The following is a 288,358-nucleotide window of genomic DNA, read 5'->3' as shown; positions in this document are numbered from 1 at the left end:
TGCATTCTGACCTGTGTGTTCTCTGCAGTTATCATTATCTTTATTTTCTTGTTGGAAGCTTTATTTAGAAGCTTGTAGAAAATGTGGTGGTTAGACTGCTGATGGAGCTACACCACTGAAATATAATGTAAATGTTAAGGTCACCGCATTTGCTGACAGCGGGCTTTAGGACCCAATTAAAAGTGCTGGTCTGTAATTGGCACAGTACATAAATGCTGTTAAATAAAAATTAGGAATAAATACATATGGGATATTAATAATGCAAGAAACTAGATCATGTAGAATAATGAATTCCAATGTTAGCAAATACTGTCATATTTCTTTTGCAGGCTCCTTAGTTCAATATGTGAAACCAAGAAGAGAAAGAAAGAATAAAATATATACCCCATTTCCTGCTGAGTTTGAAGCCCTCAACACTTTCAAACAATGTCTGAAAAGAGCTAGATTCAATTAACAAAACTCCCCCCCCAAAAAAAATCTTTAGAAAATGGTCTTGATCCTGTATGATAGGAACTCTCTGTTCTTGGTCCAATCTGCCTGAGCTCAACTAGAGAAGCTTTTGGGACTTAACCAATGTTGAAAACAAATTAGCAAGGATGAGAGGGAGGGATCTTGGTTTCATTAAGCCATGTTCCCTTTTTTTTGTGAACACTTTCCAGTTGGAAAGCTGGACAGACACTTTACCTTTTGAAATGAAGTTACAAATAGTTACTAGCTGAATAGAGAAGGGTTTCTTATCAAGCAATGGTAATTCGCAACAGACTTTTGAAAGGAAGTCTTTTATTTCATAATACTGTAGTTGTTACTTATGAAAATCTGTATTCTTGCATGCAATTAGATGCTGCCATTAGAAATTCTTGACATTTACGACTCTTTTTGTTCTTCCAGACAAGTCAACCTCTGATTAGGTAACTTTTTAAGGTAACTAACACACAAATAACTAGTCTTTGTTAAAGAAAAGTCTGTGTCATTTGAAAAGACAGAGTTCATTCTTTAAGACCAATAGCATATCCAGCCTAACACTTGTAAAGCAGATTGATAATATGACTTATCCTATAAAGTGAATTTATATCCAAGAAATTGTAGAATTGATTTTTGGATATTAATTCCAGCTTAATTATTTTTTCAGAATCACATAAGATTATATTATTAGTTGCTCTGAGTATGACAGTCAGTGGAAAAACAAATGTATGCAGTTCAGCCTTGGTTGTATCAGCCATGGTTGCAGTTCACTTAGCTATCTAGTAAAGTATATCCCATGGTATATAATTTTAAAATAAATTGATGGAAAAATGCATAATAAATATATTTACTTACAATAATTACACCCATTGTAATTAAACAAGTTAAATAATATGTAGTTTCTAAGCTATAACTTCTTCGTTATTTGGTCTTATCCAGCTTGGGAACATAACCTCATCTTCTCTGAAAGTTGTATATGTTGCTATTGGATATCCTCAATGTGCATTATGGTCAGCAGTATGTCTTTGGTATAGAAATCTATGTGTCTCCATATTGAGTACCAAGGAGAGACCAAATATAGAGAGACTTAGATTTTAAATTTCCCATAGCCATAAATGTAGAGGCACTTTCTCACAGCCTTAATTAGAAAGAATTACTGTTAAAGAAATAGAGGGGAGCTACTTTGAGCTCTATGGAGAATGGGAAACATAAACACATTTTGTAAAATTAAGCAGCTAAAACACATATGTGCAAAAAGAGATAGATGGAGGGGAAGAGCATAGAGAGCATAGAAAGATGGAGAGGAAAAACATAACCAGACAAAGGGATACAAGTAATATCTATCAAACAAACATTAAGTTTCTCTATGAAAGTACGTCTTTGGAAGTTATCTCAGTAAGCTTGGTTTATTTATATAGACAGGAAATGATGATGAGGCCGGACTGGTGGACTTATGTTCAAATAATACTTTTTAACTAGGTAAACCTACTCTTAAATCTAAGGAAGAGTTGGAGTCAGAAGGATATATCTGTCATTGATTTACATACTTACAACTGAAAGAAAGGTTTAAGCTAGAATTAAAAAAAAAAAATATCGGTTTGAGTCTGTAAAAAATGTTTCTGTCCTGAGGATAGGACAAGAAGTAATGGACAGAAGCTTATCAAAGAGACGCCCAAGCTAAGGAGAAATTCCCTTTCAGTAAGAACAATTCATCAGTGAAATAGGTAGCTTCCAGAAGTTGTGGGAATTTCTAGGAAGAGATTATACATCTCTTCTTAAGGTTCAAAATTTACATTGAATTATAACTTAAAGGATTTTTTTTAATAAAATGATGTACTAATGGTATAGCTTTTAACACCTGACAAATTTTCAAAAATGTATAAAGGTGTTTCAAATGTATGTTGGAAATATCAATATAAAGAAGGAACTTTTTACCGATTTTGTTGTCAAGTATTGTGAGGGGTGGAAGTAGGGAAGGGTTTTCCCTAAAGTCTACCACCATTTCTACGGTTTTGAGTGTGTTCAGTTCCAGATTGTTTTGGTTGCACCACAAGGCTAGTCGTTCGACCTCTCGCCTATATGCGGATTCGTCATTGTCTCGAATGAGACCAATCACTGTTGTGTCATCTGCGAACTTCAGTAGCTTAACAAATGGATCATTGGAGATGCAGTCATTGGTATACAGAGAGAAGAGAAGTGGGAGAGCACACAGCCTTGGGGGCCCCTGTGCTAATTGTACAGGTATTTGATGTGATCTTGCTTAGCTTCACCTGCTGCTTCCTGTTTGTTAGGAAGCTTGTGATCCACTTACAAGTCTGTTCCGTACCTGTAGCTGGTTTAGCTTAGTTAGAAGAATGTCTGGAATGATGGTATTGAATGCTGAACTAAAGTCTACAAAAGGACCCTTGCATAGGTCTTTGGAGACTCAAGATGTTGTAGGATGTAGTGCAGAGCCATATTAACAGCATCATCTGTTGATCTATTTGCTCGGTATGCAAATTGCAAGGGGTCTAAGAGCGGATTCGTGATGGTTTTCAGGTAGGAAAGCACTAGCCTTTCAAAGGTTTTCATGACTACAGATGTTAGAGCAACTGGTCTGTAGTCATTCAGTTCCTTGATGGTGGGCTTCTTCGGCACTGGGATGATGGTAGAGCGTTTGAAGCAAGAAGGAACATAGCACATCTCTAGTGATTTATTGAAAATATGGGTGAAGATGGGGGCCAATTGGTCAGCACAGACTTTTAAGCAAGAAGGAGTTATCTTGTCTGGGCCTGGAGCTTTTCCTGGCTTTTGTCTGTGAAATAGGTCCTGCACTTCCTTTTCTGTGATCACTAGGGGTTGTGAACCCAATGAAATGGGGTCAGTTGTAGGAGGCTTGGCTGTTGTTGGTGTGTCTGGGATGGGGGTTGTGGAGATAGGTGGCTGTAGTTTCCTTTCAAACCTGCAGTAAAACTCATTCAGGTCATCTGCCAGTTGTTGATTACCTTCAGCCTGGGAAGGAGGTTTGCCATAGCCGGTGATATTTTTAAGAGTTTTCCACATGTTTGCTGGTTCATTTGCTGAAAATTGATTCTTTAGCTTTTCAGAGTAGCTTCTTTTTGCTGCTCTTATCTCCCTTGTTAGTGCATTTCTGGCCTGATTGTACAGCATTTTATCACCTTTTCTGTAGGCTTCCTCTTTGGAATGTCGTAGCTGCTTAAGTTTAGGTGTAAACCAAGGTTTGTTATTACTGTGTATTCGCAAGTTCCTTGTAGGTACACATAGGTCTTCACAGAAGCTGACATATGATGTTACAGTATCTGTGAGTTCATCCAGGTCTGCAGAGGTATCTTTAAAATATTCCAATCAGTGCAGTCAAAACATGCCTGTAGCTTTAATTCTGATTCCTCCGTCCAGGTTTTCACTGATTTAATTATTGGTTTTATGGCTTTAAGTCTTTGCCTGTAAGCAGGTACAAGGTGAATCATGCAATGATCAGAGTGTCCTACAGCTGCACGTGGTAAAGACCGATAGGCATCTTTTAGTGTTGTGTAGCAGTGGTCTAGAGTATTCTTGCCTCTGGTGGGACAATTGACATGCTGAAAGTATTTTGGTAGTTCTTTCCTTAAGTTTGCCTTGTTTAGATCTCCCAAAACAATGGCCAGTGAATCAGGGTGTTTGGCTTCAGCCTCCATGATTTGGTCAGCTAGAGTTCGTAATGCCTCGTTTACACAGGCTTGTGGTGGGACATAAACAGCAATTAGAAGAAATGAGGAAAATTAAGCCATGTTCCCTTTTTTTTTGTGAACACTTTCCAGTTGGAAAGCTGGACAGACACTTTACCTTTTGAAATGAAGTTACAAATAGTTACTAGCTGAATAGAGAAGGGTTTCTTATCAAGCAATGGTAATTCGCAACAGACTTTTGAAAGGAAGTCTTTTATTTCATAATACTGTAGTTGTTACTTATGAAAATCTGTATTCTTGCATGCAATTAGATGCTGCCATTAGAAATTCTTGACATTTACGACTCTTTTTGTTCTTCCAGACAAGTCAACCTCTGATTAGGTAACTTTTTAAGGTAACTAACACACAAATAACTAGTCTTTGTTAAAGAAAAGTCTGTGTCATTTGAAAAGACAGAGTTCATTCTTTAAGACCAATAGCATATCCAGCCTAACACTTGTAAAGCAGATTGATAATATGACTTATCCTATAAAGTGAATTTATATCCAAGAAATTGTAGAATTGATTTTTGGATATTAATTCCAGCTTAATTATTTTTTCAGAATCACATAAGATTATATTATTAGTTGCTCTGAGTATGACAGTCAGTGGAAAAACAAATGTATGCATACAGCAGGGTTGTATCAGCCATGGTTGCAGTTCACTTAGCTATCTAGTAAAGTATATCCCATGGTATATAATTTTAAAATAAATTGATGGAAAAATGCATAATAAATATATTTACTTACAATAATTACACCCATTGTAATTAAACAAGTTAAATAATATGTAGTTTCTAAGCTATAACTTCTTCGTTATTTGGTCTTATCCAGCTTGGGAACATAACCTCATCTTCTCTGAAAGTTGTATATGTTGCTATTGGATATCCTCAATGTGCATTATGGTCAGCAGTATGTCTTTGGTATAGAAATCTATGTGTCTCCATATTGAGTACCCAGGAGAGACCAAATATAGAGAGACTTAGATTTTAAATTTCCCATAGCCATAAATGTAGAGGCACTTTCTCACAGCCTTAATTAGAAAGAATTACTGTTAAAGAAATAGAGGGGAGCTACTTTGAGCTCTATGGAGAATGGGAAACATAAACACATTTTGTAAAATTAAGCAGCTAAAACACATATGTGCAAAAAGAGATAGATGGAGGGGAAGAGCATAGAGAGCATAGAAAGATGGAGAGGAAAAATATAACCAGACAAAGGGATACAAGTAATATCTATCAAACAAACATTAAGTTTCTCTATGAAAGTACGTCTTTGGAAGTTATCTCAGTAAGCTTGGTTTATTTATATAGACAGGAAATGATGATGAGGCCGGACTGGTGGACTTATGTTCAAATAATACTTTTTAACTAGGTAAACCTACTCTTAAATCTAAGGAAGAGTTGGAGTCAGAAGGATATATCTGTCATTGATTTACATACTTACAACTGAAAGAAAGGTTTAAGCTAGAATTAAAAAAAAAAATATCGGTTTGAGTCTGTAAAAAATGTTTCTGTCCTGAGGATAGGACAAGAAGTAATGGACAGAAGCTTATCAAAGAGACGCCCAAGCTAAGGAGAAATTCCCTTTCAGTGAGAACAATTCATCAGTGAAATAGGTAGCTTCCAGAAGTTGTGGGAATTTCTAGGAAGAGATTATACATCTCTTCTTAAGGTTCAAAATTTACATTGAATTATAACTTAAAGGATTTTTTTTAATAAAATGATGTACTAATGGTATAGCTTTTAACACCTGACAAATTTTCAAAAATGTATAAAGGTGTTTCAAATGTATGTTGGAAATATCAATATAAAGAAGGAACTTTTTACCGATTTTGTTGGACTTGTGGCAGAGGAAAGAAATACTGGGACAAATTTCATATTTTAACAGACGAGATTCTCAAAATGAATATAAAAATCAAACCAGAAACTTTTCTTTTAGGTTTAATGGACAAAAAACTTGGGGGGGAAATCTGGTCCTTTGTTGTTATATATATTGATAATTGTGAGACTGTTTTATAGACAAAAATAGAAAGATTCATTAATGTCCACAATGGAAGAATGACAGGAAAAATGGATGGAATTAGCAGAAATGGCCAAATTAACTGCTTTAAAGAGAACACATCCAACTTTGCTTCTACTTGGATTCCACCTGGATTTTGTGCTTAAAATGGGAAAAAAATTGCTGATTAGACAGGTTTGTTGCTATAGAAATGGCTAGTATATTATATATTAACTATACAAAAGTTAAAAAATGCTCATAATATTAGTAAACATTGCAATTCATATTAATTTTGTCAAATTTTAAGAGAAGGGCATTTTTTATTATAATTGTGATGTTACCAATTGAAGGATGTACTGCGGTTGTAAAGAAGCCTCAGAAATAAGGCACTTTTGTGTTTTTCTTAAAGAATATTTGGGAAATAGAATGAAAGAAGAGCTAAATGTAGATCCCAGCAAAAACGGCCTTTTTCCAAAAAGCAGACAAATGCAATTTGAAATAGTGTAAAATAAAAGAACCTGACTTAGAAAAAATAAGATTAGTTTGAGAATTGCTCACATCTTGCAAAAAGCAGAACCTGAAGGCATGACCCAGAAACAGGAAAAGCAACGGAGAAAGGAGAGAAGGACAGCATAAGCAGTTAAGTATGAACACTACCCTAGGCATCATTGATAGAGTCTTCTCTAGCCTGGATTTTGAAGGGAAATATCACCACAACATTTATAAGAATTTAATGTAGACAAAGCATGTTAATAAATTCTTAAAACCAGGCAAAGCAACATTTTCATAATATAGCGCAAAGGTGAAATTAATCATAGCTATGGTATAAAATGTTCTGCATAAAAACTGTTCTGAACTGAGCCTAGATGACATGCATTTTACTAGCCAACTTTATTACCTCCTGGGCTTAAACACATTATTACATCTTATTCTGAGTGCAGCCCCTCACTGGAATGGAGAGAGGCTATCCGTTGCAATCTAAGAATGTCCCCAGTGGTGGGTTTCTACTGGTTTGCCCCAGTTCAGGTGAACCGGTAATGGCGGTGGTGGAATGCTCAGCCCACCTGCCCAGATGTCATCACAGAATCTGTGTGCATGCGCAGAAGTGCTGCACATGAGTGAAGCAAGTGAGTGCACATGCATGCTCCTGATTTGGAACTGGTAGCGAAGGTAAGTGGAACCCACTACTGAATGTTCCCCTCTCCTCACGCCTCCTCTCTGTGTATTGAAAAGTATTTTGTTCATATCTGTCCACAGTATTTATATTTTGTAACTTTAACCTTAATGCCTTAATATGATGTGTGAATTAGCTTTCAGTATTTTACTCTCTTCTACTTAGTGGCTTAATTATTTTAATGCATTGTTTCATTGTGTGTTATATGTGTGTTCTAGCCATTTTCATTTTCTATTGTTACATAGGCATCAGGCACAATGAATCAGAAACACACATTAAGTTTCAATTAAGCTGATTTATTGCTCATACCTATACAGAAGAATATAGTCAACTAATGGTCACTCCTGAATTAACATTAGATAACAATTAATGGAATTCGAAAGGGGATGAATCTGGGACCGCTTGTGGGAATGTAACAAGTTCATGCTAATTCCTCTCTTGACCTCATCACCAGGCTCTATTTTTATTTATTTTTATTTATTTTATTTTTCACAACAGTATATATAAGCATAAGCATGAAAATAACTATATAATATATAAGCCATATATATGACCATAAGTATGTAATAACTATATTAATTGGATATAATGAAAGGAAACAATAGGACAGGAACGGTAGGCACATTTGTGCTCATATGCACGCCCCTTATAGACCTCTTAGGAATGGGGTGAGGTCAGTAGTAGAGAGTTTTTGGCTAAAGCTTTGAGGATTTTGAGAAGAGACCACAGAGTCAAGTAGTGTGTTCCGAGTATTAATAACCTGTTACAGAAGTCATATTTTCTGCAATCAAGATTGAAACATTGAGTTTAAATCTATTGTTTGCTCTTGTATTGTTATGATTGAAGCTGAAGTAGTCTTCAACAGGAAGGACATTGCAATAGATGATTCTATGAGTTAAACACAGGTCCTGTTGAAGGCGGCAGAGTCCTAAGTTTTCTAAACCCAAGATTTCAAGTCTGGTGGCATAAGGTATTTTGTTGTATTCAGAGGAGTGGAGAACTCTTCTTGTAAAATATTTCTGGACACATTCAATTGTATTGATGTCTGAAATGTGGTATGGGTTCCAGACAGGCGAGCTGTATTCAAGAATTGGTCTAGCAAATGTTTTATAAGCTCTGGTTAGCAGTGTAGTGTTTCTGGAGAAGAAGCTATGTAAGATTAGGTTTACAACTCTTAAAGCCTTTTTTGCGATGTAGTTGCAGTGGGCTTTGGCACTTAGATCATTGGATATGAAAACTCCAAGGTCTTTAACAGGGTGGGGGTCATCTGTAAGGTAATGTCCATCGAGTTTGTATTTAGTGTTTAGATTCTTTTTTCCAATGTGTAAGACTGAGCATTTGCTGGTTGAGATTTGGAGTTGCCAAGTTTTTGACCATTCTGACACAAAGTCAAGGTCTTTTTGAAGGGTAGCTTTATTGTTGGTAGTGTTAAATAGTTTGACATCATCAGCGAAAACACAATTACTTTTAATATGGTCACAGAGATCATTAATGTATAATATGAAGAGTGTTGGTCCAAGAACACTGCTTTGGGGAACACCACTCTTGACAGGAACAGGATTTGATAGGGCACTGCCTATTTTGACCACTTGTTGTCTGTTTGACAGGAACGCTGTTATCCAATTGTGGAGGGGTCTGGAGATGCCAGGATTTTAGTTTTAGGAGAAGTTTTTCATGCACCACTGAGTCAAAAGCTTTACAGAAGTCTATGTAAATTGCATCTATTGGTTTGCTCTTGTATTGTTATGATTGAAGCTGAAGTAGTCTTCAACAGGAAGGACATTGCAATAGATGATTCTATGAGTTAAACACAGGTCCTGTTGAAGGCGGCAGAGTCCTAAGTTTTCTAAACCCAAGATTTCAAGTCTGGTGGCATAAGGTATTTTGTTGTATTCAGAGGAGTGGAGAACTCTTCTTGTAAAATATTTCTGGACACATTCAATTGTATTGATGTCTGAAATGTGGTATGGGTTCCAGATAGGCGAGCTGTATTCAAGAATTGGTTTAGCAAATGTTTTATAAGCTCTGGTTAGCAGTGTAGTGTTTCTGGAGAAGAAGCTATGTAAGATTAGGTTTACAACTCCTAAAGCCTTTTTTGCGATGTAGTTGCAGTGGGCTTTGGCACTTAGATCATTGGATATGAAAACTCCAAGGTCTTTAACAGGGTGGGGGTCATCTGTAAGGTAATGTCCATCGAGTTTGTATTTAGTGTTTAGATTCTTTTTTCCAATGTGTAAGACTGAGCATTTGCTGGTTGAGATTTGGAGTTGCCAAGTTTTTGACCATTCTGACACAAAGTCAAGGTCCTTTTGAAGGGTAGCTGTATTGTTGGTAGTGTTAAATAGTTTGACATCATCAGCGAAGAGAACACAATTACTTTTAATATGGTCACAGAGATCATTAATGTATAATATGAAGAGTGTTGGTCCAAGAACACTGCTTTGGGGAACACCACTCTTGACAGGAACAGGATTTGATAGGGCACTGCCTATTTTGACCACTTGTTGTCTGTTTGACAGGAACGCTGTTATCCAATTGTGGAGGGGTCTGGAGATTCCATAGGATTTTAGTTTTAGGAGAAGTTTGTCATGCACCACTAAGTCAAAAGCTTTACAGAAGTCTATGTAAATTGCATTTATTGTTTTGCTTTGATCAAGATTTGTAGTCTATGTGTTTTTGCAGTGAAGAAGTTGTAAGTTACATGATAATTTTTTTATGAAACCAAATTGTTTATTAGAGAGTAGATTATTTGTTTCTAGGTGGAGGGTAATGGATTGGTTGATGATAGATTCCTCTCCTTCTCCTACAATAGGGTGACAAACCCTTTTAGAAATAAATAAATCATAATGAAACTTTGAAACTTTGATGAATAAAGGTCATAGATATTTTCAGATGAAATAAAAATGGAATTGCTCAATTCAAACATGAAAGCAAAAAGTAGTTTAAGAGGAGGGTAAGAAAGGGATATCATGGGCTAATATGGAAGGGTTAGGGTTAGGGCTGAAAAAAAGCTTCTAAAGCATAGCTGAGAGTCAGAGGGAGCAGGTGAAGCATGGAAGATTGCTTCACTCGCTAGTATCTCATTAGGTCTGAAAAAATGGTTTGAAAAAGCTACCTTCGGAGTATAAGACATACCCAAATTTTCAGCCGCTTTTATGGGGGGAAGTGTATCTTATACTCTGAAAAAATACAGTACATCCAAAATCTGAAGAAATAAAATTTAGCAAAAGCATTTATACCTATTCAGTGTCGAGTTAAAACCCAAGGGCTATTCAAATTATATCTGCTGAATGTTTGATCCATTTTTGTGAAAATTTGGCAAGTAAAATGTTTCTTTTGGGTCCCCTACATGGAATGTCCTTGAAGTAATACATGTGATATTTTCCATTATATTACAAATAGGACAGAATGCACAGGAATGCTGCCGTCTTACCACTCCCCCATATTAGTTTAGGGCAACCGTAAATACATGGCAATTATATGAATGAATGCTAGTTGGGAACAATGTTAGAATTTTCTACATCTAATTGCTGCAATCCCATGGACATCCATAATTTGCAGCTGACATCTCTATCAGTAATTTTATTCTGTCTTTCCATGGAGAGTAGAAGTTTATAAAGACTGGTAAAATTAATTGGAAGTGCAATAAAGACAGGAATAAAAACTTCAGCTCATATTAAGATTCTGTTCCTAAACAGACCTCCAAGCTTTTCTCATTGACGTTTTGAGAGCTGATATATGAATTATAGCTCTCAACATAAATGTATTTTTTCTATCTCTCATCTTTATACTTTTCTATGAGAAATGCTCAGCATGAATTGATAAACTTATCACTGAAAAAGATGTATATGATTATAGGCAGTATGTTAAGAGAAGATGTGGTGTGGGGAGGAAAGAGAGATTCCTTATTTTAGCAAATAGTTATGTTATTAAGTTAGAAGGTTTAACCTAATCTCAGCATTAAACTGTGAAGTATTCAATGTAATTTAGGCATTACATTGATGATAGAAGTCTGTATCTTTAAGAATATTTCAGCACTTAAAGAAAATTATGTGTAAATCAATTGCTGAGAGAGTGATCCTGTTAAAGACATCTTTACAAAAAATCCAAAACCATTTATGTTCTGTAATTAAATTATACTGCTAAGGTTTCATGAACCGACTTAAGTGTTATCCTTAACATTAGCTTGAAAGCATTGCAACTAACAACAACAAAATCCATAATGGCCTGGGGAAATTTAGTGGTTTCATACTATTCACAGCAGTTCAAATCTTACACTGATCTGAGAGCTCTTAATAATTCCTCAATGAAAATAAAATTTCTGCACAGTTTCCCTGTTACTAAGACATCCCCATCAGTAAACCTATTAAATGTCTGGCAGAATAATGTTGATATATATTCAAGGCACTAAGAAACTTTTTATTACATTTATTATAGAAAAAAAGTTGCTTCTCAAGTGGAAACATGCTGCAAAAATGGCAAGAAGGTAGTGCCAACAGTATAGTGAGAGTTTGCTGTTCGGATAGTGGGAATTTTATCCCAAAAATATTTCAAAGTAGTAATAATAAAATGAAATAATAGTATTCCAATTCATGACTGATTTAAATATTGGCTGGACTAGAAGGCAACCGAAGTCCCTTCCAGCTCCATTCTCATTGATTGATTTTATCCCACATATATCCAAATTATACCACTCAAATTCCTGTTATCCTAATCATTTAAGAGAAACTGGCAAGTTATTTGAAAGACCTAAAAGATATGTCTCCATGGAGTCATTTTCAGTTTTATGGGAAGACTCTAGTCTAGAACAAATGTCGAATTGTCCAATGCCCAGGGCTTTTAGAAAGTCTCTTCACGTATTCTTTCAGCACTGAAAGTATCAAGGCTGGCATAGAACTGCCCTTTGCAACTGGAAATAGAATATTTGTTTAGAACCTACACTATAATAGCTCAGTAATCATCTTCACTGATTTGAAGCATCAGTTCCATTCAAATCATTCAAATAAATTGAATAGTATCAAATATTTTTCAAACAACTCCCAACCCCAATAATCTGGTGAATCTATTCAGTTCTGAGATCAAAGCAGATGCTTTTGAATCACATTTCTATATAGGCATCATATCTTTGCATATCTCTATTAGAAATTTGAATATTCAAGATTAGGTGTATATGGGTGATGTATGGTTGGATATACAGTACATAACTATATTCCATGCACAGCCTTCATATATTACACAATATAATCGAGCTAATCAATTCCCAGTTGTTTTAAGACTTCATGGACCCAAGAAGCAAGCAAATAATAGTAGCTGATGCATGGTTGAGTCAATAATACCTTCTGAATCATTTAGACATGGGTTCTTTCCTTTATATCCCAAAAGCTTTAACCAAAAACTTTTTACTATTGACATTACCCCATTCCTAAGAGGACTATAAGGGGCGTGCATAAGAGCACAAACGTGCCTACCGTTCCTGTCCTATTGTTTGCTTGTTTTTTCTTCTTATATGTATATGCTTATACTTCCTTATATTACCTCATATATATGTTTATATACTATATAATCTTTTTATGTGATGCTTATATATATTGTTGTGACAAAATAAATAAATAAATAAATAAATAAAATAAATAAATATATTCTTTTAAAAGCTGCTGTTCTTTCATTACATATTAGGAGAAAGTTTGCTAATCATCTCACCAAATGCTTATTATAAAAATAGCTAGGACATCACCTAGGTAGCTGCTTGATTTGTTTGTGCAGACTGGCATTACTTAAATATAAAAAAACAATCTTTATTTACTTTGCATATTTAGAATCTGGTATATTTTGTTATTTAAAGCTACAATGAAAATTCTTAGCTTTTTGTAACTCATTTTCAGTAATTTTAACTCAACTCTCCTGAAATATAAGTTCACTCAAATGATAACAATATCAAGCTTATTAAAAAAAGAGAGAGCAAAAGAACCCCAACTAACATAATTCTCATTAAGCAAAAAAAGAATAAACAAGCTTTGAAGAAATATAAAAACTGAAATGCTGACAGTTTTATTGCAGATTTCACAATGTTTTGAAACAGGATAAATCTGCATAATCTGCAATATGCGAGCTGCAAATGTAATTTATAATACCCATTTCACAAAAATATGCAGATTCTTTGAATATTCTGGGCATATCTAACTGAATGGCCATTTGGCATATTTCAATTTAATAAACTGAAAGAACAAGATTTATGTCCACATGTTTTTCCTTTCCTTTTTACTTATTTGAAAGTAAAAATAAGGCTGTATTTATTTACAGCCAGAAAACTTTCTACAACAGTAGTCCATAAAAGTATGCATCTTACCATAATTAGGTGAAATCTTAATTTTATTTGATATTGGTTAAACATCATGCAGACAATTAGATCTCAGACATTGCCTTGTTCAGTTTATTTTATTTAAAAAAAATACTTCAGATATATTTATTTTGAAAAGTGCTTCCAAATTCAATACAGAAGTTATCAGCGTTCTTGGAAAATAAGGCTAGTTGGAACTCCATACTTTGAAATTACAGATTATCGAACATAAGAGGAACAAATGTAAATTAGTTAACTAAAAAACATTGAAGAGAGAGGATATAGAAGAGAAGTTGGAAGAACCACATCAGTTTGCCTTTTGGTAAATGTCTATGGAGATTCTCAGTCATCCAGGTCATAGTTGTCCCAAAGGTTCTTTTTCAAGAGACAACTGGACTTTCTGTTTTTTTCTTTGAGGACATTTCGCTTCTCATCCAAGAAGCTTCTTCTGCTCTGACTGGAAGGTGGGGAATGAAAGGATTTATACTCCTTGCAGACAGTTGGTCATTTGCATTCTTTTAGCGAGTCATTAAGGTACCTGGAGGTTTATCTGTGTCATCAGCGTCACCTGAGTAGTTCAAATGGGTGTGGAGCCTTCTTGGAACTGTTTAAAGAACCGTATTGTAGACTGCAGGTAGATGATGTCGTATTCCTCCCTCTCTGTTGTGACAGGACTGTTCAATTTTGACATAAATGACCTTTTTGACGCCTCTTTCAAACCAGTGGTTCTCTCTGTCCAAAATGTGGACTTTGCTGTCTTCAGATGAGTGGCCTTTGTGTTTTAAATGCAGATGGTCTGCTGAATCTAGTCCTGATGGGTTTGTTCTCCTAAACTGTGCCATGAAGTTTTGTTTTGTTTCTCCAATATATAGATCTGGACATGGCTCACTACCTTGTACTGTATATACCATGTTTCTCGGTTTGTGTCTGGGTGTTTTATCCTTGGGTTGGACATTTCTGCCTTAGTGTCCTATAAAATGATATAACAGCTTATACTGAATTGTAACTCATAATGGATTGTTAAATTCAAATCTGTTTCATCAGCTTTATGACCTGAAAAGTCAACAAAATTTAATTCCAGTCTAAGACTGAAAAAAGAATAGAAATCCAGTTGCTGAATATATCTGAAACATTTTTCTGCATATAGCAATGTAGCTAGGTTTAAAATTTCTAAAGATATATTATATTAGGAGCTACTCAAAGTTTTATATAAGATGGTTAGCTATATAAATGTTATGAAAGAAGGAAGGAAGGAAGGAAGAAAATATGTGACATGTCCATTACTGCCACATAATATATTTTGAAGAATTTGCCATGTGATTAATGGATAGCCTTTATTACAAAGCTTAGCTTTACAAAATTAATTGGAAAGAGGAATTAATGTTTATGAGATATAAGTCCTAGACACTAATTATTGCTCAAAGGGAGAAAAAATATATCTCTGTTGTAATTTTATTTGTTGAAATAAATAAAGTTTATTAATTGCCCTGAAAATAATCACATAACAAGTTGTGGGTGTATATGTGTGTTTTAAAGGTGCATATCTGCTATGTAGGAGGTTTTCTGCAATTGCAAGTCTTTGTTGTTGTTAGTTGCGAAGTCGTGTCCGACCCATCGCGACCCCATGGACAACATTCCTCCAGGCCTTCCTGTCCTCTACCATCCTCTGGAGTCCATTTAAATTCATGCCTACTGCTTCAGTGACTCCATCGAGCCAACTCGTTCTCTGTCGTCCCCTTCTTCTTTTGCCCTCAATCTTTCCCAGCATTAGGCTCTTCTCCAGTGAGTGTGTCCTTCTTTCTCAATTGCAAGGCTTAACAGCCCACAAATACGTTGCTTTGTTTTTAACACCTTTTGCCAAACATAATTACTAAGTTGTATAGAAGTTTGGTTTAGTGTTGGGGGGAAAAAAAGGAAGGGCCATTAAAATGTAGTTTTTGCACTCTGGGGCCCAGGAACATGACACTACGGCATGTAGATATGCACTGCTAAACCTCCATCGCTTTCTTTAAGATTCAACAGTCACTGAGCCCAAGTTTTCAGTAAGTTATATTTTTCCTGAGATGCCTATCCAGATTCAATTGCTAACCTTCATACTCCTTTTCTTAGTGAAAAGATTTCAGCTTAATTTTTCTTTCTGCAAGTTTCACTAAAACAAACTGAGGAGTATTCTCGATTTATTGAATTGATAAACAGTCTGTAAAATGTTTATGGTATGGTTGTTTGAAGATAAAAGGCATAAATTTCCACTGTAACTCTAAAGTCTTAAAAATATTTCTTCTAGCATTTTGGCTGCTGCAAAAATAAAATAGACTTGTTTATCACACACATGTGCATGTGTGTGCGTGTGCGCACAATTAAATGTTTGAACAGTCTCTCCATGGAAGCAAGTGATTTGTATATTTGCTACCAATTTCTACAGATCATCTTTTCAGAGTAACAGAAATAATTTCAGAGTATATATTAATTGGATAAAAAAGATCAAAAATAATGAGCGAACCTGTAGCAAAGGTAAATGAAACCCACCACTGAATGTGAGTCATTGGTTGGGTCCCTGCTGGGGCCCCCCTTTTTTTGTGTACTATTGTACTATTGTTGTGTTTTATTTGTTTGAATTAGTTATTTTCTTTTGGAAACTCAAACTATAGATTAACAACAGGCTCATGGAGTAGGCTTTGCAATCAAAACTGCTCTGCTGAAGAATATCTCTACTCCATTCACTGGAATAAAGGAATTACTAGATATATGTTTTTTATCTGGGCTGCTTGTGTTTGTAGGTTTTAACAGTTACAATTGTTTGCCTTTTTTAACGGATCTTGTTAGCTTCCCAGAATCATGTGGATTCATAGCTATATTAAATTAAATACATTAAATAAAATGTATTTTTATGGAATTTTCTAAATGAAAAGGAACTTTCTCCTACCTCAGTCTCAGCATTAAGCATATTACTGAGATCCTCCTCAAAGTGCTTTTTCCATCTGTTTTAGTTCATTATTTATGACTAGACAATAGAATATATCAAATCCCTTTTTCATTAGAAATCAACTTTTGTTTATTTGTTTTGAATGATAGCATATGACTGGCTTATAGAATTTTGCGTGTGTGTGTGTGTGTGTGTGTGTGTGTGTGTGTGTGTGTATAGCTGACACATGCTGCAATTTTATATCCATCTTCAAGACCCACAAAGAGTCTCTTGCAATAATCCAATCTTGAGGCTCCTATATATGTTAATGCCAATGGTATAATAATACTGACAATATAATTATATGATTAGGGACATAGTAGCTCAGTAGCTAAGAGGCTGAACTTGTCAATTGAAAGGTTGGGAGTTAAATGGTTCGAATCCCTAGTGCTGCGTAACAGGGTAATCTCCCGTTACTTGTCCCAGCTTCAGCCAACCTAGCAGTTCAAAAGCACATAAAAAATGTAAGTAGAAAAATAGGGACTATCTTTGGTGGGAAGGTAACAGTCTTCTGTGTGCCTTTAGTCATGTCGGCCACATGTGTTCTGTCCTCCCTCGCCTCTGTCCGAATGATGGCTTAATTAGCCGTCACTATCAGCTCTGGCAGCAGAATAGCCAGCGTCTGCCAAGAGCCTCTGTTATCTTCCACGATGCTGGTGAGTCACCTAGAAACAAACTTCAGCTCTTAATCAGTGGATTTGCCTATTACAAAGAGACACAGCAGCTCTGGCTGCCTTTTATATCCTGTGGGGCGTGGCTCCATGACTCAGCACTTCCTAGGCCTGCCCCACCCTTGCTTCTGTTGTTCCCGCCTTTCCTGTCTACGAAACCAAGCCTGATTGCCATCAGCTGGGTCTGCAGGCGTGGCCTGGGGGGAAGAGTCAGGGGATGGAGGCCTCGTTATCTCTTCCACCTGGCCTGTTTCTGGCTCCTGGAGCTGAGCCAGGCAAGTCGGTGCTCCCGAGGTAAGTCTTGACGGCTCTTCCCCCTCACTGTCCAAGTCACTTTCTGGCAGGAGGTCCGGCTCCGGGGGCGCAGATGTCATGCCTGGAAACCATACTAGACTTTAGGGTTCCAGACGCTGCCACATTTTTCCCCTGAGGGGAAGAAGGGGGGTTGAGGGTATGGTAACATTCTTCAAGCGGTCAAGTTCGGATGGTGTTCACATCTGCAGGAGGAGTGGCAAGAAGATATTCAAATGAACTGGGAGAACGTGGGACCATGTGACCAGCAAAGGGGTTGGGGGGTGGGACTCTTGGAGTTTGTATAACTGGGAAAAGAAGCTGGAAGTTCAGTTTTGGAATTTCACTCATTGTGTGCCAGTTTCCTCATGCTAGTAAAGAACTCTGAAAGACAATGGCTTCTGAGTTTTTTTTTATGCAGAAGAGGTTTTTCTGGAACCTTGACAGCAGACACAACAACATGACTATGGAGACATCTTCGGAAAGTGTTGGCTCTTCGGTTCTGAAATGGAGATGAGCACTGCCCCCTAGAGTCGGGAATGACTAGCACATATGTGCGAGGCAACCTTTTACCTTTACTTTACCTCCACAAAAAAAATGTTTAGCAATAGTACTTAGACTGTAAGTGCACAGTGCTTTACAGCCCTCTCAAAGCAGTTTACAGAGTCAACATATTGCCCCCAATAATCTGTGCTCTCATTTTACTGAGTTGGAAGGATGGAAGGCTGAGTCAACCTTGAGCCTAGTGAGATTCAAACTACAAAATTGTAAGTAGCCGGGAGTCAGGAGAAGTAGTCTGCAGTACTGCATTCTAACCACTGCGCCACCACAGCTCTTTAGAAAATATATTGACTTTTAAGTTTTGCTTTGTTTTTAAATAGTACCTTAATTTTCTCAGGTTTCTTTTTCTTTTAATCAGGTGGTAAAGAAACTATATTGTAATTTTTTTATTGTGTCATTAATTATGTTGCCACAATAAATATGTGGGATGCGTCCCATTCTTCTTTTTGTTGAAGGTTTCTGGGAGGATGTCATTATTTTATGGCATTGTCTTGAGTTGTAATGTCTTATTATAAAACTGTCATAAGGTATTTTTGTCTGGGAAATAGTAAGTAAGTATAGTAAATTAATACATGTCATCTAAACATAAACAGCAAATTAGACAAGATGTTTCTTGTATGCTTATCCTTGGCCTGTGCAAATATTTTTAAATATTTTTTATGCAGCTCGTGATATGCTGCAATAAAGGAGAAAGGGAAGGAAAACGTAAAATTTCCTTGTTTTCCCTTCTCCCATTCAATATTAGATTCCCCATACTTTATTCCCCAGTGGAAGTCTCCCATGCTTATTCAAGGTTGCTTGTGATTACTGTGAGAACTGGAAAGAGAGCAGAATTCTGTCAGAATTATTCAACAAAAGTTTATATCAAAATATTATAGCTTATGTATTTATAAAGAAAAGTTTATATAAAAAGTTTTATTTAAATAATATAGTATGCAAGATTGCTGCTATTTGTACCAGTGATTTGGATTTACTGCCGTTTATGGCTAGAATCCTGCCAAATTGATCTGAAGCCTTTGGAAATCAGAAATGCTTAGGATAAATGCTATGGACTTAAGAAATTACTTTATTAGCAAAATCCTCCAAAGTTATATAATCAATAGAAGATAGGTTACCTGAACATTGAAAAATATATCTATTGTACCTATGCAAATTAAACTCTATAAGATACTCTTTTAAAAGGTTCTGTTGAAAATACACTATCATTTGTTTTCAATTTACATAGAATTTTATGTAACAATTTTTATTTCATCAATTTCCTTTTGATGACTAACATTAAATCCTATTATAACTACTTACCTATTTGGTTATATTAGTTTGGATTTGTTCTGACACATTTTACTTGAAATTCATGTGGTTTTGATTTCAATAAATACAACAATGACTAAATGGCTTTTCTGAGTCTTATATTCTATTATTATCACTTGTCTAAGCCTTCAGTTCTAAAGACTGGTGCAATAATTGCTTGGACATAGGATAGTAGAGAATAAATAGATTTCTATAAAAATATTTGAATTAAAAACAGAAATAAAATAATGGAATCTTTTCCTTGTTCTTGGTATATGGTATTATATTTACATTTTAAAGACTTTTAAGATATTTTCATCTCAAATTAAAAAAAAAAGGAAGCAGAAGAAGAAACAAGGAAAAAAAGAAAAAAAACTTGATTTTAAAAACAGTCTTTTATCTGCCATATTAACTATTTATAATGAATCCATTTTAATACTTGAAAGGGGAAACTATACTAAAAATATAGTATTTTTAAAATTTTAAAATTAATTAATTTTTAAAATTAATTTTAATTTTTAAAATTAATACAAATTGAGTCCACATTGCTTAAATTAAGATAAATCATCCCTTTCAGAAATGTTTTAGATCTATAATTTTAATTATATTCTGCTCTTTGTATTTTGCAAAAAACAAAATACAAAATATAGACTAATTTGATAAAAATGAAGTGTTATTTAAAGTCTGTATAAATTTTATATGGAAGTGTTGTAAGCATCTAAAAAAACTACAAATTTTCTACTATGAATCACATGTAGGTTAGGTTTCTGTTAACCTAACCTAATCTAGCTGATAAATCTTTAGAAATCTCCAAAGAATAATGAAAGATAGTGATATATTCCTTTGCTTTTGAATCCACAATCTAGTATTATTATTTTCACAATTGACAATTTTCAAATTATATGCTGACTCTAAAAGCAGTACAGAAGCATAGTAAACCATTATATTTCAATAATGGCTAAGTTTATACAGGATAGGTAGCCAGTAACTCTTAAATTGTATATAATATATAAATATCCACAATATCTTAATATTGAATTGAATTGAATTGAATTGAATTGAATTTATTGGCCAAGTGTGATTGGACACACAAGGAATTTGTCTTGGTGCATATGCTCTCAGTGTACATAAAAGAAAAGATACGTTCATCAAGGTACAACATTTACAACACAATTGATGATCAATATATCAATATAAATCATAAGGATTGCCAGCAACAAGTTATAGTCATACAGTCATAAGTGGAAAGAGATTGGTGATGGGAACTATGAAACGATTAATAGTAGTGCAGATTCAGTAAATAGTCTGACAGTGTTGAGGGAATTATTTGTTTAGCAGAGTGATGGCCTTCGGGAAAAAACTGTTCTTGTGTCTAGTTGTTCTGGTGTGCAGTGCTCTATAGCTGCTTTTGAGGGTAGGAGTTGAAACAGTTTATGTCCAGGATGCGAGGGATCTGCAAATATTTTCACGGCCCTCTTCTTGATTCGTGCAGTATACAGGTCCTCAATGGAAGGCAAGTTGGTAGCAATTATTTTTTCTGCAGTTCTAATTATCCTCTGAAGTCTGTGTTTTTCTTGTTGGGTTGCAGAACCGAACCAGACAGTTATAGAGGTGCAAATGACAGACTCAATAATTCCTCTGTAGAATATCTAAACATAACTGCTGCTATACAATATCAGGATCCATTCTAACAAATTTACAGAGCAGAAGAAATGCCTGAAAAAAAAAGATTGAAAAAAGTGTTTTCCCCCAAGGTTATTGGAATCATATAATTATATTGTCAGTATTATTATACCATTGGCATTAACATGTAGAGGAGCCTCAAGATTGGATTATTGCGAGACTCTTTGTGGGTCGTGAAAATGGATCTAAAATTGCAGCATGTGTCAGCATGGGTGATTCTCAGATATGTTTTATCACCTTTGGGCTGAAGGAGTTACACTGTTCATTGCTTATTGATCGACTTCAATGTGCTCACTACTGATATTGTTTGTGTGTGTGAATATATGCATATTTGTATGGGGAGATAGGGAGTAGAAATAATGTACATGTTCTCTCTCTCTCTCTCTCTTTCTCTCTCTTGCTCTCTCCCCCCCTTTTCACACGCAGAAATATACTGTTGTATAAAATATGCTATATACTATATATGCTTGCTTGAGGAAAAAAGTATTCAAAATTGTATAATAATAAAGCCACAATATAGATTTATAAGAAACTCACTGGGACCAGTCTTTTACCTTGTAGTTTAATATTATTTTTAAAAGAAATCTTGCATGCGTGCATGTTGCCTTCTTTTCTTTAACCTTTTTTTAGCTCTTTAACTAAGAACAAAACAACAACAATAAAACATATTGCTTCATAGCCAAATAACCAAAAGATGTATTTAGCACAGTAAATGAATAATGAAGCATAGAAGCTGCCCACAGGTGGAATTGCAGCCTTTTATTTGTGTTGCACAGCGGTTGTTATCCAAAGGTGTACTGATTCTCCTACTGGAAATAATATGGCTTAACTTTTCTTTTTCTATTTGCTTTTTAAAACTATCTATATTGACCATTACATTTTCAAGTAATCTATTTTCTAGTTTACTAAATGGTAGTTTGCTAGATGCTAAATAGTAGATAAAGAAGTATCTTTTTTCTTTTCTAAATTTTTAACTGTTCAGTTCTGTAAACTGTGACTTTTTTCCTTTATAGCAAGAAATATAGTTCAACTATCATTACACTTTTATTATCCTATTTTGTATCTTCTTTTTTTGTCACAACTTACCCATTTAGAGAGTTGTTAGATATGAGATGGGCAGAAAATAAATATCATAAACAAAAACAAACATTTGTTAATTTTAGAAGAACCCACATGGACATAAAAAAAAAATCAGGAATAAAGTTAAATAAAGAAAACTGAATCCTAAGAGGGATTGTTGATTATAGTTGTGCAGTTCTAGTTCTGGTTCAACTACCATAATTAAAATTATTAACTCTAATAAGAATTCAAATCAACATTGTTTTCTATAGATGACAAATAAATTAGAGCACAACTTCTGGATGAGATGTTTTGAGTCAAGCAGAGCTATCAAAGGAAGTATATTATGTACTTATTTTTTTTCCATTTTTAATTATTTGTGTTACATCATGTTCTTTAATAAGCAGATGTCCTATTAAATATTATGCATATTCTTAGTTCATTCCTATTTAAAGCAACCAGCAGAGTATACATTTATTAATTGAATAAATATTACTGATCCAACAGTCAATGGTGAGACCAGTCTACTTGGCCTCCAGAGGATAGGGTGGTAATAGCACTTATATACCGCTCCATAGTGCTTTACAGCACCCTCTGAGCAGTTACCAATGTCAGCAACAACAATCTGGGTCCTCATTTAACTGACCTGGGAAGAATGGAAGGTTAAATCAACTTTGAGCAAGCCAGGATCGAACTCCTGGCAGTGGGCAGAGTTAGCCTGCAAAACTGCATTCTAACCATTGTGCCACCATGGATCCTGTGAATGGTCTATTGAAGCTCAAGGCAAAAACACGGCAACATGGCAGCACTGAAAAAAACACAAACTTCATTCCTTTTGGATTCACGAGTCCTGAATTTGGGATACATTTTCTATGTTAGCCTATTTGAGCTACCTTAGTTAAAAAAATTATTGTCCTATCATGCACCATTTCACTTAGTTAATGATAATGACAACAAGAGTTTTAATATAGATAGATAGATAGATAGATAGATAGATAGATAGATAGACAGACAGACAGATGGATTAAAAATCAGACGTTAATATGGTTAATTATCTGTGTTTTTAATAATTTTCCTCTCATGTTACATTAACTGTTAGAATATGAAGGCTCTAGCATGAAGCATTCAAGTTTTTAAAGTATTGAGCTGTACGTTTCAGCATTCAATTACATATTACATATATGTATTGAATCACCCTTCATATTTTTAAAAAAATAGATGTAAGTGTTAAGATATATAGAAATGTAAAAATGTAAAGGCTAATTTACATTGGTGGAATCTGATCTATATATCAGTAATTTAAGTGAATGTAAGGTTTAACCAATGAGAGGGATTAAAATCTCCACAAGTTTCATACTTAAGTATGGCTTTACTTTTATAGCCTTGATATTTTGTATCATGGAAATGTAGAAGATAAGTGAGACTATAATGTTTTATCTGACAGTTGCTGCTCTTATCCTGAAATCAGAGTTGTCTGCTATGAATATTGAATAGGGAAAGTGAACATAAAAACTGAAATGACTATTTTATTACATTTTGGCAGATCCATGATGGAATTGGTACTGGAGGAAGGCAAATCTCAGTTTTTTGCTAATGTAAGTACTCAGTCCTACTTCTGATGGAGGAGAGTTAAAGAACTGGTTGCTAAGTAAATCTACTCTTGGTGGCATTTTTTTTAAAAAAAGTACTAAAAATAAAAGTCATCTATAACTTTAAGTGTAAATACTTGCAGCTCATTTCATGACACAATTGTATTGAATGAAGTTAAAGGTGATATAAAGCCCCTTCCTTTAAAAAGAACCTTAAGTATATGAAAGCCAAGGAAAGAAAAGTAGCATGGTTTACAAATCATTGTTTAGATAGGAAATGACAGACAAATAATGCAATTGACTACATAGTAATGATATGACTCTAGATAACAATGCAAATGTTATTTAGTTCTTTCTGATTTTGACTCTCAAAAGAAAATCATATTTTATTTTGTCCTAAAATATATGACGTCCACACCAACCAAGAAAGAGCTCTTCTTTCCTTTGAAGCATTTTCTATTGTTATTCTTGGATTTAAGTGTCACTCCATAAAGATAAGAATATGTACTTCTGTAGATTTTCTGGAGTTTTCTTAGCTAGGATCTGAACATGTGTATACAGATTTAAGAAAATTAATCATTATAAAATGATGATTTCTCTTTCTGTCTAAGAGAATCACTTCATCACTTCTAAAACATTTTTTTTCTTGGATGTTTTGGGACGATATAATTATCATGATCCTCTGCTGCAGACACTCTTCCCTTGTAAGTCCTTGCTTTAAGAAGAAGCTGAAGAGCAGTTAAAGCAGTAATGAAGACACCTCCTTGATTAAGTTACACAGCAAATTGCCAAGCCTGTTTTCTCAGTTTTCTTGGGAATTTGGAATGCAAACCAGATGGTCTCTGATAGCATATTCAGAATGAGATGCTAGTATCATTCTTGATTCCTTCCTCCTAATTTGTACTTCAGGTGCTATTATTAAGGCTCAGTTTTATAAGCTTTGACATGGATACACAGCATGCGATCGTCTAGACATTGCTGAAATACACCTCTCAATATCCTTCAGTATTGCCATCCAGGCTGGGGTACTGCTGGGAATAAAGTTCAACAACATTTAGATGGTTCCATGTCGTGCACTGGAGTATCTGTTACACATCCTGTTTAATTTCTCATTACCATTTCTGAAGATACTATCTCTAGTTCATTACTGAATACATTAGGCCAGGGGATTAAAGATGTTCTCTTAGCCACTTTTGATTAGTTCCTCCATTTAGAACAAGCTGGACTATTATTCCTTAATATATCCCTTCCTTTCATTAATTGTATTTTAATAGCTTTCTGTATTTTTATTAATCAAGGGGTTTTCTCCCTCTTTATTTTGGAACACAGCAAACGAAAAACAAAACAAAATTAAAAAAAAAAAAACAGACATTTGGTGCCCCACTTTTCAAAACCTTTTTACATTATTTATCGCTTAATTGTTCTATTCTTCATGCTTGGAAAATTCCCAAATAATATGAAAATAATATCTCTCTTTTAAAAGACACTCAGTTACCATTAAAACAACTTGGAGATGCATTATAATCCTATTTAAACATAAAAGTGGACCCCCTCTTCTACATCAATGTGCTCTTGATAATCTCCACAAGAACCTGAAAAGGATGAGAAAAGGATTAGAGGCTAAGACAGTTAATGGGGATAAAACTTCACCAAAACAATATAAGCTGCTTCTAATCACTATCCTCACCTTGATCATAAGAGTTATCATGTGACTCTTTAAGTTAAGCAGTTCATCATTGTTTTATGATGAAGACAATGAAGAAACTAATAATCTTGCAAAAAGTACTTAAGATGGTTGGAAACAGAGAATGAGTATGGTATTTGATTTATCATTATACAAAACAATGGCTTTATTTATATTTATTCAAATTTCTTACAGAACTAGACAAAAAGAAATTGTGCGCCTGAGAAATTGGTTAAACATGCTGCAGTGCAGAAATGTTTTGTCATAATTGAGCCATGGGGCAGGGAATTTCTATATACTGTATGCTGTTTGCATATTTGTTATTTGGAAAACAGTTAAAGGATATATTTAATATTAAGAAAGCCTACTTATAATACCACCCCCTCCCACTATGTAGTTGTTATGGAGGTTTCATTTGTCTCACCTCTGTACTCTGTGAACCCAATAATTTCAAATTGCAATGCCTGCTCTACAGAAAGTATCAACAATGAGATAACTTTTTTTTTCAAACAAGGCAGTCAGCAAAAATAATTTAAAAACATACATATAATTATACATTGTTATCTGCTGACGCCTTATAATGTCCTGCCTAAATATTTGCTATCAATAATTTTGCATGATTGAATAACATAGAAGACTAATCTGTTTCGGAAAGAAGCTCAATGGAGCTTCCAAATGCTCCATTCAGATGTGCATTTTATGGTAATTAGATCAAGAAAATGGGAAACTCCTAAAGATTATAATGCCAAAGAGATAGGTAAAACACTGTATGTCAGACATCTTAGGTTCAAATTGTGTAAGCCTTCTTTCTTCATAAGCAACACCTTGATGTTTCTCCAATATAAAACTGGTACATATTGATTTTGTTCTTTTATCCTTTTTAACAAGGAAACTACATAGCTCTATAATCAGCTTCAATAGCCACTCCTTTTGTAATAATCTGAACCAACTCTGTTATGAACTAATATACCACATTTTTCAGATTATAAAACACCCCCCCCCAAAATGGGTGGAAATGTCTGTGCATCTTATAAAGCAAATATTGCAGCAGGGGAGGGGAGTTGGTGCAGTGCCGATCAGTTATTCTAGTAGGGGTTGTGACAATGGCAAATTGGCTGTGCCGAATGGGCCGGGCTGAAATGGGCTGCATCGAATGGCCTGTGGCGAATTGGTCACACCGAACGGGTTGTGGCGAATGGGCCAGATGAATGGGTGCTGGGAGGCAGAGGCAGATTTTTTTTTCTTGTTTTCTTGTTTTCCTTCCCAAAAGCTAGGTGTGTCTTATAGTCCGGAGTATTTTATAGTCCAAAAAATACGGTATTCCAATAATTTGAGTCAAGCATAATACAATCCTTTAAAGCTTTGCAAATTCACTTTTTTTCTGTTAGAGCTTCAGTTAGAGTTGTTAGACCATTTAAGAATGGTCTTAGAATCAATCTGAGCTGATTTCAAATTACCATTTTTAGTAACTAAAACTATTCTAATCTCAATATGGAGAGTCTATTAGAACAATACGGTAGTATTTTTTTTCAATTGTTTTTCTTTTAACCACAGGTCCACACTATATTTTGCATATTATGTACTTCAAAATCTAATTAAAAAGAAAAACCTTACATTTTCAATCATTTTCAACATTGCCCAGAATTAAAACTTGCTTTCCTAAGAAAAAGTACATTTATCCGAGCTACTTAAATCCTCATAGTTCATTATTTGAAATCCTCATTGTTTCCTGCTATTCACTTGATCTGGAACTCTCACATGTCTGGTGCATTGATAGGCATAATAGTGGCCTCAATGGAGATTTCAGTCATAATCAAAGCTCTGAGATTAGCATAGCATTGCTATATGACCATTTACTCTCAAGAGTCTTCTCTTAAACTTTCAATGATAGTCTATGCTAAATTGTTCAATGGGAAATGAGGTAAGCCTCCTGGCAGTGGGGTAATCAAGCCAGGATAAACATGCTGGCTCCAGGTAAAGGGCACTAAATCCATGTGAATAGTATTATCTGTAGCAGTGTGATATGAGATGCAAATATATGCTCAATTTAAAAAGAGCTCTGCATTCTGATAAACTAACCAATGTAATGTAATCTCCACTCACCAGCACCATGTGTAACGTAATCTTGACTCACCAGTACCATACAGATTTGCCAATCACCATTGTTCCAATGAGAAGAAAAGATGGGAATGCAGTGATCTTTACTGATTGTTCACAGAGAAGATTATGGACCATTCTGAAGCCAGCGTTCTCATTAATTGTTCTAAATGTACCACAATCATTCACAACTGCAACACAATGGTCAAACTGTGTATCCATTGAAGCTTTAACTAAAGAACATTTTTAAATGAGATTTCCTCCCCGCCATCTGAGTTTCAGAGAATGTCACCTAATTTTTTTTATATATATGGACATGTGTAAGTGCTGAAAAATTTGCTTATGCAAAAGGAAATGTATGAAGGGAAAAATCAAAATAAGAAAACAGGTCAGCAAAGAATTATATCTTTTTTTACATATGCTTGTACTTTCTGTCAGTAAACCTCCCTTGCATGTACTATTTTGTCTATCTTGTTATGTCTCAAGTATAAGAACAGATAGCTTCACTTGATGCATTTTTAAAAGAATTACAAAATCTTTTATTTTGTCTATCCAGGAAGATGAGATAATGCCCTGCATTCACTGAAACCAATGAATATAAAATACAAAATGTTTAAAAATGTGTAAGAAGCAATAGAATAAAAATATGTTTCATATCTGACTTCTGGTGGTGATGTCAGAGCGGAGTGGGTGAGGGTGCGATTTATAGCTCCCGAAAGCCCAATTAATTCCTGAAAAGGAGCCCTTCAAGGGCATTTCCAAACCCAGAGGGTTCGGGATACTAAAGAGGAAGGCTTTAAGCTCCGGACAAGACACTAGCATCCAGGAGATTAAAAGCCGGACCCCTTAAATCTGGCAGGAAATAAATCTGTCTTTAAGGCAGATCGAGAGCGATGGCAGCCACATAGCGAGGAAGCAAAAAGTGGATTCGGCATCAGTGATCATGAAGGATAGGGAAAAAAGAAAAGAAAAAGTGAGAATTTCAATAAAGCAGTCATGAGCGAGAGAGTCGCAGAGGGTAAAGAGAGCGGCGACTGGGAAGGAGAGCGCTTAACGAGAGATGATCGAATGAAGGCAACAGTGTAACAAAAGTAGCGGAAGGAGTAATCAACAAAGAAGATACAAGTAATAAAATAATATTTGGAGTCAAAGACTTATTGCAGGCAAGAAAAAAAGGAGTAAATTCACCACAAAAAGGAAAAGCAGTGAAGGTATAAATAAATTGTGGAATTAAATTTTAAAAGCGTTTCTTTACTTTAACTGATGGATTTGGTGGACCTGGTGGACTGAGGAGAAGGTAATTTGGAAAGAAATCTATAGATAGAAGCATGGACAATTGTGCATTTACATAATACAAAAGAGAAATTGGGAAGACATAGAGACTGTGTGCTGGAACTGAAAGTGACTAAGCTCGAACTGGGTGATAGAAACAATCTGATGCAATAAGGAGTGAAAAGAAGAAAATTGAGAAAAAAAAGAACTTAAAAAAGGAAAAGTCTGGTTGGAATTTAATATACTGATAAAAATTGTAACTTGAAGAGGAAAAAATTGTTTTGTTGACAACATTTGACAAAGGAGAGGTTATAGAATATACTGCTAAGAAAAGTTTAATCTTGAAGAACTGTCTTGTCGTGTCCCACTCCCCCTCCGACGACCGGGTCTAGGAAGTCCATATCAAACGTGGCAACGAAGCCTCTGCAGCTTGTCAAATTCCTTTGAGGTTTCTCAGGGCAGGCAGGAGTCCAAGTTGTGACTTCAGCAATAGCAGCAAACTAGATGAGACTTTGCTTGACTCAAGGTTGGAATGCCAAAAGCAGGTCCTTTATATAGGCTGTGGGTGACTCAGCATTTATCCAGGCCTGCCCCTCCCTTCCTTCTGCTGGCGTCGCCTCTCAGATTTCCGGAAGCGAGGATCCTCCCACTTTGAATTCTCTTCAGCTGGATCTGCTATCAGTAATTCCAGCACGTGGCTGGCTTCCTGTTCACACGCTGTAGGAGTGAGGTTTATCAGGTTTGTTTGTTCATTCCTGGAATCATCTCTGGACATGGGGCCAGGGATGGGGGCTGGAGGCATGACAGGCCGTTCATCTTCATTATCAGACTCGGAGTCTGATAACAGCCCCGGGTGTAGACGGGACGGGCCCGGCTGAGGAGAGGAGGGAGGACAAGGCACAACATCTCTGGATAGGTAGCCCCATGATTCCCTTCCTGATTCCAAAGCGGAATGTGCAGAGGCAAACAAAGTGCTTCGCATTTTAGGTGGCAGATCTGGCAGGAGGAAAGAGGTGAGTCTGCTGAGAAGGAGGACGAGGATACGCGGCTCTGCAATGTGCAACGGGAAGGACCATTTTCAGGGGGCAGCGCTGCGATCCCCTCCCCGAATCCAAAACAGTTCCCAGTTCCCCACTGCACATTGCAGGGGAACTGGCCGCCGCCTGAAAGATGGCTCTGAAAATTGCACTGGGGAATCAGGCTCAGCTCAGCTCCTGGGCGCAGAGACGGCTTAGGCAGTGGTGGCAGCAGTGGCTCCTCATGTTGCTGGGGAGTGAAGTCATTGTGACCATTGTCTGGCCTGAGCTGCCCGCTGGGCGGCCAGAGGGGTGACCAGCCGTGAACCATGGGGCCCGCCTTGTTCACCAAAGCTGCCAGGCAGATTCCCCCTCCCAAAGTGTCCCAAAGAGGTTTATTCCTCTTCAGGACAGGCTGTGCCCCAGGCCAGATCCCCACCGCCTGGAACTGCCCAAAAATGTCCAAAGGTGGGGGCTGGCAGGTGGGCGGGCTACAGTCATAGTATAAGACGCACCTAGATTTTCACCCTCTTTTTGGGGGTAAAAAAGGTGTGTCTTATACACCGAAAAATTTGGTAATTAAAATTTTTTTAGAATGCGCAGAGATGGACAAACTAACAAAAGAACTCAAGGAGAAAGAGGATACAGAATATTACAAAGTGTAGTGTAGATGGTATGAATGGTTGGAAAATAGGAAAAACGAGAAAGAGGAATAAAGGAGAGAAGAAAATGTTGAAGATCAAGGTAAAATGTAGATGAAATAAAGGAAGATAGATAATAAATGTAGATTAAGACAAAGTTAAAATATGTGTAGATAGTAAGAAAGGACCACTTTGAACGAGCTGATAAAAAAAGTGATATGTATATAAATGTTGTATGCTTGTGTCTTGTTTTAATGTGTTTAAAATAAAAAACTTTTTAAAAAACCAATGTTTTATATCTGAAGCCTTTGCATGACATTGGTGCTTTGTGTGGCTTTCTACTTTCATGGTCAAATTTGCACGTATTTTCATTATCTTTTAAACAACTTGCCAAAGAATCATTCTTTGACTATTTTTAGAAGGGGATTGCCAGAAGAAGGAAGAAAAAATGTTTTTCTCATCTCCCCCCAGGACTTCGTCAACTTCCGGACCTCCGAACCTTCCGCCGCGAGCTTAAAACATATTTATTCATTTGCGCAGGACTGGGCTAGGTTTTAAATTTGTATTGATTTTAATTGGTTTTAGTATTTATATCATTTTAATTAATTTGGCTTTAGAATAAGTTTTTTAATTGTGATCTTAATCTGTATTTATATGTTTTTATTGGCCTGTGAACCGCCCTGAGTCCTTCGGGAGATAGGGCGGTATACAAATTTGATTAAATAAATAAATAAATAAATAAAATAAAATATAAGTAGCTTTGATTTATTTTGATATGGAGGGAGGGAGGGGAAGGGGAGGGGAAGGGAAGGAGGAAGGATTCTCAAAAATTAATTTGAACTAAGTTGCAGTAGTTGTATGGCCCATCAAGCCAAAGAACAAAGACTGTAAATTATAAGAATTTTCCTAATTCCATCAAATGCATGTATTATTTTATCTTTTTGTTCCCAGACTTTCTTTATTTTGTGTACCTTTAGCTTTGTTGTTGCTAACATTCTTTCTTAGAATGTTAGCAACAATCTTCTTAAAGCTCTGAACTTTATGCATTTTCTTTCCACATCAAAATGTTCATTTAACTTTATCCTGATTGCAAGGAATTTTCCCAAACTGTTACAGTCTTCTGCTTGTGCTATTTTCTAATCTACAAAGTGTAACTTCAGGCATGCTGTCTTTCCTTTAGCATTTCCTCAATGCAAAGGCATGTCTAATAACCTTGCTCATATCCTCTGGTTTTATGCATCTAGAATCAAATGAACAGAGGAAGATATTTTCAAGTCTACTTCCAAGTCCATTAAAACAATAATAAAAATCCACAATATCTTTCTGTTTTGACACAGAAGGTTTTAAATCTTAACTTCCGTAAATCTTATCTTTCCATGTTAATCAATACGCACTTTGGTAATAGTACTGATTTCCTATTATTAAACTTTTTGTGTACATGATCTTTAAGGTGCATAATTCCAAGGATGTGTATGGACACACTGAATTAATCAGAACCTGGTGATTTTCATCCTCACATTTTGCAGCTGCACCATTTCACCCAGTAGAAAAAGAAAGCATGATCTTATTATAGTCTCTAGACTTGTTCAAAGCCCAGGCATAAGGCTGCCTTTTAATAGTAATCTCATTAGAAACTCTTCCAAATATGGTATCCATACCAAATCTCTTTAATTCTTTTCATCCAATCCTCTTAGTTCAGCAGAAATATATTTATGAGAGATTAGCAATGCAATGAAAAGTAACCTTAGCTGATAAGAAAATCATTCTTTTTCAGCCTGCCTTGTGTGTATGAACCTAAACATTTTACTTTGATAAATTATATGAAAGCAAACTGAGGGATTATGCTAACCTGCTGTTTAAAGGGAACAATTCTGAACTGTATACTAGAATATAGTATATTCTATATACTATTTTAGAACATACATATTCATTCCAGGGGGTGCGATGATTCCATGTTTAAAGATGCTGAATTTGTCAGCTGGCAAGCTCACAGTCCAGTTGTGAGACCTGAGCACTATATGATGTGGTGAGCTCCCATTACTTGCCTCAGCTCCTGCCAACTGAGCAGTTCAGAAGCATGCAAATGCAAGTAGATAAAGAGGTACCACTTCAGTGGGAAGGTAATAGTGTTCCATGCACCTTGGTGTATAGTCATCCCAGCCACATGACTATGGAAGTGAAGTGTCATTGGACAATGCTCTTTCCCTTAGCTAAGCAACAGAGATCAGCACAGTCCCCTAGAGAACATGTTACCTACAGTAGATCCTCAAAGCCAATACAAATACACAGATAGTACAAGAACTATAAATGAACGCATTTTCTAATAACTTCCAGAGAGGATTGCTGAGAGTTTATACAGAATAGCCTAAATTACTAAAACACAATACACATTTCAACAATCCAACTCTTTCCTTGCAAACAAACAACAACAAAATATTGTTGTCTCTGAAATTGCCATCCAGCAATTTTTCCACTCCCCTCAAATCTGCTTGATCTATTCTCCTGGCCTGGATTTCCTTTAACTTGGACTGTCTGAATCCCAATCTGCTAATTTTGTTTTGTCACTTCAGGTTGTGATCCTCCACAAGACTATCTACTACCAAATTTTCTCTCTAATGAAAATGCTAGACGTTCTCTCTTTCTATTAGCTGAACTGCCTACTGATATTCCTGAAGTATTTGTGTGCCTTCTTCATTCAGTTGTTCCTTTCCCCTTTTTAGCTGCATAGGCAGTAGAATACAGATAGGCAAAAAGTTGTAGGGCAAATAGTTTCATGTTTTCTCACTTTTATTTTTTTGCTTATTCACAATAGTTTGTTTCCAGTAACATAAAGCTTTCTCACTTACATCATTCTGGGACCCTTTTCTTGGTTTAACTTGTTCTTTTCCTATCAATTTCTAGGTTAAATATATTCTGTCTCTCTTCTTTCTGATTATAAATCTTCAAATGTGCACCTGTGTGAGTATCCAAGGCACAATTACTTAACATAAACTTCCATAACTTTTCTCAGCTTTGTTTCTTACCTCCCTATTCTTTGGGACAGATTCCATTACTTTTAGACTCCATGATGTCTACTAGAAGCTTATTATCACGTCTCTTAAATGCCAACTCTATTTATTATCTTTGAGGATCTATTTTCTCTTGGTTTTGACTTACTTCAGTTACACACCTATACAAATATATCTTTAACACCAAATCGAGACTTCACCTGACAAATTTTTGCTAATTTGCACAAACTTTATTTCCCATTCTACTGCAATTATCACGGTTACGCAGGTACGTCTCAAGTTACAACAATAATGGAGCCCATCATAATATTTTTAATATTTTTCAAAATATTTCATTCTTCTAGGAGAGAGGTGGGTGCTAATGTTCTACAGCTGTTTTATTATTCAAGCTTATAGACAGGTGGTTCTCAGAATGATGATTTGCACCTGGGTAAGGTAAGGCTCAATGGCATTCAGGGGGGGGAGGTCCCTCTTGTGCCAATGTAGGTATTACAGGTGAATTTCCTGCTTAATTCCTCCTCTTGACCCAGTCAGTCTCTCTCCTAAAGATCTTCAGCAAAACCATACTGAAACATGTTCACATGACTGAGAAACACTGCAAATGATCATAAATGAGATCAGTTGCAAAGTGTACTTACATAACTGGGGAAGGAACAAACTTCTATACAGTTGCAAGTATCCCCCCACCCTCCAGGTAGGTTGGAACTCTGAATGGTCACAAGCAGCCTGTTGTAAATCAAGTTCTACCGCTATTTGAAACATATAATACTATAAGTATCTCTGGACTGGCAAGATGATTTTTGTTTTGCAACTTAGTTTTATAAAGTGAGGCATTTCACATCACAATTTGTTTGCATTTTTGTTACTACTAATAAAAGTATATACAGTATTTGTGTTCACTTTTCACAGAAAGAGATTTCCTAGATTTAAAAAAAATATGCACACATAACCCAAATATAGAAATTTCTGCAACAACACTGATAGGTTTTTTTAGTTTTGAGCTATATTCTACTTTGCAAAATCAGAAATGTGAAGATTTTTATGAGCATGATGTATGTGTCCAACTTCTATATGTTTGGGAACTGCAGGTACAGTATTAAAAAAATGGATAGACTACATAAACTACATTTATCATCTAGCTCTACATAATGCTAATTACTTTCTGAATAGCAACAATGCAAATTCTCATATGAGGATCCAAGTATAAAATCAGGATGCTAGAAATCCATATGTGATGATTGCACTTAGTGCCTCCCAGGAAGATGTTTTTAGGTTTTTTTTGGAAATGTCTAAAACATTCACACACAGTGCATAAAATTATTAATGTTCCCTGATATTTGCTTTGACAACTGTTCTGTATCTTCTTAGTCACCTACATTGTGGTTCACAGCTCCTTTCCCCCCCACTTCATTTAATTTCTGTCTATGTATCAGCTTTTATATTGCATCATTGTCAATAATGCAATATAAAAGCTGATACGTCTTCAAAAGTTGTACAGTTCCCACAATTTCAGTTTTCTTTTGATCCTTGAGTGTCACATTTTCTGATGCTCATGAAAAAGGGAACGAGGGAAAGACAAAGACTTAGAAAATCTGCCACTATGTGTATCAGGGTTGTTTAGATGCAGAACGGAGCAAGTTCACATTGGTTCAGCACTAATTTGATTATGCATTAACAGGCTTATAGACTCATGCAGCTAATGTGTGTGTATACAAGTTAGCTGAATAAGTTTATTGCATTTTTTCTTTTTAGTTATAGATAAACTTTAGAGGTGCAATTTCTGATTAACAAGATATTTCTTCCGGAAATCATATTTTGAAAGATGTTAGTCTTGTGTCAGAAGGCCAATCTTTCAGGCTTAGCAACAACATCTTTTTGTAAGAAAACATAAAATCAGAACAAAAGCATCACACCCATAAAGAAAATTTAAATAAATATATCAATTTTTGAGATAGAGATTTGTCCCTCTATTTTCCCTTGACAGGGATTATAGGTAATAATTGGCTTGGCTCCAGTCATCATCTTCACTGGCTCTCAGGTACACTCAAAACCATAGAAATGATGGTGAACTTTAGGAGAAACCCTCTCATACTACCACCACTTACACTAGACAACACAGGATCAACAGTAGAGATCTTCAAATTTCTAGGTTCTATCATATTGCAAGATCTAAAATGGACAGCTAACATCAAAAACATCATCAAAAAAGCACAACAAAGAACGTTCTTTCTGCACCAACTCAGAAAGCTCAAACTGCCCAAAGAGCTGCTGATACAGTTCTACAAAGGAATTATTGAGTCTGTTATCTGCACCTCTATAATTATCTGGTTTGGTTCCCCAACCCCAAAAGACAGACACAGACTTCAGAGGGTAATTAGAACTGCAGAAAAAATAATTGCTACCAACCTGCCTTCCATTGAGGACCTGTATACTGCAGGAATCAAAAAAAGGGCTGTGAAAATATTTACAGATCCCTCACATCCTGAACATAAACTGTTTGAACTCTTACCCTCCAAACGATGCTATAAAGCACTGCACACCAGAACAACTAGACACAAGAGTTTTCCCCCGAATTCCATCACTCTGCTAAACAAATAATTCCCTCAAAACTGTCAAACTAGCTACTACGTCTGCATTACTATAACATAACATAACATAACATAACATAACATAACATAACATAACATAACATAACATAACATAACATAACATAACATAACATAACATAACATAACATAACATAACATAACATAACATATAACATAAACAGAGTTGGAAGGGACCTTGGAGGACTCCTAGTCCAACCCCTGCCCAGGCAGGAAACCCTATACCATTTCAGACAAATGGCTATCCAACATCTTCTTAAAAATTTCCAGTGTTGGAGCATTCACAACTTCTGCAGGCAGGTTGTTCCACTTATTGCTTGTTCTAACTGTCAGGAAATTTCTCCTTAGTTCTAAGTTGCTTCTCTCCTTGATTAGTTTCCACCCATTGCTTCTTGTCCTGCCTTTGGGTGCTTTGGAGAATAGCTTGTCTCCCTCTTCTTTGTGGCAGCCACTGAGATATTGGAACACTGCTATCATGTCTCCCCTAGTCCTTCTTTTCATTAAACTAGACATACCCAGTTCCTGCAACCGTTCTTCATATGTTTTAGTCTCCAGTCCCCTAATCATCTTTGTTGCTCTTCTCTGCACTCTTTCTAGAGTCTCAATATCTTTTTTTTTTTTACTATTAATCTTCTCATCGTTCCTATCACCCATCACCTCCCACTAATGACGGTATGACTGGAATCTTGTTGCTGGTATCTTTAAGATTTCTATTGACTGTTTCCCTATGACTATCATGAAGTGTTGTTCCTTATGATTCTTGATGAATGTATCTTTTCTTTTATGTACACCGAGAGCATATGCACCAAGACAAATTTCTTGTGTGTCCAAATGCACTTGGCCAATAAAGAATTCTATTCTATTCTGTTCTGTTCTGTAAAACAGTTGTTAAATGAAACCACAACTGTGGTTATGGTTTACAACATATGATCTTAATTTCCCTCTGCTTTACAGACCTGAAAGGTGGCTGTAGCGCCCTATCCCAAGCTCAATTTTTTTTAAAAAGAAGAAATTAATGGATATATGTAATGACTGAAATTTGAAATCAGAGGTTATGGAAGGATTTATTCATGAATTCTGAATGGAAGTAAAGAATTAATACCCTCAGATTTACTAAATTCTGGTAAACTAAGCAGTGAGCTGAGATATTTTGCATTTGGAAACACAAGAAGAATATATTTTACTGTGGAATGTTCCTGTTCAGGATTCCAGACATTCCTTTCAGTGTTGAATGACTTCTATGGTTTTTAAAGGTGTTTCATACCTCAAGAACAATTAGATTTTATACAACTGGTGAAAAATGGTAATGCTTCTGACCCAGATTGCTTTTCAGTAGAATGGCAATTGACATTTACAGGTTTATTGGATCCTATATTTTGGAATTATAGACTCTTATAGAAAAACTCTTTTAAGACTGGTAAATTGTCACCTTCATTTTATGAGGCATAAAACTGGTAAAGATCATAAATTTTGTGCTAGGTATAGGCCTATCTCATTAATTAATGTGGCCACTAAGATCTTAATGACTATGTCAGATGATCATGCAGAAGATCTTATCATATATAAAACACAATTCTCACTCAGGCATCAGATAATTTACAATTATTAATTGATATACTGTTCCTAGCTAATGACAGAATGAAGTCTGTGGGTTGAGATTTATTATTTGCAATCTGGAATCAGGGTTATAACAAAGCAAATGATTTCATATTCTTTTAAGTTACAACGTGACATTGCAGACACTTTGGGGTTGTAATGTGGCTTTCAGCGGGACTAGGTATTTTTACCCTTGTTATTTAATTTATCCTTGACGTTGAAAGCTACCATCTTAATAATACCATTTTAGGGAATTATTTTAGTAAGATATAATTATAAATTATTTTTCTAGAGTGGATATATTTATCAATTTTGGATCAGTATTCTACCTCTCTACCTAATTTTAAAGAAAGTACAGTATTTTTGAAACTTTAACAATAATAGAGTTATTTAACAAAATAACAGTCCAACCCACTCATGAGCAGGAGACCCTACGCCATTCCAGACATGTGGGAATCCAGTCTCTTCTTAAAAGCTTCCAGTGATGGAGCATCCACAACTTCTGAAGGCAAGTCATTTCACTGGTTAGTTATTCTGACTGTTGGGAAATTTCTCCTTAGTTCTAGGTTGCCTCTCTCCTTGATTAATTACTTAGATGACAAGTGAAATGTCTTCAAGGAAAAATAGTCCCATTGCCTTTTGAAAGAGCATCTATGAATTTTCCATCAAATAAATGTTACCTTAAGATTTCTAGGTCATTTAGGAAATTTACCTTGGACAGAAAACTAATAAGGTTTTTCTTGCTAAATTAAGTGGAATATTACCCTTTCTGATTATGTAGGAAAGTTATTGAATATTTCCCTTATGCCATGTTCTTGGAACAATATATAGTATTTTTTTTTCAGGAGTCAAACAATGGAAATATTGGAGCCATAGATTGGTTCTGATATCGACTCATAAATATATTGCTATTAGGCAAAAAATACAGTTTGAAAATAGAAATTTATTTTGGAAAGTTTGGGCAAATCTGTGATTATGTTTTAAACAATTGTTATGCAAATACTGTTTTAAATATTTTTCCACCTCTAATTTAAATTTGATCTCCCCAATGCACAACAATGATGGTGTCTTCAACTTAAGCATGTTTTAATTGACCAATATGGATCAGACGCTGTGGTTGTCTCAATAAGATGGTTTTTATTCAATGAGAAAAGTAAAGCTTACAATATATCTTTATCAAAAGCTTAATGTTGCTTTTAAGGTTGACATTTCTTATGCATATTACTTTCTTTTTTTCTTTTTATACTCTTGTAATTTTCTCTTCACTAGTCAAGATTTGCTGGGAAATGTAAAATGTATGGAAATTGTAGTCTAAAAGAGGGGTCTCAAGTCCACAAGTCTTAAAAGGACCAAGGTTGGAGACCGCTGGTCTAAAGCACAATGAGGAGTCCTAACTTAATTCTTTTGGAACTCAAATTTGCTGACTAGCTCAAATTTGAACCTGGAAGATATGGATGATTATTTGATTATATGAATTAGTACAGTGTTCAGGAAGTAAAAGTAAATATTTTGAATTTTCATTTGCTTTTGTATGTCCAAGTGTCTGGAAGAAATATTTGACCCTCAGTATAACAGCTCAAAACCTATTAAAAAGATGCCACATAACTTTTTAAATTTTTATTTGTATTTGCATTATAAAAAATGTTGGTTATTGCTATCTGTTTTATTTCCACCTGCACCCCATACTACATCTACTTCTGTGAAAGCAAGAGTGAACATTCCAATATCTCAATCATAGAATGATACACACACACATTGTTCTATCTTTATGTATACACACACACACATGATAGATAGAATAATATGTATGTGTGTTTTTTTTTACACACACTCTATTTGCATGTGTGTGTGGGTGTATAAAATAAATCTACATTTTTATTCTGAAATCTAGCTGTTTCAATTGTTCATGGCATATACAGCAATTTGAAATATGATCAAGGCTTCCTTCCAAAGTATCATATAGTTTGTCAAGAATTTAAAAAAAAGGATGCACCAATAATTCTCTCTTTCTTAATAAAAAAGGAAAGGAAGAAAAATTCACTTGCTTCAGTATCTATTCTGTTCAAATGAAAGTTTTCCAAATTGTATGTCTGCTTTGGGTATTTGGGCATCTAGATGTATGGGATATACTACTGTAACTAAGCCTATTAAATCAATACACAAATCATAACATAGAACTAAGAAATCTAGATTTTAACAGAAGAAGCTGACTTTATGCCGCATTTTTAGAATAGCAGTTATTTGTATTCATTGCTGACCAGCATATCCAGCTGAGCTATTCCAATTCGGCAATACACTCACCAGGTTATTTTATAGAATTTACAATTCTGTAAATTTTATCAAACATTCAGGATGATGAATGTTTTTAATTCTATGAAACTACATTACACTGAATGTCCAAATAATTATTAAAAGTTATTTTGATTATTTAATACTGTGGTATAAATGCTTTACAGATATATCATCTCTGGAGAAATTCTGTCCACTCATTCAGTTTTCTTTTTCTCACAACCATTTACTATATTTTAGAATTTTTTTCTTACATGATATGGAATTCTTGATGGAAAATTGAACATTTATTTTTAAGTGAAATTAAATAAATGTTATAGTATAGTATAACATTAAATGTTATAGTATGAACTTCTAGGTGCCTGTCTTAAAATAGAATCAAGTTTATCTGTATTTTTTTCTTTCATTTACTAATTATAAATCATTTTTACATTTTTGAGTATTTTATGTTTTTACTGCTTCTATAATGTGCCATTTTTTTAACTCAAAAAACTTTATAAGAAAAAATAGTAAATATGTGTGAATCTGAGTTTTGATTAGAAAGAGGATCTGATCAATATCCTCAATCAAATTAGGTATCGCTCTGATTTGAATGATTTGCTGGTACAAAAATATTTTGGAAAGGAATTGATTTAAAATTCTGACTCAAATGAGATTTGATGATTCAGTGCTAATTTTTTAAAAAACAACAACATGGAATTCATTTGAATTGGATCAATTTTTTCTTTACAAAGGAACAATTCAATTAAACAACTGAATTATATATAACTTTATCTAATTATATATAAAGCTATCTTCTATGTTGTATCATCACAGTAATAGTTGATATTTTGGGAGGAATATGTGATGAATATCAGGGATATATGCCAAAAGTATATACAATACATCCAACAGGCTGGATATAGTGCATGAAAGCCAACATTACTGCCCTGCCACAGCAAGAAAGCACCTTGCTTGCTGTGGCAGGTAGCAGAGACATGAGAAAATGCTGGAAATGAGTTATCCATTTAGAGACAATGGCATATTCTAGAGGAGAATGGGAACTACTCTTGTATTTTTATGAAGAAAATCATATGGACAGACAAGATAAAAGGATTTAGTGCCAGATTATGAACCCCTCAGGTTAAATCACACTCAAAATGATATTAAGGAAGAGTAAAGGATTTTTCAGAGTACTAATATTATTATATGACATGGCAAGATTAAAGTTTTCAGAATATCTATTTTCTGATGTCACCATGTAGTAAATGAAAAACTGAAGCTACAAGGCAGAATTACAATGGAATAATACATGGAAAATAAGAAGCATGAACATGGGAAAGCCCAACACAGTGGGAGAATTACACATTGCCATCTTAGGTACCAGAAATTAAAGTGGACAAAAATTAGACCTGTTCAGTCAAAAGATTATACTACTTAGGACATCAAAACAACAGCAACAATAAAAAGGAATTCATTGTTGTCCTAGTCAGGAAAGATATATGATATATAGGAAATAAGATATATAGGAAAGAGTAATGTTGTCAGTGAATAAAAAATATCAGCTAGACTCTGTTTTATCCAAGTTTATACCCCAACCTGAGATGCAGAAGAAGAGAAAGTTGGTTACTGTTATGATCAAATTCAATCTGAAATCAAGCAAAATATGCTTCTTGTAGTTAAAGGTTGAATACCAAACCTGGAAATAGTCTGGAGGAAATATAGTTGGGACTGAAAGCAATAAGGAGGCATAGCATATTAGTATAATATATATATATACTAGTATTTCAATGAATTGAATGAATTTTTGGTCGAAACTGTCTAATTCATGTTTCAAATATGATTTTAATATTTAATATAACCACACCCATATTATTTAATATTTCAATCAGCCTGAAGTTACAGGATTCTTTAGAGATGTGATAAATATTGGGTAAAGTTTTCTTATATCAATGTTAGTGTTCTGCCCAGTGGTGGGATTCAAATTAACAACTGGTTCTCTGCCCTAAGGATTTCTTCCAACAACCAGTTCGCCAAACTGCTCAGAAAGTTAACAACCGGTTCTCCCGAAGTGGTGCGAACTGGCTGAATCCCACCACTGGTTCTGCCTATAACTTTTTCCAACTTTTCTTATTCCAGAGAAAGGTTTGATTTATTTACCAAGTCCTTAGTATATTTTAAAATTTCTTCAAATTTGTTTTATCTGAAGAAATAACAAACTCACCTTACATTTCATTAAAAGATAGCTATGAAGGTTGTGTCTGAAAAAGTTAATTTCTATGATTTGTATTTCCAGTGGTCTGCAGCATTTTGACTGTCCAATTGGCCCAATCTAAAAGATGTGCTTAGATTTTAATTGCAATTAGGGATGCGTCCAATACCAGGAAGTTTATAAAATATCATGACTGTCCACTGAATGATGGATATTCTTTCTGCAATTTTGTATTGAAGGTAAATGTTATCTGTGCAATGTGGGTTTTCTTCAGGTGTTCACTGGATCTAGCTTATCATACTGCTACAATTTATAAAATACTTCAGCTTGAAATATCAAGTCATCCTATCTCATTTTGAAGTATCAGCATGGATCAATTGAATTTGATTGGATGCTTTGATTTGGACACCTCAGACCATATGATAAAGCCCTCTTTGTTGTCCATTTTATTTCAACATTTTAACTGGAAGAGAATTTTGACTGAAGCTTAAATGAAATGAAGTATTCTTTTAAAAATTTTCAGGCCCCAGTAAGGAAATTGACTTTGCACTCAACCTATATAAACTTAATTAATATTTCTAATATTTTAGAAGGAAAATTATTTTTTTTATATCAAATTAAATAATTTTCAAGACTGAGAGGAATTTCTGTCAAACTACTTTTTCTTAGCTGCTTCCATTTTATTCTGTTGTTTTGGACTAGTTTTACTGGGGTAGCTGTTTCCTTGTGACCCACCAGAATTGGCCCAATAAATAAGCATGGTAAATTTATAAACATATAGTGAAAATATGTAACAATAATAATAATAACAACAGAGTTGGAAGGGACCTAGGAGGCCTTCTAGTGCAACCCCCTGCCCAGGCAGGAAACCCTACACCATCTCAGACAGATGGTTATCCAATATCTTCTTAAAAATTTCCAGTGTTGGGGCATTTACAACTTCTGCAGGCAAGTTGTTCCACTTATTAATTGTTCTAACTGTCAGGAAATTTCTCCTTAGTTCTAAGTTGCTTCTTTCTTTGATCAGTTTCCACCCATTGCTTCTTGTTCTATCTCAGGTGCTTTGGAGAACAGCCCGACTCCCTCTTCTTTGTGGCAACCCCTGAGATATTGGAACACTGCTATCATGTCTCCCCTAGTCCTTCTTTTTATTAAACTAGATATATCCAGTTCCTGCAACCGTTCTTCATATGTTTTCATTAATGTACATTAATGATGTTTTCATTAATGTAACATTAATGATAATTGTAGTGAGAATATGTGATTAACTATACATTGATTTTTTGGATATTTTCAATTTTGTTTATATTGATTTTTCCTCTATGAATTATAAAAGATTTGTATTGTTCAGTTTGAAACAGCTTAACCAGATTTATGCTGACACATGAAGTGAATACTCTGTACATTCATTTGTTTCATTAATACCTTGGCTTCTTCATTTTAGTTAAAATAAGTGTCTCATCATTCTTCTGAAGTTAAATATTCAGCTAAGGAGAAACTAACAACAAACATCATACTGAAGTAATGTCTACATTTAATTAAGCCAAATATTATAGTTACTAGTCTCTCTCACACACACGAAGTGAGAAAGTGTGTGTGAGAGAGAATTGTAACTACAATATTAGGGGAGAGAGAGAGAGAGAGAGAGAGAGGGAGACCACATACATTGAATATGTGTTATTTATGAATATTACTCTGACCTGAAAAAAACTTATTGACATTCAGTACTAATATAGATTTTCCTCTATACATCTATAAGTGAATATAAAATTATACCCAACTTTATTTTAAGGGCATTAGAAGTAACTGATCATTCATTCAGACAAGCATCTGAACAAATTGAAAGTTAAAATAATAAATAAATATTAAAATGAAAATGAAACTTCAGCCATTCACTGTTAAAAGACTAATAAACATGATTAGGCTTTCAGATATTCTAAAGGCTAAGTGAATAACAAGCTAACTTCAACTTTCAAAGAAGTGTTCCATACGTGAAAGCAGTACAGGACATAATGAATACAATTCCCTAAGGGACTTCCTGCTGATGGATCACAGGTTCTTAACCTTATTTACCTTAGCCATTTCAAGCTTTGAATTAGCAGTAATTAACAATCAATGACCTCAATGCCAGGAAAGATTCTGGAAAAGATAATCAAGCAACAAAACAGTGAACACCTAAAAGCAAACAAAGTAATAACCAAAAGCCAACATGGGTTTGTCAAAAACAGATCATGCCAGAGTAATCTTTTTTTTTTTTGGTCCATCTGTCTTGAGGGGTTTTTTTTATCTTATTTTGTCACAACAGTATACACAAACAATTGTCATAGATAAAACAACATGTATTGAAGAAAATATATAAGTAAAAATATGCATCAATAATATTAATTTGATATAATGAAGGGAACAATAGGACAGGAACGGTAGGCACTATTGTGCTCTTATGCACGCCCCTTATAGTCCTCTTAGGAATAGGGTGAGGTCAATAGTAGACAGTTTTTGGTTGAAGATTTTGGGATTTTGAGTAGAGACTATGGAGTCAGGTAGTGAGTTCCAAGCATTAACAATTCTGTTACAGAAGTCATATTTTCTGCAATCAAGTTTGAAGCGGTTGACTTTTAGCTTGAATCTATTTTTTGCTCTTGTAATATTGCGATTGAAGCTGAAGTAGTCTTTTATAGGAAGGATATTGCTATAGATGATTTTGTGTGTTAAACACAGGTCATGTCAGAGTCGATGGAGTTGTAAGTTTTCTAATCCCAGGATTTCAAGTCTGTTGGTATAAGGTATTTTGTTGTTTTCGGAGGAGTGAAGAACTCTTCTAGTGAAATATTTCTGGACTCATTCTATTGTATTTATGTCAGAGATGAGGTATGGGTTCCAGACGGATGAGCTGTATTCAAGAATAGGTCTGGCAAATGTTTTGTATGCTCTGGTTAGTAGTGTAGAGTTTTTAGAAAAGAAGCTGCGTAGAATTAGGTTTACAACTCTTAGGGCTTTTTTCGCTATGTAGTTGCAGTGAGCTTTGGCATTAAGGTCATTTGATATGAGAACTCCAAGATCTTTGACAGGGTGGGGGTCGTCAGTTAGGTAATGTCCATCAAGTTTGTACTTGATGTTAGAGTTCTTTTTTCCAATATGTAAGACTGAGCATTTGCTGGTTGAGATTTGGAGTTGCCAAGTTTTAGACCAATCGGAAATTAAGTCGAGATCTTCTTGAAGGGTAGAAGTATTATTAGTGGTATTAAATAGTTTGACATCATCAGCAAAGAGAACACAATAACTTGAGATGAGGTCACAGAGATCATTTATGTATAGTATGAAGAGTGTTGGTCCAAGAACACTCCTTGGGGAATGCCACTTTTGACAGGAACAGGATTTGATATAGCGTTGCCAATTTTGACCACTTGTTGTCTATTTGACAGGAAGGCATTTATCCAATTGTGAAGAGGTCCCAAAATGCCGTAGGATTTTAGTTTGAGGAGTAGTTTATCATGTACTACTGAATCAAAAGTCTTATCAATAATCTTATTGCATTCTTTGACAAAGTGACAAAATTAGTGGACCAGAGGAATACTGTCAATATAATTTACTAAGACCTCAGCAAGGCATTTGATAAAGTAGACCATAACCTACTACTTGATAAAATAGAAAAATGTGGGTTAGACAGCATCACCATATGGATTCATAACTGGCTAGTAACTGTGAGAGGGATCTTGGAGTCCTAGTAGACAATTGCTTAAATATGAGCCAGCAGTGTGCTGCAGCTGCCAAAAAAGCCAACAAAGTTCTAGGCTGCATAAACAGAGGGATAGAATCAAGATCACGTGAAGTGTTAATACCACTTTATAATGCCTTGGTAAGGCCACACTTGTAATACTGCATCCAGTTTTGGTCGCCATGATGTAAAAAAGATGTTGAGACTCTAGAAAGAGTGCAGAGAAGAGCAACAAAGATGATTAGGGGGCTGGAGGCTAAAACATATAAAAAACAGTTGCTGGAACTGAATATGTCTAGTCTGATGAAAAGAAGGTGACATGATAGTAGTCATGGGGTGACATGATAGTAGTGTTCCAATATCTCAGGGATTGGCCCAAAGAAGGAGTCAAGTTATTCTCCAAAGCACCTGAGGCAGGACAAGAAGCAATGGGTGGAACCAAATTAAGGAGAGAAGCAACTTCAAACTAAGGAGAAATTTCCTGACAGTTAGAACAATTAATCAGTGGAACAACTTGCCTCCAGAAGTTGTAAATGCTCCAATATTGGAAGTTTTAAAGAAGATATTGGATAACCATTTGTCTGAAATGGTGTAGGGTATCCTGCCTAAGCAGGGAGTCAGACTAGAAGACCTCCAAGGTCTTCTGTTTTTCTGTTCTGTTCTGTTCTGTTCTATCCTATCCTATCCTATCCTATACAATCTTTCAGTAGAGATATTATATGATTTATGTACTTTGTGCCAGTTACTAACAAGCCAAGGTATTTTACAAAATTTTGGTTTTCAAGCATAGTCCTCACATACAGTGCAAATAATAGTCATAATTATTATTTTTATTTATTTAAATTTATTGCCCACCTCGTTCTATGAAATGTAGGCTATGCACAAAACTAAAAATACTGTGTATTAAAATAACTACAAATTTGTGTAGACAGTACTAAAATGATCTAATAAAAATAATAATAAAAAAACAGCACATATGAAACAAATAGCAAATATATGAGACAAATCAGTCATTAATAGTACCTAGACATAAACAACATCTACATAACATTCAAAAGAGATAATTAAAAAGCCCAAAAATAAACAAAAGACACAAACACCTCCTCACCAGCAATCAAAATCCAGATGAACAGAAATTAACACCAATATTAACACTAGACCAACAATCAAAAAGCAAACAAAAAATACTTCTATCAAGGAACTGCCAAACAAACAGTAAACAAGAGACCAATCAAGAAACCACCAAGATGAACATTGACAGAGCCATCCACTAGTATATATAATGAGAGCAACATCACTCCCTACTAGCATTGATGCTACCTACTTTGGTTATGAAACATCTGCAAGAAAACAACTGAGTTCAGACATAAGAAATATCAGCCCAAAGTGTTCTTTGCCATAAGCACCATGAAATCATTAACAGCTAAGATCAAATATCACACACAAATCGTGCACTTTCCCGTTCAAGTAGAATTCATTTTCTTGAAATCGACTGAATTTTAATTCCTTTGGGCAGTAGAGTCCTGTCTGGATATATTTGCAACTTGTTCTCCTTGTTCTGGCCATTGTATTTAGAATACGTTTGTCAGGAACAAATAATCAGGAGCATTCATTGAGGTACAGAAATACATTTAAAGTACAGAAGACTTTATTATTGTTACCTATAATACAAGACTCTAATCAATTAATGGTCAAAGCTCAATTATCTCTAGAGAACATCCAACAGAATTAACGGGGGGCTGGACAGGTCTTTTGTGACAATGCAATGACTCTAAACTGATGTCAAATTTAACTCCACTCTCTGGCTTAGCCTCTTCTTCTACATCATTCAAGATATTGCTTTCTTAGAATTAAATATTAAGAAGAAATAGAGCTTATGAATCTACTTTTCATTGTTTGAATAATCTTTTTTGATGGTTTCAATATGGGATAAATAGAATTATTTATTTATTAAAAGTTTGGAGACCCAAACTTTTAAAGCTAAGCATACTTTCCACTTAAAAAGATCAGACTTTCTTTATTGAGATAGCTAGAGTTATAATCATTAAACTTTATTACTATTACACTAAAATATTGCTAGACCTAATTCTATCAGATAGCTGACTGGCTTGGCTAAAGTTGTTGGATTTCTGTTTGTTTTTGATTGGGAGGACTTGTTTTTGTTTTTGATGATCTATAACAAAATAACATCTTAACTATAATTTCCATTTTAGATCTCCTTTGCTTTGTTGTCAAGCTTTGTTATAACATTAAAATATGCTAGTATTATCATTTTATTTAACTTTATTTAATCTTAACTGTATATCAAGTATAGCACTATTAATATTTGGTTTTCAAATTATTTTCTTAAGAATTAAATAAAAGTACATTTGGGCTAATAATAATAGCAGTTTTGTTTTTGTATTATTCTTGTAAGCAGTAAGGATAATTTGTAAGTTATCTCTCATTTTTTGCTTAGTATAAAACAAAATTCTTTGAAATACTGCCCAAAGGGGAAAAAATGCTATTAACATACCATAAAAATAGTAATAAATTCTCTATTAGCTTGTCTTTCTGAATATAAAGTATACTTTACTTCTTAAGTAAGATTTATAATGTTCTGATAAGAAATAAACAGCTGTAACAATTATAAAATAAGATGATGTATTTTGGAAAAGTGAACAGAAATTATTAAGAATTTCTTATCAAGCATGGGGTCTTGGTTGAAAGTATTGTTAGGATGCAGCCCTGACTATGATCCAAATCTAGATTTCACCCAAGCATATAGAGCCACATTTATTTATTTCTCTCAAGAAGGAAGGATAATTATGCCAATGTGAGTTTCTGTCACATTGAAAATAGTTGTTTTAAATGAAGTTTCAAGTGGAACCATAGCAGTTCTAAGACAGAGCCAGCTAAGGCACTAGGCAATAAACCAGAAGATTTTGAATTCTAGTCCTGTCTAAAGCATGAAACCCAAGCCAATCACTGTCTATCAACGCAATTCACCTCCCAAGATTGTTGTAGGGAAAATAGAAGGAGGAAAGAGTATTAAATATCCATTGAATTATTTATAAAAACAATAAAGGTGGCATTATAAAATCTTTTTAAAAAGGTTTACTATTGTCTATTTATCCATATCATAATTTGAATTAAGTTTTCCTTTGGTTGTTTGAATTTTTGCAGATATGAAATTAGTGAAAATCTGAATAATGTAAGAACTATTAGCTATAAATTACAGTTGAGAAAATATTCTGATAAAAAACATCTAACAGTGCTAACCAAACTTCAGCATGCCAAATGTATAGAAATAGAACAAGTAAATATGACTTGTACAACATGATGTTTAGTGAAATGTGGAGTGAATTTCAATAGGCCATATCTGAGCAAAAGCTCTGTAGTACCCAAAACCAAATTAATATGCATTTTAATAAGCAATAGTAATATAGTCAGGCAAAATGAGCAGGGCTTGTGTGGGAAGCCAGCATAAACCACAGAAATATGTCAAGATACAAAGGAGCAGTTAAAAGCAATGCTAAACAAGATCCAGACGAGTAAACCAACCACAATCTGAATTGCAATGATGTTTACTTGCATTAGAAAGCTCAAAGTATTCACAGAAATTGAACTGCAAAGGTCTAATCAGGCAAATAAATCAAAGCCTCATCAGAAATATCTCAGATAGTAGAGACAAACAAGGAAGAGTTAGTAGTAGAATCAGCATTGTTATCGAACCATTTTCATTTCCAAGTCAGGAATTCACTACTTTACCATCTCAGATAGAATCAAGTCCTTTTAACTGAAAAACAAAAGGAACTGAAACATAGAATAACTTAGCATCTAGAAAAAACAGAAAAACAATGGAATAAAGTTGCCTGGATTGAACCATGGTCCAAAATAATAGCTAGTCCAAGTATTAAAAAATGCCAATACTTTAATATTAAACATAAGCAACAGCTCACTGCACAAAACTAACCAATGTATAGCACAGCTGCAGTTACAACTGATCACCTTGGATGCAAAAATTAACAAAAAAGAAAAAAAGCCAAACAATTCACCACCAAATTGGTGGAAGATAAGGTTGAAAAAATAAAATTGATGAGCTAAGATCAGAAGCAAGCACATTAGAACAGATGAAAGAACAGAAACTAAAGAACAAAGGATTATAGAATATTTGATAAAAAAATAACAAGAACTTGCAAATAGTTAATTAGAATGATAGCAATAGTAATAGCACTTAGACTGATATATCGCTTTACAGTGCTTTATAGCCCTCTCTAGGTGGTTTTACAGAGTCAGCATATTGCCCCCAACAATTTGGGTCCTCACTTTACCCACGTCAGAAGGATGGAAGGTTGAGTCTAGTGAGGCTTGATCTGCCAAACTGCAGGCAGCTGGAAGTAGCGTGCAGTACTGCACTCTAACCACTGTGCCACCATGGCTCATGATAGCTGATGCAGTCCAAAAGCATCTAGATGCTAGGCTTAAACTGTCCCCTTCCTCCAACCTTGATTGTTAATCCTTAACAGAAGTAAAGAAAAGTAGTTAATTGCAATACTGGTGGTATAAGCCATTCTGGCTTCATTCATCCAAAATAATTTTATTGGATAGAGAAAACAGGGTGATAAAACAGGGTGTGTGAGGTCCTTTTATTTCCAGGGATTTTTCATTGATTGTCTTTTAGTATTAACATTTAATCTCAAATTATTTTTAAATCTAATTATTTTTTCATTTGCTTCATTATTTACTATATTCTATTTCTGGAATGTTACATAGAGCAACACATCTTTTTCCTGTTTAAAAACAAAACCATGGTTTTGGAAAACCATTGGAAAATCATCTTCCACTTCTTTTTCTTTGTGACCTGTTCTTGTAGGAAAGTATAGGCTGTTTTCCAGTGTTCACTGTCAAAGTTAGAGATACTGCCATAATATTCAGTTAATCTATCATTCCTCATATACAGAACTGAACTCATAAAATACAAGAAAAAATAGAAAAGCCACCAAGTTTCAAAGAGATCCAACTCTGTTTTTCACGGAGGCCTCTTCTTCAGCTCAGAAATCTGATTCATTAGGAATATTCAACTGATGCACCCTCAAACTGAAACAGTTTCAAAGCTTTGAGCAGACCTACTGACTGCAAACAGGTTTATTTCATCTAATACAGTAAATATTCTTGTATAACTTTGATGAAGATGTGATATAGCTTGAAGTATTCAGTGGTACTGAAAACTTAGGGAATAATGTTACCATACACCTAATATAGAGACACTTTTTCTAAGTAGTTGACAACAGTGCATTAATAAAATACTGTGTTCAAAGCACAAACATATCTCACATAGTTCCCATTAATTTTTTACAGCATACACACAAATGTTCATTACTGATTTCTCATAACTCTGGTTCAGCCAGGATGAAAAGAAAATGTTTCTTACTGAGAAATTCAATCTCATTCCAATATTAAACATATTTTTAAATGTGATACTTTCTTGAGAGTTATTTACATCACAAATTCTACAAAGAATCATGTAGGTAAAAAATTATGAATGTAGTTCCTATTAATCAATAAAGTTATTGAGCAATACAATTGTATTCAGCCTACTTTGATAATGGAATTTACAGTACTAGCTATTTAGGCAATGTCAGGGCAAAGATAGAATCAATTTAATTTGTCAGTTAAAAAAAAGTATGCTCATCTGATACTGCAGTGTTAAGCCAGGAATATAAATAAACAGAAAGATTACATCTATTTCTGAGGAATGCATAATAACATTACATGTCACCATGAAGTTAAATATTATGCTGAAGTTTTAAAGAAGACCCAGGTACAGAGCAAGGATTTGAAAGGACATATCCTCAATTATGATAACTTGCTCTTCAATTCGTTAATAATTTTAAGGAAAATACTGTAAAACCACACAGCTGAATGATTATTTATAAAAATTAATGTTTTAAAGACATATTCTACTAGTGAAACTAGTGAGTCTTTGTTAATGTCCTTTAGGCAGATTTCCTATTTTAGTTCAAAGTGATATCCTTTAAATGTCAAGGTAATAGTCATAATTCATCTACATAGAAAGAATTTTCTATTGCTGTACCTTTTTTTCTGCATGACTCTGAGGTAAATCACTATTAGTCATATTCACAAGAAATGATACTTTCATTAAAGCTGTCATCTAGAATGCTTTAATACATCAGCATGAATTTGTGAATGCTCCAACACTGGAAATTTTTAAGAAAATGTTGGATAACCATCTGACTGAGATGGTGTAGGGTTTCCTGCCTGGGCAGGGGGTTGGACTAGAAGGCCTCCAAGGTCCCTTCCAACTCTGATGTTATGTTATGTTATGAATTAACCAATGGTATATTAATTTTACTGGTGTAGTACATATTAGTCTCATCGTGTACTAAAATGTACAATATGCCTTGGAAAATGCATTTATTTCCTGAAATAAGTACATGGAGAATGCTACTTCCTTAATTACTTATGAGTAAGGCAGCAGGTTTTAATATTCTATTCAAGAATGTTTCAAAATATGTTTCTCAAAATGTATACAGCCTTCTACAAACCCTCCTGTACTGTCATATTGTAAAATTACCTGGAAGGGGGGGGGAAGGGTCCTAAAATTGATGATTTAACATCGAATGGTTTCAGGTTTTTAAGGATCATGTTTTAGGCAAATTGGGTGTGATTCTGAGGATAATTGAACATATCAAGTTTTAAGCACCTAGCTATAAACTTTTTTAATTTGTAAGGGGAATGAAATTAATGTTAGAATGTAAAGCATTTATAGAAATCTGATATATGAGTTCATGCTTATGCACTCATAGTAGCAGAGGTGAATGAATTTTAGGCATTCTTTCTTTAATTAAGAAAACAATTTCTTTTATTCTACTCAATGGAGTTATTCTCCAGAAACTGCATAGGACAACAATTTTAATGACTTATTCCTTCTAATACTTTAAAGCTTTCAGTATTCCAATATCCACAAGTCATTCAAATAAATTAATGCCATCTTTCTGTAAAATTAAATGATTGAATGCACATCTTTAACCCGACACCCAATAATATATTCAGAGACAAAGTATAACCAGAATAGTACAAATGCTATAGTGTACACACTGTTATCTAAATCTGCAATATATATATGCTAATATAAACTGGCAGTAAATCCCTTTAAACATAGTTAATCTTCATCAATTTGTACGGTAAATGATAGGGGAAATATCTATACTAGCATATGCTTATTCCTTTCAGAACTGTAACTCAGCAGGAATACAACAAAACACCAAAGCAATGAAGTAAATGGAAAAAGTAACAAAATCATACCACCAACTATAATTTTCATCTTATAATATTTACAGGAAATTATAAGCAATTATAAATTAGATTGCTGTTCCAAAATCTAAAGAATATTTAAAAAAGTAATTTATATTTAAAATAGTTTACAAATGCTAATAATTATTCTCACTTTCAAATAGTGCCTCTTTAAAAAGTGAATGGATGTTCTGGCTTTTTAAGTAAAGTGATGTTTGAGTTAATTGCCTTTACTTTTAAAGTTTATGTTTTTTTTAAAGAAATAAACTATATATACTATTAGTAGGATTAGATCAAAGTCAGATGAGCTGTAAAGGAATTTTGTGGAAACTAAATGGATTTATCTTTAATACTTTTTATACTGAAGGTAAACTAAAACATACATCATATAACTTTTTCTAATCAAGATAATTGCATAATTAATGACTGAACAATGTTTGTGTGGGAAGATGGAGATAGATACTGCATCAGTGGTGGGTTGCTCCTGGTGCTCTCTGGTTCTTGCAAACTGGTAGTAAAAGTGGCGGGAGTCTCTGCCCACCCACCCTGACGTCATATTTGGCAATCTGCGTATGCGCAGAACCAAGCACGTGTGAACAAAGGGAGCGCGCACATGTGCTCCTGTTGCGAACCGGTAATAAAGGTAAGTAGAACCCACCCCTGCATTGCATGTGTTTTTTTGGAACAATTTACAATTGTTCCACCATAACTACTTATCTGAAAATGAAATGCATTTAGAAGGATAGGGACAGGTGAAATGTAGTTGTAATGAAAGATAAATAGTTTAAGATGTTATTGTTTATTCATGAACAATTATTATAAAAAATATAAGTGCAATAAGACAAGAAAGCACCATGGATGTAAGTAGAAGGACTGATACCTAGCATTTTTCAAGTAAGCATCCAATTCATTACCTTCCACACTAGTATCAAATCTCTTTTAATTGTTTCTCTTTTAAAGTGCAGAGAGATAATTAGTGAAAAACATTGAATATTATTTATTTATTTTGTCAAATACATATTAAATAATATATATAAGTATAAGCATGAATTGAATACATAAAATGAATACAACTGAAGGGAACATTATCAAATGATCTAAGTGCCAAAGCCCACTGCCACTACATCACAAAAAAGGCTTTAAGAGTTGTAAACCTAATCTTGTGTAGCTTCTTCTCCAAAAACACTACACTACTAACCAGAGCATATAAAACATTTGCTAGACCAATTCTTGAATACAGCTTGCCTGTTTGGAACCCATACCACATTTCAGACATCAATACAATTGAGCGTGTCCAGAAATATTTTACAAGAAGAGTTCTCCACTCCTCTGATTACAACAAAATACCTTATGCCACCAGATTTGAAATCCTGGGTTTAATTTAGAACTACGCTGCCTTTGACATGACCTGAGTTTAACTCATAAAATCATCTATTACAATGTACTTCCTGTCGAAGACTACTTCAGCTTCAATTGCAACAATACACAAGCACACAATAGATTTAAGCTTAATCTATTAACCGCTCCAATCTTGATTGCAGAAAATATGACTTCAGTAACAGAGTTGTTAATGCTTGGAATAAACTACCTGACTCTGTGGTCTCTTCTCAAAATCCCCAAAGCTTCAAACAAAAACTGTCTACTATTGACCTCACCCCATTCCTAAGAGGTCTGTAAGGGGCGTGCGTAAGAGCACAAGCATGCCTACCGTTCCTGTCCATTGTTTCCTTTCATTATATCCAATTAATATAGTTATTACATACTTATACTTATATATATGCTTATATATTGTATAGTTATTTCATGCTTGTGCTTATATATACTGTGTGACAACATAAATAAAGAAAAAAAAATAAAATAAAATTAGGATAGGGACAGTAGGCATTCTGGTGCTCTTATGCATGCCCCTTACAGACCTCTTAGGAATGGGATGAGGTCAACAGTAGACAGTCTTAGGTTAAAGTTTTGGGGATTTTGGGATGAGACCACAGAGTCAGGTAGTACATTCCAGGCATTAACAACTCTGTTACTGAAGTCATATTTTCTGCAATCGAGATTGGAGTGGTTCACTTTAAGTTTTAATCTATTGTGTGCTCATGTATTGTTGTGGTTGAAGCTGAAGTAGTCATTGACAGGAAGGACATTGTAGCAGATGATTTTATGAGCTGTGCTCAGGTCATACTGAATACAGCGTAGTTCTTAATTTTTTAAACCCAGAATTTCAAGTCTGGTGGCATAAGGTATTTTGTTGCAAGCAGAGGAGTGGAGGATTCTTCTTGTGAAATATCTCTGGACGCGCTCAATTGTATTAATGTCCGGTATGCAGTGTGGGTTCCAGACAGATGAGCTGGATTCGAGAATTGGTCTAGCAAATGTTTTGTATGCTCTGGTTAGTAGTGTAATCTTATCAGAGAAGAAGCTACGCAAGATTAGGTTTACAACTCTTAATGCCTTCTTGGCGATGTTGTTACAGTGGACTTTGGCGCGTAGATCATTTGATATGAGTCCTCCTTGACAGAGTGAGGGCATTCTACAAGGTCATGTCCATCTAGCTTGTATTTTGTGTTCTGATTCTTTTTGCCAATGTGTAAGATAGAGCATTTGTTGGTTGAGATTTGGAATTGCCAATTTATTGACCATTCCGAAACAAAGTCAAAGTCTTTTTGAAGGGTAGCAGCATTGTTGGTAGTGTTAAATAGTTTAACATCATCGGCAAAGAGAACGCAGTTACTTCTAATATGATCACAAAGGTCATTTATGTATAATATGAAGAGTGTTGGTCCTAGAACGCTGCCTTGGGGACACCATTATTAACAGGTGCAGGATTTGATAAGGCACTGCCTATTTTGACCACTTGTTGCCTGTTTGACAGAAACACAGTTATTTAATTATGGAAGGGTCCGGAGATGCTGTAGGATTTTAGTTTTAGAAGTAGGTTGTTGTGTATCACTGAATCAAAGGCTTTATAGAAGTCTATGTAAATTACATCTATTGCTTTGCCCTAATTAAGATTTGTAGTCTATATGTTTTTGCAGTGTAGAAGTAATAACAACAACAACAACAACAACAACAACAACAACACAACAACAACAGAGTTGGAAGGGACCTTGGAGGCCTTCTAGTCCAACCCCCTGCCCAGGCAGGAAACCCTACATCATTTCAGACAAATGGTTATCAAACATTTTCTTAAATTTTTCCAGTGTTGAAGCATTCACAACTTCTGCAAGCAAGTTGTTCCACTTATTAATTGTTCTAACTGTCAGGAAATTTCTCCTTAGTTCTAAGTTGCTTCTCTCCTTGATTAGTTTCCACCCATTGCTTCTTGTTCTACCCTCAGGTGCTTTGGAGAATAGTTTGACTCCCTCTTCTTTGTGGCAACCCCTGAGATATTGGAACACTGCAATCATATCTCCCCTAATTCTTCTTTTCATTAAACTAGACATACCGAGTTCCTGCCTCCAGTCCCCTGATCATCTTTGCTGTTCTTCTCTGTACTCTTTCTAGAGTCTCAACATCTTTTTACATCATGGCGACCAAAACTGAATGCAATATTCCAAGTTCCAAGTTGTAGATTACATGATAATTTTTTTCTGAAACCAAATTGTTTATTAGAGAGCAGGTTGTTGTTTCTAGGTGGAGGGTAATGGATTGGTTGATGATTGATTCCATTACTTTGCAGGTGACACAGCATAAAGAGATTGGTCTGTAATTTTCAACTAGGCTGGGGTCTCCCTTTTTGAAGATAGGGATGACCTATGATCTAGTGATCATAGATTGGGAAGGGAGCTGGTCCTGAAATATTTTTCAAAGATTATGCTTAGGGGTTCTGTTATAACAGTGGAAAGCCTTTTTTTAAGAAGTATGCACATAGTCCATCAGGTCCAATAGTTAGAGATGGTTTCAGTCTACATAGTGCCTTTTCAACATTATCTTCTGTGAAATCTATTTGTGTTAGATCATTGTAGTCATTATTGGTACGACTAGGGAATGTTGGGCATGAGCCATTGCTCTTAAAAAAGACTGAGCTGAAGAATTTGTTAAAGAGATTTGCTTTAACTGCTTCATCATTGCATTCTTTATGGTTAGATCCTTTTAGGGGTGGGATGGATCTCGAGTCTTTAAGTTTGTTGTTTACAAATTTATAGAAAGCGCGATTGGATTTTGTGCACAGAAGATTTTCTTCTTGTTTGATGTGGAATTGGTGCATTCAATATTTGGTGGCATATATTTTTGTAGCAGCTTTTAAAGTTAGCTACATAGCTAGTTTTGTTTTTTCTCCAGAGGGATTTTTTTTTTTTTGATTGGAGCTTTCTTATTGATATGGGTAATTTGTTTTTCCTGGTTTTGGTGGTGATTTGTGGTACATATAGTTTGATAACTCTATTGAGCAAGAAAATATTATCTTTATATTATCATTGTCTTCGGCAATGAAGAGAATCGAATTTGCCAGTCAAGAGATGAGAGGTCGGTGTCTATGAGATCATAGTGGGCTTTTTTGAAGTTGTAGTTTGGTATTCCATTATTATGGGTATTTTTCTAAGGGTGTATATATTGAGACAAAAGTCTATCATGCTGTGGTCACTGTTGGGAAAGGGTTCTTTTATTTGTAGTCCATAAATTGAGTTTAAGTTGTTGCATAATAGATGGATTAACCTTTCAATTTCAATTAGGCTGAATTTCTCATTTTGTAACATAATTCAATTCTGTGTCATTTTTCAGATTTGTTGGCAGAGTTTGTTAGAATCATTATTGATTCTTCATTTGCCACAAAAGTCCTGTAGTTTTCTGACTTGGAAATGTTATGAATGCTGAATTAACTTTATTTACTAGAACTTTTTATAAAAAGGGAAGATTCACTAAATCATATTGGATACTGACATCTCTGTTATACAGAAATTTACTGTTTAATCTTCTTTGAATCAGTTTCTATCTATCCATTGACATTCTTTGGTACACTAAGTTTGAGCTTGGAACTCCGTGTTCGGAGATCTTTCGGAAGACTTCCCTTGTTTTCCTGAATCTGCTTCCATTTCCCATGTCTTTATAGGCCGTGTCTCTCCTAACAGGTCTACTGTGATATTTTTGTCAAGGATGGTTTAGTTTCTCTTCTTTTCTTAGCAATTCCCATTATATGTTCTGACATCCAGTTTGGTTTTTTGTGTCTTGGTCTTTGGTAGTTTCTTGTGTCTTGGTCTTTGGTAGTTTCTCTTTTTCTGTTTTCTCTAGTTTCTATTTTTTAATCTATGCCTGCTTGTCTGATTCCTTAAAAGCATCTACACAGAACTGGACAGTGTTTGAGCAATGACAAATAATGTAGAAGTATTTCCATGGTTTCTAAATTTAACTTTTGTTTATGCAGCCTGACTTTGCATTTGCCTTTTCTATACCTTAACCCAGGGGTGAAATCTAATTTCTTTTGCTACCGGTCCTGTGGGTGTGGCCTGGTGGGTGTGGCTTGATGGTCATGTGACAGGGTGGGTGTGGCCAACTTTTAAAATGTGGTAAAACTTGCTTAGCAACCAAAATTTGAGGCACAATTGTGGTCATAAGCTTCCTTCCTTCCTTCCTTCCTTCCTTCCTTCCTTCCTTCCTTCCTTCCTTCCTTCCTTCTTTCTTTCTTTCTTTCTTTCTTTCTTTCTTTCTTTCTCTCTTTTGTCTCTCTTTCTCTCCCTTCCTCTTTCTTTCTCTTTCTCTCTCTTCCTTCCTCTTTCCTTCTCTTTCTGTCTGTCTTTCACTCTCTCTCACACACGCAAACACACACACATACACACACACAACCTGGTCTAAACAGAGCCCTTCCCGGGGAGTTTTCCTGCCGGGACGCTCCCGGCAGCAGCAACAGTGGCAGCGCGGCAGCAGCAGAGCTTGCCTGGGCTCCCCCCCAATCCCAGAACTGCACTGCGCTGAGGAGTTCTCCCACGTGGATGCTCCTGGCAGCAGCAGCTGTGGCAGAGCTTTCCTGGGCTCCCCCCCCCAATCCCAGAACTGTGCCGCACTGGGGAGTTCTCCCACGTGGATGCTCCCGGCAGCAGCAGCAGTGGAAGAGCTTGCCTGGGCTCCCCCGCCATCCCAGAACTGCGCTGCACCATGGAGTTTTCCTGTGCGGCCACGGTGCCAATGGTGGCGGCAGCGGCAGAGCACACCCTACTCTTCAGGGACCCGAAGGTGGGTGGCTTGGCCCAGAAGCGTCACATTCTCCATCATGGGCTGGATGCGGGGTGGGGGGGGAAGGCAAGTGGGCAGCAGTCAGCCAAAGGCTCTACAGAAGCCAAGCGCAAAAGTCAAGCACGCCACGCCCAAAAGGCAAGCGAGCCTTGCAGGTCCCCCCTGAGGCTGAGCACAGTGGGTCTCCCTCTCCCCTCCACTGCCAGCATTGGCTTACTTTATAGATCCTCTCCCTGAATGGCAGGGCTGCCTTCCACTTGCCTGTCTTCACTCATGGCTGTGGGCCGCAGATTGGTTGGGGGGCGTGGTCAGCTAGAGATTGCTATCAGCTCTCCGAACCAGCCCCAATCTCCGCTACCTCCTCGGCCAATCCGGTCCGATCGGTAGCATTTCACCCCTGCCTTAACCACATTGCTGATCATATAAGTATTATATGTTAAAATAATTAAAAGGCAGCTCAGAATCTGCAGTTGGTTCAAAATGCAGCAGCAATTGGAACTATTGATGGAGTTAGCTGCATTATACTTATACTGAGAGTCACTGCACTGGTTATAGGCTTGCAGTCCCTGTCCAAGTTCCAGTTGTAAACCTTAAAACTCTGAATGGGTTAACACACATTCTTTAGTCAGAAAATCCTGTCCAATCAGTATCAACAGGGGCTACACAGTTTTCTTAACAAATATGAAATAAAATGTCCAAATGACACACTTTTTGGTGATGTGTGTGTATATGCGTGTGTTTAGTTAAGTATGGCCTATATAGCATTACAACTAATTTGCACAGTATTAGTATGACATCTGAATTTCACTGTATAACTGTGTCCAAATTAGCAGATTGGTTTTAGAAATACAAATTATATACAGTAAATAACATTAATATATAAACTAAATAAAAATGTTTATCTTGCCTACTTAATATTGGAATATCCTGTAATGTTAGAATCCCTCTTCTTAAACTGCATAATTGGCTATCTGAGGTAAAACATATATTATGATTAGAAACTAGAGTTACAGTCCTAAAGAAGGATATGTAATAGGGACTGTGGTATAAGTGCATATTTCTAAATATAATTACAAACTCTTTTCAAAGCCCCACTCTAAATATTCCAAATAGCAAATAGAGACAGTGAGAACAGGTCTCAAAGTGGCCTACACTGAAGCATGTTCACAGTAACATAAATATGTGATATGTATATAATGTAGATATAATAATAATAAACTTGTAGTTTATTAAATGTATTATGGGCAAAATCTACACCAATAAATCTACACTCTTTTCACATAGAATTGAGAATAGTTAAGGATATATATATATATATTTTTGCGGGTCTATGGAACCAGTATGCTTAGCCTTGAGATTCCTTTTACCTATCAGCACTAGATAACTGTCTCTAATTCATATCTGAAATTTTTTTAATCCAAAACTATATCCTGAAATTATGGTTTTTGATCATGTATCATTGTTCTCACTGACCTTTGCATTTCTACTCAATCACATGTAAGATTTATAAATTGGTACTATTCAAACCTAGCTATGTTATGATTTGTAGAGGCCACATGTCATGCCAAAACATATCTATTATACTGTTGTTGTTCTCTAGCCCCACCTAGCAGCCAGAGAGACAAATACGCCCCAACTATATTGCCTGAAGCGGACACTGCCCATTTACCCATGCTGGGAAGCCAGACTCATTTCCTTCAGCATTTGGAGAAGGCAAAAGCAGCCATTTTAATCTGTGGCACATGGTCATCCAAAGAGAAACCCACATCCCACACATAGAGCATCGCTGGTGAGATTTAAATTGCTGGTATTTACTAATTGTTAGGGTTAGCACTAACTTAATACTGTTTATTTTAAATTTAAGTCTCACTATATGTATCCCTATTTTCCTCATTTTCACCATATCCTGCTCTCCCAATAAAGCATTCAGACCTATGCACACGGTCCACTTTATTGGAGGATAGGTGGGTTTAGCTGCCTGTCGAGCTGCACACTTATAATATTTGTTAGCTAGAGAAGAAAGGAAAGTATTCTGTGTAATAAAATAAATATTACCGGTACTAACCAACAAAATTAAAAACATTTTAATAAATAGTCAGCTAAATTGGCTGATACAATGTATTATGTAGAAGTAGAATTGGTGATCTGAAGGGAATGAGCTTTGTGTGACTCTAGAGTTATTGAAAGATAATTAGACAGCAAAAATCTCTATATGTCAATTTTAATTTGTGAATGAGTTTAGGAATAGTGAAGTATTTTTAATGTCTGATGAGGCATGCAATGTCTCCTGATTGTTTCCCGAATATATTTGTTTTTTCTTTCAGTGATACTATTAAAGCCTTGGCTAATATTTAGTATAAGTTAAGCTATATGTTTGTATGGCATGTATCTGACAATAACTCTGTTAATAGATGCATCAGCTTAGAAGATAAATAAACAACAGAGAAGAGCAGTAACCTTTTGAAAATTAAAATTCATTTAGTATCTTGTGATAGATACAAGATTCGATGAAATCAGCACATGATATAGTAGAAGTAATAGATATGGATTTATTGGATATAAATAGTATTGTTTCATTTTGGAAGTTATTGGAAATAAGACAACTCAGGTACTCAAAACATCCATCATTTTGCTATGGCTTAGAGAAATTTTGAATAGGATGATTATTATAGGACAATCTATATACAGTGGTGGGTTGCCACTAGTTCACCCGAACAGCGGCGGTGGGAGGCTCCGCCCACCCTCCCGGAAATTAACAAATATACTCTGCGCATGCAACTGAACCAGTAGCAAAGGTAAGTGAAACTCACCCCTGTCTATATACTACTAAAATTCTTGTTTCTATAAACTCAGTGAAACAGTGCATCATAGGATAGTTCTATCTGCAGGATTTCAGTTTTTCCCCTCAGCCATGAAAAGGCACTGGGTAACATTAACTCAATGTCAGCCATTATTTCTCAGTTCAATTTTCTATGTAAATATTGTTGCAGGGAAATCCACTATGTGGCTAAGAGGAATATGAAACAAGTAAAGTTACAAATTGTTGTGAATACTTTTACAAGTTTGCTATAATGATATGTTCGCACAATTGTCCAAGCTACCTGAATGAATTGCCATTTAGAAAGGACTGGAAAAAATAATCTTCTGAGATCCTGGAAAGCATCTGATCATCACTTTTGAAAATATTCGAATTAATATGCAATAGTGTATACACAATTTGTTACCATTGTTCCTACATTAGTTATAATTCAATTACATTTGGCATATGTTTTAGCTTTTTAAAAAAATATAGAAAATGTATATTTGAAACATGGATGACAATCCCAAAGCAGTAATGAATGGCCTTCTACAGCATGTTTCTTACATTAGAGAAAGATAAATAATTCAAACTGGAATTAAACTCTGGTAGCCAAACGACAATGTCTGCATTATAATGAAAACCACCAGTAATGTGCAATGCTTGTCTTCTGAATGATGTCAAATTCTTTTGAAATGTCAGTTCACTCCTGCTGCAGGCTGTTCTATCTATAAGCTAATAAAAAAACTGAAGAGATATGAAATGCTGAGACTGATGATACTCTGCTTTTCAAGCAATTTGCTATGGTCAAGTGATGGGAGAAAGAGGCAAAAAAGAAAAAAAAAAGACTTGCACTGTCAGTTTCTTTTACACAGAATATTTTGTCATGATCAATAAAAACATTTTCACCTTGAATTTAAAAAATATATCTTTAAAAAAAATCCATCCCATGTGTTAACAGGTGTGAATGATCTGACTCACTATAAAATTTCATAAAACTATTTTTCTATTTTTCACATGCTGCTAGTGAATATTTTTTATTCAAATTTTATCACTGTAACATAATGAATAATAGGTTTTTATACAATAAGAAAGGATATTTATACAAAAAATAAGCTAGGGTTGATTTATAACTACATTCAAGTTTATATAAGCTTAGATATTAGCATAAAAGTTAATAGTTACTTCATTTATTTTTTAAAATACAAAAACAACTGTTTTTAGACAACTGGTAGCGAAAATTTTGTGTAGTTCAGAGAACCGGTAGTAAAAATTCTGACTGGCCCCACCTCCATCTATTTTCTGCCTCCCAAGTCCCAGCTGATCGGGAGGAATTGGGGATTTTGCAGTAACCTTCCTCTGGAGTGGGATGGAAATGGAGAATTTACAGTTATCCTTCCCCTGCCATGCCACCAAACCACACCCACCAAGCCATGTCATGCCCACCAAGCCAAGCCCACAGAACCGGTAGTAAAAAGTTTTGAAACCCACCACTGGTGCAAGGATGGAAGGGTTCTGAAATTCTAGTATGCTACAATAATTATAACTTGCTATATCAAAAAATAGTACTTTGTATGTATTGTCTTTTTTCCCTATTAGGATTATAGCTTTATTCTGTAAGAATTTACTGATGCTTTATTGTTTTAAGATCAGACATTTTCTAGACGTCTCATAATGAAGACTACAGTAGTATGTTGTTTACACTATTGTATAAATTAATGGAGAATTTTAATGGGTATTTCATTATACTCAGTATTTTTTTTCTACCTGTCTATACTTATATTTCTGTTCTCAAAAAAAATATGGAAAAAAAACCATTTAGAATTAAAAAGGTCAGTGAGAAGACTTATCACAATAACCATATTTTCTGTTTGTATCACTTATCTTCTCTCCTGGTCTCAAAAAACATAGGCCTAGAGGAAGAACTTTTACTGAAGATCACAACATATGGCCAGACATTAATAAAACTGAATAGTCTGTCAGATATAGCAGCTGCAAGCTTTGAAAGATTTTAAATACAAAATCAGTACTTTAATGCAAAAATAAATTAAGAGTCATATCATATCATATCAGTGGGAAGTACAAGGATTATACCAGGGTACAATTCAATAGCCTTCCTTTTCTACTGGGACGATTTAAACTTCACTCAGTTTTGATGCTTATTCATACCAAAGTCAATATGCAGCAATCTATTTTGGAAGTAATATCCAACTAACTCAGTTAAACTTACTTTTTTGAAAACAAACATGATAACCGTATTGTATGTACCACTGATAAATTTTACTATCCAATAATGAATTTTACTGTGAATTATGAATACAGAATTGAATTTAATACTGACACAGTACTCTATCCTGGCTGTGCCAAGTGAATGGGATGTTGGCAACTGTATATTGGTTTGCAAGATAAACTTTATATTAAGGATCCTTGTTTGCATAGAATAATGCAAACAAAGGGTATGCGTGAAGTAAAATTGCCTTTATGCTCCTGTCATAGCACTAGTTAAATGTACCAAAATGAAGCCATTCTTATTTTTACTGTTAGATGACATTGTGTCTCCTGCATGAGAACAATTAATATTGGTAAGTCAGTATATTATTTCTCTAAATTACAGTAAAGCATTATGCAAAAGCATTCTTTGATCAATGTAATGGTGTGTGGTGGAAATCAATATTTCTCTGGTGATTACCATGACAGATAGATGGTTGTGATTTAGAATGTAAATTGGTGAATGGTAAAGAATTTTAATTGTCAATGAAATGAAAAAAATAGATACTTTTTATGAAACTACAAGAAATAAGGAAAGTATAATGATGATGAAGATGATGATGAAGAAGCTTCAGTTGTGTCTGACTCTTTTTGATTCTATGGGGCAAGTTTCTCCACATCTTCCAAACTTGCACACCTTCTTTGTTCTATGCTTATTAAAAATAGACCGATCTTATGGAAAGGAAATGATAAATATATACAGAGAAATAAATAATGAAAGGAAAATGGACATAATAGAAGAAGACATGATTTTAACTAAATGAAAAGAATTATGTTACTTATATAAAAAGATAAAGGTTCCCTTTGCGCATATGTGCTAGTCATTCCTGACTCTAGGGGTGGTGCTCATCTCTGTTTCAAAGCTGAAGAGACAGAGCTGTCCGAAGATACCTCCGTGGTCATGTGGCCAGCATGACTCAATGCCAAAGGTGCACGGAACGCTGCACCAAAGGTGGTCCCTATTTTTCTACTTGCATCTTTTACGTGCTTTCAAACTGTTAGGTTGGCAGGAGCTGGGGCAAGTCACGGGAACTCACCCCGTTATGTGCACTAGGGATTCGAACTGTTGAACTGCCGACCTTTTGATCGACAAGTTCAGTGTCTTAGCCACTGAGCCACCATGTCCCACCATGTTACTTATATAGGGTATCATAAAAGTATCTGGAATAAGCTGCTGAAAAGAATGAAAAAATATGTTTGATGTAATTATGAAGTGAAGTGAAAAGGACTGTGGATAAGAAAAATGCATCTAAGAGAATGATTGCTGTGAAAATACAGTTGAGAGGCAGATATTTATTTTCTCAGAGAGAGAGAGAGGGAGGGAGGGAGGGAGGGAGGGAGAGAGAGAGAGAGAGAGAAAGAGAGAGAGAGATATCAGCATGATGGGTTTACTTTCTTTGTAATACTTTGTTTTACGGAATATTGAAATATATAAAAACAGCATATAATATATACAAATGTAAGAAGCTCCATTAATGGTAAACTCTATGCCCAGTATCACAAAATGAGTAATCTCATTTGATTGATTTTCCATGTCAACACACCCTCCTATATGTGATCTTAAATTCTGGAAGATCTGTCAGCATATAGCAGTAGATTTAAGGAAATTGCTTACAAATATTTCCTGGATTTTAAAAAGTTCTTCTCTGAACTTTTTAAAATCCAAGAAGATAACAAGGGATTTTATTTACTTTAAAATAAAAAGGCTATAAAGTTGCCCAAAGGAATTTTGGTCTGCTTCAATGAGGCAAAGATCTCATATGAGTCTTTCACTCTTCATAGATAAAGAGTCGAGGTGGAGCCAATCCAGTTAAAACAGTCACTTTATTTTGTTGTTAGCTTCTGAGTCTATGAAATTGCTATCATCAAGTAAACAGTTCCTATGAAAAAAAGCAGCATGCCTTTTCAAAGATTTAAACAGTTCTGATTTCTAAGATCCATATTCATACCATCAGTACCTAATTGGTATTTAAGGGTAACTTACAAAAACATAAATAACATAAGATTATAATGAATTTGTTTTCAAAAGAATTACATGAACAGAAAGCACAGAAGGAAGGAAGGAAGGAAGGAAGGAAGGAAGGAAGGAAGGAAGGAAGGAAGGAAGGAAGGAAGGAAGGAAGGAAGGAATAAAAAAATGTCTTGACTTAAATGCTTTCTTGAAAAAAAACTATTTATTCTAGATATAATATAGGCAGGGTATTTTCAAATATCCTTTTTTTCAAAAGGCAACTGGACAGTTATTTCCTTGAGGAAGAAAACATTTCACTTCTCATCCAAGAAGCGAAATGTTTTCTTCTTCTTCCTCGAGGAAAAAACAATCCAATTGCCTTTTGAAAATAGCACCTTTGAGACAACTATGACTGGGATGAATGAGAATCTCTACAGACATATAAGCAGGGTATCAAATCCCAAGGAGTACTTGATGATAGTGATAGTAAGGTGGATATCGATGTCTTAAAAATGTCTTCAAGTAATGTTGTTTTAATACATGGTCAATCTTCAGATATTTAGACGACGTTAGCATTTACCATGACTTGTATCTGAAGAAATAGATGGACATTTTAAAACTATCACAACTAACTGTTGTGATACTTGTAGTAGGTTAAAACATGATTATCATGCATGCTATACAGAATGAGTCCGATAAACACCACAGGAGTATCTCACTCATCTAAGATACACCAAGGGGTTTCCTTCTAATACCGTATTTTTTGGACTATAAGACACACTGGAGTATAAGACGCACCTTAGTTTTTGGGGAGGAAAATAAGAAAAAAGCTGATTGGGGATGGATCAGCCTCCAAGAATACCCCAAGGGTATTCTGCTAAAGAGGTGAACTTTAGCAACAGGTTTGTTAGTTGTTAGCTCTGCACCTTGCTTTTTTTCAGCCTCTGAAACCTCCGTCTGAGAGGCTTTTTTTTTCAGCCTCTCAAATAGAGTTTCAGAGGCTGAACAAAGGTTGGGTGGGGCTACATTTGGACTATAAGATGCACCCAGATTTTCACCCTCTTTTTGGGGGTAAAAAGGTGCGTCTTATATTCCGAAAAATATGTTAACTGCATTCATTAAACCAGATGTTTCTGAAATTATTTACACTTATACAGAATGTTATAAATCTTTATATATTTATAATTGGTATAAGTATACCATATAATTAATGGGACCAAATTTATTTATCTCAGATGACAGAACACTTTAGATTTGCGCTTTTTTGTTTTGTTTTGTTTTTGTTTTGCTGTAGTGATTAATTGTCACCATATTATCTCAAATAAAGCTAATTTTAATTAGCTGCTTGCATCTTAGCTGAGATTTTAGCTGATTGAAAAGATATTTAAACAATTAGGGGGGAAAAAGAAGAAAAAGAACATCGAACTATAATACATAAAATATATAATACATAAAAAAACCTTTAATAACTGGATAATAGTTTTTACAGTCCAATTCTTTTAATTGTGAATTGGAGATGTAAAAATGAAAAGAAGTAAAGCTGAGAACAAAGCCTTTTATTACTAGTAAAATTTGCAAAAAGTTGACCTAATCACTATCCATTTATGATGATACTAGCCATTCATTATTCAGGATAATAAGGTGCAAATATAAAGCATTATAGAAGTCATCCATCAATTAATTCTGAAGAAGCAATTTTATCATGTATCATGCGTCTTTTAATTTTTGTGAGTAAATATGTTTGGGGTAAAAGTTTCCTAAGCATTATTAGTGCAGAAGGAATATTTTAAACTTTTCCTTTAACAGTTTTGAAACATTTCTAAGGCAAACTGAGCATCAAATGCTAATTTTGTTTTACATATTTATGGAACTATTTTTTCTCTGCCTGTATCTCTCTTTAATTATACTCATTAGTATTTAACAGGTACAGTCAAGGACAATAGCTGTTAGCCATGAATATTCCAGTGGTACCATCAGTTCTTTTAATAAGTCATCCAATTCTATTCCTTTAGATAACTATATCACTCAAATTGCATTCCCACTTTAAAAGACACCTTTTCTTTTAGTTCAAGATGAACAGAAAGAACTTAGATTTTATAACTCTATGGACTGTGCAATTCAAGAAGTTAAAACCTTTTATCAGTGATGGTTAGCAGACAGATAAGTTTCCCAAGAAAAATGATAGAGGTAGAGCATGTGCTACATGAATTCTGATTTGATTCAGTTATGGATGGATAATTTGGAATCTGATTTAAAGAATATGGCTTATTTTTTAAAAAAATATAAATTTTACTAAAGTTATATTTTAAAAATATAGCTTTTTAAAGTAAGATAAAGATTAATACAAACCAATATAAACTAAGAAAAGGAAAAGAAAAAGAAAGAAATCAAAGAGAAAACTAAAAGTATGAGAAACAAAAAAAAATGAAGAGGGGGAGAAAAAGAAAAATGATAAAAAGTAGTAGTTTTAAATCTTTATAGTAATTCTAAATATAATTATAAATTTACCTCTTCCTCTGTGGTTACATTACCCTCTTCTTTTTGATTATATATAATAATCACAACCATAAATCATAAGTGCATTTTGTATATCTCATAAGGCACACATAAAAGTACATAAGAGAGTTCCAATCAACAATAAACATAGATACTGTCTATGATAAGTTAATTTAGTATCTCAGCAACAGTGGTGGGTTTCAAAAATTTTTAGTATTGGTTCTGTGAGCGTGGCATAGTTGGCTTGGCATGGCTTGTGGGGCATGGCTTGGTGGGCATGGCAGGGGAAGGATACTGTAAAATCTCCATTTCCTCCCAATCAGTTGGGACTCAGGAGGCAGAGAATAGATGGGGGTGTGGCCAGTCAGAATTTTTACTACCAGTTTTCTGAAATACTCAAAATTTCTGCTACCAGTTCTCCAGAACTGGTCATAACCTGCTGAAACCCACCTCTGCTCAGCAAGTAATATAATCTTGGGCAACCATTCATCCACAGTGTGTAGGACCAATTTTTTTTATCTTTGTGCATATAATAATCAGCTGAAGTTATTGTATACAAAAATAAACTTCCATGAGATTTTTTTTCAACAGTTTGTCTATTAATTCTAAAATAAAAACCTCTGGTCTCAATTGTATATTAATCTTTAAAATCCTCTCAATCAGTAGATGCATTTCTTTCCAGAATTTTCTAACTTTTGTATATATTATTATTATTATTATTATTTATTTGATTTTTATACCGCCCTTCTCCCGAAGGACTCAGGGCGGTGTACAGGCAGAAGTAAAAAAAACAGACAATACAATATACAGTTTTAAAATGCAAGTTAAAAAACTTATTATAATTAGCCTAAAAACTTTAAAATATATAAAAAACTAAAACCCCATTTAAAATTAGTAATCAGAAATTTAAAATCGATAAAACTTAAGCCAGCCCCGCGCGAATGAAAAGATGTGTCTTCAGTTCGCGGTGAAAGGTCTGAAGGTCAGGTATTTGGCGTAAACCCGGGGGAAGCTCGTTCCAGAGTGTGGGAGCCCCCACAGAGAAGGACCTTCCCCTGGGGGCCGCCAGCCGACATTGCTTGGTGGACGGCACCCTGAGAAGTCCTTCTCTGTGAGAGCGTACGGGTCGGTGGGAGGCATGCGGTAACAGCAGGCGGTCCCGTAAGTACCCAGGCCCTAAGCCATGGAGCGCTTTAAAGGTCGTAACCAAAACCTTAAAGTGCACTCGAAAGGCCACAGGTAGCCAGTGCAGTCTGCGCAGGAGCGGTGTTACATGGGAGCTACGCGTAGCTCCCTCTATCACCCGCGCAGCTGCATTCTGGACTAACTGAAGCCTCCGAGTGCACCTCAAGGGGAGCCCCATGTAGAGAGCATTACAATAATCCAAGCGAGAGGTAACGAGCGCATGAGTGACTGTGCACAAGGCATCCCGATCAAGGAAGGGGCGCAACTGCCGAACCAGGCGCACCTGGTGGAAGGCCCTCCTGGAGACGGCCGTCAAATGATCTTCAAACGACAGCCGTTCATCCAGGAGGACACCTAAGTTGCGCACCCTATCCTTTGGGGCCAATAACTCGCCTCCAACAGTCAGCTGTGGCTGCAGCTGACTGAATCGGGATGCCGGCATCCACAGCCACTCCGTCTTGGAGGGATTAAGCTTGAGCCTGTTTCTCCCCATCCAGACCCGTATGGCTTCCAAACACCGGGACAGCACTTCAACAACTTCATTGGGGTGGCCCGGGGTGGAAAAGTAAGCTGGGTGTCATCAGCGTACTGCTGGTATCTCACCCCGAAGCCACTGATGATCTCACCCAACCGCTTCATATAGATGTTGAACAGAAGGGACTATCTATCCCTTCTGTTCTATCTATCTATCAAACATGACAAAATGTCCCTTACTGTGGTTTACATTTCCAAGATAAATTTGAAGTACCCTTATACTTTGTGATTTGTAGATGATAGTCTGGTAACATACCAATTCTATGTTTATACATCAGTTTATAAATCATCTTATAAAAAAATCTATTTTAGATTATAGTATAGTGTTAAATTTAATCCTTTTAGCTGCATATTTTCCTTTTGTTCTATTTCTACATTATAATCAAATTCTGCAGCCCAATTTGTCATAATATTCTTTCACTTGTTTTTGTTTCAATTTTTATAGAGATTTATACATTTTAGCAATTATAAATTCATAATTTATATACAGTTCTATGTCAAACATTTCTAATGTTCAAACTCATAATTTATTTTGTCTATTTTAAATGTTTATAATAGTTATACTGTAAGTAAGAAAACCACTTACAATGATATCCTTCTTCACCCAGTTCTTCTCGCCAAAATGTTTTCAGGCAGGTTATATTTATTCCATATTCTCAATATGGATTAATCCATATTAACTTTGATTTTATTGTACCAGAAATATCATGCTACCCAAATCTCAGGTCATGCCCACTTTTTCATTGAAACTAAACAGAGCATGCTGCAAATGTAACTTCAAATTAGGTAAAGCCAATCCTCCTATTTCTTTGCATCATGTTATATTCAGCTCATATTTTTTTTCCTGCCACAAAATGTAACATATTCTTCTGACATTGTTTAAATGATGCATCAGTTGTCAAAACAAACACACCATTCTGAAGCAAAAATACCATTCTAGACAAGATATTCATTTTTATTACAGAAATTTTCTCTAGTAATGACAGCTGTAGTTTCTCCCGTCTTACCATATCTTAACATACTGTAGTTATTTTGAAATAACATACAATTCATATCTGTCATACTGATAACTTGATATTTTATCTTCTCAATCTTTTTTATTCATCACTTCTGTTTAATCTTCTATTTTCATGTGTGTGTGTGTGTGTGTGTGTATTCAACTTCTGTTTATTAATCTTGAAATATGCTAATGCAGCAAATTCTTTTAATTTGTGCATTCATATTTCCTTTAAAGGATCTTTCAGATCAAAACCAAGTCCTATCTCTGCAGTTACTAAAGCAATCTTTCCTTCCTTCCATTCTTTGTGCTTTTCTGGTAGTAGCCATTATAATTTTTCATCCCTTTAAGCTTTCCCAAAATTACTGCTGTTATTCTTAATTAATGCAATGTATATAATCTTTTAAGAGCCAGTAAAATACGATTTATCCATATGTGAGCTGAACATTCAATTTTTATTGATTTTTTTTTTCAGGAACCACAATTTACCATACTTTAGTACCGTGATGGTGAGCCAGCGGTGAAATGTAAAATTTGTTACTACCAGTTCTGTCGGTGTGGCTTGGTGGTGGTGGTGGGAAATGTGACTGGGTGGGCATGGCCAACTTTTTTTTTACTTTTAAAAGCATTTTTTCTACAACCTCTTCTGCTGAGTTGCCTGATCATCAGAACCCTTTAAAAGCACTTTTTTTACAACCTCTTCTGCTGAAGAAGTTCTAGAAAAAATGCTTTTAAAAGGTTCTGTTGATCCCAGCTGAGCCGCGCAATCATTAGAGCCTTTTTTTTTTTTACTTTTAAAAGCATTTTTTGGCCAAAGGAAAAATGCTTTTAAAAGTAAAAAAAACCAACAACCTCTGATGATCATGTGGCTCAGCTGGGCATGGGCAGTGGGGGCACGGATTTTTGCTAGCGGTTCTCCGAAACACCCGCTGCCATTGCTACTGGATTGGGTGATCCGGTCCGAACCGGGAGCATTTCACCCTTTTGGTGAAGCTATAGCATGTGCGCCAGAGGTGGCACGCAACACCCTTTCTGTGGCACACGAGCCATTGCCCCAGTTCAGCGCCACCATGCATTTGTACGCACCTCCCGCCAACCAGCTGGTCTTTGGGTCTCTGCCGTGCATGCAGGGGATGCAGGGGGGGTGCGGGAGGCATGTGTGCATGCATGGGGGGTGGGATGCATGTGCATTCACAATTGCACATGCGTACTTGGGCATTTGGTCTGGAAAAGGTTAGCCATCACTGCTTAGTATGTAAAATCAAAATAACTTGGGAACTTCCATTGCTGATCTAGCTACCAAGAATAAAAATTTAAAAAAAATCTTATTCAATTCCATTATCTTCCTTGAGAATTCTGAAATGCATTCTATAGTGTAATTTTTTCTTCTTGAATATTTGCTTTCATTTGTCATATATCATATGTTCTGTTGACAATTCTCCTGACATTTTGATGAGTAGTCATGAAATATTTGTGATATTCTTATTGAAATTAAGTGCCAAATCTGTAATATCACCACTGTAGCTCTTGTTTAGAAATTTAAATTGTTTAGATCTTTAAATTTAAAGATGTCTGGTTTCCATAACTTTTACTTCTTTTAGTAGAGGTTGCTTACTTGCTGTTCAAATAACAAATACTATACATATTTGAGATTGTCTTTTTAGATTGGGTTGGATACTTAATTATTGATTTCTCAAAATTTGTTCAGTAGGAAATCTCCCATATATATATTTAATAATTATAATAATAATTTAGAGTCATGTGGAATTTACTACCTGTTTATCACTCAGTCTCTTTTATTTCACACAGCATTGTTTGAGATCCCAAAGGAAAAAAGGATCTACATAGACTTTAGCAAGGAAAAGTAAAACTCAGGCAACTTGATAATTTCAGAAATTCTCATGAGACTTATCTAATTTGAAGTTGTAGCCAAAAGTCTTCAAAGACATCAATGTGTCTTTCTTTATCTAAACTAGTCATAGGCACTTACCCCAATTATATTTCAAGTGTATTATAATAAATACATTAATACAGTTAAAGTCATGAAAAGGTTACAGTCATTAGTGTGAGCAATTTTTATTTTGGAGTTAAAACAATGTTATATATAACTTCTTTAGGGATTGATGTAATTAGGACAATAAAATAGCCTGTGGCTCATCCTTTCATTTAATATGTGTAAGGATTTCATGTGCATTTTCACACTTCCATGGAGAGAAGGATTTTTCTTGAAAAGCATTTGAAATTCTACTGTAAAACCATAATATCATTAGTCCAATACTACTAGTAATCAGCAATACTTCTTGCAGCTTCTCAGTACTTGAAGCTGAAAAGAGTTTGGACATTTATTGAGAAAATGATTTGAAGCATGTCTCCAAATCTACCATGAAATACTTAGAAAGATAAAGGTTTTGGAAGATCTTTCATAGATTCCAGATAGAATACTATTTAAAATCTGTTAGAAGTTTTGAGACAAAATGTGCAAAAACAGAGAGAATATAGAAATATTCAGATGACAGCAGGAAACATTGGGATGCTATTATTTTTCCCAAAGAAGTTGTTATAATGCTGACTGAAGGATGACTGATATTTTTACACCTTTCATATTCATCTTTCATATTCATGTCTACAAAAGCAATGGCTTTAGAAAGCTTAATAGCTATGCAAACTCAGCAAACAAAGCACAGTAAGAATTGCTAAGTGCATTTAATATACTGAAAGCTAAGAAAAGTTAGCTTTTACATAATTCCTGTTTAGATACAGTACCTTCCATATGATAAGGCAGCAATTACTATTTTTTGTCATGATAGTCAGAAAAAATAAATACCAATATTATGATTATCTGAATGAAATTTCCCTTAGTTATTTAAAAATTCAAGGAGATATAGATACACTGTGAAAATTATATATGCAAAACTGATTATGTTTCTCCCAGAATTCTCTATATAAAGAGGCAGGCAGGCAGGCAAGAGTATCCTGGTGTTTCTCACTTCTGAGTGAATACTTTTTCTGATTTCTTCAGTCATGGTGGGTTTTTTGGGGGGGAGGGGAATTGTTAAGTTAAATAGTAATACTAATTTGTAGGCAACATCCTTTGGTATCTTTGATGTCTGGTAGAATACAGCATCTGAGGAATTGGCAATAGTTCATGACTTGGAATGCCAAATGTTGGTTCTTCTATTTTTGCCAATACTTAATAGAGATCCATGAGTTCCTTCAGAGGAAAAAGTTTGCAAGAATATTAGTATTAATAACAATAATAGCTACTGTGTGACCAACCATAATAATATCACAAACAAATATACAAAATCACCATCAGTCAATTGCAAAATGCAGCTTTACTTGGAACAGCTTACCGCATATCTTGCGATCATACCTTTAACACCATCAAACATCAACATCTGCCTATTTCAAATCAATTGATAGGTAGATAAAAATGTCAAATCCAGTCTAAACAGCTGGATATCTGTGTGACTGACCATAGTAGACAATGTATTAAACAACATCTGTCTATCCCAGGAGCTTGAAAAAAAATGAACAGGTAGACAAAAATGCCAAATCCAGTCTAAACATTTAGCTAACTATACAAAAAATTATAATAATACTAAGAAAGCAAAGATAGTACAATAATGACAAGCACCTTGGGTGCAATTCCAAAACATCTGGAGCATTACTTGGACACCATCAGCATTTCATTGTATACATGAACTTTGACATAATTACTCTCAGTCAATTGCAAAAGGTAGTTTTACTTGAAACAGCCTATAACCTGTGACAATATGCTTAATATTATTAAACAACAGCATTTGGCTATCCCAGTCTTTTCAACAAAAAATTCCATAACCAGTTTAAATCTGGCTGACTCTGTGACCAACCATAATAGAATAGAATAGAATAGAATAGAATAGAATTTTTATTGGTGATTTTGTCTTGGTGCATATGCTCTCAGTGTACATAAAAGAAAAGAATTTGTCTTGGTGCATATGCTCTCAGTGTACATAAAAGAAAAGATACCTTCATCAAGGTACAACATTTACAACACAAATGATGGTCATAGGGTACATATGGTATAGTAATAATTGAAAGAATTTATTCAAAAGCAGTAAAGTAGTGCATTTATCAGAAAAAAATGAATCCAATCACTTCCTGAACAAACAAGAGGTTGGTGCTAACAATTATCATCATTACTGGGTTAATTATTATATCTTCTGGGGCCAAACAGCAGGCTATCCTTTTGTATTGTAGCCTGATCGGACATGCAGTTATTTCTGGGCAAAGTAAACTCATGCATCAAAATAATGCTTAGGAATCCATATCCCTGGCATCTCTTGTGGGGACTGATGCCAATAGTATGGTCACAAAGAGAGTTAGTCTCCCATAAAACATTTATATATACATTCTTTGCAATTTACACATTTGTATTCTCTACAAATCTGGGTGAGAGAAGCTGTAGGCCATAATTGTATTTAAACATCAAGACAGTTACCAGAACATCAAGACAGTTACCAGAAAGCAGAGTTTAGATTTTTTTTTTAACACTATGGACTATTTAAAGGAGGTGAATAAATCTGAATAAGGACAGGTTTGAGAAAATTACAATCTGCTTCCTTTAGCAGAAGAGGAAGCTCAATTAACTTGTTAAATTATTCATAGTGAAATTTGCTAAACTTTAGCACCATTCCCATCTCCATTTAATTTTTGGCATCACTGCTGAGCCTACTAACAAGGGTACCAATTAGTGCCAAAGAGAGGTGATTAATGTCTTAAGGAAAACAAATCACCCACTGCAACTTTTGGTTTGCACTGTAGGCTAAAATGTTGAAAGACAAGAGATATGTCTAATTTAATCCAAATCATGATATCAGTTGAAGGATGCATAAAATCTATGATGGAAATATGAAATATTTCAAGAAAAATTAAATACATTTGCATAATATCTAGGTGCTGTGATTTAATACTGATGTATTTTTTGCAGAAAAAAATAAAATGTTTCAGTAGTCATTTTTAGGATAAAAATACAGTTAAATATAAATCAGTTTGCAACAGATATATATCTATTCTGTTAATATTTTTAAAGATAGCAATGAGATAAGAATCAATCAACTAATGATTGGAACTATAGTGCTTGAGGTCTCTGGCTTCTAGAGCAGCAGCTTGTTTCTCCCATCATTCTTATGTTGGGGGGCAGCTTTTTCATCCTTTGGATTTAAGGAGGAAAACTGAAATGATTCCATTTGCTCTCTAGACTGCCATTCCTCATGAACAAATGATGGAAATCAAGGTTTCTCCAATCAACTGGTAAGTTGAGTAATAGCGTGGCAGTGTATTTCAACATGTTGGCATCTGTGATGCAGCCTAAATTTATGAACACTAGAACTGACCTTTCTTATTTCCAATACACTTTGGATTATCATTTCTTCTTCAGTTGAAGAGAGAATTTCTTCAGATATAGAGGAGGAGGAAAGAGAAGTGTTTCTTTTTTATGGTTTTCATTATTTCTGGGATTATATTTATAAATGTTTGAGAATTTTACTTCATTTTACTTGCCACACAAAATGCTGATCACTAAAAACTTTAAAATATTTAAATGGAAAATATACTTTTCTTTTTGAAAGAGTGAAGTATTTTTTAAGACAGTAGAGAATATTGTTAATAAATTTCTGCTGTTACATTAGAGTCTAAAATTTTGGATTGAAAATTCTTTTTAAAAATTTTTACCTGTATACCAGGCAAAAAAATTATAAATGTTTATTTAACAACTATTTGGAAGAGCAACCAAACAGGACAGGTAGTTAAGAGATAGTTAAGACTGCAGAAACGTAAAAATGCAAGTAGAAAAAATAGGGACCACTTTTGGTGGAAGGTAACAGTGTTCCGTGCACCTTTGGCATTGAGTCATGCCACCAATATGACCACGAAGACGTCTTCGGACAGCGCTGGCTCTCTGGCTTTGAAACGGAGATGAGCACCACCCCCTAGAGTCGGCAACGACTAGCACGTATGTGCGAAGGGAACCTTTACCTTTACCTTAAGACTGCAGAAAAACTAATTGCAACCAGCCTGACTTCCATTGAGGATTTATATACTGCACAAATCAGAAAGAGCACTGAGGAAATATTTACAGATATTTACAGATCTCTCACATCCTGGACATAAATTGTTTCAGTTTCTCCCCTCAGGATGCTACTGTAGGGCATTGCATGCTAAAACAACTAAACACAGGGATAGTTTTTTCTCTTGTGTATCACTCTACTGAACACCTAATTCCCACAGTATTGTCTTATATCTAAAGATATTTATCCATGTAGTAGGACTGTATTACTATTATCCTTCTCATCTTTCATTTTACTTCCTACTATTGGTATCTATGGTTATATTTCTTTGTATGTACACTGGTAGCTTATCCATGGTAGACAAATTCTTTGTGTGTCCAATCGCACTTGGCCAATAAAGAGTATTCCATTCTATTTCATTTCATTCCATCATAGAATTGATTTGTGATAGGAACCATTATTTGAGAAACAGTAATATAAGTATTAATTGCCAAAATGTTTTGTGTAAAATATTATCGGTTTAAACAAATATTGTTTTCTATGCAGTTTCTGTGCATATAAAGCCTTTGTGAAGCTTCAAATGAGTAAGTCATTTAGTAAACTTAAATTAGTCTTTGGAAGCAGATTACCAAATCAAAATGGCAACTTGTTTCAAACAAATGAATCAAATCAGGTAGGTTTGAAGCACTTTAGACCTCTGATAGCTTCTCTGCTGTTTCTGGAATTTTAACAGACAACAACCAATGTTTCATGTATGATTTCAAATATGAAAAACATTGGCAGGAGCGTTAAGTGCTATGATCAGTTCACTGACTTTAATGATGGACTCTACAACACAAAAATGTATAATACGATTATTATGTCATTAATTATTTTTTAACTATAATTTGAGGTGCTAAGCTTGATATGCTCTTGGTTTCAATCATTCCGTTCCCTTAATAGGCCCCACTATTAAAGTCATGATTTTCATGGCTGGCTATCACCTGCTTGACAGGATCCTTGAAAATTAATTTTCACACATGCCCTGGAATTAGTGTAGTGTCCAAATCAGGACAACTTGCTTGAGTTAGAAGTGGGTTTGTTCATTTTGCAATTACCACAGGCATTAGGCATAGAATAAAGTTCAGTTAAAGGACAATTATTTGGATAATGGATTTCTTTGGATTCTTATCATATTTGTGTAGCAAAGAGGTCAATATCTACCAGTTGGCTCTAGAGATGACAACTCAGCTGTTAATTCAGTTGGCTTCTGTCGAAAAAAACAACCTGATAAAGGTTGATTGTCTTTTGCCTGCTGAGCTGGTTGTTTCGTAGTCTGGCCTATCTGCTCCATCTAAGTCCAGGGTCCTCAAACTTATTAGCTTATTGACTACTTCATTAAGTTTCAAAGTCTACATCTACTTCTGTACTACTTTAATTAATAGTACAACAAATGATACTAATAATAGTAATAGTAATAATGTTGACCATAGATAGTGCAATTGACCTTGGGAAATCAATATTTTTTTTCTTTTTATTTTTTTCTTTTTCTTTTTGCTACTAGAATAAGATTTGGTTCCATAGAGAGCTTCCATAGGGGAAGTAGAAATCTTACTAATTCCTTTCCATCACTGTCCACTAGCAAGTTCTTCAAACTTCCCAGCATTTTAATTTATGTACCCATCGTTTTGCTCTTCTTTCTCCTTCTTTTCTACATGAAATGTTTCTCCTGGTCCCTAGCTTTCCAGTGTTGTCCTTTCCCTAATTTACCATAGCTGACTATGTCCTTGATATTTTTTTTCCTGCTTCCCCAGAACAGTTCTGCCAAGAATGTTTGTGCCTTGGTGTGAATGTGGACCACTTGAAATTGGCTGTTCTGAACAAGGAATGATTAATGTTTTACACATCATCCCTGTTAATTAAGCAGGAAAGGGGCCAAGGTGAAAATGGCCATTAATTAGAAATACTAACAGTCAGCTTTTCTTTAATTAGGGAAGGGCAATGGTTAGGTCGGGCTCCTGTCGAATCTGTTGATTTTAAAAAGGCAGAAATTATTATTTCAGATGCTTTCATGGCTATTGGAATACTTACTTCATATGCATTTTCTATTAGGTTGTTGATTATAACTTCACTAAAGATTATTTTAGCAAATGTAGGCCTTTTAAGACTTGAGGCAATTCCCACAAGTTTGCTTCACTTCAGAGGAAAAAAAACAATTGCTAAAATTAAGCCAGTCTCCAAGGCTGGTTATATTCCATCTAAAAGAGTTGTGCATCTGGAGTAATGCAAACTTGCAAAGATTCTATTAGATTAGAATATATTCACAACTAATTTGTAGACTAATTATTTCTAGTTCTAGTAAAGTAAGCCAATGAGAGCTAATTAATATACACGTTGTAGTCATAGAATCTCAGATTAAATAGTGGTGAAGGGGTTGGCTGGACACTGTATCTCATTTGCTTCTGTGCTTCAGAACTACTATTCTTTAGTTTAAGCACTATCTCTGTCCTGGTCCTTATTCCTAGATTCACTTCTTTTTATTTGTGCAGAACATGGATTATTCTCTGTATAATATGATGTGCCTGTCATTTGAAAAGTTTACTGTCTCTCATGCCATACTTATATACTTTGGATTATACTTTTTTGAAAGTTAACATACATAAGTTAATTTTTGAATTCAGACCTTTGCTATACCAGTAACTTTTAAAGAATTTCTCATCAAGTGACTAAAAGTTAGAAAAAAATAAAGAGGTTCTCATCTGCAAGACTTTGTAGCTGGCAAGCAGTCTGCTAAAAGGCATCAAGAAACCATCAACATTATTTTAGTGTGTTTTTTTTACTGTACGGTACCTACTGTAACAGCATGTTTTCTAAATTTTCCATTTTCAGCCTCTGAAAGATAATATAAATTTACAATTTATTAATGGATAAATTAGCTCAATGGTTTTAAAGATAGCCTCTTTTATTGGAGTTTTTCATTTCTATGTGTCCTATTATTACTTTCATTTAGTAACTTCTTTTAGCTAACCTTCAGTTATTGAGTCTGTCATTTGCATCTCTATACCTGTCTGGTTTGGTTCTGCAACCCAACAAGACAGGCACAGACTTCAGAGGATAATTAGAACTACAGAAAAAATAATTGCTACCAACCTGCCTTCCATTAAGGACCTGTATATTGCACATGTCAAAAAGAGAGCCGTGAAAATATTAATAGACCCCTCACATCCTGGACATAAACTGTTTCAACTCCTACCTTCAAAATGACACAGACCAGTTGTTCTGAAGAACAAGAACAGTTTTTCCCCAAACACCATCACTTTGCTAAACAAATAATTCCTTCAACACTGTCAAACTATTTACTAAGTTTGCACTACTATTAATCTTCTCATCATTCCCACCACCCATCTCCTTCCACTAATGACTGTATGACTGTAACTTTGTTGCTTGTATCCTTACAATTTATATTGACTAATATTGACTAATTTATGTTTCCTAATATGATTTGATTGCTATTTGTATCCTATGACTATCATTAAGTGTTCTACCTTATTATTCTTGATGAGCGTATCTTTTCTTTTATGTACACTTATGCACCAAGACAAATTCCTTGTGTGTCCAATCACACTTGGCCAGTAAAATTCTATTCTATTCTATTCTATTCTATTCTATTCTATTCTATTCTATTCTATTCTATTCTATTCATCATAAAGTATATCAGGAAAGATTCTAATTGTTGTAATTAAATATGATAAAAAGGAATATTGCTTTGGCTTTATGTTTTCTTTAAAAGAAATTCCTGAAAGATCTAGGGATCTCTATCACATGATCGTTAACTTGTTTGAAAATTCCATTCTTGGGCAATTTAAGATAAATCATAACATTAAAAACAAAAAAAACAAACCAGCAACCATAGTGTAATTATGTCAGAATCAGAAATTGTTCTTAAAACGTCTTAAGTATATCACACATACATACCTCTCCTGGGTTTAAAAAGATAGAGAAAGAATAATGCCTCTGAGTCAGTGATTGGCAGCAAACAAGTCCTCACTTGAAACAAACTGAATTCTCACCAAATTCTTCATCTATAACTCTGAAACTTTGTTTTCAGGATTCAAAATCCTCATCAAACTTCTCCCTATGTAACCCATTAGACCACTCTCATAAATGAAACCTTTCAAGTCAATACTTAGAACTCTCAATCTTCAACAGGCTATCAGCAAAAATGATTTAGCAGAGCTATTGCTGTAATTGTGAGAAACAGACAAAATCAATGTTTGATGCTGCTCCCTTATCCTGACTATCAATGCTATATTGCTACAGCAATAAAGCATTGGATTTTAAACATGTAACAATATAGACCTGAATTTAAAACATGTAAGAATATAGACCTGAATAAAACTTCTTTAAAATTTATTCATTTACTCACTTATTTAATTACAGAACTTATATGGCTGCCTATATCACATGAAGACTCCAGGAAGCTTATAACAATTCATAAAAAAGTACTTTCTCTCCAGCACCGGACCAATAATTCTGCAGCTCAATCTCCATCCTATTCCAATGCTTAGGGGAAGAGCCATGTCTTCATAGCCCTCTGAAAGGCTAAAAGAGGGGGAGAACCGCAAGTGTCACGGTGAGACTGGCTGGAAAATAGCAGGCTCTGACAAGCCTTGTGAAAATCCAGCCAGACAAACCGCTGTCGGTGGTGGGGGTGTCTTCGGACCACATCTGTCTTGTAGGGATGGTGAAGAAGAGAGTTACTTCAGACAACCAAGCGGAACAGGCAACTTCCTCAGAGGTCGGAGGAAATTCTTTGATCTGGAGACAGGTGTGGTGGCCCATATGACCATCATGAAGCTGGGGCAACTGGAATAAGATTTGTGCAGGTGCAGTGTTTTGGATGGATTACTGGTACCGGGTGAGTGATTGGCCAACTCACTGGTAAAAAAGAAGTATTTTAAAAAAAAAATAAAAGAAGGAAAGAGGAAATAGCAGCTAATTGGCACTGGGAAATGTTAATGAAGGGAGAAGAACAAAATGGAAGTTAAAGCACTAAAGCCCAGAAAGGAGCTTAATATTTGAATTGGAAATTGGATTTATAGATATTAAAATTATTATTAAAAAAAGAAACCCGAAAGAAAATAGTTTCTGTACAAGATTGGACATAATCTTAAAAGTTTTGAACTTTGAAGGAAGTACAAAGAAAAATTCAAAATAGAAAAGCCTTGTAAAGGAAATTTTTCAATTGGATTTAAAATTGGATTTTAAACTGGAATTTGGGATATATAAAATTAAGAAGAGAAAGAAGAAACTTGAAAAACATTTGATAAGTGGAGTTAATACACAAATTGAATATTTTGCGACTTTGTTGATTTGAAACTTGTGGATTGGAGAGAGACATCTGCTGGCAGAAAGAAAGCACTACAACGAACAATTTGAAATCTGGAAAAAATTACAGTGACTTTGAGCTACAAGAGCTGTAGGAAATTTGAAGGAGGATTTCTTTTCTTTTAAGCTGTTTGGTCTTGACAACCAAAGGAGGTGGAAAATAATAAAACTGTAAATTGGAGTTAAAAACAAACCAGAATGTCAAAATGTGGCAGGAACTAACTGAGATGGTTAAAATGATGCATGTATCATTTAATTGTGATAGAAAATGAAAAACTGTGTCAGAACATATTCAATTGGATGAAGAGGCTAAAAACGAGAAGTAAGAAAACAGCACTGAAGATAAAGACATTGATGATGAGCAATTAAATGGTTATATTGGGAGTAACAATGAAAAAATTGAAGGGATAGGAGAAAACAACCTACAAAAAAGAAGCAAACTAAGGGAAGAAAAGGAAAGGGGAAAAGACTAGAGGAAAATATTTTTAATGATTACACTTGGATAAACAGTGGTAAAAATAGAGTAGGACAAAGCAAAAGAGAAAAGAAAAGGGGAAAGGATCAGGCACAAAAAGGTTTAATGATTATACTGAGATCAACAGTGGGGATGAGAGGAGAAAAGGGGAATAGAAGAGTAAAAGTTTTAAAAGTCAAAGGAAGGGTGCAGAAAGACATAATAATTATAAAAAGAAAAAAAAGAACATGAGAGAACATGAGAGAATGGGATAAAAGGAGGAAAATTTTAAGAGATGGATTGCTGGATGGACCAAGAGAAAATGATTAAAGGAGTAATTAATGGAAAGGAGCAAGGGTAATATGATATATACCTATAGTTATAAGTGAACTATATTATTAATATTTGTGAGTGTAATATGAAATATATTGTGTAATATGAATGGTAGAATGTAGAAAAACAAGGGAAAGGAGGAAAGGAAATATGCTATATACTTATAGAATCAAATGAACTGTATTAATCAGTATTGTAAAATAGAATTATGATATAAATTGTGAAATACAAAAAGATTGGTAGAAGGGATAATATGATCTTATTATGTATTTAGAAGGTATTAAGATATGGAACTTCAAATGAAATTGAAATTGAATAAGATATTAATAGAAATTAAGAAAAAAAGATGATTAAGAGATTAAGATAATGTTTGTATTTGAAAAAGGTGGTGTGAAAAACAAAACTGAAGAAATATATCATTTTCAGTAAAATGATAAAATTATTAAGAGAGAAATAAGAAATGGTAAATTGGTCCACCATAGAAAATAATTGACATTAATCAAACTATAGTTTGAAAAATCAAACTATAATAATAAAAAAATAGAAACTAAGGATGGAAATGACTATTTTTAAATTAAAGGGTTTCAATAGAAAAAAGGAAATAAGAGGAAACAAATTGATGATAATTTACAAATGTGGTGATTTTGAGAAATATATGTGATAAATGGAGAAATAAAAGTATGAAATGAAATGTTAAGATTGGAGGTTAGGGCGGATGGTAATATTGATTATACATTAAATACTAAGTAGAGATGGAAAAAAGTGAATAATGTGGCAGAAATTGAAATATATAACTTATAATTGGGAAGTACTTATGTTATAAGCTGTAAATTTTGACTCCATCAATACTCTATTCAGAAAAAATGTACTGTTTATGTTTAAAAAATACAAAAAATTACATATACATATACATATACATATACATATACATATAAATATACATATACATATACATATACATATACATATACATATACATATACATATACATATACATATACATATATATATATATATATATATATATATATATATGAAATTCTAAAAGTGTGGAGATTGATTGGATGCCAGGTGAAAGGATATTCCAAAGCACTGGAAGGGTCACTTAGAAGCATATCACTGAGGTCCTGAGAATATTTAAGGAAGAGGATTTTATCTAATCTAGAACGATGGACAGAGACCCTCAGGGAGGAATGGTCTCACAAAAAATCTGACCGTGGGCCATGTTGGGCTTTAAAGTTGATACCTAGCACCTTGTATTGCAGTCAGAAAGCAATTGGAAACCAGTGCAGTTTGAGCAGAAGTGGCATTACCCATGGAACACCCAAAAGTGCATGTGCCACTGCATTGTACACTGTTTAATCTTCTACATTGTTTTCTAGGGCATTCCCACAGTGCAGTAATACAAATTGCAGGTGATTAAGGCATGGGTGACTATTATTAAGTACTCCTGGAATACTTCCTACTTCAGGAATAGATCATCTATAGCTGACATCTGCTTTTCGAGCAGGAGTCCAAGAGGATCCTCAATTGTGCATCATTTTGTGTGGCAGAATGAACTGCCTTTTTGACCCCAGAACAGGGACAAAAGCCCACAACCATCCCAACTTGCTAAGGTTAAGTCACAGCTGGTTTCTTCCATCCAGTTCTTACAAGTTACAGACAGTGAACCAGCATCTGAACATCATCATCTATCCCACACATATTGAATACCATGTCAGCAAAAGACTTCTCCCAATGGCTTCATATAGGGGTTAAATCAGACGGAAGAGAGTTCCAAGTCCTTTAGCATCCCTTATAGTAGGGTCCTGGGTATCATGGTCTATGTTATTAAGTGCTGAAACATCTATGAGTCTGGATGAACACATCATCCCCACCCCAAGCCATCAAAAAATTATCCACAAGTGTAGCCAATGCTGTCTCAGGAATATATTCCATCCCTAATCCAGAATGAAAAGTCCAAATAATCTGCTTTATCCAATATTCCCTGTAGCTGAGAACTCACCATTCTCTCCACAATGTTTCTTAAAAGATTATCCAGAACTGTAGGGTCCAAAGATAGTCTCAAGACAAGTGAAATTTGTTTGATTGATCCTTCCTTCCTTCTTTCCTTTTCTATGCCACCTTCTCACTGGGGCAATTTGGATACATTACAGTCATTCAATAAAATACTATATAAAACATTTAAAACAGCAAGTAAAAACATAATTTAAAATTCAGTTAACCGACATGGGAGGAGATGGGGCCTGTCTAATCCATTAACCATCTCCAAGATGCTGATCCCCTTGGGATCCCAGACTAGCTGCCAGAATCAAGTCTTCAAACTTTTCAGAAAGTCAAAATGGTGGTTATGGGTCCTATGTTGGGAGGAACTTTTTCTCCTTCTCTCTTCCCTTCCTGCTGCTATCCCATTCACATCTGGGTTATAGTGGGAGATCCACACTCGACAAGCTTAGAAATTTGGGCTTAGCCTGCATGCCACCATTTCTCAAATGAGGACATGAAAGCAATACAGCCCCAGTGCATTCATTTTGAAAAAGGTCTAAGCCAGTAGAACTTCCGTATCCCCACCCCTAATACAGTCAAAGTGAAGTTTAGACTCATAGTGTCTCTTGTCCTAGGACTCTAGATGTGATTCCACAACATGACTAGTTACTAAACACTTGGCCCAAATTTCATAAGCCTAGACAATATTTATTTCTATTGTATTTTTTTTAAAAAAAACATTGGCTATAACTGTCACAAACTTGTTTCTTTCTGTAGTTAGACATGAATGTTTTAAAAATTCATGGTGCATTTTCTGTGAAAACAAACAGCAAAATGGTTGGCACTTTCTAATCTGACTTTATCTCACTTATTTATTTATTTATTTATTTATTTATTTATTTATTTATTTATTTATTTATTTATTTATTTATTTATTTATTTATTTATTTAAGGTTACTTAAAAGCAAAGTCTACATACTTTTATATAGCAAAAATTAAAAATTGCTGCTAAAAGGCAACAAATAGAAAATAAATTGGGGACAAAAAAATTAACGTTATACATATCCTTTAAAAGAGTTTTAAGTGTCCTCATATTTTTTCAAAAAAGAGTTTAATTTAGAAATTTCAAACACTACTTTGCTGAGCAAAGAATTAAATATACTTTTTTAGACTACAAAATTACATTTAGATTGTCATGTACATCAGTTTAATTTTCTGCAAAAAGAAAATCATTTTGGATGAATTTCTATCCATTTTGAATTCAGAAAAAGCTTATTTCCTCCCATGGCTTCTCATTTTCTTACAATGATTCTGTTAAATTAATGCCAAATAAATAGTTTTGAAAGTCTTACACAGTTTAAGCAAATGATAAGCAAAACCATGACAATTGTCTGAATGAAAAATGTTGTTTATAATGAATGGATATCTCAAAACAAAAGATTTGTTGTGTATTCTGTGTTAAAATATAACCTTGGCTTGTATAAACAGAATACTTAGCGATAAAATCAATACTAATGCATATGATTCTTCTTACTGCCTAAGTAATCAGTCATTTTTATGACAGTTAAATGGCAATCATATTTAATAAAACTCTAATACTGAAATGTGTTAAATGTGAAAAGAAATGGCAAGACTTGCTCTCATCTGCCAAATTCTATGGATTCCATTGAATGAATGAAATGGTCAATTACTATTAGTAGCAGTGTGGTAAATATACAGTGAGTTTTATCATTTGTCATTGCAACTTCTAATATTGCCAGGCTGTCTGCCTTAATTACAGTGAATTGCAATGTGTCTTTCCAATACCCACATATGCCAAACTAATGAAAATGGAATCACATCATTTTCCAGGTTCTCATCTGTTGCTAAAGAACTGTGGGGAAAGAACAATTTACCACAAAAACACCACAAGCCATCTGTCACTGGCATGATCACATACATTGATTAATGGAGGAAGAAAAACCAGCTAACCAAACTGCAGAGAATTCTTGGTATCTTTTGATGCATACTAACTTGATGCATTCTGACTTGATCAACTAATGTTACACATCTTGAAGTTAGGACATATTCTAATCTGAACTGCAAATAACTGCGTTGATCACAAGAAACCCAGATAATAAATAAATTATATAATTATATATAATAAAACCATAGAGCCCAGTTTGGGGTAATGATTAAGATGCTGGCCTACAATAGCAATAGCACTTAGACTTATATACCACTTCATAGTGCTTCACAGCTGTCTCTAAGCGGTTTCCAGAGTTAGCATATTGCCCACAACAATCTGGGCCCTCATTTTTCCCACCTTGGAAGGATGTTCCCACTTTGGACATGGAAGCTGATTGGGTGATTTTGAGCCAGTCATTTTCTCTTAGCTTCACAGGGGAAAATAGGATGAGGAAGCAATATTAGGTGTCTTTGTCACCTTTGATTATTATAAGGTAATAAAAAGTACCAGTAATATTTTATTACTTTTAAAAAATAAAAAAAATACTAGCAAAACACTTCCACAGTATAGTTCTGAAAATTATATGGAGACATCCATCTGGATGTCTTCAAAAAAGTTTTTATCTTTATTGGGTTTGCACATTGTCCCTGCGTTGTCCAACTAACAGCCTCTTCTTCTCTCCAACTTTCTAGCTTTTGGACTGTATTTTTCTTCTAGCAACATTACAGTTTGGTAATAAACTCAGTTAATACGTAGAATTTTGAGGAAGTTGAAAGCAAATAAAACTAAAATCATTTATCTGTCTAAATTTGGAACAAAGTAATCCATAGTTTTGTTTTTCTACCCATTTTGTTTGTGAGGTAAAAATTCTGTTGTTAACCTCACAAGCCTTATGGCAGTTTATTAGAAAAAAATGTTGAGAAAGCAATAGCATAATTGGCAAAAAAGTAGGAAATTATTATGGTCATTTTACTGATAATTTATGTTGTTTTTTTATATAGTCAGTGATGAATTGGCATATTTATGCATGCCAGCACACAATGTTCAGTGTCATTATTTTTGTGCAATACATTTTCTGTAACATACTGTGGAGAATGGAAAATAATGTTGAAGAATGGAACTGCCCCACTTAGATATGTCATCAGTTATGCCATGTTCGAGATCAAGTCAATTTGTTCTTAATACATACAATATATAAAAAAAAGTCTGGGCTGAGATCTTATTTGGGAGACATTTCTTCTGTCCTAGTAGCTTAGTGTGTGCAGTAAATTTTAGTCAGAAAAAAAGTGGTGGGAAAAAGAGCAGATTTACTTCCAGGTTTTGCAATACGGCAGCTTTGTCAACATTTGCGATCAACCTACTATGTAGAAATGGTATGTCACTGCATCTATGCCGTCTGCACAGCTATGGAAGTTCCATGATAAAACTCTTAATTTTATTTTATTTATTTATTTGTCAAACACAACAGTATATATAAGTATAAGCATGAAATAACCATACAAATTGGATGCAATTAAAGGGAACATTAGGACAGGAACGGTAGGCACACTGGTGCTCTTATGCACGCCCCTTACAAACCTCTTAGGAATGGGGCAAAATAAATTTTGAATGAATAGAATCAGATGAGGTAATCCTCACTTAGTGACCATTAGTCCAGCAATTATTATGGTGCTGAACGAAAGAACTTATGACCTTTCCCCAGAGTTATCGCTTTTGCAGTATCCCTGAGGTCACATGATTGTGATCTGAGCACATGGCAACCCATCTGCACTTACAATGTGTTACCAAGCACCTTACAATCATGCAATTGTCATTTGCAATCTTCCCTGCTAGCTTTCCCAGAAAGTCATTGGGGGAACTGGCACAGAAGCTGGCAAGCTGCTGCCATCTGCTTCTCTGGTTTCTGTGCTGGCTCTGGCTAAGAAAGGGCCATATCAAAATTCAAGCAGAATTTTGGCAATGGTTATTTGCAGCTGTGGTGTTTACAACTAGGCTGGCTTCAAATGTCCATACTGCAAAACTTTTGCTTGGATCTTGGAATGGACTTTTCTCAGCAACTTCTTTAAAAAGCAAAAGGGATGACTGTCAGATTGATGTAGTTGTTCATGGGTGGAGCCCCCCTATCCCAAGTAGCCCTTTCACTTTCAGAGACTGGCTGAAAAAAAAAATCACAATATCCAAGCAGGATAATTGTTATTTCTGGGGACTGACTACAAAATATTCTATGCTACAAACACTCTATGCCATAATCCTGCTTGGATTTTGGGACAAACCTTTTTCAGCAGACTTCGAAACTGAAAGGAATGTTTGTTGGAGGCCTTTAGCCCCATGTGACCCAGGAGACTGCAGCTAGGAATGCTGGGATTGCAGTCATTGAGCAAAGCAGTTATGTGGCATCCTGTTATCAACTGCTTTATTCAGTGGGTGATGATTCTAGTCCCAACACTGGTACTAAATCAAGGGCAATCTGAACTGGGAGATTTATCATTCTGAGAACCATTTCAGACTTATTCAATTAAATTTCATCCATTTATTCTGTTTTTAGGAAAATGTTGAAATGTTGTAATTCCAGCTTTTAAAATACATATGTACAATTGAATGAATTAACGCTAAAAGAAGCAATAAAATGCCTACATTTTAGACCTTTAACCAGCATGGGAGTGTAGTGCCTATGTCTTAGAAGACAGCTGAATTTTCAGCTTCCTCTCTCTGATAAAAGCTCTCTTATTCCAAATCAGACATAGATAGCCATTACTATCCCTGTTATCTTCATTCCTCCTTCTATTACTTCAACACTAAATTGGTGAGCAAATAATAGAAGCAGTGATCTCCTTGCATAGCCATTAGCTTTCTTATGCTGACCTAAAAGGACAGAGCCAATTGCTGAGAAAAAGATTATCAGGTTCTGCTCTTTTTTGTCAAGGTGACTCAGTTGTTTACATTCTTTCCTCTTTTTTCCTATCCCAGCACTGACTGATAAGAAATGTCATTGGCATTTAGCTGTACACCTATATATAATATACATTTATTGTCACAACAAATGGCAGTCAGAAATATCAACCTTCCCAGGCAGATAGCCCAAATGAAATTATTCTCAAGAAACGCCTTCATGTGAGTAGTTTTCCTGTTCAGAAAAATAGCTTCCATGAAAGGGTGTCACCAATGAGAAAGCATTAATTTACCAACAATCAATCAGTTTTAGAACAGCAGATTTTGTTAACCTCCAAACAATAAACCACTAAACATCAGTCACTGGTACAGGAAGCAAAACCTAGCAGAAAAACTGACTCTTTTAATTTGTGAGTGTCCTTGTTTTTCTTAAAAGTTTTATTTTAACATTCATATCCAATAACCTCTTTAATGTACCATCATATACAATTAATCGGACCTGCCCGGTCACCACCCCCTTCCTTTAACTCTCTTCCCTTCTCTACCTTCTTCTACTTTCTACAACCATCCTCCCCCTCTCTTATCTACATCCTCTCCTCCTTCCTCCCTACTCCTTTCTTCTCCCTCTTCTATCCCTCTTCCTTCCTTTCCTCTTCCTCCTCTTCTCTTTTCTACCTCCTTCTCTCTTCTACTTCCTTCTTTCCCGTCATTCTGAAGTGGTAGTCAGGCAGCTCCGATCTTACATTAATTATACTTCTTCAATCATCTTTGTACATTAACCATCAATCCATTTTCTACCCTCATCCCCCCTCCCCCTCCCTTCCCCTTCCTCCCCCCACCCCCCAGGACTTCCCAGAACCGAATACAGGGTATAAAACTAACAACAAAAATTAAAATATAACACAATTTTGTGAGTATCCTTAAAGTAGTGATGGCAAACCTATGGGACACATGCCGGAAGTGGTATGCAGAGCCATCTCTCCGGGCATGCCAGCCATTGAAGAGCCCTTTGCTCTTCCAGGTTTCGGCATGTACATGTGTGCTGGCCAGCTGGTTTTAGTGCACGTGGAAGCACCAGAAACAGGAAGACTAGGTGACAGGCATTCATGCACATGCTGGAAACAGGAATCTCAGCTTTGCCAGGGAACTGTTCTTCCAGTTTTTGATGATTCCGCACATGTGTGCTGGAGAGCTGCTCTTCCGATTTCCGCTGCTCCCCCACACTTGCGCACTCCTGTTTCAGTACTTGGTGCCGAAAAGGTTCGCCAACATTTCCTTAAAACATCACTGAACCAGAGAGCTTTTTTTTGCTGCAGTGCGTACCATTTGGAACATCTTGCCCTCTAAGGTAAGATCTGTCCCCAGCCACCTATCCTTCCACAAGAACCTGAGGACCTGGCTCTGCTGGTTGGCCTGGGGACCAAATGAGGGAGTTCCACACTGGAGTTGCCTGCTAGGTTGATGGCAGATTCCACCTCTTCCCTTGCCCTTGCTCTCTGCTCTCCACTCATCCATCTTTTTAGTTATCATATTAATGTATATATTCTTATTGTGTTCATTTATCATTGTTTACTTTATTGTTTTATTATTTTACTTCTGCTTACATGCCTTTTCATTCCCCTCCCCCCTTTTTATTATTGTAAGCCACCTGGAATAGACCCACAGTAAGATAAGTGGTAAATAAAATAATTTAACCTAACCTAACCTAACCTAACCTAACCTAACCTAACCTATCCTATTAAAATAAAAAAAACTGCTAAAATTAAAAATGAAATGAAATAAAATAAAATAAAATAATAAAATAAAATATAAATTTAGGTTAAAGCTGCTGGATTAAATGGATCTTTAGTACCTTCTCAAAATAATATGTTCAAAACACATTGAATTTATCAAAGAATTTATATACTTTTTCACTGAAGAAGGAGTTAAATATTTGATACTTTTAAGTCAGAAAATACATTTTTAAATTTCCCTTAGGACTTTATTAGGCTAATACTGTACTGCTTCCTCTACAATTGATTGATTTTGTTCTATTTCCTCATTATATGTGCCTTTATGCATGTTCTCTTTTTTTACATTTCTAATAGCCAGTCAGCAAGTCTTCCAACAACATACAAAATATACATATTTGATTATCCTTTTGCCATACTTTATAGTTCTTCAGAACTATATTCAACTCAGTTGCCTTATGTAAACTTTGAAAATATTCCAAAGAATAGCAACAATTAAGGAAAAACCTGTTCTGAAATAAAAATATTTCTAATATGTTTTCTTAAATTTGAAGATTATGTATAAGCTTATAGTATTAAAAATCTTTTCCGCTTACTAATAGTAGTAGAAGTAGTAAGAGTAGTAGTAATTTCAACAATATATGTACAGAGTGGAGTCTTCTATTAAATTTTATTTATTATTTATGTTTATTCACCCAAAGTCAAATAATTGGACCATTATAATGCCTTTATGTATTGGTAGTTGTTTACTAAAGTTTAGGTCAATAGTTATTCTTGACTTTTTAAATGGAAATTATTTACAAATTTTTAAAAAAAGTACTATACCACTGAATTGCAGGCTGTAACCCAAATATAAAAATCTTGAGGTCTTAAATCTCAAAACATAATTGTTGTACTATAACCATTCATAAGAGATTATAAATCACAGGGAATTAGGTCTTGCAATTTATATAACTAAAATAATAGATAATAAGACATTAAGTCACCCGTTGAAAAGCAGCTATCATTAAACATTATGTGAGGCAGCACTACATCTTTAATGCCACTATATAACTGGGAACACAGATTGAGATTTGATCCCAACACCATTTTTAAAAATAAATAAATAAATTCAAAAATGGTTTTATAGCAGATACTCAAAAACATAAACTTGTATCATTTTGGATTCGAAGATTAATCTTTAGACTGATAACGCATGTGACAAGACAATTGAATGACAAATCCACTTGATTTATAGAGACATTGAAATTATATGAAGAATCAAATTTATATCATTTAAAAATGTATCAGTTGACAACTGTTTTGTATGCATTACGTATTGGTATATTGTGTATATATGTCATCATATGTCTAAGCAATTATTTAAGTTTAGACATTATAATATGTATATAAGAGTCTTGTACTTAATTCTTTTATTTTTATTTTATTTTTTTAATCCGAGTTATTAGCTTATTTTCTGCTTTGCCACTTTGTTCATTGTGCTGTGTGAAAATTAAAAATTTGAATAAATTGGCTGTATAAACAGAACCCAGTCTGCCACATAAAGATATTCTGGCAAAACATTTTTGTTTGGTTTAATAAGCTAAAATGTTTATATAAAGCAGGACAACTTTGCTATTATTGCTTGCTTTGCTAATATTATTTTTTACAGAGTGAATTTAAAACACCTTTCAGCGGGTGTCACTGAGTCCAACAAGAATAATGTTGCAACTGTAAGACAAAGTTAATAATTAAGAGAATTAACTAAATAATTTTTTTTATAACTCACAGACCTGCAAAAATTGTAGCGCCCTTTGAATGCGCCAATCTCTTGTCATTGCCAAGAGATTGCTGGGCTGAGGGTTGCTGGGCTGAGGGTCCAAAATATGTGTCTTTTACATACACATACACACAGATATTTTCAAATGCCTTATCTCATTACAGTAAGCATAAAATCTCAAAACTACCAATAAATTCAAATTATTAATCTAGCTCATAGACTATGGAATTGAAAAGGAACAGAATGACCATCTATGACTTTTCAATTCTCAACAATGTGTAATAAAATGTATTAAACTCCTCCTAAAAGATAGCTGTATTAAAAAACAGTTTGTATTTAAAAAAACTCTAGAAATGGCCAACTTCCAGACAAAGAAATGGCAGACTGAAGATTGCTCTGTGAAAAGCAGAGCCAAGAATCACAGTAGAATTAAGAACCAGCAATTAGACTCTCCGGAGGAACACCCAGACATGTGCTCTTTATGAGAAGACTGTAAGATACCGGTCTCCAGAGGATTTAAAACCCTGAAAGATGAGGGAATAGCTATTTTGCTCAAACTGTGCTTGGTCCCTTTGAAAGGACACGAAGTGTTCATACTTCCTGTTCTAATCACATTTGGAAATTGCTAGTTAACTACTGTTCAGATTTTAGAAATCTTTGGATCTTCAGGTCTGACAGCACTGGATGAGTTTCCTGCACTCCTTAACATAACATAACATAACATCAGAGTTGGAAGGGACCTTGGAGGCCTTCTAGTCCAACCCCCTGCCCAGGCAGGAAACCCTACACCATCTCAGTCAGATGGTTATCCAACATTTTCTTAAAAATTTCCAGTGTTGGAGCATTCACAACTTCTGAAGGCAAGTCGTTCCACTTATTAATTGTTCTAACTGTCAGGAAATTTCTCCTTAGTTCTAAGTTGCTTCTTTCTTTGATCAGTTTCCACCCATTGCTTCTTGTTCTACCCTCAGGTGCTTTGGAGAACAGCCCGACTCTCTTCTTTGTGGCAGCCCTGAGATATTGGAACACTGCTATCATGTCTCCCTAGTCCTTCTTTTGTTAAACTAGACATACCCAGTTCCTGCAACCGTTCTTCATATGTTTTATCCTCCAGTCCCCTAATCATCTTTGTTGCTCTTCTCTGCACTCTTTCTAGAGTCTCAACATCTTTTTTACATCGTGGCGACCAAAACTGGATGCAATATTCCAAGTGTGGCCTTACCAAGGCATTATAAAGTGGTACTAGCACTTCACGTGATCTTGATTCTATCCTCTGTTTATGCAGCCCAGAACTGTGTTGGCTTTTTTAACAGCTGCTGCACACTGCTGGCTCATATCTAAATGGTTATCCACTAGGACTCCAAGATCCCTCTCACAGGTACTACTATTGAGCAAGGTACCACATATACGGTACTGGTGCATTTTGTTTTTTTGGCCTAAATGTAGAACCTTACTTTTTTCACTGTTGAATTTCATTTTGTTAGATAGCGCCCAATGTTCAAGTCTGTCAAGATCTTTCTGTAACTTGAGCCTATCTTCTGGAGTGTTGGCTATTCCTGCCAGCTTGGTGTCATCTGCAAATTTGATGAGTTCCCATCTATCCCTCGTCCAAGTCATTGATGAAGATGTTGAAGAGTACTGGGCCTAAAACAGAGCCTTGGGGTACTCCACTGCATACTTCCTCCATGTGGATGTAGTTCCGCTGAGGACTACACGTTGAGTGCGGTTGGTCAGCCAGTTACGAATCCATCTGGTGGTGGTGCTGTCTAACCCACATTTTTCTACTTTATCTAGTAGTAGGTTATGGTCTACTTTATCAAATGCTTTACTGAAGTCCAAGTAAATTATATCAACAGCATTCCTCTGGTCTACTAATTTTGTCATTTTGTCAAAGAATGCGATAAGATTAGTCTGGCATGATCTGTTTTTGACAAACCCATGTTGGCTTTTGGTTATTACTTTGTTTGCTTCTAGGTGTTCGTGATTCGTTGTTTGATTATCTTTTCCAGAATCTTCCCGGTATTGAGGTCAGACTGATAGGTCTGTAGTTTCCTGGATCTGTTTTTTTCCTTTTTGAAGATGGGAACTACATCAGCTCTTTTCCAGTCCTCTGGCAGCTCCTGTGCTCCAGGATCTTTGAAAGATATAGTTCAGTGGTTCTGAGATCACGCCTGCCAGTTCCTTCAGAACCTTGGGGTGTAATCCATCCGTCCTGGTGATTTGAACTCGCCTAGGTAGACAGGTGTTCACTTACCATTTTCTTCCCTATTTTAACTTGTGTTTCTAATCTGTTTTTTGTAGTGCTGTTTTTGATAGGTTGGATTGTTTTTTCCTTTTGTGTAAAGACAGATGCAAAATATGAGTTAAGTAGATCTGCTTTCTCCCTGTTGTTTGTCATCTTCTTGCCACTTTCTCCCAGCAATGGGCCAATTGTTTCCTTGACTTTTTTCTTGTTTTTAACATGTTGGAAGAAGCTTTCAAGAACCTTAGAGAAAGAAAGTTTAATTAAAAGTTCAAGAACTTAAAAACATTGGAATAAACAGCAAAAGATTAAAGTTTTGATTCAAGAAAGTTACAAATGAACTAAGGTCCAGATGAATTTTAAATAAGATTTTGAAATTAATACTTCCAGTTGGAAAATGGTTTTGCCTTAATGTTTTTTTTAAATCAGACTTTTTTTTAAAAAAAAATCATAGCCAGATTATCTAATTCTACTTTATTATAAAGCTACATTGATAAAACTTTACAAGACTGAAAGTAGAATCCTGCCCCCTGTCCTTTATAGCCTGAAGAATTGGAGATTTCCCTTTGGAACCTCTTGCTTCACCTTCTATCCAGTTAAGGGCTATGCTGTCTCACATTGGTGAGCAATTTGTGCTTTACATTGGAGTGATAATCAGTGATATGAATCCCAGACTTACTGTGATGACTGCCAATTAGTACTCAATAGTTTACATCCTCACCTAAAGATACTCTAAAGGTGAATTTTATGTAAGCTCTGTGAATCATGACAAAATATCCCTCTTTATTGTACAACATAAAAAGAGATAGAAAATTGGAAGCTCATTTTATACATATTCACCTCCCTTTTAACATAACAAAGCTAGTTATTTTATTTTTGGGCAAAAGAGGTTACTGTATTCTAAAAATTTAAAAATAAATCTGGACTTCAAATCTAGATCAAGGCAAATCAATAGATGCAATCTACATAGACTTCTGCAAAGCTTTTGACTCAGTAGTACACGATAAACTTCTCCTTAAACTAACATCCTATGGCATCTCAGGACCCTCCACAAATGGATATCTGCTTTTCTGTCTAACAGACAACAAGTGGTCAAAATTGGCAATGCTTTATCAAATCCTGTTCCTGTCAAGAGTGGCGTTCCTCAAGGCAGCGTCCTTGGACCAACACTCTTTATTCTATACATTAATGATCTTTGTGACCATATCTCAAGTAATTGTGTTCTCTTTGCTGACGATGTCAAACTATTTAACACCACAGACAACACTTCTATCATTCAAAACGACCTTGACCATCTAACCGCTTGGTCTAAAATTGGCAGCTCCAAATTTCAACCAGCAAATGCTCAGTCTTACATATAGGAAAAAGAACTCTAAAACTAAGTACATACTAGATGGACATTACCTTACAGACGACCCCATCCCGTTAAAGACCTTGGAGTTTTCATGTCAAATGATCTAAGTGCCAAAGCCCACTGCAACTACATAGCAAAAAAGCTCTAAGAGTTGTAAACCTAATTTTATGTAGCTTCTTTTCCAAAACACCACACTACTAACCAGAGCATATAAAACATTTGCTAGACCAATTCTAGAATACAGCTCACCTGTTTGGAACCCTCACCACATCTCTGACATCAATACAATTGAACGTGTCCAGAAATATTTTACAAGAAGAGTTCTCCATTCCTCTGAAAACAACAAAATACCTTATCCCACCAGACTTGAAATCCTAGGCTTAGAAAACTTGGAACTCCGTCGCCTTCGACAAGACCTAAGTTTAACTCACAGAATCATCTATTGTAATGTCCTTCCTGTCAAAGACTACTTCAGCTTTAATTGCAATAATACAAGGGCAACCAATAGATTTAAACTTAATGTAAACCGCTTTAATCTAGATTGCAGAAAATACGACTTCTGCAACAGAATCATCAGTGCTTGGAATACTTTACCTGACTCTGTGGTCTCTTCCCATAATCCTAACAGCTTTAACCAAAAACTTTCTACTATTGACCTCACCCCATTCCTAAGAGGACCATAAGGGGCGTGCATAAGCGCACAAACGTGCCTACCGTTCCTGTCCTATTGTTTTTCTTTTCTTCTTCCTATATATGTTTATATGTGTATATACTATATAATCTTTTTGTATGATGTTGTGACAAATAAAATAAATAAAATAAATTAGTACTCAATAGTTTACATCCTCACCTAAAGATACTCTAAAGGTGAATTTTATGTAAGCTCTGTGAACCATGACAAAATATCCCTCTTTATTGTACAACATAAAAAGAGATAGAAAATTGGAAGCTCATTTTATACATATTCACCTCCCTTTTAACATAACAAAGCTAGTTATTTGTTTTGGGCAAAAGAGGTTACTGTATTCTAAAAATTTAAAAATAAATCTGGAAATTTGAATAAAATTATTAGACAGGTAAGAAAACTGATCCACCGAGTTACTATGACTTCCACCATCAAGATTATCTATCTATCCTATCCTATCCTATCCTATCCTATCCTATCCTATCCTATCCTATCCTACCCTATCCCATCCCATCCCATCCCTTCCCATCCCATCCCATCCATCCATCCATCTATCATGTCCAAATGCATGGAGTACAAGTGTTTTTATGTGGTTATTAGTTATTCTTATGGTATAAAATATTTCATCTTCCTCAGATTTGCAATACCTAAGGGTCAAAGTGACATTAATACACTTGAATGATGTATTTGAATTGTGTTGGAAGATATTTAAATGTATACAGACTAAACCCTTATGTGTTAATGAGCTGTTTGCAATAATAGGGAAAGCAAACATCCATGAGGTACAATATATACACATACATACATACATACATACATACATACATACATACATACATACATACATCTTATAAACAGGAGAAAAACTGAAATCATCATCATCATCATCATCAGCGATTTCAGTAATATTTGAATATCAATTTATATTAAAAGAACTTATACAAATTGTATGTTCATAGGCATGCTGTGTTCCACATATACATAATAAGAAAATAACAACAACATGTTTTGATTGTATTTTTTTTGTAATGTTTACAGACCATGAACTTCAATGTTTTTTGAGTTGAACTGTCAAATGTTGAACTAACAAAGCAGAATGATCAAAGAATATATCTATAAATTGTATCACTAATGGTAATTACAATATATAACCATACTTTATTTGATTGGAGCTGATAACATTCTTAGAAAAACATAATAAAACAAAGTTAAATAAAACCAGGTGTTCAGTGGTACAATACCACTGAAAAAGAAAAACAAGAAATCCAAGAAGAAACCAGCATGGTTGCAAAAAGATATTTCTGATAAACTGAAAGTCAAAAAGGATAAGTATAAAAAAAATGGAAAGAGGAACACAAAACTAAAGCAGAATATCAACAAATAGCAGGAATCTGCAAAGATGAAGCCAGGAAAGCAAAGGCTCAGATTGCACAAAGACTTGCAACAAAAATCAAAGATAATAAAAATAGTTTCTTTGAATATAGAAATAACAAGGAAAAAAGTCAAGGAAACAGTGGGTTCACTAAAGAGAGAAGATGGCAAGGAAATAGCAGGCAGTAAAGAGAAAGCAGAGCTGCTTAACTCATTCTGGCATCAGTTTTCACACAAAAAGAAACTATAGCCCAACCTACCAAAAACATAACTGTAAAAAACAGACTAAAAATTTAAATTAAAATAAGCAAAAAAATGGTAAGAGAAAACCTGTCTTACCTTGATGAAGATAAATCACCAGGACCTGATGGATTACCTTCCAGAGTTCTGGTGGAGCTGGAAGATCTTATCTCAGAATCATTGTTATCGTTTCTTTAAAAAATCTTGGAGCACTGGGGAAGTACCAGAGGATTGGAAAAGAGCTGATGTGGTTCCCATCGTCAAAAAAAAAAAAAAAAAAAAAAAAAAAAGGAGGGGGGAATTTAGACCCAGAAAACTACAAACCATTCAACTAACATCAATACCTGGGAAGATAAAAAAACACAGATCTGCAAATATCTAGAAACAAAGCTATAACTAGTAGTTAGCATGGGTTTGTAAAAACAGATCATGCCAAACTAATCTTATTTCATTCTTTGACAAAATAACTAAATTAGTAAACCAACAAAATGCTGTGGATATAGCATATTTAGAGTTCAGCAAGGCATTTGAAAAAGTAGACCACAAGCTACTTCTTGGTAAACTAGAAAAATGCGGGATGGACAGCATTACCACCAGATGGATTTTTAATTGGCTGACAAACCATACTCAGCAAGTAGTCCTTAATGGTACTATAGCTACATGGAGGGAAGTAAGCAGTGGGGTACCACAAGGTTCCGTCTTAGGCCCAGTATTTTTCAATATTTTCATAAATGACTTAGATGAGGGAATGGAAGGAAAACTCATCAAATTTGCAAATGACACTAAGCTGGGAGGAATTGTCAACACCCCAGAAAACAAGGTCAGGATCCAAAAAGATCTTGACAGACTTGAACGATGGGCCCTATTCAACAAAATGAAATTTAATGTGGAGAAAAGCAAGATTTTACACCTGACAGGAAAACCTAAGATACAAGTATAGATTAGGTGAAACCTGTCTTAAAAACAATAACTATGAGAGGGACTTTGAAGTCCTAGTGGATGATCACTTAAACATGAGTCAGCAGTGTACAGCCGCCACCAGAAAAGCTAATACAATCTCTGGTTGTGTAAACAGAGGCATAGAATCAAAATCACGTGAAGTATTAGTACCACTTTATAAAACCTTAGTAATACCACACCTGGAATACTGCATCCAGTTTTGGTCACCACGTTACAAAAAAGATTTTAAGATTTTGGAAAAAGTGCGAAGAAGAGCGACTAAGATGATTAAAGGCCTGGAGACTAAAACATATGAAGAACGGTTGCAGGATCTGGATTTGCCTAGTCTGGAGAAAAGAAGGACTAGGGGTGGACACATGATAGCAGTATTCTAGTATTGGAGAGGTTGTGACAAAGAGGAGGGGGTCAATTTATTTTCCAAAGCACCAGAAGGCAAGACAAGAAACTATGGATGGAAACTAATCAAGGAGAGAAGCAACCTGAAATTAAGGAGAAACTTCCTAACAGTGAGGACAATTAACCAGTGGAACAGCTTGCCTTCAGAAGTTGTGGGTGCTTCATCACTGGAGGTTTTTAAGAAAATACTGGACAGTCACCTGTCTGAAATGATATAGGATCTCTAGCAGAGATCCTGGATCTCTGAGCAGAGGGCTGGACTAGAAGACCTCCAAGGTTTCTTCCAGCTTTATTCTGATTCTGATTCAGGTGGAATTTGCATTTTGTTCCTTACCATCATCATCAGGGGTCATTTCCCTACTGTCAATGTAATTGTCTCCTAACTTTTTGCAATGTGAATATTTAATTTACTATGGTCCTAGCTACAAAACAAATCTATATCTACAAATGAAATGGTGAAGGATTTTCAGAGATCAGTAATTTATTGCACATCAGCTCAAATCTAAATATATCTAGCAGTATTTTCTAGTCCCAGTGTAGGTGGCTACTACTTTCAGATGACTTGTTTTGTTTGCAGAATGCAACCAAAGAAAATATTCTAAGGTACCTTTCAAAGGCAAGCAGGCTTTAAGAGTATTCAAAAAAACTTGAATTTGCAACTTCTTGTCATAGAGGTGACACAGTTATTTCTTCAAGTGCTGGAGATGTACAGAAGCCTGTTCCAGTTAATGGAACTGCCAAAGTCAGAGTCAGTGAAACAAAGCAACATGAATACCAGATTCAAACCTTTACCCAGGCTAGTCAAGTTGTTTGCTGATCAACTCAAGGCCAATTTAAATTATCATAGAGCAGTTTTAATTGCTAAGGATAATCAGTTTTAAAAACTAAATCATGAAGTCATGAAGTTTGTGTTGTATGTTATCCTAACAGGAAAGCATGAACAAAATATTAAAAACAATGTTTTCCTTAAATTATGAGCAATAATTCTTTTTAATTGCTATAAATTATTTTATGCTTCACTGAGCATTCAAAAAATAGGCAACACTGAGAATTTCTTAATCTGCATTTTAAGCATTTAATCAATGTATATCACTTAAAGGGCAGATGACTAGTCAATTAAATATGCTAGGATTCAATTGCTAATATTTCTTTCAGGGTGTTGTTAAATATAGCATTGAGAAAGGTAATATTATGTATTTAAATACATTTCTGTTTGATATACTCTTAATAGAACTGTATGAATCAAAGTATGAATTTAATTATTTATATCAAGTGATGCTAGGGCTCGATCCACTGGAGTACAGACTTTCTCCATCAATCATTAAGCCACTGAGCCACTGTATCTTAAGTATTAATATAAATGCCTTATATAGGATTTCAGTCTTGTCATGTGAAAGCTGAAAGATGAAAGATAGAGCAGAATATAGTAGACACAATATCTGTAAAATTTTCGAGAATGAATTTGCATTTATTTTAGTGTATTTCTAAAGGTGTTATCCCAGACGACAATCTTGTATAAACAAAGATGGAAAGGCATACTAATTTTTCTCATGGGAGAGTTATAATAAAGCTGATGGAGTTAGCAAAGGTGGCAAAATTGACTGTTTTAATTAAATAAAAGAATTTAGCTTCGTAGTTTTGTTTCTACTTAAAAACGGCTTTTGGACTTTTTGCTTGAAACTGAAAAAAATGAAACTTTGATCTTAGGTTTTGATGATTAGAATGATTTTTAAATTATAGAAATTGCTTCAAATTTTATGAAATGCAAAGAAAAGGGTTGAAATTGTATTATTTCTGAAGTCCTGAAATAAATTGTAAGTAATAGCTCTTTTTCCCTCTGTGTTTTTCTCTTTCTTTCTCTTCTTTTTCTAGCTTTTGTTTTTCTATATTTTTATCTTCCAATAAAACTTCTAATTCATAAAATTTATTGAAAAGGAAAAAAAGGACTCTAGCCCCCAAAACCTATATAGGAAGGAACAACGAGAATGCTCTCTACATCTTCTCCACAAGTAGCAGCCAGATTAGCTCATCAATGCAAGTGACAACATACCTGCACTTCAAACTAGAAATGAGCTTCTTCTCCCCTTTCCTGTCTTTTTTTCCTGTTTCACACTGTTATGTTCCTGGTAGGAACAACAGACTGAGGCGAGACTTTTTAATAAGGCTAACAGTGTTTATTGAAACGTAACAGAGCTAACAAGATCTTTAGTGAAAGCTAGCATGGCTACTCAGCTAACAGGAGCAGCGGCTATCAGCACTGTGACAGCTCCTTATATATTCACACTAGCATTGCATCGACCAATCAAGGTTCAGTGTCAGCAGCGTCAGGTGTGGACCGAAGTAGAGCCTGGATGCAGCACTCCTCCATCACTAGAGGGTGCATTCATAGTCCATGAGGTAGATAGGCCATCTTCTGACTCGTCTGGACCTTTGAAGGCTTTCGTCCAAAGCTGGACTAGGTGGAAACACCAAAGATGACCTGGGGATGGCTGTTGAAGACTTTTCTTCATCTCCTCCAACCTGCATCACTGGAACACCGTCCGAAGTCTCTGGTAAATCATCCTCGTCTCACGTAGTGACACGGTCCTCGCCTCCTGGCTCGATTCCGTTAGGCCCATCTGCAAGTAAACTTTTATCTGGCTGAATTGAAGTGTTATTTGGTATAACTGTGTCCTTGTGCTCTGTCACCTCCTTAATTGGTCTATGTGGCACTGCCACATTCGTCCATCCTCTAGTACTAATAAATACGACCTGGGGCCTGTAACTTCAGTGATTGTTCCAGGATGCCAGAGGGGCTGGCCAGTATAATTTCTGGCATAGACAGTGTCCCCTTGATAAAATGTCCTAACTTTTGAATTGTAATCCCTTGGGTTGTCTGAAAAATATGAAGGGTGCAATCTTTCCAAACTGATCTTAATAATCAATAGTTCAGCAGAACTTTGATTTGTGTCAGGGCATGAGGCATTAAAAGATACTTTGCTATCTTAGTGTGCCAGTCCCCTGGTCCCATTTTGTATAAAGAGTCTTTGACATATCTCACAGCTCTTTCAATGCAGCCATTCATTGCAGGATGAAACCGGACTGAGAGGACAACCCCTGGGATTCCTTGGAGCAGCCTCTCCATTAAGCATTGGAAAATCCCAGGGACCACAGTGACCCCAAATTGAAGCCTGTGGCATTTAAAGGCACCTTTGTGCGTCACTATGGTTTGTGCCTCTGCCATAGCACTATTCCCAGGGATTTGCTGATAACCCTGGGTAAGGTCTAGCTTGGCAAAAATTTTGCCTTGGCCTAGGGAATGAAGTAAATGCTATACTACTGGTACAGGATAGGCAGAATTTTGGAAGGCTTCATTGAGTGTGCATTTGTAATCTGTACATATCCTAATAAACCGTCTGGCTTTACAGGGGTGAATATAGGTGCTTCCCATTTGGAGTGGTCAACTGCCTCGAAGATGCCCTGTCCGATTAATTTATCTAAGGCGGCATCTATTTTTTTTCTAAGGGCAAAAGGTACTCGCCTGGGCTTAATTCTAATTTGGGTCACTTGGGGATCTAAGTTAAGGGAAAGAGGTTTTCCTTTGTATTTACCCAGGCCTGAGGTAAAGACAATGTTGAATTCCTTGATAACGTCAGGCAGAAGGGATTCTTGGATGTGATGGATTCTGAGACTGAAATAATTATAGATTAGAGCATAAATTTTATTCTCATTTTCTCAGAAAAGTTAATAAAAATACATCTGTGAAAATATTATTTAAATTGTGTGAATTATAATAATAAAAATATTTGGAGAGTCCTTAGATTGACAGAAAGAAGAAAGAAAGAAAGAAAGAAAGAAAGAAAGAAAGAAAGAAAGAAAGAAAGAAAGAAGGAAGGAAGGAAGGAAGGAAGGAAGGAAGGAAGGAAGGAAGGAAGGAAGGAAGGAAGGACCTAAAATGTCCATATTTGCACATTCTTAGCACATAAGCATTTAACACCTGGAAGATTGTCAAGAAGGAATTTGATAGTGATGCATATCTCTTACCATTAGAGGTAAGGTCATAGAACTTTATTTCTCATTTAGTGCAAATGAGAATAGAAAATACAGAATTTTACATTTTTTAGTCACTAAAAGTTTATACTCTCTTTTATCTTGCCTTGGTATAGAATATCTGTCTGGAGCATGATAGTTTTCTTCTTCTTCATTATTCCTCAACATTAGGCTCATCCTTGACAGTGTGGGGAAAGCATTCCAAGAAGATATGATAAACCTATCTTCGTTATCTTTGGCAAAATCATGAGAGATGAGACTACTTTATAGAGGTAGATTTGGAGTCTATATACATTGATCAGAAACCCAATAATATGGAAGAGTCCACTCTCTGTCATCTTTTCAGACTTCTCTGGATGGTAGAAAGGGCTTAAAGTTTTTCTTATTTCATTCTTCAGTTTCTGATTACTATTGTGCTATATTAAGTGTTTATACATGTGATTATATTAATTTCTAATACTGCCTTGGAATAAAGCCTTAACCATTCATTCCAATCATTGTTTAAAAATGCAAAAATATCTGTAACCCACTTGGGAGACACAGCAAAACAAGATTATGAGAAAGAATATTTTCCCTCTATGCTGAACTAGTCAGATAGTATTTTGAATATTATGTGTCCAGTTATGATTTCCATAATATTAGAAACAGGCTGAAGAACTAAAAAGAACGCATAAAACAGTAACAACATTTTGAAAGTTTTAAGCTAAAGAATATTTAAAGGCATTGTTTATATTTATGTGCTGTCTGATTACAAATATTTATAATTACCTATGAAGATACAAATTGGATGAAGAGACGGTGAAAGAAATGATGATAAGTTGGGCTAGGAATTTTGGATATAATATAGAATTGGAAAAATGGGAAAAATTTTGGAGAAAAATTTACAAATTGACTATGGCAGTAACATATAAAGAAAATATCTATAAAATGTTTTATAGGCAGCATTTAGCACCAGCGAGATTGGCAAAAATGTACCCCAATCTATCACCTAAGTGTTGGAGATGTGGCCACAAATTAGGAACATACTACCACATGTGGTGAATGTGCCCCAGTGCTAAAAAAAATCAGAAGGTGGTTAGAGGAGATTACTCTCCAAAAGATTGATTTTTAAACCAGAGTTGTTTCTTCTAGGAATGATTGATAAGAAAATGGAGAAAAGTCTGTATTACATAACATTGCACATTTTAACAGCGGCCAGAATTGCTCTGGCACAAACATGGAAACAGATTAACACACCATCTGAAGAAATACTAATTTAAAAAATCCTTGAATGTGCTACAATGGATTAAATGACAATGGATATTAAAGAAAAAGATGACTTGGATTACTACAAAGTGTGGAACAGATTCTATATGTGGCTAGAAAATAGAAATAAGAATGAGAAATAAGAATGTAAATTTGACTAACTGAAATCTAAGAGTATTGAATATTGGTAAGGATAAAATATTGACTATGTCAATATACAGGATGTAAGTATATATTACAAAATTGTATATAAGAATGCTCAATATGGTTATTCAAGAATAAGGGATTATTTAGAAAGACTGAATTTAATAGCAAAGAAAACTGTCAATGCAGAAAGTTGTAAAATATTATATAATGTTGTTATTTATGTTTTGTATTTTGTATTTTAATGTTTGATGTATGTGTATGTCTTTTTTCCTTTTTCCTTTTCTTTTTTCAGTTTTTGTCTTTTTCCTTTATGTTTTTGATTTTAAAAATGTAAAATACTCAATAAAAACTATTTAAAAAAATAGAAACAGGCTAAAGAACTAAAAAGAATGCATGGAAGAGTAACAAAGTTTTGAAAGTTTTAAGCTAAAGCATATTTAAAGGCACTATTTATATTTATGTGCTGCCTGAAGCATTTATATTTAGTCTAGCAAAGATTAAAATTTTAAGAAAGACATGATAACAGATGTCAAATATCTGAAAGGTTATGATTAGGAAGAAGGTTTGAATTAATTTTCTTTAAATTCCAAGAATAGGACAAGAACCAAGAGGTGGAAGCTTTAAAAGAATATTCCGAGAGATAAAGAATAATTTCCTGTTTGTAACAGCTGGTAAGTACTGGAACAGGCTGCCTCCTGAAGTTGTGGGTGTTCCAGTACTAAAAGTTATTAAACAAGGGTGGGATAGGCATTTATCTGAGAAGTATGAGGATTACTGCCAAAGCAAAATGTGCCTTCGTGTTCCTACTGAAGATTTTATATATTTATTTTCTACTGAACATAGAAGGGGTATACTTTTGAGTGAACATACTGCTCCTACCTTTCTGTGAATTAAAACTGGTCACCTAACAGGACATAAAATTGAATATTGTATCTACAGAATGTATAATATGAAGAGCCACTTTAAGATTGTATTGCTTCTCCAAATATTATTGTCTGTATATGAAAGTATCCCTTCAATTTCATTTATAGTATTCGTTATCACCTGTTTCACTGGTGAATTAGTTAATGTTGTCAAAATGCTCATGTATTATATTACCAAAACTCCATTTCATAAGAAGAGTAATATAACTTAATTCATCACTGTCACTTCAGGCAATGTGCTGTAGCAAATTTGACCAGCAAAATGAAAGGCAGTAGAGATATGAGAGAATGGAGTTGAAATTTCAAGCATTACTGAAACTGTCTTTCTTACAATATTCTTTCATGAATTAATGATATTACCCTTTTGCATTGTTAGAGCCACATTTAGTCAAAAAGGTTATGCTTTCTTTAAAAGCACTAATGTGCAGGTAGAATTAGGAAAAGTTTTATCAAACATTTTCTTTTCTATGCATAAAAATAAGCATGTTCCCATTATGCTTTCCTTTTTTTGGATTAGCCACTTCATAATGGCCTTACAGCACTCTCTTTGAAGGAAGATTCTATCATATTAAATAGTAGTTTTATTGGAATAAAGGGATTAAATTAGTTGGGATGATTATTATGGTTACTCATACAGTCAGCAAAATATTTAAACTAGATTTGGCATTTTTATCCATCTACTGGGTCCTTGGCTAAGCAGATGTTGCCGGGTTCTGTTAAAAATACTGTCAGTAATACGTATCAAGTAGTCTGGTTGGAAGCATTACTGCTTCGGACAGGAAGGCGGTGCAGAGACTGGTGAGGATGGCAGAGAAGATTATTGGCAGTTCACTTCAGTTCTATCCGGGACAAAGCATATAAAAATTGCTTGAGCAGGGTCTGCAGTATTACCTGGGACATCACACATCTTCTTCATTTTCTTGTTACTTTCTGGGAGGAGGCTTTGTCGTAGCTGAAGCAGAACATCCAGATTTAGTCACAGTTTTTTTTCCATATACTATCAACCTTGTGAACCCTCAAGCTTCCTCTTTTCAATATGTATTCAAGATGGACAGTGATTAATATATATGTATTTATATGTAAGGATGTGCCCACAGTAAAAAAGGACAATAAAACTTATCTAACTCTTCTAACTAAAGCTGCCTTTTGCAATTGACTGATGGTGGTTTTGTCAATTGTGATGGTGTTCAAATGGTGTTTCAAATGCATTAATGCCACTACATTTGCTTAAGGATCACTAAAAAAAGACCAGAAATTTACTTCCAATCATGTGAGTGCCTCAACTTATGACTGTAATAAATTATGACCCTAATTCTGGGCTCACTTATAATTGTAAGTCAAGAACTATCTGTAAGTTATAAGCACATATAAAAATTGAAACAATACTTTCAACACCCAACACTTTCATTTAATATTTTATCGGGCTATAAACCGCCCTGAGTCCTTCGGGAGATAGGGTGGTATAAAAATTTGATTAAATAAATAAATAAATAAATAAATAAATAAATAAATAATAAAACTGACGTAGCTGCATTGTGTCCACATTTTTCTACAAATTCCTTTGCATTCTTCTTTTCCAGCATTGGAGATTTTATGTTCAGTTTTGTGTCGAATCTTATTTACTTTCTCCCTTGTTATTTATTGAACTTAGCTTGATATAATGTTCTTTTTATTTTTCTGTTCAGGCTTTCTGATGTCCACTAATGCATAGCTGTAAAAAATTACACAAAAAAGGATCCTGATACTCAATTTACATTTGCTTTATACATTTCTATCAATGCAAATTGGTCACCAATTTATCTATGAAACTTCACAGAAAAAAGCACATCACAGTAGTAATGGGGGATTTTAACTACCCTGACATCAACTGGGAGACAAACTCTGCACCAAGTGGAAGATCCAACAAACCTAACAGACAACTTTGTTTCCCAAAAAGTAGAGAAGGCAACAAGGGGATCAGCCATACTGGACTTAATTCTCACTAACAGAGATGAAATGATAGAAGGTGTTGAAGCTACACAAACCTTGGGGTCAAGTGATCACGCAATATTGGAATTCGACATTAAGCAAATATAAGTAGTAGAACAAAGTCAAACTAGAGTCTTGGACTTTAAGAGAGCTAATTTCAATAAACTTAGAGAGAGCTTGAGAAGGATTCCACGATGAGAATCCTCAAGGGGAAAACAACTCAAGAAGCTTGGGAAATTTTGAAAAGTGAGATTATAAAAGCGCAGTCTAGCACAATACCAATGAAGAAGAAAAATAATAGATCTCAAAAGAAGCCAGCATGGATGCATAAAGAACTATCTGACAAATTGAAACACAAAAAGGATAAGTATAAAAACTGGAAAGAGGGGCAAATAACTAAGGCAGAATATCAGCAAATAGCCCGAGCCTGTAAAGATGAAGTGAGGAAAGCTAAGCTCACAATGAACAAAGGCTAGTGACAAAAGTAAAAAATAACAAAAAAAGCTTCTTTCAACATGTTAAAAACAAGAAAAAAGTCAAGGAAACAATTGGCCCATTGCTGGGAGAAAGTGGCAAGAAGGTGACAAGAAACAGGGAGAAAGCATATCTACTTAACTCATATTTTGCATCTGTCTTTACACAAAAGTAAAAAACAATCCAACCTATCAAAAACAGCATCACAAAAAACAGATTAGGAACACAAGTTAAAATAGGGAAGAAAATGGTAAGTGAACACCTGTCTACCCTAGACGAGTTCAAATCACCAGGACCGGATGGATTACACCCCAAGGTTCTGAAGGAACTGGCAGATGAGATCTCAGAACCATTGAACTATATTTTTCAAAGATCCTGGAGCACAGGGGAGTTGCCAGAGGACTGGAAAAGAGCTAATGTAGTTCCCATCTTCAAAAAAGGAAAAAAAAACAGATCCAGGAAACTACAGACCTATCAGCCTGACCTCAATAAAAAAACAGATCCAGGAAACTACAGACCTATCAGCCTGACCTCAATACCGGGGAAGATTCTGGAAAAGATAATCAAGCAACGAATCACTGAACACCTAGAAACAAACAAAGTAATAAACAAAAGCCAACATGGATTTGTCAAAAACAGATCATGCCAGACTAATCTTATTGCATTCTTTGACAAAGTGACAAAATTAGTAGACCAGAGAAATGCTGTTGATATAATTTACTTGGATTTCAGTAAAGCATTTGATAAAGTAGACCATAACCTACTACTAGATAAAGTAGAAAAATGTGGGTTAGACAGCACCACCACAAGATGGATTTGTAACTGGCTGACCAACCGTACTCAACGTGTAGTCCTCAATGGAACTACATCCACATGGAGGGAAGTATGCAGTGGAGTACTCCAAGGCTCTGTTTTAGGCCCAGTACTCTTCAACATCTTCATCAATGACTTGGACAAGGGGATAGATGGGGAACTTATCAAATTTGCAGATGACACCAAGCTGGCAGGAATAGCCAACACTCCAGAAGATAGGCTCAAGTTACAGAATGACCTTGACAGACTTGAACATTGGGCGCCATCTAACAAAATGAAATTCAACTGTGAAAAAGTAAAGTTCTACATTTAGGCCAAAAAAACAAATTGCACAGGTACCAGATATGTCGTACTTTGCTCAATAGTAGTACCTGTGAGAGGGATCTTGGAGTCCTAGTGGACAACCATTTAGATATGAGCCAGCAGTGTGCAGCAGCTGCTAAAAAAGTCAATACAGTTCTGAGCTGCATAAACAAAGAGACAGAATCAAGATCACGTGAAGTGTTAGTGCCACTTTATAATGCCTTGGTAAGGCCACACTTGGAATACTGCATTCAGTTTTGGTCGCCGCGATTTAAAAAAGATGTTGACACTCTAGAAATAGTGCAGAGAAGAGCAACAAAGATGATTAGGGGCCTGGAGGCTAGAACGTATGAAGAACCGTTGCAGGAACTGGGTATATCTAGTTTAATAAAATGAAGGACTAGGGGAGACATGATAGCAGTGTTCCAATATCTCAGGGGTTGCCACAAAGAAGAGGGAGTCGGGCTGTTCTCCAAAGCAGCTGAGGGTAGAACAAGAAGCAATGGGTGGAAACTGATCAAGGGAAGAAGCAACTTAGAACTAAGGAGAAATTTCGTGACAGTTAGAACAATTAATTAGTGGAACGACTTGCCTGCAGAAGTTGTGAATGCTCCAACACTGGAAATTTTTAAGAAAATGTTGGATAACCATCTGACTGAGATGGTGTAGGGTTTCCTGCCTGGGCAGGGGGTTGGACTAGAAGGCCTCCAAGGTCCCTTCCAACTCTGTTATTATTATTAAAGGTGTTGGTGGTTTTTTCTGACAGCTCATGTAAGGCAAGAGCTAAATGTATGAACCTTAGTTTCAATTTTAACTTTATCATGAACTCATTAAAAGCCTTAGACAAATAATATACTCTTAACATTTAGTTACTATATCTGAAATAAGGGAGTTGTATGTATATATGTGATTCATCTTACAAAATTCCTTTAAGTATTACAGTTAATTCAAACCTGAAAGCAGGAATAAGCAAAATAAAATAGGAGCCTTATGTTTTACTTCTGGAATGTTATGTTTATCTGGTGGAATGCACTAATCTTAGAATTCTGGAGGTGGTTTTTACTATAATTATTTATATTTTCAGATAATGTGTTGCAATGTGATCACAGCACATTTATATTTACTATAGTTGGGTAGGTCTTTATCATACATGTGATTGAGTCTGAGGAAAAGGAAGAAAAGTGATTGTAGCAAATGGCATGCACAGTTCTCAGTTCAAAGTGTGAAAATTAAAAATAGAAGAAGAGATTTCCTAAAGCATTGGTTTTGTTTTGGAAACAAGAAACATAGAGACACTCCTCTGGAAAAATAGGGAGGATCAGAGCTAGACGCTGTCCCAAAAGCAAACTGTTCACTTCACTATGGGAAAAACATGGTTCAAACATTCAAAAACTGTTCAGAAGTCCCAGACAAGTTCCAACACATTGTTCCAAGCTAATTGAAATTGTTTTTCATTCAAAATCAAAGCCTGGAGTTTCTTAACACCCTTCCAAGTCATTATATCCACATAGCTTAATTATGTAACATTACACAAGTTGCTTATTGCCTTCAAAGATACAAGAAGAATGAGGCAAATATTGAGTTCTTGATATCAGTAGGAATTTTTTTTGTGGGGAAGGGATTGGGTCACTTTAAAAAAACAAAGAAACAAATTCTAATTATTTTAATGGGACTTTTTAAATATGTCTCTTCCAACCTATACATAATATGTGGAGATGTTATATACTAGATTTCTGCTTTTGGCCAGGGACTGAAGATCTTTAAGGCTCATCTTTTGCAAATTAAGACTGGAAGTAAGTTTGGTCCATATGGATACAACTGAATGCAAGTAAAGCATTAAGACTGAAAGGCCTTTTGTCTGATAAATAATTGCCTGGAATCCTTTTCAATCCTTTTCAAATTTAAGAATAGAAAGCAATCCAAGTTCACACCTTTTCTTGTAATGGGGAAAATGATAACAACAACAATAAATATTTTAGCAGTTTCCTCAAAAGGGGATGCTTTCAGCTCTGTATCTTTCTGTTGTGACTGCAAGTAGTGATGACAATATGTTCATTGATTTTGCAATGCAGGAGACTTCTAAAAAAACACACAAACAAAATCACAATATTTTCAGCAACTGTCCTCCATTTCTTGCCTTAGGTAAAAACCAGATTTTTAGCAATATCTCATGACTGTGCTTAAAAAACTTCAAAGGTCACTAAATTTAAAAAAAATATGACAATTTCCCTACATCAAGGGCAGGTAATTTATATTGCTCACTCACATCCTTATAAACTTGAGCCACCATTCCCTGGCTCATGCTGCAGAAGCATTTCAGTAACAAAATAGAAAGGGTGAGTGAGTTGCAGTATTTTTCTCTTTGTTCCAATTAACTTGCCAAGTACTTTCCATATAAAGAAAAATTTAAAAACACCTCAACAAAATTCAAAATACCTGTTTTTCACCACCCACTGTGATGAAATTACTGTATCTTCATAATATTCTTCAGTGCTCCAAAGCAAGCATACTAAAAAGCATACCTGCTTTATGTCAGTAACTTTCAAATGATATTGCCTCTTGTTGACACACATATTTTTAGCATTAATGTACTGTTGGAAGAAATGCTAACTTTCTATAGTACATAGAAGGAAAATAACATGACTTCCATATATAAGTAGTCCTCGCTTAAAAAGCAGTAAACAACCATTCAAACAACCATTATCACATTTTGGGTGCCTGAAAACAGGCTCAGATTTATGGTCATTTGCAACATCCCATGGTCACATGACTCAGATTTTTGACAGTTTTTGCTTGTTTCCAGTGTTTATTTTTGATCTCTGGGGAAAAAAAAGCTCATTGGTGAAAACGGACCCATTTAATGACTGTGGTGTTTGCTTAATGATTGCAGACTTTACTTAATGACCACCACAAAAAAGATTGTAAAAATCAGACTTGATCATGTGTGACTCGCTTAATGACTGCCATGATTTAAGACTGTAATTTCAGGCTCAATTACAGTTGTAAGTCAAGGGCTACCTGTAATGCAACATGCATAAGCAAGTACATGCTCTGCAAATGTGTATAGGACTATTATTCATGGTTAGACTTCTCTGGTCATGAACCTAAGCAGAATGATAAAACTTTCCCATTATTCTAAATTTGGTTCAAAGAGATTTATTTCCTTTTTCCTGAATCTCACAGACCTGACAGGAAAGTGAGAGAAACTTTGCTTCATTTTCATTATTCCCTGGAAGTTCAGGTCTATCTCCACCTCCGTTCACATTGTGACCAGCCTGGGCTATTTAACAACAAATACTAACAAACCTAATAGTCCATTAGCCTCACAAAGCAAGGCTTGCAGTCCTGGTGTATAATTAAACACTCTAACCCAGCCTGATCCAGATTCAGTAGCAAGTGCATTCCAAGTAAATAACAAGAATTTAGATAAGCTCTAAAGTGCTGACGGCAGATACTGTGATTCAAGATGTGTCTTCATACTGATCCTATGAAATGTTCAACTGGTATATACACACCATGAAAGCATATCATATTTTCATGGTAGGTATATAATGGTATATATTGATTTTTTTCTTAGTTAACTCTAATATTGTTTTTCTGGTTGACATTTGCCTCCCAATTCAGTATCCAGAAATGAAATATGTATAGTAGCAAAATGGAAGAGAGTAACTTAGTATCACTCAAAAGTTGGCACCATCTCTTTTCTCTAGCTAAGTGGGTTGGGATTAATAGTAACTAAAGCTCAGAACAGAAGAATTTGCATACTGCAGCAGAATATGTATATAGAAGAGGTGCATAGAGAATCAATCTGTACATTCGGCTCATAAATAATATTTTTAAAACAATGAGGATAGGCCAGACATGAATAAAATTTGGTTCCTATACCCAGCATATCACTCACCACCAACATTTATTTAAACATGAATAATTCTTCAAAAATATTTTCAACCTGCAAATCTTTGCTGATTCTTGCACCAAGAAAAAGATGTCATACATTCTGGATAGATATGATTTATTACATTTAAACTGCTTAATTATATGACAATCTCACTTGCTATGTCTTTTTAATGAAACTTCTGGATCTAAATGGTTTAATTCAATAGTGCTAGTTCAACTGCTGTTAACTTGTAAAATATATACTTATTTTTCCAATGGGATTTTTTGAAGAGGGAAAATTAATAGTTAAAAAAACCCTGACATTTATCTAGTAATACATTTTGTGAACTTGTTCATGTTCTGCAGAGAACTTATAATCTATTAAAATATAAAATCATTTCTTTTAATTGTGATTATGCAACTTAAAATTAAAAAGGAGTCTGACATTTATATAGTGTCTAATTCCAAATGCAGTTTTCAGATATGTTCAGAGCTATATGGTAACTTAACTGAAGATTAGATATACAAGGACCAGAAGTTAAACCCTAAACTTTTTCCCAATAAAAATGGATACTACGATGCACTGATGATATTACCTAGGTAGGGTATGGGTAAAATGTTTGCAACAAAATGATCAAGAACACCAAGGACCCCTCAAATTGATTTTTGTTTGCAACTAAACTTATTATCATCACCATACTATTATCTGTATTATTTTCAATAATATCATGATCATTACAACTATCAATATTATTATTCACATCTGTGCCAGGCATATTATCATCATCAGTAATCTTACCAGAATAATTTTAAAATTCAATTTAAGCTTGCAGTTCTGTATTTCTATATAACTCCTTATCTATTTATGCAAAAGTAAAAACTCTGTATAGCTGAGAAAAGGAAGCAGATTAAATAAAATAAGTGTGATTCATTCATTTACAGTATTAATATACTTCCATACTGTAAAAATTCAAAGCACTTTAGGACAAATTAATTTTTATTGTTTTGGGTGTGGTTTCATTTACTGCTCATTGTTTGGGGTTGGGGACTTCATTGTTTGGGGAGGTGGGATTCATTTATTGTTATCCTCAAACTATGAAATTGTAATATTCAATGGAAGGTCAGATTGATACTGCATGAACAAAAAGCTTTTAGGGGCACAAGGAGTGTTGTGGATTGTTCATTTTTTGTACATGCCATTAAAAAAAAATGAGTCTACAAGCATTTTGGAGAGACTAGCAACATTCACAGAAGTCCTATTTATATGTGTTTCTCTTCATGGTATCTATTAGTAATGCTGTTTGCATTTTCAAGACACCACTACAACCATTATCACATATATTAGTCACACAGAGAAATTATACCTTGCATATCCAGTTCAGATACTGACATTCCCAAAAACAAGCACACGGGACAGCTCAATTTCTACTCCTCCATATTTGTCTGGAGAGTCTGTATCCATATGGATTTTGTAGGAATATTCCAACTGTAGTTTCTTTCTTGATATCTTCTTCTTTAAACATTTGTTTAAAATTGTTTTCTCCTTTTATCAAGTTAGAAGATTGACTTCTAACATATAATTTGCAAGGCCATTATCTGCAATAAAGATGAGTGGAAAAATAAAACCAGATTGAATGAATAGCTGTAGTTCCACTTATACAATTTGAATTGATATAGAGTAATTGCAATGAACAATGATTAAATTCATGTTACCTGATTCTTCATTAGTAGACCAGAGAAATGCTGTCGATATAATTTACTTGGACTTCAGTAAAGCATTTGATAAAGTAGACCATAATCTACTACTAGATAAAGTAGAAAAATGTGGGTTAGACAGGACCACCACCAGATGGATTCTTAACTGGCTGACCAACCACACTCAACATGTAGTCCTCAATGGAACTACATCCACATGGAGGGAAGTATGCAGTGGAGTACTCCAAGGTTCTGTTTTAGGCCCAGTACTCTTCAACATCTTTATCGATGATTTGAACAAGGGGATAGATGGGGAACTCATCGAATTTGCAGATGACACCAAGCTGGCAGGAATAACCAATACTCCAGAAGATAGGCTCAAGTTACAGAAGGATCTTGACAGACTTGAACATTGGGTGCTAACTAACAAAATGAAATTCAACAGTGAAAAAAGTAAGGTTCTACATTTAGGCAAAAAAACCAAAATGCACAGGTACCATATATGTGGTACCTTGCTCAATAGTAGTACCTGTGAGAGGGATCTTGGAGTCCTAGTGGACAACCATTTAGAAATGAGCCAGCAGTGTGCAGAAGCTGCCAAAAAAGCCAACACAGTTCTGGGCTGCATAAACAGAGGGATAGAATCAAGATCACGTGAAGTGTTAATGCCACTTTATAATGCCTTGGTAAGGCCACACTTGGAATATTGCATTTAGTTTTGGTTGCCACGATGTAAAAAAGATGTTGAGACTCTAGAAAGAGTGCAGAGAAGAGCAACAAAGATGATTATGGGACTGGAGGCTAGAACATATGAAGAACAGTTGCAGGAACTGGGTATATCTAGTTTAATAAAAAGAAGGACTAGGGGAGACATGATAGCAGTGTTCCAATATCTCAGGGTTGCCACAAAGAAGAGGGAGTCGGGCTGTTCTCCAAAGCACCTAAGGGTAGAACAAGAAGCAATGAGTAGAAACTAATCAAGGAAAGAAGCAACTTAGAACTAAGGAGAAATTTTGTGACAGTTAGAACAATTAATAAGTGGAACAACTTGCCTGCAGAAGTTGTAATGCCCCAGCACTGGAAATTTTTAAGAAAATGTTGGATAACCATCTGTTTGAGATGGTGTAGGGTTTTCTGCCTGGGCAGTGGGTTGGACTAGAAGGCCTCCAAGGTCCCTTCCAACTCTGTTGTTGTTATTGTTATTGTTCCCTATTATATCTAAATAATAATAATAATAATAATAATAATAATAATAATAATAATAATAATAATAATAATAATAATAATAATAATAATATTTTAATTTGTATACCGCCCTTCATGCATATATAGGTCTCCAAATAGTCTTATTCTGTCAAAATGGAGGACAGGATTTCTATGTCAGGCTTATGCATATGCAATGTTACTTTGCAATAAATAGTCATAAATAGCAAAAAAAAAAATCGTGATTAGTATCATAGTACCTTCACCCTTCATGAAGTAAAATATGGAGTCTATACCTGTTTGTTCAAATGTTTTATTCTTAAAAGCCTGGCCAAAAAAATCAAACACTGCAATGCCCCCAAAATATATTTTAAATCGAAACTGTATAAATAGTTCCCCAAACTTGCTATGAAATTTTTGAGGTCATAATTCTGGTCTCAAGTATTTTTTGAGAAATAATTCATAAAAACACATTTAATTTCATAAAATATTGTTGACATTTAGTTTGTCTAAATGACTTTCCTCTGTCTTGAGTTTACAATGAATGAAATGGTTCTTGGACTGGGCTCTTGGATACTCTGATGGGTTAATCTTAATTTTCACTACTTGGTCAAAATTGCTAAAATTGTCACATTTATATTTATGGATTTTCCCCCCATTGCTTAAATATAATTCATTTAATTGTACTATAATTTCCACTGACATGATTTTATTCACTTATTTTGACATTTCTATTGACATGAACTGGAACAATTTTACCATCTCCATGCATATCTTAATGAAATCTTAGCAGAATCTACCATTAGTAATGTCATTTTATAAATAAGAATGCCATAACCAATTTTCTTTTCAAACTGACACAGTGATTCCAAAACTGGTTGGGATACATAAGCATTAGTATGCTTTTAATTTAACAGTTATTTAAGCTTATATCCAGCATATAAATTTATTTATTTATTCAATTTTTATAGCTTCCCAACAGCACCAGATGACTCAGATTTGTATTAATATCACTGCTTCTACCTGATAAAATAAACTGTTTAGCATGTTTATCATGGAAATGGTAAATTAACTTCAGTACTTGAATAATAAATGTTAAACGTGGACCACACATATGCCACATTCAGTTAATATGTAAGAGTAGCATTGTCCTGTGTGTATTTCAAGTTGAGAGAACTGGTCAATAGTTCCAGGCTTTAAAAAGCTGGTCATGTACAAATACATTGCAATTGTTTGCAATTGTTCTTTTTCAGATCTACTATCATAAACAGTATTATTATTAGAAGTATAAACCTATTCTTTCCATTCTATATTTAGGCTGTTTCTATTATGTTTTTGCACTTCTTCTGGGGAAAAATAAATGTCAAACATGTCATTCTTCAAGTGTTTGTGTCACTGAGGGATCTTGATAAATGTGTAAGGAATACAAGGTGTTTTGAAGAGTTGTTAGAAGACCACTGATAGTGTAAAATTGGCATTATTTACTAGTGATTTATAGTGCTATTCAGCACCATTATTCAATGCTAGGTATAGAGTGAAGTCTTTATTTAATGTAACAACAGCTATAAAATATATATCTGTTCCATTGAATCATCACAGATACATTGAGCAAGAACTTTCACAAAAAGTTACAATTTTTTTTTAAAAAAATGATAAGCTTTTCCAACTTGTCGTAATATGATTTCTGATAGCTGACATATAGGAAGAAAAAGTTATGTTGCAAAATGTAATAAACGAGACTTTAAAGTTATTTATTGATTTGAAAACATTTATTCTAGACATTCTAGTTATTTTAAAAAATGGATAATAAATAAGAAAAACACAGACATAAAGATACAGGTAGTCTTCAATGTATGATCATAATTGAGCTCAGAGAGTGCCTTGTATTTATTTATTTATTTATTTATTTATTTATTTTATTTATTCATTTATTTATTTTAAAGGTTTTCTAGAATTCATTATTGGAATGCTTCAATTGACCAAAGCCATGATAGACAATGGAAATGAATATTAATGAATATTAATAAATCCATTTGTGGGCTATCTTGGTAATGCATTATTGCAATTTAGAGAATGTAAAAAGTGAATATAGATAAGGAAAGAAAGAAAGAAAATTTTATATGTCTGTAGAAATTCTCAGTCATCCAGATCATGGTTGTTCCAAAGGTGCTTTTTCAGGCAGCAACTGGACTTTCTTTTTCTTTTTTTATTTTGTCACAACAGTATACACAAGCATCAACATAAAACAACAACACATCATATAAGCAAAAGTATGCAATAACTATATTAATTTGATATAATGAAAGGAAACAATAGGACAGGAACGGTAGGCACTTTTGTGCTCTTATAGTCTCTTAGGAATGGGGTGTTTTGTCTTGTTTTGTCTTTTGAAGACGTTTGGTTTTTCATCCAAGAAGTTTCTTCATCTCTGACAGGATAGTGGAGAATGGAAGGATTTATATTCTTTGTAGACAGCTGGTCATTTGCATCCTTTTAGAGGGTCTTTGAAGCACTTGGAAGTTTATCTGTGTCCTCAGGGTCACCTGAGTAGCGCTTCTAGTTCCTGTAGTTTGCAACTTTTTCTCTGGAAATCCATTCCTACTCCCACACCATTCAAAAAGTGTTCATCCCAAATGGTACAGCTAAAAGTCTGTAGAGATTCTCAGTCAAATTTATATGATTTCAAAATTAAAAGAAAGGGGGAAATTGCAATACTTCTAAGGTGAAATTAACCAATTATATATAGATATATAATATGTGACCACTGTAACTATTTGAAGTTGAAATGGCACTGAAAAAAGTGACTTAATACTGTTTATCACTTTTAAGACTATTGCGGTGTCCCCATGGTCACATGGTCACTATTCAATATGCTTGGCAACTGACTCATATTTATGACGGTTGCCGTGCCCTGGGGTCATGTGATCACCTTTTGCCACCTTCTAACAAGCAAAGTCAATGGGGAAACCAGATTCACTTAACAACTGTATAACTAACTTAACAACTGCAGTGATTCATTTAAGTGTGGCAAGATAGGTCTAAAATGGGGCAAAACTCACTTAACAAATGTCTCACTTAGCAACATAAATTTTGGACTCAGTTGTGGTTGTAAGTCAAGAATTGTCTCTCTATACATATACATATACATATACATATACATATACATATACATATACATATACATATACATATACATATACATGTGTGTTTGTGTGTGTCCATACATATGCATACATACATACACATGCAAGAAATGTCTGAATGTGGATATACAGTAGTTTGCTGATAGAATTGTTGAATTGAATAGATCTGATCCGCAACAAGATATAAGTTTAAGAATCAAAAGGGGATGTATGAATTAATGAATAAGTATGTTGGAAGCAAAGATTATTTGAAAAGATAAAAAAAATATAGAAAAGTATTGCAATTTATTTATTTATTTATTTATTTGATTTTTATACCGCCCTTCTCCCGAAGGACTCAGAGCGGTGTACAGGCAAAATAAAAACGGACAAGAAAATATACAGTTTAAAATGCAAGATTAAAAAACTTATTATAATTAGCCTAAAAATGTAAAATATATAAAAACTAAAACCCATTTAAAATTAATAATAAAAATTTTAAAATCGATAAAATCTAAGCCAGCCCCGCGTGAATAAAAAGCCCCGCGCGAATAAAAAGATGTGTCTTCAATTATGTTGATATAAGCTAAATTTGAAGCCTTTCATTATGTTGCTCTTTTCTGCACTTTATAGAAGCCAATATATCTGAAAAAAGAATAACACAAAGGGTATGTTTGTAGTATGTGTATATGTGATTGGGTTGCAATGCCTCATTTAGGTTTAATAAACTTGTAGCATTCTACATTATAATAATATTGATAAGAATCATATAACTTTGAAAATAGAAATTTTAACAGTGAAAAATGGAGAATTAGCATAGTAAGTAAGTCATTACTTTTTGGGTTTGTTTATACTTTTATTACATTTCATAAAATTGTTTTAATATGTATACTGCATTATATAGATATGTATACCAGTTAGGAATTTGATGGCTTAACTTTCTCCATGACATCTGATGATCAAAAATAAACCTTACTGAAAGCACCAAGAGAGCCTCTTGAGAATAACATTTTTCCCAGGAGTGGAAGAAATCCTTACTGTAGTCCTGAGAGCAATTACAGATCATGCTGTGGGCAGAGTTGGGATTTTTATTCTTTGGGCTCACTGCTATAAACCAGTGAGAGTCTTATCTTTAAGAAACACTCTCACTTTTTTTTTTAATTAGCAGCTGTTTGTTTCCGAAGCATTCTTTTTATAGCATATTTTCTGTGGTTTTATTAATTTATTGTTGTTTATTAGTTATTTATTTAGCAATCCACATAAAGAAAATCTCAAAAACTGAAATAGGTAGTCAATGTTTTTTTTTCTTTTCTTAATAGCCAAGCAGGCAAGCATTACCAGAAGCTAAGCAAAAATCCTAAATATATCTTTATGTAGAGATTGTCATTATGTTTCAAAATACAACAAAGTTCTACTGAGTTTTTAAGAGGCCAGTAGTACTAGAACCCTGAAATTGTTTAAAGTAGATTAAGATGTAAGAGGAAAGGAAACTAAGTGCAATAGTTCATTGTTAGTTGTCACCATATAAACTTAAATATCCTTCATCGTTTTATACCTCTTAAAATTCTGCTCTTTGATTTATGATTGATCAAAACTATGAATTATCTTTGTGTGAAGGTAAAGGTAAAGGTTCCCCTCGAACATAAGTGCTAGTCGTTTCCGACTCTAGGGGGCGGTGCTCATCTCTGTTTCAAAGCCAAAGAGCCAGCACTTTCAGAAGACGTCTCCATGGTCATGTGGCCGACATAACTCAATGCCAAAGGTGCACGGAACGCTGTTACCTAGGAGGTCCCTATTCTTCTACTTGCATTTTTTTACGTGCTTTCGAACTGCTAGGTTTGCAGAAGCTGGGACAAGTAACAGGAGCTCACCCCGTTATGCAGCCCTAGGGATTCGAACCGGTGAACTGTCGACCTTTCAATCGACAAGCTCAGCATCTTACCCACTAAGCCACCGCATCCCCTTTATCTTTGTGAGTTAGGCTTATTTATTTATTTAACCAAATGTTGAAGCCACCTCACTCTACAATGATTCTGGTGGCTTATGGGGGTTTTAAAAACGTATAGAAAGAACACATAACAAATTGGGATAGCAGGTCACCAACTGTAAACCACATACAATAGGAGGAGGCACTATTACTACTACTCTTTCCAAAACGCTCCATTCAGCACACTTGGATTTAAATCTAACATCATTGTAAAACCCTCCCACCAGAGCTGCAGAAAACAGCTATTTGTCTTCTAAACAAAGGAGAGTTTTGGCCATTCCTGAAAGCCACAAAAGCAGGCTTTTTCAAAAAAACAACAACAACAACAACCCTCCAACCGGAGATAGAGAGAGACTCTACTCGGCTCCTCTGCCACTGAGGGAGAGATAGAGAGACTCTGCTCCATCCTCCATCTTACATCCTCTACCCTCCATTCCCCATCCTCCCACCACTGCCATCCTGAGGGAGAGAGGGAGAGAATCTACTTGGCTAATCTCAAAAAAAAAAAAAAAAAAGGAGAACACAAAGAGTGTACCTTACCATCTATTATTATTAGTCAAATTAATTGTAAAATACATATAGAACATCAATCATGCCAAGCAGAAATTCCACCAAAAATGCCAAACGCCCTCAAACAAAAGATGCCACTGCAAATAATGCCCAAAATGAATCAATAATATGCTATAAATGTAATAATTCAATAAAAGAAAGTGAAGAAATCAAGAAATGCAAACTATGCATTAACTATGCCCATCTCATCTGCCTGAAAATAAATAAAACAATAGATAACATACTATAATCTGAAACTGCATTTATCCATATTTCTTCATCTTGTCTTCCTAAATTAGATTACCTAAATTGCATGTCTGATAGAACACAAACCATAGATACAACTATAAAATCACAACAAAATATAATTGACTCCATTCAAACTTAGAAAAAAGAATACTAGCATGCTTAGAACCACGCTTCACAAATCTTGAAAAAAAAATTACAGCACAAAAAACCGGAAACACAGCTGATCAAAATCTTTTTCCAATCCAACAAACATTGCCTTTTACACAAACTAAACCACAAACATCTACAATCAATCAACCAGTGTAGCAATACTAGTAAAAGATACCATTGAGAGAGAACAAAAACGTCAAAATGCTATATTATTTAGACTAGATAATACAAATGAACCAGATATTAATAAAATACGTAACATCATTTTAAATTACAAGTCATCCACCTTCAACCCTAGTGAAATAACCAAAGTCTCCAGAGATGGACCTGAATTCAAAAACAGTGATGGCTCATTGGCGCCAAAATTCTGTAGAGTCATCTGCATAAGTGAGACCAGCAAACGAAATTTCATTATACTATAAACACAATACTATAAACCAACCTCAGGCTTAGCAAACTTAGAGCAAGACCTGACCTATCATTTCTGCATCAAATTCGATCTCGTGAACAAAACTCAAACGATGGCAAGAAGAAGGTGAAACCAACCTTTACATTGACTACCGTGCTGACTGCATAAAAAGAAAAACCTATAATCAAATAGCCATCACCCAACCCCACTTCAATCAAACCATTCAACCATCTGTCAATCAAAGCATCCATCCATCCGTCTCACAAAACTTCAAAACATCTGTTGTACAGAACCCTCAACCAACCAATGTTCAACCAACCAACCTCCAACCACCCATCTTACAAAACCACCAACCATACACTGTTCAACCAACCTATGTTAAACCAACCATCGTTCAACCAACTGACCTCCAACCACCCGTACAAAACCTCCAACCATCCAATGTCCAACCATCCACTGTTCAACCAACCATTGCTCAACCAACCATCCTCCAACCACCCATCATACAAATCCTCCAACCATTCAATGATCAACCATCCATTGTTCAACCAACTATTGAACAACCATCCAACCTCCAATCACCCATCGTGCATAATCCCCAACCAACTATCATCCAAAACTAGGTATGCACGCCCCTTACTTCTTCTACACCAAACACTGCAGATCTTAAATGCAAATTGATAAATGCAAGAGCATTGTAAACAAATTGCCTGAATTTATCCTCTTGTTAAACAATAGTACATTTGATATTATATTTGTTTGTGAAACATGGCTGAACTCATCCCTCCCTGACGCCATTATTTCAAACAAAGAGTATCATGTTTTTCGATCAGATCGTAAAACCCGCAGAGGAGATGGAGTGGCTATCTTTTACAAAAAATCAATGAATCTAAAAAATATTCAAGTTGCACATAAACTCACTCTTCCTGAAACTATTATATGTGAACTGTCCCTTAACTCACACTTCGATTCTTACTATGCTACAGAATCCCTGACTACGACATCGCTCATGCAAACATGTTAACCACATTGCTAACATGGGCTACCTCTTGCCCACATCCTCTTATCTTCCTGGGTGACCTTAATCTACCTTTTATTAACTGGATAACAAATGAATGTAAAACTGAACCCATCCATACTACACTATTCAACGCTGTTACAAACCTAGGTCTTGAACAGCTAGTAACCGACAATACAAGACTCAACAACTGCCTAGACCTCATCTTCTGCAACAACACAAACTCAATTTATGGACTACAAATAAACCCTATTCCAACAGCGACCACTGCATGATAGACTTTTGTCTCAATAAACATAAATCGTCATAATAATAGTATTCCAAACTACAATTTCAAAAAAGCCAACTATGACCTTATAAACAATGACCTCTCAACTCTGGACTGGCAAAATCTGTTCTCAACCTGTATCACTGCTGAAGACCACTATAGAATTTTCCTACTTGAAGTCAATAGTCATTAAACTTTACATACCACAAACCACCACCAGAATTAAAAAATAAATAAAAATTACCCATATCAATAAAAAAGCTTTAATCAAAAAAAAAAAAAATCCCTCTGGAGAAGAAACAAAAAGAGCTATGTAGCAAATTTCAAAAATCGCTACAGAAATATATGCAACCAAATAAAAACTGAATGCACAAATTACCACACCAAGCAAGAAGAAGACCTTCTGTGCACAAATTCCAATCGTGCTTTTTATAATTTTGTGAACAACAAACTTAAAGACTTGAGATCCATGCCACCGCTAAAAGAATCTAATGATAAAGATTGTAATGATGAAACAGTTAAAGCAAACCTCTTTGGCTCGTCTTTGTTAACAGTAATGGCTCATATCCAACATTCCCCAATCGTATCAACCATGAGTACAACGACCTAACACATACAGACTTCACAGAAAATAATGTTGAAAAAGCTCTTCGCAAACTGAAACCATCCCTATCTATTGGACCTGATGGACTATGTGCATACTTCTTAAAAAAAATTTCCACTAATATAGCAGAAACCCTAAGCATAATCTTTGAAAAAGCTTTCATGACCAGTTCCCTTCCCAAACTTTGGTCACTAGCCACAGTCATCCCTGTCTTCAAAAAAGGTGACCCCAGCCTAGTTGAAAATTACAGACCAATCTCTCTATGCTGCATCACCTGCAAAGTAATGGACTCTATCATCAACCAATCCATTACCCTCCACCTAGAAACAAACAACCTACTCTCTAATAAACAATTTGGTTTCAGAAAAAAATTATCCTGTAATCTACAACTTGGAACTTGGAATATTGCATTCAGTTTTGGTCAGAAAAAATCTATCATGTAAATTACAACTTCTTCACTGCAAAAACATATGGACTACAAATCTTGATCAGGGCAAAGCAATAGATGCAATCCACATAGACTTCTGTAAAGCTTTTGACTCAGTAGTACATGATAAACTTCTCCTAAAACTAAAATCTTACGGTATTTCAGGACCCCTCCACAACAGCATAACAGCTTTCCTATCAAACAGACAACAATTGGTCAAAATAGGCAGTGCCCTATCAAATCCTTTTCCTGTCAAAAGTGGCGTTCCCCAAGGCAGCGTTCTTGGACCAACACTCTTCATATTATACATTAATGATCTCTGTGACCATAACACAAGTAATTGTGTTCTCTTTGTTGACGATGTCAAACTATTTAACACCACCAACAATACAACTACCCTTCAAAAAGACCTAGACTTTGTATCTGAATGGTCTAAAACTTGGCATCTCCAAATCTCAACCAGCAAATGCTCAGGCTTACATATTGGAAAAAAGAACCTAAACTCTAAGTACAAGCTTGATGGACATTACCCTACAGATGACCCCCACCCTGTTAAAGACCTTAGAGTTTTCATATCAAATGATCTAAGTGCCAAAGCCCACTGCAACTACATCGCAAAAAAGGCTCTAAGAGTTGTAAACCTAATCTTGCACAGCTTCTTCTCCAAAAACACTACACTACTAACGAGAGCATATAAATCATTTGCTAGACCAATTCTTGAATACAGCTTGACTGTCTGGAATCCATACCACATTTCTGACATCAGTACAATCGAACGTGTCCAGAAATATTTTACAAGAAGAGTTCTCTGCTCCTCTGAATACAACAAAATACCTTATGCCACCAGACTTGAAATCCTGGGTTTAGAAAATTTAGAACTCCGCCACCTTCGCCATGGCCTGAATTTAACTCATAGAATCATCTATTATAATGTCCTTCCTGTCGAAGACTACTTCAGCTTCAATTGCAACAATACACGAGCACACAACAGATTTAAGCTTAATGTTAACTGCTCCAATCTTGATTGCAGAAAATATGACTTCAGTAACAGAGTTGTTAATGCCTGGAATAAACTACCTGACTCTGTGGTCTCTTCCCAAAATCCCCAAAGCTTCAACCAAAAACTGTCTACTATTGACCTCACCCCATTTCTAAGAGGTCTGTAAGGGGCATGCATAAGAGCACAAACTTGCCTACCGTTCCTGTTCTATTGTTTCCTTTCATTATATCCAATTAATATAGTTATTACATACTCATACTAATATGCTTATATACTGTATAATTATTTCATGCTTATGCTTATATATACTGTGTGACAAAATAAAATAAATAAATAAATAAATAAATAAATTAAATTAAATTAAATTAAATTAAATAAATAAATAAATAAATAAGTATCCTCTTGCATTTGGACTTTTCCATGAGTACTGTTCCCTCCTTAAAAGATCCTGGTTCCATCTCTGCTTTCTGACAGAAAGTTCCATTCAGCTATTACAGGTTCAATTTATCACATCTGGCTGCTTTCTTAGGTACTGATAAGTGAGTTGCTTTGAGACAGGGTCCCCAAAGTTAGATAGTTGTAAAAACACTCAAGTAAAATAACAGCTAAACAAATAATGAAACTATGGCACACAAGCATTTCATTTCTTACTTGAAGCCCAAATTAATATTTAAAGGCTTCACATTTATTGTTTGCTCAATAGAAGAGAAAGATCAATGCAGAACGTTCAACTGATTTCCCAAGTATCGGCATTCAATGAAGGGGCATGTGCATCCCAATTATGGTATGAAGTTTATATGCAAATTTATATGTCCAGAAGAATCATCAATCATAGACAAAGGGTCATACTAAATAGCAGTAGCAATAGTAATTGGACTTATATACTGCTCCATAGTGCCTTAGAGCTTACAATGGCAGCATATTGCGCCCAACAATCTGGGTCTTCATTTTACCAACCTTGGAAGGATGGAATGCTGAGTCAAACTGGAGCCCTGCTGAGATGGGTAGAGTTGGCCTGCAGTACTGCATTCTAATAAGTCTCCTATAAACAGCACCACTCCAATATTCCACCTAGAAAACCAAATGAACATTCACAATCATGTCAGTGTTGATATGCTACTATAATTAGGGTGGATCAAATTTTTCAACTTTCAATTTCCAAACATTAAGGGTGCTCAAATCTTGTGACATGCCTTGGGGATTGTAAAGATATTTTGGTTACTTTGATATAATTTAATGGACATGGTAAGTAACTACATAAATATCATAACTTTTTAACATTTTGTTTGTTTCATTTAGATATGGTCACCTTTCACCTTGAAAAGAATCAATGAACTATTTAGAAAAAGCAGAGTGAAATTTGAGTAACACTGCTATATATGATGTCACTGATTAACAATCTCTCAAATAACCAGGCCTATGCCCAGAAGCACTTTATAAGTAATAAAATGCACCTGGAAACCAACTGTCAAATGATTAACTCACTACTCTGTCACCACATTCTTGACTAACTGTAGCTTATGAGCAGTCTTCAAGGGCAGTCCCATGTACAGCACATTGCAATAGTCTATTCATGATCGATTAATGAAAGAATGAAAGAAATGGAATAATACCATTATTTAAAAGGGACCATTGTCATCAATGTTTGGATACTACCCACAAAATAATGAATGATCTCATTTTGAACTCAAGGCAAACCAATCATTTTTTCACATCTGTTCATCTTCTAATTACAGATGCAAGGGAAGGTGAAGTTGAAAAGTCCTATGATAACCTGCAGTGCCTTATTGCCAGAATATTCCAAAAAGGATATCATAGTAAAATAGATAAAATAGCATCTGGCGTAATGAGAAAATATGTACTTGATGTTCAAATTGAGTATAGAAGGTAGAATTCTGTCAATGTTAAGTATTTATGGCAAACAACAATTTAAATTTAAAGAAGAAACAAAAAACACAAGAAAAGAAAATCCTGAAAACAAAACTGTACATGTGGAGATCAATAGTGGGATAACACCAAAATCAAATTGTCTATATAGTCTGCAAACAAAGGTGGAGAAGCTTTACTCAGTCACGTAAATGAATACCTGTCTACCATGTCACAAAGTCCATCTTGAAAAATTACTGGCTACACTAGAACAAAATAAATAGGTCAAAAACATTTGTCTTTAGCGGTACCCCATTTAGTTTTGTGGGGAAGATAAATAATAGATTTAACAGGTTCAGTCTGATGGAGTGCCTGAAGAACTATTGACTAAAAGCTGTGACATAATTAAAAAAGAAACAAATGAAAATGTACCAAATTGCAAAAAGTAAATGCAGTTAAAATAGCTGTTGACAAGTTAAAATTAACTGAAGAAAAATAGAAATCAAAAGCCAACAGTGACAGAGAAGAATTTGGTCAATGAATTCAAAATTTTCAGAATCCAGGATTTATAGATATCTAATATAAAGAAACAGGATAAGAAATGAATGGAAAAGACAAGATATTTATTTTACAGAAATAATGAGGAACCTGTTCAAATATTTATAAAAATTTTAAGAGGGCAAAGATCTACTTGAGAAATTAAAAAAAAGTAATAAGGAAATGGTGCAAATACACAGAACAGATGTACAAAAAGTTGTATTGATACATGCTACTATTTTGATACTGAACTATAGATAGAAATTTTGGAAAATAAAGTTACTTGGGCCTTAGTCAATATTGTCTAAAAAGAGAGCTAGAAGATTTTTGTAAAGATCACTACATCTGTAGGTGCATCTACAATTTGGTCGGGGATGGGGAGAAAAAGCAGCAGGCAGCACAAAGCCCTATTACTGGGTACATGTGCATGTTGGCAGAACTTCGGTCTACTATTAAACCAACAGTTTAAGCCCTTTGCCCCTCTCTCCTAGCTCTGGACCATTCTGAGTTCAATTAAAATATTACAAGAGTATGTGGTTAAAGTGTTACATGTAGTTTATTAGCAGGTATGAAAAACACAGCAGTGGCCAAGGGACTGGAACACATCTATTCATATTCTAATTCCAAGCAATAACAGTGCTAAAAAAATTATATCAATAATATTAGATTTAATTCATATTATATTTAATAATATAATGTCAAGGTGATGCAATAATAATATATAGAAGTGGCAGGCACAACTAAACTGGATGTAGATAATATCCAGTAAATAGTGAAAAAAAGAAAATGGATTCAACAAATGTCTATTTTTGTTTGAAGCTTATACAAAGACTTTCATTTTATAGTTTATACAAAGGAATATAGACCACTGAGAGTTGTGAAATTTCTGGTTATCCTTTAAATTATAGGTGAACAAGACCACTTCATCTGTCTATTGAAGAATTTTTTGTGGTGAATCATGAGAAATACCAGATTAACAATATCACAACATCAGAACAAATGAAAAGGAAGTAAGAATTAAAAGACTTCTGTTAATATCAACAATCTCATACAACCTGATGACATTCCTTTGATGGCATGAAGAAGATGCCATCAAAGGAATCTTTGAAGGATGAACAATAGAGTCCAAAAGCTCAACTATTGCTTCATATGAAAACACTTCTAGCAGCAGCGACACCACCAGTACAATTTATGTCAAAGCCAATGCAATGCAAATAAAGAAGTTTGTGATCAGGAATTATCTGCTAGGCTTAAAAATTTATAGGCACACGTGAGCTATCCTTGTCCTAGTAAAATTGCAGACCCTTTCACATTGAGTAAATTTATCATAGCAAATGCTTGTCTGGTCCTAAATCAAAAGTTCTTTGGTTCCACTTACAGTTCTTTAATCACTTGGAAGTGAACATTAAAAAAACCCAGATATAAATAGGTATTATTTTGAAGGTTAGAAAAATCAAAATGACAAAATTGAAGCTACTGTTGCAACATCTGGAAGTAATGCAAGAAAGTTAAGTGACTTTGGTGGCTGAATTGCAAATTCTTTTCTGTATTCATTATTTTAGTTTTTAATATTAGTATCCCTTAGCTATCACTACCATAATATGTAATTTAGTATTAAGCAACCCAGTGAAGCATAGCTTAACCTGTCATACCCTAATGTAATAAGATATTATCTACTGAATTTGTATTTATTTTGTTTAAAGGGAAGGCCTAGCTGTAGATCTAGTTTAGAAGTAATACCAGCAAGGTGAAAGTAAAATTTAATTTAATGAAGATAGCTTTCTGCTTCTAAATACCCGTTGCTTGCCAAAGTTATTTCAAAATGACTCTAAGCTAATATTTTTCAATTGTTTCACATCACTTTATCCTTTTCTATTTTTCCTTGCTTTTCTACCAGTTGATTGCAAAAACCATATAAACAAAGTGAAATTGTGCTTTGCATATTTCTGAAATAAATCAGAAGTTTAAATGTAAAACTATAATTGATTCAGAAGAATGGTTCATTGATACTAGATAGAAAATTTTAAAAATGACATAATTTAAGGCATTTTTAAAAATTAATTTATTCAGCCTATTACACAGTGGAGGATATGCACTACTAAAAATCTAACTTACACACTACATTCCAGCTGTAAGGGAAAGAAATGACTGACTAAAGATGGCTGTGCCAAGAACTGTGGTAGAATGAAGAGCGGGCAAATAGACTGGCTCTTTGTGTTCTTCTTCTCCAAATAAGGAGTGGGTTTCAGATTATCCACAAGTACTCTTCCTCATGAGGAGACCACAACAGAGATGTCTCTAGTAGTTTTAGAACTTCAGGAGATAAGAGTTCTTGCTCAAGCCATGGTTGGTGCCTTAAAAGAAATCTAGGTTCCTATTTTTTCTATTTTTTTCCCTGCATTTTCTTCTTCGTCTTCTTTTATTTATTTTTAGCTTGTTTGCATTAGCTTTTTAGTACTGTAAGTACAATTTTTAATAAAATTGCTATTAAAAATTAAATTAAAAACATGTTCATTTGTATAAGTATTTACTATAATAACCAATGTTGGCTTTTGAGGGCTTCAAATAGAATTGTAGTCATCATCTGCTACCTTTTAAAAATATGAAGATGTCATGGACTGAAGTATTTGTTCTGCAACTGAACTGTGGTCATTCCCATACAAGATAAGTTATATGATCAAATAAATTTAAGAAGATCTCATACTGAGCACAGTCTGGAATACAACCTTCTGATTTATGATATTGACCTTTTTGGTCACACTGAATGTTTTTGATCTCATGAAATAGGCAGCTGTGAAAACAGATGAAAGCATCACACTGTACCTTATAATTTACCTAGAAGTGTTAGAAGCACTAGAAGTAGAAACTTATTTTACCTAAACAATATGTGCATCAGACCTTCTGCTTCTATTATAAAACACAACATGAAAAACACACCTTTTAAAACCTGGAATTGGAATTAAGAGCTAATGTACATATATCAGTTCCCCTCTAGAGAAAGGATGTCATTATAGCAAAAGCAGTAGCACTTATATCTATATACTGCCCCACGGTGCTTTACCGCACTCTCGGTCAGGTTTACAAATGTCAGCATACTGCCCCCAACAATCTGGGGGCAGTATGAATGGAAGGATGATTGTGACTATCACAATCAAATTCCAAACTGTGGGCAGAGTTAGCCTGCAATACTGCATTCTAACAACTGTACCACCAGAGATCTTATTATTCCATGAGGCTCATCCTATGACAAGATGTTTATCTGGTACAGTTCACCAGATTTTTTAATTATTTTTTCTCCTTCTATTGTAAACACTATGGACAAGGAAGAATCTATATATATAAAAGCGAAAACCACTCACACCGTAATCACAAAATTTCCAGAACTGTAAAGCCTACAAACTTGAAATTTGCCACATATGTTCCTATTGGCTTCTAGGTGCTCACTAAGAAAGGATTGTTTTTGAAACGACCATAAGATCATTAGTATTAGTATCATTAGTATTTCTTATATTATTATTAACATGCTCTGATGCTAGATGTTCTACTTCCACTCTCAACTTGAAAATAACTCTGGAGAGAGGGGGATAGCATAGGACAGACTTCTGTGGAGCAAGGCTGAGGAAAAGAAGGGGATAGATAGAAGAGACTTCTGTGGGGCAAGGCTGAGGGAGAGAAGGATACAGGATAGGGAGGCTTTTGTGTGGCAAGGCTGAAGGAGAGAAGGGGATAGGATAGGGGAGGTTTCTGTGGGCAAGGCTGAGGGAAAGAAGGGGATAGGATAGGATATTTTTCTATGGGGCAAAGCTGAGGGAGAGAAGGAGAGAAGAGAGGCTATCATAACTACTCATTAATTTTCAAGCTTTAAGTGTCAAGACCCATCACATAGTTTTGTATCAAAGCATGGATATCCAGCTAGTAGTTCTATATAACATAGACAAAATTTCAAAAATTGTTATATATGAATAGTTTTTTCATAATTAAATGGTTAATTATGTATCTGTTTATTGTTTGTTGATGTTAAAATCTGGTTATTCTTACAGTTTCATTCTGTTTTCCAAAGGAGTAAAAGACTCAAGGAGTAGGCTTCTTGGTCAAATAAATTGATTCTGTCTTTGTTGTTATTCCTCTTTTGGCGATAATAACTATAGTTGTATTTTTTGGGAATTATAAAGTACTAATTTAAATAAATTAAGATCCTACAAGAAAGGGGGAAAAATTGGGTTATCATTATTTCAATTACCGGTATGTTATTTTTGGTATACTGATCCTCCCATTTGTAGCAAATTCTACTACGTGCATCTTTAATTGATTTTGGCTATTTTATAATAGCTTTAATTATCTTCACACTATCTAACATTCCTTTTTCACAAGGCCAACAAACGATATACTTCATTGTGATGAAAGTAGTTTTGAATTTAATTTCTCAACCCATTACAAATAAAAACATTTGCAGATATCTTGTGAGAAAGCTTACATGTACAGCAATGTTACTTGCTTAAAGCAAATGATATTCATCAAGGCCATTTCTATCCTGAAAACTGCAAAAATGGGCAGGACTTTTTCTTTTCTATGCTGTAGTTTTGCTGCCAAAGCTATTTTTCTCCAGTTTTCATTTAGCTTGTAACTAGCAGCCAACAAAAATGCTCACCAAAGGAGCATTTTTAGCTACAGCTATATGAAATGAGATAGAGTAAGTAATCACTTCACTTGTAGCTTAACACCATTAAATATGTTGCTGATATTTGGGGTGCTGCAGAACTGATGGAACACCAAGCTAGCAAAGACTTTTGAAAGTTAGGGTCCATGCCAGCATCTCACAGATGGACAATCAAGCTGTCCTAATAAAGCAAAGTTGTTAGACATGTTTCAGACTGTGGGGGTCCACAGCAGAGAATAACAAGATGATTTTCTGGAAAGAAAAAGCTAATTTCTTAACAACATTTTTTGGCATAAAGGGCAGCTTTTTACTGCACTTTCTGAAAAAGAGCAAAGGGACATACTTGATTAACGAAAATCCTAATAGGAGAGGAAAATGGAATGAGTAACCTAGTCACATATCATAATTGAATGTATAGAAATATACAGACATAAAAAAAACATTTTTCAAGTTATTTCAGTGTTCTCTGGAACTGCCGTGCAATTATCTTCTCCACCAGCTTCCACAAAATGATTTATTCAGAATAGTTTTTATTATTTTATTTATTTTATTTATTTATTTTGGCAAGCATATATAAGATAACAGCTGAAAGTATAAACATGATTTTCAATACATGAAAAGGATACGAGTAAAAAAAAGTCATGAGTATGAGCATGTATAGCATATTTATGGCATATTTATGGTATATTATGGTATATTCTGCAGCAGGCTCTCAATAATCAACACATCATCTCTCTGGAATCCTTATTCCATCAAGAAGGATATGACCCGAAAACAGAGGTAAAACGGACTGACAAAGGGCCCATTTTCCAGACTTTAAGTATTTCGCTAGCTATTTTTGTCCCTGTTCAGCCACAATCATAGTAGGTGCAAAACTGAATGCATGCCTTTGTTCATTACAATGTGATTGGTAGCCTCATTGACAGCCCCATATTTGATTTGATTATTGAGAGCCTGCTGCAGAATCATGGACAATATACCATAAATATGCTATACATGCTTCTTAGACATGACTTTTCAGTAACGATCTCATTGGCGGTAGGAAAAAAAATGAAAATAATCTTTCTATGATGAAGACTACAGCACTATCTCAAGTATGTCTTTCTAAGTCCTGAAATTCAGGGGCACTATTTTAAATCATTCCACCAAATAAATTCACATTCATATGATATTTTGTATATTTAGATTGCAGTTTAACCTTTCATTTCTATTTAAAATTGTAGTAAATATTTTATGGGAAGTGCTATCTTTTCCCATTGAAGGCTCTGAAATACTATTGCTTTGGAAGTATGGCTGGATTAATAGAGAAATCAAGAGAACAATAAAAAGGAAATATTTGTGAATACAAATAATTATGTGGGAAAATATTAAACAAACTTCAAGTGCTATAGTTGATTATGGCTTGTTTGGAAAATAAGAAAGACCAATTGTCTGTACAATGCAGATAAAAGAAAGCTTCTAAGAAAGGGAAACATTTCCATCTTTATTCCTATGCATTTTCTATATCTGAAATATTTCCTATACACTTTTACAACTAAATATTTCCCCTGTTTAGAAAAGCAGCAGCTGGCTTTCAAGGCACTTGTGGTTTTGAATGGATTGTTTGCCTAAAAGTAATTAAGTGAAAGAAAGTCCACAGAAAGCTTTACATTCATTGGAAATCAAGGGAAGCTTACACTTATAGTCTTTAGCCTTGAACTATTCAGGTACTCTGATGGAATGTGCAGTATTTTCAAAGGACATGGATACAGAAAACACAAAACACAAGTAATGTAATAGGACATGGAATTGCAAATTTGCAGCTATAGTAAAGGAATCAAGGGCAGGAACTCTTTTTCTAATAGGTTCTTGCATATAAGATGGTTGTTTAAAAATGCAAATCATACTAAAACATAGTAATGCTGCAGTATGGATGGAAGGAAAATGTAAATGTTTTCCCCTGAAAATTAAAAAAAAAAAATCCTCTATACCTGTTCCAAAGGTGCTAGTTCCAAGAGGCAACTAGATTTCTGTTTTTTTTTCCTTTGAAGACGTTTCACTTTTCATCCAAGAAGCTTCTTCAGCTCTGACTGACTTGAAGAATGGAAGAATTTATATCCTTTCAGACAGCTGGTCATTTGCATTTTTTAGCGGGTCTTTAAGGTCACCTGGAGGTTTATCTGTGTGATCAGGGTTACCTGACTGGTGCAGAACAACTAAACACAAGAACAGCTTCTTCCTGAACGCCATCATTTTGCTAAACAAATAATTCCCTCAACACTGTAAAACTATTTACTAAATCTGCACTACTATTAATCTTCTCATCGTTCCCATCACCCATCTCCTTCCATTTATGACTGTATGGCTGTAATTTTGTTGCTTGTATCCTTATGTTTTATATTGATATTGATCGTTTCCTGATTGCTTATTTGTACCCTATGACTATCACTAAGTATTGTATCTTAGAATTCTTGATGAATGTAGCTTTTCTTTTATGTACACTTAAAGCATATGCACCAAGACAAATTCCTTGTGCATTGCCAAGTCACTCTTGGCCAATAAAAAAAAAATCTATTCTAAAAAAAAATTCTATTCTATTCATATTGATGTGGAGCCTTCTTAGAACTGTTGAAAGGACTGCATTGTAGATTAGAGACAGATTATGTCGTATTGCTCCCTCTCTGTTGAGATAGGGCTGTTTCAGTTTCCACATAGATTACATCTTTAATCTCTCTTTCAAACAAGCAATCCTGTCTGTCCAAAATATGGACTTTGTTGTCTTCAAAAGAGTGGTCTGTGTCTTTTAAGTGCAGATGGATTGCTGAATCTAGTCCTGATGTGTTTGTTCTCCTATGTTGTGCCATGCATTTATGAAGTGATTGTTTCATTTTCCCAATGTACAGATCTGCACATGGCTCACTGTATTGTATTGCATATACCACGTTGCTCAATTTGTGTCTGGGTGTTTTATCTTTGGGGTGGACAAGTTTTTGCCTTATTGTATTCTTGGGTTTGAAGTGTGCATGTATGTTATTTTGACTGAAGATCCTCCTGCGCTTTTCCTGATATGCCTGCAATGTACGGAATGACAATGTTGCTTCATTTATTTTCTCATCATTGTCTGTTACAGAGGAGCTCCTGTAGAGAAGGGGGATCAAACTCACAGCCCGCAGGCCAGATGCGTCATGTGCTGCCATGCCCACCCATGGTTTAGTGAAGGGGAAAAACATCCTGATACATCATGTGACAACGACAAGGTGACATGAGTTTGACACCCCTGCTGTAGGGTCTTTTATGAGATTTGATGAAGGCCCACTTGGGATAGCCACATGAGAACTTCTTGATGTGTTTACATTCTTTTTCTATCCCATCTAGTAGGCAGGCCTTCAGCTTGGTGATGTAAAGTACTGATGACTCCCATATTGTGCTCCAGTGAGTGGTGGCAATCAAAATGTAAATATTGATCTGAGTTTTCTATAAACTTCAGTGCTAAGGCTTCTTTCTTCCTTGATGTGAATTGTACAGTCCAGAAAGGCTACACTATTTTCCTTAACATTTTCCCTTGCTAACCTATCCACAGAGTTAATATGTTTGGTGAATGCTTCCAATTCCTGTGTTTTGATCTTGGCCCAAGTATCGTCCACATGCCTATACCAGTGAGTGGATGGAATTCCTGTGAAGGAGCTTTGGCTTCTACCTCTTCCATGTAGAGATTGGCTACAATGGGGGACAGTGGTGAACCCATAGCACAGCTGTATTTTTGGCTGTAGAACAGATAGCCATAGTTTTTGTCTCTATACCTAATCCTTTTAGTTGGGACAGAGGATGGAATCATCAATTTTCCTAACAGAAAGAATTTCTTCCTACTATAAATACCATTTTAGAAGAAAGAAAATATTACTAATTTACAGCCATCTCCTAAAGATATCCAGTTCTTGAAATAATCTTATATTTTGAATTAATGTTCAGAGTAAACAAAATAACAGAACAGAGTTGGAAGGTCTTCTAGTCAAACCCCCTGCTAAAGCAGGAAACCCTATACAATTTCAGACAAATGTTTGTCCAATCTTTTCTTAAAACCTTTGAGCACCCACAACTTCTTTAGGCAAGTCATTCCATTGATTAATTGTTCTAATTTTTCCTGGGAGAAGTTTTCTTCAGAGATCTATTGGGATTTCACTGAAGCATAATATGTCAAGAGCTTCAGAATATATTGTTTAAAAGTGGTTACAATAATTTCATCCTATTTTATTTATTTTTACCAAGGATAGATTTCAAAACTATCTAATTTCTTGATCAATTTTTAAAATATAAATTCCATCAAAAAATTCAGTAGATCCTACGTAAAGCAGAAAAGCAACCCAGGGTGAGGGTTGGGGAGTGGAATATTAAAGAATGATTCTGTTCTAAAGACAAAAAGGTTTTGAATGCAATATAAAATAGAGAGGATCTTCTTGATTACCTTGCATAATATAGCTTCTAATATAAGATGAACTTCAAACATTAAAAAAAATGATTTCTTAGTAGAAAGTGGAGGAGTAAAAACACTAACTGGCTTGTTTTAATTAGTGTCTGTCATACTTAGAATTCTGGCAGAATATGAAGATGTAGATAGTCTCCATTCTAATCTTTTCTCAGCTGAACTTACCAACAGGCTTATCTTTGTGAGGATAAAATTGCAAGAAACTTTCTAATTTACTTCCTCAAATTTTCAGATACAAACAAGAGAAATAAAAATGACATAAATAAGTAGTTTACATCCATTAAGTTTATTTAACAAAATATAATATTTCAGGTTTATTAGACTCTATTGTGTTTATACAGAAATTAAATTAATTATGTTGAAGATGTAACAAAAATAATGTATTCTTTTTGATATCCCAACATTATCATATTCTGGGAGGTTGATAGCATTTTGAACTACATGCTTATTATATGGAAACTGACAGCTGAACAACCAAATTATAGTTGGCAACACTTTCCTTGTTGCTAAGAGACTGATTGTTCAAGACTGCAAAGATAACTTTCTGATACCATTATTCAGTGGTCTGAAAACCTGACCTGAAGTTATTTGCTGCTTATGAAAATTTGCTTACAGATATAGGTTATGAGTTAACGATAAATGTGACAAAATATGGCCACTTTTTATTGATATTGTTTAAAACATGATACAGGTTTGTGTGTGTATATACATAAAGGTAATGCTTCCCCTGGCACATATGTGCTAGTTGTTCCCGACTCTAGGGGGCGGTACTCATCTCCGCTTCAAAGCCGAGAGCCAGTGCTGTCCGAAGACATCTCTATGGTCATGTGGCCAGCATGAATAAATGCCATAGGCACATGAAACGCTGTTGCCTTCCCACCAAAGGTGATCCCTATTTTTCTACTTGCATTTTTTACATGCTTCCGAACTGCTAGGTAGGCAAAAGCTGGAACAAGTAACAGGAGCTCACCCTTTTACGCGGCACTAGGAATTCAAACCACTGAACTGCCGACCTTTTGATCGACAAGCTCAGTGTCTTAGCCACTGAGCCACTGTGTTCCTATGTATATACATATACATATACATATTCATATGTGTGTGTGTATGTATATATGTATATGTATGTGTGTGTATGTATATACACACACATATATATAAAACACAGACCCATAGACTCACTACCCAACCTGTATGTTTTTATACATCTATGCACATATGTACTCACATGTACATGTACACACAAATGTTTTTGCTTTCCTTTCTTTTTCTTTGCTCCATTTAATTGAGAATGAATAAATACTTCCATTAGTATTCTGGCATGTTTCTTTTTAATTCTTGTTGGAGACATAATTGGTGTAAGACTTAGTACTGACACATTTAAAAGTAAACATACAGATAGTAGATGAGTCCATTACAAAGGCAAGAGACAGATGGAAGCTATCTTCCATTCAAAACATAATACGTTCTACCCCTTTATGTGGAACAAGGAGATAAAGATCCCAAGAAAGTGAACAGTGATTGTAGTTTGCAGAATTTTATTTTGCAGCCAAGAAAAGCCTTACAATTATATCACACAAAAAGACACACACATTCCAAAGTGATTGCCTCATCCATAAAACCGAATGTTTGTTTTTAAAGAAACGCACAATATCTTGCCACTTTCCTTCTTTAAAGGCAATTTATTGTTCATCAGACTGATTATGAATTACAGAAAAAGTTTCCAGAAAATGTTAGGCCTTATCAGAGTTTAATTTATCCTGATTGTTATGATATAAATAAAGCAGTTTTTAAGATAAAATTAGAAATCATAGAAAGAAATTGAAAAATTAAAAATCCATGAGAAATGTGAAAAGAAAAGGTGGAGCCAATCCACATTAGTTCATGGGTAGATGGCTTTTGAGTTATTTATTTGAGGCAAAGTTAAAAAAGTAACATGAACACTATAAGAGTAACTAGTAATCATTATATTTAGAAGCAAGTATTTCTTTTTTCCAAGATGTTAACTTTCATGTAAATTCGTATAGTGCAATTCCTGGGATTAGGTTTTTTTTTAACAAATGGTTCATACACATGAAAATACGAAGTCCATATTGATAGCAGCAGGACATTTTAAGTAATGAGACCAGAATTATGGTCTTTGACAGAAAATACACATACAAACATTCACACACAGACAGACACACACACACAGAGAGAAATTCAAGTAACACTATTTATAGCTTTCTGCATCTCTTGCAATAAAATCAAATAATTTTTTCATACATATCACTAATTTATCCCAATTCTCTTTGATTGCAATATTCAAAGATAGCCATCAAAAATTATTTACCTAAGCTTTCCTTTAAGTAGTTCAAGTGACCTGATTCCAGAGGAGTTATTTGATTTTCCACTGAAGCAAATTAACTATTCATGTCTGCTGTATCTGATGATGGAAGAATAATAAGTTAGGGTTTCATATAACTAAGAAGTGGGGTTTTTTTTAAGCAAGGTCTGAATTTTGCTCATATTACCATTTAAGATAAGAGTGATAATAGTAGAAATGTGGATATTGAGAACCAGATAGTTATACTTTTGTTACAACTTGTAAATATTGATCTGCAAGGGAATATTTTGATGTCATCTGCAAGGGAATACTTTGATGTCCATGTCAATGTGAATAAAATATATATTTAAATTTCAGCCATTAAAAAATAAAAATGCATATTTTGTTATGCATTGTCATCCTTGGCCAGCACAGCTGTACATTTAACTCATTAAGATTGACCTGATATAGTTATTTACTGTGTGCATATAGCATTCTGAATAAAATGTCTTAGTAAATGCCTTTCTCCATCTGGTTTTAGTACATTTAGATACCACTCTCTAAGTGTTTTAATGCACTGTCAATTAACACACTTATGAAATGTCAAGATTTTCAGTATAAATTAGATTAAGAAACAGATCACAAACTACTCATGTGCAATTCCAGATTGAAGAACTTGGGCATTGGTAAAAACTAAGAATATAGGGTAGAATCTTGGGAATTGTAGGGATAAATGGATATAGTTATGGATTGGGCATGTTTTTCTTTTTCTTATCATTATTTTTATTGTTAAATTAAAAAAAAAAACATGAGAGAATTTCCTCATGATGTAGTCATACCTGAATGCTTTAACTATGGTTTGCAAAATCAAAGAAGTTGCAGAATACAGTTGTTAAAAAATCTGTCCAGGAAAATATGATTCTTAGATATATTATGGTCAGTCACTGACAATAGATAGACATTATTGTCTATCTATAGACAACTTACAAAAAATGAAATTATTTTGGAAAAGATAACACTCTTTATATTCCATCAAATTGGGGTTTTAAATCAGGGGTTTTAAACGGGGTTTTAAATTTGTATTTAAAAGTTTTAGGCCATCAATTGAATAAGTTTTCTATTCTTTTTTTAGCTGTTTTATATGTATTATATGTTTTCTGTTGTTTTTATTGGCTGTGAACTGCCCTGAGTCCTTCGGGAGAAGGGCGGTATACAAATATAATAAATAAATAAATAAATAAATAGAAGGAAAAATTAGATTTATGTATTTATTATATCTTTATTTATGTCATAACAATACTTGCAGTCACCAGTAACTATTAATGGGAGATGATTATTCAGAGCTGCTCAAGGGATGTCTATAAGGCAGATCCTGAATTCAAAGTCTCTGAAGCTGAAGTGACACTTATTTATGTATTCATCATTTACTGAATTTATATAGCTGACCATATCACTTGTTGTGACTCTGGATACCTTCAGGGAAATGGAATCCAGTATAATAAGTTTTCCAGGGAGAAAGTAGAATACTCAAAATGCACTCTGCCAGGGATGCTGCTGAGTAATATTAAAGCTTAGAGTTGGGATGAAATCAAGCCCAAGCCTTCCATTTCCTGGGTAAGAACATTTGTTCCATGCTTAGCATAGAGAATTGTGAAAAGGATTTAGTGAACTGGTGGAATGGAGGCAGCATGCACCAGTCTCACCAGCCTATTAATGACTATGCAAATGTAATTATGAAAATTCATAATTGAATTTTGAAAATTCAAAATACAGATAAGTATTTATGCAGTAAACAAGTGTTCATGAAGTCACTTCATGAAGTTCATGAAGTGTTCATGAAGTCATGAAGTGTTTTCCTCAACTCATACAATGCTTGAACTGATATTATTATTTACAAGAAGTGAAGTTCATATTATAGCACAGAGACGGCTTTGGTCGCGTTGGTTGATGATCTCTCTCGTATAATTAATGTAAGATCGGAGCTGCCTGGCTACCACTTCAGAATGATGGGAAAGAAGGAAGTAGAAGAGAGAAGGAGGTAGGAAAGAGAAGAGGAGGAAGAGGAAAGGAAGGAAGAGGGATAGAAGAGGGAGAAGAAAGGAGTAGGGAGGAAGGAGGAGAGGATGTAGAGGGGAAGGATGGTTGTGGAAAGTAGAAGAAGGTAGAGAAGGGAAGAGAGTTAAAGGAAGGGGGTGGTGACCGGGCAGGTCCGATTAATTGTATATGATGGTACATTAAATATGTTATTGGATATGAATGTTAAAATAAAACTTTTTTAATAAAAAAAAAAGATGATCTCTGGAGGGCTCGGGACAGAGGTTATTCCTCTGCCCTGGTCCTTTTAGATCTCTCAGCGGCTTTTGATACCATCGACCATGGTATCTTGCTGTGCCGGTTGGGGAGTTTGGGAGTGGGAGGCATCGTTTTTCGGTGGTTCTCCTCCTATCTCTCCGACCGGTCGCAGATGGTGTTGGCAGGGTGGCAGAGATCAACTGCGATGCGCCTCACGTGTGGGGTGCCACAGGGGTCGGTTCTCTCACCCCTCCTGTTCAACATCTATATGAAGCCGCTGGGTGAGATCATCAGTGGTTTTGGGGTGAGTTACCAACTGTACGCTGATGATACTCAGCTGTACATTTCCACCCCAGGCCACCCCAACGAAGCTGTCGAAGTGCTGTCCCGGTGTCTGGATCGGGAGAAACAGGCTCAAGCTCAACCCCTCCAACTGACCTGTGCGCTCCCATAGGGAGGCCTCCTCAGGGTGCCGTCAGCCAGACAATGTCGGCTGGCGACCCCCAGGGGGAGGGCCTTCTCTGTGGGGGCCCTACCCTCTGGAACGAGCTTCCCCCAGGACTTCGTCAACTTCCTGATCTCCGGACCTTTCGTCGCGAGCTGAAGATGTATTTATTCTTCCGCGCAGGACTGGCATAGAATTAGTATTTACATTTGTAATTTTAAATGGGGTTTTATGGTTTATGTATTTTAATTTAGGGGCCAAATTTAATAAGTTTTTTAGTGTTGTTTTTATTTGTACTGTATCCATGGATTGTTGATTTTATCTGGCTGTGCACCACCCTGAGTCCTTCGGGAGAAGGGCGGTATAAAAATATTATTATTATTATTATTATTATTATTATTATTATTATTATTATTATTATTATTATTATTATTATTATTGTCATGTTTCCAAAGGTCATTAGCAGATTGTAGATACTTTGCATTGCTACATACTAGAACTCTATCAATCAATCTTATATATGGCCAAAAGGAGCTTTCTAGAACAAATTAGGCATAAATAAAATGAAACTCTTAAACAGAGTACAGTTCTCTAGCTTACAAAAATAACTGGAGACACATACTGGTAAAGGTATCTCTGTCAGTTGTATATGACTCTAGGAAGTAGTGCTAATCTCTATTTACTGGCTGAGGGAGCCAGCAGTGCCAACAACAATTTCTGTAGTCCTGTGGTTTGGCTATATGCCAAAGGTACATGGAACACTTTCCATCGAAGTGGTACCTATTTATTAATTTGAACTTGCATGCTTTCAAACTGCTAGGTAGACAGGAGCTGGGACAAGTAGTCTTGGAGCTCGAGTCTCAAACGTGGGCTTTCTGTTCTGCAACTGACAAGCTTGGCATTTTTAACTAGTCATAATTTCCATAGATGTAATACCTTCAGTGCCCCTCTTTCTACTGCAATCAGCCTCAGGTAAACTTTTTTTTAAAAAAAAGTAGAAGTGCAATTACTGATGCCTGCAGCAGTCTTCAATCTGCCATCACTGGATGGATGTGGTTCAGACCTAAAATATATATAACCAGACAGTCTTCATACATCATTGATATTAATTTACTAAAATCAATTCACTTTGGAGATTCTTAAATATCAAATGAAACTAGTCCCTCATGCTTGGAAGCTTAGATGGATAAGATTACAATCCACTCATTCTTCTTTATAAAGTGCAATCTGAGGAAATTGCAGAGATAGACAGTTTTAGATCCTAGACATAAATGGTCTTGTGGGATTCTCCCAAGAGATGGTCATGTATATGAATTTCAATTATTTAGTCCATGAAAAAAAAATTCCTCTTCCCACCAATCCATTTAGGAGTCAGAATTATTTTAATATTCCTGACAAGCCAAAATATGTGAAAGAGGGGAAGGAAAACTTTACAGCAGGAAGAAAGGCTAGCTCTGATCTGTACTGTTTATCCATAATACTGCCACATTTACAAGAGGGAAATAAAATTAGTTCTTATACTTTCACATTTAGTAGGAGTAAAACAAAATTAAAAAAAACGAAAACCAAAATGTTTTAAGTTCAGTTTGACTCTTGGCAGTTTATACAAAGACAACATTGTGGTTTCTTGGCATGCATGATAATAGATCATTATTACCTTTTTCTGGGATTTTTGTTTAGGTGGGAATTATACCTATCTAGCCACTATTCCAGTTTGCACTTTAGTCAGACCAAACTAATTTGGATTCTAATGAATAGACAACAGCAAAAACAATAACATTAATATTCTGTGTTTACACTGGTGTAACTTAATGTTGTTCTTCTCTGCTAGTGAAGAAGGATGAGAAAGAGAAGGAACTCTTGTGAATAAAAACCTTGGGCAGGCATTCTTCTTTCCAACTGATGCTTTTGCTGTGATATATCTGCATTTAACTGTTGGGCAAAGGGAAAAAACCCTTAATAATACCTATAAGGCTTGTCTTCTGACCTATCGCATGTCTTTCCCAAAATAATATCTACAAAAGATTTGCCATGGAACCTAAACAATTGAGCTACTGTATAAATACCTTTGTAATCAAGGGTGGTTAATCCATGACACATGCATATGATTCTAATCATCTTCTGGTGTCAGGCCAGAACATTTTTGAAGAAGGCTTAAAGAATCTATGTAGATGTTTAAACCTTACTGAATTTCTCAACATCTCTCTCTCTCTCTTTCATTTCATTTTCCTCACTGTCTCAAGCATAAGCATACATACACAAATTCTCTACACTATTAGCTTCTCCCACAAAAAAAGGTGTGGCCTTGACTGAAAAAAAATGTCTTATCTACCACTGCAGTAATTTCAGTAAAAATGAAATGAGACAAGATATATCGGCAAGTAGGAAGGAGGTCATTGGCTAGAACGTCTCAGTGTTGCTCAGTTCCTCTCTGTATCAATATTTATTTATTTATTTGGTTATTTATTTATTTCTAACATTAATTATTGAAAATTAGGTTTCACTCTTCAATAAAACTGTAATCATTTTAAATTCAGAAATACAATTTTATGCCTTTTTCTGATTGTTTGGAGTAACAAGTTTATTGGTAAACCTTTTAGTGCCAAATGATTTAAATAAACCAGAATAAAGAACAATGAATATAAATTATTGCTAAATATTGAAGAAGGGTGGAATAAATGTTTTCAGACTTAAACAAACAGACTGGAAGCAAAGAGAACTTAATCATGTATAACATCATGCAGAGAAGCTGTTTCTCCAATTAGGGCTTAAAAATGACTAATTTTCTTGGCCTCAAATCTATTGTACAAAATGAAGTATTTGATCTTAATTTAAATCAATTTATTTGAATCTACGAACAAGAGGACATGAAAAATTCATTCAGTGATCAAATACATACAAGTGTGTGTTTTATTTTTGTTTCTATATGTTTCTGAATTTTGCTAATCACATATATTAACAATTAATACAAATATTCTGGACCTTCAAAGAGCTTAGTTCATAAGAAAGAGATGAACACAAGAGCACAATATCACCTTCTGTCCCAGGGTTATAATAATTTATATCCCTCCCTCCCTCTCACTTCAAAAATATTGCAATTAACATTTTATAAAATATTACTATAACATTACTTCCAGTATCCCAAAGGTACATTTTATAAGGCAATATCATGCCCACATCGGAGTCTGAATCTGCGGGGAAGAGAAGGCAGCTCCGTTGGCCTTGGAAGAAACTGGGGAAGGGCAGATTCAGTCCAGGCAAGGCTGTTTAGAATGAGTAAGGTCTGCAGGCAGGGAAGACAGACAGAGCTCAGACGAGGAACAAAAACGATCCACTCCTGATGCAAGGGCTCAGAGAATGCAGAGAAGGCGTGAGAAATACAGCTGGAGTAGGCCACACCCAGCTTCACCAGGCACATCTGGGGAATGAGACACTGTGGGGAGGGGCATTTGTTGGGGAGAAACACTGAGTTACTGAAGTGTTTGAATTTACCGAGAATCTTTGCATTCCTTGTTGGCATTCTGGACTAATTATCTGAATCCTTTTCTTCCTGAACTCCTTGTTTGGCTCTTGTTTTGGCAAATACATTTGGGATTTATTGCCATGCAGCCTTGGTGCATATAGTGCTGGGCTGGACTAACTGCAGCCAGAGGCTGCTTGAGGTTTTTGTGGGGGTTTGTTCTTTCTTTATTTATTTATTAATCCAATTTCTATACCGCCCTTCTCCCGAAGGACTCAGGGCGGTGTACAGCCATATTAAAAATACAAAAATACACATAATATAAATAACAGATATAAAAAACATTTAAAACAAATATATTAATTGGCCAGATTGCTAAAACGGTCAAAGCCGACATAAAACCCTTTAAAATTTAAAAGCTATAATTAAAATACATTTAAAATACATTTAGGCTAGTCCCGCACGATTAAATAATAAAGTTTTTAATTCCCGCTTGAAGGTTTGGAGGTCGGGGAGTTGGCGTAACCCGGAGGTAACTCGTTCCAAAGAGCCGGTGCTGCCACAGAGAAGGCTCTCCCTCCGGGGGCCGCCAACTGACATTGCTTGGTTGACGGCACCCTGAGCAGGTCCACTCTGTGGGAGCACACAGGTCGTTGGGAGGCTATCAGTGGCAGAAGGCGGTCTCGTAGATACCCCGGTCCTAAGCCATGGAGCGTTTTGAAGGTGGTCACTAACACCTTGAATTGCACCCGGAAGGCTACCGGCAGCCAGTGCAAGCCACGCAGGATAGGTGTTATATGGGAGCAACGTGGTGCTCCCTCTATTACCCAAGCAGCCGCATTCTGGACTAGCTGGAGCCTCCTGGTGCTCTTCAAGGGGAGCCCCATGTAGAGAGCATTGCAATAGTCCAGGCGAGAGGTAACGAGGGCGTGAGTGACCGTGCGTAAGGAGTCCCGGTCAAGGAAGGGGCGCAACTGGCGAATCAGGCGAACCTGATAAAATGCTCCCCTGGCGACGGCTGTCAAATGTTCTTCTAAAGACAGCCGATCGTCCAGGAGAATGCCCAAGTTGCTCACTCTTCCCCTGGGGGCCAGTACTTCACCCTCAACAGTCAGCGATGGCGAAAGCTGGCTGTACCGGGACGCCGGAACCCACAGCCACTCTGTCTTGGTCGGGTTGAGCTGGAGCCTGTTCCTCCCCATCCAGACCCGCATGGCCTCAAGACACCGGGCCATCACCTCGACAGCTTCGTTGGGGTGGCTTGGAGTGGAAATGTACAGCTGAGTATCATCAATGTACAGGTGATAGTCCACCCCAAAACTACGGATAACCTCACCCAGTGGCTTCATGTAGATGTTGAACAGGAGAGGCAAGAGAACCGACCCCTGAGGCACCCCACAAGTGAGGTACCTAGAAGTCGATCTCTGCCCCCCTGCCAACACCGTCTGCGAACGGTCAGAGAGATAGGAGGAGAACCACCGATAAACAGTGCCTCCCACTCCCACTCCCAATCCCTCCAACCGTCGCAGCAGGATACCATGGTCGATGGTATCAAAAGCCACCGAGAGATCTAAAAGGACCAGGACAGAGGAACATCCCCTGTCCCGAGCCCTCCAGAGGTCATCCACCAACGCGACCAAAGCCGTCTCAGTGCTGTACCCAGGTCTGAAGCCGGACTGGAACAAGTCTAGAAAGACAGATTCCTCCAGGTATTGGGGAAGCTGATATGCCACCACACTCTCAACAACCTTCGCCAAAAAGTGAAGGTTGGAGACTGGACGATAGTTCGCCAATACAGCTGGGTCCAGGGAAGGCTTCTTGAGAAGGGGCCTCACCACCGCCTCTTTCAAGGTGGTGGGAAAAATACCCTCCAACAAGGAAGCGTTGGTAACTCCCAGGAGCCAGCCTCGTGTCACCTCCCGTGTGGCCAGTACCAACCAGGAGGGACACGGGTCCAATAAGCATGTGGTGGGATTCAGCCTACCCAACTATCAAACTCAGCCCAGGTAATGTCCACAAGACTCGGCCCCGTCATCTCGCCCGGATCTATCCAATCAGCGTCCAGACCGCTCCGGATCCAAGCGATTTTATCAGACAGATACTGTACAAAATCCTCAGCAAGACCCTGCAAGGGGTCCTCCCGAGCCTCCTGCGCGAGCAGGGAGCGGGTCACCCTAAACAGGGTGGCTGGGAGATTATCTGCTGATGCGATAAGCATGGAGAAATAGTTATGTTTCGCCGTTCTTATCACCACTAGATAGGTCTGAATATGTGTCCTAACTAGTGTTCGGTCGGATTCGGTGCGGGTGGACCTCCAGACACTCTCTAGGCGTCTTTTCAGGCGCTTCATCTCTCTCAGCTCCTCGTTATACCAAGGAGCTGGTCGAGTTCAGTGCCGGGTCAAAGGCCGCAAAGGCACGACGCAGTCCAAAGCCCCAGCAGCCGCCTCCTCCCAGGCGGCCACCAGTTTTTCGGCCGAGTTGTGGGCTAATTCCCCAGGAAACGGCCCAAGCTCCGTCAGAAATCTCTCCGGGTCCATCAGGCGCCTGGGATGGAACCATCGCATTGGCTCCGTCTCCCTGCAATGGGGTGTAGCGGTTCGAAAGTCTAGTTGAAGGAGTAAATGATCTGACTATGACAAGGGTTTAACAAGTAATTCCCCTAAATCCAGATCATTAAGCCACTGTCCTGAGACAAAAATCAGGTCCAGAGTGTTACCCCCAGTGTGGGTGGGACCATTAACTACCTGGGTCAGGTCCAAAGCCGCCATGGAAGCCATGAACTCCCGAGCTGCCGTAGATGATTCGCCCACCGACAGCAGGTTGAAATCCCCCATAATCATAAGTCTGGGGGTCTCAACCGCTGTCCCGGCTATCATCTCCAACAACTCGGGCAGGGCTGCTGCCACGTAGCAAGGAGCCAGGTACGTAACCAGCATGCCCACCTGTACCCCATGGCCCCACTTTACCAGGAGGGTTTCACAACCAGCTATCTGCGGGACAGTGACCTTCCTCGGTTCCAGACCCTCGTGTATAACAACTGCTACCCCCCCACCCCTACCCTGGGCCCTCGGCTGATGAAATGCCCGGAAACCCGGTGAGCACATTTCAGTAAGGGAAACCCCCCCCCTGTGTCCAACCAGGTCTCCGAAATGCCCATCAGGTCCGCACCCCCCTCTTGAATAAAATCGGCTATGAGGGGGGCCTTATTCACGACGGACCTGGCATTGCACAGCATCAGCCGAAGGTCCAGGTTCCTGGAGGAATAGCCACTCGGGGAACAAGAAACATGATATGAGCCCCCGCTTCCGCCATACCTGTCCCTCCCTCTTACCGTGCCGATGGAAACGCCCATAGATGGTCGAGTTTTAACCTCCTCAGCTACCTCCGTATCAAGAACCTCCAAATCAGGAACCTTGGAAGGGACCAGCCTAACCCCCTGTGGGTGTCACCCCCCCACCCAACCCACCCTTTAAAAACCCATTTAATGATTTAGTTAAAAATTTCTGAAAATATCTGTTTAAAAAACCCCTTAAACCCCTCTTAGAAGCATGCCACCTCTCGGGATTCCAAAATCCGTCATCAAGGTAGGCCCTCAATAGAGCGGAGGGCCACGTCCGTGAGAGGGGGGCATCTCGCAGTGCAAGAAGTTGGTACGGCAAATACATCAAAGGAGTATTGTGGAGTGGTGGAATCCTGGTTTATCAGGCTGACGACAGTTAGCTAAACCCCCAGCTGGAACCGAAAAGTTCTTAAAGGTGTTAACAAGTACTGAATAGTCATGAAGATGGTAGGAGCCCGGGTGAAATTAAAAAGGTGGTATATTGACATGGGGGGAAGATCGTCATTGCAGCCGCCTTCGTCCAAAGCTGTGCCAACTGCATCATCCATTGCCGGGAAAACCTCATCCAGGACAGGTCCAACCGGCAGTCCCCAGACAGTCTCCCGGGCTCAAACTGTGGTTCTAAAACGGGGGAGGAAAAAGCATCCCCGTCGTCAACACTCTCACCAGGGACCATCTCACTCTGTTATGGGACTTGCCAGAAATGTGAGAGTATTTGTGGAGCTTTGGAGAAATAAAGGTGAAGTTTGAATTGCCACCTGTTTGTGTTATCTCTGTGCCATGCCCTGGGTCATCACAGGCAACTGGACTTTGTTTTGCTTGAAGATGTTTCGCCTCTAATCCAAGAAGCTTATTCAGTTCTGACATCTTGGTGTCTGAAGCTTCTTGGATAAGAAGCAAAACGTTTTCGAGCAAAACAAAGAAAGTCTAGTTGCCTTTTGAAAAACTACCTTTGGGACAACCATGATCGGGATGACTGACAACCATAGGCATGATTTCTAGTGAAAATTAATGGCTGTTAATTTTCCAAAGTTGTCTTTGGGAGCATAGAAAGCACTGTTGCAGAGATCAGTATCCAGGGGCCAATGCTGGACATCAAAATTTCCAGAGATTGTGAAATAATCTATGCATTTTTCAAACAGCTTCTCCTCATAAGCAAGCTGTAGTAGCTTTTGCCATTTGCTTGCAAACTGAGTGTCTACAAGAGCAGGACTCCATATATATTCAAACTGTGGTGCAGCCTATAAGGACAGTAAGATCATCTGAATCTCATTTCACTGTGGCGTCACATGATGTATTGTGGATTTTTCACTTTCGCTAAACCAGACATGGGCGTGGCCAGCACATGACTCATCTGGCCCACTGGCTGTGAGTTTGACATCTCTGTAATAGAGTAACATCAGTATGCTGATGGCTGTGGAAGTCTTAACACAGAGCAGGGAGGCTATGAGGATCTAAATGTGATGAAAAAAGATAAAGCTGAATTCTGGGGAAACAGTTATTTATTTGTTTATCAAATTTCTGCAATGTCCATCTCATCTAAGTGACTCTGGGAAGTTTACAAACAAGATAATAAAATAATGTAAAATATAATTAAAAGCACAGTTAAAAACAGAATTTTTTAAAAAAATTATTAAAATTTTAAAAAATGGCAAGTCAAAGTAAAAAGAAAATAACAGTTAATAAATTACCAAGGCCAGTTACCAAGGGTGGAAGAAGTTCCATCAGCCCACCAGCCATCAGCAGGATTGCATAACATCTTAGACCTCCTATACTTATTGGCAAAGCCAGATTGTAATACTCTTCTGAAAGGCCGTAAGAGTGGGGGCTTGCCTTATATCTGGTGGTAAGATGTTCAAAATAGCAGGAGCAATGGCAGAGAAAGCCATCTTCCTAGATCTCACCAGTTGAAAATCTTTAACTAATGGGGTCCACAGTGTGACCAGATCAGCGATTGTTAAATCTATCAGAATTTTTGGTTAGTCTCAGACTTGTCTTTTGACAGAGCAAGTCTGGTATTTAATGTGTCTGATATCTCCATATTTGGTCTGGAACATTTTGGAGATCAATGGTTCAGTCAGGTTTGTTTATTTCAATTATAGACAAACTTTTATTGCGACCATTTAATTTTTAGGTTTTTATTATGTTTTATCATTGTAAACCAGTGGGACTCTCATTAATTCAGTACATAATGTGATAGATAAATAAATAATAAATAAAATTTCTAATCTGTTATTTCAGAAGAATGTGCTGAAAGAATTGAATAGATCCATTGTTATCTCATAGCATTTTTCTATTTTCATTGAAAAGCCAATATACTGCTCCCTTTCTTCCTTTCATTTGTAGCAACTCTAAAGATACTTGACAGAGATTGCCTCCCAAAGGATTCAGTGTAATTAAAGTCATGTCATCACTACAGCTATCGGCAGTTGTGTCTGGGTAGAATGATGTGGGCTGAACAAGAATAAACGTTAAAAAAATATGCATTAGATAATTTATGAGGCAAGGTTGTTGCCCTTACACCACTCTAGTCAGTCTTTCATTTTGGGACACCATAGACTATTGGTCCTAAGCATATTTTATTACTTATATTCCAAAAGGGATTCCAAAGGTGCTTTTTCAAGAAGCAACTGGACTTTCTGGTTTTTCTTTGAAGACATTTCATTTCTCATCCACGAAGCTTTGGATGAGAAGTGAAACGTCTTCAAAGAAAACCAGAAATTCCAGTTGCCTCTTGAAAAAGCACCTTTGAGACAACCATAACCTACATGACTGAGAATTTCCATAGGCGAAAGGGGTTGGCTTCTTTAGTTTTGATGCCATTTGCTGTGAGTAGATTAACCCATAGAGATATGAGCATATTTCTGAATCCATCATGACTCTTGCTTCTCTGTGGCCAGTTAAAGAATTGCTCTAAGAAATGACCACATTGAATATTATCCTGCTTGCCTTCAAAATAGTTTTTGCCGACAAAATATTCAGAGTCTGTATTTTCTTGTCACTTTTATGGTTCCCTATACAGCCTTTGACTTCACATATCATATTTCGCATAACAGTGATTTATTTTTTATCTATTATGTGCATCTGTACATCATTTTAAAAACTTCTTGTCATTGTTTCCAGTCTTGCCTGTAATGAAAGTTTACATTTTGATAAACAGATAAACAGAGCAGCATTTTTCTAGAAATAAGGCTTAAACTTTATTGTGGAAACCCCATTAGAAATATAATCCCCCCATTTTCTTTGGCTTTGACATAGAAGAGAGTTAAAAGAGTAAGAGTACTTTTTCTTTGGTGAAAGAAAATTGTTTACAGATCAGTAACATCCCTACCTACCCACTGGAATAAATGAACACATTATGAAGTTTCTTCTCAGCAAATCCTTGTATATCACCATTGACAGAATATTATACCATCTCTTATGGGTCCCGATGAAGACAGAAAGTTTCTATGAGGACCTGGACCAGATTGTTCAAACACAACAGCCACCAGCAAGACATTCATCATTATTGGCATCATTTCAACACTAGGGTGGACAAATTCTGGGTGTCATGTCAACACTAGGATGGGGACAGACAGCGACAACTAGGCTGGAGTCCTTGGGAGACAGGAAAGGAGAAAACTAAATAGCAAAGTACCAAGCACAACTTGTGCATCACTAACACAATATTCAGAGTTGCAAACAAGGTAAAAACTACCTGGATGCATCTCAGGTGCAATCATTGGAACCTATTTAACTATGTCATAGTATGTCCATATGATCTTAAAGAAGTCACCATCACCACATCATGGTGATGAGGTTGATGAGTGCTGGGCAGGTCACAGGCTGGTCCAGTCAGTTCTCAACCTACACAACCTACTTATACAGTACCTGCTTTAGAAATCTAAGGCATTCCTCTATGCCCAGTGTCCCTATGTTTTTTATTTACTGTTATGAGTTTTCTAATAAAGTAAATATTATTTTAAGAAGAAAATTTTGTTATATCCTGGGGATTGTAAATCAGTGTAAAGCACTTTACACAGCACAGATCTCTGCAATATTTTGTGCTTTTCAATTATCAGAAAGGTTGACACATTTTCTTTGATTTGGCCTGGCTGTTATATCCCTAGCTGGGAGAAAGAAAGAAAAAATGTTGGCAACAATAAACACTGGTAAAAAAATCTCACTGCTAATGAATATATGTTGAAAATGATGGGGGGAGTGATGCCACATCACTTCGTCATGGGTATGCATACATTATATACTGTAATTATATAATTTATATTTTTTGAGCAGATCATGATATGCAGGGGTGGGTTTCATTTACCTTTGCTACTGGTTCACCCAATCATGCATAGATTGTATTTGATAACATCCGGGAGGGTGGGCAGAGCCTCCTGCCGCTGCTGCTACCAGTTCACCTGAACCAGGGAGAACTGGTAGCAACCCATCAATGATGATATGTGAAACATCATCATGATTTCTATTGGGTGTCTGTGTCGGTGCCGCATTCACTCTGGGCTGTCCTGATTGGATTAGGCAGGACTAGTATAGCAAGAGCCTTAAACATCGAGTAATTTAACAATATGGACTGATGAATTTTATAGTTAAAGAACTATAATAGAAAATGTACATCTAACAATATTCTGATTAAATAGAAAGATCAGTTAAGACAACAAAGATAAGATATTTCTCAACAAGGTCATATTTAATGTTATTTAAAATCATGCACTTTTATAACATTCTATTTCTTTTAAAAAAAGATGAAACTCTCTTTAATCTTATTTTATTTTATTCTGAAATTGATATATAGGTTTTGTTAATGTATGCAGACATAGATTGGACAAATTATCCAATGATTTTAAAATTGGTGTTGTTATCTGATACAATCACCTCCATTCTGCATAAATTATATATTACTAATATATTATGTTCCTTTGAAATTTTAAAACCACTTACAAATTAAAAAAAATAAAGTAATTTAGTAGAAAGCATTCAAGTAACAATAAGTGGTCTATAATAATGTTGCTTATAAGTAGGCCTTACATAACAGTACTTTACTTTGTATATTTTGTATCTCCAAGGCCCTAAGGGTAGATTGATGTCAGACATTATACATTTCCAACTACTCAGGTAGCTAAGTATAAATAATTGAGTTTATTATTGCCTTTTAACTCCAGAATCCTTGTTATCCTAATGGGATAAATGAATATTCACCACTGAGAATAACACTACCATTTGCTAGGAAAATTGCTCAAAATTGAACCAGCCTGAGTCAACACATTTGAAGCAGTGTGGAGATTTGACTCATTTTTTTGTGTGGTTTAATTTAAGCTATCATTGAGATTGCAAATAAAAACTTCGCTTTACATTTTCTTACAAGAAATTCTGCAACGTGTTACATATCAGAAAATTCTCAGTTTTCAATGATGTTGAAAAAGATGAAGTTGAGTGGATAGGAAATTTGCATTGCCCTAGGTCTGTGATGGCAAACCTAAGGAATGCATGCCACAGGTGGCACCCAGCACCCTCTCTGTGGGTATCTGAGCTGTTGCCCCAGTTCAGCTCTGCTGAGCATGCGCGCACGCCTCCCTCTGGCTGGCTAGTCGTTGGGTCTCTGCCACACATGCGTGAGGGCGGGGGGCAGGATTCATGTAGGGGACATGCACACATGTGCAGGGGGCATGAGAGGCTTACATGCATATAATTGGCTGGTGGAGAGCATGCGCAGGAACTGCGCACACATTGCATTTTGGGATGTGCTTGGGGGGGTTATATTTGTTTTGGATAGCTGGGGGGTTATACAATATAACCCCCCCAAGCACATCCTAGATCTGACCAACCACTGCCTATCCAACACATACTTCATCTATAATGGACAAAAATACAAACAAATAGAAGGAGCACCCATGGGATCACCCCTCTCACCTGTCATTGCCAACCTCTACATGGAACACTTTGAAACCCAAGCTCTAGAAAAATCTGATCACAAACCCAAACTCTGGCTCAGATATGTAGATGACACCTTCATAATCTGGCCACACGGGAAAGAAAAACTTGACAACTTCCTCACACACCTCAATAGCCTACACCCCAAAATACAGTTCACCATGGAAACAGAAGTTAACAACCAACTTCCCTTCCTAGATGTCTTAGTCTACAGGAAACCCAATGGCTCCCTAGGACACACCATCTACCAGAAGAAAACACACACAAACCGCTATCTGCATGCACTCTCACACCACCACCCAGCACAGATCAACTCCGTAGCCAAGACACTCATCTCCAGAACAAAACGCTTAGCTGACGAACAACACCTAAAAACCGAACTACACACTCTCACTAACGTACTAACATCCAATGGATTCCAGAAATAAGATTACCAAACTATTCCAAAAAGAACCCCCTACTAAAATTCAAGACAGAGAACAAGAAAACGGCACAGCCCTCCTCCCATATATAAAAGGCACCACAGACACAATCAGCAAGATCCTCCACAAACACAACATCACGACAACAATCTGCACAAACCAAAAATATCCACCATCCTAAGAAACCCCAAAGACAAAATTGAGTTAGAAAATCAAGGAGTATATGAAACCCCATCCACCGCCTGCCCCACCACATACATTGAACAAACCAACAGAAGAATAAGTGCACGCATTGAAGAACACAAGAACTCAGTCAAAAAAGAGGAACCAACTTCTTCCCTGGTCCAACACCTTAAAGCCACAGGACACGATATTGACTTTAAAAAGACCAGAACTATCGCCAAAACTGAACACTTTAACAACAGAATAATCAGAGAAGCCATCGAGATAGAAAAACGCCCACACAGCATGAACAAACGAGATGATACCTCCCACCTACCAGCCATTTGGAAACCTGCCCTTATTGACAAACATGTCCCTAACAAGAGGAATGACACCAGACCCACACTCACAAGGTCCACACAGGATGTCACCACCACACATCCACCCAGAAAGCAGACCCAAACCCACACTGATCATGAAGCACGACCAAGGACCAGAAGCCAGACCGCAGCTGCAACATTAACCATTTCAAACCCCTCCAATCCATACATGCAGCAGACTGACACCCACTATGAAGATGTAGCACGACCACAACCACGAAGCCAAACAACAGCTATGCAGCTCACCAGCTCAAATCCCCCTGCAGCTCAGACTAATCTGAGCACAACCAAGCCCCCACCGAAAGAGGACACACCCCTATCCAATCAGAGCACAAAAAAACCCCATCCAATCAGAGCACAGCCAAGCTCCCACCCAATCAGTTCAAACCCCCACAAGCCCCCACCCAAATAGGACACACCCCCAGCCAATCAGAGCACAAAAAATCCCCCATCCAATCAAAGCACAGCCAAGCTCCCACCCAATCAGTTCAAACCCCCACTAGCAGTTAAAAAGGAAGAAACAGCTGCAATCACACATTGCTCCCAGAAGCACGAAGCTGAAGCCTGAAGATGACGAATGAGACTTCGTCGAAACGTCGCCAAGACACTTCCAATTTTACGCGGGAGAAAACCCGAATAACCAAAGTTCTACATACAAACACCCGCGAAAACCTCAGAAAACAAATATATATACTATATATATATATATATAGTAAACAATATGGTAGTAAACAATATATACTATATATTGTTTACTACCATAGTAAAATAGGTTGTAATTGCTTATATAATATTCCAATGATGTACAATTGTCTAGCAAAGTATAAGATACTTTCCGGACTATAGGAAGGAGGCAATGGCAAACCACTTCCAAAATCTTGCCAAGAAAACTTGGCAAGGGATCTGCCCAGGCAGTCACCAGAAATCAGCAATGACTCAAAGACATGGCTAAAGACACGACCACACTCCCACAGAGAAAGACAGACAGATGTTCAAAGTTAAGAGAACTATCAGAGTCTCTCTCAACCTCATGTTTTTGATGACAGTCCTCAGGATAATATTAAAAATGTTTTTCATACACACACAAAAACATTAATATAATGTAAATTCTGGAACTGAACTTAAACTTTTATGCTTCTTATATCATAAAAATAATTTAACAGACTCAGACTTGAACCTTTACTCATTTTTAGATTGGGTAATTGCACAACATCAAGAAATTATCAGTTAATTAACAGATAATAGTTTACTTGACAATACATTATTGTTTTAAATAAAATAAATTAATTATAATAAGCTTTAAAAGAGCAATAATAAAACAAGCACAGTGTACTATTGTACTTTTAAAAAGAGGGATATGAATAATTTGTAGATTTGTATATGCTGTATTATGGTAAAATAAAATTTTTATAACAATAACTTTTTAAATTGCTGATATTCTGTCTCTGTGAAACTCATAGCCTGAGTCACAAATGACTAATCTCCCTTGTAGTTTCACATTTTCTTTTTGAAATCTATAAGCATAGATTTCTACCAGTTCTTCACTAGGAGTGTTAAAATGTAATCACCCTCAGATGAACCTTGGGTGTAGTTGTAACAAATAACAGTGGCAATCTAACACTGCACAGTCCAATCTGAAACAAAATGTGCCTACCAAGCCACACCCACAGAACCAGTAGTAAAATTTTTTGAAACCCACCACTGATCTGAACGTAAACTAATGAGCCAGCAAACACTTTATCTAAGAATTGGGGTGTGCATTCACATTGGAATGACTAAGTAGAAATGAATGAGTTCCATTCAGGACAACTGTCATCAGTTAAAAAATGAATACTTTAAGCAATAAAGCACATTTCTGTCTGTATCCAATTTATATCAATAAATACTAAGAAGGGTTGAGGCATATTTTTATTTGACATAATTGTTTTGAGCAACCAAAATATTTATCTACCAGAATATCCTAGACACTAATTGTTTGTATGAAAATTGTGAACTCCCCAAAAGATGTAAGCTGGATTCTTGGCGGACTTTATCACTTACTGAATCAAACCTCTTTTGGCTTAACAACTCTTAACAACATCATAACTAAGCATTCTGTTAAACTTTAATGTAGAAAGATTATTTTGAACTACCATGAAAAGTTCAAACAACTAATTCAAACACTATTGATACTGAAATCAAGATTTAAATTTCTGTACCTATTTTCACATTATTGAATCTATTCTCTTTGAGATAGGAAACTCTTTTCAACTATTGTTAACATTCTTGTTTTGTAACGGACATATCTGCTATGGAAGTATTTGTTTGTGACCATGTGAGAATTGGCCCTGACACTGTCTTTGAAAATGATTCTTACTTCTATACTTATGCTGATTCATAAATTGTCTTTTGCTTTTTAAATTTGATTATTTATAACCCTCAAATAACTAAAAATGGCAAACATATCCAACCTATTCAATCCACTTTCCTCCTATTTTCCTCACAACAACAATCCTGGAAGTTGAGTTGGGCTACAGAGAGTGATTGGCCCAAGGTCTCTCATCTGGTTTTTGTTGCTAAGGTGGGGACTTGAACTCACAGGCTGTTGCTTTCTAGCATGGTGCCTTGACCACTAGATCAAACTTACCATCTTCTCCTGAGGAGTACATAAACCACATATTGTGACATTTTTGTTATTCTTCTTCTCTTGATCCATTCCGTTTTATATTTGGTTTCTGATTCATTTTTCATTTACCATTTATATGCACCAAAGCAGCTCAACAAAATTCTTTCATACTACTTACATACTTTTGCATTCAATCCATATTTCATCGTTGCTCCTGTTTTTAGGTAATGCAGTCCCAGTATATTGAATACAGTCAACTCTTAGTTCAATTTAACAAAGACACTAGAAGCATATTATTCTGCATATGATAACTGCGGCAAGATGGGCTTTCGCTCAATGTTGGAGAAGTCAAAACATACTCTCTGAAGATTTAATAATTAAAAAAAGTATTGGACTGCGCCAAAATGGACAAAAAAATTCTTATATTGAAAGGATTTATTCTTTCAAGATTTTTACATAATATAGAATAGAATAGAATAGAATAGAAAAGAATAGAATAGAATAGAATAGAATTTATTGGCCAAGTGTGATTGGACACACAAGGAATTTGTTTTGGTGCATATGTTTTCAGTGTACATAAAAGAAAAAGAAAAAAAATACCTTCATCAAAGGTACAACATTTACAACACAAATGATGGTCATAGGTTGCAATTTAACCCTTAATGATAGCAACAAAAATTTACAGTCATACAGTCATAAGTGGAAAGAGATTGGTGATGAAAACGATGAGAAGATTAATAGTAGTGTAGATTTAGTAAATAGTTTGATGGTGTTGAGGGAATTATTTGTTTAGCAGAGTGATGGCCTTTGGAAAAAAAAACTGTTCTTGTGTCTAGTTGTTCTGATGTGCAATGTTCTATAGCGTCATTTTGACGGTAGGAGTTGAAACAGTTTATGTCCAGGATGTGAGGGATCTGTAAATATTTTCACGGCCCTCTTCTTGATTCGTGCAGTATACAGGTCCTCAATGGAAGGCAGGTTGGTACAATTATTTTTTCTGCAGTTCTAATTATCTACTGAAGTCTGTGTCTTTCTTGTTGGGTTGCAGAACCAAACCAGACCATTATGGTGCAAATGACAGACTCAATAATTCCTCTGTAGAACTGGATCAGTACTCCTTGGGTAGTTTGAGCTTTCTGAGTTGGCGCAGAAAGAACAGTCTTTGTTGTCCTTTTTTGATGATGTTTTTGATGTTAACTGTCCATTTTAGATCTTGCGATATGATAGAACCTAGAAATTTGAATTTGTTGATACTGTGTTGTCTAGTATTGTGAGAGGTGGAAGTATGGAAGGGTTTCTCCTAAAGTCTACCACCATTTCTACAGTTTTGAGTGTATTCAGTTCCAGATTGTTACGGTCACACCACAAGGCTAGTCATTCGACCTCACGTCTATATGTGGATTCATTGTCTCGAATGAGACCAATCACTGTTGTGTCATCTGCGAACTTCAGTAGTTTAACAGATGGATTGTTGGAGATGCAGTCATTGGTATACAGAGAGAAGAGAAGTGGGGAGAGCACACAGCCTTGGGGGGCCCATGTGCTAATTGTACAGGTATCTGAAGTGATTCCGCTTAACTTTACCTGTTGCTTCCTGTTTGTTAGGAAGCTTGTGATCCACTTACAGGTCTATTCAGGTACTTGTAGCTGGTTTAGCTTAGTTAGGGATAAATTGTACAATTGGATTGAAAATAGAAGGAAAAATGGGGATAGAACTCTAACTAGAATGTAAAATTAGTAAAAATGTATAGCTGAATATTAATAGGAGGATACAAAAATGGTCACAGTCACATGTAAGTGGTGAATAAGATTTATTTAACTGTAAAAACAATAAAAAATAAAATAAGAGAAGCATGTATCTTATATACAACCACTTTTGTTTGTTTTTTTCAAAAAAACATTTATTCCTTGCAATAAATGACATATTATTCAAAAACTTTCTACCAACATTTGCAAACTTAAAATGTCTATTTTACTCACCTTTTGTAAGCATTCTATACCAGGTTACCCAAACCTGCTCCATTTTTTTACCATTTATATATTACTTGTAATAATCCACTACATCTTCCCTGTAAGACACACCACCTTTGTAGATTTTTTGTAATTTCACCGAATGTTTCTAAGGAAAATGACAAATGAAAATGATTGATGGGTAAGCCAAAAATGTATAAAAACTTTGTTTCAATATAAACACATGCTTCTATGCTCTGCGTACTAAGACCTCTTTTAGTAAGTACTGAGCTGATTAATAGCCTTATAAATAGTAGAAATAGCTTTTTTGACCTCCTGCAGGCAATCAGCTTAGTTTCCAAAGCATGAAATTCTCAGTTGCCTTATCTTAGCTTGCATACTGTATCTACAAATGTTATTACTGGCCATAAATTTGCCATCTCTACTTTAAAAACTCAGCCACAAATTTTGCTTGGCTCTGCAGAGAAGGCCCTCTTGTGGATCCAGATTTTTTTTTTAATGCCACTTTCGATTTTATTTTAACAAACTTGTGACAAAAAGGCTTCAATCAGAATTGCATAGCAAATATTGTCTTTTAAGTATCAGAACATCAGTCACGTCTGAACAAATATGAATGATAAAACATCATGTTTGCTATGTAAAAGAAATAATCTTAATATAAATGAAGCTATTTGATCTAAATTATGTATGAATTGTTTTATGCCTGCTACCAAATCAATAAAGAGGACTTAACCAATTTAAATTAGCTGACTGACATTGTGATCTCCCTCACTTTTCTCCCGTCAAACATGAAAAAGAATGAACTTCAGCAGAAACTGATTTATATTTTTTAATATCTTTATTTAATTCATGGAATCTAGTAGGCTTTTGAAAGAGAAATGAATGGTCATTAAGCCAACAGAGTATATCAGAATAATATTTATACCAATGACCAAGTAGAAAGATGCAAAAAGATGAATAATATAAAGAGGGATGTGTGTGTGTTTATATACAATTTTATCTAACTTGATAAAATTGTTTTATTTTCAGTGTTATATTCATTTTGTTCCTATTTTCCCAACAGACATATTTCTCTGGGAAAACAGGGATACACAGTTCTATAGTATTAGAAATAGTATCATAACTAATAGATTCATAGACATGGAAGAAGTCATTTCGGGCTGAGTCCATTCTGAGTCCATTCTGACATACCGTGTAATAATAAAAATTAAACATATCTGACAAATATCTGATTCTGTTTGAATATATATAATCTACAAGAATAGGATCATAACTCATATCAGACTGTTGTTACTAATATATAAGAGGGTTTTTTTAAATAAACCTTCAGTTAAAAACTTACTTCCAATAACTTATTATTTTGCATTCTGCCCTCTGGAACACTGAATTATGTCTGAATTATCTTTCTCTGAATCTGTTTTAGTTCTTTAAACATTTTTTAAAGTGCAGCATCTAAAATGGTACACAGTGCTTGAGATGTAGTTTATTTGAAAGAGTAGTAAGTAAAGCTATTATTTCTTGTGATTTGAAAGCTACTTTTATTGATGCAACCTAAAATGGCATATATATATATCTACAGACCTATATCTAAAGACCTACATATATATATATATATAGGTCTTTGGTTATTAGGGTTTTCTCCCGCGTAAAATTGGAAGTGTCTTGGCAACGTTTTGACGAAGTCTCATTCGTCATCTTCAGGCTTCAGCTTCGTGCTTCAGGGAGAAATGTGTGATTGCAGCTGTTTCTTCCTTTTTAACTGCTAGAGGGGGTTTGAACTGATTGGGTGGGACCTTGGCTGTGCTCTGATTGGATGGGGTTTTTTTGTGCTCTGGTTGGATGGGGGTGTGTCCTGTTTGGGTGGGGGCATACCCCCCCTTCATACCCCATACCCCATATGACCCCAATATATATATATATTGCAGTCATATAACTGCTGATTAATAGAAAAGTTTACAATCAGCCAGTACTGCAAGATCTTTATCACAAGTACAAATACTAAGGCACTGTAAGCCAGGTAACCTGCAACCTACATTGCTACATTTCATTTGTTTCCAAAAAGAAAACATTACTTTCATACTTTCCTTGTCATTCATCTGTCTCACTGATCAGTGTCATTGTGAATTTTATTTTTGTCCTGCAGAATATTGGCCGCCTCATCCAATTTTGTGTTATCTATAAATGTAATAAGCATTCCCCCCTTTATCCAATAAATAATAAAACTATAGTAGAGCAGATGATCAAGAAATAAACCTACTAAATGACTCTTTTCAAATTTATGAGAAACTATTGGTAAATGTTCTCAGGATAAGAATCTCATTCTAACCACTAAATGTTCATTCTACCCACTAAATACTCATGCTTTAACTAGCATGCTAATCAACTATTTGTAGAATATTTTGTTGAGAGTTTGATGAAATCAATATATTTTATATCTGTAACATTCCTACAATCTATTAAGGATATTTGCACAATTAACAATTACAGTTAGATTCTCCTGACAAGACTGCCTCTTTGCAAATCCATGTGAACTATAAAAATTACCACATTGTTTTCAAAGTGTTTACAAATCAAACTGTATGCTAAAAATTTAGAATTTAGGGCTCTGCAAATCCATTCTATTAAAATTCAAAATGTGAACAGAACATTCAAAATGAAAAGACCACTGGATTCAATTTGATCTACTTTCAGTTTTGAGATTTTATCTGTAAAGGATTAGTCCATAGATTGTGAAGGACAAAGTTCCCAATGCCTGAAACTGATTTTTGTTTGTTTTGGCCAGATTGGATGTAAAACAGGCAGAGGATGTTTTGTAAGATGTGAACTGTGCTGTGTTTCAGCTAATTGTAAGATACAGTTTCATCACAATAATGCTTCCTTTATTTCTTTTATGAGATTGTGCAGCAGTATCCAAACTGTTCAACAAATATACCATTTTTTCTTAACTAAGACAGAAAGTATTTTCATTATTATTTACTGTAACAGCCATAATTTTAAAAAAGAATTTCAGAAGTAATTTTTTGCTTTTCTGCTTGCTAATCTGGGATGCCTGACCTGATGACACCATTCTAGTTACTAAAAGCAACACAGTGAATTATACTTTCACAAAGAGACATGCACATATAACCCTGTGGATGTAAGCTATATATCCAACATTAACAATTGAACAGTGGAACAGCTTGCCTTCCAAAGTTGTGGGTGCTTCATCACTGGAGGTTTTTAATAAAAGACTGGACAGCCACCTGTCTGAAATGGTATAAGATCTCCTGCTTGAACAGGGGGTTGGACTAGCTCTATTCTGATTGATTGATAGACAATGGACATTGAGGTGAAAGCCACCTTATACCACCAGACTTGAAATCCTGGAATTAGAAAACTTAGAACTCCGCCGACTCCGACAAGACTATAAAATATGACTTTTGTAACAGAGTTGTTAGCGCTTGGAACACACTACCTGACTCTGTGGTTTCTTCTCAAACACCCAAAAGCTTTAACCAAAAACTGTCTACCATTGACCTCACCCCATTCCTAAGAGGACTATAAGGGACGTGCATAAGTGCACAAAAGTGCCTACCGTTCCTGTCCTATTGTTTCCTTTAATTGTATGTGCTTGTATATAATGTTGTGACAAAATAAATAAAAAAGACCTGTGATTAACACATAGAATCATCTATTGCAATGTCCTTCCTGTTAAAGACTACTTCAGCTTCAATCGCAATAATACAAGAGCAAACAATAGATTTAAACTTAATGTTAACCGCTACAATCTTGATTGCAGAAAATATGACTTTTGTAGCAGAGTTGTTAACACTACCTGACTCTGTGGTTTCTTCTCAAAATCCCAAAAGCTTTAACCAAAAACTGTCTACTATTGACCTCACCCCATTCCTAAGAGGACTATAAGGGACGTGCATAAGTGCACAAAAGTGCCTACCGTTCCTGTCCTATTGTTTCCTTTAATTGTATGTGCTTGTATATAATGTTGTGACAAAATAAATAAAAAAGACCTGTGATTAACACATAGAATCATCTATTGCAATGTCCTTCCTGTTAAAGACTACTTCAGCTTCAATCGCAATAATACAAGAGCAAACAATAGATTTAAACTTAATGTTAACCGCTACAATCTTGATTGCAGAAAATATGACTTTTGTAGCAGAGTTGTTAACACTACCTGACTCTGTGGTTTCTTCTCAAAATCCCAAAAGCTTTAACCAAAAACTTTCTACTATTGACCTCACCCCATTCCTAAGAGGACTATAAGGGGTGTGCATAAGAACACAAAAGAGCCTACCATTCCTGTCCTATTGTTTCCTTTCATTATATCAGATTGATATAGTTGTTGCATACTTTTGCTCATATATATGCTTGTGTGATGTATTGTTGTTTTATGTTGAAGCTTGTGTATACTGTTGTGACAAAAAGAAAGAAAGCCTGATAACGTAAGCTTTGTAGACATTAAGTCATGATAATGTGGAAATGATTTAAAAATGCATGCGTCACACAGATTGGAAAAGCACAATTTGCCCCAAGAGCTTATATTCATGGGTTGGTCAGTACTATAAAAGTGCTGAGAGCTGAATTGAACTGTTTCTGTTGAGAACTTTAGGGCAAAAGTATAACATTCCACTAATGCATGCAAGTGCAATTAGGTTTTTTGCTGCAAAGAAAGTAAGAGCTGAAAAAATAACTCTTATAGTAGCTGCTATCCAGACTGCCTGCCTTAGTTCACAGTACACATTTAAGGAAACAGGAAAAGCCTTATTTATTAGTCAATAAAACATTTAGCAAGGAACATTAGTAAAGTACAATTCCCTCAACTGGAGATAACTTGCCTACCAATAAGCCAAAGTACTAATCTCAATACACATTTTAGAAAACCTCTATTATTTCTGTATCTGCTCATTCAGTTTTTCTTGATGTAAGATTTAAATTTGATTAAGACCAATATAGCAAATGCCAGTTTCAAAACTTAAGATTATTGGTGATCTTGGCAGACAGGCAGCTTTGAACAATGCCCTGGGAAAATGAAATTCCAAGGATTTCCAAACCATTATTTATACAACTGTATGAGCCCGTGCCTTCATTAAGCTTGGCAAACACAGATACTTAGGGGAATAATCCTGAAATATACCAAATTAGAAATTTCTAAAGAACATTAATTTAAACTCCCAAGTTTATACTTAACTGACATTATATTATGTAACTTACTGAACAAGTTGCCTTTCTGACTAAATGTATTCTCATAGTAACAGTATTGTGGAAACTCAAATAGATGTCAATGTTTTCCACAGCCTGGCTGATCTAGATGGAAATATGGCAATACAAATGTCAATGTATGAAAGGTGGGCAAATTAGTCAAGGTGGAACAAGCTTGTCAAGTTAGCACCGAAGAGTAGGAAGTGACAGATACATTTATTTATTGAACTAACAGACTGTTTGATTCAGTAGCCCATTTGAATGTCCTAAAGATGCTTTTTCAAAAGGCAATTGGACTTTCTTTGTTTTTCCTTGAAAATGTTTCAGTTCTGATCCCAGAAGTTTCTTCCGTTCTGAATGGTGGAGATGAAAGGATTTATATTCCTTGCAATTATCCCTGGTCATCCCTGGTCATTAGCACTCTTTTTGAGAGTCGTTGAGGCCACTTGGTAATTTATCTTGAAAAAGCACCTTTGGGACAATCATGACCTGGATGGCTGAAAATCTCAATAGAGCCCATTTGAATGTTGAGGCATTATTGGAAGAGGATGTGAACAAGTACTTGACAGGAGTTGCAGTAGAGACACAGACTGCAATTAGACCTTCATTACAAGCTGAAAAACTATTCCAAGGTAGGGCCAAGACTGAGTTAATCGGGAATTATCTAAGCCAATTTTATAAGCAATATAAGCTTAATAAGGTAACACATCTGAAAACACAGCATTTATTGGGAATTCATTTTATACCTTACCACATTAAACAAAAGTAAAGTCCAACGGTCATCCTCTGGGCCTTAAAGGAGTAAAATAAACTTTGGGGACCTTGCCTTAGTGTTAACTATTGCCAGTTACCCAGTCCATAACTACTAGTCCTGAAAGAATTGTTGTTCTTTTTTTAAAAGCAAAGCCCTTGAGTAAATCCTCGGAAAACCTTGGCACATTTAGAGAGGCATTGCCCTGTTCCTACATAAAAGCAATGCATTATCATTAGCAATTAAGGGCCATTCACAGATCACACCTTGTTCCCTTTTCTCTTTCAGAGCAGTAAGGCATATTTGGAGACAACCTATTCAGTTGCAGTCATTTTTATATTTTAGTTTTTAAAAGCTTCTAGATGGCAGCATTTAACCTCTTTTAAAGTAGAGAATCAGAGTAGCATAGATTAGGAAATTATGTCTCCAAGTGGCTATTTCATGCCAGGAAAATGCCAAACTGGTCTCCCCACTACCTCAGTTCAAGAAAGAATTAACTCTGGGGCCAGGTTATTTCTCCATCCCTGCTTATCAATTTGAGAGTTTAATCAAACCAAATTCTAACCAAAATTAAATATGGTTAGAAATGGAAGAACATTGACTTCTCTAAGCTGTACATTTCACACAGAGTTGGAAGATTTATGTCACCCAGATGCAAGGTTAAAAACAACAATATTAAACTCAAAGCATTGTGTAACAAAAGAAAGGGGAACAATGTGACATTCAAGAGTTGATAGAATTCTCTGACCCTGAATGAAAATTGAAGTTCAAAATTATTATAAAACTATAACAGGTACAACATTTATGTGGTATTACATAAGAGATTAGTAACTTCTTATTAAATCAAGAGTTACCATAGTTAGAAAGAAGCTCTGGTTACGTCTAGGCTGGATTATTGCAATGCTCTCTACATGGGGCTGCCCTTGAGGTGCACCCGGAGGCTGCAGTTAGTCCAGAATGCGGCTGCGCGAGTAGTAACGGGAGCCGCTCGTGGCTCCCACATGACATCGCTGCTCCGTAGCTTGCACTGGCTTCCTGTGGTCTTTCGGGTGCGCTTCAAGATTTTGGTAACTATCTTTAAAGCGCTCCATGGCTTAGGACCCGGGTACTTACGAGACCGCCTGCTGTTACCTTTTGCCTCCCACCGACCCGTACGCTCTCACAGAGGGTCTTCTCAGGTGCCGTCCGCCAAACAGTGTCGGCTGGCGGCCCCAGGAGTAGGGCCTTCTCTGTGGGGCAGTGACGCTCTGGAGCGAACTTCCCCTGGCCTCGTCAAGTGCCTGATCTTCGGACCTTCCGTCGTGAGCTCCAAACATATTTATTTATTAAAGCGGGACTGGCATAATTTGTGTTGAATTTTAAATTGGGTATTCTTAATATTTTTAAATTTTTAAATCTAAATTTTAATAATCAGCCTTTAAAATTTGCTCTTTTTAAATGTTGTTTTAAATTGTATATATTTTGGTTTTATTCTGGCTGTACACCGCCCTGAGTCCTTCGGGAGAAGGGCGGTATAAAAATTTAATAAAATAAAATAAATAAATAAATAAATAAAGCCACAAGGAAGGTCTACCTTAAGAGACTGATAAATGAGAGCAAAGGTAAATATACTGATTTCTGTAACCTAACCTCTCGCTCACAAATAGAGATCTGCTGATGATTTCGATGTTGCAAACTGTTGTTAGGATTTTGATATGGGAATTGGAGATTCACTTTGAAGCAAGCAGCAGTCCCATCGTTCAGGTTCTGGGAAAGTTTTATAATATGGTCTGTACTGAACCATTTCTTACATGGAATATCAGTTGGCAAAGAGTGTAACAAATCCACAAATTTGATTTTATTTAAACAAATTCACCTAATCTTGAAAAACTCTTGTGCCTGCAATTGCAGCACTGTACTATTTTAGATCTATACATGAATGCTTTCATTATAAGGCAATTACTGGACAAGACACAGATTACCATAGAACAGTGTTTCTCAGTGTTTCTTGGCAATTTTAAGATGAATACGCTTCAACTCCCAGAAATCTGCAGCCAGCCTATTTTTCACATGTGACCTTTAAACCAATGTTGTTAAGTTATAAAGCTTTCATTGAGGAGAGATGGAGCAAGTACATAAGCATCCTATTGATAGATTGATTTGATCAGTAGACTCCACAAAGGTTTTTTCTACTGGGATCAAAATCAGCTTGATGGTGGATGAAGCAACATAGTACCAGTTGGTTGTAAAGGCATTAACATTGTATGCACATTCAAAAGATTCAGAGGTAGTATTTCAATGCCCTGTCATGATGTTGGTTTTGATTTTGAGGCCAGATTTTATTAATGTTTGCTAGCTTCACTTGTTCATCCATGATCACATCATAAACTATAATGGCCTTGTTACAAATGGAACTAGCATTTGTGTCAGATGAAGATGGGATCCTATTTCCTCATCCATACCCTCAGTCCCAATGCCAGCTCATTTTGGGTAGGATCCACACTGCTGCCAAATGAGAGGAAAACTTTATCTGTACACTTCTGTAACATCCTGACAGAAAAATTGCCTACCTCCCTTATACTGCAGAAATGGTTCTGCCTGCTGCCAGTGCTACACGTTTCCCCAAAAATAAGACCAAGTCTTATTTTCTTTTGTGCCCCCAAAAAACACTAGGGATTATTTTTGGGGGTGTCTTATTCTTTCCCATGTAGGGAGGCTTGCTGTTGGAGGAGCAGGAGACCGCATCACATACCAGTGCTGTGGCTGTGAGGCAGGGTAATAGAGCTGCCCCATGTGCCCTGCACTGGCTTATCTCAGGGCTGCCCCCAGCCAAGCCATCCATGCCCTGATACCTGCTTCACCTCACAGCCATGGCACCTACACAAAGCTTAGTTTCCTGCTCCATTGTGGATTTGACCAAACAGAAGTGGGCCAACAGCCATGTGGGCTCCTCTGCACATGGATGCTGGTTCTGCCACCAGGTGTAGGGGCATAGATGGCCTGGCTGTGGGGGCCCTGAAGTAAGCCAGTGTGGGGCACATGGGGTGGCTCCACCACCTCTCCACCTTGCTTTATGGCCATGGCACCACGAACAACCAACAGAATGGGCAGGCCGCCAGCTGCGCAGGCTCTTATGTATGGCTTATTTTGGCGGGTAGGGCTTATATTAGGCGTACATGTATAACATGCTAGGGCTTATTTTCAGTGGTTTCGGTGTGAGGTACCAGCTGTACGCTGATGACACCCAGCTGTACTTTTCCACACCGGACCACCCCAACGAAGCTATCGAAGTGTTGTCCTGGTGTCTGGAGGCCGTACGGGTCTGGATGGGGAGAAACAGGCTCAAGCTCAATCCCTCCAAGACAGAGTGGCTGTGGATGCCGGCATCCCAGTACAGTCAGCTGCAGCCGCGGCTGACTGTTGGGGGTGAGTCATTGGCCCCGATGGAGAGTGTGCGCAACTTAGGCGTCCTCCTGGATGAACGGCTGTCCTTGGAAGATCATTTGGCGGCTGTCTCCAGGAGGGCTTTTTACCAGGTTCGCCTGGTTCGCCAGTTGCGCCCCTTTCTAGACCGGGATGCCCTATGCACAGTCACTCACGCTCTCGTGACGTCTCGTCTGGACTACTGCAATGCTCTCTACATGGGGCTCCCTTGAGGAGCACCCGGAGGCTCCAGTTAGTTCAGAATGCGGCTGCGCGGGTGATAGAGGGAGCCCCTCGTGGCTCCCATGTGACACCTCTCCTGCGCAGACTGCACTGGCTACCTGTGGTCTTCCGGGTGCGCTTCAAGATTTTGGTGACTATCTTCAAAGCGCTCCATGGCATAGGGCCGGGATACTTACGGGACCGCCTGCTGCTACCGGATACCTCTCACCGACCCGTGCGCTCTCACAGAGAGGGACTCCTCAGGGTACCGTCGGCCAAACAGTGCCGGCTGGCGACACCCAGGGGAAGGGCCTTCTCTATGGGGGCTCCCACCCTCTGGAACGAGCTTCCCCCAGGGTTGCGCCAACTCCCCAACCTCCGAACCTTTCGCCGCAAGCTTAAGACACATCTATTTATTTGCGCAGGACTGGCCTAGTTTTTAAATTTGAATTGGTTTTAATGGGGATTTTATTATTTTTATTATCATCATTTTAATTATTCGGCCAATTATAATAAGTTTTTTAATGGATGTTTTTATTTGTATTTATATGTATATTTTTATCTGATTGTTAACCGCCCTGAGTTCCTAGGGAGATAGGGCGGTATAAAAATACGAAAAATAAATAAATAAATAAATAGGGTAGGTTTATTTTTGGGGAAACTGTATTAAGCTGAAGCTTTTGGATCTCTCTCCTATATAGATGTCAAAAGCTGCCTTTACTTGCATCACGTTGATACCTGTCATAAGAGGAGAAAATGGAATGTAAGGTAATGTGCAACACAATCACTATTTTTGTTTTCTTCTTGCTCAAAGTGCCTTGTTGAAATGGGCAGTTCCAAAAATCAACTAAAACATCTATATCACAATGACTGCCCAAGTTTATTTTAATAATTATTTTAATTATTTAGTAGTTATCATACAAATTCAATTTAATTAAAAACTGGCATGTTTCCATGTTATCACTATCATAAATAGAATATGCTTTATATCATTTGTGATATAAACAATATTCTTCAGATAGGCTTTTAAGACAATGCAAATTCCATCCTTTATGCTTGTGTCATGATATTACATGTAAATAAGGCATAGTATCATGTGTAAATATGCTGGGCATCATGCAAAAATTAAAACACAAACCCCAGACCACAATTTGTTTTGCCCAAGAGTGACTCCAATCATAGGAAAACACAACTTCCTGACCCAGTGCCTGGCGAAACAACCAGGTCTTCAGCACCTTGACAAAGGCCAACAGTCATGACCATCTGAATATTCAGAGGATTTTTGGACTTCTAGTCCCTAAGACAGGCACTGCCACAGAGAAGATCCTGGAGCAAAAAAACAATGTTAGCACTTTATAGAAGGATCACAGACCTTGCCTCCTCTGCTAGATCAAGTACATTGAGGAGAGACAATGGGAGAAGCTGATCCCACAACTAACCTGGCTCTGTATCCTGTAGAACTTTATACTCATTGCCATAAATCACACATGGAAATCTTCTGGGAACCAGCGCAACAATCTTGTATGAGCATAATGAGAACGTTACTGCATTCTGGATCAGCCAATTACAATAATCTGAACAGGAAAATATTAAGACATAAGTCATTATGAAGAAGGCTTCTGTCGTGTCCCACTCCTCCGCTGACGGCCGGGTCAGGGAAAGCCGAATCAGGCGTGCCTCTGCAGCTCTGCCAAAGTCCTAGCAAAGTCCTCAGGGCAGGCAGGAGACCAGAAAGCGACTTCAGCAAGATATGTTTAGACTTTGCCTGACTCAGAGAATGCCAAAAAGCAGATCCTTTATATAGGATCCATGGGGTGTGGCTCCATGACTCAGCACTTATCCAGGCCTGCCCCTCCCTTCCTTCTGTTGCCTCCGCCTATCAAGTCTTCTGACGCGAGGATCACTCCAGTCGGCAGCTGTTGGCAATAGACCTCCCTCAGGCTCACATGCTGTGGAGGAGGGGAAGGGGTCTAGTTGCTCCGTTTGCCTGGGCATGGAGCCAGAGCTGGGGGCTGGAGATATTTCCTCCTCTTCAGCCTGTCTGGGCATGGAGCCAGGGCTGGGGCCGGGAGGCATACTAGAACATTCCTCCGTGTTCAGAAGCAGATAAGAAGGCCCCGGCTCTGGTGAGATTGGGCGAGACACAACAGCTTCCTGGTTCAGGAATGGATGAAATTGATGCACAAGATGAACCAGTCCAATGACTCCCTAGCCTCATTGTTTAAAGAGCAAAGATGTCTACAAATAAATCAGAGCTCCATTCCTTTTAAAATACACACACACACACACACACAAACACACACACTGTTCTGTCCTCCTCCGCCTCCATCCAAATGATGGCTTAATTAGCCGGCACTATCAGCTCTGGCGACAAAAGACCCAGCGTCTGCCAAGAGTCCTCGTTATCTTCCACAATGCTGGTGAGTCACAAACTTCAGCTCTAGTCAATCAGTGGATTTGCCTGTTACAAAGAGACACACCAGTTCTGGCTGCCTTTTATATCCTGTGGGGTGTGGCTCCATGACTCAGCACTTCCTAGGTCTGCCCCACCCTTGCTTCGGTTGTTCCCTTCTCTCCTGCCTACGAAACCTAGGATTCAACCATGCCTGATTGCTGTCAGCTGGGTCTGCAGGCTTGGCCTGGGGCGGGGGGAAGAGTCAGGGGATGGAGGCCTCATTATCTCTTTCACCTGGCCTGCTTCTGGCTCCTGGACCTGAGCCAGGGAAGCCGGTGCTCCCGAGGTAAGTCCTGATGGCTTTTCCCCCTCACTGTCCAAGTCACCTTCTGGCAGCAGGCCTGGCTCTGAGTCACTTTCTGGCAGCAGGGCTGGCTCAGGGGGCGCAGACATAACACACACATTCATATAATCCAAACATTCCAATTTGTTCTACCCGGAAAAACATATTTGTATGTGGATTTTTGTCCTTTTTAAAATGTTTTTCTGTGTCTTACAATAAATTAAAAAACAATAATTGAAAACATAACAATGACTAGCTAAGTAAAAGTGTCTCACAGAATCAAACACAACGGTTGACATCAGAGCCAAGAAAAATAAGAATAAAATCACTGTTCCGTCTGAACCAAAAAAGTGATTTATGTTGTGTGTTTGGCCATAGTCCATTCCTCCAAGCAACCTAAAGAAAATTTAAAAATAAAATTAAAACTTCACTCCGTTAATAAAAAAAAATCAAAACTCTCAACTGTCCATTATGCAGCTGCTTTCCAATTTAACCCACCAACTAAATTATACTTGACTAAAGGTATACTTCTTTTCTGATAGCTCTTTTTTTCTTTAAAAAAACACTTTTTGTTATTTTCCTCTCTGTAGTTGTCACAGTTTCTGACTAATATTCAAGTCATCTCTTTCATTTACTTTGAGACAAGGACATTTAAGATTAAAACTTCAAAGCTTTTAGTATGCTATGCCTCAGACTAGCACTTACATGTTTTACAAAAATATATCTACTTGTGGTTTCTGTTTAGGTAGAAAATGGAGAAAAAAAATAGGTAAATTGAAATGTTTCTTTGGAGAAGGTGTTGTCCCCAAAACTGGGCTCTGACTTGGTGTCAAAGCCAATAAGTCACCGAACATAAGGTGTGATACAAAATTATATTTCTATCAAGATATAAGGACCTTGGAAAGGTTCCAAGGCCCTGATTACAATCTTACAGCAATTCTTATAATCAAAGGGTAGTCCCATCCAACCCTTTGCCCTTCCCCTAATAATGCTTGCATAAAAGATAATGTTACCTCTGGGCCTCTGGTGGCTCAACGGACTAATGCAGTCTGTTATTAACACAGCTGCTTGCAATTACTGCAAGTTCAAGTCCCACCAGGCCCAAGGTTGATTCAGCCTTCCATCCTTTATAAGGTAGGTAAAATGAGGACCCAGATTGTTGGGGGCAATAAAAGTTGACTTCGTATATAATATACAAATGAATGCGACTATTGCTTAACACAATGTAAGCCACCCTGAGTCTTCGGAGAAGGGCGGGATATAGATTCAAATAAAAAAAAAATTACAGCCCCTAAAACCTTTATGCTTGCTATGCTAAATAGTTAAACATCACGTCACCTGTTTTTCACTCCAGTTCATGGGTATCTTGCAAAGTGTCCTAGTTTTATGTGGCAGCTATTTTGGGATTTTTCTTATAAGAGAGCTATTCTTGTTTCTAATATCCTGGGCAGGTAAGTTGTTGACTGTGTAGCCTCTCCCCCTTCATATTTTTGAGAGAAGAATAAAAGCAGTTATTAATTTTTTGTCTAACGCAGCACCCCCATGACCCTCCTTTCTCTCTTTCACCCTCCTTCTCCGGAGAGTAATAAAAGAACAAACAGTTTTGTCTCAAGAGAGCCACCACTCCCACTCAAGCACCCTTCTTCTACAGAGAGAGAGAGAGAGAGAAAAGAGCAAAGCTGCTTGTTTCTTTTAAGGCAAAGAAATGAAGACAAGAGAAAATGTTCTATTTTTTTTTTTTCAGAATTCATATGCCTCACTCATGTCTATTATATCCACACCTGGGTCCTATCTCCACATATAACCCTTCCTCTGATCACCAGGGCCTCATCCGTACATACATTCGATCATCTGATCCTTCAAAAGAGGATGGAGTTCCTTAGTGAACTCTAGCTTGGAAGGATCAATGAGACACTGGAAATATTGAAAACGTCTTTTGGACGTTCTGACATAATAAGAGTTGTCTTGATGTAGTGAAGCACAATACGTAAGAGAATGCTTACAAAACATTTGACTATAGCTATGGAATGCTTTATTTATGTAAGTCCTAGAGGCATTTTTGGAAATCCATTGGATAATATATATTGGTGGCTTTCCATTCATTTTCTAAAAAATCTGAAAGAATTTAGAATAAAATAAAAATATATTGGGGAAAAAGTTTAGTCAATTGTAAGAAACATCTTTGGTGGATACATTATACCTTCTAATGAGAATACTGAGGACTACATAATGTAGCACCTGCTTTTGCATTTTAAAAGTCTCCAGGTTCAGTCGAGGAATTATCTAGGGAAAATTTGACATAATCCTGAATGACAGGATATAAATAATCTTATATATAATCCTAAAAAGCTATAATTAACAAGAAAACTAAATAAAAATATCCATCCGTATGAGGAGACAGATCCTGGCTAAATGTTCTATTATGACTGACTGATCCCGAAAAGGTAAGTAGGATGAATCTGATTAGTACTTGGATGGAAAATCATTAATATCAGGCTGTCCATTAAACTGGGATTTTAAAAACTTTCTGTGAAGGAGCAGTGGCAAATCACTATTTTTAAAAAAACTTTTGGTGATCTATGATATTACTATGATATTACTAGACATTAAGGTCTATTCAAACAATACAAGTAGTCCTTTACTTATGAGCACAATTAAGGAAAACAACTGTTAAGTGAGTTTTGCCCCATTTTATAACCTTTCTTGCCACTGTTATTAAGTGAATCACTGCACTTGTTAAGTTACTAAAGTGGTTGTTAAGTGAATCTGGCTTTCATATTCACTTTCTTATCAGAAGTTATTAAAAGTGATCACATGACTCCAGGATATTGCAACCAATGTAAATATATGCCAATTGCCGGTGTCTTAATTTTGCTCATGTTGCTCAAGGGGATGTTGGTCATAAGTGTGAAAAACAGTCATAGTTCACTTTTTTCAGTGCTGCTGTAACCCTTCAGCTATCACCAAACAAATGGCTGTAAGTCGAGGACTGCTTGTATTTTTCCTTTGAAAGAATTGAGGTGGTATAGTTTAGAAAATAAAATGAATCTTGCACTGCTTGTTGTGAAGAATAAGTATGTACCACAAAATCATTTACATTTGTAGATTACTGTTTATTCATAAGGTAGTATTGGCCATTGATTACCCCTTTAGACTATTTAATCTGTATTGGTACTAAATATTATATGTTAAGAATTTGGCAGCAGATAATTGCATCCACATTAAAAAAACCACAGCATTTTGATTCTGTTCAGATGAACCCAGTCAAATGAACATTTTAAAAAATTTAAGCAACCTTGCTGTGTTTTATAAGTGGTCAACTTCCCAGATATTACTTGGTGAAACTGCTTTTTGCCCTCATACTGAGATAAAAGGGAAGGAAGATGTGGCATTCTCTACAGGAAGAACCATAGCCTACTGTTATATTTAGTTTATATATAGCTTTACTTAATTGTGGGTCAGCTTCTACTATTGTTTCCTACTTTTACATCTAAAACCAAGACCACTAATAGATCTTGTGTTATTCTAGTCATTGGGACTAGAGAATGTCATTTAGGAGATGAAAATATGGACATTAAAAATATAAAAAGTTTAGCGATCCACTTAGACCCACTTAGGTTATTCTGAAGGAAAGCATGAATCTTATTTCCCAATTAAATAAATAAATAAAATGTCAGTTTAAAAGCAAGAGCAGTAAACTTCTAATCCTTCAGAAGCTGTTTAACTGCATGTCACAGTCTATCTAACCAGTAATCATATTAATTGCAATTACAAAATATTTGTGGTTTATTGCAATCTCTCTCCAGAGATAAAAAGAGATGCTGAAAAGAAACCCAACATGGATGAAGAATTCTAGGGTTTCCTTTGACCCTTCTTCATTTCTGAAGACACTTTGGAGTGAGTAATTTCATTTGCATATGTATCATTATTTGCAAAAGTTACATCCTTCCCTTCCCTTTTCTTTCCCTTGCCCCTTCTCTTTCCTCTTATGAGATTATTTAAACCCCCATGGCTTTTATGTTAGTATTATAAAGTATTATTTACCATTCTCAGAAATTTGAAGGAGGACATCAACGGTTTTAACACCATTTTACACAGCTTCAGTAATGTTAATATATTACATTATATATAAGAAATCACTTCATGCTTTTTAAACACTGAAGAGGAAACATATGTCTGGGTATAGGACAGAAAGAGAAAAAGAGGGGGGAAGGGGGAGGTTGAAGGAGAACGTAACCACTGAAGATGATCATATTTTTATTTATTTATTTTATTTTATTTATTTGTCACAACAATATATATAATCATAAGCATGAAATAACTATACGATATATAAGCATATATATAAGCATAAGTATGTAATAACTATATTAATTGGATATACAGTAATGAAAGGGAACATTAGGACAGGAACGGTAGGCATGCTTGTGCTCTTATGCATGCCCCTTACATAGGAATGGGGTGAGTCAATAGTAGATAGTTTTTAGTTAAAGCTTTGGGGATTTTGGGAAGAGACCACAGAGTCTGGTAGTGTATTCCAAGTATTAACAACTCTGTTACTGAAGTCATATTTTCGGCAATCAAGATTGGAGCGGTTAACATTAAGCTTAAATCTATTGTGTGCTCGTGTATTGAACAATTCTGAATATGAAATTTAATGCTAAAGTGATTGAATGCTTACTAGAAATGAAAAAAATAAAATTGAATTGCAGGATGTCAAGTATAAAGATATAATGGAATTATCACTCTGAATGGACAGTGATATATGGAACACACGTTCCCAACTACCGATCTTTGTGCTCTGTTACCAATCAGTATGGAAACACCTTCTGCTCTTTCAAAGTCAAGCCAAAATAAACCCGAAAGGGAGTTCATTTGATTTCATATTGAGGCTAACAACATTAATTCAGAAGCCTACTGTCAATAGGGAATTGAGACCTATTGGTGGCAGGGAGCCCAAATCCTTCAAATGATAGGATTGCTTTTGGCTTTTTCTGTATTGGTAGAATTACATGCTGCATCTATAATCCATCTTAAACTATTGATAAATCAGGGTGGATTTATTTATTTATTCAATACATATGGTTTCCCATCTCAAATTCATACTCTGGGCAACTCACCCCAGCTAAAAACATCACGGACCATATAGCAGTAGATACAATGTAGACATAATCAGCAGTGAAAACAAAACCACCACCAATGAAAAAAATATAAGCATTGCATGGGCTCAGCCACACATCCAAATCCCCAAGTGATGGAACCATATGTTTGCAAAAGGCCAATAGGGTCAAAGCTAATCTAATATCCAAGAGTTCATGTTCGAGAATCGGTTCGAGAATTCTTAAATAGTAGTTCACCAAAGTTCTAAAAAGGAAATGTAGACATGATATTCTCAAATAATTACACAAACACAGAACACACACGAGAGAGAGAGAGAGAGAGAGAGAGAGAGAGAGAGAGAGAGAGAGAGATATTAAATTAGCATTTGCCTTTGCATATATGATCTTCCTGGTAGCTCTTTCTCTCATGGCTAGCAGGGTATGCCTAGACTTCTGAGATCACAGGAGACCTTGCCCAACTTTATTTCAGAAGGAACGGTATTAAAATTATTGCAAAGTCCAGAGGAAAAAAGAAACAATAAGCACCACAGCAGCAATTCTTTTCTATACAGTTGTAATTATGGATAACAGGGACCAGTAAAAAGGTTGAGTAGACAAGAAGAAATTCTAGGAAATGATGATTGAAATGATTTTAAAATTCTATTACCACTAGCTCATAAAAGAAGAAAGAAGTCAGAAAATCAAAAACAGAAGAAAGCACAGCAACACCAGCATTTCCAGCTGGGCTGTACTGTTGCTAAGATATTAGATGTATTTAGTATTTCTGGGCTTTATTTCTGGCATAAAGCTTATCCATCCATAAAAGCTCTCATATTCTTATCTAAAACTAAGGAAGAATCATGGTTAACAAATTGATTATCCAGCACATGCTTTTAGCTTTGATTTTCCTTAATATGTAGTTTCGCAACAAATTATAAATTACTAATGTACACGCTAGCAACATTAGTCTCAAAAGGTTTTTTTAAAGATTGTAAAGAACTAAAACCTTTAGGAAAAACCTTTCATTTGAAACACTCCCGAAACTTAAACTACAATTCAGTTTAAGGCTTGAAATTTGTCACATCTACAGAATATCCCAAGATGATTTGTTAATTGGTTTGCATATTGGCTGAAAACACAGTGGGGCAATCCTTGATTTTTTTTCCTTTTTATCTGAGCAAATACTGATTGATTAAACAGTGCAAATGTCATAATTCTAAGCAAGCATTAATGTAAGGCTCTAACCTACCAGTATAAAATGAAAATGCTTCAGGATTAGACATGGGGTTTTTTTGTTTTTTGGGTTTGTTTGTTTGTTTGTTTTTTGCATTAGACTATTAATTTAAAGGAAGCCGACAGATTTCCTATTTTTTAATTCTGCAGAAAATGGCAGGTTTTCCTAATTAGAGACCAACTAAACTGTATAACCATAAGGATTTTTTAGGGGGGAGGGGGAATGGCTCAGCAACTAAGAAACTGAGCTTGTCGATCAGAAGGTTGTCAGTTCAGCAGTTTGATTCCCTAGTCTCGTGTAATGGAGTGAGCTTCTATTACTTGTCCCAGCTTCTGCCAACCTAGCAGTTTGAAAACAAGTAAAAAATGCAAGTAGAAAAATAGGGACCACTTTGGTGGGAAGGTAACAGCACTCCGTGCGCCTTTGGTGTTGACACATGCCGGCCACATGATCACCGAAATGTCTTTGGACAGTGCTGGCTTTTCGGCTTAGAAACAGAGATGAGCTTCTAGCTTCCAGAGACCAAACACTCTTTCTCACACAAAACACACATTGGTTGTAAATAATGTACTAGCTGACAAAAATATTAAATTTAACAAAAATTAATAGCTTTTTCCAAAAATGTAATCCTTGGTCCTACAGTGTGGATTTGAGATGGATTGAATATGTGGAGAATGTATATAACATACATGTATGATGCTTTATTTTAAAATATAATCTAATTTAATCTATCTCCTCTTAGTTGTAACCAAATGCGGCATAAAGACTTTTGATCCATTGCGAGATTAATCCCAAGGAGAGTGGGAATTTCCAGACATTATGTTTTAATAACTTTTATTTTTGCTAGTGAAAGACCCTGCCAAAATGACATATGCATTGACTAGCCAACTGGTTGTCTAGAAGGCATCACACTCCATATGATAATAGTCTACTCATTCATAATGAAAATAAGAAAAACAGTTGAGTAGAAAACCATGGGGAACCTACTCAGTGCAAAACTGCAAATAAAACTTTGTTTCTATGGGAATTTTTTTAAATAGCACCATACTTACACTTCAGTAAGAATAAGTCATAAAATATGAAATCTATGATATGAATGAGATGTTCTCACGGAAGTGATATTTTCCTGTAGAGAACATGTCTACACTATATATCAAATTGTACATAAAGTGTAAATGTGTTCCCAGAAATATACAACAGCTTTTGCTTAGTTTTCTTTTTTAAAATCAAAACACCATCTTGCACAGCCATCTGAGTATGTTTTTAATCCTACTCTATATTTACACACACATTTGACTATATGATATCATCATCAAGGTTCAATATCTGGCAGAAATTTGATCTACTGTTTATACAGACTTTTAAAAAAGATTAGCACAGGAGTAAGGAGACAGATTAATCACCAACAACATATTTCTCAAACAGATTAAACTGAAGGACTAGTTCAAAGTCTGGTAACTTAACTTCTGCAGTTACCTTCAAAAGGTGGGCTTAACATAAAGGAGAAGATTTACTGAAGATGGTCTATACTCTAGTTTATATAGTGCTCCTTTTGTTTGAAAGGCTGCCAGACAAATTACTTATGTTTGAAGACATTCCTTACTTAAAGAGTTCTGTGGTCCAACTTCAGTTTGGAGTTTTCTTGCTAGGTTATGATGGTACACTAAAAATATCCAGCTCAAAAGGCTTCAAAGGCAAGACCTTTCTTTGTAAAGATATTGAATATATGAAAATTTGAACAGTTTAAAAATAATCATTTCCCCCTTTTTACTCCTTGTTTATTTTAGTTACCTAAGTATAAAATAAAAGTATAAAATAAAATGAGAAGTTAATGATTCTGCTATTATAGCCTCAATAAGGAACAATTCTAGTCTTCCTGTGGAGTTGCTTTTCTGGTCTAGTCTACCTAGTGAGTCTGATATCAATCTTGCAAGCCTCATTGTGCTTTATCTCTCCTCTTTCTTGTATCCGGATGAATCAGGGAGGAACCTGACTAAGATGCTTCCGAATACTTGCTTCTCAGGACTTAAATAACGTTTCAGTTCTCTTTCGTTATATAACAGTTCTTCCATACTGTGTTTCTGTGCCTTCCTTATTCTCCACAGTATTATTAATACGTATGAATAATCAAGCTGGGCCAAAAGAGAAAGTCTCAAATAACATTAGTTCATAGAAAGTGTGGTGGTACCTGAATCTTACTTCATCTCTAGGTGACTCGAGAGACCCCCATTGTGAATCACTTGAGTAAAAATTGTCTGAGTGTTCATATAGTACAGGAGTGTCAAATTCAAGGCCCATGGGGCCGCCCTGGAAACAGCAAAGGACTGGTCCGCATTGCCTCTGCTAGCAAAAACAGAACTAGCAGAGGGTTGCAGGAGGCTGTCACAGTCAAAACTGGAGTTCAGGAGCCTGCTTTCACTGGCAAAGCATTCGGACCTCCACAGGTGCCCCCAAGACAAGTGACATCAAGCTGGCCATGCCTCCTGCCACCCGCCACCCGAGGTTAAACACAATCCTGATACGGCCCTCAATGAAATCGAGTTTGACACCCTGATGTAGTATGTATCTCTGAACTGACTTGTTCCTTTATGAATCAAACAGACTAGGTAGCTAGGATGCAGAACCACAAATGCTAAATCTTTTTATTGTCCTTTCATCTATTCAAGTTAAATCAGGGACAAGCTAGTCCCTGATTCAAGGCTTTCAGGCCATAGGTGGACAGGTCAATCATTTTATTTTTCTACCACAAGAGGGCATATATAGGGAGCACTGACATGCACACAAAAGGAATCCAGAAATGATATGCTATATATTGCCAATCTAGTGATGCCATTGAGTTTTGCTCACTTTCTGTGGGACACCCATTTCATAATGGCTCATGATCTTGCCATCTTATTCCTATTTAATCAACAAGACAGATTAGAAACCTGGCTTCTGTAGACATTTTAATCTTTTTAAAAAGTGAGTTAATTGGGTGATATAGAGACTTTGAAACTGATCTGGGATGGGATCCTGATGTGGGAGGGAATGAAAGCATAACAAAGAAAGCCAACAGAATATACTCATTGGTAAGTGTCACCCTTCCAAGTAGACTAGGAAGCCACTTTATGAATACTAATACTACTTTTATTATAATCTCTCTATGCTGTGTCACCTGCAAAGTAATGGAATCTATCATCAACCAATCCATTACCCTCCACCTAGAAACAAACAACCTACTCTCTAATAAACAATTTGGTTTCAGAAAAAAATTATCCTGTAATCTACAACTTCTACACTGCAAAAAAATATGGACTACAAATCTTGATCAGGGCAAAGCAATAGATGCAATTTACATAGATTTCTGTAAAGCCTTTGATTCAGTGGTACATGACAAACTACTTCTAAAACTAAAATCCTATGACATCTCTGGACCCCTACATAATTGGATAACCGTGTTCCTGTAAAACAGACAAGTGGTCAAAATATGGAGCACCCTATCAAATCCTGTACCTGTTAATAGTTGTGTCCCCCAAGGCAGCATTCTAGGACCAACACTCTTCATACTATACATAAATGACCTTTATGATTATATTGTAAGTAACTGCATTCTCTTCGCTGATGATGTAAAACTATTTAACACCACCAACAATGCTGCTACCATTCAAAAAAACCTTGACTTTGTGTTGGAATGGTTAAAAAATTGGCAACTCCAAATCTCAACAACAAATGCTGTGTCTTACACATTGGCAAAAGGAATCAGAACACAAAATATAAACTGAGTGGACCTTGTAGATGACCCTCACTCTGTCAAGGATCTTGGAGTACTCATATCAAATGATCTAAGTGCCAAAGCCCACTGTAACAACCTCGCCAAAAAGGTATTAAGGGTTGTAAATCTAATCTTGCATAGCTTCTTCTCTGGTAATATTACACTACTAACCAGAGCATACAAAACATTTGCTAGACCAATTCCTGAATACAGCTCATCTGTCTGGAACCTGCACTGCATATCAGACATTAATATAATTGAACGTGTCCAGAAATATTTCATAAGAAGAGTCCTCCACTCCTCCACTCGCAACAAAATACCTTATGCCACCAGACTTGAAATTTTGGGGTTAGAAAATTTAGAACTACACCGCCTTCAGTATGACCTAAGCATAGGTCATAAAATCAATGACTACCTGTCAATGACTACTTCAGCTTCAACCACAACAATACATGAGCACACAATAGATATAAACTTAAAGTGAACTGCTCCAAACTCTATTGCAGAAAATATGACTTCAGCAACAGAGTGGTCAATGCCTGGAATGCACTACTCCCAAAATTTTAACCTTAGTCTGGCTACTGTTGGCCTCACCCCATTCCTAAGAGGTGTGCAAAAGAGCACTAGTGTGCCTATCGTCCCTGTCCTGATGTTCCCTTTAATTGTATTCATTTTATGTATTCAATTCATGCTTATACTTATATATATTATCTAATATGTACTCGACAAATAAATAAATAAAATAAAAAATAAGAGTTTTGTTTTTTATATGTGGATCCTGTTTTGATATTGCTAAACTTTATTTCAGTATGGAAATCTTTTCAGCTGGATCTCAGTCAGTGGTTTGGAACTGATAATGGAAAATACTTTTCTATGTTAATTAGAATACTTAAAGGCTGTGCTTCAAAAGTGACTGAATTTCAAATAGTCCCAAACTACACAGATGAATTATTCACATGAAAGTAATTTAGGATTATGGTCATAATCTGCACACTATTATTAATGAGTATTTTTATTGTGTCAGTGGTAAATTAATTACGCAGACTAATATTCCCTGCTGCCTTCTAATGAGCTTTTAAAGAATGAACAATAATCTCTACTTTTTTCTACTAATATGTTTTTCTAAATTTCTTTGCAATAGAAAAGCTCTTCAATAAACCCAACAAAACCCAACAGACCAAGTAATCAAAAGTCCAGTTTTTGAGCCTTCTGCTATTAGTAAGAAGAGGCAATCTTCCAAACAATTCAATTTACCATCATTCCATAAAACTCAGCAGTGAGGAAATATGAAGTTGCTTTCCAAATACATTTCTTCTTGCACCAATGATTGTATAAAAGAAAACTTCACTCCTTCAGAGCTATAGATGTTTGCTTAAAAACACAGTGTGTGCTATATACTATGGGTGTATTAAAGGGCTTTCAGGAACTATTGCATATACTCTATCATCTATCTATCTATCTATCTATCTATCTATCTATCTATCTATCTATCTATCTATCTATCTATCTATCATCTATCTATTTATCTGTCTGTCTATCTATCATCTATCTATCTATCTGAGAGAGAGAAGGGGGGGAGAGAGAAAGAGAGGTATCATTTAACCATCATAGTTCTGAATATGTAGTTTGATCATTTGTACAGAAAATTAATTGATTATCTATGGTGCATGGGAATTTTCACTTAATCTGAATTATTTTAATAAATAATCCAATAGCAATCTAACAATCCAAATAACAAGTTTTGGAGCTATGAAAGAGGCCATTACTGTTCCCCAATTTATTCTATTCTATCTCTAGTGAACATATTGATGATTGAGAGGGGCATTACTAAGAGGAGTACTTACTATTCTTATGATTGGATGAGAAATGCAATACTGTGTAAGGCTGTATACTGAGTAGCACATAGCTATCTCAACACAGAATAGTATATGCTTAAAAAGTACCATCTCATGTCCAAAGAATTTTGCACAATTGTTTAAAAACATACTGAACTGAAGGAAAATGGCCACTTCTTTTAACAGAAACAAGATTTAAAAAAAAAAAAAAAAAAGACAACACAGAGAACGAAGGAAGAAATTTTTCCAGTGCAGCATGTGAACCACTTTTAATATTCTATTCATTAAAACAGACTTTAAAAGCCAGGAACTGCTCAGGATATAGCCTTATTTTATAAATGTGCAACCTGAGGTGCGAGACTCACGTTTAGCAACCAGGCAGCTTGGGCACAGCCTTCAAACCTTCAGATGTTTTAACACTGAATATCTTTTCATTTGTGAATTTATATGCTGCATCAATTACAAAGTGACTCCAGGCAGCTTATACAATAGGATTAAAATCATCAGCTGAATAACAGCTAAAGAAAACAAGACCCCAGGAGTACATGACACACATATTTTAATGTAAAAGAAGGGGGAAATTATTAAATACATGACTGGAGACTAATCATATTTATATTCCACTTCAGTCAAATAGAAATGAAAATGAAATAAAGTTTTGGAAATGGAATGTAAAGAAATGAGACGTCCATTTTGGGGATTAGGGTTCCTAAAAAAAATCATTCAGAGGGAAATAAGGTCTTTGGCTCAGAATAAATTTGCACCTCTGTTTCCTTGGCCTTAACAAGAAATTGTCCCTGACAGCCGCACAGCTGCATAGTGTACAACTAAGTAGTTAAATAGAAAATGAAATCAATTTTACTAATCCACTTAATATTTACATTCCTGGGGAATAACTTTCTCAGTCTGTATCTTGATACATGGTTGTGGGATTCTTGCTTCTAATTGGAGGATTAGTCTTAGTTATCAGCAAGAAACTCTTATTTGTGGACAGAAAAAGTTTGTCAGATATCTTCCTTTTTCTCTCCAAGTCTATCACCAATGTTTCTTTCAAACCATTGGTGCAGCTGAAGCTCTTAACAGCTTTTGCATCATGCAGTTATTTAGGCAACATACTGCCCCTTTCAGTTGTTTTTCCAATGGTCCGTGAAATACAATATGAAACACATGTCACTGTGTTGAAGCTAATTCAGAATGCTTTTTAAAAGTTTGTGTACATGGTATGCATTTCAATCATTATCCAGGGATGTTCTTAATTAGTGGTCCAAAGCATGTCTAACAGATTGGGGGTTGAGGGTATCCATGTTTGTTCTAACTTTCTTTTTTATGGTAATTAAAATATGTAAAATTGGCCTCTCAGGCAAAGCTTCAGCATGATTTAGGTATTGAAAAAAATATTTGAAATGTTAAAGGACCAAATTGATTTTTAAACCCTTTCATGCTTCCATTATTCTTTTTCATCTTACCATATGAAAGCATCCTAAAAATAGCCTGTCTCTTGAACAATTATTACAAAATTAATATAATTTTACAGTAAAGTCTTCTAGAGAGATTTTATCTTGGAAAGCAGTTTCTTTCAATTAAGGAGAAAATAACATGTGTTACATTCTTTATTACTAATAGAAATGATTTAAGTTGCAGACTGAATTGGGAAATTCTGAAAGGAGAAGATTTTGTTACCTGTGCCTGTTTGCTATCTCCATTTGAAAATTACAAACTGAGTGTGTTGAGTAAAGAGCATGATGTAATGATACACAACCAGAAAAATATAACATCCAATCCATACACAGCCATGGAAGATAAATGGGTAACTTTTGGCCAGTCACTATCTCCTAACCCTGCTAATTCCTATATTTATTATAAATCTAATAATATGTAAGCAAATGAAATTACCATATTTTTTGCTCCATAAGATGCACTTCCCCCCAAAAGTGGATGGAAATGGTGCCAGTTCCTTGAAGAATAACAGCAGGGCTGCAGAGGTGGGTCCTTTTACAGTGCTGAACCCTGCCTCTTCTGTCCTTGTCATTGCCCGCCTCTTCTGTCTTTTTTTCTGCAGTGCAGGAGTTAATAGGCAGATCTGGCACATGAGAGGACACCTATCTGTGGTTCTCTCAGGGTCCACCTGACATTTTTGGTCTTATTTTCCTCCTTTAAACCTAGGTGCATCTTATGGTCAGATGAGTCTTATGGAATGAAAAATACGGTATTTCTCTATTATCTTTAGACCTGAGTTAGACTAAAATCCCTGAAGAATATTCTTGGCCAAAATTTTTGCTTGGATTACAAAGGGCATCTGCTGTGTTCATGCAATTGATCAATGAGGTGCTGCATGAGCATTTGTAAAAGGATGTCCTGGTTTATCCAGATGACATTCTAATCTACACCAAAACTATGGAGGAATATGTGAAGTTAGTGCACACACTCTTGAAAAAACTCAAGGCTGTTCAACTGTATGCCAAATTGTCAAAGTGAGAAGTTCACCAGGATAAAATTCACTGTTTGGGCTACGTATCTGAGGGGAGCGTCTGGGGGTTGCACCATTCGCCCCGATTGAAGCATGGGCTCGGGGCAGGAGATGCCGCTCCCAGAGCTGCTGCTTCATCACTGCTTTGCTATTTCGCTGCTTCACCGCTTCACTGCTACACCGGGTAGATCGCCAGGACCAGGTGAATCGCTAAGAAGGTATAGCACCGCCCCCACCCGCAACCCCAACCCTTCGCCCACCTCCATCCTCCCACCACTACCGCTGAGAGAGAGAGAGAGAGAGAGACTCTGCTCGGCTCCAACAAAGGAAACCCCATAGAGGGCTCCAAAAAAGAAAATCCCATAGGGGGCTCCAAAAAAAGAAAAAGGAAACAGAAAAAGGAAAATTAATTGTAAAATACAAACGGAACATTGATCATGCCAAGCAAAAATTCCAACAAAACTGCCAAACGCCCTCAAACAAAAGTTGCCACTGCAAATAATGCCCAAAATGAATCAATAATATGCTATAAATGTAATGAATCAATAAAAGAAAGTGAAGAAACCAAGAAATGCAGACTATTCATAAACTATGCCCACTTCTCCTGCCTGAAAATAAACAAATCAATAGACAACCTACTAAAATCTGATACTGCATTTATCCATCTATGTTCATCTTGTCTTCCTAAATTAGACTACCTAAATTGCATGTCTGATACAAACCATGGATACAACTATAAAATGACAACAAACTATCATTGACTCCATTCAAACAAACTTAGAAAAAAGAATACTACCATGTTTAGAACCACATTTCACAAATCTTGAAAAAAAAAATTACAGCACAAAAAAATGGAAACTTAGCTGATCAAAATCTTTTCCCAATCCAACAAATATTGCCTTCTACACAACCTAAACCACAAACATCTACCAATCAACCAAACAACGTAGCTATACTTGTAAAAGATACCATTGAGAGAGAACAAAAGCGTCAAAATGCTATATTATTTGGACTAGATAATAAAAATGAACCAGATATCAATAAAATACGTAACATCATTATAAATTACAATTTATCCACCTTCCACCCTAGTGAAATAACCGAAGTCTCCAGAGATGGACCTGAATTAAAAAATAGTGATAACTCAGTGGCGCCTAAATTCTGTAGAGTCATCTGCATTAATGAGATCAGCAAATGAAAGTTCATTCACAATTGCCAGAACCAACCCCAGCCTCAACAAACTTAGAGCAAGACCTGATCTATCATTTCTGCAATGAATTTGCTCCTGTGAACTTTGCACAGAACTCAAACAATGGCAAGATGAAAGCGAAACCAACCTTTACATTGACTAGCGTGCTGACTGCATAAAAAGAAAAACCTACAATCAATTGGCCAACACCCAACCCCACATCAATCAAAGCATCAACCATCCGTCGCACTAAACTTCAAAACATCCATCGTACAGTACCCTCAACCAACCGTCGTTCAACCAACCAACCTCCTACCACCCATCGTACAGAACCTCCAACCATCCATTGTTCAACCATCCATTGTTCAACCAACCGTTGCTCAACCAACCAACCTCCAACCACTCGTCGTTCATAACCACCAACCATCATCCAAAACTAGGTACGCACGCCCCTTACTTCTTCTACACCAAACACTGCAGATCTTAAATGCAAATTGATAAATACAAGAAGCATTGTAAACAAATTGCTTGAATTCATCCTCTTGTTAAACAATGGTACATTTGATATTATATTTGTATGTGAAACATGGCTGAACTCATCCTTCCCTGACTTCATTATTTCAGACAAAGAGTATCATGTTTTTCGGTCAGATCGCGAAACCAGCAGAGGAAGTGGAGTGGCTATCTTTTACAAAATGTCACTGAATCTAAAAAATATTCAAGTTGCACATAAACTTGCTCTTCCTGAAACTATTGTATACGACCTGTTCCTTAACACCACTCTTCGATTCTTACTATGCTACAGAGCCCCTGACTATGACATCGCTCATGCGAACATGTTAACCACACTATTAACATGGGCTACCTCTTGCCAATATCCTCTCATCTTCCTGGGTGACCTCAATCTACCTCTTATTAACTGGATAACAAATGAATGTACAACTGAACCCATCCATACTATCCTATACAATGCTATCACAAACCTAGGTCTTGAACAGCTAGTAACTGACAATACAAGACTCAACAACTGCCTTGACCTCTGCAGTCAACAACAGAGGTCTTCTGCAACAGCAAAAATTCAATTTATGGACTACAAATAAAAGAACCCTTTTCCAACAGTGACCACAGCATGATAGACTTTTGTCTCAATATACGCCCTTACAAAAATCATCATAATAATGGTATTCCAAACTACAATTTCAAAAAAGCCAACTATGACCTTATAAACATCAACCTCTCATCTCTTGACTGGCAAAATCTATTCTCAATCTGTATCACTACAGAGTTTTCCTACTTGAAGTCAATAGAGTCATTAAACTGTACATACCACAAATCACCACCAAAATCAGAAAAAACAATTTACCATATCAATAAAAAAGCTCCCCCAAAAAAATCCCTCTGGGGATGAAACAAAAAGAGCTATGTAGCAAATTTCAAAAACCGCTGCAGAAATATATGCAACCAAATAAAAACTGAATGCACCAATTACCATACCAAACAAAGAAGAAGACCTTCTGTGCACAAATTCCAATCGTGCTTTTTATAATTTTGTAAACAACAAACTTAAAGACTCGAGATCCATCCCACCATTAAAAGAATCTAACGGCAAAGAATATAATGATGAAACAGGTAAAGCAAACATCTTTAACACATTCTTTGGCTCAGTCTTTGTTAACAATAATGGCTCATACCTGACATTCCCCTATCGTTCCAATAATGAGTACAACGACCTAACACAAATAGATTTCACAGAAGATAATGTTGAAAAAGCTCTTCACAAACTGAAACCATCCCTATCTATTGGATCTGATGGACTATGTGCATACTTCTTAAAAAAGATTTCCACTAATATAGCAGAATCCCTAAGCATAATCTTTGAAAAAGTTTTCATGACCAGTTCCCTTCCCAAACTTTGGTCACTAGCTACGGTCATCCCTGTCTTCAAAAAAGGAGACCCCAGCCTAGTTGAAAATTACAGAGCAATCTCTCTATGCTGTGTCACCTGCAAAGTAATGGAATCTATCATCAACCAATCCATTACCCTCCACCTAGAAACAAACAACCTACTTTCTAATAAACAATTTGGTTTCAGAAAAAAATTATCATGTAATTTACAACTTCACTGCAAAAACATATGGATTACAAATCTTGATCAAGGCAAAGCAATTGATGCAATTTACATAGATTTCTGTAAAGCTTTTGACTCAGAAGTACACGATAAACTTCTCCTAAAACTAAAATCCTACGGCATTTCCGGACCCTTCCACATTTGGATAACAGCTTTCCTGTCAAACAGACAACAAGTGGTCAAAATTGGCAGTACCCCATCAATTCTGTTCCTATCAATAGCGGTGTTCCCCAAGGCAGCATTCTTGGACCAACACTCTTCATGTTATACATTAATGATCTCTGTGACCACATAATTGTGTTCTCTTTGCTGATGATGTCAAACTATTTAACACCACCAACAATACAGTTACCCTTCAAAAAGACCTTGACTTTGTGTCTGAATGGGCTAAAACTTGGCAACTCCAAATCTCAACCAGCAAACGCTGTGTCCTACACATTGGAAAAAAGAACCTAAACCCTAAGTACAAGCTTGATGGACATTACCTTACAGATGACCCCCACCCTGTTAAAGACCTTGGAGTTTTCATATCAAATGATCTAAGTGCCAAAGCCCACTGCAACTACATCACAAAAAAGGCTTTAAGAGTTGTAAACCTAATCTTGCATAGCTTCTTCTCCAAAAACACTACACTACTAACCAGAGCATATAAAACATTTGCTAGACCAATTCTTGAATACAGCTCAACTGTCTGGAACTCATACCACATTTCTGACATCAACACAATTAAACGTGTCCAGAAATATTTTACAAGAAGAGTTCTCTGTTCCTCTGAATACAACAAAATACCTTATGCCACTAGATCTTTTTTTGTTTTCTATGTATAAAGAGTTGATTATTGTATATTTACTTTTTTAACGTTATGGAAATCACTTACAATATTTCTAGTAGATTCACTCAGGGAGGACACGTGTATTATTGTATAAGCTTTTATTTATCAGGCAATCAGTCATCTGATGTCAAGCATATGCTTTGTTTATTTGTTTGTTTGCCTTCTGATTGCTGATCTTATGGCTGAGATAAAAATGTGTTTTGTTTTGATTTAATACAAGGAGATTGATCTTGAGAAAGAGGTATAAGCACTTTTTTTTTCCATAGAGGATTATTCAATCCTGTGGTATTCTGGCAGGGTATGATATACAGGTAGTCCTTGACTTACAACTATTTGTTTAATGACCATTCAAAGTTATAACAGCACTAAAAAAACTTATTTATGACCATTTTTCACACTTATGCCTGTTGCAGTATCCTATGGCATATGATCAAAATTTGGACACATGGAACTGGCATGTATTTATGCCCAGGGTTATGTGATCACCTTTTGCAACCTTCTTACAAGCTAAGCCAATGGAGAAGCCAGATTCATTTAACAATTGTGTTAGTAACTTAACAAGTGCAGCGATTCACTTAACTATAGCAAGAAAGGTAATGAAATGGGGCAAAACTTACTCAACAGCTATCTTGCTTAGCAACATAAATTTTGAGGTCAATTGTGGTCTTAATCAACTCAAACAATACAGTAACTCCTAGCAATATTATAGACATATTTGTGCCCATGGATCCATATATTTGTGTTGATGATTACCTGTAGTATACATGAAAAAAGAATGCAGGGGAGACACCAAATTTTAATTCTAAATATTAACAGAGCAATAGTTCAGCTTTATATATACATTATTATTTTTTTTGCATTGAGACGTTTAGTATACAATTACAGTATATTAGAATATCTTTCTGCACTTTTTCCTGTTACTATTCACTCTTCACTTCCTTAGATTCAAAAAGTATTCTATACAGATAATGCTTAAGACTGTTTACCATACTTTTTATTAAGGGGATTTTAATCCATGAAAGTTTATGGAACAATAATTGGGTTTATTTTTAAAGTGTTATCTCTTGTACTAACTTCTCTTCTATTAATTTTGTCTGTTAATAAGATAAAGTTAAATAAAAGGGTACATAGAAAGCATCATGAATTGAGTAGCTCTGCACTTCCTGTAGGCATATGATATCCATATCTAATTTTTGAAATTTAGTTATTGTCTGTGTTAGATTCGGGCAATAACGAGGCAGGAGACCAGGATAGTGACAACAGCTCTTTACTATATGGTGAACCCAGCAACCAGTGCCCGGGAAAACCTCTCCTTATATACAGTTTAGCCGGTGGCTTCAACCAATCAGCAACGTGCTTTTTTCCCGCCAAAACTTTTAAAGATACATTACACTCCTTCCCTCCCAGAAAACACTTTACCACTATTTACATAATATTTACATCTTATTTTTCGACGTAATCACGCAAGTAGACTGGGCGTCTCCTGACTCTTTCAGACCTGCGCAATTCATTCTCTGGGAGTGAGTCGAGCTGGCCGGAGGGACTGTTTGTTCCTCTCAGCTCCTCCTCTAGGCCATCCGGCCCTGGATTATTGCAGAGTCTTCCCTGCTGTCTTCAGGATGAACCAGTTGGCGTCGCTGGACCTCCTGGAACTCAGATAAGTCCCGCGTTGCCCGGGTTTGAGTCAGCTGTGGATTCAACATTGAATAGTCAGGGCCTGTTTCGTCTGATTCTGTATTACCTGTTATGCGTTTCTTATCTGGTCTATGTGGCGCTTCCATACCCGGCCATCCCCAACTCTATTAGATATGACTTTGGTCCTGTTATTTCTAGGATTGTTCCTGCTAACCAGGTCGGGCCTCGCTGTAGTTGTGTGCCCACACTAGGTCGCCTGTTGCCATCCCTCTTGTTTTACCGTGTGCCCTTTGTAACCGTCTGGTGTGTAGTTTGGGTTTAAGCGGTCTAGTGGGCACCTAAGCTTCCGACCCATTAATAGTTCGCCGGGCTGCGGCCAGTTGTGACACAGGGGTTCTGTGTTGGACTGCTAGGAATGTATCGATTTTGTTTGCCAATCGCCTGGCCTGATTCTGGACAATGCTTCCTTTGCGCTCGAGCGAAACGTTCTGCAAGGCTGTTCGTCGCAGGGTGGAAAGGCGCCGAGAGGACATGCCGGATGCCCTCCTCTGCCAAGTACCCCTCAAACTGGGTTGCCGTGAATTGCGGGCCGTTATCGGAGACTAACGTGTCGGGCAACCCATGGGTTACAAATAGGTGCCGTAGGACAGAGATCACGGCCTCGGCTGTCATGGATCTCATAAGAATGATTTCCAGCCATTTGGAGTAGGCATCGACTACTACCAGAAAGGTTTGGCCGTGGAAGGGGCCGGCAAAATCGATATGGATCCTAGACCAGGGGCCCTGGGGTCTCTCCCATTCCCGAACCGGGGCCGTTGGGGGTAGTGGTCTGGACTCCTGGCAGGCCTGGCATTTCCCTACCCTTTCAGCAATTTCTGAGTCCATTAAGGGCCACCACACATAGCTTCTTGCTAGACCCTTCATTCGCACGATCCCTGGGTGACCTTCGTGAAGGAGATCCAATACCTTTTTCCTCAATTTCTCCGGGATCACCACTCCATCCCCCATAGCAGGCACCCCTTGAGCCGAGAGTTCCCACGTTTTTACAAACTCTTTAAACGCCGCCCGGCGCAGCGGGCCACCCTCTTTGTACCCAACCAATTACAGTTCTTATTGTAATGTCCTTATACGAAGCCCGAGCCACCTCTTTGGATGTGACTGGGCCAGAGTCCAAAGAGTCAATTAGCAGAACTGGTATCCCGGAGTGGGGTCTTGATAGTCTCTGGTAGCGGGCATCTGCTCAGGCGTCTGCATGCCCTAATTCCTTTCCTGGCGGTGTAGTAATTTGTAAGAATCGCTGCCAGGAAGATAGTCCATCGGGTCAGTCTTGGCGAAAGTGCCACAGGCGTTGGGCGATCGCCTGCCAGCAGACCTAGCAAGGTCTATGGTCCGTGATGATTTCAAAATCACGACCAAATACATATTCATGGAATTTCTTTACTCCTGAGACTATAGCCAAGGCTTCCTTATCAAGCTGGCTATAATTCCTTTCAGTTGATGACATGGTTCGGGAGTAGTATGCAATAGGGGCTTCTGTGCCATTTGGTAACCTGTGGCTGAGCACAGCCCCACCCCATAGGGAGATGCATCGCAGCTTAACACTAATGGCAGCGTGCCATTGTATTGGATAAGGAGGCTATCACCGTTAGGAGATTCTTTACCCCTTCGAATGCCCTAGCTTCCGCCTTTCCCCAAGACCATGCAGCTGTCTTTGCTAGTAATTTATGCAGCGGCTCGCTACTGTTGCCTTATTCCTTAAGAATACCGCGTAGAAGTTGACCAGACCTAAGAATGCCTGTAACTCCGTTTTGTTCTTTGGAACCGGGGCCTTCCTGATGGCCCGTACCTTGCTCTCAGTGGGGTGAATCCTTCCTGTCTATCCGTAGCCCAGGAATTCCACAGACTCAACCCCGATCTGGCATTTGTTTAGTTTAACGTGAGACCGGCAGACCGGAAAATGCCCAAAACTTTTCGCAGCCTTGCCCTAATTCCTCTAGATTTTCAGCGGATACCAGTACATCGTCAAAGTATGGTACCACCCCTGGGAGGCCCTGCAATAGCCGCTCCATCAGGTTCTGAAATAACCCTGGAGCCACACTAACCCCAAACTGTAACCGGGTACACTTAAAAGCCCCTCTGTGAGTCACAATTGTCTGCGCTTCGGCTGTGCTGCTATCTACGGGCAGCTGTTGATAGGCTTGGGCCAAGTCTAGCTTGGCAAAAACTTGCCCTTGCCCCATTGAGTGCAGTAAGTGCTGTACCACCGAACGGGTAAGCACTCTTTGCAACGCTTTGTTAAGCGTTGCCTTGTAGTCAGCGCAAATCCGGACCGACCCGTCCGGTTTGACTGGGGTGACTATAGGGTCTCCCACTTAGCATGGTCAACTGGCACTAGAATTCCTGGTTTACTAGCTTGTCCAGTTCCCGGTCAATCCTGGGCTTTAGGTGAACGGGACCCTCCTAGCCTTTAGACGGATAGGGGCAACTTGGGGTCTAAGTTAAAGAGATAGGGGTCCCTGTACTTGCCCAGGCAGTCTCTGAAAACGTCCCCAAATTCTTTCACGAGTGCGTCTTTGAGGTCGACTTCGTTTCTGAAGATTCCAGTCACTCCCATGCCCAATGCTCGGAACCAGTCCAGTCCCAACAAGCTTGGCAGGGTCCCATCGACGATGGTGATGGGCAGAGTTTTCTTGTATTGTCCATCCTGCACGTAGACGGACGTTACCCCTCGGACGGGCATGCGAATCAACTGGCAGTCTTGTACCTTTAATTTCTGTGGTTTCAGCTTGCGCTTTGCGAGGCGGGTAAGGCTCTCACGAGAGTGTCCCAGGACATGATCGTGATCAATGAGCCGGTGTCCACCTCCAATCGGCACGGCACCCCCTCAATCTTTGCCTTTGTAAAGATTTTTTTCTCTATGCGAGTTGATGCGTGACCCACTCTCACGACAGTCTGATTCAACTTCGCGCCTTTTTTAAACTGACCACTCGGGCCGCCAGCTGCCCCCGCGCTCTGATTGGCCGGTTTGAATTTTTGGCGGGAAGGTTGGGGAGCTCGACAGACCTGTGCTAGGTGCCCCTTCCTTTCGCATCGCCGACAAGTTGCATCTTTAAATCTGCATTGTTGTCGTTGGTGTTGCCCTCCGCAACTCGCGCAGTCACCCCGGTCTTCATTCTCCGCCTCCCGTGTGGAAGACTCCTTCCTCCTCCTCGCCGTCCGATTCGGCCTGGACCTCTTCATGGTGGACCGGGGTTGATTTCGCACCGGCCGTTGGTGCGACCTGCTTTTGTAGGGTTTCCGCCGCTTGGGTAGACATCTCGTGAGCCCTGGCTTCGTCCAAGGCGTTTGCCAGCGTTAGGTTGCTTTTAGACAGCAGCCGCCTCCGCAAACGGATTATTCAATCCTGTGGTATTCTGGCAGGGTATGATATACAGGTAGTCCTTGACTTACAACTATTTGTTTAATGACCATTCAAAGTTATAACAGCACTAAAAAAACTTATTTATGACCATTTTTCACACTTATGCCTGTTGCAGTATCCTATGGCATATGATCAAAATTTGGACACATGGAACTGGCATGTATTTATGCCCAGGGTTATGTGATCACCTTTTGCAACCTTCTTACAAGCTAAGCCAATGGAGAAGCTAGATTCATTTAACAATTGTGTTATTAACTTAACAAGTGCAGCGATTCACTTAACTATAGCAAGAAAGGTAATAAAATGGGGCAAAACTTACTCAACAGCTATCTTGCTTAGCAACAGAAATTTTGAGGTCAATTGTGGTCTTAATCAACTCAAACAATACAGTAACTCCTAGCAATATCATAGACATATTTGTGCCCATGGATCCATATATTTGTGTTGATGATTACCTGTAGTATACATGAAAAAAGAATGCAGGGGAGACACCAAATTTTAATTCTAAATATTAACATAAAATATTAACATATTAACATATTAACATAAAATATTAACATATTAACATATTAACATATTAACATATTAACATATTAACATATTAACATAAAATATTAACATAAAATATTAACATATTAACATATTAACATATTAACATATTAACATATTAACATATTAACATATTAACATAAAATATTAACATATTAACATAAAATATTAACATATTAACATATTAACATATTAACATATTAACATAAAATATTAACATATTAACATAAAATATTAACATATTAACATATTAACATAAAATATTAACATTCCTTCAGGGACTAACCAATGAAACGTAATTCTTTCTTCTATTAATTTTGTCTGTTAATAAGATAAAGTTAAATAAAAGGGTACATAGAAAGCATCATGAATTGAGTAGCTCTGCACTTCCTGTAGGCATATGATATCCATATCTAATTTTTGAAATTTAGTTATTGTCTGTCTTCTTTTTATGGGTGAATTTAATCCTTATATGTTAACTGAAAACAAATTCACCTCTTCTTCTATTTTGCTACTTGTTAGTCAGTCCTGCTTCTCTTATCTCCTTTTGGTGTCTTGTCTGTACCCCTTCTCTTTCTTGGGGTCCCTGTTTTTTTGCCTGTCTAAATTCTTGGTCTGTTTCACTTTTTTCTGGCAGGTGTTCCTCTTGGCTTTTTGATTCAAGTTCCTCCCTGCTGTCCGATTCTTCTCCAAAACATTGTTCATAGAACTCCTGGGCTTTGTCAACCGTGTCTACTCCTATTTTTCTTCCCGCCAAAATATTAACATATTAACATAAAAATATTAACATTCCTTCAGGGACTAACCAATGAAACGTAATTCTTTCTTTTATTAATTTTGAGGAGAGGAATTAATAATTCCTTCTTTTTTCTCAAACCCTTTTCAGTAGTTGTTTTAGTATAATAATTTCCTTTCCCTTATAGATTACTTGTTCTTCTCTCTTTCTTTTGTAAATTTCATCTCGTACTGATTTTTATGAACCTCATGTGGACCTCACGAGGAAGCCTGTGTCATCGCGCATAATTGGTATGTACATGATATACTTCGTCGATACTATTTTGGATTTCCTGTTTGTTTATCTGCAGTGACTCCACCAACATATCCGAGGTTACAAAGGTCTTCTTCTTTATTTTCTTTTACATTCTGGAATCTTAAATAAAAGGAAGATGTCTCTAACTCTAAGTGGATTATTGACTCTTCCATCTCTCTGTTTATTGCCATTAATTTCTCCATCGTGTCTTTCAGCTTCTTTTCAGTTTGTTCTGTTCTTGCCTCTCTACCTGTTCAATTCTTTGCTCATTTTTTGCTCTTGTCTCTTGAATCTTTTCCATCTTATCATCCAATTGTTTAATGTCTTCTTTCATTTCTTCATGGATGTTAGTCACAGACTCCTGGGTTTTCATCATTACTTCCTGAATCATGTTTAATGCTGTTTGTATACTCTGCAACGTTGGGGCTGATCCTTGTTTCTCAGTCCTTGACATATCCGTTATTAATTTCTGTCCTGCAGGAGAGGCTGTTCCTGGGGTTGCTTTCTTAACTGTTTTCGTAACTGTGAATGGGTTTGACATTTTGAGTACTTGAAAGAAGTTGTTCTACTGTACTATACAGAGTTTAATCCTATACTATAGAGAAGTCTACCTTTGATCTCTACCAAGATATACTAAATAGAATGTAATCTAATCAAATGTAAAGTCTGTTTAGTATTCACTTATTATTATACCAATCAACTATTATATACAGCACTATTTTTGCCTATTTTTCTCTATTTGAAATCAAACAATATCCTAAGTTAATCCTAAATGAATATCTTAAATCAATCCAGTTTATCAGAATATAACTATAAATATAATGAACAAAGAAGCAAGACCAAGTCTATAATTAATTTGTAAATCTATAAGAGAGAAAGTATCTTATAATTAAATATAGGTATATAAAAAGAGAAAGGAGGGGAATAATTAATATATTAGAATCTGAGGGGAATAATTAATATATTAGAATCTATTTAATAAAAGGTATAGAAATATATCAATATAAAAGATATAAAAGATAGTCAATTGATTGTAATTAGATCCCACTCTAGAGTTACCCTAGTAATCAGTTGTTGCTGTTGTTTCCTTCTTTAGTCTTTATGCTTTCTAAATTCACTGCTACTTAGTGTTCTTTGAGGTGGGAAATAGTTGCTGTTGATAAATTGCACAGTCGCTGTCCCTTCTCCATAGCTTCTTCATCTCTCTCTCTCTCTCTTTTTTCTTTCCAAGAACGATCTGTTGTTCCTCTGTTCTCAGTATAAATCCCACATGATTGTCTCCATTACAACAAATCTCCAAGTCTTTAAGCACGGCAGTCTTTCAGATCACCATTCACAATACATAAATGCTTTCACTCTCGATCTCTTTCTGCTTACTTTTTTTCCCCCTCTTCCACTCTCACCACTTAAGCGCCACTTTTCACACTTTTGGAGCTCACTCAGTCATTCAATCATTTCTTGGCAGATTTCCTCAGCTTAGAGAAATAGTACAGTATCCGCTTCTGCTTAAGTTTTTACTGCCGATACTTCCTGCTGTTCATCACTCTTTCATTTCCATTTGCTTAGGCCATCACGCCTCTGGACCTAGCTGAAGGAGCAGCTGGTCTCTTTTGTGTCAGATTTCAGGAAATCCACCCTCCGTGGTGGGGGATCATCCTTTGCCCCATCACCTCCAAGTGTTCCCTTTTCTTTTGCTGACCTCTACAGGGTTCAACTTTACCATTGCTGGTCTCCAGACACAAAAAATCGGGCAAAAGAAATGGAGTCATGTCTTTCTGCACTATACCAGTGTGACGCCGCCCCCGAAGTTTACATTTATATAAAACAAAAAAGAGTAGTCATTGCAATTATATATGCACCAAGCATAAGACAGAAAGAATATTATAGCAAATTATATAAAAAAATTACTAATGCTAGAATTTATAATATTTGTATACTAGAAGACTTTAATGGAGTGGTAGACCCAAAAAAAGACTATAAAACAGCAACAAAAAAGAATCATGATAGGAAAACCCTACCAACAGTATTTTTTGATATAATCCAAGAATTAAATTTGAAAGATACATGGAGAGAAAATAATCCACAAAAGACCCAAAATACTTTCTTCTCCAATCCCCACCAATCGTGGTCCAGAATAGATATGGTATGGATGAATCTGGAAACAGCAAAAGAAATATTGGAAATAGAAATTGCAGTGAATATCTGGATGGACCATAGTCCAATAAAAATTAAATGGAAAGGAGAAATAAAAAAGAAAGGGAGGTGGACCATGAACCAGAGGGTGATTAAGGAAAAAAGTTATATTACATATGTAAAAAAAGAGCTAGAATTATTTTTAAAAGAAAATTGAAATAAACAAACTACCACTCAAAACCTATGGGACACACTAAAAGCATATGCGAGGGGTATATTGATTGCATATACAGCTAGAAGAAATAATATTAAAAAGAATCAATATACAGACCTTCAGGAAAAACTGGGAGAATTAGAACTTAAACTACAAGATCAACCCTTAAATTAGGAAATTAAAGAACAGAAAGAAATTACCAAACACAAATTAAATCTAATTACACAGGAAGAAGTGGCGCAAAAGATTAAAGCAGTCAGACAAAACTATTTAGAAAATGCCAATAAACCGGGTAGATGGCTTGCTCACAAATTAAAAAAAGAAAAGGAAAAGAAATTAATATGAAATTTAGAAGATGAAGAACGGAAAGTACACTTTCAGAAAGACAAAATAAAAACCATAGTGACAAATTACTTTCAAGCTCTTTATAGATAAGAAAAAATAGATGAAAATGAAGTTAAGAGATACCTAAGAGAGAGGAGTCACCCAACTATACCAGATTTAACTAAAAAAATATTAAATGGGAAAATAACGACAGCTGAGCTGAAATACAATACAAAAACAAAAAAATAATAAACTCCAGGCCCAGATGGAATTCTGGCTGAATTTTGTAGGAAATTTCAAGAATTATTAGATACGTTATTATTACAAACATATGATGAAGTATTAGAGAATGCAAAGATACCAAAATCCTGGATGGAAACTCTAATAACACTTATTCCCAAAAGTAATACCGAAAAACAGAAGATTCAGAACTATAGGCCGATCTCGCTGTTAAATGCTGACTACAAGATATTTATGGCTATAATAGCAGAGAAGATTAAAAGTATATTAAACAAAATTATTAAATCAGACCAAAATGGTTTTTTGCCCAATAGATATATCAAAAATAATATGAGAACTATCATAAATGTACTTGAATACTATGAAGCCCACCCTGGTAAGCAAGTAGCTCTGGTATTCTTAGATGCATAAAAGCCTTTGATAACCTGAACTGGGACTTTATGATTAATCAACTAATAGAAATGGATTGGGGGGAAAACTTCATAGAAATGATCAGAGCAATTTATTCCACCCAAAGAGCAAAAATAATTATAAATGGTGAATATACGAACAGCTTTAATATAGAAAAAGGAGTATGACAGGGATGCCCTCTGTCCCCCTTATTATGCATCCTATCCATAGAAATATTATTGTCACAAATTAGAGAAAACTCAGAAATTAAAGGATTAAAAATTAAATCTCAGGAATACAAAGTCCAAGCATTTGCCGATGATCTGGTATTCATTGTCGAGGAGCCCTTAGAATCTGGACAATTATTATTTGAAGATAAAAATCAATTTGGCAAAGTGATAGGGCTTAAAATAAACAAGGATAAAACTAAAATGTTTTTTTTTATTTGCATTTATATCCCGCCCTTCTCCAAAGACTCAGGGTGGCTTAAGGAATAGTCTTCATCCATTTGTATATTATATACAAAGTCAACTTATTGCCCCCAACAATCTGGGTCCTCATTTTACCTACCTTATAAAGGATGGAAGGCTGAGTCAACTTTGGGGCTGGTGGGACTTGAACCTGCAGTAATTGCAAGCAGCTGCTGTTAATAACAGACTGTCTTAGCAGTCTGAGCCACCAGAGGCCCCCCAAAAAAAGTTGACCAAAAACCTAACAATTAAACAAACTGATAAACTAGAGGAGAAAGTGGGGATTTCGAGAGTCAAAAGAAAATATTTAGGAATACAGATATCGGCAAAATGCACTACAATAGAAAAAAATAATTATAACACACTGCTACAGAAAATTCAAAAGGATTTAGAAATTTGGTCTAAATTACAAATATTATGATTGGTAGAATCTCAATGATTAAAATGAACATACTACCAGATTGTTATACCTGTTTCAAACTATACCGATTAAACTAGAGAAAAAATTATTTGAACAATTTAATAAAATTACATCAAAATTCATTTGGTCAGGGAAGAAACCCCGTATTAAACTCAAAATATTGCAAGATAGCAGAAGTAGAGGCGGCTTTAATCTCCCAAATTGGGAGCTTTACTATCAGGCCGCAACTCTAACATGGCTTAAAGAATGGATTCAACTCTGTGGGTCTCTGTGGCTCAGACTGCTAATGCAGTCTGTTATTAACAGCAGCTGCCTGCAATTACTGCAGGTTCTAGTCCCACCAGACCCAAGGTTGACTCAGCCTTCCATCCTTTATAAGGTAGGTAAAATGAGGACCCAAATTGTTGGGGGCAATAAGTTGACTTTGTTTATAAATATACAAACAGAATGAAGACTATTGCTAACATAGTGTAAGCCGCCCTGAGTCTTCGGAGAAGGGCAGGATATAAATGTAAAAAAAACACAAAAAACCACTACAAAATAAATGAGTATTAATGATAGAAGGCCATGATCTCCAGATTGGTTGGCACAGTTTTCTCTGGGATGGGAAGAATAAATACCACACATATTTTCGAAGACACCTATTAAGAAATGCCCTTTTACAAGTTTGGGAGAAAATTAAGAAAGACCATTATACAAAAGTCCCAATTTGGCTATCAATCATGTAAGCAATATTACATCCAAATACACGGATTTGAGCAAAATGATAAGCTATGCAGAGCTACTCAATGAAAAAGGGGAATTAAAATTAATTCAAGATTTGAAACAACAAGGATTAAACATGGAATAGTGGCCATATCTACAAATAAAAACCAGATTTAAGAAAGATCAGGAGCAATATGGTATACATAAAGAACAATTGGATATAGACAAAATTCTATTAGGATCGGGGGGGGGGGAAATGATCACCAAAATTTACAATTTCCTCTTAAAATACAAAATGGAAGATGAAACAGTAAAAGAAACGATGATCTGTTGGACAAAAAACTTAGGGCATAATATAGAATTAGAAAAATTGGACAGAAAATGGGACAGAAAAATGGGAAATTATAAATTAACAATGGCAGTAGCCTATAAAGAAAATCCGTATAAAATGTTCCATAGATGGCATCTGGCATCAGTGAGATTGGCCAAAATGTCCCCAAATTTACCACCAAATTGTTGGAGATGTGGGTATAAGCTAGGCACATACTACATATGTGGTAGATGTGCCCCAAGATAAAAAAATTTTGGCAAAAAAAATCAAAAATTGGCTAGAGGGAATTACCCAACTAAAAATGGAAATTTATCTATTGGGAATAATTAGTTCAAAAATGGATAAATCTTTGCAATACTTAATACTTAATATATTAACGGCAGCAAGGATCATATGTTTCCATATGTATGGAAACAAAATAATGTTCCAGGAGAGGAACTAATAATCCAAAAAAATTTACAGTGTGCAGAAATGGACAGAATGACATTAGAAATTAAGGAAAGGGAAGAGTCGGAATATTACAAAGTCTGGAATAAATTATATGAATGGTTGGAAAAAAGAAATAAAAATTATAAATTGGATTGTTAACCTAACTAAGTTAAAATTAGAAAATGTAAATTAGTGGATTGGTAAATAGAAACCAATGTAAATATAAGTATGTAGAGGAATGAGTAAAAAAGAACAGAGAATATATATCACTGCCGATACGACAATCTGTAAAATATGTAACGCTATGTTTGTTATTTGTTTTTAATGTGTGTTTGGTTTTTGTTGTTGTTGTTGTGTTTTTTCTTCATTTTGTTTTTAAGGGTGAAAAGCTTAATAAAAAATATTTTTTAAAAAAGAAAGCATCATGAATTAGGTATGGCTTGTCTATTCTCCATAAATATACATCACTGTATGTGTATATTCTATTAATATGCACACTTTCTATACTTTTTACACTTTGACAAGCTATTCTTTCTATGCTTGGACTTTGCTACAAGTTATTACATCTGTGCAGAAATTCAGATTTGAGAACAGAAAGATACTTTGGGGTGAGTATAACACACATGTAATACTGTCTACAACTCCTTAAAACAAGAATATATTTTCTTGAGATCATGTGAATGTATGTATGTATGTATGTATGTATGTATGTATGTATGTATGTATGTATGCATTTTGCATAAAGTGACAGGTTAATGCTGTATTCGCACATCTGCATGTTCTTTTATATCTTTTTATCTTTGAATCTGAAACATAGTATAGGCCTGAAATATATATATTGATTCATGCTTAGATTTAAATGAAATCAACCTACCCAATATGCATTCATTTAAACAGGCTATCCTAGGAATCTGTTACAAGCACCTGTTTACCTAAATTCCTGCTAATATAGGTAAAGATATTTACACTCACCACCTTCCATCAAAATTAGGAGATACAACAGCTACGATGCAAATGTGTCTTGTTTGCACTTCCTAGATAAATGGAATGTTAGTCTGCTGAAAAATAAATATACGGATTAGCGTGGGAGACGGAGAGGGAGAAAGAGAAAGAGAGAGACAGACTGAAGTCAGAAGGAAATGGAGCGCAAGAAGTGTAGATCATTATAACTACATTAAAACATAAGGGTAAAAATTGCATCGGCCATTCAAAAAGCAATGGTGATGCTAAGTCAAGTATCATGGCACTATTAAGCTAATTGCCATCAGTAGGATAATAATTTAAATAAACTCATTAATTTGATATAGAGCATAGTCAATAGATCTGAATTATTATTATTATTATTTTGATAAGCTCTAATTCATCACTTTCACACCATATTTTCCTTTTGAAATTACTTGGCATAACATAACAAGTCAAGGTTCTGACAATACAGTTTAATTTGCTGGTACTATCTTTCAAGAAAGAAAGAGGATAAAAGCTGAGGATCCTTAGCATTCTAATTAAACAGGCTGGTAGTGAAGTATTTTAATTTGATCAGAATGACCCTAATTTCAAGTAGCAGTTTGCATAGGTGGAAATCTGTCTCAACAACTAATCTGAATAATTAATATCAACAACTGGGAAAATTAAGAAAGGAACTGATTTGAAAGATCCTCCCTAAGCAATTATTTTTCAGTCACAGTGCCTGACCTCATTTATTGAGATGATGAAAATAAAATAAAAGGGGAGGGAACCCTGACTGTCTGAATGGCAAAAGGAGACAAGTGCAGGTCAAGGAACTCAGGCCAACAGCTTCAGAAGAAAGCACTAGTAGCTTGAAACTATTCTTTTTCTTCATTATTTTATTACAACTTTTGTTAAATTACAACTATCTTGTCTTTGTTTGGCTAAGAAATCAAATAAACTGACACTGAGCTTTTCTGCATCCTGCATTTATATTTTAAAGACATGCCTTCTGAGTTGGTGGTTATTAAGAATAAGATCTACAGGTCCAAATTTGGAAATGTCAATGAAATACAATTGAAAGTGTTAAGTTCAGGCAATGAGGAGGCAGGAGACAGTCATTGGTGACAACAGCTCTTAAATTTATTGTGAGAACCCAGCAAAGAAATAGCAGAACAGTCCTTCTTATATAGCATTTTGGCTGAGGCACCAGCCAATCAGTAACGTGCTTTTTTCCACCCAAAATTCCCTCCAAAAATTCAAATACATAACACTCCTCTCCTCCCAGAACACACTTAGTTCGGTATTTACATATTATTTACAAACATAATCACGCAGGTAGCCAGGGCGTTCCTTGTGCCTGGCTGACCTGCATAATTCGTTCCCTGGCGGGGAGTCGAGCTGGTCAGAGGGACTCTCTGTTCCTCCCAGCTCCTCCGATTGGCCCTCCGGCCCTGGATTTTGGGCGGATTCTTCCCAGCTGACTTCTGGTTGGACTGTGGGGCATCGCTGGACTTCGCAACTTCCAGATAAGTTCTCCGGCCACTTTGGGCTTGAGTCAGCTGTTGGTGTAAACATTGGGTAGTCAGGGCCTGGTTGTTGTGTTTCTGTTTTGGCTTCTAATCTGTTTTGTATTTGGTCGATGTGCCTTTTCCAGACCCTCCCATCACCCATATCAGCTAGATATGATTTTGGGCCTGTTATCTCTAAGATCATTCCTGCCAACCAAAGGGGACCGTCATTGTAATTTCTGACAAAGACTGGAGCCCCTGTTGTAAAAACCCTTGTTTTTTCTCTTAGCGGCAGATAACTATCAGGGGAATAATTTGGATTTAATCTGTCTAATGGGCATCAAAGTCTCCTTCTCATTAACAACTCAGCTGGGCTGCGGCCGGTGGCCATGCAAGGTGTCCCATGCTGGACAGCCAAGAACGTGTCTTCGCTTGGCTTGCCATTCCCCTGGGCTAATCCTGGATAGTGCCTCCTTGGCACTTCTTACAAAACGTTCTGCAAGGCCATTACTAGCCAGATGGAATGGTGCGGAGAGGGCATGTCGGATGCCCATTTCAGCCAAGTACCCTTCAAATTGAGTGGCAGTGAACTGCGGGCCATTATCCGAGACTAATGTTTCAGGCAAACCATGTGTTACAAATAGTCGCCACAATACTCTTATGACTGCTTCGGCAGTCGTGGTTTTCATCAATATTATTACCAACCACTTGGAATATGCATCTACTCTTATTAAGAATGTTTGCCCATGGAAAGGACCAGCGAAGTCTATGTGAATTCTAGACCACGGTCCCTGGGGTTTCTCCCATTCTCTCACTGGGGCCATTGGAGGTAGTGGTCTAGAATCATGGCAAGATTGGCATCTGCCTACTCGGTCACTAATGTCTTTGTCCATCTGGGGCCACCACACATAACTCCGGGCTAGACTTTTCATACGCACAATGCCTGGATGACCCACATGCAATAAATCCAATACCCTTTCCCTCAAACGCAATGGGATAATAACTCTATCTCCCTATAATAAACATCCCCCTTGCACAGACAATTCAGAACGTTTGGTTATAAACTGTTTAAATCCCTCACCCGTTGCAACAGGCCACCCCCTCTGCACCCAGCCGATTACAGTGCGAATAATAATGTCTTTAGTCGATGCCCTAGCCACTTCAATGGAAGTGACTGGGCCAGTGTCCAAAGAGTCAATCAGCAGGATTGGGGTTCCCAGAGTCAGGTCTTGAATCGTGTCCAGCAAGGGGCACCTGCTTAAAGCGTCCACGTGTCCCAATTCCTTGCCTGGTCGGTGGGTCAGACGGTATGAATATGCTGCCAGAAATATGGTCCAGCGAGTCAATCTGGGAGACAGGGCAATCGGTGTAGGGCGGTCTCCCGCCAACAAACCCAACAATGGCCGATGGTCAGTAACAATGTCAAAATGCCTCCCAAACAAATATTCATGGAATTTTTTAACTCCCGAAACTATGGCTAGAACTTCTCTATCTAATTGACTATAATTTCTCTCAGCTCTGGATAAGGTATGGGAGAAGTAGGCAATGGGGACTTCTGTCCCATTAGGCAGTTTGTGGCTGAGAACAGCACCCACTCCATAGGGTGATGCATCACATACCAGAACGAGAGGCAAAGTCCCATTATATTGAATTAATAGACTGTCACTAGACAGCAGCTTTTTTACAGATTCAAAAGGTGCAGATTCAGTCTTACCCCAAGTCAACGGGGTATTTTTAGCAAGCAGTCTGTGCAGTGGTTCGGCCACAGTTGCCTTGTCTTTTAAAAAGACCGCATAAAAGTTCAAAAGCCCTAGGAAGGCTTGTAACTCCACTTTATTTTTTGGTGGGGGAGCCTTCCGAATTGCCTGTACCTTGCTCTCTGTTGGATGGATACCGGCCTTATCTATCCGATATCCTAAAAATTCGACTGAGGGCATAATTTGACATTTATTGAGCTTGGCTTTAAGTCCAGCAGCTCTGAAAATGGTCAGCACCCTTCACAGTTTTCCCCCCTAGTTCTTCCATGTCACTAGCTGACACCAAAATGTCATCAAAATAGGGTACTACCCCGGTAGACCCTGCAATAACCGTTCCATGAGGTTCAGGAACAGGCCAGGGGCAACGCTGACCCCAAACTGGAGTCTGGTGCACTTAAACGCACCCGTGTGTTACTATTGTCTGTGCCTCAGCTGTTTCGTTATCAAGAGGCAACTGCTGATATGCCTGAGCCAAATCAAGTTTTGCAAAGATTTGCCCTGGTCCCAGCGAATGCAGCAAATGTTGGAGTAATGGGGACAGGCTATGCGCTTTTCTGCAATGCCTTATTCAGCGTCGCCTTGTAATCGGCACAAATAGGGACAGATCCGTCTGGTTTAACTGGTTTAACTGGTTTAACTTGGCGTGGTTGACCGGAATTAATATGCCCTGTTTCACTAGCTTATCCAGTTTTTATCAATTTTAGGTTTAAGGGCAAAAGGAACCCCCCTGGCCTTGAGCCGAATCGGAGCTATTTTTGTATCTAAATTAAATGAAATGGGGGTCCCCACAACTTCCCCAGGCTGTCCTGGAATAAGTCTTCAAATTCCTGGAGCAGCTCCTCTCTCAGGTCGCCTCCAACACTGTAGACTCCGGTGATGCCCATCCCAAGGGCCTGGAATCAGTCAAGACCTAGCAAACTAGGCAACTGTCCATCTACGATGGTGACTGGTAGCGATTTCTTATATTGTCCATACTTGACTCGAACTATGGTGATGCCTCTGACAGGGATTCGGTTTCCCTGATAATCCTGGACTCTTAGTCTATGAGGCTGTAATTGGCGTTCTGCGACGCTTGGAAGATCTTTGGTGATCATATCCTAGGACATGATAGTGATCGATGATCTGGTATCGACTTCTATTTTACATGGCATCCTTTCTATGCAGGCTCTTGTAAAAATCTTTTTTTCCAGTTTCGTTGAGGCTTGGCCAATTTGTACTGTAGTGTGGTTGGACTTCGCGCCCTTTTTGATTGAGCCAATAGGTGGCCATTTCGTGGAGCTTGGGTTCTGCTGATAGGCTGGTTTAAATTCGGCTCTCGACTTTTGACGGCACGGCTGGAGAGCTCGACACACCTGTGCTAGGTGCCCTTTTCTGTCACATCTACAGCAGATGGCTTCTTTAAACCAACAATTTTGTCTCTGGTGATGGCCTCCACAACTCGTGCACTCATCGTTGTCACTTCTTTCCGATTTCCTTGTTTGTAAAACCTCTTCCTCACTCTCGCCATCACACTCAGACTGGATTCCTCACTGTGGACTAGTGTTGCTTTAGCGGATGAACTCAACGACATTGGTTTTTGTAGTGTTTCAGCAGCTTTAATGGAAAGTTCATGTGTTCTAGTTTCATCTAGGGCAATATTGAGAATCAGGTTAGTTTTGGCGAGGAGCCGCCTCTGCAAACGAATGTCCCATACTCCACAAATAAACTGCTCTAAAAGGGAGTCCTCTAGGTCCTTATATTCGCAGTGAGTAGTGGCTTTTCACAATACAGCCATGTAAACGCTGATCGATTCTCCTTCATGTTGGACTCTCTGCCGGAGTTCATATTTCTGCACGAACTTTGATGGCACCGGGGCATAGTGCGCTCTGAGCGTCGTCTGTAGCACTGGCCAGGGCACTGACTGGATGGGCGTCAGCTCCGATAATGATTTGGCGGTGTCAAATACTTCTGGCCCGCAATGGCTCAAGAAGTATGCGCGCTTCCGATTGTCCGATACCCCTTGCAACTCGTTAGCCTCGAGGAAGCATTCAAAATGAGCCATGTATGACCCCCATTTCTCTTTTGCTGGGTCAAATGGCGCTGGCGGCATGTAGTTAGTCATTTCAATTCGTTTCTATGGGGCCGCCCTATAACTGGCTGGGTTCTAAACTATTTTCCAAATCAGCTCTTTTTCGGCCTCACTGCCAACCTCATCCCACCTTCATCGCCAGTGTTAAGTTCGGGCAATGAGGAGGCAGGAGACAGTCATTGGTGACAACAGCTCTTAAGTTTATTGTGAGAATCCAGCCAAGAAATAGCAGAACAGTCCTTCTTATAGCATTTTGGCTGAGGCACCAGCCAATCAGTAACGTGCTTTTTCCTGCCCAAAATTCCCTCCAAAAATTTAAACATATAACAGAAAGATTCTAGGTGGCTTGAATCTTAGAAAAAGATGATATTCTTATATTAATTTATTCAATTTGTAGGCCTGACCAATTACTAAAGAACTTGTGTTATCTTTCTGCCCAGGATAACAAAATGGAGACAAATAGAGGAGAGTCAAAGTTGCTTACTGAATTTCAGAAGGGCCGATTTTGGTGAATGCACGTGAGAAAGCAAGTCAGATCCTATAGCCTGAAATTATGATTGAGACATTGAAAGCATAACTGCAAATAATTCCTATCAGAATGGAAGAAAATGAGAGAGTAGAATGCATAAATACAGTGTTTTCTAAGTTGCTGAACAAAAAGAAAGGAAACAAAAAGGACATACAGAGGAAATAGGAGGGCTGCATAATTAAAGGAAGATACAAGGAAGTAGCTACAAATTATAGGCTAGAGCTACAAACAGTAGCTACAAACTGAGCTATAGCTCAGAAAATTCTTAGGTTTGTAAGAAAAGAAAAGAAAAAGAAAAGAAAAGAAAAGAGAAGTTTTAGAGGAGGGATGGGTACCAAAAAAGAAAAATGCAAAGATCATGTATGTCTTGATTTATTTATTTATTTATTTATTTATTTATTTATTTATTTATTTATTTATTTGATTTTTATACCGCCCTTCTCCCGAAGGACTCAGGGCGGTGTACAGGCAAAAGTAAAAAAAACAGACAATACAATATACAATTTAAAATGCAAGTTAAAAAACTTATTATAATTAGCCTAAAAACTTTAAAATATATAAAAAACTAAAACCCCATTTAAAATTAGTAATAAGAAATTTAAAATCGATAAAACTTAAGCCAGCCCCGCGCGAGTGAAAAGATGTGTCTTCAGTTCGCGGCGAAAGGTCCGAAGGTCAGGTATTTGGCGTAAACCCGGGGGAAGCTCGTTCCAGAGTGTGGGAGCCCCCACAGAGAAGGACCTTCCCCTGGGGGCCGCCAGCCGACATTGCTTGGCAGACGGCACCCTGAGAAGTCCCTCTCTGTGAGAGCGTACGGGTCGGTGGGAGGCATGCGGTAACAGCAGGTGGTCCCGTAAGTACCCAGGCCCTAAGCCATTGAATTGTTAAAGTGGGACAATGAGAGGCAGAATGCATTAACTATTTATTTGTTTATTTGTTTTATTTTTACATTGTTGGCCATCTCTGTGCAAGAGGAAGGAGGGAGATGTCACTCAGGATGAACCTAAGAGGGAAAAAGAACATTTAAGTAATTTAAATAAACTGCCTGTCCAAACTGCTTTTTAATTAATAATGAGAAAGAAAGAGAGAAAGTCAAAAGAATATAGAAAGTCAGAGAGAAACAGAGAAAGACAGTAAAAGAGAGCAAAACAAAAGATAATAGTAATGGACACACACATTGGCAAGGAAATGGGAAAAACATAAAAAGAGCTGAAACAAGAAGTAAAAACATAGAACAAAAATATGTCATAGCAATAAATAGCTACAATTCTATATATAACTTTTCTAATACAAACAGGCTACAAAGCAAGAGACTGTGAATTCAAGTCATGCCTTACCCATAAAAGTGACTTTTCACCAATCACTCCCTCTCAGCCCATTTCACATGGTTGTTGTGGAGAAATAGGAGGAGGAAGGTGTGTTAGATATGTTTGCCACTTTATTTTTTTAAAAAATAAAGGCAGGGGACATATATATATATGTGTGTGTGTGTGTGTGTGTGTACGTGTGTGTGTGTAAATAAATAAATAATTCTAATACATTTGTACAACTATCTTTTTTTAATCTTCTGAATTGTGAATCCAATATTTCATATTATACTTGACTATACAAAATCTATGTTTATAAGCAGTCTGCACACACACACACACACACACACACACACACACACACACACACACTGTCTTGGCCAAATGAAATTATATTGTAGGGTACTGAAAAGCTAGGGGATGCAATTGCAGAACTGTTATTACTAACCTTCGAGAACGCCTGGAAAACTGGTGAAGCCTCAGATAATTTGAAGAAAGTAAATGTCCCTATCTTCAAAAAAGAGAAGATTAACCTTATTTCCTTTTTTGACGGCTTTACTAATTTAATAGATAATTGGAATGCCTTGGATATGGTGTATTTTGATTCCAGCAAGTCTTTTATAATATCCTCATTAATAAAATGTTAAACTTTGAACAGTTGTTTTAATTGTTGGTTGATAGCAGAGTTTAATATAAGATGAACTGCTAAATAAATGTTTTAAGCAAACAAATCAGCTGAGCGAATGTACCGAGAGAGTTCTCTAAAATTACCCCACATCTGCTTGGAAAGTACCACAGAAAACCTACACACACACACACACACACACACACACACACACACACACACACACACTGCATTAAGGAGTTAAAAAAATGATGCCCTGATTAATAGATAATATAAAATTAAGAGGGGTAGCTAATGCTTTGGAACAGAAAATTGTTTTTCCAAAAAGGAACTAGACATGTTGAACAGTGTGCCAAAATTTACAGAATAAAAATTAACTAATTAAAAAACTTAAACACCATCTATGGAAAAAGATGTAGGGCACAAGCATAAGTTGTGAAATGGATCTGAGTGTTAATGAAAGTTGAACACAAGTTAAATTAGAGTCAACAGTGTGATGTAATGACTAAAATAGTCAAATTTATTTATTTATTTATTTATTTGTCATAACAATATAACAATATATATATATACAAGCGTTGCATAAAGGGTTATATAATATATGAACGTATATATGAGGAGAAACGAGGTACTAAAAACATATATATACATAGGGGAAGAAACAGTAGGACAGGAACGGTAGGCACGTTTGTGCTCTTATGCACGCCCCTTAGAGTCCTCTTAGGAAAGTGGTGAGGTCAACCGTGGACAGTTTTTGAGTAAAGCCTTTGGGGTTATGAGAAGAAACCACAGAGTCAGGTAATGCATTCCAAGTATATACAATTCTGTTACAGAAATCGTGTTTTCTGCAATCTAAACTGGAGCGGTTGACATTGAGTTTAAATCTGTTGGTAGCTCTTGTGATATTGTTATTGAAACTAAAAAAGTCATTGACAGGAAGGACATTACAACGGATGATTTTATATGCTAAACCCAGATCTTGTCGAAGGCGACGAAGTTCCAAGTTTTCTAGACCCAAGATATCAAGTCTGGTGGAATAAGGTATTTTATTAGTTTCGGAGGAGTGGAGAATTCTTCTCGTAAAATACCTTTGGACACACTCAACTGTATTGATGTCAGATATATACTATTTTGAGATCATTAATAGGAACACAAAGTTCAACTCATGAGAAATAATTTCATCTTTTTTCTCTGCCTTAATCAATTACTGCTTGGAATATTTTATCCAGTTCTAGGCATCAGTCTAAAAAGTACAAGAATTCAGCTTAATTCAAGTAAGTGAGTTCAAAGGATACTTACCAAAATAGTTCCGAAAATCAGGTTCTAGGCATGTTTAGTCTGAAGATGAAAAAAACTAAGAGGATATATGTTAGCAAATAGAAATATCTTTAAACATTGTTATACAAAAGAGCCATTAGTTTTCTCCTGTTGTCATAGAAGACAAGATTTGAACCAAAAGAGGTAAAATCAGAGAAGACTCAGATCACATGTTGAGACCAATTTTCTCACTAGTCACTAGTCTGGAATAAGTTGTCTCTTGAAGTGGTATGTGCCTCTTGATTGAAGGTTTTAAATGTTTAAGTGTAAACATTTAATTGCCTCAGATCTTTAGCAAATCATCCACATTTCTCTCTTTCTCTCTTAAAAAAGTAACAAATATATGCAGTAAACGATATGGTCATTGGACCATACATTCTTGACTTGCTAAAAACGAATATTTCAACTTCATATTATTTGGATAGAAATAGCAATAGCAATATGGTCATTGGACCATACATTCTTGACTTGCTAAAAACGAATATTTCAACTTCATATTATTTGGATAGAAATAGCAATAGCAATAGCAATAGCACATAGACTTTACAGCCCTCTCTAAGCAGTTTACAGAGTCAGCATATTGTCCCCAGCAATCTGGGTCCTCATTTTCTTTTATGTACACTGAGAGCATATGCACCAAGACAAATTCCTTGTGTGTCCAATCACACTTGGCCAATAAAAAAACTATTCTATTCTTTTCTTTTCTATTCTATTCTATTCTATTCTATTCTATTCTATTCTATTCTATTCTATTCTATTCTATTCTATTTACTGACCTTGGAGGGATGGAAGGCTGAATCAACCTTCATATCATATTGAACAAACTTGGAAGAAGAAAGGCCAAGAAGGAGATTTTTTTCTGATTATTAGGTTAGCGAAAAGTAGCTTATCTCATACAACTGATTCCTGCATTATCTTAGAAAATTCTGCTGTTACCTCTTTTCAATAATACAATTTTTATTTCCCTAGCCATGAAGCCTGGAAGTTTTCTTGAAATGTGAAAACTTGTTTGCAAGGTTCATAGAAGGTGATTTCTACCTGGAGTTTCAAAGCATTTTTATATTATTTTGGAAAATCCCAGCATGAATTTATGAAACATTTAGAATTTAGATACCCAAGTGAGGCTCTCATTATAATCGGTGCTGTGTATATTGAAGTAGTCTTAATAGCCATGAATGATAGTTGTCAGTTTCTGACAAATGGAAGTGTAAGCCTTACTAGAATATGAAACTAATAAAAGGCACAAATGTGAATTCAGGAGTACTTTAAGAAACAGAGGGAGACTAAGCATCATATTTTATCTTTAACTCTTCCCAAGCCACTTTTCCCACAATACAAGTTATCAGCACTTTTTTTTATCTCAGCAATTTCTAGTTTCAGCACTTAACACCTCACATAATAATGTCCATGATTAATCCTAACATATTGTCTGTCTATATGTCTTGCATACATGCATTAATATGCTACACATTGTGCTTAGACGTATGCTAATATATTTTGCAAATTACAAGGAGGGTTGGCGAATAGAATAATGTGGCACAAAATGTAATTCTCAAACCACAAAATTACATTCAGTTTTGACAAAGACCCACCGTTATTATTTTTGAGTAATGATTACAAATAATGATGAATTGGTAATACCATAATTATTCTTTCTTAATTACTGTCTTATTCAGGAATTTAGCACTTTATCAAAATATCAGTTATTTTATTTCTTTGGATTGATCAGTATAACCATCTCTCTCCTTCACATTTTTCAACAAATTAAAACTTCAGCTATCAAATATTTTTTCTTAGTGAGCTTTACTAGAATATTAATTTCAGAGTAACCAATTGTCGAAAATGATACAATCATTTTTTTCAGATCTTTGTGCACAGACATTCTGCTCATTGGGGTATGTAGAGAAAGCCAATGATGAAATCTGCAGCTTGACAGAATGATGCAACCCGCAACTTGCTTGTGTCTGATGTCAGTTTATAGCATTTTAAGCAATTTAACATAATGCTGGAAATTTCAATTCAACATACAGTATGACCTTGTTAGAAGATATGCTCCTGAATGTAAAAAAGATGCTAAAAAGTTATAAGAAATGAAAATATCCTATTTCATAATATAATTACCTTGAATGCAGAATATGGACTTGAATGGACAGTGAATGATAGCTGCCATTTATAGCAGATACCTCTGATGTCATGCATTTATTGTTATGATGGTTTTAATCTTTGTATGTCCCCCAGACTCTCTGCTGTAAAATGGGTAGCTTTAGAAATTGAATAAGCAAATAAATACAGAAGCTCATTTAAATAATAATAGGATAGATGAGAAACAGATACAATGACAGCATATAAAGAATATTCCCCTGCATCTACAGTGCTCTCACAATTTTTCGTAATGGTAAAATAAAATACTCCTAGGTACAAAGAGGTGTTGCAGTCTCCAACACCTTTTGCAAATGCCCATGTTTGGGAGGGTCTGTTTCAGAATACTTTAGTCTTTGGGACTGACTTTGTTTCAGAATAAAGCTCACATCATTGTCTGTTAGCCCTTATCAGTGCTTTTTAAGTAATTTCAATTAGTATTGCATTATCTGTCCCAGTTTACGTTTCATTCCCTCACCCTCATCCCAGGATCTCAATAGAGATTGAAACTAGGTGAGTTTAATCTCTTTATTTGGAGGATAGTAGATTTTCATGTATATTATCATTTGAGTGTTATGAAACACCTCACTTTTACTTCTAAGTGAACTTTCTGATCCGTAGTTATGGTATTCTCATGGCTTTATAATGAATATTCAATGTTTCATGTGTTTTTTTCCTCGCTGATACTAGGATTTCTATAGCTGTCCAATTACTCTATTTTTCTGAAAATCATTTGTAGATTAGATAAAAAAGCTGCAGAACAAATCCAGTTCCATTTATGAATGAGGTTTCTTTTTTCCCTTCCCTCTGAGCTTAGCTACATTGTCATGCCAGTTTATTTCTTATCATCTTAAAGAACCTCTTGTAATGATATGCTCAGCTGAAGTATCAAATTGTAAATTATAAATTCTAACAAAGATTAAGCAAAATTATATTGTGTTTTAAAGGGCTACTGTAGCCTATTATCTTAAATAAATCAAATGCTATTACTAAGTTCCAGTAAATGTTTTTTTTTAATTTATTTGCATTTATATCCCGCCCTTCTCCGAAGACTCAGGGTGGCTTACACTATGTTAGCAATAGTCTTCATCCTATTTGTATATTTATATACAAAGTCAACTTATTGCCCCCAACAATCTGGGTCCTCATTTTACCTACCTTATAAAGGATGGAAGGCTGAGTCAACCTTGGGCCTGGTGGGACTAGAACCTGCAGTAATTGCAAGCAGCTGTGTTAATAACAGACTGTCTTACCAGTCTGAGCCACAGAGGCCCCTATGTTTATAGAAGCACTTCTGAAAATAAACCTACTAAGCTAAGAATGCTTTCTAAGAGAAAGACTTAGTGATTTGTGGGGTTTCCAGTAAGATTCATAGACATAATTGGATAGATCACAGCACAGAAAAGGAGCCTGAATAAATTAATATAGAATATAAAACCAAGGAAACAGCATGTTAGAGGACTAAAGAAACACATTTTTGTCATCTCGGTCTATATAATGAATATATGTAAAAAGGTATAAAACAGTTATCTGAAAGATTTTGCTTGTATGTTTATTTGTTGTTGTTTTTAAGATTAATCATTTGATAAAGTTCAGAAGCAATCAGTGACTAAAATCAGTGGTAAATAAACAAATAAAATGAATATACAATAAAGCTGATACCAGTGCACATTATATAAAGCAGTTACCAGTGCATTCTCATAAAATATAACTTAAAGAAAACTCAACTACCTTCAGGTTTTTCTAAATAACTCTAATCATGTGAATATAAGAAAGGAGGAAGATGTAATAAATCTGAATGAAAGTGTCTGATTTTGTGGAGTTTAAACATGTACAGAATGAATATGTAAGTTTACTTGTGAAAAAAAGGCAAATGTAGGGCAGAAAGTATAAACTGAGATTATCTAAATTATTGTAGGAATTTATGAAAGTTGGATTCTATAGGCTGGAGATAGTCAGGTGTTACATTACAGTGAAAATTTCAAGTAAAGAAAAAGTAATTTCTTTACTTGATATGAAATGATAGATGAGTGAGAAATAACTTATTAGACTTATTCAGGTATCCAAAATGAATGAAACCATCACTGCTTGATGAGAAAAATGTTTCTTTTAAATAAATATGTCTATATATCCAAAAGGAAAAATTATCTATTTATCTCTCCATACATCCATGAACTGATTGTTTATGATGAAACTCTGAAAAAAAATTAGTGAAGGATAGATAGGTGAGACAAGAACCATTTGGTTTAGTAATTAAGGCCCTTGGCTAGAAACTAGGAAACAATAAATTCAATCCTGCTTTAGTCGCAAAGCCAATTATGACTTTGACTTTGTACCTCTCACTTCTTCTTAGTTCTAGAATATAAACTACTTCCAAAACCTTATCAATAAAAAGCTAGTAACAGTTCTGCCAGTCATGAGAAGTCAATGATGAAAGAATCATACCTCTGAGTCCACTACAATAAAAAGGAGACCAGGGATTTTAAATCTAGGTCATTTCTTTTTCTAGAATCAAAACTGATCTTAGGAAAATTAAATAAGTAAAGAAAAACTAGAATGACAGTGAGATGATAGTAGAAAGTGGAAATCCTTGTCCTATGTGGAAAACTATTAGAAGAAAGATTAGCCTCCAAACAGAATGAATTGGAATAAAAGGTGTGGAAGCTGCTTGGAACTGAATGAAAGGAACAATGTTTCAGAGTTTCATGGTAATTGAGAAGTTATATTTAAAAAAAAGGATGGTTGGTAGAATGATGAAGTGAAAGAGGCAATCTATGAGAAAAATGCATATAACAAATGGATTGCTGCAAAAGCTGAGGAGAGAAAAGATTGATAAAATGTGTTTACAAAGATAAAAGGTGCAAAGAACAACAAGAAATGGGTAAGTTCAAAAGAAAGAAAATATGCAAAACAGATTGTTTTAAAAATGAGTAAAGAAGGCTGAATAAGGAACCTTCTATCATGAATAATCTTAATTTTTATTTTATAATAATTTTATAAATATTTTAATAATGAATAATTTTAATAATGAATATGATTAAAAATAAAAATGAAAAAATGATTTGAGACAGAACTGGACTAATATATGCTGGAAGGAATATTTTAGAGAATTGTGTGGAAATGACAGAAATATGACAAAGAGTGGAACTGAAAAAAATGATACATGTATACTCCAGTGAGAAAAACGCATAAGATTATGAGAATGTTGAGAAAGTACTAGGCCTCAAGTGTACTGTGTAGATTACGGGTATCAAACTCGATCATGTCATGTGACGTATCATGACGTATTGTGACTTTTTCCTTTGCGGAGCTGAGATGGGTGTGGCCTGTGAGTGACACATCTGGCTTGCAGGCCGCCAATTTAACAAGCCTGGTGTAGATGATCTAACTAGAGAAATGTTAAAATCTGATTATTCTTTGCTTGTTTAGCAAGTTTAGGAAGGATATCATTTCATAGGAGTAATCATGTTGGACATTATTCTGATAGAAAGGGCATGAGATGCAATAACAAGCAACAATTTGGAAGGTCAGTATAGTTTTATGCTAGGATTTTCTCTTAAGAGAAGAGATTAGGTTTAGAGAAGGGTCTGTCCCTCGTAATCTCTCTTACACAGCCTTACAAAAATATATGAATGTAAGAAAGTTTATTGCATATTTATTGGTTTTAAAAATGAATGATAAAGTGAAGAGGCTTCAATTATAGAATGTTTTCCATGAATTTAGACTTTAAGGTTTATTGTTAAAATATAAAAGAGGCTTATGTATGAGAAAAATTGAATACAACAGAAAAAAATTGCACTGTAAATTAAGAACATAGGCTGTAACCTTGACTATTTAATGCACTTATTATATGCGTATAAGAATGTGATGACTTGGGGACATGACTGTGTGAATAATTTTATATACATATGTTGTCATGGTGTTAGCTGAAAAATAATAATAATAATAATAATAATAATAATAATAATAATAATAATAATAATAATAATAATAATAATAATAATAATAATAATAATAATAATAATAATAATAATAATAATAATAATAATAATAATAATAATAATAATAATAATAATAATAATAATAATATTTTAATTTGTATACCACCCTTCTCCCGAAGGACTCAGGGCGGTTAACAGCTGAGTAAAAGCAACAATCAGTAAACACAATACAAATAAAACCATAACTAAAAGACTTATTCAAATTTGGCCCAAATTTAAAATACATTTAAAACCATAAAAACCAATTAAAAATTTAAAACCATTAATAACATCTAAAAATTCTATGCCAGTCCTGCGGAAAAATAGGTATGACTTCAACTCGCGGCGAAGGTCCAAAGGTCAGGAAGTTGTCGGAGTCCAGGGGGAAGTTCGTTCCATAGGGTAGGAGCTCCCACAGAGAAGGCCCTTCCCCTGGGGGCCGCCAGCCGACATTGCTTGGCTGACGGCACCCTAAGGAGTCCCTCTCTGTGAGAGTGCACGGGTCGGTGGAGGCAAACGGTGGCAGTAGGCGGTCCCGTAAATAACTGGGTCCTAAGCCATGGAGCGCTTTAAAGGTGGTAACCAACACCTTGAATTTAGAATTTAGAATATTTTAATTTTAATTTTAATTTAATTTTAGAATATTTAGAATATTCCTTGAAGTGCACCCGGAAGACCACAGGTAGCCAGTGCAACTTGCGCAGGATTGGTGTTATATGGGAGCCACGAGCAGCTCCCTCTATCACCCGCGCAGCTGCATTCTGGACCAACTGGAGTCTCCGGGTGCTCTTCAAGGGGAGCCCCATGTAGAGAGTATTGCAGTAGTCCAGGCAAGAGGTAACAAGAGCATGAGTGACTGTGCATAAGGAATCCCGGTCAAGAAAGGGGCATAACTGGCAAATCAGGCGTACCTGATAAAAAGCTCTCCTGGGGACGGTCGTCAAATGTTCTTCAAAAGACAACCGCCTATCCAGGAGAACGCCTAAATTGTGCACCCCTTCCATCGGGGCCAATGACTCGCCCCCAACAGTCAGCCATGGTTGCAGCTGACTGTACCGGGATGCCGGCATCCACAGCCACTCCGTCTTGGAGGGGTTGAGTTTGAGCCTGTTTCTCCCCATCCAGACCCGTACAGCTTCCAGACACCAGGACAGCACTTCAGCAGCTTCGTTGGGGTGGCCTGGGGTGGAAATGTACAGCTGAGTGTCATCAGCGTACAGTTGATAACTCACCCCAAAGCCACTGATGACCTCACCCAGTGGCTTCATATAGATATTGAACAGGAGGGGCGAGAGAATCGACCCCTGCGGTACCCCATACATGAGGCACCTCACAGTTGATCTCTGCCCCCCTGCCAACACCGTCTGTGACCGGTCAGAGAGATAGGAGGAGAACCACCGAAAAACGGTGCCTCCCACTCCCAAACTCCCCAGCCGGTGCAGCAGGATACCATGGGTGATGGTATCAAAAGCCGCTGAGAGATCTAACAGGACCAGGGCAGAGGAATAACCCCTGTCCCAAGCCCTCCAGAGATCATCAACCAACGTGACCAAAGCTGTCTCCATGCTGTACCCAGGCCGAAAACTGGACTGGAACGGGTCCAGATAGACCGTTTCATCCAGGAACTGGGGTAGCTGACGTGCCACCACACTCTCTACAACCTTCGCCACAAAGTGAAGGTTGGAGACGGGACGGTAATTACTTAAAATGGCTGGGTCCAGGGAAGGCTTCTTGAGGAGGGGTCTCACCACTGCCTCTTTCAAGGCGGTAGGGACAACACCCTCCAACAAAGAAGCATTAATAATTCCCTGGAGCCAGCCCCGTGTCACCTCCTGTGTAGCCAGCACCAACCAGGAGGGACACGGGTCCAATAAACATGTAGTAGCATTAAGCCTTCCCAGCAACCTGTCCATGTCCTCAGGAGCCACAGGATCAAACTCATCCCAAACAGTCTCAACAAGATGAGGCTCCGACATCTCACCTGAATCTACCCAATTTTGGTCCAACCCATCCCGAAGCTGAGCGATGTTATCGTGCAGATATGCACTAAAATCCTTGGCACACCCCTGCAGGGGGTCATCCTGCACCTCCTGTTGCAGGAGAGAGTGGGTCACCAGAAACAGGATGGCTGGGCGGTTATCTGCCAATGCAATAAGGGAGGAAACGTAAGTACGCTTAGCCTCCCTCAGTGCCACTAGGTAGGTCTGAATATATGACCTAACCAGTGTTTGGTCAGCTTCCGAATGGCTGGATCTCCAGGCACTCTTTAGGTGTCTTTTTTGGCGCTTCATCTCCCCCAGCTCCTCAGAAAACCAAGGCGCTGGTTGAGATCTGCGCCGGGTCAGAGGCCGCAAAGGGACGACACGGTCCAAAGCCCCCGCCGCAGCCCGTTTCCAGGCCGCGACTAGTTCTTAGGCCGTGCCGTGGGCCAGATCCTCAGGGAATGGCCCAAGCTCCATCAGGAATCTCTCCGAGTCCATCAGGCGCCTAGAACGGAACCAACGCATTGGCCCCGTCTCCCTGCGGTGTTGAGTAGTGGTCCGAAAGTCCAGACAAAGAAGAGAATGATCCAACCATGACAAAGTATCAATGACTAGATCACCTAGTTCCAGATCATTCAACCACTGCCCAGAGACAAAAATCAGATCTAGTGTGCCTCCCTGGATGTGGGTAGGGCCGTCAACTACTTGAGTCAGGTCCATGGCCGACATGGAGGCCATAAACTCCCGAGCCGCCGAAGATACTCGGTTGATGGCAAGTTGAAATCCCCCATGACCATAAGTCTAGGGGTCTCAACCGCCATCCCGGCAAGCACCTCCAACAGCTCGGGGGAGGGCTGTTGTCACGCAACAAGGAGCCAGGTACATGATCAACAAGCCCACCTGAAACCTATGACCCCACTTCACAAAGAGGGATTCACAACCAGCTATCTGAGGTACATTAATATTGCAAGTAATAAATACATTGAAAAACTGGAGAAAATTGATTTTATTTTACTATGATATAATATGTCTTAAAGGTTACTGAAAAATATTAAAATGTGCAAATACTTGTAGAAAATATTGGACAAGTTACAGTCTTTTTATAAGGAATAAATGTTTGCTGAAGAAAATGGCTATGCTTCAGTGCATATTTTTCATCCACTTTATGATTAGGAAATTAGAATTGTGTACAGGTAATCCTTGACTTATGACTGTTCATTGAATAATGGTATGAAGTTATAATATCCTAAGAAAGAGATTTGCTTAACTACCTTATGATTCACTTTATAACCACAGTAAAAATGTTCCTAAAATTCATATGGTCATATGATGATTCATTTTATGACCACATTATTTTGCAATGGTAATTCCAGGTACAATTGTGGTTGTATATTGGCTACTACTTGTATCAGGAGAAACATAAAAGTAAAGTGGATGTGTGCGGTAACAGAAAATAGAGATAGAATGAATGGATGGTTAAAAGTAATAGGAGGTTGGGGTAGAAAAAAACTAAGTGAAGTGGAGGTGCAGTTATAATATGAATGAAGATTAATTGCAAAACAAATAAATGAAGGAAGACTGGATGAATTAAGGGGGAGATGAGGTCCAAGAATTCTCAAAGTGGGACTGAGAGAGAATTGAGGAATTAAAAAAGATATAAATGACTGTAGTGAAATAAAAAAATATTTGCAAGGATAGAACAGTATGGAACTTAGGTATGTGATTCTGGTGTAAACTAGACTTAGCTATGTTTCTTTTATTCTCCTATCTCATGTGTTTAATTTATTGTACTTACTTTCTGTACTTATTGTACTTCCTTATTTATTTTCAGCTCTTTAATGTTGCTTATTCTGAAAGAGGGATGGTTATATTGAAAAAGGGATTTCATGTTACTTACCCTGAAAGTGTGATGGGTATGTACATGTTGAATTGAGAGATTCACAATAAACCGTACCTTGCCAAACCCATCTATGAAGTCAACAATGTACAATATTCATTTATATTTCAGAACCTGTGCTACAGTTTAGGTATGCTGACACAATGCTAGGTAGGCATCCAACTGATTTTTAGCAGTAATAGTACTAAAATACTATGAACAGTTTTAATTCAGAGGACAAAACAAAAGAGTATGGTAACCACATATAATAGGTGCCTGTGGAGAATCCTTCTGAATTATCTATTTATTGACTAAATCAATCTTAAATAGAAGATTCACATTCAATCAAGTTCAGTTCAGAAGAAGTTCAGAATATATAATAATATTTATTAGAGATGGTAAAATGCTAAAACTGCTTTACTAAATTCTTGGTAGAAAACTAAGTGAAATATTTCACCAAATTTGCCTAAATGAAATGTATTTATAATTTGTTGTAAAATTATTCACTAAGTGAATAGGGTTGTTTCACAATAAATAGGGTAAACTAAAAAATGCCACAAGAAATTGGACACATCAGACAAAATATATTTTAAAAGTAAACCCTGATGTACATTTTCTAAAGGAGAAGAAGAGAACAACAGCTACAACACATATCATATCTGGTGAACTGAAAAGATCCACTATGAAATTTGCCTCAGGTGCATTTCTAAATAAATACCTAATATTCTAAAGAAGCAAATTCCTAAGAAAGTTTGATTTGTTCTAACTTCAGGTTAGAATATCTGAAATAACTTCCTTTAGAATTATCAAGTGATTGAGCAGGAAAAATAACAGTCTTAGATATCTTATTTATTTATTTATTCATACTTTTATACCGCCCTATCTCCCTAGGGAATCAGGGCGGTGTACAGCCATATAAAAAACCACATAAATATACAAAGTAAAACATTCATCTAAAAATCTTATTATATAGGCCAAAATTTAAAATAGAGATATAAACAATAAAACCCAATTTAAAACCAAATCTAAAATTTAGACATTTAAAAATTTAAAAAATCTAGTCCAGTCCTGCGCAAATGAATAGATGTGTCTTAAGCTCGCGGCGGAAGGTCCGAAGGTCAGGAAGTTGACGAAGTCCTGGGGGAAGCTCGTTCCAGAGGGTGGGAGCCCCCACAGAAAAGGCCCTTCCCCTGGGCGTCGCCAGTCGGCACTGCCTGGCCGACGGCACCCTGAGGAGTCCCTCCCTGTGAGAGCGCACGGGCCGGTGGGAGGCATTCGGTGGCAGTAGACGGTCCCGTAAGTAACCCGGACCTATGCCATGGAGCGCTTTGAAGATCATTACCAAAACCTTGAAGCGCACCCGGAAAACCACAGGCAGCCAGTGCAGTCTGCGCAGGAGGGGTGTTACATGGGAGCCACGAGGGGCTCCCTCTATCACCCGCGCAGCCACATTCTGAACTACCTGGAGTCTCCGGGTGCTCCTCAAGGGGAGCCCCATGTAGAGAGCATTGCAGTAGTCCAGGCGAGATGTCACGAGAGCATGAGTGACCGTGCATAAGGCATCCCGGTCTAGAAAGGGGCGCAACTGGCGAACCAGGCGAACCTGGTAAAAAGCTCTCCTGGAGACGGCCGTCAAGTGGTCTTCAAAAGACAGCCGTCCATCCAGGAGAACGCCCAAGTTGCGTACCCTCTCCATTGGGGCCAATGACTCGCCCCCAACAGTCAGCCGAGGCTGCAGCTGACTGTACCGGGATGCCGGCATCCACAGCCACTCCGTCTTGGAGGGATTGAGCTTGAGCCTGTTTCTCCCCATCCAGACCCGTACGGCTTCCAGACACTGGGACAACACCTCGATAGCTTCGTTGGGGTGGTCCGGTGTGGAAAAGTACAGCTGAGTGTCGTCAGCGTACAGCTGGTACCTCACACCGAAACCACTGATGATCTCACCCAGCGGCTTCATATAGATGTTGAACAAGAGGGGCGAGAGAATCGACCCCTGAGGCACCTCACAAGTGAGGCATCTCGGGGCCGACCTCTGCCCCCCCGTCAACACCGTCTGCGACCGATTGGAGAGATAGGAGGAGAACCAGCAATAAACGGTGCCTCCCACTCCCAATCCCTCCAACCGGTGCAGCAGGATATCATGGTCGATGGTATCAAAAGCCGCTGAGAGGTCTAATAGGACCAAGGCAGAGGAATAACCCCTATCCCTGGCCCTCCAGAGATCATCCACCAACGCGACCAAAGCCGTCTCAGTGCTGTAACCGGGCCGGAAACCGGACTGGAACGGGTCTAGATAGACGGTTTCCTCCAGGTACCGGGGAAGCTGACATGCCACCACACTCTCTACAACCTTCGCCGCGAAGCGAAGGTTGGAGACCGGACGATAATTACCTAACACAGCTGGGTCCAGGGAAGGCTTCTTGAGGAGAGGCCTCACCACCGCCTCTTTCAAGGCGGCCGGAAAGACCCCCTCCAACAAAGAAGCATTTGTAAGCCCCTGGAGCCAGCCTCGTGTCACATCCTGTGCGGCCAGCACCAACCAGGAGGGACACGGGTCCAGTAAACATGTGGTGGCATTCAACCTACCCAGTAACCTGTCCATGTCCTCGGGAGCCACAGGGTCAAACTCATCCCAAACAACCTCAACAAGACGGCTCTCAGACATCCCACCCGGATCTACCCAATTTTGGTCCAGACCGTCCCGAAGCTGAACGATTTTGTCGTATAGATAACCACTAAACTCCTCAGCACGTCCCTGCAACGGGTCATCCCGCTCTCCCTGTTGAAGGAGAGAGCGAGTTACCCGAAACAGGGCGGCCGGGCGGTTATCTGCCGACGCAATGAGGGAGGAGACGTAGCAATGTCTCGCTTCCCCCATTGCCACTAGGTAGGTCCTAGTATAGGACCTAACTAGTGTCCGATCAGCCTCCGAACGACTGGACCTCCAGGAACTCTCTAGGCGTCTTCTCCGGCGTTTCATCTCCCTCAGCTCCTCTGAATACCAGGGAGCTGGTTGAGACCTATGCCAGGTCAGAGGCCGCAATGGCACGACACGATCCAAGGCCCCCACCGCAGCTCGTTCCCAAGCCGCGACAAGTTCCTCGGCCGAGCCGTGAGCCAGACCCTCAGGAAACGGCCCAAGCTCCGTATTGGTTCCGTCTCCCTGCGGTGTTGAGTGGCGGTCTGAAAGTCTAGGCGAAGGAGGAAGTGATCTGACCATGACAAAGGCTCAATGATTAAATCCCTCAAGTCCAGATCCTTCAACCACTGACCAGAGATGAAAATCAAATCCAGGGTGCCACTCCCACTGTGAGTAGGGCCATCAACTACTTGAGTCAGGTCCAAGGCCGTCATGGAAGCCGTGAACTCCCGAGCAGCTGAAGATGACAAGCCGGTCGATGGCAAGTTAAAGTCCCCCATGACAATAAGTCTTTTGTAGAAGATAAAAAACCTGAATGGATAATCTTGTAAAAAAAAAAAAATCTAAGGGAGAAGAGTGGTTAAAAAATATAAAATAAAAAAATAAAATAAAAATCATAGAAAATTTAAATAAAATAATATTCTTTTTTATTGATTATGTGCCATCAAGTGAGTATCAATTCTTATGAACTACATGGATAGATTTCTTCCATGATGATCTCTCCAAAACCTGGTTTTCAGGTTTTCGACTGGTACACAATCGCCGGTAACTTTGTTGCTGGTTGTCCTTTTCTTCTCTTTCCTTCCATCATTCCCAGCATTACATCTTTCCCCAGAGAGTTAAGTCTTTGAAGAATTTGTCTTAAGTAGGATAAGTTGAGCCTGGTCATTTGTACCTTGAATGAGAACTCTGGTTGATTTGTTTAATGATCCATTTTATTTGTTTTCTTGGCTGTACATGTCATTCTCAGGAATCTTCTCCATTATAACCTTCAAAAGCATCAATACACATCTTGTATCTTCAAAGTCCAACTTCCATTTCCATAGATTGTCAGAGGGAATACTTTGGCTTGCAAGAGTCTGACCTTTTGGTTTCTCCATGGAAAGTTACAAATATGGATGGAAGGAAAATCAGAGAGAAGGGAAAGCAGAGAGGAAGAAAGGGAAAGGAAGGGGAACGGAGTGGAGTGGACTGGAAGGGAGGGGAGGGGAGGGCAGGGGGGGGAAGGAGAAAAGATTGAGAAGTCCGACTTGTTATTAGCTTGGTATTAATGTCATTCAGGGATTATGTTGTAAAAGATGCTGAGAGCTGAATTTTTTTAATTCTCTGTTATTTTACATGCATTTCCAGTTGCAGATGTTAGACATGATTAAGAAAAACAAATATCAACTTTTGCATAGGTAAGGGCTCATCTATTTAGCTGAATTTAGTCAACAGGAGGATAAATCAAATGGATTATAAAATGCCATTTATGTGTACATAAGAAGTTGTCAACATCTATAATTTGCATAAGAACCCATCCAGGAGCTGCATTAATAAGATGTTTGCAAGGGGAAAAACTTAAAAATGAACTGTATTGCTTCCAGTTTTCAAAGAACGTAGATATCTAAGACCAAAACAATGTGTGACAGTTTTCTAATGTAGCACTTTAAGAAGACACTTCATTCTTTAATGACTCATCACAGTGCCAGTTTATGCATGTCTATTCAGAAGTAAGTTTCAATGGGTTTATGGGCTTATTTTATGGTAACTATGAATGCAATTGTGCCAGCCTTTAAAAGCTTAATCATAAATAACTCGTCATAGAACTGTAGCCTTAAACATATATAAACTTTGAATTAATTCAGTGAATTTTTCTTTTGCTTTTCCCAAGATTACAATCTTCAGGAAAGTCTCATTGCACAATAAAAGACAAATTTCCAATTTCAGGATTTATTGATTTTGCAGTTTGGGAAAAATGCAATTGTGTATATTTATGGGGATTCCTGAGACAAGAAATGTAACCTGAGCAAAGATTGGTGAAGTAGGTTTATAAATGTAACAGAAAAGAGCAGCCAACTAATGACACTCTATAATGAGAACAATCAGAGAGCAAGTGTGCCATGCATCCATACCTAACAATAAGACAAAGAAAAGGCCAAAAAAAAAAAAACACCCCAAAACCAAACCCATATGGAAAGCCAAAAGAAAATATTTAATTATCTACTTGTGCAATAGTGCTCTTTATGGTCAATAGGTTATGATGGGCTGAAAATTGAGTGCCTATGAAGTAATATTTTCAACATTGCTTGTCATTGGATCATGTTTCCTTCCATGATTTCCATCATTTCTAGGGTTTTTATGTCTCAGAACAAAGGCTTAATAAATGCATTGCTAGCAACTTTTTGGACTGTCAGTATTTCCATTCAATGAATCCCTCTTTAGCATTTCTCACATAGTAATATACAATATACTAATAATCTGTGTGGTTTATCCTGCACGTCATCTACTTTGTTGCGGAAAGTTGAATATATTCTTGATTGTCCTCAAATAAAATTGTTGACATCTATCTGTCCCATAACAGTTTAAGCAGACTCACAATTTCTTGGCACTCAGTCCTTGTCCAGCCTGAAAAGAAGAAAGAAAAAAACAGATGTTGCTTTAAACAACTGGTATAGTTTGCTTTTTAGTCAGTATAGAGCAGTGGTTCCCAACCTTTTCTTGTTTGAGGCACAACCTTTTCTTGTTTGAGGCACCCTTGGAAAGCCTTTCAAAAGTTCCCGGCACCCTTATAAGGAAATAGATATTTAAAATCTCCGTAGCTCAAAAGTTCCCGGCACCCTCAAAAGATCTCACGGCACCCCTTAGTGCCGCGGCACACTGGTTGGGAACCACTGGTATAGAGAATACATAAACCTTTGTTCAAACCTTTGTTAAGGGGAAAGTTATAAACATGATGAAATCTATCTCACAGGGACAAAAGATGTCATGGTGTTTAAAGAGGTCAATATATATTAATACCTAAAAAGCAACCACATTTAACTCTAACAAGAAACTTTAGGCTGACCTCATTCTCAAATAATGATTATAAGTTGTTTGCAATGATCATACCTGATAGACTGAAAAATCCAACCTGTGGGCCAAAGTGAGCTGTGAGGGGTTTGCAACCGGGCTGCGGAAAACGCACACTAGCACATGCATAATCACTTGTGGGAGCAGTGGACAAGTGTATGTGCATGCCACCCACACAAATGGAGCTGTGGATGTGTGCACTGGCTGGCCACTCATGCTACTTGTCAAACAGGCAAGTGGTCAAAATAGGAAGCGCTCTATCAAATCCTGTACATGTTAATAGTGGTGCTCCCCAAGGCAGTGTTTTAGATCCAACATTCTTCATACTTTACATAAATGACCTTTGCGATCATATTAAAAGCAACTGTGTTCTCTTTGCTGACAATCTTAAACTATTCAATACTATAGACAATCCAACTACCCTTCTAAAAGACATTGACTATGTGTCAGATTGGTATAACAAGTGGTAACTTCAAATTCACCGTGTATCGGTGGTTCTCCTCCTATCTCTCTGACCGGTCGCAGACGGTGTTGACAGGGGGGCAGAGGTTGACCGCGAGGTGCCTCACTTGTGGGGTCCCACAGGGGTCGATTCTCTCGCCCCTGCTGTTCAACATCTATATGAAGCCGTTGGGTGAAATCATCAGTGGCTTCGGGGTGAGTTACCAGCAATACGCTGATGACACCCAGCTGTACTTTTCCACCCCGGGCCACCCCAATGAAGTTGTTGAAGTGCTGTCCCGGTGTTTGGAAGCCGTACGGGTCTGGATGGGGAGAAACAGGCTCAAGCTTAATCCCTCCAAGACGGAGTGGCTGTGGATGCCGGCATCCCGATTCAGCCAGCTGCAGCCGCGGCTGGCTGTTGGAGGCGAGTTATTGGCCCCAAAGGATAGGGTGCGCAACTTAGGTGTCCTCCTGGATGATTGGCTGTCGCTTGAAGATCATTTGACGGCCGTCTCCAGGAGGGCCTTCCACCAGGTTCGCCTGGTTCGGCAGTTGCGCCCCTTCCTTGATCGGGATGCCTTGTGCACGGTCACTCATGCGCTCGTTACCTCTCGCTTGGATTATTGTAATGCTCTCTACATGGGGCTCCCCTTGAAGTGCACTCGGAGGCTTCAGTTAGTCCAGAATGCAGCTGCGCGGATGATAGAGGGAGCTATGCGTAGCTCCCACGTAACACCGCTCCTGCGCAGACTGCACTGGCTACCTGTGGCCTTTTGAGTGCACTTTAAGGTGTTGGTTACGACCTTTAAAGCGCTCCATGGCTTAGGGCCTGGGTACTTACGGGACTGCCTGCTGTTACCACATGCCTCCCACCGACCCGTACGCTCTCACAGAGAGGGACTTCTCAGGGTGCCGTCTGCCAAACAATGCCGGCTGGCGGCCCCCAGGGGAAGGGCCTTCTCTGTGGGGGCTCCCACACTCTGGAACGAGCTTCCCCCGAGCTTACGCCAAATACCTGACCTTTGGACATTCCATCATGAACTGAAGACACACCTTTTTATTCGCGCGGGGCTGGCTTGAATTGAATTTTAATTTTTAAATTTTGTAAATTTTATTAATTTTAAATGGGTTTTTTAGTTCATGGCATATTTTAATTTTTTCAGGCTACTTTTAAAATAAGTTTTTTAAATTGTATTTTAATTTGTACATTGTATGTTTTATCTTGCCTGTACACCGCCCTGAGTCCTTCGGGAGAAGGGCGGTATAAAAATAAAATAAATAAAATAAAAGAAATAAATAAATCTCAACCAACAAATGTTCTGTCTTGCACCTTGGCAAAAAAATTCAAAATATAAAATACAAATTAGATGGACATGACCTTGTAGATGACCCTCACTCTGTCAAGGACCTTGGAGTACTCATTTCTAAAATGTTTAAGTGCCAGAGCCTACTGTAACAACATTGCCAAAAAGGCACTAAGAGTTGTTAACCTAATCTTGCATAGCTTCTTCTCTGCTAATATTGTACTACTAACTAGAGCATACAAAACATTTGCTAGACCAATTCTTGAATACAGCTCATCTGTCTGGAACCCGTACTGCATTTCGAACATTAAGAGAGAGAGAGAGTCCAGAGATACTTTATGAGAAGACTCCTCTATTCCTCTACCCATAATAAAATACCTTATGCCACCAGACTTCAAATTTTGGTCTTAGACAACTTAGAACTACACCGACTTCAGTCTGACATAAGCATAGTACATAAAATTATCTACCTGTCAATGACTACTTCAGCTTCAACCATAACAATACACAAGCCAATAATAGATAGAAACTCAAGGTAAACTGCTCCAAACTTGATTACAGAAAATATGACTTCAGTAACAGAGTGGTCAATGCCTGGAATGCACTACCTGACTCTGCAGTTTTTTCCCTAAACCCCCAAAACTTTAAGCTTAAACTGTCTACTGTTGACCCCATTCCTAAGAGGTCTGTATGGAGCATGCATAAGTGCACCTGTGTGCCTACCGTCCCTGTCTAATATTCCTTTTTATTTACTCTTTTCATGTATCCAAATTATGTTTATACTTTTACCTGTTTTTTTATATATTATTGACAAAATAAATAAATAAATAAAATAAAAATTAAACAAACAAATAAATAAATAAATAAAAATAAATAAACCATCCCCTTCCTTCCCCGTCTGGTTTACAAAGCCGGAAATGTTGGAGAACTCTAAATTATTGTTCTTGTATACAATAATTACAGAGAGATTATTGTGTGCCCCTAATGGAAATTATCCACAATGGATTGGTTGCTGAGGATTGGTTGTTAAAAATGAAACCTGCTGACATGATTAAAAATTGACTTTTGATCAGAAAAAATACAATGTCTGCATTGATTACTGATCAAAAACCTCTTACAAACTTTTTAATAAAACAGAAAAAATTAATTTATGATTCATGGTTTTGATAATTAGACAGAATAGGTTATAAAAGAAGATGGTTAATGTGCACATCTAGAATAAGTGATATATTTATAATTTTACTTTTAACTGTTACAAAGAAATTAGAAGCTTCCTCTTTTTCATTTTTCTTTTTACATCTTTTTTTTTGATACCTTTTGTTTTCTTGTTAATTTCTTTCTTTTTCTTTTACTTATTTATATTATTTTGTATTCATTTTTATTCTTAAAAATATTTGATACAATATTCATATACATATAATATATATACATCTACATTTACATTTACATCTACATACATAAAGATGATGAATTTGGAATTGCATCTCCTTTTGCCACTCAAATGTCAGAACTCAAGATGACTGTTGGCAGTTTGCCATCACTCTTTCTTCAAGTCATTGATGGACAATAATGGTTGAATAAGGTTGCTACATCAGTCATCCTATTCATGCCTTTTTCTGTTTTGTAGATCAGTGAGTTTTTAACATCAGGCATCTTCCTTCTGTGCAACCAAGTGTCAGTCTGGATTTCATTCATATTTCTCTCTATGGGGAGAAATTGATTTTTTTTAAAATAAAGCTTTCCTCTGTCTTTCCAAGAAACAGAGATAAAAGAATAACTCATCTCTCTGAACTATATTGGCTGGATTCACACGACAAATTAGACTTGGCTAAAATTGGATTCAGTGGCTTATGATTCAGCATATGATTGGATGAGTCCACACCCAATGATGTGAACTAATAAAGAAAGATAAAAATAGCTACAATATTGTAGGTCTTACCTTGCAAGATAGGTGACAGGGCTGAAAAGTTTATTGTATGTATGGGTGCAAAGAGAACCACTATACAATTCATCTATTTCATTAGCTACATCAAATTACTTATATGGCAGTAATGTAACATACATACAGTAGTGGCCAAAGTTGTGGAAACCTTTTGGGAAAAGTGTATTTTCTAAAACTAGCTAATAACACCACTTTTTTGGGGGGGGGAGTCGTTCCATAAAATTATATATCAATGGAAAGATCATTTAATCAAGAATGTAATGCAATAACTTTTATGAAGGATTTGCTATTACAATAGCAGTTACAGTATAAAGAAGAAAAGTGAAACTCATAGAAAAAATAAGATATACAAAAATTATCACCATAGAAAAAACAAGATATACAAAAATTATCACCATGTCAGTTAATAGTTGGGTAAACTTTAGCATGAATTACAGCCTTACAACATCTCCCCATGGAGTGAACCAAGTCTTTTAGTTCTGTAGCTGTTTTAATGTGAAACCAAGATTGAACAATTGCTTTTATTATCTGGGTTTTATTGCTGGGTCACTTCTGACTAACAAGTTTCTTTAGTTGGCTTCATAGATTTTCAATTGGGTTAAGGTCTGGGCTATTTCCAGGTCATTCCAGCAGTAGAATATGATTATCTTGAAACTCCCCCCCCCAAGAAAGTGGTGTAATTAGCCATCAAACCTCAAAAATGCACTTTTCTCAAAACATTTCCATAATTTTGGCCACTATTGTACTAAACCATCATTAAGGACTGGAATTATAATTTTAAAAATGCTGAATTGTCATTTCCCCATTTGAAGTTCCCTTGGCTTGCATACAAGAGATGATAATAGAGATCCTTCATGTGCTAACATTTTTGGCATATTGAACAAACCATGCCATCCCACTCTTCTGCAAAATAGTGCATTTGCTTGGACTTGTATGTTTTATGTGACCCTAGCATGTGGCTCACAGCAGCATATGTTTACTGATATATCTAATTCTGTTATAACATATCTCAGTTATAACAATTTGTAACAGGATGAATGAGCTATATCAGATGACACCTTATAAGAACAGTGGCCTCCCTGCTAAAGAAAGAACAGTAAACTAAATAAGAATTTATTATTCAATATTAAATAAAGTAAAATAGATAGCTCACTAGAACTACAGTTTACATATTTTGGACATGTGATGCAGAGCCAAGAATTTCAGAGGGAAAAAAAAACTGTTGGAAAAATTAAAGACAACTGAAAAAAAGGGTGGTAAAAGACAGGTTGGTTTTATACAATACTGTGATATGAGCTTACAAGAATTTACTATACATTGGCCAACACTGACCAACAATCCTGGAAAACTGTTCCCCACAAGGTCACAAGGAGTTGGAAGCAATTAAATGACTGAACCACAACAAAAACACTCTTTATTAGCATGCTGTATGAACTTAGCTATTGTGAACAACATCAATTAGTCCATGCTAGAAAGGGACAAATTAAATTATTACTGGTCCATTTTATTTTTTAAAACCTATTTTTTACTCATCCAGGTTTTTTTTTTTTTTGTATAAAATAACCAATAAATTCCAGTCTGAAATATTTTTAAGATTGGATATTTGACAAAAATAGAAAATGCAAAAAAATCAGATGACTAATCTTTCCACCAGTTTTTATTTTGCTTTATTTTCAAAGAATTAAGTAGTATCACTAATTCATGCAATCCAATGACAGCTGTCATTTCTCCTTGAAAACTCCCACACACAGATGTTTGTATTTGTAAAAGTTATACTTTCTAAACTGCATTTGGTTGAATATAACATTTATTGATGATAATTGCATATAACATGACACATCTAAGATTTTATTTTCATATTTTTTAAATGAGGAATATTACAAAAAGGAATAATTCATAGCTTGAAGTTTTCCTTGAATCAGTTTTAAATCTTGATTACTTTATCAATATACACAAAACAAAGATACAATCTATATACTATATCTATCTATCTATCTATCTATCTATCTATCTATCTATCTATCATCTATGTATATAGTGTGTATATAATGTGTTTATACTGTGATACAATATGTAGTAGTGTGTTTATAGTGTGATACATATATATGGGTTATGTGTGTGTGTGTGTGTGTGTGTGTGTGTGTGTGAGTGAGTGAGTGTGAGGTTCAGAGGTATATGGAGAATTGCAAGGACTGTATATGGATTATTTCTATGTACTTCCAATTTACATATCAGCCTTGGATATGTGAATAAGATCAGTTTATATCAGAATATGAAAAGAGCAAGTGATCAAAGCTTCTGGCTCCTCAGATGATATACAACATATCCATGTATCACATATTTTTTCTATGCTATAAAAATATATTTGTCATTATTTTTACTGTATCCTTATTTAGTTATTTAACCTAATAAAGAACAACTTTTTTTAAAAAAAAAAGTAGCATTTTTATTGCCTCTTTGTAAACATAGAATGCTTTCTGTATTAGCATTTAAAATAATTCTTTGGTTTAAATGGCATGATTTCATTAGGTTAAGACATCATTCCATGTTCTAACTATAATGGAAACTCTAACATCAGTGGCCTTGTAGTCAATTGTACCACTAAATTATGTATATATAAAATATCCTTCAAACTTATTCTGTCCTTCAGTGGTCTTCTGGAATCTGCTTTTGTCACTGTATAATTTACTGGCCCCATAAATAAACTGAGAAAGGAAATAGAGGTTGTAGAAATGTTAATTGCATTACAAAAAGACTTTTCCCATCATTCCTGCTTTACTATATCACATGTTTTGCTTCTTAAGTTATATATAACTGCTTTTTTGTTTTGTTTTTGTTTTTTTAAACACCATTTGTCTTTAGCATTATGAACAGGTAAAATGTTAGCCTCTCTTACAAAAATTATTTAAGGATCCAAGTAAATTCTTCATCAACATACTATTGCTAAACTAATGACCAGAACATTGGTTTTTATAATCTGTGTTATGTCCCTGTGAGAGACGGACAGACTGAGGCAAGATGTTTGGTAAAAGCTAACAGGTTTTATTTGTTAACATTAACATGTTAACAGATTTACTAGCTTGGCGGCTAGCAAGGCTGCTCAGATAACAGGAGCAGCAGCTGTCAGCACATTTGACAGCCTGAAGTCTAACAGCCAATCAGAGCGCAGCGGCTTCTGCTGACCGGAGTGTAGCCTGGACGCAGCAATCTGGATTTAATTTTATAAGCCACATAGTTCCCATTTTTTTTACTATTGTTAACCAGATGCATTCTGGGGCTTCATGTGGTTGCTTCATGGCTTCATGTGGTCCTAAAGGCCTTGTTCTTGTCCTTCAGAAATCCTAAAACATTGTTGTAAAATTCCACTTTGAATGGGACTGATATTATTAAGTGCACTATACTGATGGTGTTATCCTGCCTGTAAACAGCAAAATTTAATATTTTGGATTTTACCTCATGCTTGGTAAACTTAAAGTACTTGATATCGTGATTAATCAATATGTTTTATACTTCTATAGTTTATTTATTTATTTATTCATTCATTCATTCAGGATGGATACCCTTAGTAAATTTATGATTCTTGATGACAAATAACAGTTAAAAACCCCATAAAACATAAAGAGTTATAAAACAAATACATTCAACACAAACAAGATGAAAATAAAACCACCTATGATAAATCAACACAATCATTTCATGGAATCTATTATACATTTGCATCACGACATTCAGTAATAAAACCATGTCTTTAAGGTCTTGTGAAACTCTAGTAGGGTTCGAACTGATCCTTATAATATTCACAAACATATTTATATTCAACCATATGTAGTTGAATATAATGTAGAATGTAGTTTTATTTGTAATAACAGTACCATAGCATTAGAGTTCCTAGTAATATATTTATTACCAAATTTGTGTGGCCATCCGTAGCACACAAAAAAAAATTCAATCAATTTCAATCATTAAAAAAAAGATATAAACATTTAGCCAACGTTTCTTTAAAATATCTCCACCAAAGCATACTACTATATCTCCATAGTAAAGGCTTTTTTCACCTTCAAGAAAGCCACCAGTCCAATTTTCATGAGTGTATAACAAGAATATCAATGAACAATCCATCATTATCATACACTTATTAATCTTTTTTAAAATCAGTTTGTTCAGATGGATAAATGAAGATAGTATAACCTGTAATATATGAGCCATGACTGCTATCAATATTTTGCTGCCAACATATAATGCAGAAATAAGGCAATTACTTGCAAGGTTATATATGTCTAGCTATAGGAAAACATGTCATTTATTATAAACTTTCAACAATATTGAGGCAAAAACATCAATGTATTTCCTGATATAACAGATTTTCCTGTTTTCACAGATTTGATGGTATCCATTATATGTTGAGCAGAGAAATAGTCAGAAATATATTTAGGCAATTATGGGTAATATTTCTAAGAACTGTATTACATTCCAATGAATTAAATTTTACTTTGGTTACATTTAACTGCATTATATTAACAGAAAATAAGAATAAATTTTAAACAAATTAATGCATTAATTATAGTCAGTATATACAACATTTTACCATACATGCCCTTGATAATAAGAACAGCATCACCCTTCGAGTATATTAATTCAGACTGTTGCACTTTCCCAAAACAAATCCTTGGTCATTTCATTGTTTATTTTTATTTGTTAAATTTATATCTCATGATCAAAAGTAACTTATTACATATATATGCTGTAACATGCAACTATCAGCATACAATAGATTCTCATTTTCATAGATGTAGATCCTCAAAACTACAGTACCTAGATGACAACTATTCATGTACGTAAACATATGCATTCATATTTAAACCGATACCTGTGCTCTGATTTATCTATTCATTATTTCTATTCGACTCAGTCTGCCTTCATTTAAATCTCCCCCTTTCTCTTTAGTTTCATGAACACATATGATTTCTATTTTTACTTTACTTTACTTTATTTTACTTTATCACTTGGACTTCTTCAATTTCAACTCAGAAATCATGCTCTGATACACCAGATTGCTCCAGATATATTGACTTCCTGTAACCCGTCATGATGTTGGTGAAACATAGGTAGCCCTCGACTTATGACCACAATTGAGCCCAAAATTTATCTTGCTAAGTGAGACAATTGTTAAGTGAGATCTTTCTCATTTTATGACTTTTCTTGCCATAGCTGTTAAGTGAATCACAGCAGCTCTTAAGTGAGTAACATAATTGTTAAATTTATCTGGCTTCTCCATTGACTTTGCTTTTCAGAAGGTCACAAAAGGTGATCACATGTCCCTGAGACATTGCAACTGTCATAAATATGAGTCAGTTGCCAAGCATCTGAATTTTGATCACATGACCACGGGGATGCCACAACAGTCATAAGAGTGAAAAATGGTTATAAGTCAATTTTTTCAGTGTTGTAACTTTGAACACTCACTATATGATCTGTTGTAAGTCAAGGACTATTTCTAAGCCTTTTTAGTATGATAGTAATGGTAACCAGCCTGACCTATAATTATACTATGCTACAAGCAGCATATCTTGCTAAAATAAAGACAATATAGTAGTTAGTGTTGTCACTTATTTACCAATACATCACAAGAGCAGGAGATACCAGGTCTGCTCACATTTTAATGTATATACACATATACATACATACATGCATGCATACAATCTTTATGTATGATATTATCTCTACTCTAGAGACAAGTTTGCAGCTATCATGCTTTTCTCCTTATCCATCAGCTAAGAAATACACACAATTAAAGTTTACTTTGTTAATTCACAAAGTGCAGTGTACCATTCAATACATAGTTTGTTTTTCAAATGAAGTAGTTGAATAAGTAGAATATATCTTAACCTTGGAAAAAAACCATTTATTTTTATTCATGATTAGTAGCTATTTTAATTCTGTTTTGACATTTTTATCCAGGTGATAGTATAAAAAATAGATTCTATCACTGGTATAGCTCAGTTCAGCATGGAAAAAAATATCAAGGATTCAGAGTACATCTAATAAAGATCTAGAGTACATCTAAATAAAGTTCCTGCTTGGCAAAACTTTATGCTGAAAGGTGATAATTTCAGAGGTGGAAGGCAGAGAAATGAAAATCTTTGAATGAGATCACTGGAAGCTTGCTGATCATTCCAGCAATTAGCAGGAAAATATGAAGTGAACTGGAAAACCATGACATCAGTTAATGTGTGTGTACACTCATGTGTGTACATGAAAAAAAACCAAAACCTCTACATAACAATAATACACTTTTTCGTGTGTTCACAGCATATAAGCTATTGAATATGTTAACATTCACTTTAACATACCTAGTGCTTTTATGTTTTGCCTGTGATCCAAATTAGAGATAATATCCATATATGGAGGAAAATATGTCATTACAAATGAAGTCTAGAATAAGTGTTATCATTAGTGTGTGGGATGGGAATCTACTAAGATTTTTACATGAAAAAACTGTTGTTCACCAGAAATAATAAAGAATTTAGTTTTGAAGAATCTTCTATTAATCTAAAATAGCCTGCAAGAAAGTGGAATAAAAGAGATAGGATGTGACAGAAAGAGAGTTGTCATATATGAGTATAGAACAGTTTTTAGCAAGACCTTCTATGAAAACATTTGAATAATTTATTGAGCAGTGCACTATACTGCAAAAGGGGCAGGTCCACATAGCAAAGTGTTGTGATTTTCAGACTATTTATCTATGCAACATGTAATTCTTTAATGCTATGGTGCTACTCATAACTACTCTTAACTAACTATTAGATGAAGGCTATTAAATAATTTCACTGATCAACCTCTATTGCTCGAAGAATTTTTTTTTCTTTAGTCCAGTGATATTTATAGGGGGAATAACAACACAAGAGCAACCGCTAGTATTGCAACCAATATTTATCACTCTTTAAATAAATAAGTAGAGATGATTCAAATCAATAGTGTGAATTGATGCTGTCTTGTCTGGTGCAACTTTTCTTTTCTTTCAAGGAAGATTTTTTTTTTTAGCTTCTCTCTTGAATGCTTAAAAAAAGCACATGGTCATCTGCAGAGGAGTAAGAGGAGGCAAATGAAGAAATGTGTGATGACAATTTTCAGTGGAAAATTTCTACTACATTGACACCGATTTTTGTGATGACTCCATCAGATGCAAGGGTCTGTCCAACTTCTCTTGACCACTTTCAGCTTCACTGTGCATAACAATCCTCCCATGATGTTCTCTTTGGCCATGTGTTTTGTGCTGCTTACATGGATAAAACTTGGCTTTCAAGTTTATCATATAATCCCTAGCACTTTTCAAAGAGGTATTGCACAGCCTTTAATTAATACAGCAGCAAGATCCTGTAAAGATTAAACATCATGAAAATAAGTGAGGAGTAAAGCATAGATCTTACCCAGCAATCAACCTTTGATCATTCCTGCTTTGTTCCATGATATTCCACCATGCTACAGAGCACCAACTATTTTTTCTCTATTTCTTTTCCAGAAGAACACTAAGTACATGTTTATTACTAGCACAAGTAAGTCTACACACATACCTGCTAGTGACTTGTCATTTAGACAATTTGAAAGGTGGCATGTGTCATTTATTTTATTTTAAATATGATTGTTTATTATCTTCATGACTATAATACCTTTGCTAAAACTATCTTGAATATGATACCCTATATAGAGCGGAAATGCAGTCATCAATATTACTCTTGATTTGTCCTGGATTACAAGGGTAAGGCAATATAACTTGGCAGTCCTGTTACTGAGGCAGACTTGATGGTCTGAGCTAAATAACATATGCCAACATTTTTATACACCCTTATGGATTGAAAAGCACATTGAAATTGTTTGTGTTGTGTTTTTTTTTGAATTAGTTCTGTTGTAAGGTTTCCTTTGAAATATGATAGTGATTTAAAATGGATAGGATTTTCAATAAAAATATTAATTTGCATTTCATATCTTCTACCAACTGACATTCTGCCCAATATATAATAATTATCAATTAACGGAAAAAAGGTGGAAAGAACCACAACAGAAAGTTGGTACTAGACTGGAAATGTTAACTTTAATACTATAAAATACTACATTTAATATCTAAACTTTCTTATTTTAATAATAATTGTTATTGAAGTTTAAAAATATAAACATGAAATATAATACAAACTAAGATTAATATAAAAAAGTGCAGAGAAAAATATAAAGAGGGGAAGGAAAGAAGTGAATATATATACATATATGAAAAATATGTATTTTTCCATTCATCAAGAGAAATACAAACATTTGTAGCAAGTTAAAACGTTTTTTTTAAAGTTTAAGCAGAAATCTCTTCATTAGTTATTCTTATTCAGCAAAAGTCCATTAGGAGCTACCAGAAATAACTATATTTTTACTCTAAAGTTAAAAAGGAAAAATAATATTCTTCCCATGTCTCATCTCATATCTATAAACAAATTTTTTAAAACTTCATCCTTCAAATTTAATCAAGAAAGATTCCATTAGGAGCTACCAGAAACAACAACATATTAAAAATTTTAATCTTTAATCTCTTCAAACGATATCCACAAATTAATGTCTTATCATCTTCTCTTCATCTCCTCTGAATTTTAATACCATAGCTTATCATTTTCTTTAAAAATTCAACAAAAACTCTCTTCTTCCCATATCTTATCTATAAATAATTTTTAAAGCTTCATCATTTTGTCCTAGTAAAAAAACAACAACCATTAAAACAGCTAGGGGAAAGAAAGAATCATATACATTTTAATCTTGGTTGAATAAGCCAACTTTGTAAACCTTTGTTTTAGTTTTAAAAGCCTTAATGTTTATTTCTTTTAGTAATGTCCCAGAAATTGGTTGCTTTTCTTTTTCTTCTTATCTTTTTTCAGGAATTTCTTCATAAATATGACACATCTTTGGATTTTGAAAATCCAAAGTAACAAAATTGTCCAAGTCACTTTCCTGAGTTAAAATACATTTTTCCAAGTCATTCTTTTGATTCATTATTTGGGCGTCTCTTTTAATTGTTAAAACCTCGGTGGGTTTCATTTCTAAGTATATATAATGATATTATTGTCAATATCATTCTTGTATCTTGTTAATTTTAAAACCATATGCAAAGCAGCCAGATTTTATATCATCCTCTGTATTTTCTTTTAAGTGTGAAAAGAAAGTTCCTGAATTTTGTTGCCAAATATCCTTGGATTCTTCTGGCATTAAAATACTTTTCCCTATTCTATATTAGTGGCTCTTTTTTAAATTACTTACGATCACAATTGAGCCTCAAATTTCTGTTGTAAAGAGAGACATTCGTTAAGTGAGTTTTGCCCTATCTTACGACCTTTCTTGCCGCAGTTGTTAAATGAATCACTGCAGTTGATAAGTTAGAAACTCGGTTGTTAAGTCAATTTGGCTTCCCCATTGACTCTACTTGTCAGAAGGTTGCAAAAGGTGATCATATGACCTTGGGACACAGCAAGTATGAACCAAATTCCAATTGTCTGAATTTTGATCTTGTGACCATGGGAATGTTGCAACATTCATCAGTGTGAAAAAAGGCCATAAGTCACTTTATTCAATGCCATTGTAAATTTGAACTGTCACTAAATGAACTGTTATAAGTTGAGGACTAGCTGTATTATAAATCAATTGATACAAATGATAATATCAGGAATGTAAACTATTCCAAATTTAATTTTTTTTTTATTATTATTATACATTTTCCTTTATTATACATCACGTTTCCATTTCTGCAACAACAGTGTACTGTCTGTATCAAATCTCTTTAAATTATGCATAGTATTATACACCCTGATTATAACCATTGTTCTCATATTTATACAATGTAAGTCTCTTTTAAATATACATAATCTTGTATGTCCTAATTATAACCATTATTCTCATAGTTAGACCATAACACCCTATACCTTTTGTCACTCTATACACTTTAATCTACAGTCAAGTACAGTCCAATGGTAATATTACTTACACTATATATGCATGCATGCATATATAATTATAATTATATATATATATATATATATATATATATATATATATATATATATATATATATATATATATATATATATATATATATATATATTTACTAATCTCTGCACCCGTTAGCTAAACATTTGTACAATAAGTCCCATGTTAAGTAATACTCTTTTTCCTCTTTATCCTTAATTTTCATCATTAACCTGTCCATTTCAGCACATTCTAATATTTTCGTTATTACCTTTTCATCCATAGGTATAATTTCATTTTTCCAATTTTGTTCATATGTGATTCTCACTGCTGTTATTACATGTAACATTAAGTACGTAATTTTTTTGTTGCATTTTGTAGTATATCTAGTAAGAACAGTTCTGGTTTTAGATCTATTTATTTATTTATTTATTTTGTCACAACAATATATGTAACTATCATACAGAAAGGTTATATAGTATATAAAGGTATAGAAGAAAAGAAAAACAATAGGACAGGAATGGTAGGCACGCTTGTGCACTTATGCACGCCCCTTATGGTCCTCTTAGGAATGGGGTGAGGTCAATAGTAGAAAGTTTTTGGTTAAAGCTTTTAGGATTATGAGAAGAGACCACAGAGTCAGGTAAAGTATTCCAAGCACTGATGATTCTGTTACAGAAGTCATATTTTCTGCAATCTAGATTGCTAAATTGCTGGGGAGGTTACATGCAACCACATGTTTACTGGACCCATGTCCTTCCTGGCTGGTGCTGGCTACTCAGGAAGTGACGCGAGGCTGGCTCCAGGGAATTATAAATGCTTCATTGTTGGAAGGGGTTTTCCCCGCTGCCTTGAAAGAAGCGGTGGTGAAACCCCTCCTCAAGAAGCCTTCCCTGGACCCAGCTATTTTGGGAAATTATCGTCCAGTTTCCAACCTTCGCTTTGTGGCGAAGGTTGTAGAGAGTATGGTGGCATGGCAGCTTCCCCAGTACCTGGATGAAGCTGTCTATCTAGACCCATTCCAGTCCAGCTTCCGGTCCGGACATAGTACGGAGACAGCTTTGGTCGTGTTGGTAGATGACCTCTGGAGGGCCAGGGATAGGGGTTGTTCCTCTGCCCTGGTCCTATTAGATCTCTCAGCAGCTTTTGATACCATCGACCATGGTATCTTGCTGCACCGGTTGGAGAGTTTGGGAGTGGGAGGCACTGTTTATCGGTGGTTCTCCTCCTATCTCTCCAACTGGTCGCAGACGGTGTTGACAGGGGGGCAGAGGTCGACCGCGAGGCGCCTTACTTGTGGGGTGCCTCAGGGGTCGATTCTCTCACCCCTCCTGTTCAACAACTACATGAAGCCGCTGGGTGAGGTCATTAGTGGCTTCGGGGTGAGTTACCATCTATACGCTGACGATACGCAGCTGTACTTCTCCACCCCGGACCACCCCAACGAAGCTGTCGAAGTGCTATCCCGGTGTCTGGAAGCTGTACGGGTCTGGATGGGAAGAAACAGACTCAAGCTCAATCCCTCCAAGACGGAGTGGCTGTGGATGCCGGCACCCCAATACAGTCAGCTGCAGCCGCGGCTGACTGTGGGGGGCGAGTTATTGGCCCAATGAAAAGGGTGCGCAACTTGGGTGTCCTCTTGGATGGGCGGCTGTTGTTTGGCATCATTTGGCAGCCGTCTCCAAGAGGGCTTTTTACCAAGTCCGCTTGGTTCGCCAGTTGCGTCCCTTCCTTGACCGGGATGCCTTATGCACGGTCACTCATGCTTTGGTCACTTCCCGTTTGGATTATTGCAATGCTCTCTACATGGGGCTGCCCTTGAAGTGCACCCGGAGGCTGCAGCTAGTCCAGAATGCAGCTGCACGGGTGATAGTGGGAGCAACTCGTTGCTCCCATGTAACACCAATCCTGCGCAGTTTGCACTGGCTTCCTGTGGTCTTTCGGGTGCGCTTTAAGATTTTGGTTACCACCTTTAAAGTGCTCCATGGCTTAGGGCCCGAGTACTTACGGGACCGCCTGCTGTTACCCTATGCCTCCCACCGACCCGTACGCTCACACAGAGAGGGCCTTCTCAGGGTGCCGTCCACCAGACAATGTCGGCTGGCGGCCCCCAGGGGTAGGGCCTTCTCTGTTGGAGCTCCTACACTTTGGAATGAACTTCCCCCTGGTTTACATCAAGTGCCTGATCTTCGGACTTTTCGCCGTGAGCTGAAAACGCACCTATTTATTCAAGCGGGACTGGCTTAGAAGTTTTACTAATTTTAACTGGGGCTATTTATATTTTAGTATTTTAAACTGTTTTAAATTCTGACCATTTTGTAATATGTTTTGTTTTAGTTTTGTTTTAAAGTGTATATTGTTGATTTTTATTTGGCTGTACACCGCCCTGAGTCCTTCAGGAGAAGGGCGGTATAAAAATAAAATAAAATAAAATAAATAAATAAATAAATAAATAAATAAATAAATAAATAAAGCATTGACATTAAGTTTAAATCTATTGGTTGCTCTTGTATTATTGCAATTAAAGCTGAAGTAGTCTTTGACAGGAAGGACATTACAATAGATGATTCTATGAGTTAAACTTAGGTCTTGTCGAAGGCGACGGAGTTCCAAGTTTTCCAAGCCCAGGATTTCAAGTCTAGTGGGATAAGGTATTTTGTTGTTTACAGAGGAATGGAGAACTCTTCTTGTAAAATATTTCTAGACACGTTCAATTGTATTGATGTCAGAGATATGGTGAGGGTTCCAAACAGGTGAGCTGTATTCTAGAATTGGTCTAGCAAATGTTTTATATGCTCTGGTTGGTAGTGTGGTGTTTTTGGAAAAGAAGCTACGCAAGATTAGGTTTACAACTCTTAGAGCCTTTTTTGCTATGTATTTGCAGTGGGCTTTGGCACTTAGATCATTTGACATGAAAACTCCAAGGTCTTTAACGGGATGGGGGTCATCTGTAAGGTAATGTCCATCAAGCAAGTACTTAGTGTTTGGGTTCTTTTTTCCTATATGTAAGACTGAGCATTTGCTGGTTGAGATTTGGAGTTGCCAAGTTTTAGACCAAGCGGTTAGATGATCAAAGTCTTTTTGAATGATAGATGTATTATCAGTGGTGTTAAATAGTTTGACATCGTCAGCAAAGAGAACACAATTACTTGAGATATGGTCACAAAGATCATTAATGTATAGTATGAAGAGTGTTGGTCCAAGAACGCTGCCTTGAGGAACACCACTCTTGACAGGAACAGGATTTGATAGAGCATTGCCAATTTTGACCACTTGTTGTCTGTTAGACAGAAAAGCAGATATCAATTTGTGAAGGGGTCCTGAAATGCCGTAGGATTTTAGTTTTAGGAGAAGTTTATCGTGTACTTCTGAGTCAAAAGCTTTGCAGAAGTCTCTGTAGATTGCATCTATTGTTTTGCCTTGATCAAGATTTGTAGTCCATATGTTTTTACACTGGAGAAGTTGTAAGTTGCATGATAATTTTTTCCTGAAACCAAATTGTTTATTGGAGAGTAGGTTGTTTGCTTCTAAGTGTGAGGTAATGGATTGGTTGATGATTGATTCCATGACTTTGCAGGTGACGCAGCATAGAGAGATTGGTCTGTAATTTTCGACTAAGCTGGGGTCTCCTTTTTTGAAGATGGAGATGACTGTGGCCAGGGACCACAGTTTGGGAAGGGAACTGGTAGTGAAAGCTTTATCAAAGATTATGCTTAGGGGTTCTGCTATATTAGTGGAAAGTTTTTTTAAGAAGTAGGCACATAGTCCATCGGGTCCAATAGATAGCAATGGTTTTATGTTATGAAGAGCTTTTCCAACATTTTCTTCTGTGAAGTCTATATGAGTTAAGTCATCATGTTCATTGCTGGTACGTTTGTGGAATGTCGGATATGTGTCATCGCTGTTAACAAAAACTAAGCCAAAGAATATGTTGATGAGGTTGGCTTTAACTGTTTTGTCATTGCATTCTTTGTTGTTAGAATCTTTTATTGGTGGGATGGATCTTGTGTCTTTAAGTTTATTGTTAACAAAATTATAAAAGGCACGGTTGGAATTTGTGCGCAGAAGGTCCTCTTCTTGTTTGGTGTGGTAATTTGTGCATTCAGTTTTTATTTGGTTGCATATATTTCTGTAGCGGTTTTTGAAATTTGCTACAAAGCCTTTTTTGTTTCTTTTCCAGAGGGATTTTTTTTTGATTGAAGCTTTTTTATTGATATGGGTAGTTTGCTTTTCCTGATCATGGTTGTCATTTGTGGTACATATAGTTTAATGATTCTATTGATTTCAAGTAGGAAAACTCTATAGTGGTCTTCAGCAGTTATGCAGTTTGCAAACAGATTTTGCCAGTCCAGAAATGAAAGATGGTTGTTTATAAGGTCGCAGTTGGCTTTTTTGAAGTTGTAGATGGGGTATATTGTTATGACGATTTGAGTATGGACGTATATTGAGACGAAAATCAATCATGCAGTGGTCACTGTTGGAAAAAGGTTCTTTAATTTGTAGTCCATAAATTGAGTTTGGGTTGTTGCAGAAGATGAGATCAAGGCAGTTGTTGAGTCTTGTATTGTTAGTTACAAGTTGTTCAAGACCTAGGTTTGTAACAGCGTTATATAGTGTAGTATAGATTGGATCAGTTGTACATTCATTAGTTATCCAGTTAATGAGAGGTAGATTTAGGTCGCCCAGGAAGATGAGAGGGTATGGGCAAGAGGTAGCCCATGTTAGCAGTGAGGTTAGCATATTTGCATGGGTAATGTCATAGTCAGGGGCTCTGTAGCATAGTAAGAATCGAAGAGTGGTGTTAAGGGATAGGTCGCATACAATAGTTTCAGGGAGAGAAAGTTTGTGTGAAACTTGAATATTTTTTAGATTCAGTGACTTTTTGTAAAAGATAGCCACTCCACCACCTCTTCGGATTTCACGATCTGATCGATGAACTTGATATTCTTTGTTTGAGATAATGGAGTCAGGAAGGGATGAGTTCAGCCATGTTTCACAAACAAAAATGATATCGAATGTACCACTGTTTAACAAGAGGATAAATTCAGGTAATTTGTTAACAATGCTTCTCGCATTTATCAATTTGCATTTGAGATCTGTAGTAATTGGTGTTGAAGAGGTAAGGGGCGTGCATACCTAGTTTTGGATGTTGGTAGGTTGGGGGTTGTGTACAACAGGTGGTTGTATAGATGGTTGGATGGGTGGATGGATGTTTTGGGAGGTGAGTGTTTGGATGTTGGGTACTTGATTGTTTATTGAGATGTTTGGTTGAGTGGTTGGTTGGGTGGTTGGTTGGATGGTAGTTTGGCTGGTTGGTTGGATGGCTGGTTGGATGGCTGGTTGGGTGAATTGTTGGGTGGCTGTTTGGATGGCTGGATGGATGGTTGTTTGGATGGCTGTTTGGATGGCTGATTGGATGGATGGCTGAATGGCTGTTTGAATGGCTGGTTGGGTGGTTGGTTGGATGGATGGTAGGGTGATGGGTACTTGATTGAATGTTTGGATGGCTGGTTGATTGTTATGGGTGATGGGGGGTTTGGAGGTGATTTTTTGATTGTAGGTCTTATTTTTTATGCAATCAGCCCGATAGTCAATGTATAGGTTGGATTCACCGTTGTCTTGTCTTCGTTTAAGTTCTGTGCGAAGTTCACGAGAACGTATCCGTTGTAGAAAAGATAGATCGGGACGTGATCTAAGTTTACTGTAGGCAGGGTTGGTTTTAGCAATAGAGTTTATAGTATAAATGAATTTACGTTTGCTGTCCTCATTTATACATGTGACTCTACAAAATCTTGGTGCTGTTGATCCATCACTGTTTTTATATTCTGGTCCATCTCTGGAGATAGAAATTATTTCATTTGGGGATATGGTTGATGAGATATAATTTCCAATGATGTTGTGAATCTTATTGATATCAGGTTCGTTGGTGTTTTCTAGTCCAAATAAAATTGCATTATTTATTTTTTGTCCTCTCTCCATGTCATCTCTGATTAGTTGGTTAGTAGATATTTGTTGCTTAGGTTGTGTTGTATTTATTTGTTGTCTAGGTTGAGTTGTAGGTTGTGTATTCTGTAGTGATAGATGAGTTGGGAGGCGATTTGGATCATTTGAGTTTTCATTTTTTTAGTGTTGAAATTTGTTTTATCAAGTTTGTGAAACTTTGTTCAATAACTGTTAGAATTTTTTTTTCTAAGTTTTGTTCAATATCTTGTATTCTTTTTTCTATTTGTTGTGCTGTGATCTCTTCTAACCAACTTTTTATCTTTAACCAATTTTTTTTTTTTTTTTGCCATTGGACAGGTCCATCACATATGGTAATAGGATCCTGGTACCTGTTTACATTTCCAGCATTCTGGCATCATATTTTGGAACATTTTTGCCATTCTTGCTTGTGGCAAGTGCATCTATAGAACATTTTGTACAGGTTTTCTTTCTATGCTGCTGACATTGTTAATTTGTAATTTCTTTCCCACAATTTTTGCCAATTGTCTAATTCTAATGTATACCCAAAAATTTTTGCCCATACTATCATGGTTTCTTTTACATATTCTTCTTCCATTTTAAAGTTCCATAAGTAATTATAAATTTTCTTTATTAATGTATCATCTGTCCTTAACAATATCTGGTCCAATTCTTGGGGTTCCTTATAAAATCCATATATTTCTGCATCTTTCTTATGTCTCATTTGTATTTGGATATATGGCCACCAGTCCAAGTCAATTTCCTGATTTAATTTAATTTAATTCCAAATCCCTGTGTATCATAGGTAATGAATGTATGGTGTGCATATATTGTTATGTGTAAAATATTTAGCATTCATAATTATGTTTAGCAAAAATAAATGACCTTACTCATAACTTCTACTCTAGTGCTTAGGGAATTTTGAAAACTGAATTATTCCACTTATTGTATTGATTTTCTGTATTATTATTATTTCCTTTTTTTCTCATTTATGTTGTTATTTTGATTTTCTTTTTAACCCGGTAAAATTTGTTTGATTACAGCAGGGAATAAATAAATAATGATACATTAAAAAAATCTTAATTAAAGACAGAGTTGTAGCAAACTAACAATCATATCAATAATTCAAATTGTCTAAATAAATCTGGAATTAAAGACAACAAAATTTAAAATGTATGAAACTACATTGAGTTCATTTGTTTTTGTCTGTTTTATCATGCAATTATCAGGAAGATTTTAGCACATTTTACAAGGTATCACAATGGATTTTGCCACTTCATTGTTTATAGTCAAGAGAGTTGCCTATGACAGATGATACACATTTTGCTTGCATGCATAATAATGAGAACATGGTCTCCTGCATCTCCTTGGCTCCACTGGATTTTGTCTAATATGTTTATGTATTCTGCCTCAGTGAAACATAATATTACCTAGTCTTTTTTTTTTAGTTCCTATCAAGATAGTACAATAATTAAACATTTCCATTTATTACTGACAGTATGCACACAGCAGTGGGAAATCCATCGTTTATTTTTTTTAGTATGCCTACTAATTTTCTGATAATATTATTGCAATTCTGGAAAGCACTGCAGTATGATTTTTGCCCTTCACTGTAGTCCAGAGCCAGTCCACATTTTTTTCAGTTGATTTCATTTTACAATATGACTTAAAAAAAATTAAAATATTTTATTTCCACCCTGTCACCATGAAGAGACAATGTCCTTCTATGTCCTTTTATGCCCAATTATATAACAATGGTTTTTTTCCTCCTACCCTGTAATGGTACATGGGAAAGTCCTTGGAGACTGGACCTATCTGCCTATGAAACAGTCAGATAAGTTAGGCATAACCTGCAGATGGATAATGGGCAGGGCAAGAGAGTCAGAAGAGACTGTCTCTAGTTTCTCAAGCTGAAAATGAGATGGGGACAAAGAAATGTACTTTCAGACTTGCAAAATTCTGTAATGTAATTTTGACAATAAAGTAGAATTAGTTTACTGGCCTTATTTCCTGTCTGGTCTACCTAATAAGACTGACATAGTAGTCTCAACATGTTTTTGCACTGTACTTTTTGGGCATGAAACTGGACAATTATGATTGTTCATATAACTGATAATCCTCCCTGAGATATTCTGTCTCTCCAATTTAATTCCAGTTTGTATAGAGGTGGGATTCAGCTGGTCTAGACCCATCCAGACAAACAGGTTTTTAAATTCTTGTGCAGTTTGGAGAACTGGCTAATTGCACCACTGGCTGGCCCCACCCACCCCACTCGCTTCTCCCATCCCTCCCCGTCCATCCAAGTCACTCCTTATCTCACCTTGCCCGCCTAGACTGCTCACCTAGAGTCATGCCCGTGCTATAGCTGCTGCTGCTCTCTGGTTCTCTCACTTGCCTCAACAATGAAGCCCAGCTGATCTCTGCCTGGTGAGCCTTTCTTTGCTCCTCGCCCCATGCGAGGCAGCATGCCTAGGTTCCAACCCACTTGCCTGCTTTCCCATGGCCTGCCACACTGAGCCCATGGCCCATGGCCTATGGCCCATCCCACTTTCCTGCCTTCCCCGTGGCCTCCCATGTGGTGCCCATGTCCCAGTCTGCTTGCCTGCCTTCTCTGCAGACTCCCATGTCGCACTCATGGCCCAGCCTTCTTGCCTGCCACCACTTCATGTGGGAAACCCAGGAACTTAGCGGTAGCATATTGCCTGCCTTAACAGGATTTATATTGTAAATTTCAGATTAACATTTAAATAATGGTCATTCTGTCAAATAGTCTAAGTTTTGTAAAATTGCTCTTCTAAATGATCTAAAATAAAAAAAATGAAAGCTATCTATTTCTGAACTGAACAAAAATAGTCAGCCTGAATGAGGATGGCTTCCAGCTTAGAGACATAACAGTGTTTAAGTATCTTCATTAAACATTACCTCAAACTAGTTCAGTCTAAAGGTGAAGCTGATGTTTCCTTATTTAAACCCTACCCCCTGAAGGGGACTCTGTCATCACAACCATTAATTGTGATCTGAACCTAAACACTGTACTCTGACATTTTCTTCTAAGTGGCAGAAAAATAGAAGAGAGTCTGGATTTAAAAAAAAATTACATGTAGTTCAGGTGTGCTAAGGTATTTCTTTTCCTGTAAGGATGGAAAATGGTGATTGATTAGCATAAGAGAAATGTGTATTACCTAGGAATTTATGACAGGTAAATCTTTTCCTTTTCAGTTGTTCTAATAAATCATAGTCTGACTATCCATCTAGGTTTTGAAATGCTTGAATATTTATCCCTTTGCATATTCTTTTCTTCTGGTTTGATCGTATTCCTATGTTTTGTATTTTCTTCATTGGTTATGGTGTTTGAAATTTCCAGCATTTGACGGCTGTTGCATGTACCTCACAGTTTTAAAGTGTGCCACTGCAGACTTTAGTGGCAGATTTTAAATATTGTATTGTATCTATTGCAGCAAGTTTCAGTGTTCATGTCAGGTTCTCGTCCAGTTCCACATACTGCTTCTCTGATTACTGAAAATTTAATAGGATGCTAAATGGCTGCTTTAACTTCTTTAGAAAGTTATTTAGAACGTTCTGTGGATCTAAGACAATATTTGGGTTTGAACAGTGATTCAAGTGCTGCTCCCCAAAGTGAGGAGAGCCACTTTAATTAATTACAATCAACATAATTATCCTTTCAGGAGATTAATATGGCAGGTGGGCTTTAGTACCTTCAATAACTGAGTGATTGGTAGCAGGAGCTCCTGGTGGGTCATGCATTCTATAAAGTTTGAAGGGTAAAAGAAGAGGGGAAAGATTATGAGTAATTCAGACTATGGGGGGTAACCGCTGGAAAATGTCAGTCAGTTGAGAGAAGTGTGCAATTAGACAAGCAATGAGATAAATGCTGGGAGCAGTGCCAGTGCTAGCCATGGGAAGTCCCCATTCCACTTTATCCAGTCAGTCCTTGAGCTGATATTAGCAGCAACAGGAAGGGGCTATCAAAGCCAGCAATGTGTGTCCAATCACCACTGGCCTTATAGATAACAGTAGTTAATATTTCAGAAGTTCAGCAAAGCCTGGTTTAGAAGCAGTTGCCCTCTGTTTGCAACTAATTGCCTGATGAAGCAGCAGTAGTTACAACCCATTTGAAGGGAATGCAGCTATGATATTGAACATTAAAAAAAAAAGATATCTCAAAAAAGGGTTTAAAAGAGTCTGAAGCACAGGATAACCAAATTAGAATACAGACACAAGTAAATTAAGATTTTGATTCAAAAAATTAATATAGAAATAGAAACCGGCTTTTAGTTATATAAACATGAAGGGAATAAATATAGAACAAGAAATATAGACTTGAGAAAATAAATATAAGAGTAATACATGTAATCCTTGAGTTACAGCCACAACTGAGCCCAAAATTTATGTTGCTAAGTGAAACATTTGTTAAGTAAGTTTGCCCCATATTATGACCTTTCTTGCCACAGTTGTTAAGTGAATCATTGCATTTGTTAAGTTAGTAACATGATTGTTAAGTGAATCTGGATTTTCCATTGATCTTGCTTGTCAGAAGGTCATTGCACCCGCCATAAATGTGAACTAGTTGCCAAGCATCTGAATTTTGATCATGTGACCATGAGGATGCTGCAATGGTCATAAGTGTGAAAAACAGCCACAAGTCATTTTTTCCAGTGCCATCGTAACTTTGAATGGTCACTAAATGAACTGTTGTACATCAAGCACTATTTGTAGAGTAATAGATTCTAGCCAATAGACTTACAAGAACAAGCACAACCTTATTGGCATTTCATTTTCTAATAAAATATTCCTTTACTAGTTGATTAATAAATCAGACCCATTCTTAGGTTAAAAACCTATTATGTATTTATGTGTCATGTAATTCTCCATCAAAACTTGTGACACACAGACACAATGGTAGAAGACACTGAGGAATTGTTATGATTATGCCAGAACATAGAATATATTAATTTCAAGAAATGTGCCTGAATAACTGATTATTTTTCTGAAGAAATTTTACAGCAACAAGCTCCTGTAAAAACTAAAACTGGAAAAATAGAGAAGTTTGGAATAGGAAAGTGAGTGAGACAATTACCCTGAAATGTTATACTCATATAACATTTCTAGCAAATATTGTATATTAAAATTGTATATTGTTCTATTTTTATTATGGCTGTGAACCGTCCTGAGTCCTTCGGGAGAAGGGCGGTATAAAAATCTAATAAATAAAATAAATAAATAAAAATAAAAGAATTAAATATTGGAAAAAAATGACTGCTAGAATCAAAATATAAGGTAAAGTTGAGATGGGCAGTTAGCATTAATTTATTGACTATAAATATTTTTTTTAAAAAGAGAATTCATTATGAAAATGAAATGGGAATTTTAAAAGTTTAGTTAATGTTTACTATAAGACGTGAACAAGCTTGCTTAATGAACTTACAATTGCCTTTAAGGAAATAAGGATAACAGAGTTTTAATGTCTTAGATTCCAGAAGGGCTAAAGATAAACTATGTGGTAAAAAGAAAAGAAAAAGATTAATCTTACTGATGAACAATGACAAAAGTGATCAAGATGATGAGTAATAAGGCATAAGAATATTATAATGACATTTAACATATAACAACAACAAAAATATAATACGACAAGTATTTGTCTCAAAGCAATGTGTTATGAGGTAGAATTCAGAATCCAATTCTGACCTTGACTCTGATGTTGTTACTCCAGCTGAGCCAATGCTTCAGGATTTTCAGCCTAAGGAATCAGTAAGGCAGGATTCAATTGGGACTGGTCAGCCACAGCATGATCAGGGATAAACATGGGCATAAACCACAGGAAACTCCTGTTCAGAGCAGACAGATGATGGGGACAAACCCCAGGCATAAGGGGTAGATGCTTACAGAGGTGAGCAGAGCAATGCTCCTCAATAAGGTTCCTTGATAGGCAAAGGACAGGTATACTTAATGCAGGCAGCTGTCTGCAAGCAGATATAGATTGCTGCTTTGCTTGCATCTTTCTTTAAATAGTCAGCCTTGCAGGATACGGTGAATAGCAATCACAGCCAGATCAGCTAACTTTTGTAAAACTTCATTGACAGACCCTTGAAAGTCTGAAGGTACAATCTATTTACGGTTCGAGAAATTAAGAAATTAAGAATGGCTTTTTTCTGAACCTCTTGCCCCACCCACTAACCAGTTGCAGGTTATTTTTCAAAGCTTCCCTAGGAAACAAAATAATTAAAAATTTTCTAACTTATATGGCTTATTCATGAATAATTAAAAACATAATTAATGGGTAGTCAATTGGTTGTAAGTCATCTGAACCTTTTTCCCAGTAATTTGAGTTTTGTAAACCTTCAGAAATTGGATAATTCAATTTATTTGTCCAGAAGAAATTGTTGTATTTCCCAATTCCTCATCATGTAATCTTCTTAAGAAGAGAATTTTATGGCTTTCTTAATTCAAGGTCTGCCTTACATTTCATTGGAAACACTTCCCCATATTCTTTATTTTGGGAAAACCAATGTTAGGGCATTTTTTCAGGTCAGATGTTAAACTTTATTTTGCTTATAAAGCCTACACTATTGACTTGAATAGAAATTAACTGATGATTTAATTTATATGCTGCCCATTTCGCTTATAAGACAACTCTGGGCATTTCAAGAAATGAGGGATAAATATGCATTTTCTTTTGTAAAAAAATAATTTGCCCTGTACAATATACAGTAAAATAATCCAGAGATATACCTATAGTGCAAAAGGGCTTTAAAGCAAACAAGAAAGTACAGTTAAAATTTTGCAGCTAAAATTTTGAAGAGACTAGAAGGAGCAAGTGATGGCTTCAAGGATTAAATATTAAGGCTACAATAATAGAGTTAGATGGTGATGTGGTAAAAAAGGAGCCGAGAGGATTTGTTTGTGGAAACATTAAGTTGGTCTGAGACTATAACAGAGGGTAGAAACTGGCAGTGATGGTAGCTCAAAACATTTATGAATCATCAGTTTGCCAACTTTTGCTGTCTTAGAATTGTCTCCTTTGTTAGAGAAAGAGCTCCCTGCTTTGAATGTGTGTTTTTGGATGCAGCAACTATTTTTTTTAAAGATAGATAGATAGATTGATTGATTGATTGATTTCATCAAGCATGTATTAGATAGCAGCTATAAGTATAGACATAATTATGAACACATGAGATGGATATGAATAAAAGGGACATTAGGAAGGGACGGTAGACATGCTGGTGCGCTTAGGCACACCCCTTAAAGTCCTCTTAGGAATGGGGTGAGGTTGACAGTCGAGAGTCTAAGGTTAACATTTTGGGGGTTTGGGGAAGAAAACCTGGAGTCAGGTAGTGCATTCCAGGCATTGATCATTCTGTTGCTGAAGTCATATTTTCTGCAATTGAGTTTGGAGCGGTTTACCTTTAGTTTGTATCTATTGTGTGCTCCTGTATTATTGTGGTTGAAGCTGAAGTAGTCATTGACAGGTAGGACATTGTAGCAGATAATTTTGTACTAAGCTTAGGTCAGACCAAAGGTGGCATAATTCTAAATTGTCTGTCCAAAATTTCAAGTCTGGTGGCATAATCTATTGCGGGTAGAGGAATGGAGGACTCTTCTCATGAAATATCTCTGGACTCTCTCAATTGTATTAATATCTGATATGCAGTGTGGGTTCCAGACAGATGAGCTGTATTCGAGACTTGGTCTAGCAAATGCTTTGTATGCTCTACTTAGTAGTACAATATTACCAGAGAAGAAGCTATGCAAGATTAGGTTAACAACTTTTGATGCCTTTTTGGCAATGCTGTTACAGTGAGCTATGGCACTTAGATCATTTGAGATGAGTACTCCAAGATCCTTGACAGAGTGAGGGTCATCTACGAGGTTGTATTTGGTTGTATTTGTATACTTGTATTTGTTGTTTTTTTGGTTTTTTTGCTAGTATGTAAGACAGAGCATTTGTTGGTTGAGATTTGGAATTGCCAATTGTTTGACCATTCTGATAGATAGTCAAGGTCTTTTTGTAGGGTAGCAGCATTGTCGGTGGTGTTAAATAGTTTTACATTATCAGCAAAGACAACACTGTTGCTTATAATATGATCGCAAAGGTCATTTATGTAAAGTTACAATTACAACCCATTAAAATGTTAATTTTGATGTGCTTCCTTCAAATGGAAGGAAGTGGCTGGGAAGTGGCTCACCAGGCTAATGCAGCCTGTTATTAAGACACAGCTGCCTGCAATTACAATTACTGCAGGCTCAAGTCCCACCAGGCCCAAGGTTGACTCAGCCTTCCATCCTTTATAAGGTAGGTAAAATGAGGACCCAGATTGTTGGGGGGGCAATAAGTTGACTTTGTATATAAATATACAAATAGGATGAGACTATTGCCTTACACAATGTAAGCCGCCCTGAGTCTTCGGAGAAGGGCGGGATATAAATTCAAAAAAAAAATTAAAAAAAAATGCTATATTCCAAATATTTGAACACTTCCATGGAACAAAGCATATACAGTGACATTATGGCATAATGTTTGACTCATCCACATAGCTGTTTTAATGTAGTATATTTTTATGATTGAATTGTGAGGAAAGTGACATATGAGTTGAGGTATGAAGAACGCTTTAACAGAACATGTTCCTCAGTAACAGTAAGACAACTTTGTGGCAAGCAGAATATGAGAATCAGCCCTTTCAAAGTCTTTATAAATTGATAGATCAATAGAACTTCTTGAATTTGTATTTTTATAAAGAATAAAATCATCATATCCTCCTGTTTTTACTACTTTTTATTACCTTTTTTTTTAAACATGTCATCCATGCCATAGGGAAACAGGAAAATAGTAATCTTGTTTATGCTCTCTGGAATTTTGCATACAGTTTCATATTCATATATATTTCATTTAGTGGAAATCACACACACACACATTCTTTCTCTCCCCCACCCCTCTCTATATATTATTGCCTGTAGTACAGTGGATAATGCTGCTCGTTGCAAGTATTGAAGGCTGATTTAAGGGCCAGTAAAAACAATTTTTCTGGACAGAAAGGGATAGATGGAATATGGAGTCTTATACTAGGCACATACAAAACTTGGTTAGAAAACAAAACAAGCTGAAAATAAGAAGGATTTGTTGTTGTTTGCTTTTATGGTCTTTTGACTTTCTGAATAACTGATAACTTCTACTATGCATGGAAAAGTAAATATATTAATCCATTCTCTTTTTAAAAACAGTCCTCTGAAAATGACCAAGCAGAAAGGGAAGCCTTACTTTAATATGTAAAGCTTAACCACTTTGGAGCAGAATCTTATTTAAGGTACCTTTAATTCCCTTATGATATTCTGTTACTCTTTCCTTAGTGGTTTTGCAGTGCTTCTTCACACTGTTTGGTATATGAAGCAGAACATTGACTCAGAAATAGATTACTTTGACAGAGGACAAATAGTTTAACATTCTGAGGGAAAAAATAAAATGAAATCCAATGTTGCACTAGCATGACAGACTGTTCTTATCTCTTTCCCTTCCTTCTCTCTCTCTCACACACACAGAGTAGTGTTCTCAATACTGGCAGGATTAAGATTTGTGTACTTTAACTTCCAGAATTCTTCTACCAGTTGAAATTTGACGGGTTTGGGAAACACGTTGTTAGAGTAATGAAAAATCTCCAGAGCAATTTTGAAGTATCTAGAAGTCAGACAAAGAGAAAAAAGAAAAAGGATTTGCTCCTTCAAACAGAAAGCTAAAGAAGCATACAACTAATTTCACCAATTCTTCAATTTAAATTGTTACCATTTACTTCAGCAAAGTCTAAGATCACTCGGCAAATAGTTATAATGTAAGTTATATAAAATAAATTAACTTCCCTGTATGTATAGGCTAAAGAAGCAATATTTGTTACCTTTATTTGTATGGAACTTATAATGTGGATTCAAAGTCATTTCATTCAGACAACTCCTTAATAAAATAACCTTTGTCAGAATGATCATATAGAATGAACTGTAAGGGAGAATGAATCATCCGAGTAGTGACTGATTACATTTTTTCCCAGTTCTTACTATTATCTTAAATTTAATTCATCACATTCCTCCATCATTTAAAAAAATGTTAAAGTCCCCTGAAAAAATACTTATTTTGCAGTATTTATAATATATTCTGAATATTTTATTTATAATTTACAGTGCTTTTGTACTGTATTTTTATGATGTGGTATTCTTATGTCTGTTTTTTTTTAATACATGCATATTTCTATACTTTTCACCTTTATAGCATTATGTTGAAGATATTTCATTACCAATTTGACCTGAATTTCATAAAACCATAGAATATCATTAGAGAAGACCTCAGGTCTCACCCAGTTGAAACCCTAAAGTAATAAAGGACTTTCCTGTAGATAATCTTCCTGAAAGATAATCTTTAGCTTCTGTTCAGAAGAAGAGCCCAGCCAAGTAATCTGTTCCACTATTGAACATATCTTACTATTAGAATATTTTTCTTGATATAAAGTCTGTTTCCTTCTATATTAAATCCATTATTTATTGACCTTTATTCAGGGGTGAAATGCTCCCGGTTCGGACCGGCTCATCTGATCCAGTAGCGATGATGGTTCGGAGAACTGGTAGCAAAAATCCCTTGTCCCGCCCCCTGCCCCGTCAGATCATCAGAACCCTTTAAAAGTTTTTTTTAACAACCTCTTCGGCTCCTTTTAAAATCTTTTTTTTCTCTGGCAATCCCAGATGCGTTTCCTGATCATCACAGGCTTTTAAAACCATTTTTTTAACAACCTCTCACAAGAGCCCCCACCCATGCCCACCCAATTGCCCCCTCCCCACTTACCAAATTACTGCTCCTTGCTTTGTTTCGGCTGCTGCAATCAGTTGTATCAGCTAGCAACTGAATCTGCCTGCCTCCAATTGGGTAAGTAAATGGGGGGAGCTTTAAAAAATATTTAATTGGGTTTTTTTTAAGGAGTTGGGTTTTTTTAGACAGCAATTTAAAGTTAAGGAAGTTTTCAATTTAGCTGCTTTAATCTAAAAGAGGGGTCTCCAACCTTAGTAACTTTAAGGCTTGTGGACTTCAACTCCCAGAGTTCCTCAGCAGCTTTCCTGGCTGAAAAACCCTGGGAGTTGAAGTCCACCTTAAAATTACTAAGGTTGGAGAACCCTGATCTAAAAAATGTAAATAAAATAAAATAATAAAATAAAACATTTGTGCAGCTTTCTGAGATTTGGTGTGTTTCTGTAGTGTTTCACTCTACACAAACACACAAAATGTCACAAAGCTGTATGTGGCATTTTTGTGTGTGTGTGTGAGTCAGTTGGGTTGTGTGTGTAGAAAGTTGGTTTTTGAGCTTTTTGTGGCTGTGTGAGGTTCCTGCTTGTTGCAGGGGTCATTTTGGGTGAAGTGCAGCTGCTTTTACATTGTGTGTGAGTCAGTTGTGTTGTGTTGTGTGTGTGTAAAGTGTGAAAGTTGGTTTTTGGTACCTCTTATTGTTTTGTATACTTTGTGTATTATATTTATTATTTATTGTCATTGGCCACGCCCACCCAGTCATTTGACCACCAAGCCATATCCACCAATTAAGCCACGCCCACAGAACCAGAAAATTTTTAGATTTCATCCCTGGCTTTATTCTATAACAATGCTGAATAATTCTGCCCATTTGCATGATAGCCTTTCAGAACTTTGAAAATAGTTCTCCCTTCCAGTGGCTTCTCTTTAGACCACAAATAGCCCAAAATGCCAATTCTCTGTCTCCCTCTCTCTTTCCCTCACAAGTCATTTGTTGTTGGTTTCCATCCTGATCACACTCCATTTGCCAATATCCTTCCTAAAATGCAGCGTTCAATGGTGGCCCAGCATTCTAAATACGATCCAAATGCAAAATAAAATGAATAATGACATTTTAACACTGTGGTTCTTTTGATAGGGCTTAGTGTTTTTGATATCATACTTTAATTTATTAGAAGGATTTCCAGAGTACCCATGGGCATGCAAATTCATACACATTTCCAGCAATTCATGTATAATAGATTAATTTGCTATCTTTCTTGAACATCACTTGGCTCATTTTGGATACAGTTGCTATTTTGGGTATTGTTAAATCTGTACCTGAGGTACCTAACTGTAATCATTGCTTTTTGTTTGTCTACAGGCTGTAAAACTGAAAAAAATAAAAATATTAAAAAAAATATTGCTATTTTATATATCATTTGTTCTCTTCTTATATGCTAGATTAACAAGGATCCCATCAGGTTTCTATGAAAGACGTGTAACATTGGATGCTGGGCAAATTATGCCCTTAGGAATGAGAAATAATTAAGAAGTACATTCGCTGATATTTTAATGGCAAAGGAAGTAATATTTGGGCAATGTAATATCTCAGTCACATCAAACCATATTATACAACAATGAACTAAATATTAATTGTAATTCAATAATCATACTTCCAATATTGTTTTTCTATCCCATAGATGTGGGCCACTACTCAACTAGTCATTTGAGCTTATTTATTGCCTATTGAAAGAACAGATGTCACTAACTTCACTGCTAATGTTAAACAATTCAACACTACCGACAATGCGACTATCTTCAAAAAGACCTTGACTTTGTGTCAGATTGGTCTAACAAGTGGCAACTTTAAAACTCAACCAACAAATACTCTGTCTTGCACATTGGCAAAAAACACAGACACACACACACAAAAACCATAAAATACAAATTAGATGGACATGACCTTGTAGATGACCTTCACTCTATCAAAAACTTTGGAATACTCATTTCTAAATATCTAAGTGCCAGACCCCACTGTAACAACATTGCTAAAAAGGCATTAAGATTATAAACCTAATCTTGCATAGTTTCTGCTCTGGTAATATTGTACTACTAACTAGAGCCTACAAAACATTTGCTAGACTAATTCTCAAATTAGGCTCATCTGTCAGAAACCCGCACTGCATATCAGACATTAATACAATTGAGAGATATTTCACAAGAAGAGTCCTCCATTACTCTACCCGCAATAAAACGACTGAAGAACTAGTTGCGGCCTGGGAACAGGCCGCGGCTGGGGCTTTGGACCGTATCGTGCCTTTGCGGCCTCTGACCCGGCGTAGATCTCAATTGGCTCCTTGGTTCTCTGAGGAGCTGAGAGAGATGAAACGCCGGAGAAGACACCTAGAGAGTACCTGGAGGTCCAGCCGTTCCGAGGCTGATCGGACACTAGTTAGGTCTTTTTCGAAAGCCTACCTTGTGGCAATGAGGGTTGCGAAGCGTTCCTATGTTTCCACCCTCATTGCGTCGGCAGATAACCGCCCGGCTGCCCTGTTTCGGGTGACCCATTCCCTTTTACATCAGGGGGGACGGGATGACCCCTTTTTAGATTTCACCCCTGGCTTTATTCTATAACAATGCTGAATAATTCTGCCCATTTGCATGATAGCCTTTCAGAACTTTGAAAATAGTTCTCCCTTCCAGTGGCTTCTCTTTAGACCACAAATAGCCCAAAATGCCAATTCTCTGTCTCCCTCTCCCTCTCTCTTTCCCTCACAAGTCATTTGTTGTTGGTTTCCATCCTGATCACACTCCATTTGCCAATATCCTTCCTAAAATGCAGCGTTCAATGGTGGCCCAGCATTCTAAATACGATCCAAATGCAAAATAAAATGAATAATGACATTTTAACACTATGGTTCTTTTGATAGGGCTTAAGATTTCTATTTTGTTGTTATTGTCATTTGTTTGAGGCTGTGTCACATTATTGAGTCATGTTCAGCTTCATGATCCCCCTAATTCTATAATGCCTTCAATTTTTCTTACACAAATTTAGGACTTTCCAAAATATAAGCTTCATCTTGTTTGTTTCTGTCCATTTTTCAAGATTTTTGAATTTTTTGATTATCTGCAAAGTCAGCAATAATGCTTTTAACACCTCATTTAATTCATAAATATGTTGTACAGCACAATATTCAGAATGAAATCCTAAAATTTCAGCACAGCACAGGGACTTGATTCAGCACAGCACAGGGAAATGATTTTTCAGGCAGGTCCACACATATATAATAGTAATAAAAATAACTTCATATTTTGCCATCTTCTCCCTTTAGGAATAATGGGACAGTTTACTAATGTCAAGGTACACTTCATCTTCTGAATTCCTGTCATAAAACTTGTCATATAATAACAATTCCCATAACACAGAACACAGTGATGGAAGCAAGAATTGTACAGACTTCAACTATTTTAATAGAGAAAAAAACTCAAAGGCAAGGTACAAAATCTTGGAAATTATGATGGTAACTTTCTGCCAGCTTTTATTAGTAAACACAGTAAGGAGCAATTGCTTTGTATATTTTAAATCTCTTCTTTCTGGGATTTTTCCAGGGGTGAAATCCAACAGGTTCTGACAGGTTCTGGAAAACCGGTAGTGGAAATTTGAGTAGTTTGGCGAATCAGCAAATACCACCTCTGGCTGGCCCCAGAGTGGGGTGGGAATGGAGATTTTGCAGTATCCTTCCCCTGCCATGCCCACCAAGCCACACCCACCAAGCCACACCACGCCCACCAAGCCACACCCACAGAACCGGTGGTAAAAAAAATTGGATTTCAGCATTGGATTTTTCTAAGTGGTATTCAGCTACTACAGTATTTACGAAATCATAATCTATCTGTTGCTTGTTTACATCTCTCCTATTTATTTTTCAGTCTTCTCACAATCTTTCATAGAAGATTGGGCTAACTTGTCATTACTTGCTCTTGATAAACCAACACTGGCTACCATGTCCTTCCTGTCAATGACTACTTCAGCTTCAACCACAACAATACACAAGCACACAATAGATTGAAACTTAAAGTGAACCTCTCGAATCTCGATTGCAGAAAATATGACTTCAGTAATAGAGTTGTTAATGCCAGGAATGCACTACCAGACTCCGTAGTGTCATCCCAAAATCAACAAAACTTTTATCTAAGACTGTCTACTATTGACCTTACCCCATTCCTAAGAGGTCTGTAAGGGGCGTGCATAAGAACACCAGTGTGCTTACCGTCCCTGTCCTAATGTTCCCTTTAGTTGTTCCCTTTAGTTGACTGATTCCAAGATGGCGCCGACGAAGGCTGCCTCGGTGAAATGCTCTCTAATTGTTTCTTTATTTCTAATTGTTCTCTGTGACTCACTACGGATTTCCTACTCACGAGACCATCTGCTAAAAATTAAGGAACATTTCTTTAAGGAGCAGCTTTCTTTAATCTCACCCCCGCCTGTCTTTACAAACACGGAGGAGATTCTAACACAGGAGGAGGCAATTCCCACGGAGCCATGGATTACTAAAAAAACCAAACGACGGAAACGAAGGAAAAGAGGTAAGCGATCTGGGATCTTAAACAGATTAAGAAGTCGCATTAAAACTCCTCTGCCTTCAATTTTCCTAACAAATATACGCTCACTTGCAAATAAGATGGATGAAATACTCCTCTTAAACAAATACTATTCTGATTTTCGCAATTCAGCAGTCCTATGCTTCTCTGAAACCTGGTTAAATGAATCAATTGAAAATAGCAGCCTGAACATTCCAGGATTTCAAATTGAACGATCAGACAGGATTCCAGAAACATCTGGTAAAAAGAAAGGAGGAGGCTTATGCCTATATATTAATAGAACCTGGTGTCAAGATTTTAATATAATTTACAAATTCTGTGACAACAATTTAGAGACTCTAATTATCAACTGCAAACCTTACTATTCGCCTCGTGAATTTTCCTCATTTCTTCTAATTGCTGTTTATGTCCCACCTGTCCCTGTGTAAACAAGGCATTACGAACTCTAGCTGACCAAAACAACAAACCTTGGTTCACACCTAAACTTAAGCAGCTACGACATTCCAAAGAGGAAGCCTACAGAAAAGGTGATAAAATGCTGTACAATCAGGCCAGAAATGCACTAACAAGGGAGATAAGAGCAGCAAAAAGAAGCTACTCTGAAAAGCTAAAGAATCAGTTTTCAGCAAATGAACCAGCAAACATGTGGAAAACTCTTAAAAATATCACTGGCTATAGCAAACCTCCCTCCATGGCTGAAGGAAATCAACAACTGGCAGATGATCTGAACATGTTTTACTGCAGGTTTGAAAGGAAACTACAGCCACCTATCTCCACAACCCCCATCTCAGACACACCAACAACAGCCAAGCCTCCTACAACTGACCCCATTTCATTGGGTTCACAACCCCTAGTGATCACAGAAAAGGAAGTGCAGGACCTATTTCACAGACAAAAGCCAGGAAAAGCTCCAGGCCCAGACAAGATAACTCCTTCTTGCTTAAAAGTCTGTGCTGACCAATTGGCCCCCATCTTCACCCATATTTTCAATAAATCACTAGAGATGTGCTATGTTCCTTCTTGCTTCAAACGCTCTACCATCATCCCAGTGCCAAAGAAGCCCACCATCAAGGAACTGAATGACTACAGACCAGTTGCTTTAACATCTGTAGTCATGAAAACCTTTGAAAGGCTAGTGCTTTCCTACCTGAAAACCATCACGGATCCGCTGTTAGACCCCTTGCAATTTGCATACCGAGCAAATAGATCAACAGATGATGCTGTTAATATGGCTCTGCACTACATCCTACAACATCTTGAGTCTCCAAAGACCTATGCAAGGGTCCTTTTTGTAGACTTTAGTTCAGCATTCAATACCATCATTCCAGATATTCTTCTAACTAAGCTAAACCAGCTACAGGTACCGGAACAGACTTGTAAGTGGATCACAAGCTTCCTAACAAACAGGAAGCAGCAGGTGAAGCTAAGCAAGATCACATCAAATACCTGTACAATTAGCACAGGGGGCCCCCAAGGCTGTGTACTCTCCCCACTTCTCTTCTCTCTGTATACCAATGACTGCATCTCCAATGATCCATCTGTTAAGCTATTAAGTTCACAGATGACACAACAGTGATTGGTCTCATTCGAGACAATGACGAATCCGCATATAGACGAGAGGTCGAACGACTAGCCTTGTGGTGCAACCAAAACAATCTGGAACTGAACACACTCAAAACCGTAGAAATGGTGGTAGACTTTAGGAAAAACCCTTCCATACTTCCACCTCTCACAATACTAGACAACATAGTATCAACAGTAGAAACCTTCAAATTTCTGGGTTCTATCATATCGCAAGATCTCAAATGGACAGCTAACATCAAAAACATCATTAAAAAAGGACCACAAAGAATGTTCTTTCTGCGCCAACTCAGTAAGCTCAAACTGCCCAAGGAGCTGCTGATCCAATTCTACAGAGGAATTATTGAGTCTGTCATCTGCACCTCTATAACTGTCTGGTTCGGTTCTGCAACCCAACAAGAAAAACACAGACTTCAGAGGATAATTAGAACTGCAGAAAAAATAATTGCTACCAACCTGCCTTCCATTGAGGACCTGTATACTGCACGAATCAAGAAGAGGGCCGTGAAAATATTTGCAGATCCCTCGCATCCTGGACATAAACTGTTTCAACTCCTACCCTCAAAACGACGCTATAGAGCACTGCACACCAGAACAACTAGACACAAGAACAGTTTTTTCCCGAAGGCCATCACTCTGCTAAACAAATAATTCCCTCAACACTGTCAGACTATTTACTGAATCTGCACTACTATTAATCGTTTCATAGTTCCCATCACCAATCTCTTTCCACTTATGACTGTATGACTATAACTTGTTGCTGGCAATCCTTATGATTTATATTGATATATTGATCATCAATTGTGTTGTAAATGTTGTACCTTGATGAACGTATCTTTTCTTTTATGTACACTGAGAGCATATGCACCAAGACAAATTCCTTGTGTGTCCAATCACACTTGGCCAATAAAATTCTAATTCTAAATTCTAATTCTAATTCTATTCATTTTATGTATTCAATTCATTCTTATACTTATATATATTATTTAATATTTATTTGACTAAATTAAATAAACAAACAAACAAACAAACAAACAAACAAACAAATAAATAAATAAATAAATAAATAAATAAATAAATGCATTCTTTTTTAAAAATGTTCAAAAATTGAATTTGATGATATTTTCCAAGTATCAATGTCAGCATGAGAACTCAGTTTCATGATTTCTGGTCCCCCCCCCCTTTTTTTTAAAGATAGGAACTACAGTATATTTGACGTTTTTTTATATTCTAGTGCAAAGCTAGTTCTCTACAATTTCTTAAGAATACAGAAAAGAGCTGAAAAAAAATCTTCAAGATTCTGAAATATAATCTCTATGGTGGAGGAAGTTTACATTTCTTTATGATCCATATGTAATCCCTTATTATCTCTTTACTTGAGTAACTTGTTCTACTTGTCCATTTGCACAACTTACACTGCTTGGGACTTCCTGTGAATGTGAATACAGTTTAATCTTTCTACGTAGTATGTTTTGTGATTTATTGTGCTGCATCCACCAGAATATGTGTATATGACATAAATGATGTGTACAGCTTGGCAGAGCTTAGCTTGACATGCCATTGTCAAATCGTTAAAATGTCTGCTTTACCAAAAATCTGAAGTTAGGAAATAAATTACTAGAGAAAAATATGCAAGCATTAAAAAAATCTTCCATCTTGGCTTACCTAGTTAATAAACTCTCAATACAGATAATTAAGATGAATCAATAAAGGATGCCTATGTGTTCTTTCCAAGTAATCCCCTTTACATTAGTGATTTCTCTCCCCACTATAATCCATTAAAGAAATGTTATTAATTTTGCTACATTATTGAAAAAAAATCTGGCAAATACTAATGCTTCAATCAGATTATTTCTTGAAATAAATTTATATCATGGTTGTCTGAAAATAGCCCTTTCTATAATATGACATGAATCTCAAACTTTTTTACCATCACTGTCATTATCATAATCTTCATTAGCCAAGCAAGCTATATATAACTCTCATAAGCGAAAATATGCAGCAGATATATGATTTTCTTTTGAATTTTTTTCCTATAATGCTTATGGTTGTCTAAATGTTATCAGTATAATATACTACTATTGAGTATATTTAAATGTGATCTGTTCTTCAATAAATGCTGAACCAAGTGGCGCCTTTCCATTTTTCAGGCTATTAATCTATTAAATTATTAAGACTGAGAACCAGGTTGCTATAATTGTTAAAAACACCAGGTTCAAGCTGGAAGACAGTGAGTTCAAATGCTGGGTGACTTTAGTTCCAGTCTATCTCAAAAAGAGGGCAAATGCTGGCAAGAAATTGCATTTATTTGTCCTGGCAATTGCCATAAGTCATAAATATCTTGAAGGGCATCCCCAAACAATTATGACACAGAAGACCCAAAACAACTGAATACCTTCTGACAGCTATGCATGATCATACCTTTTTTGCAGTGGCAGGCACACCATCATTTTAATCTATGTTGACAGTTTATAGCTTACATCAAAGTTTAGGATGATTATTTTTTTATGTTCTGTTATGTTTAATTAATTTGTTTAATTGAATAGTGTTTAACATTATTTTATATTGTTTTAACTTTTTAAAGTACATTATTGCTATGTTTAGTATAAGCTGTATCAAGTTGCTTTCACATGTGATATAGATATCAAATACATTGATAAATAGTCTTTATCCAGGTTATCAATTTTAGCTAAGTCTCCTTCTGAGGGAAAAACAAACAAAACAAAAATAAGCATACTGATCATATGGAATGACTTAGGGTATAGTCAAGTTTTCCAACTGGTCCAGAACAGGAAAAAGACTGCACAAGAAGAGCTCAGTGTGATTTTCTGGGTGAGGAAAAAATGAGGGATGAAACAATCCTTCCATCATGAGTTAAAAAATATATGCCAATTAATCCTTTTTGGACTAGCGGGCACACAGTGGCATTCTTGTAAATAAAAATTGTTGTCATTAGCACTACAGTTGCATGTAGAAGTTTGGTCATCTCCAAACATAGAGGACACATCAATAAATTGTTAAATTAAAAAGAAGCTGGCACAACCTCTACATAGCACAAAATTAAACATTAAAAATCTTCCATCTTGGCTTACCTAGTTAATAAACTCTCAATACAGATAATTAAGATGAATCAATAAAGGATGCCTATGTGTTCTTTCCAAGTAATCCCCTTTACATTAGTGATTTCTCTCCCCACTATAATCCATTAAAGAAATGTTATTAATTTTGCTACATTATTGAAAAAAAATCTGGCAAATACTAATGCTTCAATCAGATTATTTCTTGAAATAAATTTATATCATGGTTGTCTGAAAATAGCCCTTTCTATAATATGACATGAATCTCAAACTTTTTTACCATCACTGTCATTATCATAATCTTCATTAGCCAAGCAAGCTATATATAACTCTCATAAGCGAAAATATGCAGCAGATATATGATTTTCTTTTGAATTTTTTTCCTATAATGCTTATGGTTGTCTAAATGTTATCAGTATAATATACTACTATTGAGTATATTTAAATGTGATCTGTTCTTCAATAAATGCTGAACCAAGTGGTGCCTTTCCATTTTTCAGGCTATTAATCTATTAAATTATTAAGACTGAGAACCAGGTTGCTCTAATTGTTAAAAACTCCAGGTTAAAGCTGGGAGACAGTGAGTTCAAATGCTGGGTGACTTTAGTTCCAGTCTATCTCAAAAAGAGGGCAAATGCTGGCAAGAAATTGCATTTATTTGTCCTGGCAATTGCCATAAGTCATAAATATCTTGAAGGGCATCCCCAAACAATTATGACACAGAAGACCCAAAACAACTGAATGCCTTCTGACAGCTATGCATGATCACACCTTTTTTGCAGTGGCAGGCACACCATCATTTTAATCTATGTTGACAGTTTATGGCTTACATCAAAGTTTAGGATGATTATTTTTTTATGTTCTGTTATGTTTAATTAATTTGTTTAATTGAATAGTGTTTAACATTATTTTATATTGTTTTAACTTTTTAAAGTACATTATTGCTATGTTTAGTATAAACTGTATCAAGTTGCTTTCACATGTGATATAGATATCAAATACATTGATAAATAGTCTTCATCCAGGTTATCAATTTTAGCTAAGTCTCCTTCTGAGGGAAAAACAAACAAAACAAAAATAAGCATACTGATCATGTGGAATGACTTAGGGTATAGTCAGCTTTTCCAAGTGGTCCAGAACAGGAAAAAGACTGCACAAGAAGAGCTCAGTGTGATTTTCTGGGTGAGGAAAAAATGAGGGATGCAACGGTCCTCCCATCATGAGTTAAAAAATATATGCCAACTAGTCCTTTTTGGACTAGCGGGCACACAGTGGCATTCTTGTAAATAAAAATTGTTGTCATTAGCACTACAGTTGTATGCAGAAGTTTGGTCATCTCCAAACATAGAGGACACATCAATAAATTGTTAAATTAAAAAGAAGCTGGCACAATCTCTACATAGCACAAAATTGAACATGACACATTTTCACACATACTTACTACTTATCTAAGACAACATATTAATCCAGTGGATGTCTCCCACTCATGTTCCCCAGCAACCTGTACTAAGATTGTGGAAACCATAATAATTAGTACTTTTCATTTCTCAATATACTGCATTTTAATCCTGATTTTAACTGTCCAATCTGTAAGCCATGTTAACCATAACCTAACCCTATCAAATTTATCATTTAGCTATGTTCTGGAGTGAGAATTTTTTCACTTAAGTATGCTTCATTGCCCATATTTTATGTTAATTGGATAATTTTAGGTTGAAAAAAAATAATTCAGTTCTTCTATAGAACAACTGTATTTCTTCCTATCATGCTCCTATTTTACTATTATTCTTCTATATTAAAAGTCATAAATGGATTCTTTCCTCATTAAAAATCATGCCAGCCCTTCATCTTATTTTTTCTTATGTTTTATCTCATCTAATTATTCCCCCTCCAAACAGAGGAAAAAAATATGGACGTATAAAGCGTAACAAAGCAATAAAAATATAAAAATGTGCTTTCCCCAGAGGGAAAAGGACTAGATTATTTTTTCTATGAACAAAGCAAAATCCACAAAAATTGACCAGGTTGATCAAAGTCACTTTCCTTGCTCCTACAAATGAAATAAGGTCCCAAATTTACCAGGTTGCAATGGGTGTACCTTTTGTCTTTTCAATCTTATATAATACTTATTTTGGCAATTCTACATGCATGAAAAATATACTATTCTATTTGTTTTGTTACATTCCAAATCCTGGACATATAGCTAATTAGTTATAAAAACTGTAAAATTATATTAAGAATTATGTGAATTTCACTCTTAAAAATGCCAATAATGTAACAGAATAGATGTTAAAATTGATGTTCCAAGTTCTGAAGGCACCTAAACAATGGAACAACTGTATGCAGTTTTATTAACCATAATCTGTGATGTTCAAAATACATGAAATAAATTTAGACAAAAAATTATGTTGTATTAATTTCATTTTAAAATCAATGATTAAGGCATTAAAAACAGAACCTTCAAATTCATTATTCCAAACAGTGTGTGTGTGTGTGTGTGTGTGTGTGTGTGTGTGTGTGTGTGTGTGTGATTATAAGGTATATGCCATAAACCTTTTATAAAAAGTATGTTACTGTCTTAGGAATCACAAACATTTGAACTAATGTGGTCCAAAGTTATGAGATTTACCAAAAGTTTGATTTACTAATGTACCACCAAATTGTAATGTTAAAAATATATTTAAAATATTTTATATCGCTTCCTTTACAATTACCTTGGAAAAATTAATTATAAGAATCATGCTACTTGTACATTTAGAATGATCATTCATATACATCTCTTTTAGATTTTCTGTAAGCGCTGCTTATCCTCTGGAATATTATAAATGCTCTGTGGGAAAGCAATTTTCATCTCCATTTAAAAGCAAACAAGCATACTTCAGATTACACCTAGGTTGAGAAACAGATCCCAGCCTTTTAATACCCAAGCTACAAGGAAAATAGCCTTTAGAATTATTAATAAACACAGAAGATAAAAAAGAAAAGGGAATAACCCTCTCTGTCTGAAATCTACAAATACTTCAGTAATTTTTTTCCAAGCAAAAAGCAAGTACAATAGAAAAATACTGCAAAATAAAAACCAACAAAACTATTTCTATTCAACATCTATCATAGAATAGTCATATCTGACATTCCTACAATCTTTAAAAAGCAAATTACTATTATTATTTATATGGTTCAACAGAGAAAAATCTTCCATTTCTTGTCATTGGTTTATTGTATAAAATATTTTTAATAATTCTTGAATGAAAGGAGAGGGGGAAAAAAGAGGGAAGAGGGAAAGAGAAGGGAGCTAATCACAGTTGCCAAAAGGGCTGTATTTTATCATCCTTTCCTGTTTGCAAAGGTCAACTGTGTAAGATAAATGAATGCCTAATTAGAAATTAAAGATAAACATTTTGGCAGCCCAAAGAAAGTAAGTAAGCACAATTCCAAAACATGGAAAGTTTTCAATCACCTGAACAAATTGCATAAGAACTTTAGATAGTGCCTTTATTTTTCTTTCAAATTCTGTGCATTCTATCCAATGACTGAAAAAGTGGCTGGATTCCAAATATAATATGATGCTACTCATTCTACCAAATACCTTTTTACATTATTCTAAAAAGTAATTTAGGAAAAAACATAATACACTGCATATCTTTCCTCATTCAATGGCACTAATACATTGGTCTTTGTGTAAGATTATACATCTCATGGCAAATGTGTATAACTTAGTATGACTGAGGCTAATCAGCTTTAGGTAATAAGAGGCTAAAATGCAATGGACTCAGTAGCTATTTGATAATATGAGAGCTAGTACTTCATATATTGGTGTTTTCATAAATAAAGCAACTAGAGCCTTTCTTTTTCCGTTCTCTACTACATATAACCCTTTCATGGATCACTGTCTTGTCATAGCGAAGGGCAGGGATGAAATCCAACAGATTCTGATAGGTTCTGGAGAACCGGTAGCAGAAATTTTGAGTAATTCAGGGAACTGGCAAATACCACCTCTGACTGGCCCAGAGTGAGGTGGGAATGAGGATTTTGCAATATCCTTCCCCTGGAGTGGGGAAGAAATGGAGATTTTGCAGTATATTCCCCTGCCACACCCACCAAGCCACGCCCACAGAGCCAGTAGTAAAAACAATTTAAATTTCACCACTGACAAAGGGGCTTATGCAGCGGAATGAAGCTATGAGCTATGCCAAGATGGACAGCTCTTAGCAGAGAGCTCTGACAAAATGTGATCCATTGGAGAAGGAAATGGCAACTCACTCCAGTATCAAGGCAAAAAGATATGACGCTGGAAGATGGTAAAACAAGAGATGACAAGACTGAACAACAATATCTAAAATGGACAGGAATAGGTGAATTTAATTCAGATGAACACTGTGGACAAGAATCGCTCAGAAGAAATAAAAGAATAGGAAAAGCAATACTGGGATACAATCCCCAAAATGACAGAACGATCTCAGTTAGAATCCAAGGCAAACCATTCAACATCACAGTAGGGAGGTGTCTGGTGCCACTCCCCCCTACAAGTGCAGTGTCCATGTGCCTGCCTCTTGGCAAGGAAGCTTCCTGGCCGCTCGCTTCAAAGTAGTCATTCCCTTCGAAGCAGGCGCCCCTGGGTCTCGTGATTGTCATCCTCTGCATGGAACTTTTGGATGCCACTCCGCAGAGCCCCAATACATAGCAGCTGCCTGCTCCTCCCCCTCTGCCTCCCGCCTGCCCTCAGCCCTGCACCAAAGTTTGGGAAATGTTGGGGAAAGATTGTGTGGTGCGCTCAGGGCAGGAAAGCAAGCCTCTGCTGTCACCAGCATCGTGGTGAGCAGGCCAGCCAGGTTGGAGGAGACTGCCCGACCAGTTCTCTAGTCCTCTGGAAGTGTACAGTGGAAGTGCTCTTGGCCCCAACAAGAAAGCTCTGAATGCACAGCTTGCTTGGGTTCCTGTCTGCTGGGAGCTGCAGGCTGCAGGCAGAAGGGCAAGAGTGACTGGCTAGCTCTAGCGCATGAGGCAGCATTTGCTGGGTGGACAGCTGACTACTCCACCAGCTGCTCCTTTCCTGGCATTGGCTTGGCCGATGGCGCAGCAGTGAGTGTGGTGGGGGTCGGGTGATGGGCCCAACCACAGGCACCATAGTGGTGGGGGTTGGGTGGGGGTGTTGTGCCAAGCCAGGGAATGATGGCTCCCAGTGGAGAAGGAGCCTAGGCAAGGTGTGCATTTGGAGGTCACTGGCTGCTGGTCCACCAAAGCCCCGCCAGCTGCACCTGCTCAGCCTGCGGCTCCCAGCAGGGAGGAGCCCATGCAAGCTGCACATTCAGAGCATCCCTGGTGGGGCCAAGAGAGCAGCCATCAGCCAGGGAAGGGTGGCTCCCAGCGGGGAGGAGACCAGACCATGGGGTCATTTGCTCATGCAGCCCACCACCACCACCACCACCACCCCGCCTTCACCAGCTGCTGGTCCAGACTACCTGGGCCATGCAAGAAGCCTGCACAGACAGACAAGGAAGGAAGGCCTGGCCTACCTTGCTCTGCGGTGACTTTGGAGTGACCACCAGGATCTTTTCTCTGTGTGTTTTGGCACGCGCGCCTGTTGCTGGTGTTTGCGCATGCATGCGCACCAGAAAGCAGACCAGCTGGCTGGTGTGCATGAGCACTCTGGAAACAGGAAGATCATTTTCCTGGAGGGTGCATGCGCGATGGGCGGCTGCTCTTCTGGTTTCCAGCCTACCAGTATGCATAAAATCCAGCTGGCCAGTGCACCGGATCTGGAAGTGCAATGGATGAGGGCTCCACATGCCCAGAGAAATGACCCAAATGCCACTTCTGACACACGTGGCATAGGTTCATCAACATGGCTTTATACAGTCAGTAAAAACAAGACAAAGAGCTGACTGTGGCTCAGATCATGATTCCACAAAATTTTTTGTGGAAAAATTTAGGGTTAAATTGAAGAAAGTAGGGAAAAGCACTAAACCATTCAGGTATGAACTAAATCATATCCCTGATGAATATACAGTAGAGGTGACAAATCAATTTAAGGAATTACATCTGATAGACAGAGTGCCTGAAGAACTATAGATGGAGGTTCACAACATTCTACAAGAGGTAGCAACTAAAACCATCCCAAAGAAAAAGGAATGCAAGAAAGCAAAATGGCTGTCTGAGGAAGCCTTACAAATAGCTGAGGAAAGAAGGAAAGTGAAAGGCAAGGGAGAAAGAGAAAGATACATCCAACTGAATGAAGAATTCCAGAGAATAGCTAGAAAAGATAAGAATATATTCTTAAATTTATTTATTTATTTATTTATTAAACTTTTATACCGCCCTTCTCCCGAAGGACTCAGGGCGGTGTACAGCCAAGATAAAAAACAGTAAATATACAAAGTTAAGAATCAATTTAAAATACCTATTCCATAATGGCTGAATTAAGACCGTCAAATTGACCAACCTAAAATACCCCATATAAAATTACAGAAGATTTAAAAATTTAAAATTCAAAATTTAGAAATTTAAAAAATCTAAAAAATCAGTCCAGTCCCGCTAGAATGAATAAATGAGTTTTTAATTCCCGACGAAAGGTCCGAAGGTCAGATATTTGGCGCAAACCGGGGGGAAGGTCGTTCCAGAGAGTAGGTGCTCCAACAGAGAAGGCCCTTCCCCTGGGGGCCGCCAGCCGGCATTGCTTGGCGGACGGCACCCTGAGAAGACCCTCTCTGTGAGAGCGTACGGGTTGGTGGGAGGCATAAGGTAACAGCAGGCGGTCCCGTAAGTACCCGGGCCCTAAGCCATGGAGTGCTTTAAAGGTGGTAACCAGAACCTTGAAGCGCACCCGAAAGACCACAGGTAGCCAGTGCAGACTGCGCAGGAGTGGTGTTACCGGGAGCAACGTGGTGCTCCTCAATCACCAGCGCAGCTGCATTCTGGACTAGCTGAAGTCTCCGGTGCACCTCAGGGTAGCCCCATGTAGAGAGCATTGCAATAATCCAGGCGAAGTGGCGAGGCATGGTGACCGTGCATAAGGCATCCCGGTCCAGAAAGGGGCGCAACTGGCGAACCAGGCGGACCTGGTAAAAAGCTCTCCTGGAGACGGCCGCCACATGGTCTTCAAACGACAGCCGTCCATCCAGGAGAACGCCCAAGTTGCGCACCCTTTCCGTCGGGGCCAATGACTCACCCCCAACAGTCAGCTGCGGGTGCAGCTGGCTGTACCCGGGTGCCCGCATCCACAGCCACTCCGTCTTGGATGGATTGAGTCTGAGTCTGTTTCTCCCCATCCAGACCCGTACGGCCTCCAGACAACGGGACAGCACTTCGACAGCTTCGCTGGGGTGGCCTGGGGTGGAGAAGTACAGCTGAGTATCATCAGCGTACAGATGATAGCTCACCCCAAAGCCACTGATGACCTCGCCCAACGGCTTCATATAGATGTTGAACAGGAGAGGCGAGAGAATCGACCCCTGCGGCACCCCACAAGTGAGGTGCCTCGCGGTCGATCTCTGCCCTCCTGTCAACACCGTCTGCTACCGGTCAGAGAGGTAGGAGGAGAACCACCGATAAACGGTGCCTCCCACTCCCAACCCCTCCAACCGGCGCAGCAAGATACCATGGTCGATGGTATCAAAAGCCGATGAGAGATCTAACAGGACCAAGGCAGAGGAGCAACCCCTGTCCCTGGCCCTCCAGAGGTCATCCACCAATGCGACCAAAGCTGTCTCCGTGCTATGTCCGGGCTGGAAGCCGGACTGGAACGGGTCTAGATAGACAGCTTCCTCCAGGTACTGAGGGAACTGCCGTGCCACCACACTCTCTACAACCTTCGCGATAAAGCAAAGGTTGGAGACTGGACGGTAATTACCCAAAATAGCTGGGTCCAGGGAAGGCTTCTTGAGGAGGGGTCTCACCACCGCCTCTCTACAACCTTCGCGATAAAGCGAAGGTTGGAGACTGGACGGTAATTACCCAAAATAGCTGGGTCCAGGGAAGGCTTCTTGAGGAGGGGTCTCACCACCACCTCTTTCAAGGCGGTGGGGAAGATCCCCTCCATCAAAGAAGCATTTATAATCCCCTGGAGCCAGCCTCGTGTTACCTCCTGAGTGGCCAGCACCAGCCAGGAGGGGCACGGGTCCAATAAACATGTAGTGGCATGCAGCCTCCCCAGCAGCCTGTCCACGTCCTCGGGAGTCACAGAATAAACAGTGCAAAGAAATAGAAGAAAACAATAGAATAGGGAGGACCAGAGATCTCTTCAAGAAAATTGGAGATATCAAGGGAACATTTCATGCAAAGATGGGCATAATAAAGAACCAAAATGGAGGGACCTAACAGAAGCAGAAGAGATTAAGAAGAGGTGGCAAAATTACACAGAAAATTATACAAGAAGCTGCTTAACATCCCTGATAACCACGATGGGGTGGCCACTAACCTTAAGCCAGACATACTGGAATGCGAAGTCAAATGGGCCTTAGGAAGTCTGAGCAACAACAAGGCTAGTGGAGGTGACAGTATTCCAGTTGTGCTATTCTTAAAAATCTTAAAAGACAATGCAGTAAAAGTGCTACACTCAATATGGCAGCAAATTTGGAAAACTGAGCAGTGGTCACAGGATTGGAAAAGGTCAGTTTACATTCCAATTCCAAAGAAAGGCAATGCCAAAGAATGTTCAAATTATCGCACCATTGCAGTCATTTCACATGCTAGTAAGGTTATGCTCAAAACACTACAAGCTAGGCTCCAGCAGTATGTGGACTGAGAACTACCAGAAGTTCAGGCAGGAAAAGCCTTTTAAAGAGGCAGAGGGACGAGAGATCAAATTGCCAACATAGGCTGGATCATGGAGAAAGCTAGGGAATTCCAGAAAAACATCTACTTCTGCTTCATTGACTATGCTAAAGCCTTTGATTGTGTGGATCACAACAAATTGTGGCAAGTTCTTAAAGAGATGGGAGTACCAGACCATCTTATTTGTCTCTTGAGAAACCTATATGCGGGTCAAGAACAACAGTGAGAACTGGACACGGAACCACTGATTGGTTCAAAATTGAGAAAGGAGTTTGGCAAGGCTGTATACTGTTACCCTGCCTATTTAATTTATGTGCAGAGCACATAATGAGAAAGGCAGGGCTAGATGAATCAAAAATGGAATTAAGATTTCTGGGAGTAGTATCAATAACCTCAGATATGCAGATGATACCACTCTAATGGCAGATAGTGAAGAGGAACTAAAGAGCCTTCTGATGTGGGTGAAGGAAGGGAGTGCAAAAATACACCTGAAACTCAACATTAAGAAAACTAAGAACATGGCTCCCAGCCTTCTCAATTCCTGGCAAATAGATGGGGAAGAAATGGAGACAGTGTTTATTTTCCTGGGCTCCAAGATAACCACACATGGGGACTACAGCCAAGAAATTAAAAGGCGCTTCTGGATAAGAAAGGTATGGCAAAGTTAGACAGCATACTAAAAAGCAGAGACATCACCCCGCCAACAAAAGGCTATGGTTTTCCCAGTTGCAATGTATGGTTGTGAAAGTTGGACCATAAGGAGAGTTGAGTGTCAAAAAATTGAGGCCTTTTAACTATGGTGCTGGAGAAGACTCCTGCAAGTCCCTTGGACTGCAAGGTGATCAAACCGGTCAGTTCTAGAAGAGATCAATCCTGACTGCTCTTTAGAAGGCCAGATCCTGAAAATGAAAATGAAATACTTTTGACACTTAATGAGAAGGAAAGGATCACTGGAAAAGAGCCTAAAGGTGGGAAAGGTTGAGGGCAAAAGAAGAAGGGGATGGCAGAGAATGAGGTGGCTGGATAGAGTCACTGAAGCAGTTGTGTGAGCTTAAATGGTCTCTGGGAGATTGTAGAGGACAGGAAGGCCTGGAGGAAAGTTGTCCATAGGGTTGCAGACACGACTTCACAACTAACAACAACTACACATAAATTGGACAAATCAGTCTGAAAGTCTAACTATATGTTTTATACTTATAAAGTATAAAACACGATATATATATATACCATATTTTTCAGAGTATAAGATGCACCGGAATATAAGATGCACCTTAGATTTTGGGGAGGAAAATAAGAAAAAAGCTGATTGGCAAGTGGATTGGCCTCCCGGAATACCCCCAATCAGCTGTTCCCAGAAGTGAATTTTGGTTCCTTGGTTATGAGCTTTGTGGTGGTTTTGGCTTTTTCCCCCTGCTTCTGAAACTCTGTTTCAGAAAAAACTTTTTTCTGCCTCTGAAAGCCTCTGAAACTCTGAAACAGAGCTTCAGGAAAAAAGCCTCTGAAGCTCTGTTTAGAAGCTCCGTTTGAGGCTTTTTTTCTGAAGCTCCGTTTCTGATGCTTTTTTCAGCCTCTGAAACCTGTTTGAGAAGCCAGGCGGGACTACATTTGGGGTCTAAGATGCACCCAGATTTTCATCCTCTTTTTTGGGAGAAAAAGGTATGTCTTACACTCTGAAAAATACGGGGTGTGTGTGTATATGGTGTGTGTGTGTTTCATTAATTTACACATGTTAGCAAACCTGCCTAATGTTTCAGTTAACATTTTTTGTTTTCAAACACAGTCAATAGGTTTAACATAGCTATAATCTCTCAGCACCCTTTAAGCCTAGTTATGATATTTTCCTCAGTATCCACAGCTATCACCTTACACGAAAGATGGTGTAAAAATTCGTTGGGTGTTCCCCCCTCCCCCCCAAAATAAGACTGGCTACATAAGCATATTTTGACACAATGCTTCCTAAGAGTAGAATAATGCTTTTTTTTTACAGCCAGATTAAATATCCTTTCCTTAGTACATTTGCAGAACAGGTATGATAAAACCCCAATAGCTGAATGTGTACATGTGGCTATGGGGAAATTAAAGACATCTTATGCAGCAAGTTCTATGGGAACATCAGATCAACTTACGTTCTCCATCTATTAGAGATATTTCTAGGGAGATCAGCTAATTTCTATGTGACCCATCTTCTCCAGGACATAAATCCAGCCACCATTTGTGAAATAGGCAAATTTTGTGCTGCTGCAGTGATAATAAGGAAAAACCAGTTAAAGAATGATTTTATAGTTGTCAATATATAATTGCACCCATTACAATCAGGATTGTAATTGTTGTCTTTTATTCCTTTTTTATTTCACATTGCTGATCATTAAATAATAAATAAATAATAATAATAATAATCACAGGGTTACTTTTACAATAATAGCAATGAAATAATTTTTAAATTGATAAAACTGCAGAGTACTAGCACATGCTGATATTGACCAAAAGTGCCATCCTGACCAAAAATTAGTTTCAGCACATTTATTGCCCTTTTCTATTTGTTTGTTCTGGACCCAAGAGACATCAGTTTACTTTAGCTTTACTCTTGAAGGTCTACACTTCAAAACACAGATAAATATATAATTTCAATCTGTAAGTGGCTCTCCACACAATAGATTTTGTCATTCAGTGAAATATAATAGATTGGTATTAGAAAGAGCTTTGGAAATTATTTCACTTTTTGAAATTTTGCCCTGGAATTAATGCCCTTGAAAATAGATGAAAGGAAAGGAAAGGAAATGAGGGAGGAGAGGAGAGGAGAGGAGAGGAGAGGAAAGGAAAGGAAAGGAAAGGAAAGGAAAGGAAAGGACTGAGGATGGTTGCTTATTTCTTGCAAAATACATTAGGGAGTAATAAATGGGAATGGGAAATATTGACCGCTTTCTATACTGTCTTTAATGAAAATTCTCTGTTTTTTTATTTTAAGGCCTTCAGCTGTGGAGTAGAAAAATCTCAAAGCAATTGAGCAATGTGAGAAACTAAGGTGGAAAGTGGAAATCCTAATGAAGAATCTCTATTAACACTTAAGTCTCTTGATAACACAGTGACAGCATGATAATCCTGAAGTTGACTTCAGTGTGAGGAAAATTTTCAATTAAGCTATGTATGGCCTCGGGAGTTAGCAGTTATCATGAATATGAGCCCAGGACAATTGCCAAGAACCAGTTTACTTAAATTTTAATGCTTATTATGAAAACAAAGCAGGAAGATCATCAGTGAAAGGGAGAAAAAGCCACATCCCAGACTTGTAAAATAATTCCTCTAAGATATAAATTATCTGCAACATTAATGAAATGGGGAAAAAAGAAAACACTAGTTTTCTAGAGCATGTCAACAATAATTACCTTTGATTATTTTAATATATGAATTAGTTAACCAAGCATGGAGACACGTAGCAAACCATGGGAAAGGCAGAAGTCATGGAAATTTGCTGCTTTAATTGCTCGCTTTGGGTCACTACTCATGTTACCCATCCTACCTCAGAGAGACCATCAGAACCAACTGACTTATGAGAAAGAGCAATGGGGAGGGGGGGATCAATTTGACTGTCCTACGTGACTGGTAAGTGACCAGAAGTAGGTAGATTACAAATAGCCACAGAAAACTAAGGGCCAGAGCTGTGAAACCAATAATCTCCAGCTGTATTACTTCTCCTTTGAGGAAGGCAAGTTTGCCAGTCTATTTCTTTCAAGACTTGTGGTTAAATGGTAAGCAGTCTGTTTCTATCCCAATTGGACATTATAAAACTCTGAAACATTGAGCTTCACCTGAACCAATTCCATTTCCCATATATATATATATTTCTTGCTGTGACATCTTTATTATTATTTTAAACCTGAGGGTATAAGAAAAATAAAAGTGGCATTCCTTTTCTTCTCATTTAATTCCCTTCCACTCTCATCGGCTGCAAAATAGTAGTTATTATATTAATGAGCATGTATATTTGAAACCAGTGTGGTACAGTGGTTAAGAGCCAAGACTTATCCTCCCTTATCCTTCCGGGTGATTTTGGGAAGTTATTCTCTCTCAATCTTAGACTGGAAAGCAAAAAGAAAGCATTTATTCACTTGCACAGGGCCAACATGGCAGATTATAGTTCATAAACTTCAATAGGAGAGATATTTCATTCTGCAGTGGATTGAGTCAGGCTGATTACACATATTTTTGCCATTACTTGTAGGAAGTTAGTACCCACCCCCCTCCTAGAAGAATAAAATATCTTAGGAAATATTAAAAAAGGCAGAATATTATATTTCCCTGGATGAGAAATGGAGAAACATGTTTTGAGGACAGAACAGCTCCCTGCAGCTTCATGCTACCCCCCACCTTTGTCAATGGGCCATTAAGGCCTCAGCCAAGTTCACTCATTTCCCCCACCTTTGTCAATAGGCCAGAGGCAGAAACTCATTCTCCCCATCTTTGTCAATGGACCATCATCTGCAACACAATAGGACCCAACTAGCAACAGAAACTCACCACATGACACCAGGGAAGATTACATCAGCCATCAAGGCTATGTAAGACCCCCACCCCCTGGGAGTCTGACAACCAATCAGGATACTCTTCCTGTGCTCCAGAAAGTTCAAAGCTCAGAAAAAGCATAAAGCCAGGGAGTGCGTAGGATCTCATCCCTTTTCTGTTCAGGAACTCAAGCCATGTGATCCTGACCACCATTAAACCATCTTTCCAAGCAGCCTCCATGTTTCCAGTGTCTTTGTCCCCACTTGGAACTGAACCCATACTTTTTGGAACTTTGGTTATTCCTGTGTCTTAATCTGTATAAATTAAAACTTCTGCTGTAGGTTTCCCCTCCCCCATATTGATATAAGGGATATCAATATATTCAGAGATAACTCAGGGATATATCACTGCCAATTAGAGGGTTTTCTCCCTTTTTTAGAAGAATTTTTAACAGTTGAAGTAGAGATGGAAATGGAATGCTTCAACAGGAAATGGTAAATCAGTTAAGATTTCTGTTGATTTCATAGGAGTTTGCACAGTGGGTATCATTCCTGCAATAACTTATGTTGAAATTGTAACACTGTATTTTCACTGTACTTTCCTGTTGATTTCTGAAGGTGGTTCTTGCAAAATTTGGAGAAAACTGGTATTAGGAAGCCTACAAAGAAGACTACAAATTTCAGTTCTCTTGTTGCCATGCTATAGTCTGAGACAACCGCAAAATAGGTTCAGTTCTCAAGCTATTTGAAAGTTATTTGCCTTCCACCATAAATCAACAATAACGACAAACAACAAATGGCACTCCTTTCTACTTTTGTCTTGGCAGTTCCTTGCTAAGAAGGCATTTAGAAATCTTTGAGTGTTCCAAGATTCAAGTTCTTCAATAAAGGCTATTTTAATTTTTGTGAAAAGCACAATCTATTCATAAATGAATTTATATTATAGATGTGGTAATGTAGAAAATGATACAGATCAGGTTCATTCGTAGTATACAGTAATTCTGACGGATTTTCTTGAACTAATGAATGAATTCAGATTTAGCTATTAAACAAACTTTACACTTATCTGGATACTGCTGTGAATTTCACAACTCAGAACAGCCTGCATATTAAGAGAATTTTTTTAAAAAAAAGACCCTTCAAAATGCAGAAATACAACAGAATGGACTTTTGAGCAAAATGTGCAAATACAACATAGACCAAGAAACAAATTCATATATGCATTATGTGTTTTCACTTTCTGATTAGGGTTTCTATGTAGATGAACCTCTAAATTCAGTATACTTGAAAAAGTTGACTTAGTAAACCTATCCTTACTTCATATCAATAATCAGAAAAATTGCTCTACCAACAGAATGTGGCTCAACTGCATTTTATGGTCCAGAAAGGCTCTACAGTGCAGTTTTTCATTCACACTCACAGCTCTATGCTGTCCTCTGCTGTTTGCTTGATAAGTGTGTTGATAATTAGACACTTAGACAACCTCTGCATTCAGGAAAATCAAGGACATTGTTTTCATGTTCTAAGATCAAGTGTTTCTTGATCAGTTGCCCTAATCAGCGGTGGGTTTCATCAGGTTCTAACCAGTTCTGGAGAACCGGTAGCAGAAATTATGAGTAGTTCGGAGAACTGGTAATAAAAATTCTGACTGGCCCTGCCCCCATCTATTCTCTGCCTCCCAAGTTCCAGCTGATCAAGAGGAAATAGAGATTTTGCAGTATCCTTCCCCTGGAGTGGGATGAGAATGGAGATTTTACAGTATCTTTCCCCTGCCATGCCCACCAAGCCATGCAACATCCACCAAGCCACATCCACAGAATCGGTAGTAAAAAAAATTGAAACCCACCACTGGCCCTGATATATTAAACAGGCTGCTAATCAAGAATTCACTCCCTGCCTTCTTTATCAAGATACATTTTGTGATTACTGGGCAAACATTGTTCGATATTTTGTTATCTGCTCCCACTTTTCTGAATGTTGCTTTACTTTCTTAAGCAGAAGGCTTTTGACCTATCAGACATATCTATTCAGCTATGGAATGGCACAGAGAAACAGAAGCACACAGATTATGTTGGGGATAGGATTGAAAAATCCCAGGCATGTTATTAGGCACGCCAATTTTATCTTGCTATAAACAAATTGCCTACGGGAGAAATAAAAAAGGGGTTCCACTTGGTTGTCCACTGGAAAGCAAATAGAGCAAATTGTATCCTGTGAGTCATCATGCAAATGACATGAATTATGTATTATACAACTTTTGAAACATGGCATCAGGACATGCTGGCACAAATCATACTTAGTTTTCATCATTTGTGCAATGATGTTTTGATGTACATGGCATCATTATACTTTCCACCAGATGCTTATGAGCTTTCATTGACACAGGGGTTGATAATTGATACTTTAAATCACACTACTTATTTTAAAAATCTGTTTTTTTAATCTATTCACACAAAGGATTTCTAATTATAAATTGTAAACTGTGTGAAACAGTTTGTCAAAAAGTGGGTAAAGATTCTTGAGAGTTTGATATTTACAAATTCTACAAAAATAACTTTGGTAGCTAACAATTTTCACATTTTTACTGATGTTGCAATGCAGCCCATTTTTGAGAATTTACATTTATAGAAACTCTGTTCAAAATTTAAAATTTATGGCACAACAAAATAAAAATGTAGACTTTTTCACATACATAAATGTTTATATATTTCATAAAAATATTTGAAAATACTTTTAAATATAATAATTTATTTGTGGTAAGAATAGTAGTATAAATGTTACATGGCAGAACATCATGTGTGAATCACAGTATAAAAATTGATTTATAAGTAAAGAAAGCTTTGAAAGAATATGCTACAAAGCAGACTGAGGAGATTTATCATGATTTTAGATCTTCTAAATTGGTGGTGGATTTAAAAAAAAAACCCTAAAGGAAACGAATGTACTGGAAATAAGAAAAAGCTTGAGAATTTTTTTTAAATTTTATTTTGTCACAACAGTACACACAAGCATCAACATAAATCAGCAAAATATCATATAAGGATATATATGAGCAAAAGTATGTAATAATTGTATTAATTTGATATAATGAAAGGAAACATTAGGACAAGAACAGTAGGCACTTTTGTGCTCTTTTGCATGCCCCTTATAGTCCTCTTAGGAATGGGGTGAAGTCAATGGTAGTCAGTTTTTGGTTAAAGCTTTTGGGAGTTTCAGAAGAGACCACAGAGTCAGGCAATGTGTTCCAAGTGTTAACAACTCGTGTTACAAAAACCATATTTTCTGCAATCAAGATTGAAGCGGTTAACATTAAGTTTGAATCTATTGTTTGCTCTTGTATTATTGCGATTGAAGCTGAAGTAGTCTTTAACAGGAAGGACATTGCAATAGATGATTCTCTGTGTTAAACACAGGTCTTGTTGGAGTCGGCGGAGTTCTAAATTTTCTAATCCCAGGATTTCAAGTCTGGTGGTGTAAGGTATTTTATTGTTTTCAGAGGAGCAGAGAACTCTTCTTGTAAAATATTTCTGAACACGTTCAATTGTATTAATGTCAGAGATGTGGTGTGTTTTGTTTTGTTGATTCTAATCAGTTCAATTAAATTAAATTAAATTCTAATTTAATTAAA

The sequence above is a fragment of the Ahaetulla prasina genome, chromosome 5 (assembly GCF_028640845.1).
Source record: "Ahaetulla prasina isolate Xishuangbanna chromosome 5, ASM2864084v1, whole genome shotgun sequence".
Lineage (NCBI taxonomy): Eukaryota > Metazoa > Chordata > Lepidosauria > Squamata > Colubridae > Ahaetulla > Ahaetulla prasina.
The sequence above is the reverse complement of the archived record's forward strand: the minus strand, read 5'-3'. Positions refer to the sequence as shown.